Source organism: Narcine bancroftii, chromosome 8 (genome assembly GCF_036971445.1).
Source record: "Narcine bancroftii isolate sNarBan1 chromosome 8, sNarBan1.hap1, whole genome shotgun sequence".
Classification (NCBI taxonomy): Eukaryota; Metazoa; Chordata; class Chondrichthyes; order Torpediniformes; family Narcinidae; genus Narcine; species Narcine bancroftii.
In genome coordinates this window covers 134,476,317-134,764,674 of record NC_091476.1, presented here as the reverse complement: position 1 = coordinate 134,764,674, position 288,358 = coordinate 134,476,317, and the positions used below count along the sequence as shown (strand labels likewise).

Genomic DNA, 288,358 nt, shown 5'->3' with positions numbered 1-288,358 from the left:
AAAACTCATAGTCACACTTTCTCAGATCCATTAAAGGTTCTTCATCCTAAAAAAAAATTAACGGCTTCTCTTTCCACAGATGCTTCCTGACCTGTTGTGTATTTCACCAATTTTGTTTTCATTTCAAGGTTGTTTATAAACAGCGCAATGCTGTTACAGCAATTGGGATCATGGCTCGAATTTGGGGCTGTCTGTAAGGAGTTTGAATGCTCTCCCCCTATCTGTGGGGGTCTCCTCAGGGTGCTCTGTTTTTACCCCACCTTCCAAAACATGAGAGTTGTAGGTCAATTGGGTGTAAGTGGGCAGCATGGACTCATGAGCCAAAAGGGCTTGTACTGCATGTCTAAATTTAACATTTAAAAATGAATAAAAATCTGGATTATAAATTTCAAAAAATGGAGATTACAGACAATTGATAGGTTTCCTAGCATCTTTGTAAACTAGTGGGAAATTGTCAGCATCTGTATCCAGTATTTATGCTCAAACAGTATAAACGGAGCTCCTCAACTCTGCTGAGAGCCCCATTAACTGCAAGTACACTTTATTCAAAAAAACAGAAAAGAATTGTTCCAAGTTTATCAAATACTTGTAGGAAAGATTAGAATTTATCACCCACCTTCAATTAAAAAAACACATAACATTAATTGGAATGATCCTAGTTAAATGGGACAACAAATTTTTTTCCAAAAGGTTTGTTTCCATTAAAAAATGGGGGATTATGATCACCAGATATAAAAGCAGAAGTAGGCCCATCGAGTCTGCTCCACCATTCTAATCATGAGCTGATTCATCGACCACTCACCCCCATTCCCTGGTTTTCTCACCGCAACCTTTGATGCCCTGACTAATCATATATCTGTCAATCTCTGCCTTAAACACACCTAATGACAGCTTCCACAGCTGCCTGTGGCAACAAGATCCACAGACTCATGACCCTCTGACTAAAGACATTTTCCCTCATCTGTTTTAAATTGATGCCCTTTTATCCTGAAATTATGCCCTTTTGTCTTATAATCTTAGACAATGGGAAATATCCTTGCGAACAGGGGAATATATAATGGGGAATAAGGAAATGGGAGACCAAATAAATTCTTACTTTAGTTCTGTTTTTACAAGAGAGGTTACAAATAACCTCCCAAGGATGTTGGGAAACGTAGAGACTAATGCAAGGGAGGAACTGAAAGAAATCAGCATCTCTAAGGACATGGTCTTGGGGAAATTGATGGGATTGAAGGCAGATAAATCCCAAGGGCCTGATAATCTACATCCTAGGGTACTTAAGGAAGTGGCCATTCAGATAGCAGATGCTTTAAGAATTATTTTCCAGAACTCGATAGACTCAGGATCAGTACCCATGGATTGGAGGGTAGCTAATGTTACCCCACTATTTAAAAAGGGGGTAGAGAAAAAGCGGGGAATTATAGGCCGGTGAGCCTTACATCAGTAGTGGGCAAAATGATGGAATCCATTATTAAGGATGTAATAGTGGAGCATGTGACTAGCAGAGAAGGGATCGGACATGGATTTACGAAAGGTAAATCGTGCTTGACAAATCTATTGCAATTCTTTGAGATGGTGACAGGTAAAATAGATGGGGGAGAGCCAGTGGGTGTGGTGTACCTGGACTTCCAAAAGGCCTTCGATAAGGTCCCGCATAAACGACTGGCTTCCAAAATCAAGGCTCATGGGATTGGAGGCAAAGTATTGATGTGGATCGAGAACTGGCTGGCAGGTAGAAGACAGAGAGTTGGGATAAATGGCTCGTTTTCTGAGTGGCAGGCGGTGACCAGTGGGGTGCCACAGGGATCTGTACTGGGACCCCAGCTGTTCACAATTTACATTAATGATCTGGATGAGGGGATTTGATGCAATATCTCCAAATTTGCAGATGACACTAAGCTAGGAGGGGTTGTGTGCACCTAAGAGGGGGTCAGGAAGCTCCAGTGTGATTTGGATAAATTGAGGGACTGGGCAGATACATGGCAAATGCACTACAATGTGGATAAATGTGAGGTTATCCACTTTGGTAATACAAACCGGAGGGCAGATTACTATTTGAATGGCAATAGATTAAGAGATGGGGATGTGCAGAGAGACCTAGGGGTACTTGTACACCAGTCTCTGAAGGCGAGCATGCAGGTACAGCAGGCAGTTAAAAAGGCAAATGGTATGTTGGCCTTCATATCAAGAGGGTTTGAGTATAGGAACAAGGATACCTTACTGCAGCTGTACAGGGTCTTGGTGAGACCACACCTGGAGTATTGTGTGCAGTTTTGGTCACCTTATCTAAGGAAGGATGTTCTTGCAATGGAAGGAGTGCAGAGGCGATTCACCAGGCTGATACCTGGAATGGCAGGAATAACTTATGAGGAAAGATTGCGCAAATTGGGATTGTACTCGCTGGAGTTTAGAAGATTGAGAGGGGATCTCATAGAGACATATAAAATTCTGGCAGGACTGGACAGAGTGGATGCAGATGGGATGTTTCCAATGATGGGAAAATCCAGAACCCGGGGCCATGGTTTGAGGATAATAGGCAAACCATTTAGGACCGAGATGAGGAGGAATTTCTTTACCCAGAGGGTGGTGAATCTGTGGAATTCATTGCCACAGAGGGCAGTAGAGGCAGGTTCATTAAAATATATTTAAGAGGGAATTAGATCTATTTCTTCAATATAAGGGTATTAAAGGTTACGGAGAGAAGGCGGGGATGGGGTACTGAACTTTAAGATCAGCCATGATCTTGTTGAATGGCGGAGCAGGCTCGAAGGGTCGAATGACCTACTCCTGCTCCTATCTTCTATATTTCTATGTTTCTATATCTAGTCATGCTAGTATCCTTCCTGTAATTCCATGGGCTCTCATCTTGTTTATCAGCTTTATGTATGGCCTTATGAAAGTACAAATACACAACATCCACAGCATTTCCTCTGTCCATCCTACTTGTGGTCTCCTCAAAAAACTTGCAATAGGTTTGTCAAGCCTGATTTTCCTTTAAGGAATCTATGCTGATTTGGGATTATCTTTCCATGCTCCTCCAGGTATTCTATAACCTCATCCTTGACAATTGACTCTAACAGCTTTCCAATCTCTGACATCAGGCTAATAGGTCTACAACAGTGGTTCTCAACCTTTTTTGCCCTAGGCCCCATTATGATTTTTCAAAAAAATGTACACCCCATCATGAGTGGAAAAAGTTATGTATTCAAAAGAAGTTTTCATTAAATCATTAACTGTAAGTGTATTTCAATCCAATTAATGTCTGGAATGCATATTTCATATTCAACTACTACAATATGTCAACCATCTCAAACACACAATTGTCGTCACTTCAGTGGGAACCTTGCCCCTGTTGGCTCCAGATTTTTATGATTTAAGGGACTAATTTTGTTAGTTTTAACCTTAAATCTTCATGTTTTGTAATTTCTACATTCCTCTTAGATTGTAGCTAATCACTGACAGCCACTGAAGCCACATTCTACTAAATAAGACAATGGAAAATGTATCAATAGTTCCTTTGCTAAAGTAATGGAGTTTGGGTATTTCTTTTCAATCTCGTTACACAACTACATGGTTCCTTTCACTTTGAACAGAGTTTTCACATATTCATCATGTTGCAACTCAGTTAACTCCTCTTGATATTGCACTGGATAAGTCCACCAGCAATGGCCGAGTTAATCAAGAGGGAAAATCCATTGCCTTTAAATCACAAAATTTATCGTTGAAGTCAGTAACCAACATTTTCAAATGGTTGACAATGATGTTTGTAGCAGCATTAGTTACCTCACACTTATTCAACCAGTAGAATGAACTGAAATTTTTTGCAGAAATATTCTTTTGGTATAATTCCAGAAGTGCCATGAATCCAAATATCTTTGTTTTTGCATCAACGAGCATTATATTTGCGACTTGGAGTTGCTTGTTCAATGTACTTAGTTTCTCAAAAATGTCCATCAAGTAACTCAGGTAAGCTTTGTCATCTGTTGTTAGCAAGAGCTTCATTTCAAGTTTGTCCTTCAAAAACTCGCTGAGGAGATCAAACAGTTCCATAAACTTTTTGAAGCAGTTCCCCTTTGACAACCACCTTACTTCAGTGTGAAGCAATAATCTCACATGTTCTGTATTTTTATGTACACAAAACTGTTTAAACAGATGTTCACATTTGATGGCATTGATACTGCATTCTGTGACCGAATATATCTCAGGGAAAATTTCTTGGCAACTAAGTTTTCTTGGTGGATAACACAATGTACAACCAACATATTTGGATTTGCATGCTTCATTAATTTTAAACACCCATTTTTTTAACCCATCATAGCAGGTGCACCATCTGCAGCACAAGATACAATGTTTCCTTTTGGCATTTCATTTTCATCCAAATAATTTTTGAGCTTGCTGTAGATAACAACTGGAGTAGTGATTGTTTCTAATGATTCACAAAATATCTCTTCTTGACATTCTTCCTGATCAATATATCTCACATATGCCAATAACAGAGCCTCACTGTCCCGTACAGTAGATTCATCCAGTTGTTTTGAGAACTTCCATGATTTCAACTTCTCAATAGGCTATTTTTCAACATCTTGACCCATGTCATCTATTCTGTTGCAGGCAGTACTGTTACTCAGTGACATTGCTCTGACATCTTTGTCGTCCTTTTGCAAAACTGTTTAGAGAAACAATGATATTGTAGATTTAATCAGTTCCTCCCTGATCGTGTGATTCTTCCCATGTTTTGCATCAGCAAAGAAATTTCATAACTACCTTCAAGGGTACGGTTCAGAACTGTAGTTTGTGCAGCAAATAATAAAGTGGATTTTGATCTATTTTCAAACTCCTCATTCAGTGATTTAAAATATTCCAATTTTGAATTGACATGGTCAGGATGTTTTACCCTCAAATGAGCTTCAAGACGGCCTGCTTTGATTGATTTATTTGTCAAAATCTGTTGGTTTAATAAGCAAAAAGGTGCATGTTCATTGTGTACAGCAGGTATAAACCCAAACTTAAAGAACTCCACTAAATATTGACAAACCTTTTGCTTGCTTGGATCTGCTCATTTTGAATATACAACAGCGCAAGCTCCCTAAAACAGATTAATCAATATTTTATTATATCTTAGAATTGAAAAATGTAATAAGTTGAATGATCGAATCAAAGGAAGAATACTGACCCTGAAAAACATTTTTTAAAAACACTAGCGCGGTTTCTGAACCTGGGGTAGACTACATCCCCCCACCCCCCCATCAAAACACTTTTTCTTCTTTGGCTTGGCTTCGCGGACGAAGATTTATGGAGGGGGTAAAAAAAGTCCACGTCAGCTGCAGGCTCGTTTGTGGCTGACCAGTCCGATGCGGGACAGGCAGACACGATTGCAGCGGTTGCAAGGGAAAATTGGTTGGTTGGGGTTGGGTGTTGGGTTTTCCTCCTTTGCCTTTTGTCAGTGAGGTGGGCTCTGCGTGCGGTCTAGTGCACAAAGATACATACAAATACAGGTTTCACTCACTACTGAACTAAAAAAGTAAAGGGGTATGGACGGATTCATGATTGTTGAGATAATTTGGAATTCTCGTCATCGCCAATGAGATAATTTGGAATGGATGATAATAAGATCGGTCAGAAAAAATATAATGATAACAGTTAAAATAAGAGAAAGAACAGAAACATCAGAAGAGGAAATAAACGTAATGAAAATAAGAACAAAGTGATTTTATTGGAAGTTACCACAATTCTGTCGTACTGACAGTGTTTCCAAATCACATCTTTCACACCAACATAATGAGTCTATTTCTTCAAACCAACATTTTAGTTATTTCCCAAAATATTCCTACGCCCCACTAAAATATTCTTAAGCCCCATATCCCTCTTGAGTATCTATAATTTCCTTTCTACTGCCTCACTCCCTTGTTAAACAGTGGAGTGACATTTGTGATCCTCCAGTCCACAGGAACCATGCCAGATTCCATTGATTCCTGGAAGATTACCACCAACTATCTCCAAGGGTACATTCCATCCAGTCCAGGAGACTTGTATATGTTCAGACCAATTACCTTCCCAAGTATCTTCTCTCTTGTGATCTGGACTACACTCGCTTCCCTTGTGAGAGATCACTTCAAGCTGAACATAAAGCAAGTTGGAAAAACATAAAATGAACTTTGACTGAATTTAGTATGTTTCATTGCATAATGATGGTGATACATTGCATGAGTTCAACTGACCTAAAAATATTTTGTTGATGATTTTTGTTTGTATTCAACATCTGATGCTTCTCATCATAAAGTCCAACAAGAGTCAGCCAGCATTGATAGATTCCAGTTGCTCTGATACCATTTTTCCATGGTCGCAATATTTTGGTGAGACCTTTCATCATGTTCGTCACCGACTTCACCAAGATCAGCAGGGAAGAAGTCCAAGTGTGAATGCAGAAAATGAATTTTCAATGACACGTTGTACTTTATGGTTTTGTATGCTTGAAGTAGACTTAAAATATGACAGAAAGGGGGGGGGGGGTGGGGGAAAAAAAAATGAAAATTTTAAGGTGATTTTCATGATCAGCAGCTCAAAACCGATAAAATACACCCAAAAATGTCTCGGAAGCAAAATCTCTGTTGTCCAGTGTTATCAGCAAGGTTTAATCCAAAATGTATTATTATCCACATGAATCAATCAATGGAACAAGTAGAATTGGCAGTAATTCACAAAAGTAGTCTCATGAAAAATTATAATTTATGGTCTGTTGTTAACTAGGGCATCTTGGAACTAAAATGAAAAATAGACCATATTTGACTGAGGTGATGTTATATATTGCTCATATCAATACTGATCACGTTCAGTATCACTGCTTCTCTAAGCTATCAGCAACCATCACTTAGACAAATGCCCATCTGTAGTTCATTGAGATCATAGTAGGGATTTCAGTAGAATAAGATCCAATTGTCATCCAAACTTCCAGCTGTTGATATTCCTTCCTCCATTAATTTACTGCTGTTACATGAAGTAGGTTAATCCCCGTCGGACTGACTATTGCACACCCATGTTAAGCTGATGTTGCCAACTCAACTTTCTCAGCTAGCAGAAAGAGGAAATATATTTATGGGCCTGGATATTACAAACTTACAGTTACTAACAAGAAAATCAGATTGAAAGTTTGAACTACCATGCGTACATGATTGAGCATGAGAATGAGGTGTGTTTCTCCTCCAGACACTTGGGGACACCAAGGTCCATTTGAAAAGAAAGGGCATGTGGATGTGGGTGGGATTTCCACAACCTGATGCCCTTGATTATTGCCAACTAACCACTTTCACAATGTTATATCCTGGACCAAATGGATCCCAGTTTCATCATCTGTTTTAACATGGTACCATGACCTTTTCAGATCCTCCGACGCACTCAGTGCCCAGACTGAAGTTTCATGGCCATCATCCCCCTTCACACCAAATTACAAATGTACATGATCGTTGAACTGCCCAGGTTGTGAAATCTGAAGTGCCCCTCACCTGCTCCTCCTTCAAGGTCAACTCTGTGGTGATAGGTTTCCTCTATTGTTATAGTTATCATTGTCATTTATATATATGGAGCTGCCCCGCCCACGGATGACTCATACCTTATGACTCCTCCCCAATGGTCCTAGGCCATAAAGGTCATACCACCTTTCCCTTGCTGCCATTCCTACCCTGGGATCCAGGCCAGCAAGGTTCTTCAATATATTAAAGCCTATCATTTCCTCAGCTGGTCTCTGTGGTTATGGGCAGTGCCCTACAATCTCAAACTACATCTTTCACTGACCTTTAACCTTCTGCCCCAATGACTTCCATTGTGGCTTGCTGTCATATTTAATGCCAGTGCATCTTTGAAGCGATGCCACAAACCCATGGGCACTTAGTCTGATCAGGGTACGATGATTTGTAGAAGATGCTTGGTGAAAGAAGAATCTTGACATCCAGCTACCTTCACTCATGCCTACCTGATCCTGGTCTTGTCAGTGTGGATCACAGCTTCTTGTTCAACTGCATTCAGCTCACAACTTGCCACTCCTACAGTGGCACCTTCTACTCGGTATACACCATGACTGTGTGACTAGGCACAATTCAAATGCCGTCTACAAATTTGCCAATGGCACCACGGTAATTGTCAGATGATTGGTAATTGGCAGGTAATTGGTAAATGGCAATGATGAACCATACAAGAGGGAGTGGATCACCTGGTAGAGTTGTGCCACAACAACAACCTCACACTCAGCATTAGCAAAACTAAGGAACTGATTGTGAATTTTAGGAGAGGGAAATCAGGAGAACACAAATCAGTTCTCATCGAGGGGTCAGGAATGGAAAGGGTTAAGAACTTCAAATTCCTGGGTGTCAACATCTCCTAGGGCTTCTAGGCCAATGCAATCTTGAAGAAGCTTTTCCAGGGGCCATACTTTGTGATGAGTTTGAGGAGATTTGGTAGGTCATGAAAGTCTCTTGCAAATGGAGACCATTTTGACTGGTTGCATCACTGTTTGGAATGAAGGCACTAATCCACAGGATAAAGGAGAAAAAAAAAACTACTCCATTGGAGACATCTACAAGAGATGGTGTCTTAAGAAAGTGGCCTCTATCTTCAAAGACCTTCACCAGCCAGGCCATGCCCACTTCATATTTTTACCATCTGGAAGGAGGTACAGGAGCCTGAAGATAAACACCCAATTTAGTGAAATGTTCATGACAATAAATTCTGACTTTGAATCGGATTCCATTGACCTCATCATTACAGTTGCTGTCTCTGGCCTGCTCTTCCTGGCTCGATAAGCTAAATTGGGGCCCTCTACCTTCCCCTAGTTTTGGCATCAATCTAAATCCCTTTCCAATTATTGTTTTTCTCTGTTCACCAGCTCTCAGTATTGAACATAATTCATAAACCAATGCAGTCGACCCATCATCCTGCTCCATGCAATAAAGAAACAAAACAGCAAGGCAGTAACTAAATGAGAAAAGTATTCCAATGAAAATACAAGGAAATGCTGATAAATTAACAACACACTGCACACCATCAACACGAGCTATAGACTCATTGTTTTATAAAAATCCGGAGGCAACCCCAACTGTGGCCATTGATATTTCTGGTTATAGGTTTATTAAGATTAATATTGAAATTTTTCTTCCCAAAGTGCAATTAGAAGGTGTTCAGGAGATCCTACATCATCTTGAACCTGGAGATAGCATGTTGAGTGCAGATCAGCACACAATGAAGGTAATCCTGTTCAGCTTTTAAATTTAATCTGATTGATTGATTGATTGATTGGAAATTGTATTTGTCATTTTATCTTTTTTTCCCCATTATGTTGAAGTTAATTTTACTTACAAGGCACTAGAAACTATTCTTTAATCAGTACAATTAAAGATCATCAATAAAAAAATGATTGCGTGTTCTTGACCAGTATTAATAAATTGATAGGTAAATGCTAATCACTTCTATCGCCCCATGCTATTCATGGGTCTAGGTTTTAATTCAAAGCTCCGAAGATTTTAAAAGCTTGATGTACAAATTTTTATTTGTCTTAGCTTCAGATTTTTAATTCATTGCAGAAACCATATATGGCTCAAGCAAAGAGAAACATCATGAATCATTCCTAAATAAATGTATCTCTCCAACAATGGAACGCTGTGTTGAAGGGGAGTGATGGTTTGGAATTACTGAATTGTGAAACAATTATAATCTTAGCTGGACTTAGCCAGAGACTCTTTGCATTCATAGAGTCATAGATTCATATAGCAAAGTACTGGCCCTTCTATCAAACTCAACCCTAATGAACAAGTTCTGGGTTAGTCTTAATCCCTCCATTGGTCAACTCCTTAATAAAGTTTGTTCACCTATGCCATGCGGTCCATTGAATCCATGCTGGCTCCCAGGGGAACAATTCCACCAGTTTCGTTCTCTTGCTCCTGTTTCCGGGTAGCCCTGCAATGTACTCCCTCTCACACTCCTCTCCATTCCTCATTTAACACTTTACACTACTCACCTGCATGAAGAGGTAAATGATCTTGAACTGGTGCAGCAAGAGTAAACTAATATGATTTCAGGAAAACCATGCAAACTCCATACAAGTAGCATCTGAAGTCAGGATTGAACCTGGGTCCCTTAAAATACGAGGCAGTAACACTAACTGTGGTAATTGTGATAATTACTGATCCACATAGTCATATCTTATGCAGTTGGCTTTAATCAAGATAACCATTAATATTTTTTTTAAATGATGGGATTATTACATCAATTCTTCAATATCTGAATAAATAGTATAATGATTTATCACTTAGGACAGTCAAAAGATTTCATGCTACTGAAAATTTCATCATGCCATAAAAATGTGAATTGTCCTCAGGAGCTTGGAAGGGTGTTGAAATATATGGCCCTAGGTTTCATGGCACTGGGGAGGTGGATTATGCTTACTTGCTCTCCACGTCCCACAGTTGTTCAGGTCACTTACATGAAGCCATATGTAGCCCCAGTGTGCATCCAAGTGGAAGATTCTAACACCTTTGACATCATATTTGAAATTAGTTATCAATTAAAAAGATGTAAATATTTTCTAACCACTTATTTGTTCAGTCAGGAGAGGGGAACAATTTCTGTTGGCTTCAGATTACTTCTGCGCCAGATGCCATTCCCATCGTTAAGTGATAAGCAGAAATTCTGCCTGGGGCGCAGGAAAAAAAATCTCAGGATTGTATGTGATGTCATGCATGTACTCTGACAACAAATTTGAACTTTGAACTTTGTTCCTTATATCCATCACATCCCCACATTCACCTCTTGGGCCATAAGTCATGATCTCAACACACTGGTTATGACATGATTAGACAAATGAACACATCAATTTGCAGGGCAACCATTTGTGGAGTGTGTATGAAGTCAATCTGATTGCACAAGCACAAACCAATGAAACAGCAATCGGTCATCTTCGGTACAAAACATAGAGACACACAACCATACCTAACACACATACGGACAAAAACATACATATGCAGGACAAGTATTCATATATACAAATGCGTAAATAAATATTTTTTTCATAAATATGAGAGTGTCAGATGGTTAGTGTGAGCAGCTTCTTTGGTTGTTCAACATACCCACTGTCCGTGGGAAGCTATTTCTCGACCTGGTGGTCCCGTTGGCCCTGATATTACTATATCTCTTCCCCAATGGGAGCAGCTGAAAGATGCTGTGTGCAGGGTGGAAGAGGTCCTCAATGATTTTGCGCGCCATCTTCAGACAAATATCCCAGTAGCTCACGTCGACAGTGGGGAGGGAGACTCCAGTGATCCTCTCTGCCATTCTTATGATCCTGTGGAGCTCCAATCCATTTCTCTGCAGCAACCCTACCACACTGTGGTAGGGACACTCTTGACAGCTCCTGTAGAAGTTGACATGCCTGCTTCAGTCTTCTCAGGAAGTGAAGTCGCTGTTGCGCCTTCTTGACAAGTGAGGCGATGTTGTGTGTCCATGATAGGTCATTGGTTAAGTGAACTCCATGGAACTTGGTGCTCTCTATGCTCTCCACTAAAAGTTATTGATGTATAGTGGAGGGTGGAGGGAGGATAAGCATGAGGATGAACCAATCTCTAGGCCAAGATTTCATCAAGAAAAATTGGAGGAGTCATCTTCAAAGCTTCTGAGATTATTACAATTTCAATATCTTCATGTATTTAAACCCCTCCTTTCCTAGTTCTTTGAGGATATAGGATTTTAATCATGGTTATATTGCAACAGATACTCTAGGTTCATGTTGTGTTTTCGTCACCCTTCCCTTCACCCCCTCTCTCAACCAGCACTGCTGCCATCTGTGGTCTATTTTCTCTCTGATCTTCCCACACCCTCTATTTTCTTCATCCCTCTGCGGCAGAAGGCATGCTCGTTTCTGAAGTTTCCTGGTGCTCAAGGATCAACGGGAGGGGTCATCCACTTGAAATATTAACTCTGTCGCCAGGCCCTTGGTTCTGACCAGTGCTTATTGAGAAGAGTTTGCACAATCTCTCTGTGGCTGTGCTGGTTTCTTCCCACATCCTAAAGACATGCTTGTAGGTTAATTATCTACTGTAAATTGTCTTCAGTGTGTAGACAAGTACGAGTGTTTATGGGGAATTGATGGAGAATCGAATAAAATGACTGTAAATGGTTAGCATGGACTTGATGGGCTGAAATTCCTGTTTCTATATGATACAGGATGCTTGTCTAATACTGAGGGGGCTGAGCTATTGATTCACATACAAGAAGTCAGTATAATTTACCACTAGATGGCAATTAGGAATCTTCATTGAAAAGCTTGAAAAATATTACTTGTCAGAAGAAATCAGATCTCAGCAGATGGGAGACTAAATGCCCTTTGGAAGAGGATAGAATCTTTACCTTTACAAACAAAACAAAATCTGTTACTTTGGTCACTGGTTTGAGAAGATGTAATATCTTTTCCTGGATTTGGAAGCTGTGATCATATTTGAATGAAAAAATTTGAAATGGTTTAAACAAATACATCAACTCCTTATTAGAAATATTTTAAATCACTAAATAATTTCCTTATTAGAAATTGTTTTAATTCAGTAACTCCTTTTATTATATTTTACTGCAAATTTTTCAATTTTATCAAATAAACCTGTGTATTTATTATAGTAAATTCAAGTAAATCTCTCAAAGACAGCTTAATATGCTTTTGGAGAAAATAAGAACAAAACAATTCATGTTTAAGATAGCTTAATGAGCCCAGAAAAACAAGTCTGTAGACTGTTGAAGCATGCAAATGGGATATAGTAATTATACAATAACAATGCTGGACTCCCTTAAAAGGCAAAATGAAAAGGCTGGAGGTGTTTGAAAGGAGAGGGAGGAAAGGGATCGCTTGCAATGTTGTAATGTGCCAGGATCCAGCATGTGTTTGCACTTGAAGAAAGACGCATTTCTGAGAACAGTTGCTCTTTATCATTATGGGACATAATGACTTGGTTTGAGGTAAATCTTTCAGCAAATTGAGAAAAGCAGCCAAGTAGAAAACACTACAAATGAATGCTAGTCAAGAAATGTTAACCATTGTGAATGCTGCCGGTAAATGTTGATGGAAGCTTTAATCTGCTGTGAGGAAATGATTTAGCTTCATTAAAGCAGCAAATTTTGATAAGCAGGCATCTGTGGAAATCAAAACATTTCAAATCCAGGTCATTTTGTCAGAGGTTTTGAGGTTTATAAAATCTGGATAGAGTATATGATCACAGGCTTTTTTTTTCCCCAGGCAGAAAAGTCTAATACTACAGGTCAAAGTTTTAAGGTGACAGAGAGTAGATCTGGTAGAGGCAGGGACAATATGACATTTAAAATATCGAAGAAGGTTTAGAGGAGATGTCAGGGGTACGTTTTTTACGCAGAGAGTTGTGGGTGCCTGGAAAGCATTTCCAGCGGTAAAGGTGGAGGCTGCTACAATAGGGACATTTAAGAGACTTTAGACAGGCACATGGATGACAGAAAAATAAAGGGTTATGAAGTAGGGAGGGTTTAGTTTTTTTTTAGATGTTTAAACATCGGCACAACATCATGTGCTGTAATGTTCTATGATCTTAAGAAGACCTGGAAGGAAAGATTTTTACAGAAAAGGTGGTGGGTATGTGGAGTAAGCTACCAGCAGAAGTGGAAGTGCTGGGTACAATCACAATGTTTGAACATGCTTGGACAGGTAAATTGTCAGGAAAGGTTTAAAGGGATACAGGTCAAACAGAAGCAAATAGGATGAGCTTAGATAGGCATGTTGGCCAGCATAGATGAATTGGGGCTTTTTCTGTGTGTTTCAACTCAGACCCTATCAGTTCTGAGTTCTGATAAAGGATTCCAGAACTGAAACTTTCTCTCTCTCTCTCTCTCTCTCTCTCTCTCTCTCTCTCTCTCTCTTTCTCTCCCTCCCTTTTTCTGCCTTTCCATCTCCCTCCATTCTTTTTCTCTCCATTTCTCTCTCGCTCTCTCTCCCCTCTCTCTCTCTTCTCTACTGCCAGAACTCTCTGTTTTATTTCAGACTTCCAATATCTGCATCTGATTTCTGAATGTTCAATTACTTTGTTATGCTCTGTAGATTGGATTGGTGAATCCTAGAGGTTGCAGAGAGATTGTAGTCACCTGCGGTCACCATGGCAGAATCTGCTGGATATAAAGGCAGGTAGGTGAGTGAAGAGATGAGTATGGACAGACCTCAGCATCTGCCTCTCCTCAACATCAGACACTGAAGGTCCCATGCCTCTTCCAAATCCTTTAGGGCCAAGTATTTGATTGAATAAGCAGGCGAATTGGTGATAAAATGGGACTAGCTGGATTCAATGGGGCAAAAGGACAAATCCTGTCAAATTACTACAGACGTGTGGTGGAAAGTGTGCTCACCGGCTGCATCAAGGTCTGGTATGGGGACACCAATACCCTCAAGCGAGAGGCCATGCAAAACCTAATGGAAACAGCCCAGGATATCACCCCTTCCCACCACTGAGAACATCTATAGGGAATGCTGCCATCAAGGATCCACACCACCCAGCACATGCTCTGTTCTCACTGCTGACATCAGGAAGGAGGTCTAGGTACCACAACACTTGCACTATCAGGTTCAGAAACAGCTGCTACCCCTCCACCATCAGACTCCTCAACAACAAACTCAATCTGGGACTCATTTAAGGACTCTTACTTGTGCACTTCATTGTTTCGGGGTTTTTTTTCTCTTCTCTGTATTGCACAGTCAGTTGTTTACATTTGTTTAGTTGTTTAGATGTGCCCATTGTGTATAGTTTTTTTTTGCATTACCAATAAATGGTAATTCGGCTTGGCCCGCAGGAAAAAGAATCTCAGAGTTGTATATGATGTCATGTATGTACTCTGGCAATAAATCTGACAATTCACTGATGTTTTGATTCTGAGGGAGAAAAAACACCACAAGAAGGAAACCTTGCTAAAAACACAGACCATGAGTCAGTGATGCAGACTGTAATACCCAGAGATCACAACATCCGTGCTACATGCGAGGAAACTTCATTGTGAAAACACAAATGCTGGAGGCACTCAGCAGGCCTCGCAGCGTCCATAGGAGGTAAATATTTATAACAAATATTTCAGGCCTGAGCTCTTTTTCAAAGTATAGCTTCATCGGGCACAGGCCTGAAACATCGGGAATCTATCTCTACCTCCTATGGACCCTGTGAGACCGGCTGACTTCCTCCAGCATTTCTATGTTTTACCTACAATCACAGTATCTGCAGACTTACATGTTTCACTCACTTAGCATTGTGCTGGTTTGAATGACAGCATTTGTGTTAATTGGGAGTGAAAGACAGTCAAGGACAATCACTCCTCAGAGACTGAGGAAGGTTGTCCCATCTTCAACCACCCTCAAGCCATGAGCTTTAGGTAAATGGGTAATTATTAAATTGGCTGCTATTCCAGAGCAACAACTTGGCCAAAGTCAAAGCCTGTAAAACAGGCTCAATTACGCTAATTGGCATGGTAGATCTTGGAACATGTTTTTAAGGGATTATATGCACAGCCTACGGCTGCACTGAGAAATAACAGGATTCGCTCTTATCTTACTCATCTGCTTTATTTTGCAGCTGCTAATCCAACTTTCTAGGTCAAGTTAACCCTGACTGAACAGAGCATCACTGAAGCAACGGACACATTAAATAATCTCTGCCATGCCTTAGTGACAACGACCTCAGGAGTCTACCTGGCAATAGGAAATCATCAGTGTGACTGGGAGTCATGGCAACAGTTGATGATCAATCTAAGGCTAACTCAAAGAAGGTCTGCCTGGATAATGCTGATTCCAAAACAGCTTTACCATGGGGTGGCTTGGTTAGTGAGGCAGTTAGGGCAATGCTAATACAGTGCCAACAACCCAGGTTCAGATCCTGCGCGGTCAGTATAGACTTTGTACGTTCTCCCCATGACTGTGTAGGTTTACTCAGAGTACTCAGATTTCCTCCCACCTTCCAAAAACGTACCGGAGTTGTAAATGAATTGGGTGGCAGATGCTCATGGGCCAGAAGGGCTTGTTACTGTGCTGTAGGTCTCTATTTTAAAAATGAATTAATATCACATCCTGCACATTCAGAATGCCAATGCATCCTTGTCAATTATTCTCTGGCTTGGCTTCGCGGACGAAGATTTATGGAGGGGTATGTCCACATCTGCTGCAGGTTCGTTGGTGACTGACAAGTCCGATGCGGGACCAGCAGGCAATTATTAATGAGAACCAAATAACATTACGAGAGAGCATGCATTTAAAGTGGGGGGCAGGGGGTGGGGTGGTGAGAAAGTTTAAAGGAGTGTTGGGGTCAGGTTTTGTTTTTATAGACTGGTGGGTGCCTGGAATGGGTTAATAGGAGTAGTGATGGAAAAAGATACAATAATAGTATTTAAGAGGGTTCTAGATAGAGCTCTCCACTGGCCACCGAGACAGAGGTGCACCAAAGAAGAGGTACAAGGACTGCCTAAAGAAATCTCTTGGTGCCTGCCACATTGACCACTGCCAGTGGGCTGATATCACCTCAAACCGTGCATCTTGGCGCCTCACAGTTTGGTGGGCAGCAACCTCCTTTGAAGAAGACCGCAGAGCCCACCTCACTGACAGAAGACAAAGGAGGAAAAACCCAACACCCAACCCCAACCCACCAATTTTCCCTTGCAACCGCTGCAACCGTGCCTGCCTGTCCCGCATCGGACTTGTCAGCCACAAACGAGCCTGCAGCTGACGTGGATATTACCCCTCTATAAATCTTCGTCCGCGAAGCCAAGCCAAAGAAAAGAAGAGATAGACATGTGGATATGCAGGGAGGAAAGGCAGGTGTATCATATGCAAGCAGCAACATTTGGTTTAATTTGAGTGTTGTGTTCAGGATAGACACTTGGGCTAAAGGGACTGCGCCCGTGCTGTGTTATATTCTATTACATATATCTAGAAAATAGAACATAAAACATTACTGCACAATACAGGCCTTTCGGCCCATGACTTTATGCAGGTAGGTATATACCTACCAAAAAACTTCCCTACTTCATAATCCTCTATTTTTCTTTCATCAACATGCCTGTCTAAGAGTCTCCACCACCACCCTTGGCAATACATTCCAGGCATCGACCATTCTCTGCATTTAAAAAAAACACATTTCTGGTTTCTGGTAAGCTGATCTCCTCTTCCCCTTTCCCCTTTCCAGTTCTCCTCCTTTCTTTCCCCTCACCACCCAATATCCCTCCTCCCCTTGATCACTGTTGTGTCCTCCCTTCCTTCTCCACCTATCACTGCCTGTCTTTGCAACCACCACTCATCCCCCCCCCCCCAACACTCTTTTGTTCGGACAGCTTCCGACATTTTTCCATACCTGGATTAAGGGCTCAAGCTCAAAATGTCAATTATGTATTTTTACCATTGCTATATAAAGAATATTGCTTGAACTGCTGAGTTTCTCCAGCTTTGTGTTCTTACTTTAAACGCAGTGTCTGCAGGTTTTTGTGTTTTACTTCCAAAATAGGATGATTGTTGTGTTCAAGAATAGGTTGGATGGGTTCAAAGAGAATCAAGGCTCAACATGTGTTAACAACAAAAAGTGGGCTTTGTTTATGCACAGTGGAATTCACAAAAGGTACAGACTGATAGATAATGTACACAGCACACTGACAAGATAAATTGAGAAGCAAGGGTTTAATTTCTTCAGCACCCAGTACCCACAGTCACAGTATACAAGAAAAGAGTGTTTAACTTCTTCAGCACCCACCACCCACAGGCACGGTATAACCTGAAACAAGGGATTAAACTCTTCAGTACCCACCACCCACAGGCATGGTATAACCTGAAACAAGGGATTAAACTCTTCAGTACCCACCACCCACAGGCACGGTATAACCTGAAACAAGGGATTAAACTCTTCAGTACCCACCACCCACAGGCACGGTATAACCTGAAACAAGGGATTAAACTCTTCAGTACCCACCACCCACAGGCACGGTATAACCTGAAACAAGGGATTAAACTCTTCAGTACCCACCACCCACAGGCACGGTATAACCTGAAACAAGGGATTAAACTCTTCAGTACCCACCACACACAGGCACGGTATAACCTGAAACAAGGGATTAAACTCTTCAGTACCCACCACCCACAGGCACGGTATAACCTGAAACAAGGGATTAAACTCTTCAGTACCCACCACCCACAGGCACGGTATAACCTGAAACAAGGGATTAAACTCTTCAGCACCCACCACCCACAGGCACGGTATAACCCGAAACAAGGGATTAAACTCTTCAGCACCCACCACCCACAGGCACGGTATAACCCGAAACAAGGGATTAAACTCTTCAGCACCCACCACCCACAGGCACGGTATAACCCGAAACAAGGGATTAAACTCTTCAGTACCCACCACCCACAGGCACGGTATAACCCGAAACAAGGGATTAAACTCTTCAGTACCCACCACCCACAGGCACGGTATAACCCGAAACAAGGGATTAAACTCTTCAGTACCCACCACCCACAGGCACGGTATAACCTGAAACAAGGGATTAAACTCTTCAGTACCCACCACCCACAGGCACGATATAACCTGAAACAAGGGATTAAACTCTTCAGTACCCACCACCCACAGGCACGGTATAACCTGAAACAAGGGATTAAACTCTTCAGTACCCACCACCCACAGGCACGGTATAACCTAAAACAAGGGATTAAACTCTTCAGTACCCACCACCCACAGGCACGGTATAACCTAAAACAAGGGATTAAACTCTTCAGTACCCACCACCCACAGGCACGGTATAACCTGAAACAAGGGATTAAACTCTTCAGTACCCACCACCCACAGGCACGGTATAACCTGAAACAAGGGATTAAACTCTTCAGTACCCACCACCCACAGGCACGGTATAACCTGAAACAAGGGATTAAACTCTTCAGTACCCACCACCCACAGGCACGGTATAACCTGAAACAAGGGATTAAACTCTTCAGTACCCACCACCCACAGGCACGGTATAACCTGAAACAAAGGATTAAACTCTTCAGTACCCACCACCCACAGGCACGGTATAACCTGAAACAAGGAATTAAACTCTTCAGTACCCACCACCCACAGGCACGGTATAACCTGAAACAAGGGATTAAACTCTTCAGTACCCACCACCCACAGGCACGGTATAACCTGAAACAAGGGATTAAACTCTTCAGTACCCACCACCCACAGGCACGGTATAACCTGAAACAAGGGATTAAACTCTTCAGTACCCACTACCGACAGGCACGGTATAACCTGAAACAAGGGATTAAACTCTTCAGTACCCACCACCCACAGGCACGGTATAACCTGAAACAAGGGATTAAACTCTTCAGTACCCACCACCCACAGGCACGGTATAACCTGAAACAAGGGATTAAACTCTTCAGTACCCACCACCCACAGGCACGGTATAACCTGAAACAAGGGATTAAACTCTTCAGTACCCACCACCCACAGGCACGGTATAACCTGAAACAAGGGATTAAACTCTTCAGTACCCACCACCCACAGGCACGGTATAACCTGAAACAAGGGATTAAACTCTTCAGTACCCACCACCCACAGGCACGGTATAACCTGAAACAAGGGATTAAACTCTTCAGTACCCACCACCCACAGGCACGGTATAACCTGAAACAAGGGATTAAACTCTTCAGTACCCACCACCCACAGGCATGGTATACCATGGAACTCATGAGTACATACACATGAACAGATCTCCAGTGTCACCTGCTGCTTAGGATCTAGGACAGGCTCAATTGAGTCAGCCCTCCAGAGCTGCCTGTGAATTGCAGCCTGGAGTTCAGCAATGGCCACAACTAATAAACACATACACAGCAATAATACACAAATTACATATTGGGTGCGAATAAATCACTGGTAAATACACTTAATGCCCAATTGGGAATGTGAGGATTAAACACACAGAACCATTAACTCTCTCTATCTCTAGCAGGCACAGTGCACTAACAAAGAGTAAGTTAATTACAACTAACAAGTACATCAAATGAACCTGGTCTCCAGCATTTCCCTTGGGATCTGGGATGGGCCCATTGCATTCAGCCCTCCAAAGCTGCCTGTCACCTAGAGTTCAGTGATGTTCTCCATGTAGCAGTAGCAAGCAAAGAGAGAGAGAAAAAGGAAAACCGATCATGCATCAGCTTCACCTGTGTGCAGATCTATCCCTTGACTGGCAGATAAGGTTTCCAACTAGGCTTCAGCCAGAGAGGTCACATGATTGTCCGCAATCCATATTCCCACTAGATTCCAGACAGAGAGGTTACATTATCCTCACCATCCACATTGCCGCCAGGTACTAGACGGAGAAGTCACATGACCCTCTACAATCCACACTACAATGATAAAGCAAGATGAAAGATGAAACTAATTGCTATGTGAAGGAGGGGTCCATGAGAGAAATCAAAGGAGAAAAACTGTAGAAGTTGGCAATGCGATATATATATATTCAATGCAAGAAGGCTGTTGACTATGTATATGTAAATGGGACCAGGATGGATAGGTCCTTGATGGTTTACCAAGGTATGAAGGGCGAGGAGCTTGTTTCTCTGCCAAATGGCTCTCTGTGAGACCATGGGTCTTACTGGAGTCACCCTCCTGTTCATTGACCGGGATCATTGACTGAAGAGGGTTTGCAAAATCTTTCTTTTTAAAATATTTTTATTGAGTTCAGTATAATAATCTCATATACATGTTGCATTAACATAACAGAAAATATCAAAATGTAATATATAACTGATAAAAATGCTTTAGTTTCCCTTTTTGTTATTAATTGTTAATTAATATTATTAAGATTAAAAATGAAAATCACTTTATAACCAATCTACTCATAGCCAGAGCAGCCCAGCAGCCTAAAACTGCCAACCATGAAAATATTCTATGAATGGACCCAGTATCTTTTTAAACAGAAACTTTTTATCTTTGATATTATATCTATTTTTTTTTCCAACCTTAAATATGCCATTACATCATGTAGCCACTGTCCCTGAGTCAGTGGAAGTTCATCTTTTCACTTCTTTAAAACACCTCGTCTGGTTATCAGCGTGCTTAAAGCTAAAACTTTCTCTTGAGATACAGTCAGAGATACAGTCGGATCGCGAATAAAACCAATTGAAGGGCGTGGATCTATTTTAGTCTTAAAAATCATCAATAAAGATCAAAAAATGTGTCCCCAAAATTTTTCTAATTTGGGACACTCCCAAAGCATGTGGATTAGTGAGGCCTCTAAAATTTTACACCTTTCACACAATGGATGAACATGTGCATAAAAACAGAGTATTCTGTGTACCACTTTAAATTGTAATAGACAATGTCTAGAACAAAATGACAAATTATTAATCAAACTATGAGCAGAATGCAAATCCTCAGCTGAAAAAGTTTGATTAAGATCCCATTCCCAATCATTTTAATCTTAACCATCAAGGTTAGTCTTAAATCTAATAAATTATTATAAATACATGATATTAACTCACTGTGAACAAACTGCAAATCAAAAAATATATCAAGAATATTTGAGTCTGCGATTCAAGGAAAATCTTGTAGTTTGGACTGGACAAAATTTCTAACTTGCAAAAATCTAAAAAGCTTAAATTTAACTGACAATTGTCCAAAAGAAGCAAAATTCTTAAGGATGAATACATCTTTGTAACTTTTAATACCTGATCTATACCATTCCTTCGAACTTGCATCTATAACAGAATTTGGAAAAAAGTGATTATCTACGCCATGGAAAAACTATTACAACCAAAATATTTCCTAAATTGATTCTATATTCTCAGCCTATTCCTCATTATCTGATTGTGAATCAGTTTAGAAAAAGCTGATGGTAAAGTGGAACCTAAAATTCCCAACAATGATCTTTTCTGAGAAAAATTCAATTCCATTTCTATCCAAGTAGGGTGACTAATTAGTTGATCAAATTTTAAAAGTAAACTATTTATATTAATTGCCCAATAATAAAGTTGAAAGTTTGGCAGTGAAATTCCTCCATTCCTTACCATTTTCTGAAGATGGGTTTTCTTTATTCGTGGCTGTTTCCCTTGCCAAATATAAGAAGAAATAATCAAATCTAATGAGTCGAAAAATGACTTGGGAATAAAAATTGGTAAAAGCTTGAAAAAGATATAGAAATGTAGGTAAAATATTTATTTTAATTGAATTACTGCGTCCAATCATTGCAATCAAAAGGGGAGACCATCCAGATACAGACACTTTAATCCGATTAAATAATGCTACAAAATTTTCATTCATACGCTTTTTATGACTTTTTCTTATTATAATTCCTAAATATTGGAATTGGTCCTTAACTATCTTGAATGGAAAATTAGAATACCTCGAAATAGGTCCCTTTAAAGGTAAGAGTTCACTTTTATATAAATTTATTTTATAACCTGATAATTGTCCAAATTGATCAAACATATTTAATATATTAGGTATGGAAATCTCTGGATTTGAAATAAACAGCAACAAAAAAATCTACATATAGAGATATTTTATGTTCAATTCCATGTCTGGTTATTCCCTTAAATTCTCTACACCACACATGTCAAACTCTGGCCCGCGATATAATTATATTTGGCCCGCAAGATCATATTAAATATATATTAGAGTTGGCCGCCGCGCCAGAATAGCGCATGCACACTGAAGGTGAAAATGAAGACGCCGGAGGTGTGGAGGGATCTCAGAGTCCCGAATCCCGGGGATCGGAGCGCCGCACTCAGCCCGCCCGGCTCCCGGACACACAGACGCGGCTGGAGTTGGGGACCATCCTCGCTGGGTCTGCACTTCAGCGGTGACGCCGGACCGAATGTCTCGTTGGCGATGCCTTCCCCCTCGCTCCATGCGGGGCGGACCCTGCCTCCCGCTCCTTTTGTTGGAGACGAGCCCGGCGCTGTGAGACCGCAGTTTAATCCCTCTCCAACCATGGGAGGGGGGGTGGGAGCCACGCGCTCTTCTCAGCCAATTCCTCCACCGCCCCGGACGCCGGCGTTTCAACGGGGGGTTCGGGTGCCTTCATCAGGCGACCGACCTGTTGGTCCAAGACAAGAGGAGAGCGTACAAACTCCACACAGACAGCACCTGAACTCGGGTGAACGTGGAGCTGCGACCCCCACATTCCACATCAGGACTGTGTGTAAGATTGGGAGCAGTGAGACGGAAACTTATTTTGTTCCTGTGATTTAAGCCTTTCTTGGGGTGGGGGGGGTCCTTCTCTGACCACTTGCCTAACAATTAACCTAATCAGATGTGGAGCTACCACAATTCAACAGTTCTCAACCTTTTTCTTTCCACTCGCGTCCCTGTGCCATTGGTGCTCTGTGATTAGTAAGGGATTGCTTAAGGTGGTCTGTGGGTGGGAAGAAAAAGTTTGAAGACCACTGCTTTAATCATCCCTCATTGACTCGTCATGTGCACGGTTTCAGAACGCTAAAGGAAATGGGCCAATGACAATTTTTCTCAAGCAAAATATTTCAGTAACAATTGGGTCTCGAGCAGTGATTCTCACCCTTTCCTTCCCACTCACATCCCACCTTAAGCAATCCCTTACTAATTACAGAGTTCCGATGGCATAGGGCACACATGTCAAACTCTGGCCCGCGGGCCAAATTTGACCCGCGATATAATTATATCTGGCCCGCAAGATCATTTCAAAAATGTATTAGAGGTGGCCCGCTGGCCGCTGCGCCAGAATAGCGCATGCACAGTAATACAACAAATCCCAGAATGCATTGATGTCAGCCTGCTAATCGCCCCCACCTCCTCTGTTTACGTTGCAGGGTCTCACCGTGGACTCTGGTTTTGGGGCCTGGCTGGTGTCAGGGGAAGCCAAGGCCGCTTCCCAGCGCCCGGAACCGAAGGCCTCGGGCCTGACCTCGCCAGGACCATTGCCCACTCCCCCTCCCTGCCGCAGGCCGATCTACGACTTACGGTGACGGGGCCGCTGATCCGCTGAGATGCCGCCCTGCAGCGAAAGCCGATGCCCCCGCACTGTCGTTGTCCAACCCGATCGCCCGCAAACCTCGCCCTCCCGCACACAGGCCTGAGTAAGTATTATGAACTTTAATCTCAGGATAAAACGATCTTCCAATAATTTCATGACACAGTGATAAATATATTCCTGGTTAAAAATGGTCCTGCACCTGGATACAAGCTCATTAGGCATAAAACTTGAAAAGTGTGTAAATCAAAGGATATCTGTACCAATGGAAAAAGGGCATGGCAAATAACCCTGCTAGAGTTTATGCCCACAATCAGTCACCCATTTGATTGTTTCAGGAATCATGTTATTCTCCCACATTCTCAATAGCCCTCAGATTTTACTATTCGACAGCACACTAGCAACATTTGACAAATCCTCTATAGAGAAATATTATTTATTGAATGTTTAATTTCTCATTTGTTAATGCTTCTGGAAAGACTTTATCCAAAACTATTATTAAACATTTATTTTAATAAGAAAAAGTTTAACATTACATATGTTGAAAGAAGAGAAAACATGCAGATGTTGTTGAAAATTTTCAATAAATATTTAGTTCGGCCCTCGACTTAGTCCAAGTTTTTAATTTTGGCCCTCCGTGAATTTGAGTTTGACACCCCTGCTCTACACCATCATAGAGCAGCACTTGTGGTTCTAACACTGCGTCAAAAAGTAAGAGACAATGAGAATTCTTGATGTGTTCCCCTAAATAGCCTAAACATTTCTGATTGTTTTAAATTAGCACAAATTGAAGCCATAGGTTGTAAATATAATAATTTGATCCATTTAATAAAATCTGGACCAAAATTACATTTCTCTAAAGTAATGAATAAATAGTGCCATTCTACCTGATTGAACACTTTTTCAGCATCTATTGGAAGTTAGATATATTGTATTCAATACCCTATGGCGAACCATGCCATTCCATTATCAAACTAGCGTTCTTAGTTGCAGACCCTCGCAGGATCAGGAGTTCCCAATGGCCGGGGGCACAAAGAACTCTGGGAGGCACGTGACTTCAGAAGTCAGGTGATTGTGATAATGCGCCAACTGTAATTATTTAAACTCTTGAGAAGATTCCATTAAACAGTTTTATTGGTTCAGCTCACAGACAACTTCTGTTGTACCTTATTCATTGCACTACTCGGTACAACATGATATTAAAACCTGTATGATCTGAATTAATAATTGTTGGTAAAATGTTTTCTAACCTATGCACTAACACTTCAGATAAAATCTTCATATCAACATTAAGTAATGAAATAGGTCCATAGGAGGCACATTCTGTTACTTCTTTCCATTTTTTCAAAATAAGTGAGATGCTCACCTCGTTAAAAGATGATGGAAGCATTCCTTCTTTAATTGAATCTTCAAATAACAAATTTATATATGGTACAAGTGTTTTAGAAAAGTGTTTATAAAATTCTACACGGAAACCATCTAGTCCAAGAGATTTACCTGAATGTAAGGAAGAAATAGCAACAGAAATTTCTACCTGAGAAATAGGTGCCTCCATTAGTAAACACTTATCTTGTGATAGTGTAGGTAGATTTATTTAATCTAAAAATTCTGACAACAAAATGAAATTATTCTTAAACTCAGAGCTATAAAGATTAGAATAAAATTGTCTAAAAGTCTTATTAACTTTAGGCTCATCTGTTCCCATTGTACCATCCCTCAACCAAATCTTATTAATTTGCTTTCGCACACCACAAATAGAAACGGCTCTTGCTTCTCAGCAACTGCAGTTCTATAGGATATGTAGAAAGAAGATCAAACTTAGTCTTTTATATAGATCTGGATTTTTATTTTGAGCAAATAATGTATCAATTTATTTAATCTGATTTATCAGTTCCAGTCTTTCTTTCTGAGCCTATTTTTAAATATTAGCTGCATCAGAAATAATTTGTCCCCTCAAATAAGCTTTCATAGTATCCCAAACAATCAAATTAGATATTGATGGAGAGGAGCTGGTATTAAAAAAAATGTATTTGTTGTACCAAAAAAAATTAAAATTCTTTATCTGCAAGTAGAAAAACATTAAATCACCATTATTTTTTAAAGGCAGGGATATCAAAAAAGTTCGAGGTTAGTACAACAGGAGCATGATCCAAAATAACCATTGCTTGATAATCACAAGCTTTAGTCCATGCAGTCAGTTGATTATCCAATAAAAAATAATCAATTCCAGAATAAGAACTGTGTACATTCGAAAAAAAATGAATATTCTCTCTTATTAGGATTTAAAAATCACCATACATCTGAAACACCAAAATTTGATTGAGAAAGAACAGTAGATCTAGCAGTAGAACGATTTAATCCACCATCTAAACTACAGTTAAAATCACCTCCTAAAATCAATGTATACTGATTTAAATCAGGTAAAGCTGAAAAGAAATTCTCAAAAAATGCAGCTTCTTCTGTGTTTGGAGCATAAACATTGGTCAATACAAACATTTTATTATATTATTTACCTATGAAAATAAGAAATTGACCCTGTTTATCTAAAATACTGTTATTAAATTCAAATGTGGTGTTTTGATTAATTAGAATGGAAATCCCTCTAATCTTGGCCTCTGAACAAGAATGAAAGTCTTGTCCTTTCCATCTATCCTATCTTTATTCGAACCTTTTATGTGCGTCTCCTGAAAAAGGACTATATCTTCCTTTAAATTCTTAATATGACCAAAATCTTTAAGGATCGCTATCACCCCACACATAGCATGTTCCATTTGCTCCCATCTCAGAGAGTATCTGACCCTGAACCACCAGGCTGAGAGCAACTTCTTCCCACGGGCAATGAGATTGCTGAATGACTGATGTACTGCTCCTAGAGTCACTCTAAGAATCTACTATTATGTAACAATATCTATTTATTGATATATACTGACATAAATCCCTTGTAAATATGTGTACAATGTCTATACTGTATATGCGTTTTTATGGTTATTTTTTCACCGAGGATCGAAGAACACCACTTCGTCCAGTTGTACTTTACAATTGTACAACAATAATAAAGCTTGAAATTGAACTATGACCCTATGGCTTCATGACTATAACACCCTGACTCTATGACCCTAAAGCCCTATATTGGTGACTCTGATTCCACGCCCTATGGCTCGATGACAAGACTCTATGGCCCGATTACTTTATGACTCCATGAACATATGGCCCTGTAACCATGACTCTATAGCTCTCTGTCTATGAACACAATGACTCAGCTCCAATGCCAGAGACATGGATTCAATTCCAGCGCTGTCCATAAGGAGTGTGTATGTTCTCCTTGTGTCTGTGTCAGATTCCTCCTTTTGCTCCGGTTTCCTCCCACTCTTGAAAAACATAAGGGCTTTGTGAGTTGATTGGTGTATTTGGGCGGCTCGGCCTGGTAGGGCCTTTTATGTACAGATTTGAAAATATGACTGTGACACCGTGACTTTGACTATAACTCAATGCCTCTATCGTTCTATGCTCTTGGACTCTAAGAAACATTCATTTTCAAAACACTGGAGAGTTGGCATTAACTCAATGGATCAAAAGGTAGGAGACAAATTATAAGGACAAATTAATATGAGAATGACCATATGCACAGTTTTCTATAAGAGGAAGCACATTGGATGATTATTTGGATGACTTTCAATTAAATTTCATTGTGGGTCACTGTGATTGTGTGTTTCCATAGAAGGAATAAGGAGATTGTTTGGGAAACTAGGTAGAAAGATTCAAGGGTGGGGAATTAAACTGGTCTGTAAATGCATCAACACCCTTTTCATATTCATATCAACAGGCAAAGAAAGCAATTTCTAAGATAGAATTTAAAAAATCAACTGGCTCATTGGAAGTGCTGCATTGTACAGCATTCATAGTGTTTTGCAATGAAGATGTTGGTAAGATGATAGAGATGACACGAGAACCGTAAGGATATTACTAACTAGAAAGATTAATCAGGTGCAGGTTTCCTTCTCCAGGCAAAGCAGAGGGAGTGACAGAATAGAGGTCTTAGGAGGGGAGATAGAGACAGAATATCCACTTCGACAGAAACCAAAACTGAGAGGCCACAATCAAAGTTCAATCATTTATAAATCAAATTGGGAATTTTAAAGACCTTTCTATACCAAGGTCAGAATTAGAATTAGAATTAATTGTCATTATATTTGTTGTTTTGCAGCAGTGTTACAGAGAAAATATTGCCCTAAATTACATTTCAAAGATGAATAAATAATGCAATAAAATAGGAGAACGTGAGGTAGTATCTGAGGCTAATTATCCATTCAGAAATCTGACGGCAAAGGTGAAGACGTTGACCTTGTGCAGCTCGATGCTCGTCTTCAGGCTCCTGTACCTTTTTCTGGATGGTAGCAGTGTGAAGAGGGCATGGCCTGGGGGTGAGGCTCCTTGAGGATAGAGGCTGATTTCTTAAGCCACCTCCTCTTGTTGATTTCCTCGATGGAATGAAGACTGGGGCTTGAGATGTCATTGGCCAAGTTAACAACTCTCTGGAGATTTTTTTCTGACCGGTATGTTGGTACCTCCATACCAGGCAGTGATGCAACTAGTCAGAATGCTCACCTGTAGGAATTCTGAGAGTCTTTAGTGACATACCAATCTCCTCAAGTCTCCTCAAAGTATAACTGCTGGTGAGCCTTCTTCATGATTGCATCAACATGAAGGCTCCAGGATAGATCCTCGGGGATGTTGACACCCAGGAATTTGAAGATTGGATAGAATTTGGAATTCATTTCTACAGAGAGAGATGAAAGAAATTGCAGAAACATCTGTGAGAAAGCTGTAAAAAACTTGAGAAAAAGGAATAGAAGAGTTACCCAGTAGGGTGAATGGAATAATGTTCCAATGGATCACCAATACCACCGCAACTGTGTTGGGTGGAAATACTGCTTTTGGAAAAATGAATTTTATGCAAAAAAATCTTATCATTTCCAGGCTACACTGAAACCTTGCAATAATTGGAAAGTTTGTCAATTGAAATCAGACACAAAATTCTCTTAAAATGCTTATTCGCTAGTTTATTTTATGATATTGTAGCACCCTGCGCATGGAGATGTGGACTGGTCCACAAAATGGCCGATGAACCCGCTAACTACACGGACCTGGGGGGGCTGACACCGGCCGACATCCCAAGTGACCTCCCGCATGGCAGGAAGACAGTGGACTGTGGTGGGAACACTAGCCAATCCCAGGCTGATGCTCCGATGAAGCGGTACCCTGACGTCAGTGCCTGGGGCCCATATAAACGCGATGGCCAAGTGCAATAAACCAGTCTCGACTTCAAGGCTTCGGGGTGCATGTCATTCTTCTCCATGCTCGCTTAGCGCGAATGCTACAATACATCATGAAATGCACCACAATCTCAGAGGAAATGGTTAATCTATATGTTGTTATTGCTTGGAAGCAATGGAATAGTTGTGGAAAAGATAATTAGAATGATCAGGAAAAATGCAGAAATGGCTGGATTATCAAATATAGATCCTTTACTAAAAGTCATTCTGAAATAAAATTATGGATGAAGATTTGATTTATATAGGATGGCACAGTTAGCATTGGGTTTAGTACAACACAATTACAGCTCGAGTGACCCAGTTCAAATCTGGTGCTATCTGTAAGAAGTGTGTCTGTTTCCCCCCCATGACCTCATGGGTTTCTTTCAGATGCTCTGGTTTCCTCCCACCCTCCAAAGATGTATGGGGCTAGAGGGGGTCACATAAATGTACTTGGGTGGTGTGGTCTGAAGGGCCTGTTACGGAGCTGAATCTTCAAATTAAAAATTAAAATTAAATGAGATATTTGTCAGGTTGGGAAATGACCTACTGGAGGCAATGACAAAGCAAAATGTATGTCAGTGTTTAACTGAAAAGATGAACATTTGTTAGTCTTCTCTAATTGCCATTGAGGTAGTGGTAAGCTGCCTAATTAAAATGCTGCTATCTTTCTGCAGAAGGTACTCCTACAACATGTTTGAGTGGTGCAGTTTATTAAGATCAGGTGGTAAGATTGATGTACCAGATACTGTCTTTAGTGCAGTTTCCCACAACTATCTTGATTTTCTCACACCCAGTCCCCTGCAAGGATTCTATTCACTTCTCCCAATTTCTCTGTCTCTGCTGCATCTGTTCCCAAGATTATATCTTCCAGTCCAGATCATCTGAAATGCCCGCCTTCTTGAACAAATGTGGCTTCTCTCTCATCTCTTCCATTCCCTATTCATCTGCCCTGGCCCCCTCTGACCTCTGACATAACAAGCACAGGAGTCCCCTTATCCTTTTCTACCATCCCACCAGCCTCTGTATCCAACGCATTATCCTCCATAATTTCCGTCACCTACAGCATTATCCCACCTCTAAACATATCTCCCCCTCTCCCTCTCTTTCTGCCTTCCATAGAGTCCATTCCTACTCATCCTTCCCCACCAATTCCCCATCTCCCCCCTCCCCCAGCACCTTCCTCTGTGGCCACAGGAGATGCCACACTTGCACCCACACCTCCTCCCTCACCACAATCTGGGGCTCCAAACAGGCCTTCAAAATGAAGCAAAACTTCACTTGTGTATCCGCAGGACTGATTTACTGTATATGGACATCTTTGAGACCTTCTCTACATCGGAGAGACGGCTCAGATTGCGAGATAGCTTCACTGAGCACCTTCACTCCATCCGCACCAGTAACTGAGACCTCCCAGTAGCCAACTATTTCAGTTCTGTGTCACATTCTTACACTCACATGTCTGTCCATGGCCTTATGTACTATCTCACCAAGACCACCAGCAAATTTGAGGAACAACATCTGATTTTTAATCTGGGCACTCTCCAGCCAGATGGCATTAACATCGATTTTTTCAATTTCTGCTAACCTGCTCTCCTCTTTCCCCCCTTCCCCACCCCTCATCCCTTCCCCCTTCCAGCTCTCCTCCCCTTGCCTTCTCTATTCACCCATCCATCCCTCCTCTCCTTAATCACTGCTGTCTCCTCTCTCCCTTCTCCATTTATTACCTCCTTCTTTTGCGACCACGCATCTTCCCCCTACTCTTTTGTTTGGACGCCTGCCAACATTTTTCCGTACCTTGATGAAGGGCTCAAGCCTGAAACATTGGTTATGTATTTTTACCTTTGCTATATAAAGGACACTGTTTAACTGGCTGAGTTTCTCCAGCATTATGTTTTTACTGATCATGTACCTTCAACTTTGCTCTGTTTGATCTGTTTAGTTTTAACCATCATTTAACCATCAGACGTAGGTCACGTCTCCAGAATGGAGGACCATTGCCTTCCCAAGATCGTGTTATATGGCGAGCTCTCCACTGGCCACCGTGACAGAGGTGCACTAAAGAAGAGGTACAAGGACTGCCTAAAGAAATCTCTTGGTGCCTGCCCCATTGACCACTGATCTCACCTCAAGCCATGCATCTTGGCGCCTCACAGTTCGGCGGGCAACAACCTCCTTTGAAGAAGACCGCAGAGCCCACCTCACTGACAAAAGACAAAGGAGGAAAAACTCAACACCCAATCCCAACCAACCAATTTTCCCTTGCAATCGCTGCAACTGTGTCTGCCTGTCCCGCATCGGACTTGTCAGCCACAAACGAGCCTGCAGCTGACGTGGACATTTGCCCCTCCATAAATCTTCCTCTGCGAAGCCAAGCCAAAGAGAAGAGTTGGATAGCTTGTAATTTGGAGGGAAACCAGCAGGTGGTGGTGTTCTACTGCATCTGTTGCTTTTACTGGCTTTGGTCACATATATCATGGATGGAGACAGAAGGCAAAGCTAACACAAATGTTCACTCAACACGAGCCAAAGGAACGGAAAGAAGCCATTTGCCCCATTGCCTCAGTCCCGCCATTTCAACTCCATTCATTTTCAACCTTTGTCTCCTGCCTTCTCCCCATAACCCTTGATTCCCTTCCTAATGATTAATATACCTACTTCTGCATTAAATATCCAATGACCTGGTCAGAATTAACACATACTTAAACAAAGATCTGGATCTGCGGCAATCACTCCGAAAGAGTTGCAATATTGCTGGCTCTCCATTCAGTTCTGGATCACCTCGAAAACAGTAATTCGTACACACAGCTGCTCTTCATCGACTACAGCTCAGCCTTCAATACCATTATTCCCTTAGTGGTGGTCAAGAAGCTGAAAATTCTATGCTTCTGTATCCCTCCTCCACCCCCCCCCCCCACCTGCCCCGCAACTCCATCTTTCACTTTCTCATTGGAAGACCACAGTCAGTACAAATTGGAAACAGTGTCTCCTCCTCACTGATTATCAACACAGGCGCATCCCAATAATGGTATTGAAGACTGAACTGTAGTCGATGAAGAGCAGCTGTGTGTATGAATTACTGTTTACGAGGTGATCCAGAACTGGGTGGAGAGCACGCAATATTGCATCTCTTTTGGAGTGATTGCAGCAGGTTATAATGTAAATGTTTGCACTAATACTGCCACAAAACACTGAATTTCATGACTTGTTCATGAAAATAAATTCTGATTCTTATATTTGGTTAGCATATTAATGTCAGTTTGGTTCTTTCTGATAGCAGAAGTCAAGCTGGGCCTGATGTGGTTAGAGTGAAACACAAAAGTCTGCAGATGCTGTGACTAGTAAAAACACACACATAAATGCTGGAGGAACTCAGCCAGTCTCATAGGGTTCATTGGAAATAAAGATATATTACTGATGTATAAGTGAAAAACAGGAAGAAGTCAGAATAAATACTGAAGACTGGCAGGGGGAGAAGTCCACACTAATAAAAGGTGTTAATTAGAGGAGAGGTGAGAATTGAATTTTGCTCTGTGAAAGGAGAAAGCAGGGAAAAGAGAAGAGAGAGGGAGAGAGAGAGAGAGAGAGAGAGACAGAGAGAGAGAGAGAGAGAGAGAGAGAGAGAGAGAAAGAGAGAGAGAGAGAGAGAGAGAGAGAGAGAGCTGGAGGAAGTGACAGGGGGAAAAAGAAAGGAAGGGGGTGGGGTTTAATGGAAACTGGAGAAGCCAATGTCAATGTAATTTGGTTGGAGGGTGCCCAGACACAAGATGAGGTGTTGTTCTTCCAATTTGTGGGTGCTCTCAATCTGTCAGTACATGAGACCATGGGCAGGCATGTGATCAAAGGAATGGGGAGAATTGAAATGGGTGGCTACTTGATTAGACAGAGATGGCTTGGGAATCTCAGGTGTAATGAGACCTACCTGGAAGGAAGATATAGGCACTAGAATCACCAGATATGCATAATTTGTTGCAAGATCAGAGGGCACAAAGATGATTTTGATATTTTGATATTTTCAACTTAACAGGCACCTACATTTTGCTTATATTTCAATGAAGGGCTCAAACCTCAATCAATGATTGTTTCTTTATCTTTTTTATATACTGCAAAGAACACTGTCTGACCTGCTGAGTTTCTCCAGCAATGTGTTATTTCACTCACAATGTCTGCAGACTTTTAAAACCTCTTGATAGTTCTGTGATTCTTTGAAAAATTTGCCTTTTCTAAATTTGTTTATTGAACAGGCAATCTGTGCTCCAGTGAACATGGGGGATTAGATAAGTTTGAGTAAAACTGCTAACAGAGAGGTAAAGTTAAGATGAAAGTTGACCTCATCCTTAGACAGAACTTCTGCAGTGTCCTTCATCCAATCAATTCCTGCCACTGCCAAAGCTCTAACAAAAACACACTAACTAAGTTGAACTCAAAGTATCTTAGATGACAAAAAGAAACATTTATTTAAGAGAGAGAACTCTGTGAACATACTCAAAGATAATGTAATCCTTTGTTTCCAACCTGATGCATGAATCGTCAGCCAATAACATCAACTAGAAAATAGAGTAGTTCAGACCTGACAATGTTTAAACAAACCACAGAGATCTGCTGGTTTCTATAGTAGGAAGACTGAAGCTTTATGTGAGTGCCTAAAGGGATATCATTATCAGATTAAGAACAAACTGGGAAACAGTCCAGAAGAACATGTTCAATACTTGAACAGAGATGGAACTGTTAAGATCAATACCATTGTTACAAGAACAGACCATGTTGTTTTGAACGTTGACTACTAATTGTGCTGGATTCTACACAGCCTTGTTCTGGGACCTCCATGTCAATGCAATCATGAAGAAGGCTCGCCAGTGGCTATACATTGTGAGGATTTTGAGGAGATTTGGTATGTCACCAAAGACTCTTGCAAATTTCTACAGGTATATCATTGAGAGCATTCCAACTGGTTGCATCACTGATAGTATGGAGATGCCAATACACAGGACAGGAAAAGACTATCATGGGCATCAGTCTTCACCCCATCGAGGACATGTTTAAGAGGCAGTGTCTTCAAGGATCCTCACTATCCAGGCCATGCCATCTTCACAGAAAAGAGGTACAGGAGCCTGAAGACAAATATCCAGCGGTACAAAAACAGCTTCTTCCCCTCTGCCATCAGATTTCTGAATGGACTTTGAACCGCAGACTCTACCTCACTTTTTCTTATTTTTGCACTAATTCATTTATATTATTTTAAATATAATTTTATACCTTTATTGAGAGATGAGGAAAATGTTGGTGCCTGTTAAGTTCTCACTGAAGTAGACAAAAAAAAATCAAAATATATTTCTACCCGTAATGCTGCCACATAAGTGTATTTTGTGATATAATCATGACAATTAATTCAGATTCTGTGGACAAGCATGCAGAGAGGTCTATGTGTATAAAAGGATCCTCAGCTCCTGATTAATTCTTCTGCCAAGTATCTTAAATCTCTGCCCTATGGTGTTTGACCCTTCTACTAAGAGAAAAATTTCATTCCTATTTATTGTATCTTAGACCCTTCATAATTCTGTGCACCTCAATTAAACCTCACCTCAGGTTCTTCTATTTGAAATAAATCAGTGCCAGAACATCCATCTATCTATATCTATAACTATCATATACATATATATCTATCTATCTATATATTCCTCCTAGCTGTCATTTATCAGTGCTGGCAACAGTCTTCGTCAATCTTCTCCACATTCTTTCCAATGCAATCATAACTTTTAGGTAAAGTGGTGAACAGACTGTATGCAGCTGTGGCCTAACTGGAGTTATTTGGAGTTATAACACAATCTTCTGGTTCTTATATTCCTGGTTGATTAAGGAAAACGTGCCTTTTTTAACTACCTTATCATCCTGTTCTACTCTGTGGGCATCAGCTCTGGAGTGCTCCTGTTTCTCTACCATTCGAACCCCTGACGTTTATTGTATGCTCCCTGCGTCTAATGGACCTCTCCAAATGCATTGTCTTACATTCTGGATTCAATTCTATTTGGCATTTTCTACCAAATTAACCAGACTGTCTACATCTACCTGCAGTCTGAATGTTCCTCCTCACTGCCAAGCTCGCAGAATATATTTGTATCATCTACAAACTTGTTTATCATGCCCATCTTTACATTTATATCATTATATTTCTATATACCTATCAACCTATATATATAAATATATATTATATATATTTTGATATATAGAGGCTGTTTTGCTTAACGTCCGATCGGGCAACATGTGACTGCATATATGTCTGTCATCCGTGGACCAATAGGATTATAATGGAGTTCAGTCAGAAATCCTGATTGGAGAATGGGATGTAACAGACATAACCAGAATTGAAGAAGAAGCAGGAGAAAAGGAAACTACAAAAGGAGAAGAACAGGTGCAAAAGAGGTTCACTGTTAAACCATAACAGCTTGCTGAGGAGTGCTGAAGAGATGAACCCGAACACTGAACACTTTTCACTGATATGCAGTGTTTGCTACATATAAAGACATTTATGAAGAAAAGAAAAAAAGCAAACTAAGCAAACAACACTGGAGATCTTCCTGAACAAGCCAACACCTTCCCTAGAAGATCCTCAGCCAGGTCCTTCAGGCATTACTGAGTGGCAGTTCATCAATGGAGATTATGTGGCCTGAAACACTTCCAGTGCAACTGATTCTGAACAGTGATGTAGATGACCCTGATCCTGATCTTCTATTAAATTGTATGTGATATAGGATAAGAATGAGTTGACATAAAAATTTTTAAAAATGAGAAAAAAATTAAACTGTTTAATTTATCACAAGTTCAGTATCCCATATAGGTTTGCTAAGTATATACAGTAATATGGTATTCACACAATGTCCACATCGCATTACGCCCAGTTTCACAGTTTCATGGACATTAAGCTGTATCTATCTATATCTATAACTATCATATACATATCTATCTATCTATCTATATATTAGCCTCCATGCCAATATAATCTTGAAGAAGGCCCGCCATCAGCTATACCTTGTGAGGTGTTTGAGGAGATTAGGTGTGTCACCAAAGACTCTTGAAAACTTCTACAGGTATACAGAGTAGAGCATTTTGGCTGGATGGATCACTGTCTGGTACAGAGGTGCCAACACTCAGGACAAGAAAAAACTCCGGAGGCTTTTTAACAGCCTGTGACATCACAGGCACCAGACTTCACTCTATCGAGGACGTCTACAAGAGGCAGTGTTTTAAGAAAGCAGCCTCTATCCTCAAGCACCCCCACCTCCCAGGCCATGCCCTCTTCACTCTGTGAAGGTGAGCACTCAGCAACACAAGGACAGCTTCTTCCCCATTGCCACCAGATTCCTGATTGATCAATAAACCAAAGACACTGCCTTCCTTAGAGATTTTGTGCACTATTTTTTATTTATTTTTGTAAGGTGGTTTATATAAATATTTGTGCTGTGATGCTACTGTAGAACAATGAATTCCACGACTTGTTCATGACATATATTTTGTTTCTGATTCTGATATGCATTACAAAAAGTTAGTGAGTGACCTGATAACAAGTTTCCAGCACAAAAACTTACTTTAAACCTTTGCTTCCTTTGGATCTATTTTCAAGATTATCTTTTATTATTGTGTAATAAAAGAGAAAATGTAATTTTACCTCCTTGGAGTCCTAGAGTTGTTACTTTTTTTGACCAATCGAGCACATGGGGAACCTCATCTATGGACTTGTTAAATCCACAAGGCTGCATCGAACACACTGCCTTCATCAACCCTCCTGGTCACATTCCATCAAATTATTTGGACATGAATTAGCCTCATAAAGAAATCCATGCTGATTGTCTTTAATTAATTTAGATCTTTTCAAATGAAGATCCCTCAAAATTAATTCCATATATTTCCTATTACTAAAGTTAAAATAACTGCCTTATAATTAGAGTAAAACCCCTGGTATCCAGCACCTACGGGGATTGATAGATGCCGGATAAGTGAATTTTCCAATTGCGTGTTGAGAGATTGGCGAACTGACGTTGAGGCATGCCAATTTTAAACTTTTATATTTTTTACCTATTTATTCACCACAATTCTTTTACCAGTTGCTTAGGCTGCCAGTTACTTGAATTCTAGAAAACAGAGGTTTTACTGTATTCAATTTATACATGCCTCCATTTTCAAATGTTTTAAAGTTTCAGGTTTATTGTCACATGTTCCCAAATGCAGTGACAGAGCTTCTTTTGTGAACAGACTAGTTGACAGCTCCTAACTCGTCCAAGTCAGACACAGTACAGAGGTGCAGAGTTTCACAGGAAGACAAGTTGCTACACAGCAAAAGTAACATAATTTTACTGTTTTGTGTTTCCTTCAAGAGTCTATTAACAGTGGGAAAGAAAATGTCCTTTAAACTGGTGATCCTTATGGAAGGAGAGTAAAGAGAGTATGGCCAGGGTGGAATGAGCCATTTAATAACTTGGCTGCTTTTCCAATGTGGCTGAAGATATAGATGGAGTCAAGAGGGGAGAGGTGTGTGCAATGGACTGAACCATTTTCACACTCGCTGCAGTTTCTTATGGTCTTGGGCAGAGTAGTTCCTGTCCCATGCTTTGATGCACCCTGACGGGATGCTTTCGAAGTTCAAAGGCACTCTGTTGGTCTTCCCGAGTCAGGATACGGCATTTGCTGCCCACCAAACATCATGCCCATCAAAGGAAAAATAAATGAGGAGAAAATGCAGAGTATACAGAGTTTTTTTTTTTAAATCACTCCTAATCCCAGCCATCAGTTTCAAGTGGCATTGGATGATGGACAGTAATTACACCCATGTGATCAAAATTGAGGAAAATCTCTATTAATTGCTAGCACATAACAACTGGCAATGATGTCTTCAGGAAGAGTGAATATGAGGAAGGATTGAGTACTTGAGTACCCAGCCGAGTGTTACATACGGTGTTGACTAACTTACCAATGTATTCATGGGCATGGTCCCACCTGTTTCAAACAGATGACAATTGTACTGGTGCCCAAGAAGAGTGTGGTAACCTGTCGAAATGACTATTGACCAGTGGCCCTCACATCAACAGCGATGAAGTGTTTTGAAAGGCTGGTGTAGAAGCACATCAGCTCCTCTCTGAGCGGCGACATGGATCCATTCAAATTTGCCTATCTTATGCCATCTCACTGGCTCTACACAAAGACCTAGGACACCTGGACAGCAAAGATACATACATCAGGATGCTCTGTCGACTACAATTCAGCATTTAACACCATCATCCCCTCAAAATTGATCAGCTAACTCCATGACTTGGGACTTAACACCCTGCTGTGTAATTGGTTCTTTAATTTCCTCACCTACAGACTACAATCCATGAGGATTATTAAGAACATCTCCTCCACAATTTCCATCAGTACCAGAGCACTACAGGGCTACATTCTTAGCCCCCTGCTCCACTCACTTTACACATCTGACTGTATGGCTTGGCACGACAAAAACACCATCTACAAATTTGTTGAGGGTTGTATAAAAAGTGGGGATAAATCAGCATACAGGATGGAAATTGTAAACTTGGCTGAATGTGCACCAACAACAACTCTGCACTCAATGTCACCAAAACCAATGAGCTAATTGTTGACTTCAGGAAGGGAAAACCAGATGCATGAGATCCAGTGACCTTTTGGGGATCGGAGGTCAAGAGGGTGAGCAAATTTAAGTTCTTGTGAGTTACTATCTCGAAGGATCTTTCCTGGGTCCAACACACCAGTGGCATTGTGAAGAAAGCATATCAGTGCCTCTACTTCCTCAGGAGTTTGTATAGGTTTGGTATGACATTGGAAACACTGGCAAATTTCTACAGATGTGTGGTGGAAAGTGTGCTGACCAGCTGCATCATGGTCTGGTATGGGGACACCAATACCCCCCAAGCGTAAAGCATGACACATCCAAAGGACATCACAGGAAGACCCCTTCCCACTATTGAGAACATTTATGGGCAGCAATTGTTAAGGATTCACACCATCCAGCACATGCTCTGTTCTCGCTGCTACCATCAGGAATGAGGTTTATTGCCACAAGACATATCACCAGCTTCAGGAACAGCTGCTACCCTTCCACTATCAGACTCCTCAACAACAAACTCAATGAAAGACTCATGTAAGGACTCTTACTTTTGCATTTTATTGTTTGTTTTTTTTTCTCCTCTCTGTATTGCAGTCAGTTGTTTACATTTCTTTATGTTTACATGTGTACATTGTGTGCAGTTTTTTTTGCACTACCAATAAGTGGTAATTCTGTCTTGCCCACATGAAAAAAGATTTCAGGGTTGTATGTGATGTCATGTACTCTGACAATAAATCTGAATTTTGAAATCTGAAATCTTAAATCAATCAATTGATGCCAGGACAAATGATAAATTTAAATTTTAGGATGGAGAAATTTTTGTTCAACAGAGGCATTTGGCAAAGGCAACAAAACTCACTGAAAGTCCAATTGGCTAAATTCTATTCTAAGCTTTCTTCTAAATGTATAACTGAAGAAGGTTCACTGTCATATGTTCTGGTTATGTCTTTCTCTTTCCAACTTTTGGGAAGGAATATTCCCTACTTTGTCTTTAGTTCTTAATAATTCTTTGACTCCAAATCCTTTTCTTGCTCTCTTTGGAATAAGTGGGCTTGCCCTCGCCTCCCTTATCGCTAGAAGGGCCATATTAATGAGATGGAAAGATGCTATCCCTCCCACTCACACTCGAAGGTTGTCTGATATGATGGCATGTTTGATGTTGGAAAAAAATTAGATGTTCCACTACTGAAATGAATCTTAATAACGTTAATGGGGTTCCTTTCTTAATTATTTTCAAAATTTGTACAATTAATTAGTTTCTGGTTTTTGAACCCATTGTATACTCTTTATTATTATTATTGGTAGTGGACTGTTTGTGTTAAGTCAATAGTCTCCGAAAGGAGATTGGTATTTAGATAATTAGTATAGTGGGGTTTTATTACTTCTTTTTGATGTAACGTAGGTTTCAATATCATTTTTATTATTATATAAGATTTGTTAATATTTTATTTTATTGTCATGCACCTATGTAACATTTATTTGATGAAATTAATAAAAATATTGAAAAAGAAAGCAAAGACATTTGGGAATATGGACTAAATGCATGGATGTAAGCTAATTTGCAGAACCTCACAACCTCTTGGGGGAGGGGAGAGACAGAAGGGGCTGATTGGTCTCTTCCTATGTCTGCAACTTATGCAGCCACATTAGAAGCGATGTAAAGTCACTTTAGGATATCCAGACTCTCCTCTTTCTTTATTTGTTGCAAGAAACCCATTTTATCGTTGATTCTGCCTCTTGTCCGAAAAAGTTGGCAATTTCCATTTTTTTTAAGAGCACTGAGGGACTGCTTCTGGCTGCTGGACTGGGAGAAGGAAAAAGGAAACCTCTTTTTCCATTTATTTAAATGGGGAGGGTTTGGTGAATTCCACACGCAAGTGTTAGATTATGAAATCAATACAATCTAAACAGTGCAGATATCACACAACCCTCCCCTCCCATCTATTATCTCCATATAATTAAAATAGATATAACTTCTCAATTGTTACATCAAACCTCAACAAATCACATCAATTACAGAAATCACACTCAGCCAATGTATGCATTGACTGGCATAAGCAAGCAGCTGGCTCTCGCTTTGTTGCCATCATGCTTCTGGTGGTCACCTTCATCTACTTGGAACCTCTTCATCCATCCTGGATAACTACTTTATTTATCCTGAGAAAATCTTTATTCCCTTGTATTTTGATTGCAATCAGAAGCTTCAGTTAATATGTTACAACAATAAGTCAAGCATGAAAATAGTTGACAAATGTTCCTAATTCTAGACTGCAAAGGGTTGTTGTCTCATCTTATCTGCTCTTGGAAGAATGAAATTCCACTGATCCCTGCTAAATGAGCTCAGCACGTCAATTTGCAGCTCCTTGTCTTCAGAGAATGGTTCTAAAAACCCATTAGAGAAGCAGATCATTTACAAAATCTGGTATGCCTCTTGGAAAAGCTGGATCATCTGGAATTCATTATATAAATACTTCACAGTGACTGTCAGTACTTTCTAGACTGCAGGAGGGAAAACAATCTATGGAATGCAACTGGTAAAATAGGACAAATACCCAAAGTGAATGCCACAGAGCCAAGTTGAGAGACATTGAGCGTAGATTCCTATCATCTCCAAGTCTGTGACATTTTGGTGCACTGTTGGCTGATATAGTGCAGACATTGCAACTGGAAAAGATTCAGAGCTGGTGTTATGATCTCATCTGAAGGTAAAGGACACAAAACTGTGTACACAAACTGATAAGGATAATAAGTAATTTTGTGTCATTTTCTTTGTTTTTGGGAATCCAAAGGAAAGTGTGCTCAATTTACACTGGATAAGATTAAATCTAACCCTCATCAATGACAAGAAGGAACATAATGATGATAAAATATTAAATAAAGAATATTTAATATTAAGTAAAGTATGGGCCTTTCAATCAATGATGTTGTGCTGACCTACATAAGCCTAAATTGATACATCAGTGGGACATCAACAAAACACAACTGAGGAGGGCATTGGGTGGACTTGGTTAAATAAGCAAAAAGGTCCATCTTCATTAAAAGTTGAGAACACAACAATTGGCATTCTGTCCTCTTCAGCCTAACATATCTTATGACAATGCCAAGAATATAATTCAAGGCCAGGTATCAGTCATTAACGTATGAAGACCTCTTGGAAAGCAGACTTCTTAAAATTCTAAGAGCTTTCTTTTAGCAGGTGGTTGTAAAATGTTTACCCTTGAAATTTATTTCTTGAAACTGCTTCATTTCCCATCCAAATATATATACCCAGATACTTTAATAGCTGCTGGAACTCAGAATATGGTGTAAGAGGATCATATTTATTATCAAAGATCCTGAGTTTTGATATGTTCTCCATTAACCCTACTGCCCATATCCTAACTCACTCCAAATATCATTTACTCATTACTCCTTTGCATGCCAACTGACATTAGCTCCATTTTAAGTACTACCTTGCTTTTATAACCTTCACTCTTGTTTTCAAATCCCTTTATAACTTGTTCCCAATTTGTCTCTGCCCAGCCCTCTCAAGCCCTAAAATACTCCAAAATCATTCCCAAATGTAATCACTTTGCCATTGGTGGTTTGACCTTCCAAAATGTTCTCTCTATTCTACCATTTTTTGAAGTTTTGGACTGTTAAAATTCATTTAATACCTATCTGAGGCAAGATTTCAGTCACCTGCTCAAATATCTCTTCTTTGACTCAGGAAATTTTGTTCTATGAAGCACTTTGGAATATTTTGCTATATTTAGCAAATACATTTCTACATATATAGTCTGGCATCCTCCTGTGGTCAGGCATGCATCGAAATTTAGCACAGAGCTACACTAATTAACCATTTCCAACTAGGATCTAACTATGATCTGAAATTAACTAAGATCTATAATAATCTGGCATTAACTAACCTATCAATCCAAACTTTACAAGTACATCTAACAGCATTTCCAATTTAAGGACATTTTAGATGACATGCAGTTCTTGGAACACATAAGTGACCAAGGGGGTGCTTATACTTAAAAGTAAATGTTTTCTTGCTCAGAGAAAGATAATTGAGGACAATGTCAGTGTTTGAAATTTCTGCAGGATCCAGCACTAGTCAAAACCAAGAAGGCCAAACTTAAATTGTATCTCATGAAATACTTGTGTATGGCTCATCTTCCTGCTTTTGAGAAATTTCATGTGCACTCTCACTCTCCCCCTCTCTATTTGGACAGGTAACCTGTGGAAGGTTATCTCCTGAGTGAAGTGGAGATACTGGATGAAAATGGAAACATCAAGGGGCATCCAGCAGCTGTGGCAGGGCCTAAATGTCATAGCCTGTTATAAAACCAAATCCGGTAAAGTAGCTCTCGGCAAAGCTTCTCACCCAGAGGAACTCAATGCCTTCCACACCGATTTGATGACAGTAACAGTGAAAATCCACCCCTCTGCATCCCCACGTCCCCTGATGATCCCATCCTGTCCGTATCTGAGGATGACATGTGCGCTGTCTTCAGGAGAGTGAATCCAAGGAAAGCATCCAGCCGGATAGAGTAGCTGGCCAAGTATTAAAGATCTATGCTGATCAACTTACCAATGTATTCATAGATATCTTCAATATCTCACTCCAGCAGGGTGTTGTTCCCACCTGTTTCAAACAGACGTCAATTATCTTGGTGCCTAAGAAGAGAGCAGTAACCTGCTTAACAACTATTGATCAGTAGCATTTACATCAACTGTGATGAAGTGTTTTGAAAGGCTGGTGTTGAACCATATCAGCTCCTGTCTGAGCAGTGACATGGATCCATTCCAGTTCACCTAAGGCAGAAACAGGTCTATGGCAGATGCCACCTCACTGGCTCTACTCAAAGCCCTGGAACACCTGGACATCAAAGATGCTTACATCATGATGCTTTTTATTGACTACAGTTTGGCATTTAACACCATCATCCCCTCAAAACTGATCAGCAAACTATAAGACCTAGGAGTTAACACTCTTTGGTGTAACTGGATCATGGATTTCCTCATCTACAGACCACAATCAGTGAGATTGTTAAGAACTTCTCCATAATCTCCAGCAGTACTGGAGCACCACAGGGCTGTGTTCTTAGCCCCCTTGCTCTACTGACTTTACACCTCCGACTGTGTAGCTCGATATGACAATAACACCATCTACATATTTGCTGACGATACCATGGTAGTGGGTTGTATAAAGGAAGGGGATGAGGCAGCATACAGGATGGAGATTGAAAACTTGGTTGAATGGTGCACCAACAACAACCTTGCACACAATGTCACCAAAACTAAGGATCTGATTGTTGACTTCAGGAAAGGAAAGCCAAAGGTATACAATCCAGTGATTATTTGGGGAGCAGAGGTGGAGAGGGTGAGCAAATTTAGGTTCTTGGGAGTCACTATCTCAGAGGATCTTTCCTGGACACAACTCACCAATGACATCATGAAAAAAGTACGTCAGCACCTCTAGTTCTTCAGGAGTTTGAGGAGGTTTGTATGACACCAGAAACCCTGGCAAATTTCTTCAGAAGTGTGGTGGAAATTATGCTGACTGGCTACATCATGATCTGGTATGGGAACACCAATACCCTGAACGTAAATCCCTACAAAAGGTAGTGGACATAGCCCAGGATATCACAGGCAAAAACCCTCCCCACTATTGAGTGCATTTACAGGGAACACTGCCATCGGAGGGCAGCAGCAATCATCAAAGACCCTCACCACCCAGCACACACTCTGTTCTTGCTGCTACCATCAGGAAAGAGGTTTAGGTGCCACAAGACGCATACCACCAGGTTCAGGAACAGCTGCTACCCCTCCACTATCAGACTCCTCAATGAGAGACTCATTTAAGGACTCTTACTTGTGTACTTTATTGATTGATTTTTTTTGTTCTCTCTTTATTGCCCAGTCAGTTTGTTTACATTCATTATCTGTTTACAGTTCTTTTATTTGTTTACACTGTGTATAGCTTATTTTTGCACTACCAATTAATGGTAATTCTCCTGCACACACAGGAAAAAGGAATCTCAGGGTTGTATGTGATGTCATGTATGTACTCTGACAATAAATCTGATGAATCTGAAATCTTGAATGCTTGAGTCGCCATGCATAGATAAACACCAGTGCAACCTTCATTTTGGCAAAATGATAAAGAATTTGGTGTAATGAAGGCAACAAATCACTTCAACAAGATGTAAACAGCTTCAGGATGTCCCTCCAGATATAATTTTATGTGAAAATCCAAAAACTGTGATCGAAGATCCACTGTTCACCCACAGGAATCAAGGGAAATCCATGCAACATACACTAAAAGTATTTATTTGTCATCTGAGATTTGTATATAGCACAATTACTTCTTAACAAGTCTCTAGCCTTAATATTTTTACGTGTGGATTGTAATTCCTTGACATATGAATTCTTCAATTAAATTGTCCATCCCCCTAGTTTGATAACATCACAGTTTAAAAGCAAATTATGTCATTGAAAAAGAACAAATATCCCATTGAGACTATTTCACTTTATAGACAACATTCTAGAATGTGTGGTCCATGTCACTAGTTTGATGTTAAATGTATCATCCAGATCGAAGTTACCAGTTGCAATGGTTCATCTAGAGATTCAAATCCTAAATACAACGGTGAATGAGAGTTTTTGCCTTGGAAGAAAAAAAGATTTTCGGACACCTTATCATAGGCCAGCACAGTGTATTGATAAGAAAGTGGCTCAAGCCATCTCTACAAATGTTTTCAATGTGACCACATTGGTAAGAAACTTAGTTAGTTTAACTCCTGCTTTAGATAATTCTGCATTCAATGTCAGTCTGTAATTTGACAAATATTTTGATGTTAAAATGATTATTTTAGAAAGATAAATCAGTTAAGTGATTTTAAAAAAATTTTTGATTTCAATTTAAATTAGAAAGTACAGTTAAAAAAAACCGTGGCATCCAGGAGTGAGTTTTCCGGTTGCTTGAGACTGTGTGTTGTGTGAATGAAGAACTAACGGCGAGGTGCACCAATTTTAAACTTCCATATATTTTACCCATTTATTTTCTGTGATATTTTTGGATGGTTGCCTGAATTCTGGATAACAGGGATTTTATTGTATTCTCATTTTCTTCACTTCTTCAGAAGTTTCACAAATTGCTACCTATCCACATGTATTGTTTTGGAAAGTGTTTGCATCGGGAAGCTGCCATATTTTCAGAAGATATACACAATAATAATGAAACCTGGTTTTGTTTACCAGTAATTGGAATTTTAGGGGTGGTTAGTATAAAGAATGTAAAGTGGAACAAATTGAAAGCGTAATTGCAAAAATAAGAAACTGCAACAATTCTGGCAAGTAAAAAACTGTTAGCAATGCCCAATTTACCTTTTTTTATTCACTTAATTTCATTACTTAATGGATTCAAATGAATGACACTGTTAGAAAAGAGAGAGTTGAAGATGCATTTGAAAAGGTTTGTGTACTGATGCACCATCAATTACTCAAAGACTGAGGTTGAGAAACCAATAGGCTTTTATTCACTAAAGAACAAAGGCACATTCATACTGTTCGATTGTCCTGCACTGAGGCAGGGGCTATGGAACAATCACCTTTATACAGGAGCCTGTAGGAGGGGCCATAGGTACAGCAGGCCAATGGGTGTGCCTGACCAGAGAAATGCATGCAACAGTGGTTGACCACATTCACCCTCACTTTTAAAAAGAGTCCAGTGGGGTAAAGTGGTGCTTATAAAGTCATAAATTAAATCTCTCAGGTGGTCTGATCATTACTTGGGTTAGTCATAGTACCAGTTGTGACTGTGGTGCAGGGATGAGGTCCTGGATGGTCTCGGGCGCCTGCTTGTGCTCATTGGTGTTATGCTAGTGGGTAAGTGATGACAATTCTGGTGTATCCTCAGTTGGGGAAGAGGCAGGGTACGATGGTTCGGGTGCATCATGTGTGGTCAGGGGTGGGGGGTGTGTGGGTCTCCAGTGGAGGTCTCCAGAGCCCCTGGAGAAGTCAGATCCCTAATGGAGACAGTGTTCTCGTGTCCATCAGGATACACCACGTAGGCATATTGGAGGTTGGCATGGAGGAGATGGATCCTTTCGCCCAGAGGGTCGGACAATTGGTTCATCACATGCTTCTGGAGTAGGACTGGCCCTGGGGATGTCACAGGCAGTATGGTGCCTGTCACAGATTTTCTTTGAAAGGAAAACATACATTCATGCAGTGTGCATTTGTGGCAGTATGTAGAAGGGACCTGATGGAGTGGAGTGTCTCTGGGAGGATCTCTTGCCAACCTGTAGATCGCGAGGCCAGGTGGACAGCCTTCCAGACCATGGCATTCTCCCTTTCCACTTGTCCAGTTCTTGGTCATGGATCTGATCTCTTCGATGGAGTACAACTGGTTGTGAGCTTTGATGAAATGGAAGAACCTGGTAACTATGCGGTGGCAGAGATCTTCATGGAGAGTTAGTAAGTGGTCAATCTGCACACTGGCATAGTTTCCATGGGACAGGGCATCCGGTGGTTCATTAAGTTTCCCTGTCCAGTACAAGATAACATAATTGTAGGTGAACAGTTTAATTTTCCACTTTGGTATCTTGCTGGTTTTAATTTTGCCCCAAACATGAGCATACCCATAAATATGAATGTAACTGCACATTGGTCAGTAGCAGGGTAAATCATTTACCAGCCAAGTAATGGCACCAGTGCCACAATGCCTTGACAATGCCTCTTTCTCGACCAAGGAGCATCAAATTTTGGGGGCCTTGAAGGGTATGGGAAAAGAAAGCAAATGATCTGCTTCCCCGGTTAAGGGTGAAGCCTGATGCATTGCTTTCCACCCGGAATGGGATCAATTCATGCACAGCAGGCATTGTGGCCTTGGCAATGTCTGACCTGATGCAGTTGAAGGCTGCACAAGCCTCCACCATCAGAGAGAAGGAAGTGGATTTGATGAGGGGGTGGGCCTTGTCTGCATAATTAAGGACCTATTGGGCATAATCAGAGAAGAATCCAAGACACCTTCAAGGCCTTAAGGCTGTGGGGGAGTGGAAGTTCAAGGAGCAGCGGCATGCATTCAGAGTCTTGGCCAATGACTCTGTCCTCAAAAATACAGCTGAGGATGGTAAAGCTGGTTGTATGAAATATGCACTTGGCCTTATTATATGTGAGGTTGAGGAGCTTGGCAGTTTGGCGGAATTTCTGGAGGTTGGCGTCATGGTCCTGCAGGTCATGGCCACAGATGGTGACATTGTCAAGATACAGGAAAGTGCCCCTCAGCTCATATTGGTTTACCATGCGGTCCATCTACCGTTGGAAGAACGTTCATAACGCCGAAGAAGACCCACAAGAAATGGTAGAGAAAGCCATCCACCTCGAACCCAGTGTATTGGTGGTCCTCCAGGCAGATGGGGAGCTAGTGATATGCTGACTTCAGGTTGATGGTAGAAAAGACCTGATAATGCGCAATTTGGTTCACCATGTCAACTATGTGGGGGAGGGGATACACATCTAATTGTGTGTACCTGTTGATAGTCTGATTGTAGTCAATGGCCATCTTGTTCTTCTCCCCATTCCTTACTACTACTATCTGTGCTCTCCAAGGGCTAGTGCTGGCTTCAATGATCCCCTCCTTTAGTAAACACTGTACCTCTGCCTGAATGAAGGCCCTGTCCCCAGCACTGTACTATCTACTTTTAGTGGTGATGGGTTTACAGTCAGGGGTGAGGTTGGCGAACATTGGTGGAGGGGTGATTTTAAGTGTGGAGAACCCATAGGCTGTGAGTGGAGGGTGACTGGGTTGATGGCCATGTATGATGGGGAGAGCTGGGGGTAGGTGGAGGGCAGCAGTCGGTGAGGAGTGGATGGGGCCTGTCGAGCTCCATCATCACGTTTTTAAGGTGATATTGAAAATCTCGTCCCAATTGCAGGGTTACAGCATTGCCAAAAGTTTAAATTCTTTATAGTCTGTACCCCTCATGGTAGCCCCGGACATCTGCCGTATGCGATCTGGAGGCCGAGGAGACATTCTGGTTCACCGGCATCAGTGCGAGGGAGAAGTAACGCACTTTGTTGGGGTGTATGAAGCTCTCTGTGTTCCCACTTTTGAATAGGCCATTTATCTTGATGTCCATCATTGACCTGGTGAGCTAATGCAGGCTAACCTGGTTGAGTATGATGAAGACCAGTGTCAGGTCTCTGCTTGTCACTGTTTTGAAGGATGGCGGTGTCCAAGATGGGGGCCCTTAGGACATGCATGCAGTGCTGTTGGATCTCAGAGATGGCACCCAAGATGGCGGCCCCCACAGTTCACTCATGGCACTACTGGCTCCAGGTGACGGCAGCGTCCAGGATGGCAGCCCCCACGATATGCACATGGCACTGCTAGGAAGGCGTTTAGACTTGCACACTTTGGCATTGTGTCCCTTCTTCCTTCATCTGGAGCAGGTTTAATCCTTCGCTGGGCAGCGTTTCCTCTGGTGCTTGCCCAGGCCGCAGAAGTAGGATTTCTGATGCTCCCAGAGTACCACAGTTAGTTTTGGGTCACAGACTAAACTGGACAAAAGCAGTGGGAGGCGTTCGCAGAGCACTGCTGCCATAGTTGACTTGTTAGTGGAGCGAAGGGGTGGCAGCGCATCCCAGGATGGCGACACTTGGATTAACAACAAGGCCTCTATATTCTGGAGGGCCTCCTCCTGCATACCTGCCAGCTCAACTTCTCTCCACAGACTGAGCTCTCCTTGTTCCAGGTCCTCAGTGTACTCAACAGCAATCATGGCCTTACATTCACAGGCCCTTCCGAGGGTGCAATTCACCAGTCGCTGTTTGCAGGTCACTAGCATAGACAAAGTTCATCTTCCATAGTTACTGGCCTTTAAAAATGTCCCTGGCCTCCTGGGATGATGTGGCATTCCTGATCACGGAGTACACCAGGGTGCCAACTTGGGAGTGCAGTTCCCACAATTTATCGGTCTCTGACCTCTCGATGGCTGAAGATGCCTGCAGGAATGCTTCAGAACAGTGTAGCCAGAGTTCAAAGTTGGTAGATGCCTCAGGTGATTGAGGGTTAATCTCCAGCTTTTATGGCTTCAGGATCTGCTCCATTGCAAAAATTTTAGAGGCTAAAATTGATGCACCATCAATTACTCAAAAGCTTTTATTCACTAAAGAACAAAGGCACATCCATAATTGTCGACTGTCCTGCACTGAGAAGGGGGCTGTGGAACAGTCACCTTTATACAGGAGCCTGTGGGAGGGCCCACAGGTCACCTGGCCAATGGGTGTGCCTGACCAGACAAATACATTCAACAGTGCTTTACCACATGTACAAATTATTTTCCTGTGCTTGTCTTACTTTCTTATGTGATATATTTACCAAAGCATTATTTGCTAATGGAATAATCACATTTAGAAATGTACATAAACATGTGAAGCATGCATGTATAAAAGCCAAATAATATGTCCACTGTGAGATATTAAAATATGAATATCAGTCAATTTCTGGGTCAAGATGAATAAAGTAATGATGGAAGGATCAGAAGATGTTTTGTCCTTGAGAGTAATGAAGATTTGGAAATCGCTATTTGGAAGGAAGGTTCAAACACTCATCATATTGATATGCCTTTAAAAAGCTATGACTTGCAGGACTACAGGCTCGGTGCTGGGGAAGAGGGATTAGGTTGGGAGGAAGCTCTTTCTTGATTTGCTCAATCAAGATGAGCTTGTGGGATTGTAAATTTGGTATGATCTTATGATATGGAATGCCATATCATAGTCACCACAGTGTAGGGCAGATGTGATTGGGCTGGAGAGAGTGCATGGGAGATTCACTAGGGATGGTGCCTGGATTCACTAGTGCATGGGAGATTCACTAGGGATGGTGCCTGGATTGGAGTACATCAGTTAGAAGGAGAGATTGATGAGACTGGGATTGTTTGGTTTGATTTCCCTGAAGCAAGGGAGGCTGGATCTGACCTTATAGAGGTGGAATTAGATAGGCTGGACAGGAAGAATTGTTTGCACTTGCTACAGGTTTCTCGTACAAGAGGGCTTGAGGTAAGAGTTGAGAGGGTTTAGAGGGAATCTGAGGGTGATTTTTTTAAAAAACAAAGAGTTGTTGGAATCTGAAATGTGTTGTCTGAGTAAATAAAGGAGACAGAGACATTGGAACTATTGGAGGTTTCCCAAGCTATGTCTTCTCTTCAGTCTGGGAAGACCCTGGGTCCGGATGGCTTTATGATGGAATTTTAAAAATCATCTAACTCTTGTCTGTCTTCTTGAGATAACTGTGGTAAATTAATATTTTCAAAAAAGAGCCTATTGCATCTTCTTTTATCTCTTTACATTCAGTCAAATAAAGTTTTTTGTAAAAATTACAAAATTCATCGTTAATTTCTTTTTGACTAAAAGTAATACCCGATTTATTTCTAATAGCTGGTATAATCCTAGATAACTGTTCTTTTTTTAATTGCCAAGCTAATACTTTATGAGCTTTCTCACCCCATTCATAAAATTTATTTTTTGAACGATTCAACAGACATTCAAATCGATATGACTGTAACTTATTATACTTCAACTTTAAATTAGTTCATTGGATCTTTTGGAATTCAGTAGCTTTCTTTTGAAATTCTTTTTCACAGATTGTTATTTTCTTCTCCAAATCCTCAGTTTCTCTAATTCTCTCTTTCTTCAGTTTGGATGCATAACTGATAATTTGACCTCGTTAAAAAGCTTTCATTGCGTCCCACAAAACAAACTGATCAGAAACAGAGTGAACATTATTAGCAATGAAATCCTCAATTTGTTTTCTCAAATAAACAATAAATTCTGGCTTTTGTAGTAACATAGTATTAAATCTCCATCTTCAAGTATGTTGTGTAACTTGAGAACTTTGATATTCCAGTAATAACAATGAATGGTCCAAGACTAACCTTGCCTTATAATCCACAGATATAACCTTATCCTGTAAATGTGCTGAAATTAAAAAATAATCAAGTCTTGAAAAAGAATTATGTCGAGAAGAATAAAAAGAAAAGTCTTTCTGTGTAGGATTAAATCTATGCCAAATATCAACTAAATTCAAATCTTTCATCATATTAGCCATATGTATCGCCATCTTAGATTTTTTAATTACCTTTGGATACTTATCCAATAACGGTTCTAATACCATATTTAAATCCCCCCCCAATCATCACATTGGAATTAGCTTGTCCCAATAATAAAGATATTTCTGTAATAAAAGCAGTGTCTTCAACATTTGGAGCATAAACATCAATCAAAGTCCGGGCTTCATTAGAGATCATACAATTCAACTTAAGTAGTCTTCCTCCATTTTTCTCCTCGTCTTGCAATTGAAACGGTAAATTCTTATGTACCAAAACCGCAACTCCTTTTGCCTTTGAATTAAATGAAGAATAGAAGACTTGTCCAACCCAGTCCCGCTTAAGTTTCAAATGCTCTTTATCTGTCAAATGAGTTTCCTGTAAAAAGGCCACATCTACTTTAGATTTTACGGATAGTGAAATTTAAATGGCTATAAAAGATATGCCAAATGGAAAAGCGCCTGGTGGAGATGGTTTTTCTATTGAATTTTACAAGACTTTTTATGTTGATATATCTTCCTTATTTAAGAATGTAATACAACAACTATGATACTTTTCAATTACCTGAGTCCTGTTCTAATGCTATAATTACAGTTATACCAAAAAAAGATAAATATCCCTTACAGGTAGCTTCTTACTGTCCTATATCTTTGTTAAATGTAGACTATAAAATAGTGGCTAAAGTTATGGCTAATAGATTGCCTCAGTATTTATCAAAGATAATACATCATGATCAAACAGGTTTTATAAAAGATAGGTATGCTTCGGATAATATTCTACGATTAATTACTTTGATAAATAGATCTAAATCTCAGAAGAATTATCCAATGGTGGTTTCATTGGATGCAGAAAAGGCATTCGATAGAGTAGAATGGAAGTTTTTATTTAAAGTACTTGAAAAGTTTTCGTTTGGTCTCTCATTTATTGGTATGATTAGGGCTCTGTATAATGGTCCGAAAGCTAGAGTTGTTACTAATGGTTTGCTTTCAGAATCCTTTAATTTAACAAGATCTACTAGACAAGGATGTCCATTATCACCCGCCTTGTTTGCTTTAGTTATTGAACCTCTAGCACAATTAATATGTCAGAATGATAGTATCAAAGGTATGAGAGTCTTGAATGAAGATTATAAAATAAATTTATTTGCGGATGACATTTTGCTGTATTTGGTGGATCCTGATGTTTCTCTGCCAGCACTTCAAGATTCCTTAGAGATTTATGGTCATTTATCTGGTTATAAGGTTAATTAGACTAAAAGTGAAATTTTATCAATTAGTAAAGATGATTATTCAATGTTTAGAAATATTACGAATTTGAAGTGGACGAAACAAATTAAATATTTGGGAATTAATGTTAATACTGACTACCAAAATTTATATTCACTTAATTATCTTCCTTTAATGAAGAAGATTAAGGCAGATTTAGTTAAATGGAAAGATTTACCTTTGGGTTTATTAGGAAGAATTAATACTATAAAAATGAATATTTTTCCTCGTATACAATATTTATTTCAATCAATTCCTTGTTGTTTACAAAAAAGATTTTTTAAGGATTTATATAAAGTAATTAGGGATTTTTTGTGGAAAGGAAACTTTCCTAGGGTGGCATTGAAAAAATTGATGTGGGATTTTCAACTTGGAGGGTTACGGCTACCTAACTCAATTTTATTATGAAGCAGCTCAATTTAGATTTCTTAGCGCATTAATGGCCACACAAGATACACCTAGTTGGGCACAGGTAGAATTGGCAGTTATTTCTGAAAAATTTTCGAATGAATTTTTATTTCGATGGAATAAAAATTTGTTATGAACTTATGATGTACCAATATTGAAACATTTAATGAATTTATGGACAAGTAAATAACATAAAATGGGATTGAAAAATAAGTGGTCGGGAAGATTACCATTATATAATAATCAACTTGTTCCTTTCACGGTATCTAATACTATTTTCAAACAATGGGAGGAGAAAGGAATACATAATTTATCTGACTGTTTTTTAGAAGGTCATTTTTGTTCTTTTGTAGAATTGCAAAAGAGATTTGATATAAGTGGTTATTCTATATTTGTGTATTATCAGTTAAGATCTTTTGTAAAACAGGTATGCGGTCGTCAAATGAATTTACTGTCTGAAACTGATTTTGAGAAATATGTGCTCTCATTTCCAAAAAAGGGTTATATATCAGGTTTGTATCGTATTTTGTTGGAAAGTGAAAGTAAAATAGATTGGGATAAAGATAAAATGAAATGGGAAAAAGATTTAAGTTTAACAATAATTGAAGAAGATTGGTCTGAAATCTGCCGTAACAGTGTTCGAAAATTGATTAATGCTAGATTGGCGATGATTAATTATAGTTTTATACATCAATTATATTTAACACCCAAAAAAATTTAAAAAATTGGTTTTAGTAAGTCAGATCTTTGTTTTCGTTGTGATCAGGTTTCTGGTACATTTTTACATGCTGTTTGGTTGTGTGATCGGTTACAACAATTTTGGAAAGGTATTCAATCTGTATTTAATAATCTATATAATCTTCATATTGTATTAGACCCTGATACATTTTTATTAGGGAATATGCAACCGTTGATTGATTTAGAATTAGATAATTACCAGATCTCTTTTATTTACTTAGCGCTGGCAGTGGCCAAGAAATGTATAGCGATTACTTGGAAGAATAGAAATGTATTGTCTTTAGATAGGTGGTATTCAGAGATGAAGTTTTGTTTGGTTATGGAAAGAATATCTTTTTCTATATAAGATAAGATGTCTTTTTATGAGTTAAAGTCGACCCCATTTATTGATTATATACAATTTAAATAAGTTTGAATTAATCATTTTTTTTTCTTTTAAAAAAACTTTTTTTTAATTATATATTTTTTCTATATATATATTTTCTGTTTTTTCTTTTTTTTAGTTTTTTTTATTAGTTGGTTTTTTTTCATTTAAGTTCTTTTTGTTTTTGTTTTTTCATATATATTCTTATATAATAAAAGTTTTTTGGATTAATAATTAAAACTTAATTAATATTTTTTGGGGTTTTTTATATATATCAATCTTTTTTTTAAGATATATATATATATTTTTTTATTATACTAATAGTATTAATTCTTCACTCTTTATCGTGGGGGTGGGGAGGGGAGGTTTAGGGGTTAAAAATAGTTTTTTTTTAGTCTTAGTTTTTAGTTGTTAGGGGGAGATGCCGAGATTGGTATTGTATTAACTATGTTACTTTGTACTTGTATTACTTTATTTTGTATTTTTTTCTGTACGTGAATTACTTACTTTCTTCATATGTTAAAATTAATAAATAAAGTTTCGAAAAAAAAAGAATTTTAAAAATCATTTACTATTTTACTTACTCCTCGACTATATAAAATATTTAAAAATTCACTTTTCTCTGGAACCCTACCAGCAACTTTTTATGAGGAGTCAATTTCATTGATTCCTAAAAAAGATAAAGATCTGACTGAATGTACTTCCCATAGGCCAATTTCTTTGTTGAATGCAGATTTTAAGATTCTTCTAGGATTCCAGCTGGCAGATTGGAAAATATTCTTCCCTCTGTTATATCTAAAGATCAGAAAGTCCCTATTCACATTTTAAAATCTGTAGATTAATGAATATTATTTATTCCCCTATGGACATTATTCCAGAATGTATTTCTCCAGATGCTGAAAAGGCTTTTGATTGAGTGGAGTGGAACTATTTGTTTGAAACATTAAGGAGATTTAATTTTGGTATGGGCTTTATGTCATAGATTAAATTGATCTAGAGTACCCCCTCAGCTATGGTAGCTACTAACAAATTCTCATTTAGGTTGTTTAGGTGAAATAACCAGGGATATCCCCTTAGCCCCTTCGTATTTGATCTAGCTTTACAACCTTCAGCAATAGCCCTTAAAGACTCCCATGAGGTTCAAGAGATTGTCAGAGATGGAATAACTCATAAAGTTTCTTTGTATGCAGATGACCTACTGGCTTATATTTCAGATCCTGAAGGGTCTATCCAGTTATGTTATATGTGTTTTCTCAATTCAGCTCTTTCTCTAGATATAAATTAAACCTTCATAAAAGTGAACTTTTTCTGATTAATATACAGATCCCTGACTACACTCAAATTCCATTAAAGATTGTTAGAGATAATTTCACATACAAACATTGAAAAATGATTGCTAATATTCACTATCTAACATTTTGGATTTTTTTTTATTCTGATAAATCGGATCATCCATTATGGATAGATTTAAAATGGGATCTATAGAGCAGCAATCAGTTGCCTCATTATTGGATGCCTCTCTTCCATTTAGCTTTTCCAAGATCAATAGGAATATATCTAATCCAATACTTGTACTCAAACATACTTTGTGAATCTGGTTCCAATTTATGAATTTTTTTAATGCAAAAAAACTTTGTCTTATCTAGTGCTATAATTACTGGTACTTTTTTTGACCATCAATAATTGATCAATCTTTCTCTATATGGAAAATCACAAGTATTGTTTCTTTTGAAAATTTATTTAAGGAAGGTTGTTTAATGTCTTTTCAACAGCTGGGAAGTAAATATGACTTACCAAATACTCACTTTTTTAGATATTTACAGAATAGAAATTTCTTAAAATCGATATTACTGGACTTTCCATTTGTATATCCACCAGATCTAGTGATAATATTTTTTAATTGAATCCTTCTCCAAAAGGATTAATTGGAATATATATGATAGATTATTGAAATTATGTCGAGACCCTTATCTGAGGATCTATGGGACAAGATTTTTAAATTGATGAATATATCTTCAATATGTGCCTGACATTCATTAATCCAATTCACAGTGGTGCATCATGTTCTCATGTCCAAAGATAAAATGGCTCGTATTTTTTTCTAATATTAACCCTATTTGTGACAGATGCAAATCTGAAATTGCTACATTGACATATATTTTGCTCTTGTTCATCCTTAGAAAACTATTGGAAAGAAATGTTTAATATCTTCTTAGTTATACTCCAGGTTGAGTTATGATCCAATCCAATAACTGCTCTTTTTGGGGTTATTGACCCAGACATAGGGAGTTTTTCTATAGCTGTTCAATGGGTTGTGGCCTTCTCTACATTGTTGGCTAGAAGATCCATCTTATTCAAATGAAAAGACTTCAGACCTCCAACAGTGCTTCAATGATTTTCTCATATTACTTCTTGTCTAAGCTTAGAAAAAATAGTTAACATGTATTTGATTCATCAGTGAAATTTGAAGATACATGGTGACCTTTTATGTCTTGTTTTCATACGATGTAAATCTTTCTAATGTGATTAGATGTATTTTCTCTTCCAGATGATCTATCGACTTACTTTTGTTTTTTGATTTATGGTATAAATTAAACTAAAATATATGTAACCCTCAGGATAAGATGAGCAGCTGCTTTTTGTTAGTTTTTTCTTCTTTTTTAATTAGAGTAGGTGAGGTGCTTTTTAAATATATAATATATATAATATAATATAATAATATATGATACTTTTGATTTTTTTTCACCCATTGCAGTGGAGGGGGGGGGAAACCAAGTTTATACTGTTTGATCTTGTATTATATTTCTTATATTAAAAAAATTTAAAAAGATTAAGAGAGAACTGAAAGAACGTCCTACAGTCCTGGCATCAAAAGATTCATCCTGATGTTATTTTTACAAGTAAAAATCATGGAGGCACTAAACTCAAAACCAGTATGTTGTAGGTAGACATAACTTGAGCAATGTTCTCTCATGTTAAAAACAACTTATCCTTGTCATTTCCAATGAGATGGTTACAATGAATAAATACAAGGATTGGGTATTGATGGACATGGACTCAGAACTTTGTGAAGATGGGCTCTCCTTCCTCATTACTGATCTCTAAGGGATTTCCAGGAGGATTTCCCCATTTTGAGCTTGCAGTGCTCACAACTTCAGAACTCTGATGTTTTTTTTAAAAAAAAGGGTTTTGCAAGAAAAAAGTCCACTTGCAGCAAAGCACATTAATGTAAAGAGGATGTTACATATCAACATTTTTGAAAATAAACTACACTTGAAATAAAGGGCGGCGTTAACATAGCACTTAGTGCGAAGCTATTACAGTGCCAGTGACCTGGGTACGAATCTGGCACTGTCTGTAAGTAGTCTGTACATTCTTCTTGTATCTGTACATTGTCTGTGTGGGTTTTCTCCTATTGCTCCAGTTTCCTCTCCACCCTTCAAAATGCACAGAGGTTGTAGATTAATTGGGGTATTTGGGCAGGATGGGCTCATGGGTCAGAAGGGCTTGTTACCGTGCTGTGTGTCCAAAAAAAATCCCAGTGATATGTTTTCATTAATGGAGAATTACAGTGACTTTAGTTAGATAACTGTCCAATACAGGAAAAGTTAGTTCCAGGAAGAGAGTCCCAATTTTGAGAAGATCACTGGCAGGTTAGCACATTTACATTGAGCCGACCATGAAGGGTAAATCTCACAATAATCTGTCTCAAGACAAAGCACGGGAGTATGTCATGGAATTTTTTAAAATATTTGCTAATCTCCAGATAGGAAAACTAACCTTTTATGATTTTATTTTTAACTAGGCATTTTGAAAATGTAAAGCATTGAGTGTGAGATGAGAGATGAGGCTGGGAGTGATGTACTTATACAATGTCTTGGCATTTCCAGACAAATCTGTTACATAGTAATGTGTTTACAAGTGATCTAAAATGTTCAGATAATTTGGAGAAGCATTTATTTGATTCAAAATGTCTTACATAACCTTATATGGAGTGAAGTTAACGGAATCAGATCTGATTTGAATACTGTTAAGATTTCTTCCCACAGAGTTTATTAAATCCAGCACTATGGTACAGACCCCTGATCTTTTGAGTGATAAGGCACATTTCCTGGATCACAATTATTTTCTCTTTACCAGCTATGGCCTGGGCATGACCTCGTTAACAAAGGGCATCCAAAGTTTGACATGGAGCTGAACGCTGAGTGAGAATGGAACTTGGGAGACGTGATTGGAAATTATTACTCAATTTACTTTTGAGAATATGACAGTATTTATTGTAATAGACTGCAAATGGGTTGCTTAAATGCTTCAAAATGCCTTGAGGATGTAAATAATGTAATGCCAATCCCTGTGATGTGGATAATGAGAAAGTAGTTTTTCTATTTTGTTTCAGTTGTCTTGCATTCATAGTTTCTTTTATCGTTTTCATTACAACTGACATTTCCAATCATTTAACATAAGCATTTCTTCAGCCTCTCAAGATATTGGATGTACAAAACTCTAAATAGTTGAAGAGACAATGACCTTGGTCAACAAAATGTCTGATTTGTGGAATTGCAGATTTAGAATGAGCCGTTTCATTATTTTATTATGGAAGGTGTATGTCACTCAGAATGTGAGCATGTAAAGTTTATTCTTCAGAGCTCTTTATGTGATAAGCTGCATTTTTGACCACTGCAGTCCATGAACACTTCATCTATAATAAATGTTGCACTCTCCACCATCTTCACATATTTTAATTTAACTTTTAAAATTTAAACATACAGCACAGTAAAAGGCCCTTTTGGCCCATGAGTCTGTGCCGCCCAATTACTCCCTATCAATCTATGTTTTGAATGGTGGGAGGAAACCGAAGCCCCTGGGAAAACCCACATACCCACAAGGAAAATGTACAAACTCCTTACAGATAGGGCGGGATTTGAACCTAAGTCCCGATTGCTGTAACAGTGTTGCTCTAATTGCTACGACCACCTCGCCACCCAAGGAGATTCTGGATTCCCAAGTCATTTACTTCAAGGAAATGTAATCCTTTTATATTTTTAAATTATCTTTACTTTTTTTCTTGCAGAATTTAAAACCAAAGAAGAGAACGGCTTTAGCATGGTTGAACACAATAAAACGGTCTAACATTTTGTAAAATAGAAGCAGAAAAGGTTGGGTGCTCAGCCGGTCAGGTAGCATCTGTGAAGGGAGCTAATGTTTTAGGATAATGACCTTTCACATTGAGTGAAACTGAAATTGGAATACTCTGGCATCTAAGAGTAAGGAAAACTGTGGTTGTAGGACCCCAAATGTTCACCTGGGAAGTAGATAGTGACTGGGGGGGGGGGGGGGGGTTGAGTAGAGAGGAATCCAATGCCAAGTTATCTTCTGTTTCTTAACCAACAGGTTTATTGGCCTTAACATATAGATTCCCAACAACTTAGGGAGTTTAAAATATACCCTGTGTTCCAGAAATGTTGCTCACAATGTCCGAAGAAATAAAATGTATTTATAAAATAAAATATTTTATAAAAGTGGAAAGTGGATCCTTCAAAAGTTTTCTCAGCACTAACTGAATGGCAAATAAAACAAATAAATTCAGGAGCTTGATAATCTTGCACATTAAGTCCATCAACAATTTACACTTTGGATGATCTATCAGTTTGCCAGTCAGGAGCTGAGAAGAAAATACTTTTTTTAAGAGGCATTTTACAATCAAATTTACATTGTATAACACATACAGCAGGTTTAAAGATAATCACATCCATGAACACTTAATGCCTCTATTTGAAATGAATTTATTTCCAATTTTTTAAAAACTTATTAACCTATTTTGTTTTAGCAGATTAATGACTAGGCAAGCACATTAAGCATTCAGCAGGCATAATTTCCGAGCATGTCCATATCATAGATTAAACCAGAGGATGTTGGAAACACACGTTGGATTCTGCAGCATCTATGCAAAAAGAAAGCCTTTGAGGTTGAAGACCTTTTTTTCAGAACTGAGACATTAACTCTGCCTTCGACTTGCTTTCAGCATATTATAGAACATGGAACAGTACACAATGTTGTAACAACCTATTTCAATCTATCCAGCATCAGTCTAATTTTTCCCAAGCACACAGCCCATAACCTTTTTTCTTACATCCATGAGAAGTAAAGAGATTTTTCAGAAGGAATTGTATTGATGGACAGTTGTTTGGTGTACTAAAAGTCAGGGGTACTGCTGTCTAATAAGTTCCTCTGCAAAATCTTCTTACTCCTCTCTTACACCCAGCTCTGGCACCAAGATCAAATCAGACCAATGATTATTAATTTTCTTTGTGGAAGGTCCAAGAATGACCATCCTCCACTACATATAAATAACTCTGTAGCAGAGAGAGTGGAAACCCCCAAGTTCCTTGAAGTTCACTTAACTAGTGACCTATCGTGAACACACTTGCCAGGAAGGCAAAACAACAACTGCATGTTCTGAGAAGACTGAACCAGGCAAGGCTACTGGCCACCAGCATGTAAACCCTCCAGGAGTTCAATCGAGAACACCCTGGCTAGTTGCATCACAGTGTGGTACAGTGCTGCAGAGAAATGGTTTGGAGGTCATCTACAGGACCATATGAATTACACATAGGATCACTGGAGTTTCCCTCCCTGCACTCCCATCAACTTGATCTACCGGGATCGTTCTCCAAAGAGGACAAGCAAAATCATTGAGGAACCCTTCCACCCCACACAGAGCATCTTTCAGCTGCCCCTATCAGGGAAGAAATACAGGAGTATCAGCACCAACACCACCAGGAGGAGAATCAGCTTCCATCTACAGACAGTGAGAATGCTGAATGACCAAATGAACTGCTCATGCTAACCATCCAAGACTCTCATAATTACAAAACAATATTTATTTGTACATGTGAATACTCGTCCTGCATATGTATTATCTGGCTATACAGTATGCGTGTTATGTCTGGTTGTATATTTTATATCGAGGACCAGAGAACGCTGTTTTGTCAGAACGAACTTGTGTAATCAGATGACAATAAATTTGACTTGACTTGACTGCTCCGTAAGGAATACAGAAGAAACAAAACCAGGGTTGCAGAGGTCAAGGGAAAGATAGGAGTCAGATTTGGGTGTGGTGATTTCAGAAAGGAGCTGGTCAGATTGGTGTAAGGACAGCATGACATCAATTATAAATGCAAGATATGGACTGGTTCAATATAATTTTTTACACCAATTATATTCTACCCCACAAAAGTTACACAGATCTAAAGCTGAAATTTCAGAGATGTGTTTCAGATGTGGGACTGAGACAGGAACTTTTCTCCATGCCACATGGTCGTGCATGAAGATGAGGCCATTTTGGCAAGACATCACCGAAAAATTAACCAGGATAGCAGGAGTGGCCTTCATGAGCGACCCAGAGCTGAATCTATTAGGTAATTTCATGGAAATAAGTGACAAATTGACCAAATATCAAATCTCATTTACAAAAATAGCACTGGCGGTAGTGAAAAAATGTAACACAATCATTTGGAAGTCCAACTCCCTTCTACTTATGACATGGTTGACTGCAGAAATGAACAGCTGTATACATATAACAAAGAATAAATATGACACTTTTGTAAGGGCCTGGCAGCCAAACCTGGATCACATAGGGGCCCAGATTCAGTAATAAAAAGGAACAAAAGAAGGCTATAAAAGTAACTATAATATATACAAAAATATTGTTTTCCCAACTGTACTCTATATACTTAAAATATATGTAAGCTCTGACAGTGAACGGATCTGTATGTATGGAAGTGGGGGTGGGGGAGGGGGAGGGAGGGACTGTTTTATTATTGTTTGTTGTGCTTGTGAGAAAAAATATAATATTTATGTATATTTAAAATGTTACTATGCATAATTTTTGAAAAACAAAAATAAGATATTCATTAAAAAAAGGAATGCAGAAGGAAATGAAATTTGAAGGAGAATTTATTGTCATATGCATAAGTATAATATCCAGATGCAATGGAAGTCTTGCCTCCTGCAGCATCCCAGGTACATTAAGCACATAACTAACAATTCAAATATAATGAATACATTGGATGCCATAAAGAGGGGGAAAGGGACAATGAATATAAAAGGAAGAGAAATATAAATAAATAAATGCTCACAGCCAGTCAGAGGTGCAATAGGTGTTTGCAAGCAATGCAGACAGTTTGATTTAATACAGTTGAAGGCCCTTCGGCCTATAAAATGTGTGGCACCCAATCACGCTCAATAAAGCAATCAACATCATACATTTTGGAGGGTGGGAGGAAAGTGCTTCAGTTTTGTAAAAATTCCTCATGTGTAATATCAGATTTGAACCCAGGTCGCTGGCACTGTAATAATTTATGTCTGCAAATCCCATATAATTGTTATGAAATGTGTATTATTTCATTTCAACCATCTAAATCCTTATGGAACTTTCAAGAGTGATAAAAGTTTCACTTGCATTGAAGTACAAACTAAACAAGGCTTCGTTTTGTCAGAAATTGAGATGGTCTTTCACAGAGCTTTGTTATAAACCCATCTCTGTGATGCATTTACACTGAAGAAGAAACTTGATGGTGGACTTAAATCGCCTAAATTTCTTTAACAATTTGTTATTCCTGGTCGCCAACATTCTCAGCACTCTGCATTTCTCGAGGTTGCAGAAGGTTTAAAACTTAAACCACAGGACTCATTTCTGGGTAACGTCAATGAACAACACAAAGACAGTTCTCCGATCAATCATTGTGTGCTTTAAAAACAAAACAGGGACTATTTCCCTGACATTTTGTTGTGAATGAGGAAAAATGACTTCTATTTAATTACCGATTTGTAACCATTTAGTTTTGAGTCTGTTGATATTTTTAAAATTATTTTCCTGTTTCTAAGCTGTTTCAGCATTCAATTTTTTATGTTTACATCTGTTTCATATTTATCTCGTTCACAAAGTGCCAGACAGCAAAAGCATTTCATTAATCATGCAAAGGTGTGTAGGCCCATGCAGCTTCTATGTAAGAATGTGAAACGTTCCATGTCAAGTTTAATCCGTGATATAAACACCTGAGTTTGTTTTAGCGACTCAAACATATCAAACAGTCTCATCCAGGCAACATGGGGAGATAGAAAGTAACTCAGCCAGGGGCTTTTCTTTTCTTTACCTGTTTGACTGCCAGTGAGTTGCCTAAAGAGAGACATTGTTGACATGTGAGGAGCTACTGAGAAGGTGGCCCTGAATGAAGACGAGTGCTTCTAGGAGATTGAACAATGGAGAGAACTGCTAATTTATTCCATTTAAATTGGATGGTTAAACTAGATTGAGAATTTCAAAATAATTTCTACCCTCATTATTGACATTAGTCACTTAAAAACTAAATGGTTCCTTACACAAATAGTGAGGGTAATCTCACATTTCAAGGGCTTTCTGTGGAAATGAACATGGATCACTTTGTGTCTCAAGCTACTGCATTTAAATGAGATAAAAATGTCCATTTTACTTAACTCTTGTTTTCACCCAATTAATGTCAGGATATAAATGCAACATAATTTGAAAATAAAATAAAACCTGCATGTGCTGGAAATCTAAAATAATAAGAATGTTCTGGAAATACTCAGCCGATCAGGCAGCATCTTTGGGAGGAGAAGCAGGATGAACAGGTGTTTGTTGCTTTTATACAAGATTGCTTTATGGGAAAAATTGATTTGCAACATTTTTTGATCCTGTCACTCTTTGTCATCCCAGCATTTATTGGTGCACCTGCTGGGTTAGCATCAACCCTCTCTGCCATATGAAGCACAAAAACAAACTGCTTTGTACCTTCCATCTACTGTGTTCAGCCCTCAGATCTTTCTCAAACAACTCCCTCTAAGGTAGCAAGAAAGTCATACTTCTAGCATCCAAACTTTACCAATGAAGAAAATACAACTTCCCCCATGGAACATGGCCTCAGAGTGCACCCTCCCACCTCATCCTTCATATTTTCCCCCACCCCTATATCCTTGGGAGCAACTGCACTATTGTCAGTGGGGGATTAGCTATCACCCAGGCCCCTAGGCTGATCTTTAGTAAGGCTTCCCCCTGTACTTTCCCCCCTGCCCAACCCTTCATTGAATGGAATAGTGATGTTAAATTACCTTAAATATATTATGGGTCTCCAACATGGTCAATATTGACCCCTGGGAGTCGATGGAACTATCCAAGGGGTTGAAAAATACCAGGGGGTCGAAAGGGGAGTCGATAAATGCTGGGGAGGGTTATGAATTGAACTTTTGGGGTCGAAAGGATTGTAGATCCCGAGGGCCCTGCTCCTGCTGGGCCCCCCTCCCTTCCAGAGCCCTAAGCTTAAGCCTACTCAGCCTAATAGTTAATCTTCCACTGCACACGAATGAAAAGCGATGACATCTGACTTCAAAACTCAAAAAGCTAAGGATTTTCAGCATTGGAACCAGGTTTATTGTCATGAACATGTGTCATTTTGTGGCAGGAGGATTGTGCATTACAGGTGCACATAAATTGCTATAAATTACATTTCCATAAATAAATAAATTAGTGGAAGAGAAAGAAGTAAGTTAGAGTCTGTGGTTCATTATCTATTCAGAAGTTTGATGTTGGAGTGGAAGAAGCTGTTTTTATGAGTGCTGGATTTTCATCTACAGGCTCCTGGATCTTCTTCCTGAGGTAGCAATGACAAGAGGATATCACCTGGGTGGTGAGGATCTTTGATGATGGAGGCTGCTGTCTTGAAACACTGCCTCTTATTGATGCCCTTAATGGAGAGAAGACTAATGCCCAAGATGGCACTGGGTGAGTTCACAACCCTCTGTAGTGAAATACGATGCAGTGAATGTGGTAAAACACAGAAATGCTGGAGGAACTCTACACGCCTCGCAGCATCCATTGGAGGTAAAGCTATACTGATGAGAAAGCATACCAGAGTAATGTAATGAATGAGAATACTCTCCATGGTGCACCTGTAGAAATCTACAAGAGTCTTTGGTTCCATCCCAAATCTCCTCAAACTCCTCACCAAATATAATCACTGATGAGCCTTCTTCATGATCCATCAACATGGTGGCCTCAGGATAGATCTTCAGAGATGTTGACAGCCAGGAACTTGAAGTTCTTAACCATTTTAACTACTGACCTGCCCCCAATGAGGACTGATTTGTGTTCTCTTGGTTTCCCCCTCCTGAAGTCCACAATCAATTCCTTAGTTTAGCTAACGTTGAGTGCAAGGTTGTGACATCACTCAACGAGCTGATCTATCTCCCTCCTGTAGGCTCCTTCATTGTGCGTGTTTCTACTGGGACACCTCGTATCACCCCGCATCACCGCAAATTTTTGTCCCCTGCATCACCTCGTATTTTACGACTACCCGAACTGTTTCTACTGAGCGATAAATACGCGGTGATGCGAGGTGATGTGAGGTGACCAGGAAGTCGCGTATTTTAAGGTCACATATCAGGTCATTTTGTTTTCCCATCCAAAATGCCCTTCATCATCATTTCCTGCCATTTTGTGATCAAGAATCGTTGAAGATCAAATGTCCAGTTGATACTGTCCAACATATTCCAACAAAGAAACAAAAAAGTTATTATAATGACAGACAAGCTTGATATTTGTCCAGGGAAATTACTCCAATTTAACGATACACAAAGGAACAGCGGAGGCGATATGAAAGCTGTATAACTAGCTAGTAGGTAGCTTGTGCAGTATATATATGCAATAAGATAATGCGCTGTGCTGGTGTGTGCATGCGATGATCAATTGAAAAGTGCAGGCGAAAAATCGAGACTTCCGGTACACCTCGAATTCGTTACTCGCTGTATTTCTACTGAAAAATCGTCCCTCGCATCACTGCGCGTCGACCACCTCAAAAGCTGGACGACGGAGCACCTTGCATCACCGCGCATCGGCCACTACCTGATGTGTTTCTACTGAGGAAAAATTTGAGGTGTTACCTCGCATCACCACGCATCACCTCGCATTGCCCCGAATTTTCATCGCTCAGTAGAAACACGGCCATTGTTGTCTGTGATTCTGCCAATTACTGTGGTGTCATTGGCAAATTTGTAGATGGCATTTAAATTGTGCCTAGCCACACAGTCATGGGTATAGAGTGAGTTGAGCTGGACATCTGAAAAGGTGGAAACATTTACAGTTCAGATAGCATCAATTTGGCTGTTAATAGTTCAGGAGCCAAACTATTAACTCAGGCATTTCATGTCCTTCTTGTGATGTTCCCTTGGAAATATTGACCTGATCTCCTGGGGAACAGCCCATTGCAGAGATATGAGGTGAATATGGTCTCCAAGGAAAGTTCCGACAGTAAAATGGTTCATCCATGAAAGGAGTTAAAAGTTTTCTTTCATTTTGCTTCTTGTGATTTTTCCCCAAATAGGATTGGGAAATTAAGCATCAATGTTAGGAAAGAAAGCCATCACATTGATGGCAGAATTCCTCACTCCAATACATCCATGTATTCTTTCCTGCTTTTGAGTTACAGCATGCATCTAAAAGCAACATTGGAAAACATTCAAATTGGAATAGATGCAATGAGATTTTTCTACCAAAGTGGAAATTTGGAACAAGGTTCCATAGGCATACTGTCTCAGGAATCATGGAAAGCTGTTAGGGCTGTTGCTGTCTGGAAATGTTGATGATCAAGGATAGAGGGGAAAAAAAAGAGGAGACATAGTCATGCACAAAGTAGAGATCTAAAACTAGGAAAAATACAGGAATGCTGGAGGAACTCAACGGGTCTTGCAACACCTATAGGAGCTAAAGATATAGTACCTATGTTTTGGGGATGATCTCTTCTTTAAGCCCTTCTAAAACTAGGAAGCAAATTGGAATCCCAGCTTCAAAATTAAGAAGACAAGCTGAAGGAGGTTACACCATCTCAAGAACATAAGAGAAAAGAAGCAGGAGTAGGCCAATAGGTCCTTCAAGGGTACACTACCTCGCACTATGATCAGAGTGGGACTATACTGGCCTCAACTCTTCCGATATCAGTTTCCCATTGCTTTCAATTCCTCAATCTGTCAAATATTTACCCACCTCCACCTTAATACATCCAATTGTCAGAGGCAGAGAATTCCAGAGCTTCACCATGCTCTGAGAGAATTTTTTTTTTTTTGCACTGATTATTTAATATTGAATGTGAAAATAAAACACTTGTTATTTCTGAGTGGTTAGTCTTTATTGTTCTAAAGTCCACATCCTTCCTGTAATGGGGTGACTAGAATTGCACATAATATTCCATTGAATATTCTATTCAATTCCAAGTTTTTATTGTTTAAATTGATATTCCCCAGATGCTGAGCTGACATTAAAACTTGAAATTGAATAGAAGTGCAGCAAGAAAACCTCAAGTCATGGAATCAAAGATTTACAGCTCAGAAACAGGTCTGTTGACCCACCTCTTCCATGCCAATTAGGTTGTCCATCTGAGTTGGATCCATTTGACCCATAAAACCTTGCCTATCCTTGAAGCCCTCTAAATATCTTTGAAATATTTTAATTGTCCCTGTTCCCATCACTTCCTCTGCCACCTCGTTCCATATACACACTACCCTCTGGCAGAAAAATTGCCCCTCAGATCTCCACAAAATAATGCTTGCTAGTTTTTGAGTCTATGTTCGCTGTGAAAGGGATGGTCACTATTCACTTTTTCTATGCCCCTTATGATTATATATCCTACTGCCTGTAGGATGCAATCTTGCAACTCAGTGACAAAAAAGTTTCTTGATAAGAATGTAACGGAAAAGAGATGGAGAAAGTTGCACAACTCCTCCAAAATTACCATGACTGATCAGAATTTGACCTCAGCTCCCCCATACAAAAATATGCCTCAACCTTGAATAAATTCACCCCCCACTGCTTTCTGGAATTAGAGCATTCAAAGATTTACAACCATAAAATGATCCCCATCTTAAATTAATGACCTCCTTACCTGAAAAGATGGTCCCTACATCTAGATTTCCCCAAGAGAGAAAATTCTATGAAACGCCAAAGGAGAGGGTGGTAGAGGACTTGGTGTCTATAATGTCTGTAAGAGTAAAACACAAAAGTCTGCCTGCCACTATGATTGAAGTAAAAACCCATGCTGGTGAAACTTAGCAGAGTAAACAGCGATCTTTATGCAGCAAAGATAGATACATAACTAACGTTTCGGGATTCAGCCCTTCATCAAGGTACAAGCAAAATTTAATGTCTATTTTTTTCAATAATGTCTGTGTCTAGGCATGAGGTCATCAAGGAGCAGACAAGAAATAGGAGGATAGTAAATGGTGGGGAAACTCCAGATGCAACAGATGAGGTCAAGAAGGAAATAAATCATTATTGGAGATTGTCTAGCCACAACTGAGTGGACAAGAGTGGAATCAGGTTTTATTCACGGATTAATTTAATTTCTGGACATGACTCGTACATAATGCACCAATCATAGTTTGACTTTTCTAATGCACTTCAATGTACAATAAAACAACCAATTTACAACATATCAAAATATATTTCTGTTGAAATGCTTCTTGAATATCACCTTCATGCACCAGTTGGCTCAAAATTTGATCAGTACCAGCTGTGTAGTCATATCAAAAGTTCCAATGGAATCACTGTGACTCCATTATTCTGCACAGACATACTTTCATTATTTTCCCCCTTATGTTTCTAGTTTTATAATACTTTATTTGTATCAGATGGAAAATAACTAGGTCAACAAGTCTGTTGTTTTTCTCTCAAATCTCATGATGCCAGATGTTAAATTTATTCCAACACTCAAGGCAGTCTTCCCAGGGCCAAGATGACAACTCATTTTTTTTCTAGGTTGATAAATATAATTTATTTTATCACAGAAAAAGAAAGTGCTGATTGAGCAATGTACATGAAACCAAGTTGGGGGAGGGAGGCGGGGTTCGTTTATAATTGAATACCATTCATTCATGATTACCCAACAAAATGTAAATCATACATTGTCACACAAAGACAGCTAAATGAGAGGTAGAGAAACAAATATAGTAAAGCCTCTTATTTTGCAAATAGTTTTCCATTTAAAAATTAGCTATTTTCTAGTATAAACATTTCACTATGTGTTAGATGCCTTGGAGACAGAATGTTAATATTTCAGGGATATCTTATTGCATTAGACAACTAACACAATTTCACATATGTGCCTAGGCCTTTGTATTTATAAGAGATTAAAACTAGAAAAGCAATCAAAATGATATGGTGGAATGGGTTTCTTAAATTCAATTATGAGCACTTTAACTAATTTGTTACCAACATATATTAGAAGTGCAGCTGGGTAGAGGTGTCGTCAAGCACTGTCTATGTCGAGTTTGCATGTCCTATCTGTGACTGAATGGGTTTCCCATGGGTGCTCCTGTTTCTTCCCACATTCCAAAGATGCGTGTTGATCTCTTCATTGGCCTTTATAAATTTTCCTGAGTTTAGGTTATGAAGACAGCTCAGGCTATCACACAAATCCGCCTCTCCCCTGTAATGTCATGGTCACTCCAGCAACAATCACTGATGGATTTAAATTTATCTTTTTTCACTAATTATTAATGATCTTAGTAACTTTAATACAATCTAAAAGGTGTCTGGATATTATTCTGCGATCACTATCTATGGATAAGTCTAAACGACAAAATTATATTTGATGATGCTGTCTTAGAGGAGTTGCTTTTTTAAAAATTTAGAAATACATCACAGTAACAAACTCTTCCAGCCCACAGCCCCTGCTACCCAAATACACCCATGTGGCCAATTAATCTATTAAACCTGTACATCTTTGAAACAGGGGAGAAAACCAGAACACCCAAGGAAATCCACACAGGCACGGGGATAATGTACAAACTCCTTACAGTTAGTGGTGGATAGGAACCCGGTTACTGGTACTGCAATAGTGTTGTGCTAACCTATACACCAACTATACTGCCCTTGGGCACAGGAGTTCCAATGTGATAAACAGCTCAACAATTACAGTCATTAGCTGCTTTTAGGCTTCCTGACGAAGATTACCCGCCTGCAGGTGCGGCTAGCGGAGTTCAGCTGGCACGTTTAGGTGGCCACGAAATGGATGGCTTTCTGGCACCTAAACGTGCCAGCTGACTGCTAGCTGCCTAGCAGCGAAATCCAGCTACTCGGGACAGTAGCCTAGGTCCCGCCCACGCTGCCCTCATGTCATAGCAGCACGTTGGCCTGATGCACAGAATCGGGAGCTTGGAGGACAGAAGGGAAATGCTTATGGGGATGTTGTCTGCCTGTGTGTGCATCCAGGACGAGATATGCAAAATCTTTGGTGAGGTCATGAAATTTGTTGAGAGTCTTATCAGCTCCATACGATCTGAACAGCGCATAAGTGAAATCAGAGAACAATTCCTGCAAAGGTTGTTGGTCAGCAGGCAGCAGATGGAGGTGGAAAGGCTTGCGGAGCGTAGGCGCTGCAGACGGATGCGCATGCGAATGCTTCATCTCACTCAGCTGGCCATGATCACAAATCGGTCTCTGTGGAGGTTGAACAGATCCCAGGGGGCTGCATTCTGGAGTAATGTCATCACCAAATTTGATGACGACGAGCAGAGGAGGCACTTCCGTATGACGCGGGGCACCTTCAACTTCATGCTGGAACTCATTGAACCTCACCTGCAGCCTCATAGACCAGATGGCCTGCATCCATTGGTCCTGGAAATTCAACTGGCTGTGGCCCTGTGGTGGTATGCAACCCCTTGTGAGTATCGATCCATCAGTGCCATCTTCGGGATAGGCGTCAGCACCGTGTGTATGGTGGTTCGGGAGGTGACAGGAGCCTTGAAGGGTGTCCTTGGTAAGCGTTTCATCTCCCTGCCAAGTGGTGCAAGCCGCCAGGAGACAATTGACGGCTTTGCGGAAAGGGGCTACCCAATGTGTGCTGTGCTGGCGCCATCGATGGGTCGCATATTCCCATTATCACTCCGAGCGTGGATCCCATAGCCTACTACAATCACAAAGGGTGGCATGCCGTGGTTATCCAGGCGGTTGTTGACCATAATTTCTGGTGAGTTGCAGCCTCATTTTTTTTTTGCATATTCCTTGTCCATGTTCACTGGTGCAGGCAACTTTATTCGTTATGTTGCAGCTTCTCGGATGTGTTTGTGGGTTGGCCTGGCCGCACGTATGATGCACGCTTGTATGCCAATTCCCCTCTGTACAGAAAGGTGGAGGAGCAGGGTGGATACCTTTTTAAATGTGATGTGATAACCCTTGCACGCTACTCGCAGTGATGTAGTTCACTCCTCGTGGCTAAATGAGCAGGTCAGTGAACTAATGGCAACTCTGCATTTTTCTCCTCACACATGTCCAGAAATGTTGATGGAGTGGAGGTCCCAGCTCATCTTGTGGGCGATGCGGCATAACCCCTTAAAACCTGGCTGATGAAGGGCTTCACACAGCATCGAGTACTGGATGCAGACCAGCAAAAAATTAACAAGGTGCTGAATTCTGTTCAGATAGTGGTGGAGCATGCCTTTGGTCATCTAAAAGGGTGCTGCCGATGCCTGTCCAAGCATCTTGATGTTGCAACTGCCTTTGTCCCAGATGTAGTGTTTGCCTGCTGTGTGCTGCACAATATATGTGAACTCAACAAGGAGAACTTTTTGCCCGAGTGGCAGGTGGGTCCAGCAGATATCTCAGCACCCAGCACTGTAACGATCCCCAACCCACTGGAGCACAGGTGAAATGTTCGGCAATTATGTCCATCCTGTAGGGGGGGTGGATCTCATGGGTAGCCCACACCCACTAACCCAACTCCCACCGCCGCCTTCCCTCCGCCCCCCCTCCCCAAACCCTGGCCCAAAGGCTGTGACACGACCATGGTCAGTAGCATGGTCCAAAATGTCATAATTTGATCTGAGCAATAACAAAGTAGATGAAACATGTAATTTCTTTAAACTTTAGTAACAACAAATTTGTATATAACACTTGAAAATTCTCTTATATAACTGAGGTAGATAATGGGCCGCAAACATTAAACACTTAAACATTAAACTTAGTGCAAAAGAATTGCTTTTGTAGCATGGAACGGGGAAAAAAACAGTGCAAATCCACCCCATGCAGCAGGTAAACAAATTAAGGAGAAAAAAAGTTTTAAACCGCAATTTCACTACCCGGCACCCAGTAATTGACATTACACTTTAGAGTATTGCACAATTTACCATTAAAAGTGGCTGATGACTGGGGCAACATTAACAATGCAGCCAGAGACAAAACTCATTCCATATATGAGAGGAATGAATGGGAGGTGGGGAAGAGGAGGAGGAGGGCGGTGGGCAGACACTGCTGCACTCCAACATCTCCAATCTCCTCAGGTGGCCAAGACTGTTACTTGATTGTGTGGAACAATATTGGGATCCAGCATGAGGGAGGAGGTACATGGTCTGCGGCCCATAGGGGTGTGGGTACTGGGGTGGACAGGTGGCCATTTGTGCAAAAAAATGCTGGAAGATGGAGGACTGCCTATCCAATGCTGCACTGAGGTGCTCAATCGCGGATGACAGGCATGTCGCTGCCTGCAGTTGCCTGTCACCCTCTGAAAGCTGAACAGCATTTTCATGGCTCCTCAATTCATCTATCAGCTCTCTCTGCTGCTCCAGAGCCAACTCTGCTCGCTGGCGGCCCTCTCCTCTTCCTCCTGGTCCATTGCTGCGAACATACACTGTAGCTCCTTCACAATGACTTGGATCTTGGTTGGCTGACTCTTCTTGCGTATTGCATCGGGTGCTGAGGGTCAAATCATGAAAAGTGCATCAGTATTTAAATAATGTGGTTCTCAATAAACAAATCCCCTTTCATGCTAATATACCTGTGTCCACCAGGACGAGTGCCGCCTCGCTACTTGCAGGGTCAGCAAGTGGTGAGATGGTGTCCTGGTGCCATCCCGGGCTGTGGCAGCTGCATCTTCCATGGAGTCCTGCACCTCCTGGGTCGGCATCACTGGTGACTCTTCAATGCTGCTTGAAGCCTGAGATGCCTCTGCGAAGAGATCCTGCGAGGATGGGATTTCAATTGCACTGGCAATGCTAATTGGTTCAGCTGAGCAGCTGGACCCCCAGATGGTTTGGCATTGCTGGATGTATTTCCAATCCATTCTTCCACTGCCACTCCTGCTATTGTGGTTCAGGACGGCATGAAATCTTTTCCTCAGATTTTTCAATTTGGTCACTACCTGTGTCTTTGTGTGTGCATGGCCACTGGCTGAGAGTGCAGTGGCCACTCTCTCATATGTGGGACTATCCCTCACAGTCCCCATCAGCTCCTTCTCCTATGCCTCCTGTGTTAAATTATCCAGAAGAAGCCTGACCTCTGCATCAGACCAGTTTGAGGCCATGGCTGGCTATTGTGCTGGAACAAAACTGAACTCCACTGATCACCACGGGTATGCTAAATGACTGTTGTATTTTCAAAAAATCGCGCCCAGAGTCGATGGCTGACGATGTCACCACGACGTCATCAGCCCGTCCCCGGCAACAATCAGCTGCAACAATCGATACTGCAAGCAGGATATTAGACCTCTTGGAGAAGGGTTAGGTAAGTAGACTTCCTGGCCGGCTTTTCTGGTTTCAGATGGCCACCCGACAGCCGCACAGGAGTATAATGTGCAGCTTTACAGTCGGGTACGTAGCCATCTGAAAGCGGCTATTGGTGAGGTGCCACGTGCATCTCTTTTTTCAGTCTTGTACACAGAGACTCCAATACTACTGTTTAGTTTAGGCCATGAAACTTTTCATTTAAACTTTTTATTGTTAATCAGGCAAAAATTATAGAGGAATTTTAAACATTTTTGGATCCAATAGTTTGTTTTAGTGTTGTTCCTCCAAAACTTGATGTTCCCCATCAGTGTAAAACTGTGTCATGCTGACATTCAACAGCATGACTGATTCATGACTTGGACTCTCTCTACTCATTGCTACCTTCAGGAAGAAAAGACCTCTGGGCTCAATATATTTCTAAACAGCCAGCAGAGTCTCAAATTTCACTTTACAACCATGACCAGGACACAACCAGGACATCCTAAGATCTGTTGGAAATATTGAAAAAGCACTTTTTTATGAACTCCCACTGTGAATATTAATTTATCCATTTACACTTATTATCTTTTTTGTCTTACGAGCCATTGTATTAATGTATACATTTTCGGTGTGTTTTATGGGACTGCAATAAAAATTTCATTCTATACATTGTACTTTTGCATATGATAATAAACTCTCATCAGAGCCCAGTCCATAAAGAGATTGAGGTGCTATGTGAGATTGTTCAACCTTTACAAACGAATCGTGCTGCAGATTGAACTTTTCCACTTTGTCCTCTTGACAAGGCAAAGTGAGAGACACTTTGTGGGAGAAAGTTCAGGATCAGAATTTATCGTCATGAACAAAATTCACTAAGTTCGTTGTTTTGTGGCACCATCATATAAACGACCGTACAAAAATAAATAGAAATAGAGAAATCAAGCTACCGCCGGCAGTGGTGGGAGCCCAAAACTGATATTCCAGTATGGGTAATTTGGGCTGATACCAACACCTCTGAAATAGCTACAGCAACTTTTAGATTCTAATGCAAATAGAGATGCTTTACATCTGAGCAAATTGAGTGTTTCTTTTTTAAAAAGTCAAGACAGCCACAGTGAATGTGCATCTTAATTCCTGCCATTAGAGATCGTCTCTAGCTGGGGAAGTGCACTAAACATTATAGACGTTGATACTATTCAGTTGCTTATATCTCATTGGCATTTAGAAATTGCTTTGCGCATAATACTGTCCACCCTTGTCTGTTTCACTTAGTTGCCTTCACTGATGATATAATCCATCAATTCTATAGGCAAACAAACCATAAATTTATAAACCTTTGCAACAGACCTATATTTCACAAGAATACTCTTTGTTGTCTCCCATGATTTAAAATTAAGCCATTCACCTTGACCAACCCTTCTCGATGTTCACAAACCAAACCGATAAATTGCCAGAATTACATCATACAACCAGCAGCATTGTTTTATAGGAAGAGCATTTCTGTAATAATTGCGCAATGCAAAGCAGCAATGGATCACATGTTTTAATGGTGCATGTCATTTCGGTAATTCTAAAATTATAAAACACCAGCAAAATCATTCAATTGTTTGAAGTGACCGAACAAATACACATCATGATTAAGGAATTTGCTTTATACTTTCTGTCACCTTCAATGAGATTCCATGACAAGGCACAGCTTCTCTACCCTTCATCTTTCAGCATTCTAAATGGACGGTTCCCTTCATGGCTTCATGATCTGCTCTTCCATCTCTGCCAAATCAATTCCCTTTTGACAGCTTTCTCATGCAACCTCAGGAGATGCAACACGTAAATTAGCCACTTTCCTTCCCATTATTCAGGGATCCAAACATGGTTCACCCAGGTTAAGCAGATATCAAATGGCACTTCTTTAATCTCACATTCAGTTCTCACGTGGATCACCTCTCCATTTGATTAAGGAAATGTGGTTTGAATCGTTGTAGTCTGCAGGTCACCCTGGAGTTTCCAGTTGCCTGTTACAGTAAGTCTCTATCCTTCTCTGACCTATCAGAATCTGACATCCACCTTAGTTGTAATAACACCCAACATAATGTTGAGGAACAGCATTTCATCTTCCATTTGGGAAGCTTTCTGGACAATATTGAATTCAAGAGCTTCAGGTCATTCACTTTCTATGTCACAACTGCTCATTTCTGCTGTAAATCATCCCTGAGAGAGAATGGAGTGAGAGAGGGAGGAAGAAACTATTGTCAATCTTTCTCTCTTCACCGGCAGAGACTAATCTGTTGGGAACTTTCTACAGGTCTGCCTTTCATAACTATTACATGTCCCATTGTTTGTGCCTTCTCTTAGTACTCTCCTCATGAACCTATCGACCAGGTGATTGCAGCCACACCTGGTCAACCATAGCTTCACCTGAGCAAATACATTTCCTTTATCCTGTCCATCTCTCCCCCAGCTTCTCAACTTAAAATCACTTTTTCCACCTTTCTAGTTCTGACAAAAGGCTTCAACCCTAAAACAATGACACGGTTGTTCTATGTATAGATGCTGCCTGACCAACTAGTTGTTTTTTAATTGTAATGTTTATTGCCATAATGCATAGATACAATGTACAGATATACCAACATTCTTACCTGCTGCAGCCAAACAGGTATGCAAGATACACCAACTACCATAGTTTACATTAAATGACTCCATTTTGAAGAGATATTAAAGGTTAGAAAAATATTCAGTTGGTGCAAAAAAAGTGACATTTCAATTGAGAAGACAGGTGGTTTTGGTGGTCCTGGTTTATGTAGTAAGAGGAGGTTCAAGAGATTGATAGTTTATGGATTAAAAAAATATTAGAGGTGTTGGACCTCAAGGTTTTGTACCTTCTTTGAAGAGGTTGTGACCAAGATGATGGAGAGGGAGAGAGAGACTGAGCTCTTTATGGTGGCTGCCTTCTTGAGGTAGTGTGTCACACAGATGTCTTCAATGGATGGGAGGTCAGAGCTCAACCATCTGCATCTCCAGCATTTGTAGCTATTTATTTGAAAGAATTAATTTGGATCATTGTGCTGAACTATTCAAGGTCAATATTTCTGAGGGGCAGAGAGTCTTAGTTTGAATCTTTACATTGTAGTTGGTGCATACTCTCATTTAATTGTGTGACAGGTTTGGCTCCCCATCAGCTGTGGAATCCAACATAAGAAGCCCAGACTTTATGGGAGGTAGTAATGGGGTACCTAATGGTTGGGTACAGACTGCACTGACAAAGACATATTGTTCTGGCAGACCCCACAAAGTCCTGGGGAGATACTTCAATAGCAGTACTTCAGTTGGTGTGGATTAAAATGGTGTTATGGTATAAGGTACAAAGATCAACAGATGAAATATTTCAATGGAAAGCCTACCTCCCACGAGCCAGTTGATAGTCCAATACTTGTCCCATCGCCAGTAAAACCACAAATGGCCATCTTCAAGATGATATGTGCTCATGTCAGTGATTTTTAAATTGCTTCTTTCCCCTGAACCATTCACACCTTGTGATTTACATGTTGCATGTACAGTCAGTGCAAGTTCTGTAGGCCACACATCCCTGACAATAGACATCGATGAAATTAAACAATACCAAGTTATTTAAATTAAACTTCTGATTTGGACAAATTAATTGTACAATAAAGAAAAATGCTCTACTAAAACAAAGAGGGATTATTGGATAATTTAAAAGTGTATGCGGGAGTTGTATCTGCATACTTTATCCAAGCCAAAACTAAACAAATAACATATCCCTCTGTTTTGCTGGAACACTTCACTCATTCTCTGCCAGAAACACATTTTAGTAAGCTGTGCTTAATAATCTATTTTTTTATGTCTACATAAACATATTTCAAAATCACAAGTCCATAATACATGTTGATTGTCTGGATCTCAAGACCAAGTTTTGTGCCAGTACAAAAGTTGTTGTAAGACTTATCCTCTGATGCCTTTAACATCCCCTTCAGGACATCTCAAAGCACTTTAGAGCTTTAATATATGAACGCAATAGACACCTCATAAACTGCAATATGATAATGAACAGATCAATTTAGTGATTTTATATTGACACAGAGGATATTTTTAAGCTCTTCAAAACGGTGCTTTTATATCTCTGGTTGAGCAGGGGGCCTTCATTTGAAGGCCAAGTGTTGGCACCTCTGATAGGATGGTACTGTGAGAATGCTACAACGATGTGGCAGTGTACTATTTGGAACTCGCGACTCTCTGGAATGGTACTTGAACCTATAACCTTGAGCCCGCAAAGTTCTACCACTTAAGTCACAGCTGATTTATATTTACATTAGCCATCATGCTTTTTGTACTGAGAAGAAAAAGCTCCACTGCAGAGTAACGACGTCTTATTTCAGTTATTAGTTTCAATCACTTCACTCTTCTTGCCCCAATATCATTCTTACTCAAAATTAAAATTGTCCACATATTTGTGGGAACTAAGTTGCAATGCTTGAAGGGTATTATTGGGCACAGTTATTTACTGTGAAGGGCATTATTCAAAGGCAATCACTGGCCTGGAGCTTCATATTCTGAAGTGATTTTAAGCAATTTATATCCATGGAATAATCATGCACTTGGGACAAAGTCATAGGTAAGCAAAATAAGGATACAAAAACATGCAAACTCCAGCACTGAAAGCATCCTATCAGGATGCATCACTGCATAATATGGGAACAGGTCCGTCCAATGAGAAACTTCAGGGATTGCGAACGCGGCACAGACCATCACACACATACCCCTTTACTCAATCTATAACCCTTGCTGCCATGGATAAACGTTAAAAGACCCATGCAACCCCAGCTACATCCTCTTCACCCTAACTCATCAGGAATGATTCTAAAACAAGAAATCATACACCACCAGACCAGATTCAACTGGTTTCTTTCCTGCTTTTAAACTCCTGAGTGAATCCCAAAATAGTAAACTCCGTATCAACTGATTTTATTTTGTACTGTGTGTTGCCCACCATTTATTGTGTACATTTTGTCTTACTTGTGCTATGCACAGATTGTCCATTGATCAGTCTCTATCATTGCGTATCTAAATTTAAAATTCATTTCTAAACTTCACAATGAATCCCAAGTTTGATGTTATTGTTCCATTTTTTAAAAAATACAATTAACATGCAAATTAAAGCTATTTAAGCTTATTCGAATGGTGCAAATCTGGTGACTTTAAGAATTTCTGGAGATTGAGGTTTCAAATGAACAATCAAAAATATTAAGTGGTAAATTAAACAGTAGATTAAAATGTTTTAAAGCCCATGCCATTATTCTGAGATTATGAAGTTCACAATTTAACTATTCCAAAATACTCTTTCAAAAACTGCTCTCAGAAGTATTGATGTACTTAATAACCTTAAGTGTAAAAGTCTCTTTTGCAGTGTAGTTTGTCAGTCATTGAACAGCTAAAGAGTTGATGTTGATAAGGGTACGTCAGGATTGCATAAATATTAATAAGGAATCTAGAATGGTATTTAATAAATCCCAGTGTAATAACACTGAAATAAAAGTCAAAAATACATCATGGAAACATTCCTTCAGCATTTGCAGCTTATTTATTTGGAGGAACAAATTTAAAAAGTAAACTAAATAGTTACAAAATTAATGCAATGGAAAACATAGTACATTGATAAATGAATAGACTATATTCTGATTGCCTAAGATCAAGCACCATTCTAAAAAAAGGTGTACTGGGCACAAAATGGAGCAATTTTAAGGCGTCACACTTCTTAACATGGTTAGATCTGAAAAGTTCAACTACAATGATGCTTGTTCCTCTGTAGCTATATTTTCAATTCCAAGAAAATCAAAGCAACAAACCTAATTATTTTGGAAAGAGGACATCTTACTTCTGCAAAAACATACACATCACAATATGCAGAATATAATGGTAAAGAGCTTTATTTATAATTTCCACACAGATTATCAACTGCAATATTATTTTATCAAACTTTATACAATGCTACTTGCCTCTTGTGACTAATCATGAGCATGAAAATAGAATATGTGAATTTTCCCCTATTTATATACATAAACGCGCGCACACACACACTGAGACAGACAGACAGACAGACAGACAGACAGACAGACAGACAGACAGACTCCATAACAGGATAGATAAAGTAAACCATCAAAATGCAAAATACCTTGCTTTCTGCCTCTGGTTTACAATATCCTCCTGTTAATGGAGCCATGCTGGTGAGAAACAAGGTGACAAACCAAAAATAAAATCCAATTTACTGGCAATCATACTATCAAAAATTCCATCCAAAATCTTTTGCAAGATTTCCAAGTCATCAGGCTATACAGTATTTACAAGCAGGTGACCACAACAGGCACACTGAAGGCTCAGCTTTATTAATGTCCTTGAAATAGATTACGGCAGTGATAGGAATATGAATTTAAGATCACCAAGATGTAGAATGTCAAAGTGCTGGACTTTTGAACAATGCAAAGTGATATAAACACAATTAAAATATGCACATTTTTGAATACAGGACAAAGGAACTACATCAGCATTTAGTACTACTGAGAAACACAATGGTTAACGTCAACCATGGCCACATAAACAAACAGGACAATTACTGTAGCATCATTGAATGTGCCAACAATTCTCTTAATTTTGAATAGTGGTTAACATTTACAGTTGATTTAACCATTCATCAACACTGGTAATGGAAAACAATTACAGTATAAACCATTAATAAAGGTCACAAGAAATAGCAACTTATTTTTACAATTATTCACTGTTGCTAGTATTTTCCTGCTGAGAAATCTGGTTCACTTGAGTCTACTTGAAGGTCTTTTGGATGTTTGTAAGTATATTATTTCTTTTTAACTATAGTTATATTGTAGCTCGGAAAAGGCTTACCAATTACACAGTTTCTGTAAAATACAGAAGCTGACGAATTGGCATGATGAACAAAACTCTCCTACTGCGGAACTGCAGTAATACTTTATTAGAATTCTAAGAAGAATATTGAAAGTCAGGACTAAACAAAGTATCAATTGGTGTGTTGAAAATTAAATAATACTAAGTTGTTCTGCTACAATGCTGGCTGAACAAGATTTAAAATGGAAATTCACTGCTGTATGTCCCACCTCTTTTTCGATGAGTACATTTTGTTTCAGATTTCCAAACAAGACAGACTCAAAACCTGATTGACCTCCTTCTTCGCCAAGTCACTTGTATCAGTCCCACTTATTGAACAAATCAAGTTTTTATTCACATTGCAACCAGACCTAAATGAATTCAGAGAACTATCTCAAATTAGAGAAAAATCTTTTCATTTTTACTATCTTAAGCAACAAATATTGATGAACAATGAAGTATAAAATCCATTAACATGACTGAGTAACACACAAAATTTCCAGGTAATTCTTTTCATTTTACCCAAGAATTGGGTAACTATTCACCATTAACATCACGTGTTGAAACTATGAATAGATCAGATTGAACTTGGGCTGATGACCTTCTATGCAAAATTAACACAATAGAGACTGTTCAGTCTTCACTTCCAACATACTTTCTGCTTCTATTACTCTACAAGATATTCTGGCTGGCAATCCAGCAGGTGTTTTTCAGTACTGCCGGTCGAGACAATGTATAATGAAATGCATTTCTTTGAATAACCCCAAACCATCAATGTTATCTGTGCTTTATTCCGAGGAGTGCTACTTTCTAAATATTCTGAATACCAAGACTAAAGAAGTTACTAAAAATAAAAAAATTAAAACATACATGCCTTAATCAATCACAACATGCCTTCAGATTGTCAAAATATTACGTGATTACATGACCCTATGCACGTTAACAAAAGGATCAACAATTTTAAGTAATACCTTTAAAAAGGTGAACACTTCACAAAACAGCAAACTTTGAAGATTGTTTAAAAAAAACAACTGTAGAAATCTAAGTCTGAACATTTAAGCTTAAAACGAGTTATCCGTTAGCACAAAAAACTTGTTTTAGAAAAGTTTGCAATAAACTACTGATTGAACAACGGCCAAGGCAAACAAGCTCCCTGAAAATACTCTTCACTAACGTGCCACCAACCGTGGTGTCAATGTCAACGCACATCCACAAGTTACAAGAGACTAAAAAGTAGCTAAACATATCTGAAGGAGATATGCATTCACTTTTAATTCAGCTTAATAGTAAAATATGTACTGGAAAAACGCCTGGATATTTCCAGTTTTAAATTACGTCGATGTAAGAAGGTCACCCTTTGGTGGCAGCAGCCCAGAGCCAAATATTTAATGGCTCCAAAACCAACTCCTGACTGACCCTCAAGGTTCACTGCATCATTTCTAGTCCAGTTAGCCGAGAAACTAATTGTACATTAATTTAATACTCAACAGACATACATTATTTCACTTTCCTATGCTGAATGTAGTTCTGTTTTCCTGAACTTGGAAAACAGTGACTGAAACTTTAAATCTTTCAGCCAGGATTGAAAGAGTCAAATAGCTTTCAGAAAGTCAGATGCCTGACTGTAAATAACTCGTGGCTTTTGACTCTTCCCTTCCCCTGTCTCCATTACTAGGTGACCCAAAATTATCTGACATAATCCAAGAAAATATGGCAATAATTTGGAGTGCATGAAAAGATATCCAGACCAGTATTTCTATTTACAATGCCAATTTTGAATTCTCATTAATAAAAAGATTATTGTACAAAGTTACTTTTTTTGCTGAAAACAAAATCCCATATTCTGGTGAAAATTTTGAAATTTCCTACCCTGGGAACATAATTTAGTTGTAAAAGGATATTCAATTAATCAGTCAAAAGATTATTTCTGTCAAAGACATTTCATATTTTTTTCAGTGACTTGATGGGATTGTTATCCATCAATGCAGCATTTTAAATTTTGATTCCAAAATGTACTCCCAGGTGCCAACATGACAAGGCATCTAATATTGGCTGCTTTATTAAAGTATAAAGTAAAACATTGCTAGAGGATATAATTCTCCAGATATTGTTCAAAAGTTGTACCACAGCTTTTTCCAAAGTCCTTGACTGCTGTGTGAAGAGAAATGTGTGATTTAATGTGCTTGTAATTAACTGAAGGCCCACAGACTTGTCCAAAACTTTGGACACACAAAAAAATGTAACATTGATCAATTTTAAATAAACGTTCAGAGTCTGGAAGAAAAGCTCCAAGAATCATTTGACTCAGGTCCAGGCACTTTCTCCAAAAGAACAGTTTATCGATGAGGGCTAGTTTAGCTATAAAGAATATGAGGTCCTTCCTCTGGAGAACCCTTCTTGTGCAGATCTTCTCTTACACCAAGGATTCCATTTATTTCTGAACCATTTGGCTTCTGCTCTTCTATTATTTCATCATCCTTGTTCATGAGTCCAGCCAAGTGCCCAAGGGGAAAAGCACTGTCACAGTTTTGTGTGGAGGATACCTGTGAAATGACTGGCATTTGCACTGCAGAGTTGTTGTCAAAACCATTGTCGCTAATGTCATAATGAGCAAGGGCTTCCTCTTGCTCCTGCTTCAGGTAGTCTGGGACTATGAAGTCACTGGAAAATAAGTAATTATAACATTGTAGCTTTTGTTCCAGGTTTCTTTAAACATCCAATACACAAACTATTGCTAAACAAAACAAATAAATCACACTTCATTCTCAATAGTGCTAGTGGAATAATATTTAATAGACAACACCAAAATAGATGCTTCCCAACAAGGGTTCCTAACTGGGGCTTGACCCTTCCCAGACTGGAGTTCCCACCCACTCCATCGTCAGTTTCAATCTCAGCTCTAACTGCTACTGGATACTAATGACCCTTCTCCTTCATCATCACACTTTCCTTACTCGCACCTCTCCTTACTCTTCATTCCCCTCTCTTTCCACTTGAACCTCCCTTCCCCCTCTAACCCATTATTCCCTTTCCCAACTCTTCCCTGAATCCCTCAACACCTCCCCTCTCAGCCTCACCGCCCTGCTGACTCTAATCCCCACTGGGACTGAACACCCTGTCCTCAGTAGAAGCCTTACCTCCATCCTCCTTCGCCCAGGCCTCAAGAAGTTCACGCACGCCACGATGCCGAATCTTTCTTCTGTTGTCCCTGAGCCTACTTATTCGACAGAGATTCAAACCCCACGAAAACCCCTTTTCTTGCCTTAAGCCTTCTTCCTCCTCTTGGACACTTCATTCTGGCCTTCACCCTGTTCTGGATCGTTAATTTCTAACTGCTGTCAAGACATTAACTGCTTCGACCAGCTCTTCCACTCATCTATTTCAATCTTACACCTCAGATCGAACTGCCCTCCATTCTCTCCACACCAAACCCAACCTCACTATTATACCTGCAGTCAAGGGTGGTGCTGTTACAGTGTGTCGCACTGACCTTGACTTTGAGGAGGCCAGACGACAGCTCTGAGACACCTCCTCTTGAACAAGTTCATAATTTTGGGTCATCTCCCTTCCACAGCCTCTAGCCACATTGTTTCCCAACCCCATAATGCCCTATTCTATCGACTACCCAAGTTCCACAAACCCAACTGCCCTAGTAGTCCCTCTGTCTTCACATAGTCTTGCCCTGCTGAACTGGCTATAATCTCACACCGACCCTATTTTTTTGAGCCCCTTCCGACCTACATCCGGGACATCTCACATGCTCTCTATTACTTTTAGTCCCCTGGGCTGGACCACCTCATTTCATTATAGATGTCCAGCCCTTACTCACCTCCATAAAGAACATTCCAAGGCTCCCTGCTCTTTTCTGAGCAATAGACCTAACCAGTGCCCCTCCACCGCCACCCTCCTCCACCTGGCAGAACTTATATTCACCCTCATCCCACTTACACCAAATCAAAGGTTTGGGTACTCACATGGGTCCCAGTAATGCCTGTCTTTTCAATGGATATGTAGAGCAACCCAAGCTACAAGACTACACATGCAAGGTTCCTCAACTTTCTCTGCTATAATGATGACTACAACAATGTCTGCAGACTTTTGTGTTTTATTCCTGACCACATTGGTGTTGCTTCCTGCACCACTGATAAGCTCATTAACTTAATCAAGCTTCCACCCCGACTTCAAATTTACCTGGTTTAAATCCACTAACACCCTTCCTTTTCTTAATCTTCTATAAAACCACCAACTCCCACAATTATCTTGACTAGCCCATCTCCTGCAAGGATTCTATTCCTCTCAATTCCTCTTCTCCCAGAATGAGGCTTTCCATTCCAAGACATCTGAGATGCCCCTCTTGTAAATGTGGCTTCTCCAGCACTTGGATTACATCTCCTCCCTCACCACTATTTGGGGCCCCAAAAGTCCTTCCAAGTGAAGCAACCCTTCACTTGTGAATCTATAGGGGTTATTACTGCATCCATCCTCCTCTACATCAGGGAGACTTGTTGCAGATTGGTGATCAATTTGTTGAACACCTTCACTCTGTTCCAAACGTAAGGAGGTCCCAGTAGACAACCATTTCAATTCCACATCCCATTACCATATGGCCTCAAGTACTGCCAGCACTATTTTCCTCTCGGCAATCTCCAACTAGACAGCATCAATGCAGACATCTTCAATTTCTATTAACCCCTTTCTTCCATCTAGGCTGATAAATATATGTACAATTATAAACTTTATAGGTATGGAAAAAAAAAAGTTTTTTCTCGAGGGGAGTCTATAACTAAAGGGCAAATATTTAAAAGGGATCTGATGGCCAAGATTTTCACACAGAAAATGGTGATTAAGTTGAATGACTTGTTCAATTGGTGGAGGCACATACAAATAGGATATTTAAAAGACATTTTAACAGGTTGGAAAGTTTTAGAGGGGTATGGGCCAAATTCAGGCAAATTGTATCCAGCTCAGGACGAAGTGCACCAAACAGCCTGTCTCCCTGCTGAATGAACTTACTTGAGTATTGTATCAAGTACTTGCCATAGATACCAGAAAAAGCTATAATCCAGATACATCAAGCTTGCTTTTAACATCAAAAAGATCTTTAAAGTGAATTCGGAGCTAAACACAATTTAGTAAACCATATGGAAAAAGCCAATCTAATAAACGACTTACAATTATATTGGGTGGCTGGAATAAAATAATCACTAGTTTAAATTGTTTAAATGCAAATTTATAAAATCAGAAGCTCTCACGTATAAAATTATTTTCATTAAACTCGCTCTCATATAGGAAAATACCTTTGAAAGCTTGAAATCCCTAAGTACGCATAAAGGAATTGCAAAAGTGGATGAAAAAAAACTGGTTCACCAACAATCTTCAGATTGGCATCATGCAATGCAAGAGCGACATGGAATATAATGTGCTGCAAAAAATAGATCATCCCAAGTTTATGCCACATCAAATCTTCTTCAAATTCTATCAGTTTAGCTTTTCACCTTTCTTTGTTTTCTCTTGAATAAATCGCAGCTGTTCATTTGAAAACATTTCTCCAAAGTCTAATGAATCTTTAAGATTTGAGACTTTATTAAATTCATGATATGTAGCTTTGGATGCACTCATAAATAGAAATATCTCTGCCTAGCCCACTAAACACTTTCAGAATCTCAAACCTCTAATAGTTCAGGACTTTTACCCATTTTATCAAGTGCAAATTATTTTTGGAATAACAAAGTTAAAACAATGCACGTGGTTTTTTCTTTAAAAAACAAACATTTAATTGTCATGCCTTACCTGCTCTGGAAATAAGAAGCTAATTCAGATGCTTCATGGTTCAGGCTCCTCAGGTGCACAATTAGGTTTCCAGAATTAGTAAACATGGCGCCGCATGTTTTGCACTCATAGATCCTTGGCTTTCGGATAATGTGCCGTGAAACACGCATGTGGTGCTTGTATTCCCCGAAGGAAGTAAAAGTTGCACTGCAAATTTGGCATCGGAAACATCGCTTCCCTTCATGTTTCAGACGATGCATCTTTAAGGAGTATGCTCTTGTGAACTTTTTCCCACATCTGTCACATTGAAAGGGTTTTATACCTAAAAAAAAATTAATATTTTAAAGCAGCAATATCCAATTCATTTGTAAAAGATGAAGTGACATTTCATTCTCACAGGTACTAATAAACTACATAATTTGCTCAATTCAAAGAATAAAAAAATCCATAACTAAATAATAGTTAATGTACAGATCACACAAATCGTGAACTTTCTTAACTCTGGTATAAACAATCCAAATGTTGAACAAGAATGTATTAATTACGATACCATAATTGTCTGCTACAGGTAGCAAGATCTTTGCCCCAAATTTGTTCTAAAACTTTCAAGGCAAAGAGTTTGCTTGGCTCCAAATAATTTAAGAACAAACCTGCAAATAAATGATGATTCCTTTAAATAAGGTAAATGCAAAACTTCCCCATTATTATGACAAACATATTCTAAAATCAGAACAAGAATGACTGCAAAATATGGTGTGAAGCAAGAAAGCTTTAGAAAGCATAAGCTGTGATTGTAGTCAATACAGGTGCTCCCTTACTTTCGATGGTCCAACTTACGATTTTTTGAAATTACGATGGTTCAAATCTGTACTTTCATTTTCGAATTCCGATCTGTTCCTGCATTTGCGATATGCGATACGCTACTCTCTTGTGCTGCTGGGCAGTGGCAGCATCACGTGAGAGTATAATACAGCAAACTCTCTCGTGATGCTGACCCAACCATACTCTCAGTCTCTAAGGCGATCACACAAACGAGTACACTGTAAACAACCCATCAAAAATGATAGGTGTGGTATTTTTTTTCAACTTACTGTGGCGCCACACATCCTCATGGCGAACCTGCCCCGCTTGTATCGCCACGTGGCGGGGCAGCCATGGGGAAATGGCATCATCAGAGGTTTCTCTCTGACTCCAGCATCCCTTCCAGCGCGCGCCCTGGGCAGTGATTATGACGTCACAATGCACCAGGTGACTGAGCTCATGCTGCCCTTATAGGGGCGTGCTGAATTTGAATAAAAAGTCATTAATGACCCTCATCGTGGTGGCTGTGTTTCTTCCACTGCTCACACCGCCACAGTGGTGACCCTGACGAGGTTAACGCTGTCTCCATCAAGCTTCCTCCACTTTTGAACCCACCGACCAAGAACATGGCTCGGGCAGGCGGAAGCTCAATTTCAAATCCGCAACATCTCCCCAGATGCCACGATGTTCTATCATGTCGTGAGTGCTCTGGTCCAAGATATGGCAGCGAGGGTGAACGACATCATCCACCACCCCCTGACTACGGGCAAGTACACCACCCTCAAAGACCTGCTGCTTTGAACTTTCAGGCTAACTCCCCAGCAACAGGCTTCCAGGCTCCTTCACCTAGATGGGCTTGGGGACCGTAGTCCGTCGGCGCTGATGGACGAAATGCTGGCCCAGGTGTAAGACCACAAACCTTGTTTTCTCTTCCGCCAGATATTCCTGGAACAGATGCTGGAGGACATCCAGCTGCTCCTCACAGATGAAGACTTCTCGAACCTAAGGAGAGCAGCAGCCCGAGCGGATGCCCTCTGGCGCACAAAAAGGGAGAACGAGGCAATCCTCAACCAGGTGGCACGACCAGGAGCCAGCTGACTGCAAGCCACTCCCAAGACCAAGCCAGAGGAGGGCCAGGCAACCTGGAGTTTCTACCACCTGCACTGGGGAGCACAAGCCCATAAGTGCCGACAGCCCTGTGGGTTTCAGAGAAATGATTAGGCCAGCTGCCGTTGATGGCTGCGACAGCTGGCCACACAGACAGCCTCCTTCATGTGACGAACAGATCCACTGGCCGTCGATTCCTGGTGGACACAGGGGCTGAGCTCCTTCCCCCCACAGCATTAGAGACTTGCACCTGATCTCGAGGTCCAACCCTGTGGGCAGCCAACGGCTCCACTATCAGGACCTACGGCACCTGGAGGGCACAGATCCAGATCGGGAAGGAGAAATTCCACTGGAGGTTCGTCTTAGCCTCTGTGGGCACCGCGCTGTTAGGCGCCGACTTCCTCAGAGCTCACGGCCTACTGGTTGACATGAAGGGCAAAAGGCTGGTCAATGCCCAAACGTTCCACTCCACCCGGCTGGACACAGCAGAAGCCTGCAGGCCCGAAAATGCCACTGTAGCCGTCGCCAGGGACGAGTTCGACGAAATCCTCCATGAATTCCCCACCATCTTAGAGCCACAGTTCAACACCGCCCTGCCCTAGCATGGGCTCTTCCACCACATTGCCACACAGAGCCCGTTGCTGCATGCTAGACCTAGAGGCTGCTGCCTGAGAAGCTCCAGCAGGCAAAGGAGGAGTTCTCCAGGCTCCAGGAACTGGGAATCGTCCGGCGCTCAGACAGCACCTGGGCATCGCTGCTCCATAAGGTCCCGAAATTGTCCAGGGACTGGAGACCATCGGTTGAACGATGCGACCACCCCCAACAGGTACCTGATGCCCCACATATGGGATTTTTCCGCCAACCTCCACAGAGCACAGGTCTTCTCCAAAGTGGACCTCGTGCGGGGATACCATCAGATCCTGGTGCGAGGGTGGGGGAAAAAAAAAGATTTAAAAAAAAGACTAAAAAAAAGATCCTGGTGCATCCAGGTGACATGGGTAAGACGGCCATTATCATCCCTTTTAGCCTCTTCGAGTTCCTGCGCATGCCCTTCAGTATAAAGAACGTGGCCCAAATGTTCCAGTGCCTCATGGGTTTGGAAAGACCTGGACGATATTCTCAATGCCAGTCGCAACGGCGACGAGCTCAAAGCCCACCTCCGTACACTCTATGCCCGGCTGGTGGACTTCGGCCTCACAGTCAACGCGGCCAAATGCCAGTTCAGCAAGGAGTCCCACCGGTGCCAGAGAAGGTAGCGGCTGTTCAACGATTCCCCAAACCCTCCATCCTGAAAGGCTTCCAAGAATTTGTGGGGATGGTGAACTTTTACAATCATTTCATCCCCAAAGCCACACGCACCATGCACCCATTGTTCGCGCTCATGGCCACCAAAGACTTTATTGTGCTCAGAAGAGGCAGACAGGGCTTTCATTGCAACAAAGGAGGCTCTAGCCAGTGCCATGCTACTGGTGCACCCACGGCCGGAGGCGCACACGGCGCACTCTGTGGACACCTCAGCTACGGCGGGTGGGGGGGCGGGGGTTCTGGAACAGTGACTCGATGGACAATGGCGCCCGCTGACCTTTTTCAGCAAGCAACTGCGCCCGCCAGAGTTCAAATACAGTGCCTTCGACGAGGAGCTCCTGGCGCTGGATTTGGCCATCTGCTATTTCCACTACTTCCTCGAGGACAGGCCATTCACAGCCTTCACGGATCACGAGCCCCTCACTCAAGCACTGGCGATGGCTAATGATGCGTGGTCCGTCAGACAGCAGCGCCACCTCTTGTAGGTGTCTGAGTTCACGTCCGACATCCGACACAGGGCCAGTAAGGACAATTTAGTGGCGGATGCGCTCTCCCATCCAGCCATCAACACTCTTGCGCCCGGCCTGGTTTTCGAGCAACTGGCTCAGGCACAGAGAAACGATGCGAAGACACAGGACTTGCAGACCACCATCTCGGGCCTCAAACTCAAGGATGTCCGGATGCCCAGCAGCCCAGACACATTGCTCTGTGACGTCTCAACAGGCAAGCCACGCCCGGTCATCCCGCCACACTGGAGGGCGAAAGTCTTCAGTCTGATCCACCACCTTGCTCACCCAGCGGTAAAGAAAACCGTGCGGATGGTTGCGGAGCGGTTTGTGTGGCATGGGCTGAAGAAGGTGGTATCGGAACTGGCCAGGCACTGTACCAGGTGCCAGACTTCCAAGGTCCAGCGACACACGCGAGGCCCCATCCAGAACTTCGACCCAGCAGTTCGCAGATTCCAACTCATCCACGTTGATTTTGTTGGGCCCCTGTCGATGTCCAAGGAGGCTTGTTACCTCCTCACGGTGGTGGATCGGGAAGAGACGTGTCCCAGGACTCTGGTCAGCCAATAGATCGCTCGTTTCGGAGTCATGGCGCACATCATTAGTGACAGAGGGGTGCATTCATGTCTGCCCTGTGCACTCAGATGGTGAAGCTTCTGGGGGTCAAGCTCCACCACACCACAGCATACCACTCGCAGTCCAACGGGTTGGTGGAGAGATTTCTCAGGCACCTGAAGGCATCGCATATGGCCAGGCTCTCTGGACTAGACTGGGCGGACAAACAACCCGGGATTAGGATGGCACCCAAGGAGGACCTGCAGGCTTCAGCAGCGGAGATGGTCTATGGCGCACCGCTTTCCCTGCTGGGTGAGTTTTTCGGTCCAGAACCTGACACCACGGCCACCAACAAAAATCTGCTGGCGGACCTATGCAGACAACTGGCCTCCCTAGCTCCCCCACCACCGGCACACCACGGCACCCGGCTGTTTCATCTCCCCAAAGAGCTCAACTTGGCTCAGTTCGTTTTTGTGCAGAGGGGACCACAAGTGCACAGCTACAGCAACCATACGAGGGGCCATACAAAGACTTGCACCAGTCTAGCAGAACTTTCACCTTGGACGTTGGGGGAAGAGAGGAACTTTTTTAAGGTGGACCGCCTGAAGGCAGCCCATCTGGACATCACAGCCGGTGCAGACAGCCGCGCCCAAGCACCGGGGCCAGCCACCAAAGCGACAGGACGCGTAGCCGGTTCTGGGTGGGGGGGGGTTGAGTGGCGGCGCACATCCTCATGGCGAACCGACCCCACTTGTATCACCACATGGCGGGGCAGCCATGGGGAAATGGCGTCATCAGAGGTTTCTCTCTGACTCCAGTATCCCTTCCAGCGCGCACCCTGGGCAGTGATTATGATGTCACAATGCACCAGGTGACTGAGCTCATGCTGCCCTTATAGGGACGTGCTGAATTGGAATAAAAACAGTCGTTAAAGACCCTCAACGTGCTGGCTGTGTTTCTTCCACTGCTCACACCGCCACGTTACGATCTTTTTTGACTTATGATGGGCTTGCTGGAACACAACCCCATCATATTTTAAGGAGCACCTGTACATAAAAGTGTTGGAGAAACTCAGCAGGTCCCACAGCATCTGTAGGAGGCAAAGATGTATAACCAACATTTTGGGCCTGAGTTCTCCATGGACACTGCCTGATCTGCTTAGATCCTCCAGCAACTGCTTGTTTACTCACAGATGAAAACTAATGAGCAGGCAGAGTGTATATAGAATATTATTTAACCTGTATGTGATATCTTAAGCATTGAAAGGATGGGCAGCAGGGAGGAAGGATCAAGCTCCAAACTAAATGCAACTTTGTCTATTTTTTTCCAGCATGGAAATAGCAAGTAGTGCCATGGCTGTACCTGCAGATCCAGCTTTGCAATGGCATCTAATGACAGCCATTACAGGTCCCATTGCAACAGGAGCTGAAATCAATCACCATTTCGAGTGCTGGATCAGAAACTCTTGATCACTGCCATTATATTCTGGATTTTTCATGCCAGAAGCTTTGACGGTATCATGGATATCTTGGGATTGGGCCTCCAGCTCTAGTTATTTATTAGTTAGAATTTATTGACCATCCCTAACTGTTCAAACTGTGGAGCTAAATGGCAATTTCGGAGGCATTCAAATGCCAAGCAGAAGTCAGAATCAAGAATTGTTAGAGCAGTGAGGTACCAGTGTCACAGTGCCTCTGTTTCCAATACTATTACCTGCAATGAACTCAAACCTACCAATAAACAATGATATCTCTCTAAATAACCCAAGTACGTGGCTTGGGATTTTTGCTGAGCAAGCCCTTTTACCTGTGCTCGGTCCATATTAATTACAGGAAAGACATGATTTCATGTGCGTGCATACAATCTGATGCATAGGGGTAGTATGCAGTGGGCTAGAATATTGAGTCATTTACTTATCATTTTACTCCAATCTTCAGTCCCCCAGCTCACTAACAGAACATACACCATACAAATGAATTTCTAGGTCAACACAATGAACAATTACAGCTATTATTATTTAGGAGTAATTATTCTTAGAATCTATATAAGTTTTTAGTAAAACCAAACTTATACTTCTCTTTACATTGTAAACTTTTCTACCCTCAAACATGAACCAAATTCCAAAAGAGTGAAATTTAACAGTGCAGATGCCATGTTTCTTAACTCAGTTTACTAAATAATTGAGATATGGGTTTATTTTTTAATGGCTAGAAAACATTGTGTGCAACAAGATCATCAATGCACTTATTATTTCTGTATAAAATTCAATAATCAAAGTTAAATCCCTTTAACCTTTTCCTTCTCCAATCACCTCCTGGAAAAGGAGTAACATCACAATCAACTATTCAATGTTATGTACATCTGGAAACAAACAATAACAAAATTCAATTACTATCTCCAATATTATTGGGCATGTTCCCAGTTAATAACCTTTATTTCTCAATTTACAGCTGTTTTGGCATCAAAATTGGAAACAGTCAACAAAATTTAATTTAATCCCTGATTATGAATAAAAAGTAGTGAATCTTCCACACACATTGGCACAACAAAATCTGTTAGTTTGTTATCTCAGAAATACAGTTAAATTAAATTTAACCAAATTTTTGAAAACATTTGCTGCAAAACTTCTGCAGTTGCCTTTAGTTACTAATAGATCAAAATATAAGACTTTGTTCAACTGCAGAAGCAGCCCACATATTTAGCAAGATGTAAGAATGGGAAAAACAATCATGTTATTTTTGATTTGCGAATACTGTCATGGAATGGTTCCAAGGATAGTCACTCCATCATTTTCTTATGCACGATACTAAAGTCGAACAGTAAAAATTCTACACGTTTTCTCTAAATATTAGTCAAAACGTTTATTGAAAAAGTAGCAAGAATGAAATACAACTTTCTCCAAAATGAGGCATGATTAAAAATGGTCAAAATAAATCTTAGAAAATCAATTCTTACTTCAAAATTTGATAGTAGAAGAGAAACTATCATAAAGTCAATCAATTCTTTGTCGTAGGAACCAAAATGATTAATACCAATTTTTTTTGATATTTTTCTTATAACATTCTTAAGTTTTAAGTTTCTGACTATAAAAGAGTCAGATCCTTCTAATGTTAATCAAGTCAACATTTTGTCATTAACATTTATCAATTCTTTTTTTGTCAAGCGCTACATGACAGCCAGTACTCTGCTCTGTCTTCTGTTGATATGCCCATTAAGAGTTGCTGAAATAGTTCTCTCCCTGGTACCAGATATTAAATTGGGAACTTGTTAACTGAACCCTACCTTTAATTATTAGGATGTCGATGTCCATCATATTCCAAGACAATATGGTTTTATTATCTAATTCTGTGAGTTTGGCAAGCTGATGCATTGAACGTCATATAGTGGTGTTAGATGTACTCGATGAAACAATGTTCTGCCTGAAGATAACACTTGGCAAGAAATATTAAATATTTAATATCACCTCTGAGTGGTCACCTCTCAAATCTTAGACAATGTGACATGGTACATCCAATAAACTCAAAGTGCAACCCACCCATTTGTTCTGGTATAACTATATTCCCAAACAATAAAATATTTTGCAATCTACAGGCTATATATAATTTTATAGATTCAGCTTTTATTTGCAAGTTATAAAATGTCATCAACAAAATTTCATTAAATCTCTAAATTACAATTAAGATGCTTTCCACCATCTTCTTTTGTAACAAAATCAACTGAATAAACCTCAGAAGTAATAAACTACATAATGGAAAGCATGACAGTTAACAATTCAATACAACTATATATTAATGATGAAAACTGTTTTGTAAATGAGGGATGCTATATACTATTCCACTAACTTATTTCACCATGGCTTACATGCCAGAACAGATCTCCTTAACAGGGCTACCTTTGCATCATGCTTTGAATACTAGAACTTTGGAAGTCTTCCTGTAAAATTTTGCCACTCAGGTTTACCTACCACTAGCTTAAAAGTTTCCTCAAGCCATTTTGCCTCCAGTGGAATCAGTCCTAATTTCTTTGCATGTTTTTGTGTGTAAAGCTAAAAAAATGAAAATTCTTACAATTAAACAATACAAATATACAAGTCACATGATCAGATTCATTTTATAAAGCAGATAATGTTTATACACCAACACTTACCTGAGTGAATAAGCATGTGCTGTTTGAGGTTCTGGATGCGCGTGAACCTAGCACCACATGTCGGGCACTGGAAAGGCTTATTTGGACCATTAGGACTGGGTCTTTCTGTGCCACTTGTGGAAGGGTTTATGTAGAGCTGATAGGAATACTGCCCACTTTCTAATCTAGAAAAAGCAGAGAATGTCAATGTAAAAATGTAACCATTAAAGAAAAAAAGGAGTAAACCTTTGTCTTACTGAAATACTTAATAGTTAAGAGTTCACATCTTCCCATAGTAGTGACAACGGATTTAAAGCCTCTGTAATATGTAAAGCAAGTCTATTGAAAATCTAAGTGTTTCTTTCTCTGAAAATGCCTAGTTATTTGCTGTATATTCTGCATATTTCAAATTTCTCTAGTATTTTGCATTTGTGTTTATGTGAAATGAGTGTAACAAGGAATACTAAATTAGTTATAGAATGCAGATTATTATTATTCAATATATCTTGAAACTTAATTATCAAAGTAATCGCCTTATTCTCCAAAAGCAGCACACATTGTTTGAGAAGAGCAACTGGAGCAAGGATGAGTCAAATTCCACTGAACTGAAATCAGCTGTTAATTAGAATTATTCTAGCTTTGCATACTTGGCACAATTTTAAAATGTATTATAGCATAAAGCAGCAATCCTTAAAGGTATTTCTTTACATGGCAAATGCATCAGTGACAAATCCAAAAACTCAAGGTCACTATAGCCAGTACTATCACAAGAGCACAAATGCGATATCCACATACTGTAGCTTGGGGCTCTCAGGGTAATGACTCTGAAGTCATTACCCTGAAACCTTGCACCACTCTTCTCTTGGTGGATACCTCTTAACCTCCTTGGTAATTCTATTATTTTCTCCATAAATTTCAGAATTTCGATATCAATGTACAGGTACTTTGCATTTAAATATTTTTAAAAATGCATCCCTGGCCAGTCTCCCTTCATATAGTTCAGCTCATCCCAAGTTTTGTTGCCTATATTTCACCCTATACCATATCTCACTTCAAGTATAACCCTTTCCTAGTGATCTAAATTGGCATTTCAGGTACTGACAACTCAAAGTTAAAACCTCTGCATTGTACTTAAATTCCCAGATGTTGGTGCACATCCATTAATCTGAGCCCCACTTCCATAAATTCAACTTCAAGTGCACCTTTTTTCCCTCTTTATCTCACTATTAATAAATATACTTTAGTTCTCTAAATTATATGGAGAGATATTTAATCTCCCACCACTTGATCAACAGCATTCTTAAATAAGCATGTTATTTAATTCTTACTTTAATTATTTGATCTCTCAAAATAGAAAGTGATAGACAAGTTCATGCCAATCAAGAGATGAACATCCTTCAGCAATTATCTTCCTGTTTACTTAAGAAATTACTTGCTGATTAAGTCACTTTGTTATAGTAAGTAGCAAGGTGGCACTGTTAGCGTCTGGCAACATGGTTGGCATAGCACTTCCCACAACACCATTACAGACAAGTTATCCAGGTTTGAATCTGTCTGTAAGGAATTTGTTTGTTCTCCCAGTTTATGTGTGGGTTTTCCCCAGGTGCTCTGGTTTCCTCTCACCCTTCAAAACATATGGGGGGGGTTGAAGACTGATTGGTGCTTGTGCAACGCAGGATCATGGGCTGGAATAGTGCTGTACATCTAATTTAAGTGCACTTTGTAGGTCTGTAGGGTTAGGAGCAAGTTAAACATAACCTTCCTCAAAGTAAATGCATTTGGAAAAGATGAGCAAGATCTGTCCATTGCACTTTTCATATCACTCGAATTATACAATGCACAATAAAATATATTTTGAGCAATGGTAGGCAAGAGAGATATATTTAATAAGAATGATTTTTGTGTTCATGGTTTTGGAGTTTCAACTGCATTACAATAAAACAAGGGCATGACTTATAATTTGGCACTTAAAATTCAAAGGGCAGCAGGTATGAAGCAACCAGTCTTTTGTCTTGTTTTGGTCACTTTATCTAAGGAAGGATGTTCTTGCAATGGAGGGAGTGCAGAGGCAATTCACCAGGCTGATACCTGGAATGGCAGGAATGACTTGAGGAAAGATTGAGCAAATTGGGATTGTACTCGCTGGGGTTTAGAAGATTGAGAGGGGATCTCATAGAGACATATAAAATTCTGGCAGGACTGGACAGAATGGATACAGATGGGATGTTTCCAATAATGGGAAAATCCAGAACCCGGGGCCATGGTTTGAGGATAATAGGCAAACCATTTAGGACCGAGATGAGGAGGAATTTCTTTACCCAGAGGGTGGTGAATCTGTGGAATTCATTGCCACAGAGGGCAGTAGAGACAGGTTCATTAAATATATTTAAGAGGGAATTAGATCTATTTCTTCAGTATAAGGGTATTAAAGGTTACGGAGAGAAGGCGGGGACGGGGTACTGAACTTTAAGATCAGCCATGATCTCGTTGAATGGCGGAGCAGGCTCGAAGGGTCGAATGACCTACTCCTGCTCCTATCTTCTATGTTTCTATGTTTAATTGTTGATGACAGTGAAAAAACATTTCTAAGTGAACACATCATAAAATTGATTGTAAATGAGTTTTTCCTCAACTGCCAAATCTATTTTTTGCCAATTCTGAAACCAACAAACTGCTACTTGAGCTTATCAAATTACTCTGTAGTTATCCTGAACTCATTTACTGCACGTACAAAGACAACCTACCTATCATCATCATCTGGGTGACTGTTGGTATTGGAAGTGCCTTGAAGTGTTGGCAGCCCTTCTGTAACTCCTTCATCTACTGAACCTGTTTAGAGTAAAAAGTAAATGACACTGAATATTTAGTCAGAGACATAAAGCATGGAAAAAGGTCCTTCAGCCCAACTTGCTGAACAAAATGTCCCACCTGTCTGCATTTGGACCATATTCCTCAAAACCTATCCTTTCAATGTATCTATCCATTTTTTTCTTAAACATCTTAATAGTAGCTGCCTCAACCATCTCCTCTGGCAGCACATTCCATACACCACCTTCATATTTCTGTTAAACTTTGTCTCCCTCACCTTCAACCCATGACCTCTGTCACCAAATTCCCCAACTCTAGGCAAAAGGCACTCTGCGTTCCACCCATTCTCTTCCTCCCATGATTTTATACATCTCGATGAGATCACCCCTCATCCTCCTGTGCTCCAAGGGAAAAAGCACTAGCCTGCCCAACCTCTCCCTGTAGCTCAGACCCCCGAGTCCCGGCAACATCCTCATAAAACTTCTATGCACCCTCTCCAGCATGACACCACCTTTCCTGCAAAACAGTGACCAAAACTGAGCACAATACTCCAAGGGGGCATCACCAACGTTTTATACAACTGTAACATGACCTCCCAACTTCCTTACTCAATATTGAAGGTCAATATATCGTCTTTTTCACCAACCTATCTACCTATTATGTCATTTTCAAGAAACTATGTGCCTGTACTCCTACATAGCTCTACTCTACAACACTCCTCCAATCCTTATCATTCACTGTGTAGGTCCTACCCATGTTAGACCACCCAAAATGCAACACCTCACATTTCTCAGTAATAAATGCCATCAACCAATTCTCAGCCTATCTACCCAACCTATCAACATCTTGTTGCATCCTTTGGCAACCATCTACACTATCTACAATTAATCTATCCATTCTGCTATCTCACCTTGGACCCCATGTGACCTAACCTTCTAGAACAGCCTACTGTACAGAACCTTATCAAATACTTTGTTGAAATCCACACATCCACAACTCTTCACTCTTCAACCTTGGACACATTTTCAAAAAGCTTAGATTTGTGAGACATTACCTCTCAATTACAAAACCATGCCTAATCAGCCTTTGTTCATCCAAGTATTCCCTCAGAAACTCAATGACTTACTGTTCCCAGGCTTTTCCCTGCAGCTCTTCTTGAATAGAAATTTAACAGGACAATAACATTCATGTATTTGTGTTCTGCATTGAATGAAAAGATGGTTTAAAAGCCAACATGCTTGATAACTGAAACTGTACCAGCACGATAATAAGCCACTAAAGCAGATTAACAAACTGTGATAAATCATAACATTAAGTCTGACTAATAAAAGAACATTCATGAGTCTTGCATTGGTATTAGTGACAATTTTGGAGTCACAGTGTGTTCTTTGTGCCTTGAAGTCCACCACAATCAGTAGGAAAACATTGCTTTCCAACAGAAAACACAAACTGAAGGGAAAAATTGACTGAGCAGTCGTGTTGCCTGAGCAGACGGTGGAGCGGCCTTTAGTGGGATGGCAGTGAGGCTTCGGCGGGTCAGTGGTGAGATTTTGGTGGGTCAGCCTTCAGCAGGTCAGCGATGAGGCTTCAGCAGGGTGATCTTCGATGGTGAGGCTCAGTGGGGCAGTCTTTGACAGTGAGGTTTTGGCAGGTTGGTGAGGCTGCCTTCGGCAGGTTGGCGGTTAGGCTTCAGCAAGGCAGCGGTAAGCCTTCAAAAGGTCAGTGGTGAGGCTTCAGCAGATTGGCCTTTGGTGGGGCCACCTTCGGCAGGTCAGCAGTGGCTTCAGTGGGTTGGCGGTGAGGCTTTGGTGGGTCGGTAGTGAGGCTTCAACGGGGTAGTGGTGAGATTTTAACGGGGTGACAGGCTTCAACAGAGTGCTGAGGCTTTGACGGGGTGGCAGTGAGGCTTCGGCAGTTAGCCTTCGGCAGGGCCACCTTCAGTGGGTCAGCAGTGAGGCTTTGGGAAGCAGCCTTTGGCAGGTTGGCAGTGAGACATTGGTGGAGCAGTGGTGAGGCTTTGGCGGTGTGGCAGTGAGGCTTCAGTGGGGTGGCCTTAGTCAGGTCAACTGTGAGGCAGCATAGAGCCAGACTCAGTGAGGCAAGATCTGGCAGGAGCAGCGGCGAAGGGAAGTTCAATTTTTGATATTTTAACAATTAGAATAAAAACTACAGCTCAGTGTAGGGAGTGGAACTTTTAAGGCTTTGACTCAAGTGGCTTAGACGAGCAGAGGTTGAGGACAAGGTGAGGTAATTTAATCCTTTAATTTAATTAGGAATAGGTAATGGAGACAGCTAAGGCAGTGGATTGCTCTGACTGCGGGATGTGAGAAATCTGGGACAACACAATTGTCCTGCAAAAGATGCATCCAGCTGCAGCTCCTGACAAACCAAGTTAGGGAATAGAGTTTGATAAAATTTGGATCATTCGAGTGGAGTTTCAGGGAGACGGTCACCCACAAGAGGCAGGTGGCTCCTGTCAGGAAAGGGAAGGTTACAGAAAGCAGAGCACCCCTGTGGCCAATCCCATCAACAATTTTTTAAAAATGTCACAGTAACAGGCCATTTCCACCCACAAGTTTGTGCCGCCCAATTTACACCCCATTAATCTACACCCCCGGTATGTTTCAAATGGAGGAAATCAGAGCCCTTGGGGAAAACCCACACAGACACGGGGCGAATGTACAAAACTCCTTACAGACCGCGCAGGATTTGAAACCTTGTCCAGTCCCAATCACTGGCACTCTAAAGCCATTGAGCTCACTGATACGCAAACTGTGCTGCCAATCATGCCTCCCAATAAGTATACCATTTTGGATACCGTTAGTGGGGATGACCTACCAGGGATAAGATGTAGTGGTCATGTCTCTAGCACCAAGACTAGACCCTCAGTTCAAAATGGAAGGAGGGAAAAGAGGAGAGCAGTTGTGATTGGGGATTCCATAGTAGGGGGACAGATAAGAGATTCTGTGGGAGAGATCAACAATCCTGGATGGTCTGTTGCCTCACTGATGCCTGGGTCCAAGATATCTCGGATTAAGTTCTTGGAGGGAGGGTGAGCAGCCAGATGTCATGGTCAATGTAGGGACCAATGACTTGGTGGGAAGAATAAGGAGGTCCTGAAAAGAGAGTTTAGGGAGTTAGGTGCAAAATTGAAGGACAGGACTACCAGGGTTGGGATCTCAGGGTTGCTACCTGTGCCACGTGCTAGTGAGGCTAGAAATAGGAAGTTAATGCAGCTAAATACGTGGCTAAAGAGATGGTGCAGGTGGGAGGGCTTCATGTTTCTGGACAATTGGGCTCTGTTCCGGGGAAGGTGGGACCTGTTCTGACAGGTCAGTTTGCACCTGAACTGGAGGGGGCCTAACATCCTTGCGGGTAGGTTTGCTAGTGCTGCTTCAGAGGGTTTAAACTAGATTGGCAAGGGAATGGGAACCAGAGTGTTAGAGTAGATAGTGGTGGAGGATAAAGATCATGCGAGAACTGCATGTATAGACAGAAATGAAAGGTTTGTACATGATAGAAATGAATTCAGGTGCATTTATTTCAATGCAAGGAGCACTGTCGGAAAGGCAGACAAGTTTAGGGCGTGAATTGGCATGTGGGATTACAACATTATTGCTATTAGTGAGGCGAGGTTACAGGAGGTACAGGACTCAATGTTCAATGTTCCAGTGTCCCGTTGTTTCAGACTTGATAGAGGAGAAGGAATGAAAGGGGGAGTGGCATTGCAACTCAAGGAAAATATCACAGCTGTATTTAGACAGGACAGCCCAGAGGGTTCGTCTGCAGAGGCTATGTGGGTGGAGCTGAGGAATGGGAAAGGTGTGTGCACACTGAGAGGGTTGTATTATAGACCGTCCAATAATCAGACAAAATTGGAGGAGCAAATCTGTAGAGAGAAAGCAGACCGATGTAAGAAACAGAAAGTTGTGATAGTAAGAGATTTTAACTTTCCACATATTGACTGGGACTCTCATACTGTAAAAGGGCTGGATGGCTTGGAGCTTGTCAAATGTGTTCAGGAAACTTTTCTAAATCAATATATAAAGGTACCAATGAGAGAATCTTGATCTACTATTCGGGAACCAGACAGGTCAGGTGATAGAAGTATGTGTTGGGGAACACTTTGGGTCTAGTGACCATAATGTCATTAGTTTCAAGTTAATTATGGATAAGGATAAGGTCCTTGAACTGAGATTCTAAATTGGAGAAAGGCTAATTTTATGGAAATGAGAAAAGATCTATGAAGAGTGGATTGGGACAAGTTGTTTTCTGGCAAGGATGTGTTCAGTGAGTGGAAGGCTACAAAGGCAAAATTTTGAGAGTGCAGACTTTGCATGTTCCTGTCAGGATTAAAGATAATATTAACAGGCATAGATAACCTTAAATTTCAAGGAATATTAGCAATCTGGTTAAGAGGAAAAGAGAGGTGTATAGTAGGTATAGGCAACAAGGAGCAAATGAGGTACTAGAATATAGAAAATGTAAGAAAATTCTTGAGGAAATCAGGAAAGCAAAACGAAGTCATGAGGTTGCTTTGGCAGATAATGTGAAGGTAAACCCGAAGGGCTTCTACAAATATGTTAAGAGTAAAGGAATTGTAATGAACAAAATTGGTCCCCTAGGAGCCTAATGAGATGGGGGAGATCTTAAACAGACTTTTGCATCAGTATTTACTCAGAAAATTGGCATAGTATACAAGGAAGGGAAACAAGCGATAGTGTCATGAAGGAGGTGCTTGCTGCCTTACAATGTATAAAGATAGATAAATCCCCTGGCCTGACATGATATTCCCTCAGACTTTGAGGGAGACTAGTGAAAAAATTGCTGGGGCCCTGGCAAAAATATTTAAAATGTCCTTAGCCAGGGGTGAGGTGCCTGAAGATTGGAGGGTAGCTTATGTTGTTTCGTTGTTTAAAAAAGGCTCCAAAAGTAAACCAGGAAATTACAGGCCAGATGTACAAGTATTTGGACAGCCAAGGGCTGATTAAGGATAGCCAGCGTGGCTTTGCATTTAACGAATCATAAGGCACTTTCACACAGAAAAAAAAACACCTAGTTGGCGTATGGATTAACTGCCTCTGGAAGCACAATTGGCTGGTCACATAAAGCAGAAATCCAGTCACGGTGTCCGGAGCAAAACAGGTGGGGCATGAAGCACAGCACCATCGGCGCATAATGTGATGTATAACATACACACCAGGCAGTGAAATTACAAATAGTGGACGAACAGCTCTATCTAATGTTTGACCTGTAAATTTTTTCCAGTCTTCACCCTTTTGATGCATGCAAACATTTCTGTTCAATCAGAAATGCACTGGAGAATTTAAAGAGAAGCAGGGAGCAGTTTGAGGCAGACAGGCGCACTGACATTGGACGCCGTAGACGGAAATTCTTGTTTATTATGAGTTAATTTGCGATGGTCTCCAATAGAAGAATGTGGAGGAGAGAGAGTAAAATGTCCTCAACAATTTTGATGAAGAGGAGTGGCAGACTCATTTCCGTATGTCTTGGGACACCTTCGACTTTGTATTGAGACTCATTGCAAAGGCAGCAAATTGGCAACAGCCTCTCGAACCTCAGTTGAGAGTCGCTGTTTCTTTGTGGTAGTATGCAACCCCAAGTGAATATCAATCCATCAGTTGTATTTTTGAACTGGGTGTTTCCACTGTGTGTTGGTATGCCAGGTTACCGGAGCACTGAGCCAAATGTCAAGTCCAATTGCCAAGTGGCGCACATCTTCAGGAGGTAATGGACAGATTTGCAGAACAGGGGTATCCAATGTGCACTGGTGCCATCGATGGCACATATATTCCCATCATAGCAGCCCCCCCACGCCGAAGATGCTCAAGCCTACTACAATCGAAAGGGTGGTAGTCAATTCTTCTTCAAGCTGTTGTTGACCACACTTCTGGCAAGGATCTCAACCAGAGTGACAATCTTTCATCATTATCAATTTACGTGTAGCAAATGTCAATAAATGTGTTCACGTCTTTTCAGCTTCACATATGTGTGTGGGAGTTGGCCTGGCTACAAGCATGATGCTCAAGTTTTAGCCAACTCACCCATCTACAGAAAGGCTGAAGATAACATGGGTACCTCTTCCCACATGAAGTAACTTTCTATACCCCATTATACAGTGATGTATATGTGGATCAGGCAATCTCTCGGTTTTTTTTAAATGTCACATGTAACCAAGCAGGATGCAATGACAATGGGATATATATTTGTTAAAGAATGGCTGACTTATACTTTAAATTAGATTTTTGAACAAATGCAAGGATTAGATTCTATCATTTTATAAATGTTTGAGATGTCAGAGGGTGTTTAAAGTAGTTATTCATCTACATTTATCTGCCCACAGAATTCAGAATTTGTCAACGGTGTGGAAATCCCTGTGCATCTAATCGGAGACCCAGCTTACCCTCTCAGGAAGTGGCTGATGAAGGGGTTCACTAACCACCGCTCACATGATCAACATCAATGGACCTTTAACCAACGTTTGAGCTCAGCAAGGATGTTGGTAGAAAATGCCTTTGGACATCTCAAAGGTCACTGGAGGTGCCTGGCCAAGAGACTTGATATTAGTACCAGTCATGTATCAGATGCTTTGCCTGTTGTGTTCTGCACAATATATATGAAATTAAAAAGGAGCACTTCATGCCTGAGTGGACTACCAAGCTACCTTATTTCCCCAAGCCTGACCAAGTTACCTATCAGGGGGCACATGCACATGGACGCCAAGCTATCTGTTATGTCAATTCTATAAATTGGTGAGCTGATAAAGGCAAAAATTAACCATTTTTATTAAAGGTCTAAGGAACTTGTCCAAGAAATGTAGTGCAAAGGTAAAATGTAAACAACAAGAGTGCAAATCAAATGTCAGTAAACTTTTTTTCAAAAGTGCAAAATATGAACACAATCAATGTTGAGAGTTGATCACTTCAGCAGATGGAGGAAGGAGGACAATGAAGGGGGAAATCAAACGACTCATATGCCGCATCCATCTGGTTGAGGCTATGACTGTCATTGATAGACAGAAAATAAAATTGCCTCATGGTGCAGGAGCATGGTACTGGCCTGAGAAAGTTTGATGGTATGGAGAGGGAGAAGGATGAGGAGTTGCAGGGAAAGGCATGAGCGCAATCAGGCCTTGCATCAACCCAATTTTTCATGACACGTTGCATGGCTTGCAGAATGGTGCCAAACAAATTCAGGTGGTCCCATGCTGCCAACTCAGCCTTCATTTCGCATTCTTTCCTTGTGCTCCCTCTGCTTCTCCAGGTGTTTGCGATTGCAGTCAGCATCATCCCACTCCATTGACTGCAGTACCTCTTCCATTTCTTTGGAAAACACTTGTCAATTTTTGCCTTTTCGACTGCGGCTGGCATCCTAGAAAGTAAAACAGCACAAGTGACATTAGCTACATAAGTCCTTATGGGCAGACATGCACTCATCAAACCAAATTAGATTGATCATAATCACGAACAAGAAATGATATTTTTTACCTGGAGAATCTCTGATCGGTGTCAGTTTCCAATCCAGTGGCCTCACCAGCTTCTGCAGTGATGCTGGAGGATGGAGACGCAGCAAGGAAGGCATTGGAGACCGTTGGCTCATTCATTGTGGTCAGGAGAGAGACCGGATTAGCAGAGTGGTTGGTCCCCCAGATAGACTGGCACAGGTCAAAATAGCACCAGTCCAGACAGCATCTGCAACTTCTACCATTGTGGTCCATTACCTGAAGGAATTTCTTGCAGGAGCTCTTCAGTTTTGCTCCTGGTGAACCCACACACGAGCTGTGTAAACAGCTTTTCAAGTATTGGACCATCTTTCACTGTACCAGTCATCTGGCATTTTATTTCCTCCCTGATTCCATTGACCCTCCAATTTGCAGACATTACTATTTTGGTTTGTGTGTAGGTCGATCACTGACCCGTGGCTTTTGTTTTTTGAAAATCCCGCACAAAATGGTGCACATGTACGACATATTCAATCACCATTTATGCCGTGCAAGCTGGTTTCCACGTTTACAACACTTTGTCACTGAGACTACCTCACTTGGAGAATTAAAGGAGGATAAAAAATGATACCCTAAGCCAACTTGATAGTGCTCAGAAGGTAAGTGGAGCATTGAAAAGGCATACGATAGCCGGCTTGTATCGGCATTATGTCGGTGCCTTTATAGAGTTTTTCAAGGAGGTTACCAAGATGAAGGAAAGGCAGTGGATGTTGTCTACATGGACTTTAAGGGCTTTGACTGGGTTCCGCGTGGGAGGTTAGTTCAGAAGTTTAGACATCCATGGAGAGGTTATAAACTGGATTTGAAATTGGCTGAATGGGAGAAAACAGATTGGTAGTGGTTGATTCCTTCTCAGACTGGAGGCCTGTAATTAGTTGTGTACCTCAGGGAATTGGTTCTGGGACCATTGTTGTCTATATCAATGATGTGGATGACAACATGAGAAATTGGATCAGCAAGTTTGCTGATGACACTACAATTGGAGGCTTTGTGGACAGCAATGAAGGCTTTCAAAGCTTGCAGAGGGATCTGGACCAACTGGAAAAATGGGTCAGAAAATGGCAGATAGAATTTAATGCAGACAAGTGTGAGGTATTGCATTTTGGAATGACAAACCAAAGTAGGACATACATAGTAAATGGAGGGGCACTGAGAAGTGCTGAGAAACAAAGGGATCTGAGAACACAGATACATCATTCCCTGAAAGTGGTGTCACAGGTAAACATGGTTGTAAAGAAAGCTTTTGGTATCTTGGCTTTCATAAATCAAAATATTGATTACAGGAGTTAGGATATTATAGTGAGGTTGTACAAGACAATGGTGAGGGCACATTTGAAGTATTGTGTGCAGTTCCGGTGGCCAAACTACAGGAAAGATATCAATAAGATTGAAAGAGTGCAGAGAAGATTTACTAAGATGTTGCTGAGTCTTCAGGAATTGAGTTACAGGGAAAGAGTAAAGAGGTTAGGAGCATAGAAGAATGAGGGAGATTTGATAGAGGTTTACAAAATTGAGGGGTACAGACAGAATAAATGCAAGTAAGCTCTTTCCACAGATTAGGAGAGATAAATATGAGAGGACATGGCTTTAGAGTGAAAGAGGAAAGGTTTAGGGGGAACTTCACTCAGAGTGGTGGGAGTGGAGTGTTTGCTCACTGAAATCAACCCTTCTGGTTGTGCGATCCTTCAGTTAGCAGTGTAGCCGCCGCTACACTTTAAAATAAATAGATGTATGCATAAGGAGTTAAACAAGAAAATCTACAGACGCTGGAGAAACTCAGCAAGTCTCGCTGTGAAAAAAAAAGTGGTGGGAGTGTGGAACAAGCAGACATCTGACATGGTAAATGAGAGCTCACTCTTAAGTTTTAAGAATAAATTGAATAGATACATGGATGGGAGAGGTATGGAGGGTTATGGAATGGGTGCAGGTCAGTGGGACTAACAGAATTAGAAGGGCCAAATGGCCTGTTTTCTATGCTGTAGTTTTCTATGGTTCTAGGAGATCTAAGAATTAATAGTCTTAAACACAAATCTTTATTGGACTGAGGTCTGAAGCTTACCAAATGTTTTATTCCTAAAAGTCAGGTGGTAGGTGGAATAAGCACAGGAGATCAAACAATTAGCTGATAACCATGTACGGATTCACCAACTACCATTCAAACATCAAAGACCCAGCTCATCAAGGACAGAGGCATTTCAAAGATCTCAGCAATTAATAACCTATCCTTGTTACTAGTGTCCACCACATACAGCATACCATGAGTTGTAACCTTAGTTAAACCAAAATTTTATCAATTTTTTAAAAAAGCATTTGGAAAAAATTCTTCTAAAATATTTAAAACGTGTCAGTAAAGTGCTCTAAAATTGCTAGAAATGGAAAAACTCAACAGGTCATGCAGCATTTATGGAAAGCAATCGGCAGTTGACGTGTCAGGCCCGGGCCCTTCCCAAAGTAGGATGCTCCATGACCCATTGAGTTTTTCCAGCATTTTTTTGTGTATTGTTCCATCTCTTTATTATCTGCAGACTTCTTGTTTCACCTGAGTGAAGTCTCTTGCTCAAATAAACATTCTCATCTGGGAAGAGGACAGGATGCTTGAGAATCACAAAGGAAAAAAGCTGCAATTCCCAAAAGATTTACCCCTGTGCTCAGTGGTTAGTGCAACGCCAGTGATCCAGGGTTGAATCCAGCATTGTCTTTAAGAAGTTTATACATTCTCCCCATGACCTGAGTGGGATTTCCTTGGATGCTCTAGTTTCCTACCACCCTCCAAAATGTTATGGGGTTGTAGATGAATTGGGCAGCTTGGTTCTCAATGGTGGAATCATTTTCTACCACGTTGCAAATAAAATTTAAATCTTTGCTGCACCAAAATTGAAGAAAAACATAAAAGGGGAGTGCCAAACTCTGATCAAGCCAACTTCACAACAGCCTTTGATTCTAGTCAGAAGATAGGGTTTATGGAGTTTCTCATATTCAGCTGTCATCAGGAACTTGCTATCATCTGCAACACAATGACATTCATACTCTGATTCTAATCAATGGAGCCAGAGCAGACTGGGGTAAAGCATGACTGTGCCATCTTTCCACCTTGCTGCAATACTGCATCTCTAATATATTTCCTGCCATTATAGGATTTAATTTACAGAAGCCATTCTCTACAGGGGCCAGACTGAAATAAAATATTTTATGATTGTAAAGTATATGTAATCAATGTTTTTTTATGTCATCTGGAGAAAAGTACAGAACTAACTAAGTAAATGACTGTTTCACAGGACAGGGGCCCATAAACTTTAAGCAGAATCCCAAGGAGGGGGCCATAATCAAAAAAAAGGTTAAAAATGGCTGATCTACAAGATAAAGTGATATTATTAACTTCTGATGCCTCCATTCTAAAACCAAGATCACTCTAGTCGACAGTATGCAAATGAAATATACACAAGCATAGGTTCAATGGATGAGATCCAAGTCATCACAATTTTTTTTTAACTGAGCGCAAGAATCTAGGTCCCTTAGCAAATATCAAGACGACAAGAGAACTTTCATAACTTGATTCTGCTGGACAACACTGACTCCCCTTACTCCACCCCAAAAACAAAATCCACAATCAGATTCCTAAAAACAGATTAGGTTCTATATCGCAAGACCATTTAACTGATGAACTTCACTGAATAAATCATCACCTCTAGCAAACTGAGGGAAAGATCTCATCTAACATAAAATTTAGGGGCTACCAAGCAGCAATGGTCTTCACTTATTGAATGCTGCAGATAAAACAATTCCTATCACAAAGCATTAACGACGTACTACCAATGTTGTCTCAGCAAAATCTTCAAATTCATCAGTCAGAACAAGTGACTTCTAAGAAGGCAAAGAAAATACTTGAAGAATGTTCTGAAAAGTTCCTAATAAAAAAATGGAACAATCACACTGACTATTGGGAATGCTTGGCACACACATGAACAAAATAGAGGGGTGTCTGGGAAAGCACTGAACTTCCCAGTCTCTCAGATTAGAGCACGGAGAGACCATGCACAAACAAAAGGAGTGTAGAACATTCCAAACAACACACCCATTTTCCCTGTCAAATATGATCTGCCAACCTCACTCTTCAGCCACCTGAGGAATGGTGAGAGCAAGGCATCCACAACTCCAAGGAACTACCCAAGATGAATAACATTTACTCTCTAGGAAACACTTTAGGGGAGGATTGAAAAAGACAAACATTGGAAAATAATACATTTTCAGATACAAAGATGGTAATGAAATACAAAATTTTTAAAAATGAACAATTGTTAACTAAATTATTGCAATTAAAAACATGATTTAAAGAAATAATGTTTGAAAACTTCTGTTCAACTTGCAGTGGAGGCTGTTACACTTAACCAAACTAATGCAGGTGTAGTGTGGTTAAATGTAATTCGTAGTTTTTTTTTTCACAAACATAAAATTCATGTGCAGTTATGAATGAAAGAGTGCAACCTGTTCAACAAAGCGAATGCTATCCATGAAATGCTTACATGTGTAGTACAGACACTATACAACAATAACAAGCTTCACTTTTAATTATAACATTTTAGCAGCTACATTTCCCAATGCCATATGAATAACAACAACAATAATAAATAATAGTTTAATTCTTAATTAAGTGCTCTGATTTAAATTAACGGTCAAGAATTTTAGGTGAGAAGTTGAATTAGGGCTGCTTTGCTGCTCCTACTCTGGAAGTCATGCTCAAAACACAGGCAGGATAACCAGACAGTAACTGTGGATTGATAACCACCTGCGGCATGACCTAGTTTCTCCATTGAACTCACAGCATTGTGACGGAAACAATAGTCGATTTGTTACCCCAGCTGACTGGATGAAGGACTGCATTAGTTCAGCAGGAATTATTGCAAATAAACTGCTTATTCCCTGAGATGCAAGAATATCATTCAAAATGCAAATTATTAATGGTCCTTCCTTACCAAAGCTAAATATTGTTAATTATTAAACTTTCATTGCTTTCTACAAGCAAATAACATTCCAATCATATGAACCAAGACTAAACTATCACATGTGGAATGTTATGGATATTTTGCTTTGTCTTACTAAACCTAATACACGTGGATTAAAAACCTGTTTAAAGTTCAGTCATACATACCAATAGAGGAAGATTGGGGACTAATCAATAAATCCTCCTGAGCCTGCTCACTCCCTGGTACAGTTTGATGGTCACTAAGGGAACTCTGTGAAGCACTGACAGGCTGTGATACAACTTCGTGACCTTCATCATCACTCAACCTTTCAACTTTGATCCTTACATCATCTTCGACCATTGGGGATGATGTTGCTTTTGTACTCTCACAAGCAGAGTACTCAGGCACTCTCCCTGTCACCTCAGTGGTTATGGGCTGTTCCACAACTCTAACACTCTCTGTTGATTTTGCTTTCTCGTTGAGAGTCCGACGATCAGCACCCACAGGCTGTGTCCACTGAAATGACAGTGATGAGTCAACAGAGTGCTGGGTCCTATTGTCTGAGAAGGTCATTGATGGGTTCGCAACTTGAGAACAGTTGGGCTGCACAGCAGATTCTGTGGGACTCTCTGGGGACATCATTATGAAGTTCTTTCGTTTTCTGCGAGATTCCCTGGGCTTGCTTTTCTCAACTGAGCTGCATTCTGAAGATACTGGAGATAGGCTGTCATCATGGGACTGAATGATACAAGCACTATTATTTTCTTGAGAAAGAGGAGGAGGAACAGATCCTGGTGAATTATTACTTGTATTCCACAGGATACTTGATTTCATGAACTCTGAACAGGTGTTTGCTACGTGAAACATCTGCATGTAGCTTGCAGCAGCCAAGACATCAATAATGTTCTCTGTATTTATGGAAAGTGTGGCTGTATATGCATACTCCAACAATGGAGAAAATCCACTGACAGTAACATGATTCAAATCCAAAATGCACTCATCTGTATCCGACTGATTTACAAGTTTTGCCCTGAAGAATTCACTGCAAGCAGCAAGAACCACTTTGTGGGCCCTGAAGACCTTCTCCTGGACTCGAATTGTCACATCACAGAAGTGTCCTTCGTTGCGCAGTTTATTTAACTTTCCCAGAAGCTCTTGACCATGGACTGGAGAATTGTGTGTAAAAGTTTTTAAACCCATTATTTTTCCTCACGGAGTTCAAAAGATAGAGTACCTGATGGAAAAACATTTGCATTTTATTTTGAGTTTTGAAGATCAATACACTCTCAGGCACATTGACTAGCCTGCAAGCCTTCAATATAAACCTATATTTAAAAAGTTAGCATTGGGCATGTAATTTTGCACTTTACCAAACAGCAATTCATTGTACTCTATTTTTTATTTTTAAAATTATTTAGTGTTGTAATCCCAACAATCATAATTTAATCTCATTAAAACTGAACACAGAAAAAATGGTCTATGCAGCACCAAAAGAACACAATTGAAATGTTTTGTTTTAAGTCATTTTAGCTCAGACTTTGTGCGTTGAACTATTTATTCTCCCTTCACCTTTTGGTAGAGTTTCTTTTGCTTTGATATTTCCCTTAACCAACCATTTTAAGAATCCAACATATAGTACCTTCATCATCAGCTGCCTGTGCCATTTAATAACCACACTCTTAATGTCTGATTAATTTCTGAATATTGTAATCGTGTTGTAATATTGTAATCCAAAACCTAGATTTTAAAATTATGCTACGAGGCCTTTTTAAATTGTAAAATCAAGATGCAAGTCAGCCGTTACTTCAAGAATTTTATGTCATGTTGGACAAAGTTGTGATTATTTACAGTAATCACAAGTAGAAAAGATTGACAGAAGAGTGACCAGAAATTACACAGCTTATTGAGAAATGTTTTTCAAAAACAAAAACCTTCATGCTGTGTTAATTCTAGTACATTTTCTGATGAACATTACTTTTAGAATCTATGTTCAGATGTTTAGTGAAGGTGACTTCTTCACATTTACCCTCAGTTTTCGGAAGCATATTCACTTCTGCAGTTCCATAATAATGTCTGCAATATTATCATTGTATTGGGTAGCTTGATTCATTAATTTTTTTACAATGATGTGCAATTTTAGTTGGCACCATTTTTATACAGTATCAAAGTTTTAACTTCATGATGATGGGAGATCAACCAAAGCAGAAGCAGGTCATGAATGATGTGATATGCCTTCAGCTTTGAACTCAGATATAAAGTCAACAACTTGAGTTTTCACTTCATTGTTTTGTGTATAAAACTACTGTTCTTGCTTGAAGTTTGAACGGTACTTGCCTGAAATTTGTTTAGTACACCAAGAAGAAAAACTAAATCCTGATTATTGAAAGACCATTCAGACCTCCTAATCTACGTTGACTCTCTCAAACAGCCCCTCTGATCCTTTCCCTTCAACGTTGCAAATATTTCACCTTCACATTCCACAGAATCTGAAAAGTCACAGCACAGATGGTTGTAATTCAGCCCTCTGAGTCCACACTAACGTTTCGAACAATTCCATTCTCAAACAATTTATTTATAACTCTACAAATTAACTTCCCTCTGGAGCCTTATCCAACTCACTTTTGAAATAATGATTATGATTGGCAATCTCTTTGAAGGCAATGTGCTCCGATCTTAACCACACGTTGTGCAACCTTATCCACTTTAGTAACTACCAACTCGGTCCAAACAATGATGTGCAATTTTAGTTGGCACCATTTTTATACAGTATCAAAGTTTTAACTTCATAATGATGGGAGATCAACCAAAGCAGAAGCAGGTCATGAATGATGTGATATGCCTTCAGCTTTGAACTCAGATATAAAGTCAACAACTTGAGTTTTCACTTCATTGTTTTGTGTATAAAACTACTGTTCTTGCTTGAAGTTTGAACTGTACTTGCCTGAAATTTGTTTAGTACACCAAGAAGAAAGTAAGACTAATGGAATTTACCGACACTGCACAGCCTTGACTCAATTGGAGGCGAACACGACCAATGTTTTAAATGAAGCCTGAAATGCAGAGCAACAGGGGATACCAGTGTTTTTGTAGCCAATGGGGTGAGACTGTAGACTAGTCCCAGTTGCCTACCAGGAAGGAGAGCACGGCAAGATCCAACAAGGAGCGGGTCATCTGCTTCAGGGACCTGGGACCACACCTCCCCGGTGCACACACACGGGGGCTGGGCTTCTGAGGCCGCATGGTGGGGCCCGGCGCTGCACTGCCCGTTTCCCAGGCTGGGCACGGGCCCGCCGTGCGCCTTGCCCACAGCCCAGGCCCAGTGACGGCGCCGCCGCACTGGCGAACGCGGCCTTTGTGGACGCGAGGCCCGGTGCGAGGCGGCGGAACCCCTCTCGGTCGCAGGCCCCAAGCTCAGGCCACGGTGCGAGCACGGAGATCGGGCCCAGGCAGGGATGGCAGGTCCAGCGTACGGGTGAGAGCCTACTCCGACAAGGCCACAGCTTACCCTGTATCACGTTAAGTCCCCGCCCGGTTCCCGGCACTGCCGCCGCTCGGTCCGCACCCGCTGCTCGCGCTGGCGTTTGTTTTGTTCCCGGCCTGCCCTGCGCGCCTGCGGCTGTCGCTCAAACCTAGGGGCGGGTCTGGCAGGTGCTCGGGTGGTGATTGACAGCCGTGCCACACAGCCCTGGAACTGCATTTACCTGGCGCCGAGACCGCCTTGCTGGATACCTTGGCTGATAGAGCCGTTGGTCACTGCTGCAACGCCACAAACGTCGAAGCCATCACTGTCCCACAAAGTGCAATAGGGAAATGACCAGGGAATTGTACGACTGAAAATTAAAACCATGGAAAAAGCTCAACAGGACAGGCACCAGTGACAAGAGTGCACCTTTCAGGTCGACCTTCCATCAGAATTGTACTCCTGAAGAGGGTCTTTTTAGTTTAGCTCATATCAAAATCTCACGGAATGACGACAGGAAAGAGATTGCCTTTGGTTGGCTGCTGGATCTACTCAACTGCATCAAATGCGAGGGACTGAGGACACCTCCGCCACATGCTCATAGAAACATAGAAAATAGGTGGAGGAGTAGGCCATTTGGCCCTTCAAGCCTACACCGCCATTCATTTTTGATCATGGCTGATCATCCACTCGGTACCCTGTTCCAGCTCTCTCTCCATACCCCCTGATCCCCCTAGTCACAAGTACTAAATCTAACTCTCTCCTAAATATAGCTGGGGAACTGGCTTCAATCACTTCCTGTGGCAGAGAATTCCATAAATTCACCATCCTCTGAGTGAGTGAAGAGGCTTTGTTCTGGCATCACGAGAGGAAGGCCCATCACATCAAACGTCAATCGGTGGACAGAGGAAATAATTCAAGGAGCATTCTCAAAGCCTCTGAAAAAGGCAAACCATCTCCACCAACCTCTCTACGTCCCATTACCACTCTAGATGGTGAATTAACATTGAGAATCTTGAGTCCCTTTGCAGGAAGCATGATGAAGCCCACTACGACTAGCAGAAAGGAACAAATCACAAGCCAAACGACCCACCTGCAAGTTTATATTAGGCCCAAAGGATATTGTCAAAATATGGTAATTGGACAAAAGAAAATGAATAGGTCTCATTTATCACAGAACCATAACATTATAAAGGTAAAGGTTCCATTATTTCATGTAATACTACATTTAGAATGTAGACAGAGTAGCCACTGTGTCCAACACCCCTCACAGAAACCTGGTCTTCTCCCCTCCTAGTACTGACCAGACCTGAGCCTGCTTAGCTTCCGAGATCAGGCAATCTCAGGCGTATTTGGGCTGTTAGGCTTCTGCCCATTGTTTAGATATCTTTACCTCCTATGGAGGCTTGAGACCTGCTGAGTTCCTCCAGCATTTCAGTGTTTTCATTATAATCCCAGTATCTGCAGACCTTCATGTTTCCATCTTTCTCTCTGCACTGCTGTTGCTTAGTCTGCTGAATATTAACAATTTCCAGCTTTTAGATTATCACTTCCCTTCCAGGGATGGCTGCCTTGAGACAGCACTGCTCATCTATCTGATGGGATTCCTTCTGTCTCCTTTACCCTCCTCACCCTCATCGGGATCTGTATCACACGCTTAGCTGGACTTTTCACAACTTCCTGCTCTTTTGTCATGGTAACACTATACTCTGCATTTTTGACTTACTTTGACACCATAACCTGTTCAAGTTCATTTATCATCCAATTATACGTTCAACCCGATGAAACAGCATTCTTCGGTCCTCACGGCAAAACACTGTAAACACACATACAGGCAAATGATACATATGCACAGTATGTATATTCAAATATTAAAATAAATAAATATTATTGTTAACGTAATAGTAAAGTCACAGAGGGATTGTATGAGCCAGTTCATCAATCGTTCAGCAATATCAGTGCTCTTTGGAAGAAGCTGTTTCTCAACCTGATGGTTCTTCCTCTGTATCTCTTTCCCGATGGGAGTCTGCATTTCTGTATTATTAATATTGCAATACCTGCTCCACATATGTATGTGTTGATGACTGGATCAAGCAAAGCCTTTTACTGTACCTTGGTGCAAGAGAAAATAAACAAAGTTTATTTTGCAAGAGAAATTAATGTTGACCAAAACTTGGCTTCCCAGCCACAACCCTTCGCAAATTCATCAGCTTTGAATTATTTCATGTTGTTACGGACTAAGATTCCATCCTTCATGTTTCATATCAACCTGTCCATATTTTACCAAACTCCACCACCATTCCTGGCAATGTATTTCAAGCATCCACTATTCCCTGTGTAAAATAATGTTCCCCTGACGTTTCCCCTAAACTTTCCTCCTCTCAGCTTTTACGATGTCCTCTGGGAAAAAGGACATCTTAGCTATGGCTTAGCTATGGCTCTCATAATGTTGTAGACCTTTATTCAATCACCTCTCATTCTGTTAACCTTGCCTCATAAGTCGTATTGTTTAATCCAGGTATCATTTGGTTGATCTCCTCTGGACGCTCTCCATAGCTTCCACATCGTTTCTGTAATGAAGTGGGCAGACTGAACACAATATTCCAAATATGTTCCAACCAGAGTTCTATAGAGCAGAAACATTACCTCATGATTCTTGAACTCAATCCCCTGACTATTGAAGGCTACCATTTATAAGCCTTTTTAACTACCCTATTAACCTCCGTGGCAATCTTATGAGAGTGAGCTATGGATTTGGACCTAAAGATCCCTCTGTTCTTTCACACTAAGAATCCTGCCATTAACCATGTACTCTGCCTTCACGTTTGACCTTCCAAAATGGATCACTTCACACTTATCCAGATTGAACTCCATTGCCGCCCTAGAGATCTGCAGCCAATTCCACATCTTACGAAGATGCAGCTTTCAAGAAAATATTTGATTATGCTCCTTAAGCAAATTTATTTCATAAATGAACATAGAGCACCACAATACATACAGGCCCTTCAACCAACAATGTTGTGCGGATCCTTGTTTGTGGTCTATATCAATGATCTGGATGATGATATAAATCAGATCAGCAAATTTACTGATGACCCTAAGATAGGAGACGTAGTGGACAGTGAAGAAAGCTTTCATAGCTTGCAGAAGGATCTGGACCAGCTGGGAGAATGGAGTTTTATGCAGACAAATGTAAGGTGATGTATTTTGGAAGGGAAAACCAAGGTAGGACATACACAGTAAATGGTAGGGCACTGAGATGTGCGGAGGAGCAAAGAGATCTGGGATCCCTGAAGGTGGCATCGCAGGTGGACAGGATTGTAAAGAAAGCTTTTGACATCTTAGCCTTTATAAATCAAAGTACTGAGTATAGGAGTTGGGGATGTTATGTTGAAGTTGTCTAAAACTTTGGTGAGGACAAATTTGAAATATTGTGTGCAGTCTTGTCACTTAACTACAGGAAGGATATTAATAAGATTTAAAGAGTGCAGAGAAGATTTACTCGGATATTGCCAGGGCTTCAGGAGTTGAATTACAGGGAAAGATTAAACGGGTTAGGACTTTATTCCTTGGAGCATAGAAGAATGAGGGGAGATTTGATAGAGGTTTATAAAATTATGAGAGATATAGACAGAGTAGAGGCAAGTAGGCATTTCCACTTACATTGGGGGAGATAAATACAAGAGCTCATTAGTTTTAAGCTGAAGGGGGAAAGGTTTAGCGGGAACATTAGGGGAAAGTTCTTCTCTCAGAGAGTGGTGGGAGTGTGAAATGTGCTGCCATCTGATATGGTAAATGTGGGCTTGATCTTGAGTTTTAAAAATAGATTGGATAGATACATGAATGAGAGAGGTCTGGAGAGTTATGGAATGGGAGTAGGTCAGTGGGACTAGCAAAATAGTGGTTGGTGCAGAAGGCCCAAATGGCCTGTTTTCTGTGCTGTAGCATTCCGTTTCTTTATATGGTTCTATAAGGTTCCGAACAAGAAAAAAATTTAAACCCTCCCCACCTCTATTTTTCTTTCATCCATGTGTCTATCTAAGAGTCTTTTAAATACACCTATTGTTCCAACCTCCACCACCACCCCTGGCAAAGCAGTCCAGCACCCACAGGCCTGATGTCTACCTAAACATTCCTTGCGTCACTTGTACAGATGTCCTCTGCTCTTTGCTACTTCTGGCCTGGGAAAAAGGCACTGGTTGTCTACCTTATCTATACCTCTCATAATATTGTAGAGCTATATTAAGTCACTTCTCATCCTTCTTCATCCAAATAAAAGGCCTAGCTCTGCTAATCTTGCCTTGTAAGGCATATTTTTCCAATCCAGGTAATATCCTGGTAAATCTCCTCTGCACCCTTGCCATAGCTTCCACACATATCCTATAATGAGGTGACCAGAAATGAACACAATATTCTAAATGTGGTTTCACCAGAGATTTATAGAGCTGCAACATGGCATGGCTTGTTCTTCCACACTGTTAAGTATACTACCATTAATCATGTACTCTGCCTTCAGGTTTGACCTTCCAAAATGCATCACCCCACCTCACAGGCTGAATTCCATCTGCTACTTTTCCACCCATTTCTGCATCCTGTCTATATCCTTTTGAAACCTCTGACAACTTTAAACAATATCCACAACTCCTCCAACCTTCATATCATCCTCAAACTTACTGGCCTATCCTTCCACTTCTTCATCTTGATTATTCATAACAGTCACAAAGAGAAGGGGTTTCAGAATAGATCCCTGCGGAACTCCACTCATGACTGACTTCCAGGCAGAATGCTTTCTGTCCACTACTATTCTCTGCTTTCTACAGGCAAAACAATTCTGAATCCACACAGCAAGATTCCATGAAACCCGTGCCTCATGACTTCTGAACGAATCTCATCACATCTACTTCCGTACTTTCATCAATTTCTTTTGTTACCTCTTCAGAAAACTCAATTAGGCTCGTGAGGCAGGACCTTCTCCTCACAAAGCCATACTGACTATCCCTGAGAGGACTGAACTTCTCCAAATGCTCATAGATCCTGTCCTTCAGAATCCTCTCTAATAATTTGCACACTATTCACGTAAGACTCACTGATCTATAATTCCCAGGATTCTCCCTATTGCCTTTTTTAAACAAGGGGTCAACACTTGCCTTTGTCCAATCCCCTGACACCTCCCCTGTGGCCAAGGAGGATTCAAATATCATTGCCAACATCCCGACTATCTCTTTGCTTCCTTGCTAGGTTGCTATGGGAAGGGAGGAAAGAGTTAGCTGAGACATTGGCATCGATATTTTCTCTGGTAAATACTGAAGCAATGTATTCACATAGGACCTGCCCAAGCTCCTCCGACTCCAGGCACATATTGCCTCATTTATCTTTAAGCAGCCCTACCTTCACTCTCATCATCCTTCTATTCTTCCCACAAGAATCTGACACATTGGGATTCTCCTTAGTCCTTTCTTAAGTTCCTTCCTGACGACCACATAATTTGGGGTAAACCACTGTAATGTATAATTATCTGGACAAGCATGCCTATTGGCCAGTTGTACCTGTGGGCCCTCCCCACAGGCTTCTGTGTAAATGTGGCTGTTCCACAGCTCCCTGCAACTCAGTGCATGACAGTGGAACAGTAAGGATATCCTATGTTCTCAAGTGAATTAAAGCCTATTGGTTTCTCCACAATAGTCTCCTGAGTAATTGATGGTGCATCAATTTAATTCACTTGAAGTTTTCTAGAATGGAGCAGATCCTCAAACCAAAAAAACTGGAAATTGACCCTCAATCGCCTGAGGTATCTACCAGCTTCGAACTCTGGCAGCGCAGTTTGGAGGCATTCCTGCAGGCCTCCTCTCTCATCATGGGTTCAAAGACTGACAAACTGTAGGTACTGCACTCCCTGGTCGGCACCCTGATGTACTCCATGATCGAGGATACCACAACATACCAGGAACCATGGACACCCTCAAAGGGCAATGCTTGCATAAGATCAACATTGTTTATGCTAGACACCTTTTAGTGACCAGAAAGCAACAACTTGGTGAGTCAAACGCTGAATACCTCTGGGCTCTGTGACCACTCAGCAGGGCCTATGAATGCAAAGCTGTGTCTGTGTGGAGATACAGTGCTTACTTAAGGAAGGGGTTATTGAAGTCGTCAATAGCCCTAGGAGAGCGCAGGTACTGGTAGTGCAGAAAGGGGAAAAGAATAGAATGGTCATCGATATACTCAATTAGATGCAAACTCCCGCCAATCACCGACATGGTCAACCAAATTGCCCAATATAAGTTCTTCTCGATCATCGATCTAAAGTCGGCATATCATCAGCTACCCATCTGCCCGAGGAGTCACGTGATGGAGTAGTGGCTGGTCGGGGAACTCCAGCCCTCTCCGGAAAAGTTTTAAAAAAACAGAGAAAAAACAAAGGCACAAACACAAAAACTAAAATAAAGTGAAAATAAAGGTGTGGAGAAAATGGCAGCAAAGAAAGAAAAGCCAAAAGCAACAGGAAGAAGAGAAGAAGAAAAGACGTCGGAAGAAGAAGGTGAAGGCCTTACCTGTCCTAGGAGGCCCGCTGTGGAGAGAGAAGCCCGCTCCCTCAGGTCAGTTGAAGTCCCGAGCTCAGGACTACAAAAATGGCTCGCGGAGCCAAACAAAAGTGTGCAATGCGCAAGACAAAAAGAACACTGATGGGAGGGGGGACCAACTGAGGAGTCGATCTCCACAGCTGAAATTGACAACCACAACAAAGCAGCAAGAGGAGAACATAGAAAATAACGAGAACAAGAAAGAAGAGAGCAAAAAGAAATCAAAGAAACAAAAGATGACCAACCCAGAGGAAGAAGACCAGCAGCAAGACACTTCTAATAAAAATAAGAAGACCAAAAATACTCAACAAGATAAAACAAACAACCCAACAAGAAAACCAGAAGAGACAGAGGTAAAGGACACAGATCCTGGAGTGGACTCAGAAGAAGAAGAGGAAGAACACAGAGAAATGGAAGAAGAAGGGAAGGGCAAGTACATGGATATATTTTTTTTAAAGAATATATGGAATCAATAAAAGAATGGCAATCACAAGAATTCAGTGAAATAAAAAGAAGAGTAAAAAGTACGGAAGAAAAAATGAATAGATTAGAGATGATCATGTCAGATATAGGAAAAAGAGTGGACAAGGTGGAAGAACGAGAAACAGTCATAGAAATGGAAGTAGATGACTTAAAAAAGAAATTAGAAGACTCTAATAAAAAAGTTAAAGAGACACAAGAGCTGTTAACTCAGAAGATAGATATAATGGAAAATTATAATAGAAGAAACAATATAAAGATAGTGGGCCTTAAGGAAGATGAAGAAGGCAACAATATGAGAGAATTTATAAAAGAATGGATCCCCAGGGTCCTAGGAAGACCAGAATTACAGGAAGAAATGGAAATAGAAAGGGCACATAGAACATTAGCCCCTAAACCACAACTGCAACAAAAACCAAGATCCATTCTAGTAAAATTCCTAAGATATACAACAAGAGAAAATATATTGGAGAAAGCAATGAGGAAAATAAGAAAAGATAAAAAACCACTGGAATACAAAGGTCAAAAAAATTTTTTCTATCCAGATAAAAGTTTTGAACTCCTGAAGAAGAGGAAGGAGTTTAATACAGCAAAAACGATCCTATGGAAAAAAGGATATAAATTTATGCTAAAGTACCCAGCGGTACTTAAAATAGTTATTCCAGGGCAGCAAAACAGACTATTCTTGGATCTGGAGGAAGCACGAAAATTTGCAGAATAACTACAAAACAGACAGAGAGATGAAGACATGTAACGAGAACAAAAATGACCACAAACTATATGTATGTGTGTATATGTATATATGTGTGTATATGTGTGTATGTATATTTTTAAAAAATAGAGTATAGATAAGAACTAAGAAGGGAAAGTAAGGGAAGAAAGGAAGTAAGGTGGGAATTAAGAGAGTGACCTTTGTTATATATGAAGATTAAAATCTTTTCTGGGGGGGCTGGGTGGGGAAGAATTATGGTCACTGCGAAATCAGTTGACGCTTGCGAGTGATTTCGCAAATCCAAATGGAGAGGGGAGATGTGGTTGCCCGACAAGGGACAAAGGGCAACTCAGGAAGGGGAGGGGATAGTGGGGGTTAAAGGAATTTTAGATAGGAGAATAATGGAAATATTTTATGTTTTAGAAATGTTGTCTTAAAATGTGTTCAATAAAAGAAAGTAGAAATGGATAAGAAGGAAAGGTGATGATGAGAAAATGGAAAGGAAAGATAAACAAAGTATGAAATGGCTATGTTGAACTATATGACTTTAAATATTAATGGAACGCATAACCAAATCAAAAGGAAGAAACTGTTAAATTTACTGAAAAAAGAAAAAAATGATATAGCATTCATACAAGAGACACACTTAACTGAAGTGGAACACAAGAAATTAAAGAGAGATTGGATAGGACATGTAACAGCAGCATCATATAATTCAAAAGCTAGAGGAGTAGCTATATTAATCAGTAAAAAATGTACCAATCAAAATAGAAGAGGAAATAATAGATCCTGCAGGGAGATATGTAATGATAAAATGTCAGATATATTCGGAGTTTTGGAATTTACTCAATATATATTCACCTAATGAAGAAGATCAAAAATTTATGCAAGATATCTTTTTGAAGATAGCAGACACACAAGGAAACATACTAATAGGAAGGGATTTCAATCTTAATTTGGATTCAAACATGGATAAAACTGGAAAAAAAAATTAATAGAAAGAACAAAGTAACCAAATTTATAATTAAATCGATGCAAGAAATGCAACTTTTGGATATATGGAGGAAACCACACCCAAAGGAAAAGGAATATTCATATTATTTGGGCAGATATAAAACATACTCAAGAATAGACCTATTCCTGTTATCAGTTCACATGCAAGAGAGAGTTAGGAAAACAGAATATAAAGCTAGACTATTATCGGACCACTCACCCCTGTTATTGACAATAGAGTTAGAGGACATCCCACCAAGAATGTATAGATACAGATTAAACTCCATGCTACTTAAAAGGCAGGATTTTAGAGAATTAATTGAACGACAAATTAAAATGTACTTTGAAATAAATACGGAATCAGTGAAAGATAAGTTTATACTATGGGATGCAATGAAAGCGTTCATCAGAGGGCAAATAATAAGTTATGTAACTATGATGAAGAAGGACTACAACCAGGAAACAGAACAGTTGGAAAGGGAAATAGCAAATATAGAAAAAGAATTAGCAATGAAAGAAGACACAACTAAAAGAAGAGAATTGGCAGATAAAAAAATAAAATATGAAACACTACAAACATATAAGGTGGAGAAGAACATAATGAAGACAAAACAGAAATATTATGAACTAGGAGCTACCCATCTGCCCAAAGGACTGCCAGTATACGGCTTTAAAGATGGATGACCACTCTTCCACTTCCTGTGGGTCCCATTTGGCGTCACAGATGGTGTCTCAGTCTTCCAGCAGGAGATGGACCATATAGTGGATCAGTATGAGATGCGGGCCACTTTCCCATATCTCGACAATGTCACCATCTGTAGCTACAACCTGCATGTTGCCAAGCTCCTTAATCTTACAACAAGGCCAAGTGTGTGTTCTGCACAACTTGCCTGGCCATCCTTGGCTGTGTCATGGAGAATGGCGTCGTTGGCCCAACCACTCTTGCATGCAATCACTCTTGCAGCTTCCCCTTCCACACAACCTCAAGACCCTGAAGAGGTGCATTGTGTTTTTCTTATGTCATGGGTCCACAATTATGCAGACAAGGCTTTCTCCCTTATCAAAGCTATGTCCTTCCCCCTGGCAGAGGAGGCTCATGCAGCCTTCAACTGCATCAAGTCTGACATCGTCAAGGCCACGAATCCACCCCTTTTCAGGTGGAAAATGACGTGTCAGACTTCGCCCTGGCAGCCACCCTTAATCGGGCTGGCAGGCCCTGTCGCATTTTTTTCACGCACCCTGCCAGGCCCCGAGGTTCCACACTCCTCAGTTGAAAAAGAGGCCCAAGCCATTGCTGAGGCAATTAATTATTAATTGATGAAAGGGCTGATGGATTCAATGTTCAACAATCAACAGCAGGGAAACATCAAAAATAATAAAATACTGTGGAGAATAGAATTATCTACCCATAACTATGGCATCATATACTGGCCAGGGAAACAACGAGCCACCAGACGCCCTGTCCTGAGGGACGTGCCAGCACCCAGATCGACTGACTGTAAAACCTCCATAATGATCTCTGTCTCCCCAGCGTCACCAGGTTCTTTCACCTCGTCCAAACATGCAACCTGCCATACTCCATTGATGCGATCAAGACCATGACAAAGAACTGCCAGGTCTGTGTTGAGAGCAAGCCGCACTTCTACCGCCCAGACAGGGCACAACTTATTAAAGCCACTCGCCACTTCAAGCAATTCAGTGTTGACTTTAAAGGACCCCTGCCCTCCACCGACCGTAACATTTACATATAACATATACATTCTCCAGCTTTTCATTTGCCATCCCCTGCTCGGATATGACCACTGCCCCAATCATTAAGGCCCTGTGCAGCCTTTTCACTCTATTTGACTTCCCCAGTTATATCCACAGCAACCAGGGGCCTTCCTTTATGAGTGACGAGCTGCGCTAGTTAGTACCTGTTGGCCAGAGGAATTGGCACGAACAGGAGCACCAGTTACAATCCCCAGGGTAACGGGGAAGTGGAGAGGGGGAATGCTGCAGTCTGGAAGACAGTCCTCCTGGCCTTGTGGTCAAAGGGCCTCCCAGTCTCCCAATGGCAGAATGTTCTCCTGGAGGCCTTCGACTCTATCAGGTCCCTGCTGTGCACCGCCACTAACGCTACACCACATGAATGTATGTTTTCCTTCCCCAGGAAATCTGCGACAGGGACCATGCTACTGGTATGGTTGGCATCCTCAGGGCCCATCTTGCTTCGAAGACATGTGAGGAACCGTAAGTCTGACCCATTGATCAAAAGGGTCCTCCTCCTCCAAGCCAACCCCCAATATGCTTATGTGGCATATCTGGATGGACACAAGGACACTGTTTCCATTAAAGATTTGGCTCCCTCACGGGCCCTGGAAACCGCTGCTAATCACCTCACACCCTCCTCACTGTTGAACACACACAATGCACCTGCGTCTGGTATCCTGCCTCCACACTGAGGAAGGGTACACCAGGAACAGCGCCCACCCACTAGCACAATACTGATGGATACGAACAGGTGCCCGAGACCATCCAGGACTCCACTGCAGTACGGCAGCCGCAACCGATTCTCCTACAGTCTCAGCGAATGATCAGACCACATGATAGGCTGAAGTTATGACTTTTAAATTGTAAATATGTAACTTTGTAAGTTCCACTTCACCCCACAGGACTCTTTTTTACAGTCAAGGGGTGAATGTGGTAAACCACTGTAATGTATAATTATCTGGTCAAGTATGTCTATTGGCCAGTTGTACTTGTGGCCCCTTCCCATAGGCTCCTATATAAAGACAGCTGTTCCACAGTCCCCTGCACCTCAGTGCAGGACAGCCAAACAGTAAGGATATGCTATGTTCTTAAGTGAATTAAAACCTATTGGTTTCTCCACAATAGTCTCCTGAGTGATGGATGGTGCATCATAATTCTCATGAGTCCTTCCTGTTTTTTGCTTCCTAGGTCTAATGTATGATTCCTTCTTTGTTTTGTCAACCATGGTTCCATTTTCCTACTATATTTTCCTTGTCTCAGGAGTGAGAATTATTATGAGCTCCCGTTTTAGTAAAATGGGATTATCACTGTAAGAGATAGTATCTACAGGAGGAAGTGAATGGTCACAATTAACATTTCACATAAGCACAACACTAGTCACAGCCCAGTGATAATTTGATACATTGGAAGAATTGAAGGAAGGTTTGTCACAGTCTGTTTCAGAATTCGATACATTTGCAAAGACACTGTGATTTTGCAAAGGGAGAGCCATTCTCACTGCTGAAGAGAAAGCAGCTTTTTGAAGCAGCTCTTGTCGCCATCCATTGTGGCCAGCAAAGCATGCTCTGTGAATGACTGGGCCTTTTCGGTGGAATAACCTATGCCAGAAGGGTCTTTTTGGGAAGCAAAATGCTTCATTTTGATTGTCTCTAACAGTGGAGGTCACTTGGAGAGACTGCTTCATTTTAAGTGTGACTAGTGGTGAAGTTACTTGGAGACACCAGTGCCAGGGTCTTGGATGCTTCGTGGAGGCCACCCAGTTCGAGTCTTGCCTACAAAGGGACCAGGAGTGTTGTAACCACAGCTCATGTGGATGGACATTTCTTCAAAGGCAATACAATTTGTGAGTCTGTAGCAGGCACAACTCCAGTTTTCACATCATTAATTCTGGGCATCAAATTTCAAAGGCCTGTGCTTAAGCACTGAATTTAAAAGACTGAACTTTAAAATAACTTGCCAGATTTTGGCCTGGATTGTAATGGTTTGGTATATCACACACACACACACACACACACATACACTAGACACCTGCACATAGCTGTGTTAAAGACAATTTAAGGGTAAAGACACTAGCTTAAGAGTAAGAAATAAAATTAGTGTTTATTAAAATTAAACTCTGTCTGGTTCATTGTCTATTGCTCTTTGTTACACATGATTCATAATAGAATTCAGTGTAAATGCTTGGAAAGGAAATTAAGTTGACAGGTAAATAGAACTACCATGGTTACATCAATTGTAATTAGTGAGTGGGTGCTCTTGAAATCACAATCTTACATTTCTGAGAGATTTGCTAACTCATTGCTGGTCATCATGTGATACTGAACCTCAAGATCCGTAAGTTCAAAGGAGCCAACTCAGACATAATGGGGTTCTGTTTTTAATGGCTTCCATGAAATTTAACCAAAATGGCATGCTTTGCAAGCCAGTAATATGGAACTGTTTCCTAAAGCTTATAGCATTTTGGATATTTTAGCTGAAAAAAATTGTTAGTTAAATGTTTGGAATGTTAACAACACAATTTTATTAAAGATATTTATACACACAGAAAAGATCAAAAATTAAATTGATCATTTCTTTAATTTCATTTGGAAGGTAATATCTATAATTGTATCCATGGAATAGACCCTCCTAACATTAATATGGAATAGAGAATGAAAGCAGATATGATGTTAATTTTCAAAAAAAAATCAACCAGCCTATTTAATTTAACTACACGAATAGCATAACATTTCTGGTAATGGAATCAATTGCTCATATTGTAGGAATTTTAAGAAAAAAAATCAATTGCATATCTCTTCTATAACACAACAAAACATTGCACATTATTAGTCTTACTGCACATGTTCCAGAACCACAAGTCATGCAAGTTTTTCCGAGTAATTGAATTATTCACTTCATTAATTTGGTATTATAATCTTTTATCACATTTTGGCCATCCCAATTGAACAGTAAAGTGTGTACTTCCCTAACTGAGAAGATTGGTTTGATTCCTGCTTTGGAAGTGTAACTATTGGAGATCTATAACCAGCTGTTGAGAACAGTGTAGATTCTAAGTGACTTACCCTCAAATACCTTTGCTTTTGTCTAACAGTTGTTTCCTCACTGCATACAGATCAATGTGAAGATATCGGACACTGTGTTACATCTGAACATATTTAATCAGTTATACTCCTTGAATGTCCAACATTAACATGCTTGTGTTTATTGATCATTTATTCCATTTAAACTCAGTTGTGTTTAGTTGCACGCTGATTGTAAGACAATGTCTGAAAGGAATGATGTTTACCACAGGGAGTAGCTGGGAAGTTAAATAATTTAATCCCCGCTGTGATAAGCAAGAGTTACCACTTTCAGGAAGAGCAAGAAGTTTGAAATGATGCAGCGTGACTGGGCTGCTGGGAGCAGTGGGCTAAGGGGAAAAGAATTTGGCTACTACCTGGAATAAACATGAAGTTGGTTTTGTATTAGGGGTGCAGAACCCCTTTGGGATTTGAGCTTCAGTTGAGAATGGTCAGTGTGCTATGGTTGTTCCTGCTAATTGAATCAAAAAGAGCTAACTCAATTTAAGAATCCACAGCACCTCTTCGTAGCAAAATCCCATCAGACAAATAACCCACTCTTTTTTTATGTGTTATGGTCCCTCATATGTCTATCCAATTCCCTTTCAAAGGCACTGATTAATTTTATTTCCACCACTCTTATGGACAGCGAATCCCTGAATAAAATTACTCCCTGAGCAAAATAAGTTGGATTAACCCCTGAGCCACTGCCCCCTCCTGGTTTTTACTAAATGTTTAACAAGATTTCCATTTACCAAGTGCCCGATTTTGTTATCTCCTGTTCAAGTGCCACTCAAGATATTTAAACCTACACATTGAAACAAGTGAGCACTACTGAGAGAGTGCTGCACTGCTGGACACGGCGTCTTTGAGATGAAACAACTTTCTCAAGCAGAATCAGATGGAGAAAGGATGGACTAAGAGCAGTACCACTGGTTAACATTGGATTGTAATGCATGTACTTAGAAATGGTGGAGAGGTTTCTACTCATAAAGGGTAACACGTGTCACCAATTCATTCCAGCAAGTGTAGTGCTTTTAACATGATACCTAATAATTTAGTAATAGCAGTTCAGCTTGAACCAGTGCTAGAATTTGTATTATCAGATCAAAAGAGCCAATTTGTAATAGCTTTTACTGCATTCACTTTAATGACTTAATGTAGTAATTCATTCTGATCAAAGGCACATAATATACTTCACATACAAATGAAAATATTTCTGCAGTGTTCTGTCCTTCATTGTGGTTCAGGCAATGAGCCAAGCATATTTGTATTAAAAATTCACCCAGCTAAGTGTAATTACCTCCAGTTTGAATCACAATTTTGCATTAAAGTGTTGAATGAGGATGAGATGAATTAAGTGCTCTATTTGGTACATGACCTTGGCTAGTTCACATTTGTGGGCAGCAATACAGCTGTTTCAATGTCACTACAATGCAGATTTTATATTTTATCTGTACAGACATTCTCAACAGCCCTCCCGGGGCCCACAGCATATTTTAGTCAAAGCTTTGTTTTCCTTTCCCTTCACGTTACATAACTATTTTTTTTAATGGAGTCAGTAGGAGAGAAGTTGGGAAGAAACCAAAACCTGACTGCTTCACAGGGAAGGGGGCCCATAAACTTTGATCAGAGTCTTGACTGCTTCACAGGGAAGGGGGCCCATAAACTTTGATCAGAGTCTTAGAGGGACCATAGCCGAAAGAATGTTGAGAATGGATCTTCTTAATCTCTTCTGGAAGCAGATGCTCGTTCCCTTTCTTTTTCAATCTTTTTATTGTTTTATAGAAAATAATAATATCAAATACATAGATCCATATGATACATAAAGTTCAGGTAAAAGTAAATTAAAATTAGATAGTAAATAATGGTAAAGAAGAAACATAAGGCCCATGTTGTCAATAAAAAAGGAAAAGAAAACATAACTAATGTAATTTCTAACCCCAACCTATTATCTGGGAGATTACAATCAAAACCAGGCATCAACTATTAATTTCAATACTAATAGTTCAAAAAAAGAAAAAGAAACAAAATGAACAAAGAGCAAAAATGATTGATCTATAAAGTTTGAAAATAATTGAAAAAGAACCCCAAAGAGATTTTTTTTTAAAAACTCATTCTAGTAGTTGAGCACCTAATTTTGGGATGCTCATTCTCAAACTTGTTTTCCAGTTATTCAGATTTCTCCTGAAAATGGCTACTGTCTAGAAAATCCAGTCAAGGGTGATGATAGGCTATTTATTGTGGGCTTCATTATCATCAAGCTGGGTCCTGTTGGTCTGAACATTCATACAATGCACTTTTTAGCTGCAATTAGAGACCAAGACATTTTGACAGGGAAACATCCCATGATGTACCAAATTTGGATAACTCTTTTAATTCAGGGCAATGACAATTTGAACACATTTCTTAAATATGCGAGCCACCTGCAAGTACAAAGTAGTTTTACATTTATCGTAATGCACTAGGTGAAGCAGAAAATTAAAACTTATAAGTCCCTTATAAACACCATTTTGACTTGGATGTTTAAGTTAAATCTGGTGTGGTGACCAATGTTTTTTTTCCATTACACATTTTCACCAGTACTAACCAAGTTACCAGGACATATATTGGAAATCCCTCCTGAGGCGTTTGATGTCATTTTCCCAAAAGAACCCTAACCCTAATCCAAAAGAAAAGAACAGACTAGCTCTCAATTAACTAATAAAGGCTTTAAAAGACACAAGTTGTATGTGCATACAAGAACTGAATTTTTTATACCCTAATTTCAGAGGGCTGATGCCATTAATTCAGTGGTTTTCAAACTTTTTCTTTCCACTCACATAGCACCTCAAGTCATCCCTATGCCATAGGTGCTCTGTGATGACTTGAGGTGCTATGTGAGTGGAAAGAAAAAGTTTGAAAAACAATGTTTTAATTTTACCAAAATTGGCTTCATATCTCCAAAGGAAAAGAGCCAATGACAACTTATCAAGAAAAACATTTCAGTAACATTTGGGTCTAGAGCAGTGATTTTCAACCTTTTTATCCCACTCACATACCACTTTAAGTTCTTCTCTTTGGCTTGGCTTCGCGGATGAAGATTTATGGAGGGGGTAAAAAGTCCACGTCAGCTGCAGGCTCGTTTGTGGCTGACAAGTCCGATGCGGGACAGGCAGACACGATTGCAGCGGTTGCAGGGGAAAATTGGTTGGTTGGGGTTGGGTGTTGGGTTTTTCCTCCTTTGCCTTTTGTCAGTGAGGTGGGCTCTGCGGTCTTCTTCAAAGGAGGTTGCTGCCCGCCAAACTGTGAGGCGCAAAGATGCACGGTTTGAGGCGTTATCAGCCCACTGGCGGTGGTCAATGTGGCAGGCACCAAGAGATTTCTTTAGGCAGTCCTTGTACCTTTTCTTTGGTGCACCTCTGTCACGGTGGCCAGTGGAGAGCTCGCCATATAACACGATCTTGGGAAGGCGATGGTCCTCCATTCTGGAGACGTGACCCATCCAGCGCAGCTGGATCTTCAGCAGCATGGACTCGATGCTGTCGACCTCTGCCATCTCGAGTACTTCGACGTTAGGGATGTAAGCACTCCAATGGATGTTGAGGATGGAGCGGAGACAACGCTGGTGGAAGCGTTCTAGGAGCCGTAGGTGGTGCCGGTAGAGGACCCATGATTCGGAGCCGAACAGGAGTGTGGGTATGACAACGGCTCTGTATACGCTTATCTTTGTGAGGTTTTTCAGTTGGTTGTTTTTCCAGACTCTTTTGTGTAGTCTTCCAAAGGCGCTATTTGCCTTGGCGAGTCTGTTGTCTATCTCATTGTCGATCCTTGCATCTGATGAAATGGTGCAGCCAAGATAGGTAAACTGGTTGACTGTTTTGAGTTTTGTGTACTTTAAGTAATCCTTTACTAATCACAGAGCACCTATGTCATAGGGATGACTTGGTGGTAAACGAGTAGAAAGAAAAAGTTTGAAAACCACTGCATTAATTGATCGAAGTCCCAATCAAATGAAACCAGTGCCCTCATCTACATGCCGAGTTTAAACACCAACTCCACTGGGACATTTCTGGACTCTGGCAAAAAAAATGGAAAGATACCACACAAGAGTACAGGTTAACTGGAACTGTATCAAATTTATTTCTATATCATAATAGATGACACAACCATTAAAATATCATAAACTCCAGAGCCAGCACAATTTAAAGATTGAATGTGTTAATGTATTCTGTATATTTGAGGCACCTTGATTAAAAAAAAATTTATGTGACCTTAATGCAAAAAATGTACAAAACTAATCAAATTTTGTCATTTCCCCAGGGCTAAATTTTACTCAAACTAAAACTGAAAATAAAAATTTATTTTGCGCCATGTCTTTTGTAAGGTAAGCAATTCCCTTGCATTGTTTAGAGATCACATTTTAAAAAACATACAGCACCGTAACCTACAACTTCTGGTACATTTCAAATGGTGGGAGGAGACCCACGCAGACATGGGGAAAGTGTACAAACTCTTTTACAGACTGTGTGGGATTCAAACCCCAGTCCTCCATTGCTAGCACTGCAACAGTGATTCTTGCATTCAACAATTAAATAAGACTCTTGCGACTTTGCACGCACCATTTTTTTTTAAATACAAAAAACTTCCAGGTTTCAAAAGATGTGAAAGGAGCACTGAAAATTTATCTAAGAGAAAATTTATCAGGAACTGTGCAAGGATTGGGCTGAATCGGACTGCTGGTTATTCTTAGAAGCCAGAATGGATTGTGCATATCTGGTAAAAGTTTTGGCTTGAGATGAATGTCTTAATGCCAAGCTTCACCTAATGCTTGCTGAAATTTAATGAATAGCACATTATTCTGTAAGGTGATGGAAATGAATTTACCCTCTGCATTAAGTATTCAACAATGATAAAAATAAAATTGAGAATGAGTATTAATACTTGAAACATGGTTTCAAAGAAAAACTATTGCACCAATTATTTTTAATGTACAGTAGAAATCCTAAAATCTGGGCTGCTTGGGGTTTGGTCAGTCTGGATTCTCAGGCAGTACTTTAAAATTTCAAATTCAAGAGGAATAAAGAGATGAACAGGAACATTTTGATAGTTTATTCATTAGCAAATACAGCATGCTTCATTTATCAAAATGAGCAATTTTAAAGAGAATTAAAATTAACAAACGTGGTCACTTGTTAATGCTGTGCATCTGTAGTGATTAACACACACACATATGGAAAAGCTGCTAAATTTTAAAAGAGCTTTTGAAAAGTCTGGAATTCTCTGGTGGTCCAGACTTCTACTGTACTTGTTTTGTCCAGAAAAAAAATAAAAATAGGGCAAGTAATGCATTAATACAGTTAGTGACTGTGCAACAGTAGCTAGTTGATGAAAGGCAAAAGTAGCTGATTTTTCACTTGCTTGGAACAGCACAGCTGCAACTCTGAACGCCCCAAGGAAATCTGGAGAAATATGCAGAGAAATTTTCAATGGAATGAGGGTCTTATCCTATCAATTTCATTGAATTCCTACTTAATATTTTAGTTTTGAGTCCAGCAGGTAATTGAACTTCCATAACATGGTTGCTTTGCTCATTTTTCCCCTACAGCCAAACTTCATCCCGTCAGGAAACTTCTATTTGGATGAACTACTGCAGCAGAAATTCAAGACTAATGTTAACATGATTAAAACCTCAGATTATGAATGTTCTGTTTGAAATGTGGACCGTAAGTGACCAAGAAATTTGAAATGGAATTGAAGGGATAATGCAGAAGGCAGAGAGGAAAAAAAGCAATCCAAGAGAAAAAATTAAGAATGACAGGAGTAAAAGTTAAAAATCCATTTATTGTGCAAGATTAAACAGGCCAGTAGACAAAGCAAATTCTGCAATACTAAAGTGGCAAAGTCCATAACAAAGATTTGATAACTTTTTTTAATAAAATCAAGCAGATTTTAAAATGCTCCCAGTTTGTCTAAAATTTTATTTGTCACACAGGAGCCAATTGTACAAAGTAAGCATCTATATAAAGAAGAAAACAAGTCTTTTGGGTTGTAACAGCAGCATCAAAAAGTCATGACTTGAAAATATAAATTGTACAAAAATAAATAGCTTTGAAAGGAAGCTTAAAAATACCTACACTCCTTCATTGAAGGTATGATACTTCAGGTACACTATATACAATATTGGAATGCTACATCTGAATTAGTTTTAAAATCTATAAAATATACACATTTGTGTGGGATGTATATTAAACTATTACAGACAGCACCTTAATTATTAAATTACATTTACAAAGAATACAGGATTGTCGCCCTTGCAATGGTCGACTTGTCGAGAATTAAGATTGGAACAGCAGCACAAGTAACAATTACAGTATGTTAGCCTGACTTCTGAAAGGCAATGTTCTTAGCATCAACTGAGGTAGATAGCTTTGTGGAAAAACAACAGAGAAGATAAACAGTGGCATTTACTGTTTTAATACATCAAATGAGTCTACATCCTTGACCTATTTGGTCAGTTAGTGCATTTTATCCATTTATCTATGGCGACACAACCTGAAACTAAACAAGCTCAAATCCAGTTAGTCAACGGGCTGTCAAATCTATCATTTTGCACAGAAGTCGCCAAATTTAGCATTTCTGTTGGAAGCACTCCTCAGTCACAGGCTTGGGCTGTTTAGAAGGGTCACATTTGTCCTCCTCTGCAGTGTGCCCAGTGTATTCCACGCACAACGCTCTGCGCTTTCTTTCTCCTTTGCCACAAGTTCTTGAGCAGGAGGACCAGGAGCCCAGCTGCCAAAGTGGACAAGGCATATCAGCACAGGGTCTGATGTCTTCTGGCTTCAATGCCTTGTTGCAATCCAAGGACACATTGCCATCATTGTCTTTGCACTCAACATTTCTCCTCTGCCAACCATATCCGCAGCTACGAGAACATTCTGACCATTCTCCAATAGTGTACTGAGAAACAATGGCTTGCTTGAAGGCATTGGGGAATTTCTTGGGGGATTTGGCCTTTTGCTTGCTGAACAAGACATCTTTCGGGATGAAGAAACTGTACTTCACCCTGGGAGGCAGTGTATCCATCGAGATGGACAACAACTGGATTGTCAGTGGATCCTGCAGCTTCTTGTAACTCTGAATTCTTTCCAGAGTAGTGGAGGAGCCACTGTACTTGAGAACAGCCCCTCTAATTGGAATATATTGCTCCACTGTGATCACGGAATAGTCGCCATTCAGAATATATGTATCATCCGGCTGCTTCACTGCCAGGTAATTCCCATCGTGTTTAACTCCTTTATGACTTCGCTGCTTGACATCAATATTGGTGGCTCCAGCGGGGATAGTAACAACGTCATTGTAGCCATACCTAGGAAGAAAGTCACACCATTAAAACCAAAACCTAAAAATGAACATAATGCAACAACACCGTCAAGAAATTCAGAAGAACATGAATGAAGAATGCTCTTCGCACTGTGAAAAATCACTTGCCGTCACTAGTTTGATTGATGCAATTGTAAACAAAGGTGCGCTACTGAACAAAATCTGCCTTTTGTTCAGTAATGTTGTGCCTGAATAGCTGAAGTCCAACTCGCTTGCCAACCCTAATTCCATCCAGAAGTAGACTAACAAGAACCAGATGGAGCCTGAAAAGTCTCTACTAATCTTTGAATTATTCAGCCCATTCTGCTTTTATTCATGCTAGACCTTCAGCAATACTGTTCTCTAACCTAGTCCATCTCCCCATTCCAAATATTTCCTAATTATTAAGCAATTTTCTGTTTTCAAATTAGTGTTATACCCAGTATCTCAGTGAATAATCAAAGAAAATATTTTTGTTCTCATAACTATCAAGGCAGAAAATTAAACTTCGAACTTGCCCTTCTAATATTCACGTCTGCAACCAACCAATGGTAAAAATCGACCACTTTTCTACCAGCTAGCTGCTGGCCTAAGCAATTTGATCTTTTGTTCATCCATTTGCACTCAATTTGAAAGAGAAACACGAAGACTGCATATACTGGATACTTCAGGAAACAAGGAGCTGCTGGAGAAATTATGGACAGCATGGTTAGTGTAGTGGTTAGCGCAATGCTGTTACAACACCACCCATCTGGATTCAAATCTGGCACAATCTGCAAGGAGTCTGTAACTTCTCCCTATGTCTGCATGGGTTTTCCCCGGGTGCTCCGGTGTCGTCCCACCCTCCAAAACGTACGGGGTTGTATGTTAATAGGGTGACATAGGTTTCAATGGCCAGAATCAGCTTCTACTCTGTGGTTAAAAAAAATTCAGTGGCTCAGACGGCATCCATAGGTAGGAAAGTTTTGGGGTGGGAACTTTTATCGAGACTATAAACGAGCTCTAGCCACAAAGTCACCAGGATATACTAACTGCTAATGTAGCTGGCAATCAAATGTCAAAGGCAAAAAGGCAGGAGACCACTCCTGGCCCCTAATCCTTGTTTAGCCATTCCATAAAATTATGGCTTTGAACTCTGTCATTTTCTTGTTCCATTTCCAAATCCATCAATTCCACCATCTCAGTTTTGAATATACTCAGAATCCCCATGACTAAAGTATTCCTAAATACACAAGCTCTGGGTGAAGAGATTTCTCCTTATCTGAATCCTGAATGGTGACAACTTATTGAAGCTGTGACCTAGCTGGAAAACTTCAATTCCACATCTACTCTTAAGTCCACCAAGAATTCTGTACATTCAAAGTTTGATGATTGTTCTTCTAAATGAATACAGACCGAGCCTACATAATTCTGTCTCACTTAACAGAATCTCTCATCCTGGGAATGAATCTGGTGAATATATGCTGCACTCCCTCTATTTCAACTTTGTGAGCATTTATTTTAATCTCTGGCATTCTATCATATTTCAAACAGCACTTTTAAAGAAATCAGTTAGTTAGTGTGCATTTACAGAAATCAAACTTGGTGGCACATCTGCTAGCAAGTGTTGACAATTAAATATGGATTTATTAGTATTTGACTTACAATGTCATTCTTGTGCAACTTTGCAAAACCATTTTGTCTATTCTCTTCCCTGTTTCAGACAAAGGTTTGTAAAAATTTGAATCTTTCTTCCCATGTGTAGACATTTGTTCCTGTTATATTCTACTGATAGTTCTTAATTGCATCTTTTCCAAAATGAATTCTCTTCCAGCAGTGGGGCCCCTCGAACACCAGATGTGGTCTAACAATTCTTTTCTCCAAGTTCACCACAAAAACACAAATTATGAACCTTTGAATCATGTTGTAATGTTAAAGAATTTTTCATCTCTCTTAATTATGATTCTGAAAGTCATTTGGTTCACCAGATTTGTGTCAGCCCCTGAAAACAATAGAAAACCCACAAGTCTTCTCTCCTTCTCCATTTTTCATGTAGCTGTTACATTTTCCCATCAACTCCCCTTTGATTGTTTGCCACTGAGCCATGCCAATGTGCAACTTACCTGAGCTAATCCACTTGTGGACACATCTTTGGAATGTGGGACACAGGGAGAACATGCAAACTCTGCACAGACAGCATCCAAAGTCAGAATTGAGCCAGGGCCCTCTCAGGGAGTTGCACTAACTGCCGCATCAGCTTGCCAGTTTCATAATCCATGTTGGCACTTATGGGTCTTTGTTCCACCACTCCTCTCCAGTTATCATGCATGCCCTTCACTGTTCCTCTTCCATTATACACATCCCCAGATTTCTTTTAATTGAACTGGAACTTCCCTACATTGATCTGATAATTTTCCTGCCCTATTTTAATGTGAGAAACACATTTCAGTTTCTTTGTTCTTGCCATCTAATCTAGTTCATGTGAAATTTTGAAAATCAAACCAGAAAAGTGCTGACATGGATCCCTTAAAGATACAATTACCTACATGTGCAAACTTTACACTAGACTTCTGATGAGAACAATTTGGCTCCACTAACTTTAGCTCCTTTAATCAAGTGGTTGGACAGCTAGATTTGGCTTTACTTCCTCTCCAAAGGATTGAGCTTTCAAGTGACCAATTTTACCTTTGGAATAAATCTGCTTGTCACAAAGTATTAACACTCATCATCATCTAGCCTGTCTCACTCTCCCCCCACCCCACCCCCCCCGCCCCGCCCCCCCACCACCTCTCCTCTATACTGGCTTTCTTCCTTCTCCACTCAGTCCTGACGCAGGGTCCAGATGCAAAGCATCGACAATTCCTTTCCTTCCACAGAAGCTGATACATTTGCTGAGATTCTCCAGCAGTTTTTCAAGATATAGTTCCTTAGTACTAAGCAGGCTTCATTTAATATAAGGTGCACAGAACTACTCGTAGAATGAACTTACTTGGACTTGTTCAGAGAGCCAGATATTTTGCTGCATGTTGAGCTATTCCCACCACAAACAGCACACTTGTCAAACTTCGCACTGGATCCAATGACATGATCACAGCCAGCTTTGACACACTGACCATGGACACAGATGGAGGTGGTTTCTGGGCCACATGGAGTACCATCAATCACCTGAAACACCAGAAATTGACCAAAAGTACATTTCATTTCATGGTCAAAAGTACCAAGGATTGACCTCAAAGGATGAAGAGGTTAGATGGGGGTTGATGGCAGAATAACTTTAATCTAAGAATATGCTCTTGCCAAAATGTCCACAGGATATTAGTGATCAAATCCACTTCGTGTTGTGTACTGACTCTTGGTGTCCTTTGTCAGCTTGGAGAAGTAGATCATTTCAATTGGAAAAGGAGAGCATCATCATATTCAAGTCAGACTAAAGTAATTTTCTTTGGTGATGTTTAAAATTATGGGAAATTTATAATTTTTCTTTAAAGGTTGTACACATGGAATCCAGAGAATTTTGTAGTTATGAACTTTGACAATTGTATCATCTCAGCAAGTGCTTTCAATGAGTTAACTAAAATTGGTGAAAAGAAGATGGAGCAATTTATTTATAAATGTAATTCTAAATTATTATTTATTTATAATTCACCTATTTTGAGACATTTAATTGAATTATGGAGTATGAAAAATGAGGAAATAGGTACACGGAAAAATTTCAGGTGAGACACCTTTGTATCAGAATAAACTTTTTCCTTTTACTCTTAATAATCAATTTTGAAAATATGGGATCAGAAAGGAATTAAGACTGTACAAGATTATTATGAAGAAAAAGAAAAATATGAAGTATCACAAAGTACCCTTTTATTGTTATTATCAAGTTAGGGCTTTATTATTGGATATTTTTGGATAGGATTTAAAGTTACCAAGGCAGTCAAAATTTGAAATTCTACTTAAGGTGGGAAGAAAAAAATTATATCAGTGGGTGCTTTCAAATAGTTAAATTTTTAAAACAAAAAATTCTACAGAACTATAAAAATTACCTTTGTGTCAATTTATTACACCACTCAAGTTCCCTCCAACTTCTTCCCCCATCTGACACCCTTTTTACCCACCATTCAACTGCCTTAGTCTCTGCCACCCCAGCTCGCCATCACCTTTCACCCTTCACTGATTCACCAATTTCCCCACTGACCATTACCCAACCCCTCCCACGATATCCTTGTTACACTGGCTCAGTCTTGGTGAAAGGTTCTAGCCTGAAACAGCTCATTCTTTTTTCTCCCAACTGATCCTGCCTGACCCACTAAGTTCCCCAAACTGATGCTTACTCCAACACCTGCATTCTGGTGCATCTCTAGAAACAGTAACTAGCTTGTCCTTTTAATTAAACAGTCATGGCACAAATTATCTCATTCTAATGATTTAAAAGACTAATCCTACTGTTTGCCTAGTGAAGAAATTAGGATTGGGGGCCAAGGCAAAACATCAGATGGGAGTAATTTCCTGTTCATCATCCATTTCACTTCCACCAATGGACCTAATAATGCTCAGATTCTTCAACAGGTTCCTCTTCACAATGATTCTATTTTCAAGACCAGGAGGGTGCTATTTTACTTTTCTGTTTTGCCAGCTCTCAGACTGTTCCCCAGACTCTCAAAACACTCTTTGCAAAGGCTATTTTTGATTAAGGTTTTCACCACAACTTAAGCAGAACAGAGGTTACAACACTGCACAGAAGTGCCAGCAGTCCTGTGTGGAGCTTCCAGCACTTATCTCCTGACATCTGGGACTCCCATGCAACCAGGAAAGACCTGAATGTTCACGACATTGATCCCAGGGATCCATTGCCTGCATTCCAATGCTCAGCTCCTGGCACCTCCAGGACTCTGCTGGCAATATGCCAACTTTTGCAGATGTCACAGCACTTCATTCTGGAAGATCAGCCCACTGTACACACCAGGTTCTCAAATGTTTAAGAACATTTATCAATGTCAAAAACATTGATTCACTTTGACAGCCAAACTTTAAGGTATGATTTAATGTTTCATTGGAGCTCATAAACAGAAGTCTTGCTGAGCTTGGAGCAGTTTCCTTGTGGTAGCTTGCTTTGGAGTTTAGTTTGGAAATCCACTCAATTTTTTTCTCTCCATGAGCACCACTAGCCATTACATTTTTTGGCTTTTGTGCTCCTTTCTATTTGCTCCAATTCCATCATTAACCAATCTAAAGCACATCTCCAAGGCAACCATGATCTTACCCCTGTCCTTGCCATCTCTCTCCCCACCCTCTCTGCAACTTAAAACCTGTTGCCTGTTCCCAGTTATGATGAAGGTTCATTGTGCCAAAAATTAACTACATCTCTTTCCACAGATGATGCCTCACCTTTTGAGTTTCATGCACATTGTTTTTTTTTTTTTGTTGTTGGATTTTGATCACTTGAGTGGGTTCAACCAACAGGTGACTGACAAGCTTGTGCAAAAAACATTTTGTGGAAATTCTGGCACAATAATTTATGGTCTCCCTCTTATGTAACCATGTTTTGTAGTTATATTTGTATAATTATTTAAAGTTTTCTAATGGGACACAAGAGTCTTTGAAACAAGATTATTTTCATGATATGAAATTAGTGTCTCCAAAAGTTTCTGAATGCAAATACCATAATACAGTTAAAAGCCTTAAACTAAATACATTAATTCCACATGGAGCCAAATGTATGATTCATAGATAGAACTTATCCAAAGGACTAAACAAAGCAGAGGCAATGACAGCTTGGTCATTATTCTTGCCAATCTGGGGAATATTTTAAATTAAACAGAGAAAAGGTATTAAGGATATGCCTTTCAATTTATGAAAGGCTGATAAAGATACTGTTCACACTGTAAACCAGCAAATAAAGAAAACAATATTGAGAAATATCACTGTTTTAAGCTTAAAGAAAAGATGCTATATGTAGAAATGTTCAGTAGAATGTCTGCAATGATGGACATTTTGTGGATTATACTTTTTATCTCCCCCCCTTACAATTAATTCAGTAAATATGGGATAAACAAGTTCCCTTCAATACTGCAGCATACCTCTGGACACAGCATTACAGCTGTACTTTGGTGTTATAGACAAGTCTGACTTTCTATTCATTAACCTATGGTTTAATAACTCCATCCTTTGGTTGAGATCTCCTGACACATTGCATGTGTGGATCTTAAAGCACCAACATCTGCTGTTCCATAATTGTCACTGACCTTGGCTTGGTCTCAATAGAGTCCATTCTGCTGCTGAACTCATCAGTGACCTTTATGTGCACATTGATGTAATTCCATTGCACAATATTGTTACTTAAAGGTTGATTATAAAGTCAATTATTAACAAAAATTATTATAACCCATTGAAATTTTGACAGGAATCAATCACCACATTGTAGTCCAGTAAATTATACCATATACTCTCCACAGCTGATATTCAAACACACACCACACACACACACCACACACACACACCACACACACACACCACACACACACACCACACACACACACCACACACACACACCACACACACACACCACACACACACACCACACACACACACCACACACACACACCACACACACACACACCACACCCACACACCACACCCACACACCACACCCACACACCACACCCACACACCACACCCACACACCACACCCACACACCCCCACACACCCACACCCCCACACACCCCCACACACCCACACCCCCACACACCCCCACACACCCCCACACACCCCCACACACCCCCACACACACCCACACACACCCACACACACCCACACACACCCACACACACCCACACACACCCACACACACCCACACACACACACACACACACAATCCATTGAATGTACTTTCCCCACTATGATTGGGTTCATTAACTCCTCAGACTGAAAGCTTTCAACTTACTCTGGAGATTTTAGACAGCGGCCATTGTTTTAAATTAATGATCTGAAGTTTCCTCAAGTCAGATACTGAAATGAGCTATGGCAAACTATACCACTTCAGGTATGCCAGAGTCACCAAGCAGACAGTTATTGAATATTTTTGTTAAAAAAATTAACATCCAAATCCTAGTGTAGGATAAATTTGCCCCATCATTCTATCATGCAATTTTAATCTTTCTATTCAATTGCATGCAATCACTATAATTCAAGAAGAATTAACAATTATATAAAATCACATACTTCCTCTTTCCCATTGCCAATAGACCAACTCGAAATGCCCTTCAACCTGACCAGTAGCATTCAGTGACTCCATGTGCCTGAAAACCTTGCTGCTGCCTGAATTGTCAGTTGCAAAGGTTGCCCACTGGCTTAAAGGTGCAGAGATTGGAAGGAAGGACACAGCTCATCTCCATTTAATGGAGAGCAGCTCAAATGAAAGGTGCAGTGGAAAGTTGGCAAGTTCTTCTGCCAAGGTACCACCTGCTGACACAAGTGGCAGGTGAACTCTCCTACGAATGCTAATTGATTGCTCCAACTATCTGAGCAACTGTTGCTCGGGTAACACTTCATTACTCATCACTGCATCATTCAAGCCCTCAATTGCATGAGATCATGGCAGATTCAAATGCATAATGAAGATTTGGCTTTCTGAGCACTTTTAGGTATATTTCATACATTATAGATGGCTGATCACAAAAATCACCATAAAATTTTCCTATCACATACTTTTTTATTTAAAGACTAACCTATTTTTGTGATTTCCTCTCATATTTTATGTCTACTTCAAGCATACAAAACCATCAAGTCATTGAAAACTCATTCTCTGCATTCGCACTTGGACTTCTCTACTAATCTTGGTGCAGTGACGAACATGGTAATAGGTTTCACCAGGACATTGTGACCATGGAAAAGCAGAATCAGGGCAACTGGAATTCATTAATGTTAGCTCACTATTGTTGGACACTGATGTGAGAGGCATCAGATGTGGAGTATAAATGAAAATCAGTGGCAAAAAATGTCAGTTGAAATAATGCAATGTGTCAGCATTATTATGCAATTAAACATGCCAAATTCAATATAAATTAACTTAATATTTCTTCAACTTTCTATGCGATATAGCAAATCTGAAATCATCTATGTTCAGCTGAAGTTGTCTATCATAATTCACAATTTATTTTTTACAAGGACTAATCCTTTTGAAAAAAATTTTTTCCAGTATTCTCTGCCCTAGTCTTACTGTTTAGTACCTCTCAGCACCTTTTTTAAATCATGATCAGAGATGCATTAGACAACCTACAATAGATGGAAACAGACATGCAAACACCAACTCCTTTTTAAGTAAAAGAGTAAAACAATCAGTCTTTTCTGAAAATTAAGTGCAGTAAAGTAAAATGTGTTTAAAAAAATGACCAAGAAAGTAACATTCTACAAATATTAGAAAGATGGGGGGGGGGGGGGGGGAAGCATATGGCAAGTTGGGTAATATCTGAACAGATTCAGCCTGAACAGCTGAGTGCTTCTATTATTTTTTTTTTAATTTGGAGTCTGTTCTAAAGTGGTACTTACTTTGGGTTCTAATACTTTAAATTCACTTCTCCCTCTGACACGGCAGAACAGTTTGCAGCGGTCTATTGGTGATACTCCTGAATATTTTGGTATCCATTTAGCTGAATTGCCAATCAGGTCTTTGTAATTCCAGCTGTTGTACTTTTCACATTGCTCCTCTCTGAAGCTCTTCCCTAAAGTAAAATAAAGTTTAGAAGTGAATTTTTTGATGGCTACTACAGAAAAGCTCTTGTTTTATTTTAAAAATATAGAAATTACTGTAAAATAACTTCGGTCCAAATTGTTACATTCATCACTGCATTCAGAGCATTTCAAAATTCCACTAGTATTTCTGTACGAAACAAGTACCTTCAATAACATACAGAAGACCAAAAGGTGAATTTGCAACTTCACTTGATGACATCACCTCTGTTGATCCCATTTCAGGACCATAAATGCAGATGCTGGCACATTGGTCTTCATAAATCAAAGTGTTTCTTTCAGTAGGTGTAATGTTCTATGGTTCTATCCCTCTGAGGCTTTGATCAGATGGCTTGCACTTACTAAGTCTAACCTGTGACCATGTCCCTTTCTAATAACATGCAAGCACGATAGATAGAAAGATTTCAACTCTCACATTTGATTACTTACTTCTGGGGTTCAATTGCAGCTCAGTTTTATTTGTCACAATGGCTCTAGATAACATGAGGACTACCTTGGTATCAATTAGAAAATTGTACATCACATAAAACTTCAATATGTGTAGAATAATAATAAATATTGTGCTTATGGTAGAGGACACCTATTTGTACTTCCAGGCTGCGGATTTCATCTCTGCAGCTTATAGAACCATATAGCACGGAACCAAGCCCTTCAACCCTTCTAGTCTGTGCTGAACTACTTTTCACCCTAGTCCGACTGATCTGCGCCCAGTTCGTAGCCCTCCATTCCTGTCCCACCCATGTACCCATCCAAATTTTTAAATGTTAAAACTGAGCCTACATTCACCATTTCAGTTGATAGTTTGTTCTACACTCCCACTACTCTCTGTGAATCCACCCCCCCTTTCACCCTTAAACCATGTCCTATAGTTTGTATCTCACCTACCCTCTGTGGAAATAGCCTACCTATATTTACTCTGTCTATACCCCTCATAATTTTAAATACCCCTATCAAATCTCCACCTCATTCTGCTATGCTCCAGGATAAAAAGTCTTAGCCTGTTTAACTTTTCCCTGTAACTCAGTTCCTGAAGCTTGGGCAACATCCTAGTAAATCTTTTCTGCACTCTTTCAATCTTATTGATATTTTTACTTTAGTTAGGTGACCAAAACTGCACATCGTACTCTAAATTTAGCCTTAACAATGTCTTATCCAACTTTACTCTAACATTCCAACTTCTATACTCAATATAGCTTATAGCCGATCAACCACTCTCTGACTCTGACAAGCTATACTGACAGTCTCACAAATAATCGTCCATGACTAAACAGATTCACTGACCATTCTTATTGGGACAGTCTTGTGAATTGCAGGATTGGTACCGTGTTCGCTGTCCTTCACAATACTTCCCACCATTTTGAGGCACTGGATTATTGCATTCTCTGAATGAAAATTGCACACCTCCACCACAAGTTCTAGAACATTCTCCCCAGGAATTCCAAGAGCCCCAGCTTCCCTGGACTGCCGTCTGAAAAAGATGCAACAATTCTTAGTTGGGCTACGCAAAGACTCCAAGTAAAATTATGCTATTAAAGGAATCAATTATAACCAGACCTGAATTTGAATAAAGCCTTAAAGCCCTCATTAAGGCAATTCCAATTTTCTGTTTGAAGCCATGATTAACACTACACATCATTCCATCAAGCAATCATGAGATAGCATACCTCCAGGATGGTGATACTTGCATTGAACACATCCATCTTAGCAGACACACAAATGACAGCAAGATCACGGAGACCTCAACTGTAAAATTAAGAACATGGAGATGCAGCCAGAATTCGGTGAACTGTTGGTTTTGAGTAAGTGCAAGTAGTGCATATTGTCCAGGTTGATTTAGACTAAATCTCAGCATGTAAAGAACGGGCATCAAACATTCTTAGGCCAAATTAGAATGCTCAATGCAGCTTTTATAGATCAGTGTAAGGTAGCCCCAACTGCAAGATTTAACCTCCAGTGACCAGAGAAACAGTAGTTGCATGAATTTTCCTTCAGCACTGCAGAATCTTTGAAGGATCATGACAAGATAAATTGTGGGCTGATTTGTTCTGTGAACCTGGTAAAAACCAGTAGCTTTTCAAGGAAAATGATGATGCTTCCCTTTAAAGTCCCACACACATTACACTTCCCAACTTGCAGATATACTGGCCCTGACCAGAAAGTAATAAGGCCATTCCAGCTCTCCCTCCTTGGAGGCTCCTATATGTTTGTCTAGGGCCTGGACCATCACTCGCTAGAGTCAAATAGGAGCCAGGACTTGAAAACGGCCAATTCCAGCTGGGTGGCATGGTTAGCATGGCGGTTAGTGCAACACTATCACAGCACCAGCGACCCGGGTTCAAATCTGGCACAGTCTGTATGGAGTTTGTACGCTCTCCCAGTGTCTGCGTGGGTTTCCTTTGGGTGCTTTGGTTTCCTCCCATCCTCCAAAATGTACGGAATTTGTAGGTTAATTGGGTGTAAATGAATGGCACAGGCACGTGGGCCAAAAGAGCCTGTTACCATGTTGCCTGTCTCAATTAAAAAATTTAACCACTTTCCTACTTCAAAACTGGAAAATTCTACATCATTTATATCATTTTATTTCTACTCATTAGGAATAAAATGCATGTAATTTTGTGTAACTGTAGATCCAGTCAAAGGAAAGTAATGACCACATTATATCATTATTAATTTCAGATAAACAAGCTATTGTCAGTTATAAAGATTTCAAACCTTATGCATTAAAAACAATATTTGCAGGACACAAGCACTGGTAGAAATGCCAGCAATTATTGCCCACCTCAAATTGCTCCTGAGAAGTGCAGATATGAAACATCTATGAGCTGCTCTATTCCCGGTGAAGAGGAACCCCCCCCCCACCCCCCACCCCCCCCCGTACTGTTCAGAATCCCAGAATTTAAACCCAGCAATCAAACACTGGTCATGTTTTTCCAAATCATGATGGTGTGCGTAGTTAAGCAGAACCCACGGGTGGTGGTATTATTAGGTTCTTCATCCTTCAACATCACAGTCACAGATTTGAAATTCAGGGTATTTCTCCCCTTCCCCCTCTAATATAGAAAAGGATCTTCAAAAGTTTAGAAACAACCAAAGAACCACCATGCGAGTTACCTTACCTTTCTATTTTTAATCTCGTCAATGGCCAGACACATACCATCGATACAGATCCTGCTCTGCCCACACGGAGTCCCGTCTCCCCACAGCAGGCTTCCATTTTTTGTGTGACACTCGAGTTTTTCCTCTATCCTGCACCAGAGCTGGGAACACACATCCGACTCCGATGTGTTTGGACAGTGTTGGTATTTCTCTCCAAAAATCTGGCGGCACTGTGCGTCCAAATCATATTCCTGCCCCGGCAGTTTAGTGGGCAATGAAACTGATTTAACAGGAGAATCCAGCAAACAGTCTCCTGTCAATAAAACCACCAGCACTAATATCAGGGCAAGTTTGCTTTTAACTCCTTATACCTTCAATTAAAAAGTAATTCCAACTTCACAACATGTTTGCATCAAACATTTTGGGATACATAGCATTATGCCCATATTTAGCTTCTATACCAAAGTCAACAGCAAACATTGAAATGGTTTATCCCAGTCAGCTGCTGTCTATATTTGAATGTTGAATAGGAGAGATTGGATAATCTTACATCACCCAAATTATCATAGCAAAGTGGAATAGACTGGGGACATGGAAGTCTATTAAAAATCTTAAATCAACAGCCACAGTGCTACTTCAACCCTTAAGCAGGGTTGGCCGCCATTCAGTCCAGGATTGCCATACTATTACCAGTCTAATCTCAATTCCAAATCAATTAGAGCAAACCACTCACAAAACAGTACAGAAACTGCTTGCCGTTGTCTGGCCGCCAATTATACGTGGGAGCCTCCACTGGCCCATAAAAACCCTAGCCTTTCCTCTCCCATTGCTGTAGGCTAATTTTACTCAATAAGAATCAAATAAAGTTATAAAAGCATCTAGTACAAGAGAAAACCATTCCAGATGTTAAGTGTGCCAAATATAGTGTTCATATTTGGCATACATAATAAACATTAAAAATGTCAAAAATTCAAGTCAGTAAGTATTTGAGAGGAAAGCTTTTATTTGGACTAATCTAACAGAATTTATCATTCAAACTTGGTTTCTAGTTTCTTGACTGATTCATATCATGATACCAGTGGAAATTAACTGACAATGAATCAGACCAGATTTATTCTTGGCTGATAAGAATTTAAATGCACAGCTTTGTCCATATTGCTCAGTCTTGGTCAGTTACAAGCTATTGGACTGGATCATGGTCAACTTGTCCATACTGCTCAGTCTTGGTCAGTTACAAGCTATTGGACTGGATCATGGTTAACTTGTCCATAGTGCTCAGTCTTGGTCAGTTACAAGCTATTGGAGTGAATCATGGTTAACTTGTCCATACTGCTCAGTCTTGGTCAATTACAAGCTATTGGACTGGATCATGGTTAACTTGTCCATACTGCTCAGTCTTGGTCAGTTACAAGCTATTGGACTGGATCATGGTTAACTTGTCCATATTGCTCAGTCTTGGTCAGTTACAAGCTATTGGACTGGATCATGGTTAACTTGCTGCTTATGCTCATCTCTTCTTGAGAACATGGCCATAGACGTTTTGTGGTCCCATGGGGTGATGTGAGTTCCAGACATCCAGAGGGACAACAGGACCACAAGCAGCAAGATCCAAAGGTCCACCCCTCAGAATATCTTTTGACCGTCTTTGCTGCCCACAGACATTTTGAAATAGTTTGAACTCGGCTAAATTGTAACTAAGTTAGGTGAATAAAAAATGTGATTGAATAAAAGAAAGCAAAATTACTTTTTCAACCCAAGCTGGTCAACACCACTGAAATAGATAGATTTTGCTGCATCTACCAACCATTAAGCAGAGAGGCTAGATGTAAAGTGTGTCCATTCCCCCCCTGTCCAGCACAACCTTGGACTTGGTACAGAGACCTGACGTAGAATAGGCCATCTAACGTGTCAACATCTACCGTCCAACGCATAGAATGCTAGAATGCAGTGAACTACAGATCCAATGTTCCTCTCAGAGCTGCCAGAGAGCCATCTGCATGATCCAGTTGCTGTTACATTAAATGTTCCAATTTAAGTTTTGTTGATTTGCAGTATCTTGTCCAGCCTTGTGGCGCAATCCTGAATTTCAGATTTGATACAATAGCCAGTGAACATCAGTGTACTCTGCAATGTCATTGAAACTGGTGTGTCAAGCAGTAAAATAGCAATACACTGAGAGATCTTAATGGATTTTAAAACAGATTCCATTAGGTACATTTCCAAATAGAGAAACTAGTTACACATGCTTGAAAGCCAAAAAAAAACACTTAATCATTTGACACTTAATCCACTTACCGTGTCCACTGTCAAAGAACTCCGTAATGTGAAATGCACTGCAAGGAGACCATGGCAGAGTACTGTTCAGCCGAATGAACAACGGAGCCATGACATGGTTTTCCTCCGTCTGATCAAACAGATCACAAGCTTTCGAATCATCATGTGGCATACTCAATTCATGACCTGTCAAGAATAGAAAATATTACTATCCAACTTCAGTCAAAAACCACAAGTATACTACTGGAGTCATAGAGGACTACTAAAGATACTAAAAACTTTCAGCCATTCTAAAATAATTGTTCACTTTGGGGAACTTTGGCTATTGTGTCTACAAATATTTCAAATGAACATTTAATAAATATTGCACTTTTTTGGAACAGGCAAGGAAAAAGTTTAAGAATTTGAATTGAACCATTATCAGGAAACCATGCGACAAACTGCTGATGAACTTGCCCTCGGAAGGATAAATAGAAATGTTGATCAATGACTTAAGATAAAAAAGATTTTGTCATTGATCCAACAGTAGGATTCCACTCTATTGAGTCATTTCCCATTCATCCTCATTGTATAGAATTTCAGATCCAGAAATAATACTGAAATGTATCAGTCAAACATATATGTAAACATGCTACCCAGCTATTTCTGATTAATGACTCACTGTGTTAAACAGCTGCAATCAAGAACATCTGCACACTCTCCAGCTCTTACAAAAGCTAGCATTAAGTATTAAGAGTATTTTAACTTCGAATGATCTGGTGAACCAAGGGTACAAATATCATAAAGAACTTTGTAATTCAATTGGAGGTTCACAGAAAAAAAATTATTGTAAGCAAAAGCATCACTCAGTTGGAAAAGGATCAAATGTATCTGAGTCCATGCACCTTCTCAATTTAGTACTTCCAAAACAATATAATGACTTCAGGAAAAAAGGTAGTTATATATAAAAAAAAACAGAATTAGATGGCATCATGATTCTGTGGGACAACGCCTGGAATGAACAAGTGTGAAATTAAAACAAATCCCCATGCTAACATTTGGAGAGTCTATCTCCTTGATCAAGAAAAAAGTGCCTAATGTGCAGCACCCATATTAAGATTAAGAATGAATCATAAAAATCTACGCTATTGAATTAATTGCCCATCTAACTTTGCACAAATTGCAGTTGTATGGCAGAGCAGAACTGAAATACAATTGCAAAGGCACTTAAACTGCGTACAATCTAGTCCCACAACTTCAACTTGCATCATGTCCCACATAAATTAGACATTGATTTCCCACAAAGCTAAAATTGCCTCACATTGGTGACAAATGGACTAAATGGAGTGCATTAGTGTGGCGAATCATCTGATTGTAATAACTAGATAACTAACATAATGTTCATGGTGTTCTAGATGTCTCCAGCACCTATGAATGTGGAAGGAAGCCAAATCCTTACTAGAGAACAAAACTGGCACTGAGCCAAATTTGCTCTTTGCAAAGCAACAACCCCTCTCACTCCACCCCTCCCCCCAAAATAAAACTATAACATTCAGTGAAGTGCAACTTTATCTTTTTTGAGAAAAGGGATACTTGATTACTTTTTAAAGCTTGCATTGAAATATTCTCTTTCCACCACAGAGAACAAAACAAAGCTGGAATATTCCAAAGGGATATGGATAATTGTGTTCTGCAAGTCTCTGACCCCTGAATAGCTAACAGATGACTGATCATGGCACAAACTGTAGGTGAGAATATCGAGTCTCATTGGTGGCCATCATGTTAGTGCTACAGTTGCTATCTAATACTTATGAAAGCAGCTAGGTAAAGTCAAAACAGTCCCATCTCTTACGTACAATTACTTATGAAGATTCAAGCATCCACCTGTCAGAGGCTCACAGTTTAGGTATATTGCTTTTATTATTCTGTCTTTCCTTCTCTAATCACCACTAATCTTTACTCAAAATTTGACTGAAATCATTCAGCAAGTCCTCTGGGAGCACAGGAGGAGAAACCAGAGGCTAGATGTCTCTAAAGGGACTCTGCTTCTCTTATTGGTGGGGGTGCCAGGCCAGGCTAGTGGCACCTCCTTTATCGAAGGCAGATATCTGTTCTACGTCGATGTAATCACAAAGAAGGCTCGACAGCAGCTATACTTTGTGAGGTGTCTGAGGAGGTTCAGTATGTCACTGCAAACTCTCATAAACTTCTACAGGTGTACTGTAGAGAGCATTCTGGCTGGTTGAATCACTGCCTGGTATGGAAGTGCCAACTCTCAAGACAAGAATAAACTCCAGAGGGTTGTTAACTCACCCTGCAACATCCCAGGTCCCAGACTTAACTCCATCGAAGACATCTACATGAGGCAGTGTCTTAAAAAAGCAGACTCAATCCTCAAAGGCCCCCACCACCCAGACTATGCCCTCTTCACTCTGCACCCTTCAGAGAAAAGGTACAAGAGCCTAGATGGCCACTCAGGAGCACAAGGACAGTTTCTTCCGTGCTGCCTTACTTTTCATGCTCTATTATTATTCCTTTTTTATAGTAATGTCGCTAGATGGTTCTAATATGAAGGTTTGCTCTTTGATGCCACCACAAAACATCAAATTTAATGACTTGTTCATGACAATAAATCCTGAATCTGATCAGGATTTAAACTAATGTGCTCTTGGTCTACATTTTTTACCTCTTCATGTGTATCTTGTTGCCTCAAATCTACTCATCATACCTGCTTCCGCACCTCCCCTCACCCACCTCTCTGTGTATACCGGTATATAAAAATTTCCTCTTAACCAGTGCTGTCTGGTATTTAACATTTCTGCATAAATCGAACCCATTGGTAAATAATGACAAAAGAAAAAATACAAGTAAGCACACACACTCGGCTGTATACATGCATGTGCATGTTCCCTCATATCTGGGGCTTGAAGAGGTCCATTTATCGGAGTCTCCATCTCTCGTTTCATCCTGAAATTTGTTCCTGATCTCCCAGTCTCCCAAATAAGTCTCCCGTTATCATAAAATCAATCCCGTCAATCTGCTGTGCTTGCTCAGGTGAGTGTTATATACAAGACTGATGTCATCTGGAAGAAGTTTTACTTGCATGTACACAGTGTAAAGCAGTAGATACCTTCTCTTGCATCACTTGCAATCTGTGCTTTCCTTTCAGAGATCAGATGAATCAATCTGTTTAAATCTTTTTCCCCCACCAACTTCTGAGTGAACATCCTCCAACCCTCTGCCATCAGACTCCAATCCCTCCCAATGTGCTCCATGGTCCTTTGGATTCCCTTCTCAGCACCCCTCCCCTCAAACTTCTCCATCTCCCTCTAACCCCTTTCCTGTTCCCTGATCATTTCCACACATAATTGTCCTTCCAACCTGCTCTAAACTCCAAAACAGTCCTCCACCATCTTTCCCTCTCTGCCATGGTGGACGTTTGCAGAGTGAAAGCACTCTTCACCATGCATAAACATATCAACATGGTCCAGGACTGCTATGCTTGTAGAAACTATTAGAATGTTGGAGCTGGAAGGGCCATTTCCCCAGGCAGCTAAAGAATGTGAGCCCAAGTTGTTGAACATTTAACAAATAACAAACAGCTGTGACTTAGGCAGCAGACTTAGATGTGACCGAACATGCTACTAATGGCAGGTGCCACTGTACCCAGTTCATGTGCAGTAGTGTAGGCTGCCTGAAGTCCATTATCTTCAATCACAGCACAACTCCGACTTGTATCACACATGGTGCCAGTGTCTGCAACCCCCAGCGTGTCACAGCTCTTATGGCCACAAATGTCCTGCAAGGAAGGAATGAGAAATGTTTCAAACACAACTCCTTCTAAAAATATAAATAAAAAATGATGATATCCTCATGTCATAAATATCTATTTATTTATTTTACATCTGGCTCTTTAATAAAATTTTTTTATCTTTGTGAAATAAAAAGAACAACAGGCTGATGAACTAATATTATCAAGCTTAATTCCAAATGGAGCATGGACGAAATGGTTTCCAGCAAAATATGAACAAATGTTTAATTTAAAAAGTTGCTACACCAGCTTAACAATTAAGTAATTCATTGATTCATTGAATGATAACTTAATTCAATCCTTTTGGAATATGTCAACGCTTGCTGCCACACTGAGTTACGTCCTCTTTCAAATCTGCAAATTTATTGGCTGGCTGCCAGACAAGTTCTTAGAAAATATGGTCGAGCCCAAAATCAAATGTATCACTGTAAAAGGAGCAACATTGAAGTAAAACTCTCAGTGTACGTATCAGTCTGACATCCCTGAACTTTCAGGAAGGAGGATAAAAATTAACTGCTTCAATTTTCGAAAAAAAAAACTTGATGCAAATTTCCCAAAATTAAAACAAAGAATTTCTAACTTCTAATGAAAGAACCAGAAACTTATCCTTTATTCTAGAATGGCCAAAAATTTAGACTGTTGGCTCTGATTGCCATTGAACTGTTTAGTTGAGTCACTTAAAACCTTTCACTAATGATTGGAAAATAGTAGAAGTTTCTTTGCTGCTTCAGATGTTATAATGGGATTTGATATGAAGATTTGCTGTAATGGAATCAATTTAATTCATCCCAACACTTTTTAATATACTGTATGCTTTCTAGTGGCATAATTAAATTCCCATTAAAATGTCTACTTGGTACATATTTATCCATCAATGTGCTACCTAATGGATTCTATAGAATGTCAAGTGTAGAAAGATCACATTTTCTGACTGTTCCCAAGTACAAGGTACCCAGATTAGTATTGTTATATAAAGTGTCTGTTTTTCTGCAACACAAAACAAATATTGATGCTGCAACTTCAATGCTTAAAAAGGTGAGAGGATAGAGGGGATATATTAATACAAATTTACAGATTGCAGTTTATAGCTTCTGCCATTACCATCTATTGATCTGGCACCGAATCCTTTAATTCTAAATATCAGGTGTGGAGTTTCTGCTTCAATATGTTTACCCTTGCAGTGAACTGAAAGAACACTTGCATCTTTTACTGAATTTTTTTTTTTTAAATGGGTCTTCTAACAAGCCTTGAAATAGTTCACATCTTAGCTAAGCAGGGAGTCAAGATAATTTTATCCAGTCATTGCTTTCCACTTTAATATAGCTAACCTGGCACTGCAGTGTTTAACATCTTGTTGCCTGTAAAATTGTATATAATTTTTAAAAACACATCAAAAGATTACTGCGACATGGACTTCTAAGTCATCAAGTATAACTCAGATATGGAAAATGGTTTGCGGTGCAGTCTCAATCCTACCCTGTTGCATCTAATCTTGACAGACTGAATGAAGCAGGAAGGATAAAGGACCAAAGGGAATGATTGTGCTGTACCATAGAAATATAGAACACTACAGCACAGAAAACAGGCCATTCAGCCCTTTTCATCTGTGCCAAAACATCATTCCACTAGTCCCACTGGCCTGCACCCATTCCATTACATTCCAGATCTCCTTTCTTTGCAATGAATACATTACAGTATGGGGAAAGTGTACAGTCTAAAGTTCTTCTGCTACTAGGGATTGAGGGGCTGAAACCAGCAGGGAAGCCTCTAAAAACTGAAATGGGTGTCACCCCAAGGGACACATTCGTGGCAATGGTACTGGATAGTATAATGATTGATTAACACGAGAGTGAAAATGTAGACAGAACAACAACATGATATTAATAATGTAATAAGATTTTGAACACATTTTTAATGTGAATGTTTATGTTTGATCACAGCAGCCAGATCTAACTGCAAAAGGCACAGTAGTCAATGACCTGGCTAAACCCCAGCTGGCAGATTCAAGATACCTTATTTCAAGCCTATCTCTCTGTCTGGGCATGCTGGGTTACAGCCCTGGATTGGCAGCACTTTCTTTGCAACTTGCAGTGGCTCAAGGTGAGTCCTCCGAGCTCTACTATACAGTATGGGTGGGAAAAACATGGCCAAAAATGGCCCCAAACACAGAGACACGACTGCAGACAGCAACAGTGAGAGGCACAAACTCCAGACAAGCACAATAATGAGAGCAGATCCTGGAATATTGACCAAATGCTGCATAGCTAGAGGAACTCAACGGGTCAGACAGCACCAAAGGGCAGCACGTGTCTGGTTGGGAATTTTGACAGACTATTTTTACACAAGGGTGCTGTCTGACCTGCTGAGTTCCTCCAGCAGCTCAGTGTTTGCTCAAGAGCTCCAGAATCTTGGGCTGCTGGAGCAAATTAGGGGGTGAGGCACCATTAATGGAGAGTAACAGCCAGACAACACTTCAATAAAGGGTCCAAACTGAAACACTTGGTGCTTTCAAACTGCCTTGTAAAATGGGGTTAACCAGGCAATTTGCCCGGTTAGTGCCCCACTCACAAGGCTGCTTGAAAGGGTCCGACCCAGTCCAAAGTCAACCTGGTCGCTGCCCTACCTCGGAGTGGTAGTCAGGAAACCCAGTTAAACTTACCCAGGACATGACTGGTGGCCTGAACAGCAAAATGGCCAACCTGGTTACTCCTGTGATGTCAGTGGTTAAGCGCTGGGATCATGAGGAAACCCCGGCTGAAGTGTCTGCAGTGATGGGGGGGGGGGGGGGGGGGAGAGAGAGAGAGGGGTGGCTCCCAGGGCTCAGGGTGGAGAAGTGGGGGGGTGGGAGTTGAGAGTCGGGGGGGGGGGGGGTGAGAGTAGAGCGGCCAGCTGCTGCGGGGGCAGAGGGGCGCACAATTGACGGTTGGAGGGGAGAGAGCAACTGACAGCCCGTGGAGGGGGGGGGGAGGTACATCACTTACTGCATCATTGCGGGGTGGGATACCCCTTAAATGGCAGGTTGGCATTTACTGGGGCTATCCCCCCTCAGCTTAAAAGTTGCCCCACAAATCGCACCCTGGTCCCAGGTGGGCTACCAGGTGCTGCAGTTTAATAGCACCTACTGTCTTCCATGAACGCTGCCTGGACCGCAGTATGTTCCCGCGGGTAACAGGTGCCGTTATTCCAGCGGCGGTCTCATTTCCAAGTGATCCTCCTGACCCAGTGGTCTGCCATCATCCCGTCCTACCCGCGGGGAGGGAAGGAGGGCGACGGGGAAGCAGTTCCATGCCGCACTCTCCCAGCCCCAACCTCCGGAACGCGGCTCCGGATTCCCATTCCCGCAACGTCGCCCCTCTCTCACTTGGGCAAGGAGACGTCCCGTTCCCCTGCTCTGAGCAGCACTCGACCCTCCCGCTCCCTCCCAAACCCACAAACAACTCGTGGGAATGACGTTCACATCTGATGCACACAGTAACCATGATCGCTCACGACTGAGGCGCAGGGAGCCGTGTCAACCCTCGACATGGGATTAGCAGAGTCCCCGGGAGAAGGGTGGGAACGGGAGACAAGAGTGGAGAACCTGCAATCCTGATGAGATGGGAAGACGGAGAGAGGGAGGTGGCGAGGTCCTGGGAAGGGGCCGGGGAGGCTGCGGAACAGCGGGAGCGAGGGTCGCGGGGCGGCAGCGGGAGCGAGGGTCGCGGGGCGGCAGCGGGAGCGAGGGTCGCGGGGCGGCAGCGGGAGCGAGGGTCGCGGGGCGGCAGCGGGAGCGAGGGTCGCGGGGCGGCAGCGGGAGCGAGGGTCGCGGGGCGGCAGCGGGAGCGAGGGTCGCGGGGCGGCAGCGGGAGCGAGGGTCGCGGGGCGGCAGCGGGAGCGAGGGTCGCGGGGCGGCAGCGGGAGCGAGGGTCGCGGGGCGGCAGCGGGAGCGAGGGTCGCGGGGCGGCAGCGGGAGCGAGGGTCGCGGGGCGGCAGCGGGAGCGAGGGTCGCGGGGCGGCAGCGGGAGCGAGGGTCGCGGGGCGGCAGCGGGAGCGAGGGTCGCGGGGCGGCAGCGGGAGCGAGGGTCGCGGGGCGGCAGCGGGAGCGAGGGTCGCGGGGCGGCAGCGGGAGCGAGGGTCGCGGGGCGGCAGCGGGAGCGAGGGTCGCGGGGCGGCAGCGGGAGCGAGGGTCGCGGGGCGGCAGCGGGAGCGAGGGTCGCGGGGCGGCAGCGGGAGCGAGGGTCGCGGGGCGGCAGCGGGAGCGAGGGTCGCGGGGCGGCAGCGGGAGCGAGGGTCGCGGGGCGGCAGCGGGAGCGAGGGTCGCGGGGCGGCAGCGGGAGCGAGGGTCGCGGGGCGGCAGCGGGAGCGAGGGTCGCGGGGCGGCAGCGGGAGCGAGGGTCGCGGGGCGGCAGCGGGAGCGAGGGTCGCGGGGCGGCAGCGGGAGCGAGGGTCGCGGGGCGGCAGCCGGAGCGAGGGTCGCGGGGCGGCAGCCGGAGCGAGGGTCGCGGGGCGGCAGCCGGAGCGAGGGTCGCGGGGCGGCAGCCGGAGCGAGGGTCGCGGGGCGGCAGCCGGAGCGAGGGTCGCGGGGCGGCAGCCGGAGCGAGGGTCGCGGGGCGGCAGCCGGAGCGAGGGTCGCGGGGCGGCAGCCGGAGCGAGGGTCGCGGGGCGGCAGCCGGAGCGAGGGTCGCGGGGCGGCAGCCGGAGCGAGGGTCGCGGGGCGGCAGCCGGAGCGAGGGTCGCGGGGCGGCAGCCGGAGCGAGGGTCGCGGGGCGGCAGCCGGAGCGAGGGTCGCGGGGCGGCAGCCGGAGCGAGGGTCGCGGGGCGGCAGCCGGAGCGAGGGTCGCGGGGCGGCAGCCGGAGCGAGGGTCGCGGGGCGGCAGCCGGAGCGAGGGTCGCGGGGCGGCAGCCGGAGCGAGGGTCGCGGGGCGGCAGCCGGAGCGAGGGTCGCGGGGCGGCAGCCGGAGCGAGGGTCGCGGGGCGGCAGCCGGAGCGAGGGTCGCGGGGCGGCAGCCGGAGCGAGGGTCGCGGGGCGGCAGCCGGAGCGAGGGTCGCGGGGCGGCAGCCGGAGCGACGGCGGCGCAGGGTCGCGGGGCGGCAGCCGGAGCGACGGCGGCGCAGGGTCGCGGGGCGGCAGCCGGAGCGACGGCGGCGCAGGGTCGCGGGGCGGCAGCCGGAGCGACGGCGGCGCAGGGTCGCGGGGCGGCAGCCGGAGCGACGGCGGCGCAGGGTCGCGGGGCGGCAGCCGGAGCGACGGCGGCGCAGGGTCGCGGGGCGGCAGCCGGAGCGACGGCGGCGCAGGGTCGCGGGGCGGCAGCCGGAGCGACGGCGGCGCAGGGTCGCGGGGCGGCAGCCGGAGCGACGGCGGCGCAGGGTCGCGGGGCGGCAGCCGGAGCGACGGCGGCGCAGGGTCCCGGGGCGGCAGCCGGAGCGACGGCGGCGCAGGGTCCCGGGGCGGCAGCCGGAGCGACGGCGGCGCAGGGTCCCGGGGCGGCAGCCGGAGCGACGGCGGCGCAGGGTCCCGGGGCGGCAGCCGGAGCGACGGCGGCGCAGGGTCCCGGGGCGGCAGCCGGAGCGACGGCGGCGCAGGGTCCCGGGGCGGCAGCCGGAGCGACGGCGGCGCAGGGTCCCGGGGCGGCAGCCGGAGCGACGGCGGCGCAGGGTCCCGGGGTGGCAGCGGGACACCGGGTCTTATAGGGAGAAGGGTCGCGGAGAAGCGCCACTGACTGCAGAACCAAGAGTCCGGGGGAAGCGGCAGCCGCCACGCGCGCACAGCAGCAGTAGCGTGCTGTGGGCCAGGCGCGGAGCGCCGGGCAGAGCTGCCACGCCGCCGGACCACTCACCTGGCGGGTGAAAAGCAGAGCCGTGTCGAAGTGGTCGGGATGCCGGTCGCTAGGCGGGTTGAAGCGCCGCTGCCAGCTGCAAAAGCTGCGCAGAGTGAGACCGGCGTTGGTGGCAATGGCCGGGCCGCGCTCCTGCGCATCGAGCACCAGCATCCTGACCACCACCACGTTGACCAGGTTGCGGAGGCTGGCGTCCCGGTACAGAGCGGCCACCATGGCCATCAGCGTGAGCAGGTAGTGTTGCAGCCCGTCGCCGTGCCTCCTCGCCATGGACGCGTCGGCCACCAGCAGCGTTTCGATGTACCGCGCCTCGGACACGAACCGCGGGCTGCGGCCGGCGCGCCGGGCCGGGGTCGGGCCATGTGTCCGCGCCCCGGAGGTCGGGCAGTCTCGCCGCTGCAACAGGTGCGGCCGCGACACCGAGCGCCCGGGGCCGCGAGGCTCGATCACGTACTCGTGGCCGGCGGCGGAGAAGGCGCCGCTTATGCCGCGGCACAGGCTGACGGCCACCCGGCTTTCGGGCCGCTCCCGCACGCTTCCCGAGTAGAAGCAACGGCGGAGGGCCGTGCGGGCCGGGGCCAGGGCCTCTCCGCCGCCCAGCCGTTGTACGGTGAAGCCGGGGGCCACGAAACTGGCGTCGGGGAACAGGTCGAGGGTGAAGGTGGTGCCGAAGGCGCGCAGGCGATAGACGCGGCGCTCGGGCGGGTCAGGGCGGACGTGGAGCCGCGCCGGGGTCACCTCGACCACGCAGAGTGGCGGGGAGGCGAGGACGAGCGGCCGCGCCACGAGCACCGCTAGAGCGGCGAGAAGCAACGCGATCGCGGCGGGCATGACGACCGCGGCGCTCTGCACACAGTGACTCGGCCGTGCCGGCGCCGCCTTTTATAGGCTGGCAGCCGCCTCCATGGCCGCGAGCCGCATGCTCTCGCCCCCGAGCCGCGGCCCGCGATCGCCACCATCCCTGGAGTCGGACCGTGCCGTCAGCTCTCCGCCAATCAGCGGCCGGTCCGCCCCGCCCCGCCCTTAACCCCTGCGGCGCCGGCCCGGCGGCTTGCCGCTCTTGCCCTAGTCAGGTGGGCGAGGCCGTTCGGCCCATTGCCTGCGGCGGCCGCCACCGTTGGCCAGGAAGGAGACGTCCGCGCACAGGCCAGTGGGCCGGGGCAGGCGGCGGAGCATCCCGGCTTCGGCGTGTCTGTCCGGGCGCCGCTGCTCCATCCCGTCCACCTCCCAGCGACCACTGTCCCCAACGGCGGCGCTGCCCCACCCTCTCACCCCAACTCGTCCCGTCCCACTGGCCGCTGCCCCTTCCCTCCGGTCGTCTCCCCATCCGCATCCCTTGCTGATGCTGCTCCGGCGGAGCGTGGCTGTGAGCGCGGACCCCGCTCGGGACGCCTGGCGGTGGTGGTCCGGACTGAGTGCGGCGGGTTCAGCCCGCCCTGTACCGGGGTGGGGGTAGGGGGGGTGGGAAAGGGGCAGCTCTCCCCTCTCTCGCAAACCGGCCACCAGGTCCACCCTGACCCTTCACTTGAAGCAATGAGGTTGTTTTTTGTGAATCCAGCCCTGTCCACGCTGTGCCCCTGCTTTTGTTGCCTTGTTGATGTTCACGGTGCTCAGATCCCCACGGCAGGACCACAGAACCGTTCGCTTGGGAGAATGAAACAGAAAACCCGCGGAGAAACAGGAAACACTGCAAAGAGAAAGGGTCCCGAGCCGAAAGGCTGACTGACCATTTCTGCCCTTGCTCGCCGCCGAACCCAGAGTTCCCGCTGCAGCTGAACCCCAACGTGCTGCAAGAGCCCAGCGGAGCAGACGGCATCGTTGGGAGAAAACGCCTTCTCATCCAGCAGCAGCTCCAATGTTGCACAAGGTTGTGACCTAATCGTCCAATGAGGTTGGAACCGTAATTAAATAAAATTTGCATTTATATATTCAATAACTCGTTACACGCAAATCGACATTAATTTGCGGAGCAGATTAAACATGTTGACGTTTAATTGTTTCGAAGTGCGAGAAGGGTTCTTCCACGAGATTAACTGCTTGTCTCTAAAGTTCATGCAGGCGTACAAAGATCTACAAAGGCTCACGAGCAGCTATACTTCGTGAGACGTCACCAAAAACTCACATAAACTTCTATGGGTGTACTGTGGAGAGCATTCTGGCTGGTTGCATCACTGCCTGGTATAGAGGCACCACTCTCAGGACTAGAATAAACTCCAACGGGTTGTTAACAGTGTTACAACGATAAGGACATTAAGCAAATGCAGAATGATATGAGGTTCATTCCGGAGCTTGACAGGAAGAATATGTCTTTGGTAAAAATAGAGATACTGGAGGAACACAGCTGGTCTCGCGGCGTCCATGGGAGGTGAGGCTCTATATTTCTTCCGTCGACACTGCAAGACCTGCTGAGTTTCTCCAGCATTTTTGAGCTTTGACTCCAATCCCTTGGCGCATGGGTCTTTCAGCACATCGGCGACCTTGCCCAGGCAGCGTGTGATGGAGATGCAAGTCCAGGGAGGGCGGGGACGTTTTAATTATATTGTGAGCTGCATTCACTCGACAGTCTTGAGCTGGGCAGCTCTCGTACCACGACGAGGTGCATCCAGCCAGTCTGCTTTTGATGGTGCATCTGTACAAATTGTTGAGGGGCAGGGGGTACATCCCGAACTTCCTGAGTCAGAAACTAGAGCCATTAGTGCTTTCTTGGTGGCTGGGTCAGCGTGTTTATGTCAGGCCAGGTCACTGAAACATTTATTCCCAAGAACTTGAAGCTGTCTACTCTTTCGACTTCAGCACCATTAATGTGGACAGGGATCTGGACTCTGCCCCTTCTCTGGAAGACAATTATTATCTCCTTCACCTTAATAATGTTGAAGAGAATTATTTGTTAAATTATGTGATTAAATCACACGCTTCATTTCAATACAGATTTGCTACTTTCATGTAAAATAACAAAGGTAAACAATATATTTTACACAGCAGTGCATCACGCGGTATGGTTTTCCCGTTGAAATATCTTGATTCTATGAGTTAATTTAACAAAAAGAGGTTCTAAAATCACCCGGTTAAACAGGAGAGTTTGCAGACGCTTTGATTGGAGTTCAATGCTCAGAAGGGTTGACGAAGATCAGCAGATCAAGTGTCTATAGGAAGCCAAGGGATGTACCAGCGTTTGGGGCCTGAGCCCTTCGTCAAGCCCTTTGCTTTCTGTAGGTGCTGCGTGAGCTGCTCAGTTTCTCCATCACTTTTGTGTCATGCTCTAAAATAATGCAAGTGGGTGAAGTTCCAGAACTATCTCTTACCGCCAGATGGCAGTGTTGGCCTAATTTCGCAAAGAGAAACACACAAGAGGTCGTCCAAATCCTAATTGTTCACTTGATCATAGTTGATTTGTAACTTAACCCGGTTTACCCATCTTTTCTTCTATGCTAATACTTATAACAAATAATTTTCTGCAATTTCATAAGTGAACATTTACATAGATCTTGTACAAACACAAAAAGGCAGGAGCAACTCCATAAGAGGTGAAGATATATTACTGACATTTCTTTCCAGGGTTCAGGAGGCCAGAAACTTTTCTGATTTATCCTTTCCTCCTATGGACACTGCGAGTTCTGCTAAGTTCCGGTAGTATTTTTTAGTAAATACACAATGCTGGAAAAACTCAGCAGGTCAAGCAGTGTACCTGATATAGCAAAGATAAAGGATCCTTGACTTTCTCATTGGAAGACCATCATCAGTATGAATTGGAACCAACGTCTCCTCCTCACTGGTTATCAACACAGGCGCACCCCAAGAATAGTTGCTTAGCCAACTATTCTGCTCGTTATACACCCATGACTGTGTGGCCTGGCACAATTCCAATGCCATCTACAAGTTTGCTGATGTCGCCACAGTTGTTGGCAGAATCACAGAAGGCAATGAGGAAGCGAACAGGAGGGAGATAGATCAGCTCGTTGAACCTTGCACTCAACGTCAGCAAAACCAGTAGGAAGTCAGGGGAACACAATGCAGTCCTCATTGAGGGCTCAGTAGTGGAGAGGGTCAAGAACTTCAAATTCCTGCATATCAACATCTCCAAGGATCTGTCCTGGAGCCTTCATGTTGATGCAGTCACAAAGAAGACTCACGAGCAGCTATACTTTGTGAGACGTCACCAAAAACTCACGTAAACTTCTATGGGTGTACTGTGGAGAGCATTCTGGCTGGTTGCATCACTGCCTGGTATGGAGGCACCACCCTCAGGACTAGAATAAACTCCAGAGGGTTGTTAACTTGGCCTGCAACATCAAAGACATAAGACTTCACTTGATAGAGGACATTTATATGAGGCAGTGTGTTTAAAAAAAAAGCAGCCTCTATCTTCAAAGACTCCCACCACACTTTTCACATTGGGCAAAAGGTACAGGAGCCTAAGGACGAGCACTCAGCAGCACAAGGACAGCTTTTTCCCCACGGCCATCAGATTCCTGAATAATCAATGAATCAAAGACACTGCCTTATTTTTATATATTAATGTTGTAAAAAATTTATAATGTGAATGTTTGCACGATGATGTTCCACAAAACACCAAATTTCATGACTTGTTCATTACAATAAATTCTGATTCTGATAACCAACGTTTTGGGCTTGAACCCTTCATCAAGGTATCACCTTGATTTGTTTCACCTGCTGAATTTCTTTAACCGCACTGTCTGCAGACTTTTGTGGTTTACTCCTGTGGTATTTTTGTGTTTTTACTACAATCACAGTGTTTGCAGAGTTTTGTGTTTCACATTTGAATAGATATTAACTGAATATGTTCCCATGGGCTGCTAGCTTCTGAAAATCTCACTATCTTTTGCAAAACGTTATTTCTTATTATCCTGCAAGGTCTCCAGGTTCCAATTTTAATTGTACTTTTGTTTTTGCACTTGTTGAGATGGTTCAGCTGAATCTCCTGCATTTTAGAAGACTTTATTTGATTTATTTTCAACTCTTAATCAAAAAAAATCCATTCATTCATTTAGGATCCACTAAACATTTCACTAGTAAGTTCTTGTGCAGAAATCTGGACCTCAAACTGCTGAGAAACTCAAACAATGTTTGCTGATAGTAAATGAACAAAAGGCTTGGATTCATCCAGATTTAACATATCCTTCAATATAACAATGGCCAGCCTTCCAAAGCATGTAACAGATGTATTTATAAAATGTTTTTGGCATGACAAAAATACTATAAATACCTGGAGCGAAAAGTGATTGAGTCTTGACCCAAAATGTCCATTCTCCATTTCCCTCCACAGATGCTGCCTGGTCTTCAGTAGTTTGATTTTCCTTCCCTATTCCTACATCTACATTCTCTCATGCCTCCAGCCTCTGGTCTAAATATATCCTTCTTTTACCCCTTTTTCAAATTCCTGTTGTCAAGGTTCACTTAATTTGGACATACATCAAGGTAACAGGCCTTTCTGGCCCACATGTCTGGGCTGCCCAAATACACCCAATTGACCTACAACTGCAGTACGATTTTGAAGGGTGGGAGGAAACTGGAGCACTGAAAGAAATTCATGCAGACACATGGAGATTGTACAAACTCCTTACAGACAGCGCCGGATTCAAACCCCTTTTGCTGGCACTGCAATAGTGTTGCGTTAAGTGCTGTGCCGCCCTTCCAGCCACATTTTGCAGTGAGAGACCCTAGACATGTCGTGCTGCTCTCCTCTGGAGAGCAGACCTGTGGTCTTACACTGTTTCTGACAGTACTGCTGCCTCAGCTGCTAGGTTCTGACTAGATCCCACTGCTCTCTACTGTTCACGGTGTGATCAGCAGAAACTATGATCATTTTTGTTCCTTCTACCATTAAACTGACCAATAGTCCGAAATCCATGAAGATGAATTGATCTATTACTGTAAAAAAACACAAGAATGTTAATTGGTGACCTACTACCAATTCAAATTCCAAAAGCTTTATTTAAAGCAGCAGTTGGCGACAGCTGAGCAAATTCAACTGGAGGATCTCAGCAGATCAAGCAGAATCAGTGGAAGAAAGTGAGTGGGTAACGTTTCAGTTCTGAGTATTGACTATTCCTTTCTTCCCACAGTTGTTGCTCGAACTGTTGAGTTCCTCCAGTAGATTGAGCTTAACAATTTCCCATAACATGGGTGGTAGGATTTCAGATACTATCAATGACGGGTGTTTAGGTTCTTGTTAAATAAACGAGAGCCTTCTACTTCCAAAGTGAAGGCATGGCTACAAAGCCACTGAGTTTCTATGCCTTGCTGTCCCACAGTGAGAGGCTTGTGATAGAGGTCAGGTTGGGAGAAGCTCCTCTAAGTGAGGTTTGTAGGGAATTCATGTTGACCATTTAACCAGAGTGCTTTGCTCCTGGAATAGTGAGTTCAGATGGATGACAAAAACTCTGTCACACAACCAGACAAGTCAGTGGTGCTGTGATCAATCCCAAAGATTGCTATTTTTACTTGGTTAGTGGAAAAAAAAGTGTTGCTTTGTTCTTGGGGACAGGATTTAAGACTGGACTTTCTTCCCTCAGAGTATTGTTCTGACCGGTTCAATGCCATGCGGAACATTTAATGAGAAAGGTAAACACTGCTGTCTGGAACTATGACCCTTGACACAGCAGCAGGTTTGTTTGTAGCAGAGACAGTGGAGGGCATGTCAATCTCACCATGGCTTTGTAAAAGCCGATATTACACTATGGCTTCATGTTGAGTGTACTCAGTGTCTCAGGGTTTCTTTACAGCCAGCAGATAATCTGTTCATTTATAATAGATGCACTCGCTATATGCACGAAGTTAGTGAAGGTTCTTAAGCAGAAGTCATCATAGCTTTAACGCATGATCACGTGTTTTAATAAAAACGCACCTTCCACATACGTCCCTTGAAACATCTAGGTATTTAAAGTCTTTGAAAAGTATAAATGAATTTTAAATTGTCACATGAAGTTCCACCTAAACACAATCTAACACAGTTTTATTATATTCATTGCTTCTAACAATATTATTTGTTGTTTTAAATATCCTATTGGGTGATGACAGTGACTGTGTTGTGAAACAGCCACTCCACTGCAGATTATCAATGTGCGCTGTGCAGGCGGGAAGTGTCAAGGTGTCAATGACATTGAGACAACAAGTACAAGTACTAGGTCAAACCAAATAAGCTAAAAATATCAATTCTTTCCACAGAGTTGAATATATTTCTGGCTAACAGTTATACTGAAGGATATCTAAACAAATAGCTTAGCAAGTCTCTTAAAGCATGTAATGAGTTCATATTTTAAAGGTAGTGATTATTCCAAAGGTAAATTTGGCAGCAACTCTGCACAATCAATCATGAGATAAGATGGGCTAATTTTGTTCCTTCACATACTTCTGTTCAGACTGGGAGGAATGGAAGTTTGACCAAACCAAACTGCTCTGAGATGATGGCACTTGCATCCATGTTTTATAGGGGTTGGTGGGGGGGGGGGTGGGAGAGAAAATTCTCAGATTGTGGCACAGTGACAATGGAAGAATGGCCATACATTCCTGGACCAGAAATTAGAAGAGGAATTTGATGCTGTTCTTGAGGTGCAGAGTGACAGGGAGGGAGGTAGTCTACAGATATTGAGGAATATGGGGAAGATTGGGTAAAAGTGCAGTTCAGTCATCTTAGTAAAAACACTTAGAATTAGAAGGGGGTTAATTTGGGTTAGTTAAGTTAATAGAGATGTTAAAGTTTGATTCTGTTTTAATGTTTAAAGATAATTAAAAACAACTTTTGTTTAAGTCACCATTTGCCATGGTGAATATCTATTGCTGCTAGGTTTTGGGGTCCTTTGGACTCTTAACAGTACTTTACACAGCAAAGATAAAGATGCATAACCAACATTTCCTAGATCAACCCAAAAAGGCCTTACTTTAGAGCATAGCCAAGTTGAATGTAAAAAAAAAAGTTCCTACCCCCTCATCACATCTAAAACATCGGTCTGATAGGTCTGAATTTAATTTGTTTAATTTCTGTGGCATGAGATATAATTGATGCAAAAAAATATACTATACTAATCTATATTTTACATTGATCATATTAGTCATACTATCCCAGCAGACTTCAGACTGGGTTTGCTCATCAATTCTTACATTTAAGTCTGATACCCATCTCTGCCTGGACTTTATGAACCCCCTGTTTGGGGTGGGGGGGGGGGAGGAGTTTCCCATTTGAAGTCAGAGATACGTTGCTGAAGTGAATTTCTTTGTTCTTCCCTTTTGAATCAGTGTCTCCACATCACTACAATTTGGTAGAAACATTGTTGGGCCCATTTTATCCCTTAAATATGCTCATATTTGAATATAACATAAGACTGTGTTGTTAGGAATTCTGTATTTATTTTTTAATTGTTCAAATGACATCAATTGTCCCTGCTCATAACAACCTTCAATGTATCTCATTCCTTTACGAGACAAGATTTCAAAACTTTGGTTAGCCATTGTTCAAGGTATAGCCTGCTGTGAGTCAAAGGAGTTTTGGGAGATAAGCCTCTCCTTGTTCCAGTATCACTATTTATTTTATACTAGTTTTAATTAAATGTTTTAACAAAGGGGTTTCTCTCTCACCAGTTATTAATTTCACATCCCTCTATATACAAAATCCTCTAAAATCCTCTCTCCTATTTTATCCAATTCTATTTTCACCCATGTAGGTTTATTTCCTTCTTCAAAAAGGCAGGTAAGAAATCTCATCTGAGCTACTTGATAATATTCTTTTTAAATTAGAGAGTTATAAACCTCCCAGCTCATATTTCCAGGTTAGCTTTTTGAAGGAGACCCTCAACATCTTACCTTTGCAAATAAATTTTCTGACATATTTATTTAACTCATGAAAAAATCTCTAAGATACTTGTATGGGCAGCGATAGAAAGAGACATTGTACTCTTGGAAATATATTCATTTTAATACAATTAACTCTTCCCACTCATGTTATAGGTGAAGCTGTCCATTTGCTTAAATCTTCTCCAATTTTTTAAGTAATGGTAAATAATTCAATTTGTATAATTTTTTAAAACTTATTATCTGTACATATTCCTAAATATGTTTGTCGTCCATTTAAATGAGGTATTTCTTTGACACTGAATGTATTCTCCTCCTGTAAGAAGCATAATTTCATTCTTATCTCAATTTATTTTATAACCTGAAACTTTTCCATATTCTTCCAATTTTGAGTCCAATTTCAGAATCAGAATCAGAATTTGTTGTCATGAAATTCAGTGTTTTGCGGCAGCATCTTAGTCCAAACATACATACATATTATAACTATCTTGCAACATTACTATATAAAAAAATAAAATAATAATAATAAAAGTGTACAAAAAGTAAGGTAGTATCTTTGGTTCATTGATTATTCAGGAATCTGATGTCAGCGGGGAAGAAGCTGTCGTTTTGCCACTGAGTGCTCATTTTTCAGCTCCTATACCTTTTGCCCAATGGTAGCAGAGTGAAGAGGGACTGGCCTGGGTGGTGCGGGCCTTTAAAGATAGAGACTGTTTTTTTAAGATACATGTAAATGTCCTCAGTGGAGTGAAGTTTGGTGCCTGTGATGTCACAGACTGAGTTAACAACCCTCTGGAGTTTATTCTTTTCCTGAGAGTTGGCACCTCCATTCCAGGCAGTGATGCAATCAGCCAGAATACATTCTACAGTACACCTGTAGAGCTTTATGAGAGTTTTCAGTGACATACTGAACCACCTCAGTATAGCCACTGGCAAGCCTTCTTTGTCATTGCATCAACGTGAGGCTCCAGGACAGATCCTCAGAGATGTTGACATCCAGGATGAGGACTGGGTCATGTTCCCCTGACATCCTCCTGAAGACCACAATCATCTCCTTGGTTTTGCTGATGTTGAGTGCAAGGTTGTGGTCATTCCATCATTCCCTCCTCTATGGTGTTGAGTGATGAGTGATATGGTGTTGAGTGATGTTGAGTGCAAGGTTGTGGTTATTACACCATTTCCTTCTCTATGGTGTTGAGTGATGAGTGACATGGTGTTGAGTGATGGTGAGTGCAAGGTTGTGGTCGTTACACCATTCCCTCCTCTATGGTGTTGTGTGATGAGTGATATGGTGTTGAATGATGTTGAGTGCAAGGTTGTGGTCGTTACACCATTCCCTCCTCTATGGTGTTGAATGATGTTGAGCGATGAGTGATATGGTGTTGAGTGATGTTGACCTCAAGGTTGTGGTCATTACACCATTCCCTCCTCTGTGCTTCCTCACCTGCAAACTTTTAGATGGCATTGGAATTGTGCCTGTGTTGAGAATCAGTGAGGAGGAGATCTTGTTTCCAATTCCTACTGACTGTGGTCTTCTGATGAGAAAGTCAAGGATCCAGAGTGGGGTACAGAGGCCTAGAGTTTGTAGCTTTTTGACTAGCACTAAGGGAATAATGGTATTGAAGGTTGATGAGTAGTTTATGAAGAGCAGACCTATGTATGAATTGTTGTTTTTGAGGTGATCCAGAGCTGAGTGGAGAGCCACCAATATTACACTTGCTGTGGGCAATTGTGACAATAGTAAAATTGCAAGGGTCCAGATCTTTACTTAGGTACGTATTAATTCTGGCCATGACCCTCCTCTTGAAGCATTTTATCACAAAGGATGTCGTGATACTGGGTGGTAGTTGTTGAGGCAGCCCATGCTATTCTTCTTGGGAAGCAGGATGATTGATGCTCTTTTCAAGCAGGTGGGAACCTCTGACTGAAGCAATGAGAGGTTGAAAATGCTCGTGAACACTCCGGCTAGTTGGTTGGCACAGATTTTCAGTACCATGCCAGTTATGCCATCAGGGCCTGATGCCTTGTGAGGGTTCACCCTTTTGAATGACATTCTAATGTGGCCCTCAGAGACAGATATCACAGGGTTCTCGGTCTTTTCAGGGATATTATTAGGGATTGTTTGGTTCTTCTTCTCAAAGTTGGCATCGAAGGTGTTCAGCTTATCGGATAGTGAAGCATCACTGCCATCTATAGTGTTTGCCTTCGCTTTGTAGGCTGTAATAGCCTGCAATCTCTGCCATAGCTGGCCTGTATCTGTCTCTAGCTTCCTCCAGAATTGCTACTTTGCTTTGGGGATGGCCATCCGCAGGTCGTACTGAGACTTCTTGTAAAGATCTTGACCCTCGGCCTTAAACATCCATGTTCTCAGCCTCAGCAGGTTGCAGATTCTCCGATTCAACCAGGACTTCTGGTTGGGGAACACTCAGCATTTGCACATAAGCACACACTCATCCACACTTGATGAAGTCGGTGACACCTGTTTCACATTCATTCATGTTTTTGAATATGCTCCAGTCCACCGATTCAAAGAAGTCCTACAGATATTCCGCCACCTCCTTCACCGTCTTCACCACTGGTGCTGTGGTCCTCAGACTCTGCTTGCACTCCAGGATCAGACTTGCCGGTCGTGGTATGGCTTGGTATGCATTTTCATGGTGGTGTAACAGTGGTCACGTGTGTTGGTTCTCCTGGTCTCACATGTAATGTGTTGGTGATAGTTTGTCAGAGACTTCTTCAGTTTGGCCTGATTGAAGTCTCCCACAATGATCAGGAAGGTAACTGTGGATGTGCTTTCTCATGGTTGTTTATCACAGTTCTCAGTCCCTCAAGTGTCAGCCTGATGTGAGCCTGAGGTGGATGTACACTGTGACCAGGATGATGGTGGTGAACTCCCTCAGCAGGTAGAATGGGCAACACTTGATTGCCAGATGTTCCAGGTCAGGGGAGCAGAATTGAAACATAACCATCACGTCTGTGCACCACGATGAATTGATGACACAAATGCTGCCTTCCTTTGTTTTTCCAGAGACCAATGTTTGATCAGCTCCATGGAGGGTGCAGCCCTTGGGCTGCAGCTAGTGTCTGGAATGTCCAAGTTTAGACATTTTTCTGCAAAGCACATCACACATCACCCTGCTAACTCTCTGATGTTGAAGCCTGGCTTGGAGTTCATCACGTTTGTTCTCCAAGGACTGTACATTGGCCAGGAGGATGGTAGGGAGTGGAAAGTACATGGGCCAGGGTCTCAGCTTGACCTTTAGCCCCCACCTCCCCTGCGTCCACGTGGTCAGGTCTTCTGTAACAAAATTGCTGGTTCTGTCAATATATATCAATACATCATCGGCAAATAAATTAATTTTCTATTCCTCCTGGTTAACCCTAAATCCGCTAATGTCCGGATCTCGATAAATTGCTTCTGAAAGAGGTTGAATAACTAAAATAAATAAGGCTGGAAATAGCAGACATCCGTGTCAATTGGATCTCGACAACTGGAGTAAATTTGTCCATTAGTCCACACTTTATCTTTCAGTTTATCATATAGTGTCTTAATCCAATTTATAAAAAAAAATTGACCGAATCCACGTCTTTCCAGTTGATATTTCCCCCACTTGAACTAACAGTTGACGTTAGTCGGTGTGGCCATTAGGTGGGGGTGCCGAGCCTTGCACAGATCCAACCGAAGCGGGCTTGTCCGGACCTTGAGCCAAACTGAGAAGGCGGAGATAAACCCTCCAAACCCCATGAGATGATGAGTTCGTTAGACTTCTGCAGGAAATGGATGGATTGAAGATTGCGTTAATTTTGTGGGAACATGAACTCCGGATTCCAACTGCACTCTCCCGTGCCTTGGTTGCTCAAAGTGAGATAGCGTCAGGTCAGAAAGACCGATCTCTTTTACCTGCGCTGGAATTCAGGCTAGAATTCAGTGGTACAACAGGGCTTGCGTGAAAGGGCGCACCAAGAGTTTTAAAGACTGCTTCTTCCCCGCGGCCACTGTGAACCCCGCAATTGCCCTGTCGTGCTTCCCTTGCTTGACACTTGGAAATTGACATTTCCTTTTATTGCAATCCCGTGCTCTGCAAATTGTGCTCTTTATAATGTGGTTACATTACACTCACTCTCTCTCTCACACACACCTCCCCGCTGCGCCCAGCTTCGCTTCACCCGGGCACCCCAGCTCGCTTGCACTGGCTGGGTTCAGACCCGTGCCGGCGCTGTTGTCCAGCGCACAAGCGAGGGCCCGAGGATCACTCCTCCCCCCAATGCACGAAGCAATCGTCTCCTATCCGCCGTCGGGTTAATGGAATAGCCTGGGGTTGCTTTAATGAACGGTTCAAATTGCTGCAGTGTCCCCAGATTTCACCGGCGGACTGACCCAGGGGGTTGCGGACAGTTGCATCAGTCGCACAGATGGAAGGAGATTAATTGCAACATGCCCGACCCCTGGGACCATTCTTCTCACTTTTCATGGAGATCCCTGCTCTGACATTCTGCCAGGCTTTGGGCGCTCTGTCTCCGATGGCCAAACGCAGCGGATGCGATGCCGAGATTCCCTCCCGTTCGTCACGGATCTAACGATTTTGCACCCAACCCGAACTGTTGCCTGTGCATTACTGGCGAGGAAAAGCGACCCCGAAGGTTCCCTAAACACGCTGAGGTCCATTTGCCCCGCAACGCAGTCATTGCGCGTTCAGGCACCCCTGGAGATATCCGCCGGTCAGCTAGATTAGACTTTATTTCCACTCCCAAAGCCCCTCAGTAACATTAAAACCACGACAACGGTACGGGGCGCTTTGCGCGCTATTACGCGGAGCACCCGCCCGCTGTTTGAACGGGCAGAGAGCCGCAGGGCTGCCCCTCTCACCAGAGTCGTAAACCCGGAGAGGTCAGCCGGTTGGTGAAGGGGCACGGTTCAGCGGGAAGGGGCATCGGGGGAACGTGTCAGGTGTTGAAGGAAGAACCAGGCAAGCTCCATCCTTCGTTCCCATCGCCAGCGGATGGAACTAATGATGTTCAGGGTGGAGGGTGGGGTGGGGGTGGGGAGTTCAGCTGCCGCTAAGTGGCTGAAACTCTACATTATATTTAAAAAAAATGACCAATAAGCGTTTTCCAGGAGGTCCCTTTTCTGATTTGCTGCTGTTTACACATGACGGCATATATATATAAACTCCGGAGTTCCTCCACACTCCCGACACACAGGTAGTGGAGGTGATGAAGCTGCTCTCACGCCACTGTGGATTTTACCTTGCAGAGACTATAAACTGCGGAGAGCCTGCTGGATTTGCGTCCTTACACCAAAAAGGGGGTCCCCTCACTTTTATATAAAGGATCAATTTCGGACATTTTAAACAAAAGATTTCACTCTTTAAGGGAACAAAAAAAAAGAGAAAAATTGAGAATCTGGCGATGTGGTCGGAGAGTCGCTGGCTGATTGTGATGGGGGTTCTTTTGGAATTCTGTCGCTGCGCTCTCTCCATGGAGAGAGAGTTTGTCAACCCCGTGCGCCTGGACCTGACGGCCATTCACCAGAGCTCCTTCGCCAGAACCAACGGGCAGAGTGTAGGGATTAAAATCGAGGCGTTTGATCAGGGGTTTCTCCTGAATTTGGTGCCCGACTCCAGTTTCCTGGCGCCGGGGCTCACCGTTCAGTCCTTGGACGCATCTCCCACACCAGCCTGGAGCACCAGTGTGAACCATTGCTTCTATTCCGGCTTCGTAAACGCAGACCCAGAATCGTACGCAGCGCTCAGTCTGTGCAATGGGATGCAGGGGGCTTTTGCTTCCAATGGATCGGAGTATCTCATCCAACCGGTTAAAAACGGGAGCGGGACCCCAACCGGTGCAGTTGGCAGCGCCACTCATATACTCCACCGCAGGAGTGCGCCCATGCATCTGGCTAATGGCACATCCCGGTGCGGCGTGAGTGGGACCCACGCAAATATAGCAGTGCTGGAGAAATTTAAAGGTGACCTGAATATTTCTTTTCTCTCTGCTGGAAATATTTGCAATGGTAGATTCATTTTAATATTTGCAAATGTTTCACAATCTGTTTCACTTGCACGGCCACAGAGGATGCTCCCTGTCGCCCGTGGGTACCACAGATTCACCGGGGTTTCTGCTGCTCGGGGGGTGGGGGGTTGTTTTCCACCATCAGATCTCTTCCTGCATCGACGCTGGATTAAACGGTCACCCCATTGCTCTCACAATATTTGAGTCCTTCCAACCTGCAGTTCTGGCTTTGAGTGAAACCCTCACCCCCACGCCGGCAATGCTCGGTGCCTGTAGCAGGGGGGAGATCATTGTGACTGCTTTCGATGCACCGACACCCGGGCAGAGCGCCGCTCCCAAGGCCAGAGATCGCCCAGCCGACCCCCGCGATCTGCTGGCCAGGGAGCGCCTGCACGTCCATGCTGCAGGCAGGTCCCGGGGTTACCGTTCCCGTCTGGTGTCGGCTCTCCTCCTCCTCCAATGTGCAACTCTGCCTCCAGTGTGCAGCCTGGCAGCGGTGGCGTCCCGACACGCTGACTGGGTCAGTCCGAGCGATCGTGGTATCGATCCCAGTGATCGAGGTATCAATTCCAGGCGATTGAGATATTGATCCCAGTGAGGAGTATCGATCCTGGCGATCGGGATATCGATCCCGGAGAATCCCAGAACAACCAGATCTTTGTTCCTTACCAGTGACTGCGGGTCTCGCACCCTCCAGCAGATTTGACACTCGGCTCCTGTACGGCGATACTTTGGATCCATTAACCGTTTGGACTGCAGGGCGGATTCCGGTTTACCTGCAGTAGTAACCCTTTGCTCTTGGTCCTTTGCCCCTTTCTTCATTGCATCCGTAAGAGAGGCCATTTTCCTTGGTGCTACGCCAGGACCATTCTCATGTTCTCCAAGGTTGAGCGGAGCCCCTCGTGTCCTCACCCCGATCCCAAACCCTGAACCGTGACAGCCGGTCTCTCCTTCGCGACCTAACTCCGCACTTTGCACCCTCCCCACCACTCCCACCACCCTGTTCCTATTCTCCGGAGCCCTGATCTGATCACCCACCCATCTCAGGGCATCGGGCTGCTGTTTGTGTCTACACCCTGTCCAACTTCAAAACTTTCATTTTCTTCTTTAAATTTCCCCTTTTGGCTGATTCCACTCATCTGTTTTTTTTTTCAAATCGAATAGCGGTCAGGGGAGACAGGAGCGACTCCAGATGTTGAAATCCCTTGTCTGTTTAGCATAACTGTAGACCACTGAAACTCCATTGCCTATGGCCCAGAGCATATAAAGTGGCCTTGTCTTCAGATTGCAATTCCTCTTCAAATCCTTTCCAACTCTTGATTTCTCTCTCTCTTAAGTTACAATTTTGACCAAATCCTTGACCATCCGCATGAACATTGGCTTTAGTCGTTTTTTTTTGTCAGTGTTCCAATCCCCAAATTCTTGTGATATTTTGTCATGTTGCAGGTCAGGTTTAGGATCAAGGAGGGGTTGCAAATTGGGTTGACTTTGCTTTGCAGTTGAGACATTTGCTTTTACCTGGAAGTTGTTTGGATTGTTTGCTTGTATGTGTATTATGTCTGGTTGTGTGTCTCCACATTTTGCACTGAGGACCAGAGCATGTTGTTCTGTTGGATTGTACATGTGCAATCAGACCACAATAAACTTGACTTGATTTGAAGGGTGAGTGGATTGGTACAATTGGCTCATAACTCAAACTCGGGAGAGTAAATGAGTAATTTCAGTGATGCATATTCCTGTTGTGGCCTGGATCTCTTGGAAATGAGGGGGAGGATACTACTGTTACCATCCATCATGAATCACAGCCTTGAGAACTTCTTCAGACCAGTCTAATTTTGGTTGGGAGGGGGTAATTGGGTGTAGGGGCTACATTACGAAAGAATAAGGCAAATAGAATAATTTACACCAAAAAACTGCTGGACATTGCTGATCAAAGAAGGGAGAGATGAAGTTCCCTCTCCAGGATAAAAACCCAGGATCAAACTAAGGTTCTGAGAGCTGGAACATTGTTAAACTTTCCACAGATGTTGCCTGACCTGCTGAGAGTTTCCAACATTTTCTGGTTTTATTTTATGACAGGATGAAACATTTATTGATTTTTAATTGATAATAGAATTTACTATAGAGTGGTAATGTTGATTAATGGCAACATGATTGGATTCACCCTTTCAAGCAATATCAACTAAGCTTATGACCAAGCCAACGTTGCTGGCTTCTGTCAGCAGTTGTCCCAATATAAATTTGGTAGATTTGCTGATGTTGTTACGGAGAAAATCTATTTGAAGAAATCCTCCAATTTAGCAATCCGCCAACCTCACCATAGCTACATCCTGATGCGTGCAACCACTGCAGCTGGTCATACTCGTACCCTACATATTAGACACTGCCAGTGACATGCTGGGCCAAACTTATCATCAGCCAGAAAATCTCCAAATATTCTGCAAAAATCATGCTGTATTATTTAATACATGGTTAATTAGTTTTAAAATTATATCACCTGTTCTACTCATTTGCCATATTCAATTCTTTGAAGAAGAATGAGGTGACTTAATAAATGTCTACCAGATTAAGAGAGGCATAGACAGAGTGGACAGCCAGCACCTTTTTCCTGGGGTGAGAGTAGCAAACAGCAGAGGACATCTGTAATGTTCCATATTCTATACAAAGTAAGGGGAGGAAAATTTTGGGGAGATGTCAGTTTTTTACACAAAGAGAAGTGAGTGCCTGGAATGTATTGTGGTAAGTTTGCTGATAACACAAAGATAGGAGGTATTGTGGGGAAGATTTTCAAAGCTTGCAGAGGGATCTGGACCATCTGGGAGAATAGGCTAAAAAATGGCAGATAGAGTTTAATGCAGACAAGTGTGAGGTAAATGTATTTTGGAAGCGCAAACCAAGGTAGGACATACACAGTAAATGGTAGGGCACTGAGGTGTGCAGAGGAGCAAAGAGATCTGGGAATTCAGATACATAATTCCCTGAAGGTGGCATCATAGGTGGTCAGGGTTGTAAAGAAAACTTTTGGCATGTTAGCCATTATAAATCAAAATGTTGAGTATAGGAGTTGGGATGTTACGTTGAAGTTGTTTAAGACATTGGTGAGGCCAACTTTGGAATATTGCAGGAAGGATATCAATAAGATTGAATGAGTTCAGAGATGATTTACTAGGATATTTCCAGGTCTTCTGGAATTGAGTTATTGAGAATGATTAAATAGGTTAGGACTTTATTCCTTGTAGCGAAGAAGAATGAGGGGAGATTTCATAGAGGTTTAAAGAGTGGATGCACATAAGCTTTTCTGCCTTAGATTGGGTGAGATAAATATGAGAGGTCATAGCTTTAAGCTGAAAGTGGAAAGGTTTAGGGGGAGTATTAGGGGAAAACTTCATTCAGAGAGTGGTGGGAGTGTGGAATGAGCTGCCATCTGATGTGGTGAATGCAGGCTCGATCTTCGATTTTAAGAATAAGTTGGATAAATACATGGATGGGAGAGGTCTGGAGGGTTATGGAATGAGAGCAGGTTAATGAGACTAGTGGAATGATGGTCAAGACAGACTAGAAAGGCCAAATGACCTGTTTTCTGTGATGTAACATTCTATGGTTCTATGGCCAGGGGTGGTGGTGGATGCTGATGCAATAGGAACATATAAAAGACTCCTAGACAGGCACATGGATACAAGAAAAATATCATGTTATGAGTTAGGGAAGGGTTTTTTTGAGTAGGTTTATATTGGTCAACACAACATCATGGGCTGAAGTGCCTGTTAGTTCTCTGCTGTAATGTTCCGTATTCTATACCTGTTGCAAGACCCGAATTCCATCCAGTTTCATAAGATTTCCATTGTAGGATATGGAAAAGCTAGAATGACCGTTAAATTACAACATAAATCCGTTTTTTACCTATCATTGAGTCATTATTATTGTCATAAATTTTATTCTGGTGCATTTTACATGTATGTAGTTAACAATTATATTTCATATATTTGTAATAAAATTAATGTTTGTACATGTTAATTATATTTCGTACCTAGTAAAACCAATGTGCCTTTACTGAAGGTTACCTCAGAGAAAATACCTTCACAGTTTTATAAAACCTGCTGCTAATGTTTTAATTTTCTCTCCTAAAGCATCCCATAATATGGATCCTTCACCTAAAATGGAACTTGTGGGGAAAAAGAACAGTAGATCCAAGAGATTTGCATCCATTCCCCGCTTTGTGGAGACGTTAGTGGTGGCTGATGAATCAATGGTCAAGTTCCACGGTGATGATCTTAAACACTACGTTCTAATGTTAATGGCAGTGGCAGCCAGGTTGTACAAACATCCCAGCATACTCAACCCTATCAGCGTTGTGGTGGTGAAGTTTATGGTTATCAGTCATGAAGATAAGGGCCCAAAAATCTCCAGCAATGCAGCATTAACTCTGAGAAACTTTTGTGCGTGGCAGAAAAAATTTAACAAAGCTAATGATAAGAATCCAGAGTATTACGACACTGCTGTACTCTTCACAAAACAGGTATGTAGCTTATGGCATCTCTTATCCACTGCAAGAACAGAAAAATCAAATCTCCGATGTTATTTTCCATGCAAGCACAGTCCTTCCATCCTGTTTCACTGAGAATTGATTTATCTGTAAAAGGCAAAAGTTTGATTTGGTTGCCATGTAACAAATACATCAAACATTGCCTGTATCATTAACATCTATTAAATAGTTCCTTCACAAAAGAAGAAAATAAATAAAACATTCACTTTATGCCACAGTTTAAATTTTATTTATGTTTTTATCATACCTACCTGTTATGGTCAAGGCCAGGATTCAATGGTAATCTCTAATTGCTCCTGAACGGCTCAGCTATCTCAGAGCAACACACAATCCAGATTCCAGCATCTATAGTCTCTTGTGAGTCTTCAGGTATCTCAGAGGACATTTAAGGATTAGTCAGAGAGCGGTAGGTCTGGGATCACACAGAGGTCAGATTAAATAGGCATTTCTTCCCCTGAAGGCACTTAACCAGCCAGTTGAGTTTTATGGTAGTAATGTTGCATGGTCACCTTTTCTGAATCTAGCTTTTTATGCCAAATGGATTTAATTACATATTTAAATTCTCCAACTGTGAGTGTTGAGTTAAAACATGTCTCTTCACTGGGGAAAGATGCTTTTCCACCAGAGTTTTATAAGAAATGTAAGGACCTGTTGATTCTTCCTTTCATGGAGGTGTTAAATCAAGTGGTGGAATCACATTCTCTCCCGGATACTTTCTCAACTGCAAATATCACTGTAACACCAAGGAAGGATAGAGATCCGTTAAAACCATTGTCATATAAGGCAATCTCTTTATTAAATGCAGATTACAAAATTGTTGCCAAAATTTTAACAAATAGATTAGCTAAATACTTACTGAAATTAATCCATATGGACCAGACAAGTTTTGTAAAAAAAAATGACAGTCAGCAGATAATGTCGCAAGATTGATTAGTTTAACTAATTTAGCTCAGAAAATGGAATTTAAACCTGGCAGTAAGTAGCTTTGGATGCAGAAAAGGTGTTTGATAGACATGAATGGGACTTTTTGTTTAAAGTCTTAGTTACATTTGATCTTGGATGTTTTTTTTTAATTGGGTTAAGGCATTTATACAAAAATTTCAGAGTGAATGTTGTAACAAATGGAGAAGTCTCTGCACCTTTTCAATTGACTAGGTCAAGTAGAAAAGGCTGCACTTATTCGCCAGCTTTATTTATTTTAGCAATAGAACCCTTAGCTGAATTAATACAGTCAGATCCTGATATTAAGGGTATTAATGTTAATTGAGAAGAATATAAAATAAATTTATTTGCATACAATTTCTTGATTTATTTGACTGATGCGTTGGATTCCTTGCATCTTGGTTACATTTAAGGTTTGAGGAATATCATGAAATATCAAGTTATAAAATTAACTGGGATAAAAATGAAATTATGACTTTTGTGACAAGAAATTATACACACTCTAAAAAAGTTACTCAGTTTAAAAGGCCAGATACAGGAATTAATTACTTAGGTATTCAAGTGGACAAATATTTAAATAATTTATACAAGTTAAATTATTTGTCATTACTTAAGAAAATTAGAGAGGATTTGAATAGATGGAGTATGCTACCAATAATTTTAATTGGTAGAGTAAATTGTATTGAGCTGAATATTTTTCCGAGAATACAAATATCTTTTTCGATCAGTTCCAATTTTAATTCCTCAACATTTTTTAAGGATTTAAATATGAATATAAGGAAAGTTTTATGGAAAGGTAAAATGGCAAGAGTTTCTTTGGAAAAAAAATTAACTTGCAAGTCTGACTTGGGAAGCTTGCAACTCTCTAATTTTAAAAAGTATTATAGGACTGCTCAGTTGAGATTTATTAATGTATTATTTAACTTAGAGAGAAAAAAAACACTTGGGTAGATATTGAACTCAATAAAATAGGAGAAATAAATTCACAAGATTTTATTTATAAATGGAATTCTAAATTGTTGACTGGGGTTAGAAATACCTACATTCTGAAACATTTGATTCAGATCTGGAGTAAGATTGATAAAGAAATAGGTTCAAGAGGTTTATTGTCAAGGAAGATGCCTTTAGTACAGAATAGACTTATTCCATTTTCTGTAGATAACTAATCTTTAAGGATTTGGCCACGTTAGGGTATTAAAAATATTGAAGATTGTTTTGAAAGAGGTCAATTTTTGACCTTTGAACAAATGAATAATAAATTTAATATATCAAATAATACCTTTTTCTGTAACTATCAAGTAAAAGCCTTTTTGAATGAAAAACTGGAAACGAATTTAACATTACCAAATTGTAACGAGGCTGAATTGTTGATTTGTTTTAGTAATATACATAAATTTATCTCTGCAGTGTATGTTTTGTTACAAAAAGTATCTTCTAAAGAAGGGATGGTTAAGTCAAGAGAGAGATGGGAATGTAATGGATAAATATTGGGAGGAATTTGGTAAGATTAGTAGGTTACATACATACACACATTTTAGACAATAGACAATAGACAATAGGAGCTGGAGTAGGCCATTTGGCCCGTCGGGCCAGCACCGCCATTTTAGATCATGGCTGATCATTACCATCAGTACCCCTTTCCAGCCTTATCCCCATAACCCTTAACTCCGTTACCCACAAGAGTCTTATCTAACTCTCTTTTGAACATAGTCAGCGAATCCGCCTCTACCACCCTCTGTGGCAGAGCATTCCACAGATTCACACTTCTCTGGGTAAAAAAATGCTTTCTCATCTCCGTCCTAAAGTGCCTACCCTGTATTCTTAAACTATGCCCTCTAGTCCTCGTCTCCCCCATCATTGGGAACAAGTAATCAGACTTCACCTTGTCTATCCCCCTGATGATTTTGTATACCTCAATCATGTCCCCCCTCATCCTTCTAAACTCCAATGGATACAAGTCCAGTTTTTCTAGCCTTGCTGCATATGACAACCCTGCCATCCCTGGAACTAACCTTGTAAATCTGCGCTGCACACCCTCTATAGCTAGTATGTCCCTCCTCAAGTTTGGAGACCAGAACTGGACGCAATACTCCAGGTGGGGTCTCACCAGGGCCCTGTATAACTGCAGAAGGGCACCTCTGTTCCTATACTCCAATCCCCTCTTTATGAAAGTCAACATTCCATTTGCCTTCTTCACAGCTTTCTGAACCTGCATGCTACCTTCAGTGACCAGTGAACAAGTACACCCAGATCCATTTGCACTTCCCCACTCCCTAGCTTGTCTCCATTTAAATAATACTCAGCTTTCCTATTACTTCCCCCAAAATGAATAACCTCACATTTGTTCACATTGAAATTCATCTTCCATTTAGCCGCCCACTCCTCCAGCCTGTCCAAGTCCCTCTGCATTTTCCTTACATCCTCCTCACACCCCACACCGCCACCCAGTTTAGTGTCATCTGCAAATTTGCTCATGTTATTTATAATCCCCTCAACCAAATCATTAACATAAATTACAAACAACTGAGGACCCAACACCGATCCCTGAGGCACTCCACTCGTCACATCCTGCCATTCTGAAAAAGATCCATTTACTCCAACCCTTTGTTTCCTATCTCTTAACCAATTTCCTATCTATGTCAGCACCTTACCTCCAATACCATGCTCCCTGATCTTGCCCACTAGACTCCCGTGCGGCACCTTATCAAAGGCCTTCTGGAAGTCCAAATACACCACATCCACTGGCTCTCCCAAGTCCACCCTCTTTGCCACATCCTCAAAAAATTCCAGAAGGTTAGTCAAGCATGACTTACCCTTAAGGAATCCATGCTGACTAGCCCTTATACTATTATTACTGACTAAGTGTTCTGCTATTTCTCCTTTTATGATGGACTCCAATATCTTCCCCACCACTGATGTCAGACTAACCGGTCTATAATTTCCCGTTTTCTCCCTCCCTCCTTTCTTAAAAAGCGGCACCACATCAGCCACTCTCTAATCCTCAGGGACCTCCCCGGAATCTATGGAACTTTGGAAAATGTCGACCAGTGCCTCCACAATTTCCATAGCCACCTCTTTAAGCACCCTAGGATGCAGCCCATCAGGCCCTGGGGATTAAAACAGATCTTATTTAAAATACTGAAGAATTCATATTCAAGAACATTGCAAAAACTATGGAGAATTTTATGCACATTTCATAAGTAGGTGCTAATTGAAATGGCATCATTAAATGAATAGACCATTGTCTTGGAGGAGACAAACTGGCTGTTTAAAAGTACCTACAGAGTGCTCACAGAAAGGTCACTCCTGGGTTTTGTTTATCTAAGATAACGAAGAGAGAGAGAGAGAGCTATTGTTGCTGGATTTTGTGGTCCTTTGGCCTTGTAACAGGAAGTTGATTTGAATAGGCAAATAGATGGGCGAAATTGCATGGAATTGTGTAGGGATAGTGTGATAAATACAACTAATGTAAGATACAGGTTACTTGCAAAAGTTACATAGATTGAATGGTACATTACCAGATTTGTGTTTTAGATGTGGACAAGAGGTTGGTACATTTTTTGCATTCTACTTGGCAGTGTCCTAAGGTAAAACACTTTTGGCTTGATGTGAGTAATCTATTACAATGAATAACAGGGATCAAATTCCCAGAGAATCCAATGCTATTTCTGTAGGTAATATTAAAGGCACTATACCTAAATTAAAATTAGATATGTATCAAATAAAGTTTGCAAAAATTGCCAATATCTAGGAAATGTATTGCTATACTTGGAAATCAGATAGACTTGGAAATGGTGAAATGGAATGTGGAAATTTGTAGTTGTATACTGCTTGAAAAAGTTACATATAGTTTAAGGAATAGATACTATATATTTTGGAAAATATGGTGCCCCCATTTGCAGAATGTTAGAATGAATGTTTAATTATTTCTCTGGTAACCTCAATCCTTGGTGACCTCCTTTATTGGATGATAAATATGACCTCTGGAAAAGGACTCTCTCGACAATCTCCAATCTTTTTTTCTTATATCTTGTATCTTTTTAACTCTTCCCTTTTTTCTTGGGGTTTTAGGGGTAGGTGAGGGGAGGGAGTGGAATACACACACACACACACACACACACACACACACACACACACACACACACACACACACACACACACACACACACACACATATACCACATGCATAATGAATTAGAGTATTTTAAAGACGTATTGTCAATTTTATTTGGTTGTTAAAATTTATAAATAAAATAGTCAAAAAGTCTCCTGATCACCCTCCCCCACCCCACCTCTGTTTCATCATTCCCCACTTGTTCCTTCCCCCACCCTTCCCATCCTCTGCTCATTATACTGGCTATCTCCCCTCTGCACTCTTAGTCTTGTTGAAGGGTTTTGACCTGAAACATTGACCATTCTTTTCCTCTTCCTGATGGTGCTCAACCTGCTGTATTCAGCGGATTGTGTTGCACATGGTTGGCATAGCAGTTAGTGCAATATCGTTACAACACCAGCAATCAGGTCCGAGATTGGAATCCCATGTTGCTGGAAAGGAGTTTGTACATTCTCCCCTTGTCTGCGTGGGTTTCCTCCTGTGCTCCAGTTTCCTCCCATTGTTCAAAATTTACCGGAGGTGTAGGTTAATTGGGTGTAATTGGGCGGCGCAGGCTTGTGGGCTGAAATAGTCTGTTATCATGCACAATGTCTAAATTTAATTAAATTTAACCATAATGCTCCAGACCCCAGCATCTGCAGTCTCCCGTGACTCCAGATCAATGGTCCATTTGGATTCCCTATCCATTGCTTTCAAGCAAATTTCATTAAAAAAGATATTGCTCTTTTCATCTTGCATTTTATCCAGTAAAAAATATCTCTGTTTCAGGATTTAATTGAAGATTAATATTTGCATAATAGGCATTTGATCAGAAGGGAATGGCTATTTGAATTAGAATTCTGTCAGGTCTGAAGAGGTTTATTGTTCCACCTAGCTCAGTAGCTTTATTTCTCTCTGTTGTTACAGTGGGTATGCATCAGATGCAACCATCCTGAGAATGAGCAGGATTAAACTGGTCTTGAATTGGCATCTCTGATTCTTATGCAGGTTCATGCCTTCTTGTTTGTTTATATCAACATTAAATGTGCCTGAACAGCTCTCTTTCTGGGTCATTGGAGAATTGACCCTGATATTTCTGTCTACTCCTCTTCATTTTGAAATCTTTTGCCATTTACTCCATTAATCATTAACCCTTGATGTCTCCTTGGGATCACAGAACAAGTTTTTGATGATTTGGTTATTCATGAGATGTTTGCTTTGGGTACTTTCTCAATTAAATATATACCAGGTCATGCCCAAATATTAATGTAAAACCAGAATTTAACCTGTTTCCATCTGGTAATGTTTCAACATGGTACCAAGGATTTGTGTGATGTGATGCAGTCAAATGTAGGGAAAGAAGTTTGATCATGTCTTATATAGACTTGCATCAAATCGATAATAATCATTACAAGACTGCTCTCCTCCTCCTCCATTTGCAACTCTTCCTTCCCACCCCAACCCCATTGACCTCTGACCCTATGCTTAATTAGCCAACACAATTATTACCGTTAGACTTTTCATTGCTGAAAACCATCAGAAGAAGGCCTCAGTTCAGTTCCTCAGTGCAGATGTAATCAGAGAGTGAAAAAGAATGGGAGCCTGCTTTATTTCAACTTCATCTACTGAGGTCAACGGTGCACACAAACTGTGGAAGGCTTGTCAGGCATAAAACAAACAAAATGATTCTGAGAATGAAGGGACAATGTCCTGAGGAAAGATTGAAGAAACCAGGTGCATGTTTTCTGAGCAGTGAAGGCATGAGAAGATTTAGTCAAAATGTTTTAGACTCTGTATACTGGATGGCTATTTGAGGAAGTTTCTTTTGGTAGATTGCAGCTTTGATGCAGAGGTTAATAAAAGGTGAACTGAATGCCAACTCAGACCAAGTTGTGAGTGGTCCGGTGAGCTGAATGCCAGCAACCACTCTTATTCTTTGGTGCAGCCTTGATAACTTTGTTTTCAACTTCACCACTATGGCCATCTGCAATTGCTTCAGCTCTTGAACCCTGGTCTCACACAGCTGAGTCCTTTTTGTTGTCTATGGCTCACCAAGAGCATTGCAGTCAGGACCCTGTTGCTGGTTTCAGGAAAGTGACATGGGAGCCCTATTCTCCTCTGGTTGATTCTCAGCACCAAGAGAAGTGCATTGAAAAGGTCCACTCACTTATGAATAACCATTCACCTATTACCATAGTTTACTGGTATAACTGGGTTATTTAACAATGTATTTGATACTCTGAGATTTAGGTTTTGATGAAAAGTTGGATTTGTAAGTTCACTGTCTGTGCATTAACCCTTTGGGCCCTGTGTCCCTGTTTTCAGAGACTATTGACAAGTGTATTATGCTCCATGTCCTGGTTTTCAGGGACTACCACTGAGTGCATATACTCCGTGTCCCCGTTTTCCAGGACTGTTTTTATTTCCAACCACCAGATCATTCATATTGGAGATTGTATTGTAGTTTATGCATGGACCCAGTCCAGAGTATATATTATGAAAGGCTAAAAATGGCTTGGGTCCAAAGGGTTAAGAAGTGAGCACATTTTGGTGAAATTCATTTTCCATTGTTTAATTAGCTAGAGGCCTGATCTGCTGTAGAGGGCTGGGCACACACCAATGGAAACTCCATTCAGAAAGTGCACAATTTCTTTCTGCGCATTGTGTAGAACCTGGAATTTAAACCATGATGTTATCAAACAAATGTTTAATATATTCATGTCAAATTCCTCTCTCACTAAGTAGACGTGTTAGTTAGTTTATGTATAAAATTATTGCTTTGGTTAAAGTACTAGACAGAGGAATGCGATAAATGCTTTAACCAGAATATATAAGTATGGAAATAGTGAAGGGTGGAAATTCTAAAATTTCATTTCGACTAGCAGCATATTTGATATTTTCCATTTAGTTTAAATTTGAGTTTTAGTTACTGCTATTTAAAATTATCCAACTAATTTGATAACTTAGACCACTGCTTAAATAGTTCCTGAAAAGTGGAATTGGATTCTGGCAGACAGCCTCCCTTTAAAATTGGTTCCATGTCCAGAGTACACTTGTTTTTAAATTTGTAGCTAGGATACAAATGTATTATGTAAATTAAGAAAATCGTAGGAGATTATCTGAGACACACCTTAAAGGCCTAGAGGGACACCATGAAGAATTATTCACTTATGGGTATTGCTGGTTATGGCAAAAGTATTTGAGGTACCTTCTTAAATGCCAATGAGCAGATCTGCATTGCTAGAAACTGAAGCTCATGTCGTCATGCAAATAGAATTGAGGCAGTGTTGTTGTTCGAACTAAATATGAATTAGAAGCAGAATTGCCCACTCAGCCTCTTGAGCTTGCTCCACCACTGAACAAGAATATGGCTGATCTGATTGTAACCTCCACTCACCATTCCTACCTATTCATGATAATCTTTCTGTTGATTGCACAGAACATGGAACAGTACAGTATGGGAACAGGCCCTTTAAGCCACATGTCTGCATTGAGCATGATGCTCAATTAAACAAAAACCTTGCCTCTTGCACTTGACATATATCCCCCTGTTCTCTTCATCTTCATGTATCTATCAAGAAGCCTCTGAAACATCGCTATAGCATCTGCTTCCAAATATACTTGTGTGCCGTGTCTATCTCAAACCTAAAAGTGATCAAAAATTATGGTTCCATCATTCTTGAAGAAGAAAGTTCCAAATATTTGTGACACTTCGAGAGACTTCATTTCTTCACATTGGCGAACCACTTATTTTTAAACAATGACCCATAGTTATAGATTTTCTCACCAGGGAAACCATCTTCTCCAGGTCCAACCTGTTTTAAGACCTCCTCAGTTTCAATCATCTATTCTCATTCTTGTAATCTCTATCAGATGTAAACCTAATCTGCCCATTAGTCTAGTGAGCCTACTTTGAATGGTTTCCAAGGCATTAACATCCTTCCTTAAATAAGGACATTAATGCAGTGCAAAGTAATCCTGACATGGTCTTACTGGGGTCAGATATGATTGAAGCTCAAGCTCCCTATATTTGTATTCAATTCCCAAGCAATAAATGAGAGCTTTTTCTTAGCTTCCCTAATTAATAGCTGCAGCAGACTTCTGTGAGTCAAGTACCAAGAGACCCAGATTCCTCTGCATCTCAGAGCTCAACAATCTCTCTTCATTTAGTAATGCATCAATATGGTTTGTTTTTGAAAACTGAGATCATTTCCAGATCCTAGAGCTTCAACTATTGGGCAGACCATTTACATTTATTTCACTGTAAGTGAAGCATCACCAGGGCCCACGTGTAAATATGTGCTGTGCTGATTGCTTGTGCAACCACTCCTTCTACACATTCTGTGGATTGATAAGCTTTCAGCCTGTGATATAGATAAATGGATTTCACTTTGAATATTCTGAGCTCTAAATACTAGGCCCAGATGCCATGTAAAACATCAGATATGTTGCTGCATTTTAGATGCTACCTAATCAAGCTCTTCTGGTGTACTGAAGGACAGGAGATGTGGGTGTATTTCAGAAGCTCACACACAGTTCACGATTCTCATTTCACTTTGGATTTGAACCTTTGGTCTACAGTGATGTTTAAGGCCTGAACAGATCTTTGTGTGCTCAGCATTCACTGTTAATGTAATTTGTAAAAGCAGGTTATGTCAACAAGTGCTCTGCTCTTTGACCTGAGGGCTTGGGAACCAGCTGTTGTTTGTGGCTGGGACAATCATGTCACAGATTCAAAGGCAGGTGGCAGTATTTTAATTGGTACAGCCACTTTACGTTCCAGCCCTTGAACTGTGAGGCACTCCGAGCATCAGGATCAACACAGCATGGCAAATCAGGTGACTCAACCCGTCTGACCTGAAAGCATCAACAAGTCAGCACCTAAACAGAGTGAGGAACATCAAAACATAGTGGCTAACCTGTGGACAAAGTGGAAAAATACACAGAAAATCAATGTTCACTTTTATTAATTGTAGTAATTTGTAAAAGTCAACAGTCATTTTTTTTTCTGGGGAAAAGTAGACTAAATTGCATAAATTCTTCTTGTAGTTTTACATACTATGGAGTGTTTAGTCTCAGTTTATCTTCTTGCCCTGAAGCTCACTGCCCCAGTGCAGGTGATGTCATTGGTCTGGTGGCTGTGGTCTTTTGCAGTAGGTTAGATCTGGGTGGGCTGACATTATCCCCAGGGAGCAGCTGAGAGACAGGAAAGTGATCCTCCAAAATGGGAGCAAACTGAACAATTAAACCCACTGTGGTAATATTTCATAATCTGCAACTTCCACAACATTACAATTTCTTCTCTTTTCTTTGGCTTGGCTTCGCAGACGAAGATTTATGGAGGGGTAAATGACCACGTCAGCTGCAGGCTCGTTTGTGGCTGACAAGTCCGATGCGGGACAGGCAGACATGGTTGCAGCGGTTGCAGGGGAAAATTGGTGGATTGGGGTTGGGTGTTGGGTTTTTCCTCCTTTGTCTTTTGTCAGTGAGGTGGGCTCTACGGTCTTCTTCAAAGGAGGTTGGTGCCTGCCGAACTGTGAGGCACCAAGATGCATGGTTTGAGGCGAGATCAGCCCACTGGCGGAGGTCAATGGGGCAGGCACCAAGAGATTTCTTTAGGCAATCCTTGTACCTCTTCTTTGGTGCACCTCTGTCACAGTGGCCAGTGAAGAGCTCGCCATATAACATGATCTTGGGAAGGCGATAGTCCTCCATTCTGGAGACGTGACCTACCCAGCGCAGTTGGATCTTCAGCAGCGTGGATTCGATGCTGTCGGCCTCTGCCATCTCGAGTACTTCGATGTTAGGGATGAAGTCGCTTCAATGAATGTTGAGGATGGAGCGGAGACAACGCTGGTGGAAGCATTCTAGGAGCCGTAGGTGATGCCGGTAGAGGCTCCATGATTCGGAGCCTAACAGGAGTGTGGATATGACAACGGCTCTGTATACGCTAATCTTTGTGAGGTTTTTCAGTTGGCTGTTTTTCCAGACTCTTTTGTGTAGTCTTCCAAAGGCGCTATTTGCCCTGGCGAGTCTGTTGTCTATCTCGTTGTCGATCCTTGCATCCGATGAAATGGTGCAGCCGAGATAGGTAAACTGGTTGACCGTTTTGAGTTCTGTGTGCCCGATGGAGATGTGGGGTGGGGGGGGGCTGGTAGTCACGGTGGAGAGCTGGCTGATGGAGGACCTCAGTTTTCTTCAGGCTGACTTCCAGGCCAAACATTTTTGCAGTTTCCGCAAAACAGGACGTCAAGCGCTGAAGAGCTGGGTCTGAATGGGCAACTAAGGCTGCATCGTCTGCAAAGAGTAGTTCACGGACAAGTTGCTCTTGTGTCTTGGTGTGAGCTTACAGGCGCCTCAGATTTAGATTTAGATGGGGCATCATTCACTAACTGGTGTTGTTGACGTGACATTGAAACACTAGCATTGCCAAGATTCCTTAAGTGCTGTTATTATCACCTGCATTTGTGACTTCTGTACAGTTTTTCATCTTCCACAATGGCAACCCTTTCAGATCCCAGGCTATTGTGGTATTTATTACAAAAAGGAGTAGACAATAGTTGACCTGGACAGTTAAATTCAACCAAGAGTGTTTTTTGATCCTGGGAAAATGGAAAGACCTGGAGAGAAGTTCTGAGTGATCACACACTTTCGGACTCTGCTAATGGGAAAACTTCAAAGTGAATTTGGATATCCTTGATCTGAGTTTTATTGCATGGGTCAGAGTACATCACCTCACTTCAGTGATGCTGTGCAGATGAAACTTTTATCTGATGTGCAGACCAACAGAGAACCACACTGGTAATTGAACAAAACAACCAGGATCCAGGGATTTTGAACAATTAACAGAGTTAGAAAGACAATATTAGTTGCAATGTGTCCATAGATAAAAGGCAAGTTTGACAATTAAAATTATTCCTTCACTCAAGTAAAAATCCTGGCTCATACACAGGAAAGAAAAATTAAGCCACTCGTTATTCTATTTATCTGATTATTTCAATGATGCAATGCACCAGCATTTGGTGGATTGGGGTTATCATGTTAGGTGATTTGACACAATTGTAGTAGATTTTTAAACTGAGCATGCATATTAATTGCCCATCTCTGAATCGTCTTAACTTGAATGCTTTTTACACCATTGCTAATGGTGGATAAAGGGCAATTATTTGGCTAGTTTAGTGGCATTCATTCTTCTTGACTCAGTTATAAAAATACATGCTGTAACCTTGATGTGCAAGCACATACAGGCTCATTTATTACTTCATTTTTGATTATTCATACCTTCAGGAGAGGAGTGCAACATGAAAGCCTGCAGACACTGTGATTGTAGTAAAAACACAGACTTTGCAGGCCTTCAATTCTCTCCTGTCCTCTTATCATATCCAATTAACACTTGAGTCTGTTTTAGTCTGTATTTCTCTCAATCCCATTCTTCCCTTTACCCCAGCTTTTTACACAGGTGCTTGCCTGCTTTTTAATCATACCTTGAGGAAGGGCTCAGGCCCGAAACGTTGATGATATATCTTTACCTCCTATGGATGCTGTGAGACCAGCTGAGTTGCTCCAGCATTTCTGTGTTTTTATGATCCTCACCTTCAAGCACAGTGAAATCAAAATCACATATTTGAGCACCAGAGGTTCTATGGGGGAATCTGACCCAAAAGCTCAGCAAAACCTGCCAGGATTTTATATTAATGGCTCCAATTAGAAAATCACAATACTTCATGAGATTCAATACTTAAATGATTCTGGAATCTCTATGAAACAGATTACTATGTGATTTTGTGATGGAAATATGTCTTGAATTATTCAAACAGATTGGCTCAAAATAATTAATGCAAGACTATTCTGTTATAAATTATAAACTTTAAAAAATAAATTATAAGAATTTTAATCTGTATAGGTATTCTTTTATGCTAATACCTCTTTGAGTCTTGTTAATTTAACTTACATTTGAGTGCAGGGAATGCTATAACATTATTTGAAACAGTTTGCTCTCCAGAAGTTTCTCAAATAAAAATTGTGAAATCATTACTGTTCAAATCAAAGCTTCAGAAGTAATTGTCCTTGAATGGATTCAATAAAATGCTTTTTGTTTTTTAGTAACTTGATTTCCAACATAATTTCGAAACCTGCTTCAAATGCTGCAAAAGGTTCTTATTATTGTAGTCAGTATCTCAAAAACAGTTGCAGACTTCCAAAAATCAAGGCTTATAAAATGTTAGTTTACAGAATCTTGTCAGCGGTCCACGAGCAGAGTTACCAAACCAGGGTACAGTGTTCTTAAAAACAAAGGCTGAACCCCATTAATCTTGGTTAATGCTTGGAATGAGACATTTAGGACATAGCCCCATGCTCAAAACTGAGTTTTCATAATGAGCAAAGCAAAAAGTACAGTGTGTTAGCACACCACTGTAATTCATCCAAGAGTGCTCTCTGTGTTCAGTCAAAGATGATGTTTCAACACCTTATATGGCAATAACATTGTGTTAGTATTTGGTATAGCTTTGGCAGCAAGATGAAAATGTCTTTGGGCCTGTGTTTATTTCTGTCTCAGCTTCTTTCTTTTCCATTTACTGTATTTTTTCCCTCTCTGATTTTGGAATGATCAAGACAAAATACATGGATTTATCTTGCATTTTTTGAGGTTAGACCATCCCAGCTTTCAAAGCTCCAGACAATGAATTAACTTAAGGGATTGATGGCAGTTATCTAAAGTAGTGAATCAATTTCTAGTTGTCAGTGCTGGTTCCCATGGCAAAATATTAAGTGTTCAGTGAGGTGGGAAGCAGCATGGCCACATTTCATTCTGCAACTAGCTGCTGGGGTTTACTGCACCCATTTGATCTGGAAGGTTGGCTGATACACAACTCCACATGTGGACTGGACTGCAGAATTCTGCCTTCCTCACAAACGCTCACAACAACCAAGTTTACTGAACTTACTTATTCAGTCATGAAAACACGAGCCCAACTGAAGGTCATGTGACAACACAGCTGGGAAACTCATCACTGACTGTGGTGCGGAAACATGCAGATCAAGGGAATTTGCAGCCCTAGTTGAGTTAGGTTTGCAATGGGTGACCTCAATAATCTTCCCTGTGAGAAGGACAGTGAATACTTTGAATACTGCAATGTGAGTTGTGTTAGGAGTGCACTGGCAGCAAAGCAGGTAACTCCGACAGTTAGTCAACAATTGCAAGCCAAGTAAACATGAGGCAATGGGATCCGTATAACCTTAATGAATGAGAACACAGACTCAGGGGCTTGCTCCAGTTTTGAATGCTTTGTATGCTGTGGATTAGCACGAGAATGACTGAAGAGGTACCAGGCATTGGAACCAGGATGTGAGAATGTGCAAGGGTGCTGGAGGCTTCCTGATTGTCTTGCAGGTTTGGATCTGGACAGTGGCCTGTTTAGGCAAATTAGTGCCAATAGCACCCACCCCCCATGTTAAAAAAAAACACACACACATAAAGTTAACAGTTCAGTGATTTTGATGCACAATTGGACCGGTGCTAATCGCTACACCAACTATGGTGCCCAATGTATTCTTGTAAACTTCACACGTTACATTAGTATTTATTAGAAGTGAACCCATGGATTAACACCCACCTGGACCCCTAGGCTGAGCTTTAGTAAGGAAAGCCCCTCCCCACTTATCACTCCTCCTTCCTCTTGCTTACCCCTGCACCCCCCCCCCCGCCCCTCCCCCTCAATAACAGAACCCTCTGGATAAGTGTTTTCATTATACTAAGGAAATAGGAACTTTTTTACATTTGGTATGGTCCTTTGAAAAAGTGGAAAGATTTTGGAACGATTTGAGTATTACTAGGACAAATTATGAAAATAAAGATACAAAAAGATCCAAGAATATTTTTACTTGGGAATGAAAAAGATATAAAACTGAAATTGGATAAATATCAAGAAAAAAATTACATATAGCAGTAGCGACTGCAAAGAAATGTATAGCAGTAACGTGGAAAACTGAGAATGTGGTACTATTAGGCAGATGGCATATTGAAATGCAAAATTGTATACCTTAGAAATAAAATTCCATGTAGTTTAAGAAATCGAGTTGAAAACTTTTATAGAATTTGGAAATTATATATGGATTTTATGAACAAAATTCTATCCACCTTCTCCAACTTACCCACCCCTCTCAATTAGAAGCTACAAAAATAATCAAGAAATATATATGTAAAAGTACATGTTCTTTTCTTTTTCTTCCTTTTCTTTTCTTCTTTCTTTGGGGGGTTGGGAAGAAATTTTTTTTTAAAATTTGTATCATTTTTTATGACATGATAATTACTATATTATTGAATTATTCTATATTTGTATTGATACAAATGATAAATAATTTTTTTTTTAAAAGAACCCTTAATTACAAACCACGCCTCACCATGCAGAGATTTATTATTCCCAGTTGCCAAGACGTGGGATGCTCCAGGCTCCAGCCCATATTGAAGTGACCCAAGCCTTGTGTTTATTACCTACCATTCTTGGCTTCAAGCTGCAGCATTTTTCAGGAGGACCTATGGCTTCTGTGCTCTTGATAACTTTGGGTCAGTCAACTTGGAATGTCCTGGTTGGCACCTCACTGGGACACTCCAACATATCATTGGGCCACTTTGGCCTTCAGGGCCGCTTGGGCACCTCGCAGCAGTGGCGGTTCAATGCAGGATCAATGGGAAAAATGGCCATCTTCCTTACCCATAATCCCCCTCTCAGCTGGAACCACTCTGTGTTTCTTTGGCGCTGGCACTAGCAGAGCGGTTCCAGTTGTGTGGAGGATTATGGGTAAGGAAGACGGCCATTTTGCCCATTAATTCTGCATTTAGGTGCTGTGATTGCCCCGAAACTGCTGCAGCACCTAAGTGGCCTGATGAGATACTGGCCCAGAGTGGCCTGATGAGGTGCCTGAATGGCACTCCAGGGCACTGAAGTGGGATAGAGAATCTGTGATGGGCTATGGATTTCAATATTGGACAGTGGTGCTCCCCACCACCCCCCCCACCCCCCCGCCCCAAGCAAGTAGCACCAGGGGCATGTGCCCTGGCTGCCATACTGATGGTTTGGACTGAAGGCAGCAGAGGCTGTGGGAGCACTGGAGGTGAATCCATGAACATTCAATGACTGGGAGGACTCTCTTTTACTTCTCTTTATCTGACTGTAAGGGGCAGTGAACAATTTGTGTTGATGGCGAATTTTGTGTAATAGAACATATTTTGTTTCATTACATGACAATAAAAGAATCTTGAATCTTGCATCGAAAGAAAGATACAGTGAAAGTAAATCCATTCTTAGTGTCTGAGTGAAGCTGGCATTGATAGCTAAATTCAAAGTCCTTTTTGGTTAATACAATTTAAATCAAATTTTTGTTTTGTAGTTTCTCATGCCACTTTTCTTTGACAATTTAATCTGCTCATCTAAATTTGAGCCACTTTGGTGAATACCACCTTCATAAATTTTAGCTGTTTAAGTTACTGATGACAGGGGGCTAGTTCTATCTGGGGAGGAGACATACACAGAGAAAGCACATCACATCTCAGAGAGCTGATAGTTCCATGAGTACTTGGGATTTGCTTGGCCACTTCTGTACTCTGCATCTTATTCAATGATAAAATCCTTCTCTATAAGGTATTTGACTCACAACAGGTCAAAACAAAACCTGGAATGGAGTCAAATTTTTTCAGATGGATTACTATTGAGATGTGCTTATGTTGGAATTCAGATTTGGCTGAATCAATGAGTTATGTAAGTGGAGATTGAATTGAATTCTATGTTTTGAACTGCAGAAACTTCAACAATTTCCTTCAAAGCATGATAAACTACCATGCAAAAATATTAGAAAATCGTGTCAAAGAATATTACAGCAAATATTTGGATGCCCACCTTTGTTCTGCCCTTGGCTGAATTCCCATTCGTCTTCTGCACAGATGAATTTTAGATAGAAACTCCCACATCTTTTCCGAACTTGGGCATGGGCACTGAGATCAGCCGTACAGGAGCTTGTAATAGGAGTTGTCTAACATAGCTGTAGAACTATCTGGGATACCTGGCCATGGTTTTTACCACATGGATCATTTTACTTTTGCTTCTGTGGGGTTTCAATCTACTAAAACATGTTCAAAATATTTGAGAAATCAATCATGCCGGCAAACCATGAAATGTTCGGAATGTTCAATAACCCTTTGTTACTTAAACCCACACTTCATTAAATTGAATTAATAAGATAGCAAGATATATTAAAAGAGGTTCACATCTTGTTAAATGTTAAAAATCAACTTATATCCTATGAACTTGAGAACTTTTAGCATTTGCTAATTGATCAGATGGATCAGGATGCCCAGTTCACCAAGAGCAGTTCTTTAATTTGAACATCTATCACTGATCCAAGTGTTACTGATAAAGATCTAGTATCTGGCTGTTCCATTGATCCATGACATCAGGCTGGTTCAGCTATTTACGAGCTGCATTTCTGGCTCACATTCTTTGAAAACAGGATAGTGAGATGGTCAAAACCTGCAGGGCTTTACATGGACAGAATTTCATCTAAAGTCTTATAAAAGGAGAATGATACTATGTTCTTGTCCTTTAGCTAAGCTACTCTTTATTCTTTCTACTCTGTGATGACATTATGTTTTCTGACCAATGACTTCAGTACTGGCTTGTCTAATTCGTCATCTGCAGAGCTTATGTGATCACAGGTTATATACAGGTCTATTTCCTGCCATTGGCTACCTTTTCTGGGTTTGACTTTCACTCACAATATAAGATTTTATCCAATCAATGATATCTGAATTTTTTTTCTTTGGCTTGGCTTCGCGGACGAAGATTTATGGAGGGGTATGTCCACGTCTGCTGCAGGCTCGTTGGTGACTGACAAGTCTGATGCGGGACAGGCAGACACGGTTGCAGCAGTTGCAAGGGAAAATTGGTTGGTTGGGGTTGGGTGTTGGCTTTTTCCTCCTTTGTCTTTTGTCAGTGAGGTGGGCTCTGCGGTCTTCTTCAAAGGAGGTTGCTGCCCGCCGAACTGTGAGGTGCCAAGATGCATGGTTGGAGGCGATATCAGCCCACTGGCGGTGGTCAATGTGGCAGGCACCAAGAGATTTCTTTAAGCAGTCCTTGTACCTCTTCTTTGGTGCACCTCTGTCTCAGTGGCCAGTGGAGAGCTTGCCATATAACACGATCTTGGGAAGGCGATGGTCCTCCATTCTGGAGACGTGACTCACCCAGCGCAGTTGCGTCTTCAGCAGCGTGGATTCGATGCTTGTGGACTCTGCCAGCTCGAGTACTTCGATGTTGGTGACGAAGTCGCTCCAATGAATGTTGAGGATGGAGCGGAGACAGCGCTGATGGAAGCGTTCTAGGAGCCGTAGGTGATGCCGGTAGAGGACCCATGATTCGGAGCCGAACAGGAGCGTGGGTATGACAACGGCTCTGTACAATTTTATTTTATTTTTTTTTACACAAAAAATATCTGAATAAAGCATTGCCTTTTACCAGAACTCTGATGACTCCTCCAGCACTGCATAGGCTTCCAGATGACCTATCCCAGCAGGCATTGATTTAAGTTATTTGAAACCTCCCTCTTCTATGCCTGATAAAGTGATGATCAAAAGGTTTTAACCCCCTTTGGGTTCTGACGATTTGACCTTAAAAGCTTCAGGATAGTCTCTGGCACTATTAAGGAAGGCAAGTTTGCACAATGATGACCTAAACTATGTCACAGAGTTTCTTTTCATTTTGTTCTTTAAAACAATCTTTATTGGCAGTCTGTAAAATTGCCGAAATCTGCGTCAGGGTAGTTCAACTTCTGAAAGATGAAAGGTAAATATTTCCATGGAAGCTTTAACAGAAGAGCTCTTAGGTAATACCATGGGGACACCATGGCCTCAGGGTATTGTGCTGGAAACAGCAGTGTGCAAAACCAATTCAAGATCTAATTTTCAAACTGAACCAAGGTCAGGCAAGTGCAGGAAATGTTAGTTTTGTAGCAGTGCAGGATGGAAGCTTGTGCAGAGGGTATGAAATTGGGATCTATTGATCCACCCTCCTGAGGCTATACTGAACACCTCTCAGTATTAACTGCCCAGCTCTCATCTCCCTCTGCACAGCACTGAGATGAGGAGATCTGTTATCACTGTTTTAAAACAGATGTTACTAATCAGCAATGTGCAAACTATCAGATCTGTGTGTCAGTGATCCATCTTCTGTGCTACCTTAATCCCAGTTGATGATTCAGCTGTGAATGTGAAATTTTACGTCCATAGTTTCCAGCTGTTTTAAATTAAAACAATGAAAGGAATCACTTACAGTGGTATACATGGTACAAAAGATTCACTAGGTATGGAATTGGTTAAACCAATAATTCTTGCTAAACCTTTGGCCCCATCTGCCATTACGAACTTCAACTCGCCAGGACTACACTTATAAACCATTCATCAGAACTGTTTAAAGATGTAAATAAGTTCATGGTTTCTGAGTTACAGTGAAATTGTATTTTAACGGGATCGACAGAATACACTTTACAAGATGTACCAGTGTCATGGGACAAGCATTCCGAGTATCTCATGGTGATAATCTAGAACATTTGCAACAATCATTTGGAGTTATTTTATTCTTCTCAGAAGTGTTTGCAATGCAAGTAGCAGTTAGTAGGTTTTACTGGTGTTTCATTGAGAAAGCTTCGCATCAGAATGCAGTGGAGACTGGGGAAATCGTGCTGGAGGTTTTACTGTTATTGTGGAGTGTTGATATTAGGGCTGAGTATGCTTTATGGAGGATGAAATATGTTCTGCACTCCCAGCAGGGGTGGACAGGAAGGTGAGAGCAGGGTGGGTTGGGAAACAAAGGCTCCCCAACTAAATATATGTAGAATGTAAAGTTAGATCCATGCTTTTAGAATCTCCTTCCCTCGTTTGTGTTCTCTTTCAAAGCCAACAAATTGAGATTCCTATGCACACCGTGACTCACAGAATTTGACAGGAGAAGTGACATGAGTCTTTCACATTTATGACGTTTTGATGATTATAATCAGATCTGGGAAGCCTTTCAGCATAAAACTGGAGTGCAAAAAAATTTATGCTGGCACATGACGGTGATATAATTTCAACTTTCAGTTTGGAGTGGAAAATTAATCAGAGACATATACAAGGAATTAAAACAAACACTGGGCACTCTCAATTCTTTGGCATGAAGTCGCAGCATAAATGAGGCATGATCTATGCAGTGCCACACCGCGCACAGTGTCTGCTTCATAACCAGTCCTTAAATTCTTGCAAGAAAGCTTTCTGGCTCTCACTCATCTGCATTCAGCTGGCAAATATACTTTACTGATTTTTTAAAGTAAATTACTTGGAAATAAAGTTTTGATTAAAAAAACTTACCATATGTCAGATGACCTCCCAGTTATGACATTTGCAATAAAATGAAAACACATGTAACCTCCTGGCAAGGATAGACTCCATACTGAATGATTTAACCAGGCATTAGCTTGACAGATGTGAATTTAGTATTTGGACAATATGCACCTTGAGTTAAAAATGTTTTGTGATTTTGAAGCAACAGTAAGATTTCATTTTTTTAAATTGAAGCATGCAAACTCAATGCACCATCCATGTTTCTGAAACCTTTAGGATATTTTTAATGATTTATTTTACCTTGTATTTCTGACCACTGGGTGAAGACTTTACGCTTTATATATTCCCAGGACTTGTGTGGTGCTCAGACCTGTGACACTCTGGGGATGGCCGACGTCGGGACTATGTGTGATCCAAAGCGAAGTTGCTCTGTGATAGAAGATGATGGTCTCCCTTCAGCATTCACCACTGCTCATGAACTAGGTAAATATTATATTGGACTCTTCATTTGTTCTCCCAGTTTCATATAATCCTCTGTATAGTATAAAGCAATCTCCTAGATTAGACTGATATTCTACTCAAGTAAAACATAATCATGCCTGTTTTATATATTTAGTCTTCTTTGGCTTGGCTTCGCGGACGAAGATTTATGGAGGGGGTAAAAGTCCACGTCAGCTGCAGGCTCGTTTGTGGCTGACAAGTCCGATGCGGGACAGGCAGACACGGTTGCAGCGGCTGCAGGGGAAAATTGGTTGGTTGGGGTTGGGTGTTGGGTTTTTTCCTCCTTTGCCTTTTGTCAGTGAGGTGTATACAACATTTAAAGCACTTTTGTGAAGTGAAGTTCAAAGTACAAATTTATTGTCAGAGTACATACACAGCATCACATACAATCCTGAGATTCTTTTCCCTATGGGCCAGGGAGAATTTCTACTTATCAGTAACTAAACTGCACTCAAGAAGAAAGATATGAACACAAAAGAGGGAAATGTAAACAAAGAAAGAAATGTAACCAAATTGATTATGCAATACAAAAAAAATTCAGTAATAAATTATGTGCAAAGTAATAGTCCATAGGACCATAAGATATAGGAGCAGAAGTAGGCCATTCGCCCCATCGAGTCCGCAACACTATTCCATCACAAGCTGATCCATTCTCCCTCTTAGCCCCACTCCTCTGCCCTGTCACTCATCACCTTTGATATCCTGACTATTCAGATTCCTATCAATCTTTGCCTTAAATCTACCTAATGACACAGCCGCCCATGGCAGCAAATTCCAAAGGTTCACCACTCTCTGGCTAAAGAAATTCCCCCACATCTCTGTTTTAAATGGGTGCCCTTAAATCCTGAGGTTGTGCCCTCTTGTCCTTGACTCCTCCATCATGAGAAACAACTTTGCCACATCTATTCTGTCCAGGCCTTTTGACATTCAAAATGTGTCCTTCATTCTTTTGAACTTCAAGGAATACAGTCCTTCAATGCGTCTGTGATTGAGTTTGTTGTTTATGAAGATGAGAAACATTATATTTATGTAATTATTTTTAACTAACAAAATAATTCCAGGGTGGTGAAATGTCTGCAGATATGACAGTAGAGATCTGGAACTTCATTTTTTTCGCAGTTATTGTTGTTGAATACCAACAATAAATTGTCTTTGTGAGTTGCTAGTGGCTATTTCATTATATGCATCTGGTGAATGCACTCAGTCACTGCAAGATGGTGATTGAGTGGAAACAGTTACAAGTGATCTCCCAATATTCACCCAGAGTGGCCATGCTGAATGATCTTCCCTCAATAAAAGCCGCCTTCTTCATAAGCCTTTCACGCAGCTATTTTGATGTTTGATTTTAGAGAAGAGAAAACCAACATTATACTCTTTTACCACTGAAAATCAATCATTTCATGTAACCAATATCATAGCTACGAAATTAAATTATATGCCCAGCAATAAAGAATTACATGAATGATGATACCAACTAGATTTGAGGTGTAGTGCAACACTTGGTTTTGATAGAACACTAATTATTAGCTTTAAAAAAAATAATTATTTCCATCATTACAGGAAAAAAAAACAATGAATTAAACATTAATCAAATATCCATATGCAATGATACCAAAAAACTTTTATATTTTTTCTCCCCAATCCCCCTCCCACCCAAAAGTAAGAAAAAGAAAGAAAAGAAGGAAACACCTACCATTTAATATACAATAATACTAGCATATACAATCATTAATTATTATTAAAATTACTGATTAAAAGGACTGGATAAAGTAGAAGAGGTGGATGGAAAATTATTCATTAAATCTATATATGGTTTCCAAATACTCTAAAAATGTTCAACTCGATTTCTTAAACTCTATGTAATTTTTTCCAAAGGTATACAATTTTGCATCTCACTATACCATCTACTTATAATCTTTCCATGATATCGCTATACATTTCTTTGCAGTTGCTATTGCAATGCAAAAAAAAAAATTCTTGCTATTTATCCAATTTCAATTTTAAAAATTTGAGACACTTAATGCTTTTGGATCATCCAAAAGCAAAAGCAATTAAAATTGAACAAATCTCACCACCCTTTTTGCTCAAAAGGTCTTCTAGACAAGGTTGTCCATTATCACCCTTTTTATTTGCATTAGCAATTGAGCCAATGGCAGAAGTAATTAGAAATGACAAATGAAATTAAAGGATTTAAAGTAGGTAATAAGGAACATAAAATTAGTTTATTTGCTAATGAGGTTTATAGTATATTTAAACAAGACCAGAAATATCTTTAAATAAGTTGAATGAGAGATTAAAAGAATATGGGTTAGTATTGGGTTATAAAGTTAATGTTGATAAAAGTGAAGTGATGCCCATTCTGGATAATGACAAGATGTAAATGGAAAAATGAAACAATTAAATATTAAGGAATAAAAATTAATAGAAATATCATTAATTTGTTTAAGTTAAATTGTTTGCCATTGTTAAAACAATTGGAAGAGGATTTGAAAAGATGGAAAGATTTACCAATAACATTAGTAGGATTGGATTAAGATTAATATTTTTTTCCAAGGATGCAATATTTGTTTCAATCATTGCCCATTCATGTACCAGAATTCTTTTTGCGAAGTTTTAATAAAATAGTACGTGAGTTTCTTTGGAAAGGTAAAATGTCGAGAATTGGTTTAGAAAAATAAATGTGGAAATTTAATCAGAGTGGACTAAGGCTCCAGAATTATTTTAAAAGCAGCCCAATTAACATTTTTGTCCTCCTGTTACCAAAGGGGTGAAAATCCAGCTTAGATTCAAATAGAAATGAATAAAATTGGTGAAACTATTCCAGAGCAAATTTTGTATAAATGGAATAGTGAGTTGTTTAAAGGAACTAAAGGTTTATCAATGTTAAAATATATATTAAAAATATGGAATAGAATTCATACTGAGAGAGAAATTAAAAATGATCAATTACCAAAAATGTTTTTAAAACAAAATCAACTTCCTTTTACTTTAAAAAATTATTTTTTGTTTCCTCCCATATCCCAAAGGCAGGAAGTTCATAGGTGTTTTGCTGCTGTAAGATCCCCCTAGAGTGTAGGTGAGTGGTAGGATCTGGGAGAGTTGAAAAAATAAAACCTAGGAATAATGAAAGATTAGAGAAAATGGGTGGATTGTGGTCGGCATAGGCTGAATGGCCTTCTTTGCTTTATTCCCATTGACTTTCTGACTCTATAAGCAAAGACAGGTCAACAGGATTTATATGATAGTAAAAACACACAGAAATACTGGAGGAACTCAGCAGGTCATGCAGCATCCATGAGAGGTAAATCTATAATACCACCCTGAATTAAAAGGCTGGGGAGAAGAGAAGAATGAGCAGGGGCCAACAAAACAAAGAAAAGGAGTTACTCCTTCCCCTCCCATTTTACCCCTTTCTTTCTTCAGTGAGGAAGGGCTCAGGCCTGAAACATTGGTAATATATCTTTACCTCCTACGGATCCTGCATGGTTGTCTGAAAATCTTCTCTCATTGGATTTTAGGCCATGTATTTAATATGCCCCATGACAATGTCAAGGCATGTCAGAATGTACTATATATGCTGCATGGTTGTCTGAAAATCTCTCATTGGATTTTAGGCCATGTATTTAATATGCCCCATGACAATGTCAAGGCATGTGAAAATGTGTTCGGGAAGCTGAAGGACAATCACATGATGTCTCCCACGCTGATACATATTGACCGTTCCAGACCATGGTCAGTGTGCAGCGCGGCAATTATTACTGACTTCCTGGACAGCGGCCATGGTAAGTCATGCTGCCTTGCTACAGGGCAAAGGCTAAGGTTGGGGATGGGGCTTCCAATGTTTTTCCATCAATGCCATCTTTGTTCTGATACTGATGGGATTAAAAAGAGTGCTTTAGTTAATTTGCTCCATTGTACTCTGTGAGTTGCATTGCTTGACTAAAACAATAGATCCATTGCAGAAGAGAAAGATCAGAAAACAATAGATTAATTAGAAAACATTACCCTTCACTTTCAGATTTCTGTACAGACAATGAACCTAAACATACTACCTCACTGTCTTTCTCTATTTGCACTAATTATATATTTGAAATACTGTATTTACGGAACTGTAATTTATAGCAATTTTGCACCTGTAATGCACAATACTGTTGGTGTAATAAACCTGTTTCTGATTCATTGTATGAGATTAGGCACTGAATATGAAATGGATTAGCAGCTTTCAAAATTGGCAGTTCAGGGAATGTTTATTGGATTGATTTCTGGAATGAAGGGATTGTTTTAGAGCAGCTGAGGTCTCTACATTTCGGTGTTTAGAAGAATTCAGAAGTAATCTTATTGATAATGAAAGGCTTGACAAGGTAGATGCTGAGAAAATATTAATGATAACGAGTTTATTGTCATATTCATTGTACAATGTACATATGCACCAAAATTCATACTTGCTGTAGCAAAACAAGTGTAAGATACACCAAGTACACAAGTATACATTAGATTACCCCAGTATAAAGGATAGAGAGATTTTCACTGTTTTAGTTAGTGCAACAATAAAAGTGGTATTTCAGTTTCCCACCTCAATAGATTAATCTACAAACAGGAAACATAAACTTGGAATAAAGGATTTTCTTGTTAAGAAGCAAAATTGGAGGAGTTTCTTCTCTCAGGTGATTGTTTATTGCCAGAGGACTGTGGAGGCAGAGCCAAAGATTGTATTCAGGGCTGGCTCAGTCTGATTCTGGGACAACAGAGGAATCGAGGGTTCTCAGGTGTAACAAGGATGTCAGGGTTCACCCAGTGACCACCCTTTTCAATTCCCTATTTCAATGCCTACATGTCTGTTCATGCACTACCAGACTGAGACCATCCACAAACTGGAGGACAAAACACCTCATATTCCATCTGGGCCCCCTCCAACCTTATACCATTAACATTCACTTCATTGGTTTGCATTAGACTCCCCCCATCTCTCCCCTTCTCCTATCTTTATAACATTGTCTCTCTCTTCCCTTTCCTTCAGCCTTTCAGCCCTGCATTCATAGAGCTATCCCCTTCCGCTATCAATTCTCACCTTCCCTCTCCTGTCCTATTCATGTCCAATTATCACCTTTTGTTTGTGGTCTGTGCAACTCCCCTGCATTTTCTTTCCTTCTCCCCAGCCTTTTAGTTCAGGTGCCTGCACGCTTTTTACTCATACCTTGAAGAAGGGCTCAGGCCCGAAATGTTGGTTATATATCCTTACCTCCTATGGATGCTGCACAACCTGCGGAGATCCTCCAGCATTTTCTGTGTTTTCATTATAATCAGAGTCTGCTCACTTCTGTATTTCACTCACTCTCACATTGCATCGATGAACACTGTTTCCTCAGGTTGTACTTGTGCAATTGGATGATAACAAACAAACTTGAATCAGCGATGATGTTAGTGAATAACTAACTCTTGTTTCTGTATCTTATGTTCTAACAGTCTTAATATGCAGACTCTCTCGATAAAAAGTTTCAGCCTGAAATATTGGTCATTCTTTTTCTCCCACTGATGCTACTTGATCTGCTGAGTTTCCCTGGCAGATTGTGTTTAGTCTTAACATGAAAGCGTAGTATAGTCTAGCATTTGGAACTGATCATTATCATTTCAAAAAATAAACATTTTGTTCAGTTCACTCACTTGATTAGTACTGCTTTTTAATTTTAAATAATTTACTACCTCAGAGATTATCAGTCACTTCGTTATTAATTAAGAATGGAACCAAGAACAACAAAACTCCAAAAATATCACGGAGCTCTAGAACAAAATTCTTGTCACCAGCTCGGTAAATAGAGAATTTCCAGATTCCAAAGCTGTTTTGTTCAAATTGACCTATTTAACTTTAACAAAATGAAGAGAATTGCATTTTCCCATTCCATTCTGATACTTTCCATTTCAGTGTGTAGAAATAATGTACGGCATACTTGATGAGACATTTTAATGAAGAATTTTGGAGCCCAACACACTTAATCACTAATTATTCCCAGTCCTCTGCTTAAGCATCATCAGCTGTTTTAAATCTCCACAGTGGATGCTAAAACTGTGACAGTCAGGATCACGATTAGTTGTAAATCTCTCACAGAATGGCACCAAGTCAAGTGTTTTCCAAGGGTGTAACTAACAGAGAATTTATAGCCAATTAATTCAATTAAGATAGTGTTGGAGGGAAATGTGTGGTTACATGATTATTGACTCCTAGAAACGAACTAACCTAGAACTTTTAAATTCAAAATTCTTCTTTGGCTTGGCTTCGCGGACGAAGATTTATGGAGGGGTAAAGTCCACGTCAGCTGCAGGCTCGTTTGTGGCTGACAAGTCCGATGCAGGACAGGCAGACACGGTTGCAGCGGTTGCAAGGGAAAATTGGTTGGTTGGGGTTGGGTGTTGGGTTTTTCCTCCTTTGTCTTTTGATGGTGAGGTGGGCTCTGTGGTCTTCTTCAAAGGAGGTTGGTGCCCACCGAACTGTGAGGTGCCAAGATGCATGGTTTGAGGCGATATCAGCCCACTGGCGGTGGTCAATGTGGCAGGCACCAAGAGCTTTCTTTAGGCAGTCCTTGTACCTCTTCTTTGGTGCACCTCTGTCTCGGTGGCCAGTGGAGAGCTCGCCATATAACACGATCTTGGGAAGGCGATGGTCCTCCATTCTGGAGACGTGACCTACCCAGCGCAGTTGGATCTTCAATCCTGTCGGCCTCTGCCATCTCAAGTACTTCGATGTTGGAGATGAAGTCGCTCCAATGAATGTTGAGGATGGAGCGGAGACAACGCTGGTGGAAGCGTTCTAGGAGCCGTAGGTGATTCCGGTAAAGGACCCATGATTCGGAGCCGAACAGGAGTGTAGGTATGACAACGGCTCTGTATACGCTAATCTTTGTGAGGTTTTTCAGTTGGTTGTTTTTCCAGACTCTTTTGTGTAGTCTTCCAAAGGTGCTATTTGTCTTGGCGAGTCTGTTGTCTATCTCGTTGTCGATCCTTGCATCTGATGAAATGGTGCAGCCGAGATAGGTAAACTGGTTGACCGTTTTGAGTTTTGTGTGGCCGATGGAGATGTGGGGGGGCTGGTAGTCATGGTGGGGAGCTGGCTGATGGAGGTCCTCAGTTTTCTTCAGGCTGACTTCCAGACCAAACATTTTGGCAGTTTCCGCAAAACAGGATGTCAAGCGCTGAAGAGCTGGCTCTGAATTCAAAATTAAGCATCGTAAAAACACAAAGCTGTACTTTACATTGCAAAGATGAAGATGTATAACAACATTTCTGGCTTGAGCCTTTCATCAAGGTCTGAACAAAATGCAAGGAGGTGTCCAAACAAAATGGTGTGCGTGGGGGGGATGTAGAAGGTACAGGGGGAAGAGCACAGACCCATAGGCAAGAGATAATAAGTGGATATGGGTGGGAGGACACACTAATAAATGGGGGTGGGGGGGGAAATAGCTCTGTGAATGGAGAGAGAAGGGGAAGAGAGCTGGAGGAAAGAAAACAGGGATCGGGAAGAGAGGGAGATTGGGAAGTGGGCTAGTAGAAGTTGATGTTAATACCATCCAGTTGGAGAGTGCCCAGATGGAATGTTAGGTGTTGCTGCTCCAATTTACAGGTGATCTTGGTTTGACAGTGCATGAGGCCATGGAAAGACATGCCAGTGTGGAAGTGGAGTGCTGAATTAGTCACTGGGTAATCCGTGACATTGATGCAGACTGGGCGAAGGTGTTCAGTGAAGAGAACTCCAAGTCTGCGTCCAGTCTCTCTGATGTAGAGAAGGCCACAACAGGAGCACCAAATGCAATAGATGACTCCAGCAGATTCTTAAGTGAAGTGTTGCTTCATTTGGAAGGACTGTTTGGAGCCCCAAATGAGGGAGGAGTCACTTGGGCGCAAGTGAGGCACTTCCTGCAGCCAAGGGGGTGATTAGTGGGAAGGGATAAGTGGATGAGGGAGTCATGGAGGGAACAGGCTCTATGAAATGCAGAAGGAGAGGGGAATTAAACATCATGTTAGCTTTTACTCTGAACATATTTTACATGAGTGGAGGAATTTCTTTTACTAGAGAATGGTGAACATCTGGAATTTGCTGCCACAAGCAGATGTGGAGGCCAGGTCATTTGATGGATTTAAGGCTGAGATTGATAGGTATTTGAATAGTCAGGGAATCAAAGGATATGGGGAGAAGGCAGAGGAATGGGAGGATGGATCAGCTCGTGTGGGAATGGCAGAGCAGACTGATGGGCTGAATGGCCTACTTCTGTTCCTATATCTTATTATCTTATGGACTTATATTTAATGCACTCCTGAAAATGGAAGATGACTTGGTGTATTTAGATGACAACTGAGGAGTATTAAGAACAATGTTAGGCTTACAGTTACTTCAGTAAGTTTGCAATGTTTATCTTTTAAATGCATTAGTGAAAATATGAACCATGGCTCATGAATTACTCATGCAAGATGCAATATACATTTTCCAAAATATCCAGAGAAAGCAAATGTTCAGAACTCAGTTTCACGAGATAGCATTTTGTCCAAGGATTTAAAAAAATTGAATGGTTTTACTCTTAGTTAATGCAGATTGACAATTTCACTAGGTTATAAAACATGATGAGATTTATTAATCATTTAAAAAAGAGTCACATGTTACATGTTTACAATATTAATAGTATCAGAAAACTAGATACCTGATGTGAGAATTGTAATGGAAATGTGAAAGTGGGTTGGCAGGAGGCGGTTGACAGTGTATGAACAGATATATTCTTAAAGTTCAGAATAAGGAAATTAAATGAGTGATAACCAACTAGACACAGTCTTAAGGTGGAATAATGGACATTAGCTTCACTCTGTTAAGGACATCTACAAGAGGTGTTGTCTCAAGAAAGCAGCCTCTATCACCAAGGATCCCCTCCACGCAGGCCATGCCCTCTTTACTCTGTAACCATCAGGGAGGAGGTACAGGAGCCTGAAGACCAACACTCAATAGTACAAACAACTTCTTCCCCTCTGCCATCAGATTGCTGAAGGGACAATGAACCATAGACACTACCTCACTTTCTCTACCTTTGCACTAATTTATTTATTTTAAAAATGTAATTTATAGCAATGGTGTGGCAAAACAATAAATTTTGTGAAGTAAATCACAAAAATTTGGAGACACTATGGATGAAGTAAACACCCAAAATGCTGGAGAAACTCAACTGGTCAAACAATGTCCTTTGTGTACCAAAGGTAAAAATACATAACCAACATTTTGGGCTTTAGCCCTTCATCAAGGTACGGAAAAATGTCGGCAGGTGTCTGAACAAAAGGGTTTGTGGGGGGGGGGGGGGAAAGGCAGGAGGTGATAGGTGGAGGAGAGGGGAAAACGGCGATCAGGTTAGCAGAAACCAGAAAAGCCAATATTAATGCCACCTGACTAGATAGTGCCCAATGGAAAGTAAGGTGTTTTTCCTCCAATCTGCGGTCATCAGGTTGAGATGGTATACAAGGCCATGGACAGACATGTGAGTCTGGGAGTGTGACTAAGAATTGAAGTGGTTGGCTACTGGGAGGTCTCTGTTACTGTAGCGGAGGGAGCAGAGGTGCTCACCGAAGTGATTTCCCAATTTGGGTCCTGTCTCTCCGATGTAGAGAAGACCTCAAAGGGAGCACTGGATGCAGCAAATCAGTCCTGTGGTTATACAAATAGTGTTGCTTCATTTGAAAGGCCTGTTTGGGGCCCCAGACCATGGTGAGGGAAGAGCTGTGGGCGCAAGTATTGCACTTCCTGTGGGCACAGGGGAAGAAGGTGCTGGGAGGGGTGATAGGTGGGGGGTGGTGAGTGCATGAGGGAATCATGGAGGGAGCAGTCCCTCTGGGAGGTCAAGATGGGAGGAGAAGGGAAATTGTGTTTCGTAGTGGGATTCTCAAGATTCAAGATCCAATTTATTGTCATTGTAATAAAACAGTGTCGTATTACTTGAAATTGCTTTTGCTTGCTGTAAAGCAGAGAGATTCGCCAGATATTGCCTGAAATGCCTCTTACAGTCAGAGAAAGAGAAGCAAAAGAGAATCCCCAGAGTCACCAAGTGTCCATAGATTTTCTTCCAGTGCTTCTGCAGCCACACAGAGTGCAGTCCAAACCATTTGCCACTTGAGCTTGAGATCCAAACATCCGACATGGTCAGGAAACCTTCAGAATCTTTGGCACTCACTTGCATCCTGGTTCCGATACCTGGTACCCCTTCAGCCAGTTTCGAGCCAGTCTCCAGCAGTCCGCAGCCTAGTGTGAGTCTCCCAACAGCAGCCTACAGCAGCCCCCAGCCTCCATGGGCTCCTTGCCTTGAGTTGCCAGCAGACTGCCACATGCACGGGTCTTTCATCCCCAGAGCCCCCTTGATGGTCTGCCACTGTGGTCACTGTCCCGTGGGTCATCTCCTCTGCTTCTACTTCTCAGACTGTGGATTGCCTCCCTGTTTTCTGGTGCCTCTCACCAGTCCTCCATTCCCCTGGAGTCTGCAACCCCTTGTGGCTGCTGCCGATCATAGGCACCACCATCTTGGGCACAAATGTAGTAAATGTAGTAAATCCCGGACATGTTCACGGCAATAACTGATTCTGATTCTTATTCTAGTATGGATGGGCAAAGGTTGTCATGGACATATTGAGGTAGATGACCTGTTGCTGTAGAACTCTATGCCTCTTAACCTATTGACATACATCAGGATAAGGTTGATGGCATGAGCAGCAATTCGATAACCAGCAGTATTGCTCCAACTGAAAATGCAGTAGGATTTCCAAAAATCGGTTCAAGAGTTCCTTTGTGAAGCAGCTTCAGTGATTGCTGAGTGCCCAAATCATTCTCATTTGACACAGTGATAATCCTGTTACTAACTTCTAAAATGTTTTTGCTGAGGTGCTAATTTTTGGACTGAGTGCTGCAAGTAGATTTCCAGGATTTGATTCAGCTTGCTTGACTTGAGTTTCTGCCTAATTTTACAGTCTAATTGAGTTGGATACTTTTACAGTCCAATGAATTGAAATCCCAAAACATGCAATTGACTTTTTTGCCAGGAATAATGTAATGGGGTGCTTTTGCTCAAGAAACAGGATGTTTAAAAAAATGGACTGAGTAGACATAGAAAGGATGATTTCCATGGTGAAAGAATCTAGAACAATACATCACACTTCAGGATTGAAGGACATTGGCTTAGAACAGAAATGCATGTGGATTTCTTCAGCCAGAGTGTGGTAAATCTGTGGAATTGTTGCCACAGGCGGTTGTAGAGGCCAGATCATTGAATGTATAAATTAGCCAGTGCATTAAAGGCTATGGGGAAAAAGTCCGGGCAGTGGGGCTGAGTGGGAAAATGGATCAGCTCATGATTTGAGTGGGCTGATTAACCGATTTCTGCTCCAATGTCTTATGGTCTTAAACAAAACTCTTATAGATATTAAGCATTCATAAACATAGATTTTTGTTAATTGTCTATGTCGAATGGCAGAAGTTATCTTGATTTTAGCAGTGCACTTGGATGACCAAGAAGTAAAAGTTTAGTCTCATAAACTAATCATGTCTTTATTGAGAATTGTTAGCTCAATCTTTGGTGATCAAACAATAGGTTCATTCTGTCAGCTCTCTTAAATGTACACTATGAAATTTGATTGCATTTTGTAGATTTACTTCAATTACCACACATTAGGTTCAATTCTTCAGAAAAGATGTCAAAGATTGGAATGGGCTCATGGAAATGTTCTTCTTTGAGCAGAGGAAGGATAAGAAAGCATTTAGCAGCTGTATTCAAAATTATGGGGAGGAGGAAAAACTTTCCACAGGTGACTAGAGGTCATGAATTAAAAGTAAGAGATGGAGAGGGAGAGCTGGATGGGAGAGGGAGACAGGGACACAGAGAGAGAGAGAGAGAGAGAGAGAGAGAGATAGAGTATAGAAAGCGAGTTAATCATCCTCTGGAATGCTCAGTATGAATGGGAGATGGAAGTGTAGCCAATAGTAATTTTCAGAAAGGAATTAGATAAAGAAGAAATTTGAGAAAGAACAGTTGGCTGGAATGAATGAGTTCTTTCAAATAATCAGAACTATGGTATGCATGTCTCCTTGCATTAAACTTATTCTCCTTCCCCTGTATATATAATTACGTGGAATAATAATTAATCTGAAATTTTTGGAAGCTAGGTGAAAACATAAAAACTCCATAGATTCTTGCATTGTAATGGTAAGTAGCAGTAATAACAAAATGGAATCAACATGTTTCAAAATTTTTGAATAAATATGACTAAATATGTAATTTTTCATTGCATTTGTTACAATGTACACATCTATCTATCATCCATCTATCTGTCCATCCAAACAAGATTCATTTAGCTAATTCATGGAATGAAGTTTGTCATGTCAAAAATATATCTACGTTTGCTTGGAGTTTGTGTGCCACAAATTTCCTGAGGTAAAATAAAACAAATTCTGATTCAACTGTACCAATCTTTATCAAATGAGTTTCAATTGCTAATTTCTTCTATTCACAGGTGACTGCCTATTGGATGAACCAATGAAACCAATCACATTACCAGATAGCCTACCAGGTGAAAGTTATAACTTGAACAGACAGTGTGAACTGGCATTTGGGATTAATTCAAAACCATGCCCGTACATGCAGTCTTGCCTAAAGCTGTGGTGTACAGGGAGAGCTAAAGGGCAGCTGGTGTGCCAGACCCGACACTTCCCATGGGCAGATGGAACAAACTGTGGTGATGGAAAGTTCTGTATGAAGGGTATTTGTGTGGCAAAGCATGATGTGACAAAGAACAAGGTAATGTTTGTCATTAAATTTGTGCTCAATTTTGTCATTCGTTTAATTCTTTGTATTTGCAACCAGATATTCAGTTACACACCCATTTATTTTGCTTTCTATTATGTTAAGAATTACAATATCAAATTAGAGATGTGGGCCCTGTAATGATGAAAGAATGGAGCTCTTAGCATTTCCTATTTACAATTAGTTGAGCATATTGTGTGTGTTTCCTGTCATCTGTACACAGTAATTTTTTAATGTAAGAAGGATATTGTATCAGTCTCAGTTGGGATAATTAAGGATTTGTGTACAAGCTGTCTCTAGCTTCATTTACTTACAATGTTTCTCTTCGTTCCCAAGAATACATCATAATTCCAGTTGGCTGGAACCATGATCATTAACCTTGCTTCAGTGAACCCAAATAATTTGTTTCAGTTTCAATAGATAGCTGGCCTTGTTACAGATTCTCTTGGCTGAAAATGGACTACCTTTAAATGTATTGAAATGACTTGTCTAAATTACAGTAGTTATTTCTTTCTCTGAATTGAGTCATGCCAGAAATTCTGAATAAAGGAGAATTTGAATTTGAAGGCAAGATTTTATTTTGTTGCACAGATTGGTGAGAGGCTAAAGTGTCCTGCTGGGAAGGAGGGAAAGCAGTTATGATAGCAACATGTAAGAGGCATTTAGGTGGACATGCAAAGAGACAAGAGATGGAGGGATGAGCATGGTGCAGACAAATGGGTTAGTTTGAATTGGTGTCATCGTTGGCACAGACTAGACAACATGGACTGAAGGGCCTGATCCTGTATTGGAGTGTATTTATGCCCATGCATGGTCCTTTTGCTGAATCACTAATATCAAAGGGAATTAATCTGCAAGAAGTTCTCAAATCCTATAAATAGATTTTAATTTTTAATCAATGTGAGAATCTATCAAGGCACCCAAAAGTTAAACATAGAATTTATGCTCCAAAGTTCCACGTTTCCCACAGATGAGTCCTTCTCCTTGTCTATCACCTCCTCCATTATAATGTCACAAAGCAATGTTAAAAAAAATATGAATATAGGATTGTTGCTTCTTAGTTAAATGATGTGTGTGATGTAATGGGTTTTTATAATGCTAAGATAGAGAAAATAAAACAACTACAGTATATTCGTAATCAATTTTCCAAAATGTTTACAAATGATGTTGGTTATTTTTTATACATCAAATACAATTTATTTAATATTGTAGGACAATTATAAAATATAAATGATCTTGCAGTTTTCTCCATCCAAGAGGACGTTACGGTTAGCATAGCAGATAATGCAATTCAGTTACAGCGCCAGTGATTTGGATCAGGGTTCGAATTCTGTGCTTTCTGTAAGGAGTTTATACATTCTCCCCATGTCTACATGGGCTTTCCCCAGGGGCTCCGGTTACCTCCTACCCTTCAAATCATACCAGGGTGTAGATTAATATGGTATAAAATAGATGGCATGGACTCATGGGCTCAATCGGCTTGGAACAGTGTTGTATGACTAAATTAAATTTTTTGAAAAACCATACCAGGGATGTAGGTCATTCGGGTGCAATTGGATGACATAGGTTTATGGGGTGAAAGGTCCTGTTACCATGCTGAATATCTAAATTTAAAAAAACATAAATGATGTAGCTTGTGCAATCTCTTTGTATTAACAACACAATTTTAACTTGCATAAATTACAAAGATTCACAATAATTGTCTGGCTAACCTAGTTTACAAAGATTAATAGAAGAGAAGGGAATCAGGGGTCTTGCATGCACAAGTTTAGTCAATAGAACCATCTGCCAGACAAGGAAGAGAGCAAGGGGTTTGATTTTTTGATAAGTGTTACACTCTGCTCACCGTGATATTATTAGAGGTTTAGTTCCATCACATTTTAGAAAGGATAATGAAAAGATTAAGGAAGCTCTTCCCTATGGTAAACATGAAAACCTGCTGTCCAGATCACTCCTGATCCTGGCTCAGTGTCTGAATCGAGCAGGAACACATCACGAACAACTATAATTGTTCACAGAAGGCATGTTTTCAAATTGCTCTTTGACATGGGAACACCTCTTTTGACATGCTAAGTTGCTTGGATACAGTAACTCTTATCATTGAGTTCACAAGTGAATAAGAATGGTTAGAATTTAATTTTGGTGATATTCAATCTTTATTCACCTAGAATGTAAAATATATGAAAATCTTGCAGTAATTGATGACAGCATCTCAAAGCCTTTGGCATTCACAGTGATTTGGCCATAGCAAACCCAATCAATTCTGCTTTAAAGTGGGTAAAACAAATGTTCACTTGCAGCTGGATTTCGTTTAAAGTTAATAATGGTGTCTTTATTATTTTGTAATATTATCACGAATGATATCATTTTGTGGTGCAATGATGAAGGATTGAACTCCGTGTTAATGACCACTATTTATTACAGGTTGACGGGAGATGGGGAAAGTGGGGTCATTATGGATCATGTTCCCGGACATGTGGGGGTGGCGTGCAGCTTGCGAAAAGGGAGTGTAATAAGCCGACCCCAACCAATGGTGGGAGATATTGTGAGGGGATCCGTGTCAAGTACCGTTCATGTAATTTGGACCCGTGCCCTGACAATGGTGAGACATTTATTGAAGCCATATTGTATTATTTATCCAACTTTAGTAATGTATGTACATTGTGCTGTCAGTTTATTGGGACCATTCCACTGTGCACATTTTGTAAGGTAATAGTGAAGTGGGAGCAAAATAGAACCATTAGGACTGATGGGTTACCTTGAGGATTCCTCAAGAGATCTAAACCATTTTCATTACCTTGTTTTCTTGGCTCAAAGTCATTATCCCATTCCTTTCTGAATTCTGATTACCTTTCAAAGGATACATTGCTTCAGCAACATCCTTTCATCACTGAAAAGCATGCCCTTTTCTCACTCTTTGATGGATTTTCCAGATATCAATTTCACTTCTTTTAAAGTTAATTTTGAAACTATTTCAATTTTGCATTGTAAAGTTGTCTATTATTAACTTTGACTGGCACTCTCATATAGAAAGGCCTCAAGATTGGGGAAAATGTACATAATTCAGAAGCCAGAAAGGAGGAGTATTTTTGGAACCAATCTGAATCTGGCTCGATTTAACCTGCGTTAATATAAAAAAAAAAAAAAAAATTGAAAGGGGTAGTGCTCACATGCGAAGATATTGATCATTTGGTTCTGAAAGAAGATGCAAAGAATATTCATTTCAAAAAGCTTCGGAAGGTTCCAAAATCACAATCCATTTTAAATAAGGGGTAACAGATGTTGCACATCCATTCAAAACTGTCACATGCTTAGGAGATTTGTTTGACAAAGCTGCATAAGTTTTACAAATGCTGTTCAGCATTTCCTTTAACTGTACCAATCTTTGCTTCAATGATTATTAAGACAGATGCTTGTCACAATGACACTGGGAAGCATAAGATTGGAGCTGAGTGGATTCACTCAGTTAAATTTTAAATGAAAAATGATGCCTATTTCACCTACTTACAATGGAAATTTCCTTGTCATGAAACAATATTTAACTACATTGCTGAAGGCAATGGACCAAATAATTTGTAAATCAAAAGTTGATTTTAAAAAAAAATAAATATTCACTAGTTGGATTTACATTTTCTCCTTTGAAAAGGTGAAACACTCTGGAAAGTAAAAACGTAACAAATAAATGAAAATAAAATTGTTCTATGTTCTGTATTGTGGTCAGAGGTTATAGAATGTAACAGTTTTAGAAATATACATTCATTAGGGTGCCACAGTTAGTTAGTGATTATTGCAATGCTGTTAAAGCGCTAGTGATCCAGTGCTGTGCTCGTCTTTGATTAATACAATTTAAAATTGTATGTAGAATACATATGTCCAAAGTTAGATGATCTCGTTTTTGCCTAATGTTGATCCACTTTGTGACAAAGGTAAAATTTTGAGGCTTCTCTAATTCATATGTTGTGGAGTGTCCAGAACTACAAGAATATTGGGAACAATTCTTTTAAACGCTATCACAGATTCTTAGGATTAAATTAGAACCCTGGTGTCTTTTTTATTGCTTGGTTCTTCTCTAGAAGAGAAGATTTCCTGGGATTCAACTCAAAAAAGAATAGTAGCTTTTACTTCATTGATGGTCAGATGAGCAATTTTGATAAAATGGAAAGACAGTCTAGCACCAACTCATAGGCAATGGTTACAGGATGTTTTGTCTTGCTTCAGTTTGGAGAAAATTGGATCTACTGTTAAAGAGATCAAGGTTGAATTTGACAAGCTATGAGGCCCACTTATGGACTATTATCATAATTTGATTACTTAGACAGGGATGCTCTGGGTGGGGGGGGGGTTCTGTCCGAGGGCCTATACTCGATTCTTTACAATTTATTTGCTGTGACCATGTTTAGTGGGAGAGGTTAGATTAATATGGGGGTGTGTTTTTTTTTCTTTTTTTTTCTTATTTTTGTTTTTACAACTAGAAGAGGTTGAACTATTTGGATAAACACAATGTATATCTCAATATTAAAATAAGAGGTGAAATTCTCTTAAAGATTTTTCACATATTTTGAGAATTACATAAGACCATGTATAATTTGTATAGGACTAATTCTGTATTACATTCAATAAAACCTATATAATTAATTAATATCTAAATAATATATTCATGTAATATTTCTCTCTATCAAATTAATAAAAATATTTTAAAAAGAAAGAAATGTACATTCATTAGGGTGCCAAGGTTAGCTAGCGGTTATTGCCATGCTATTACAGCACCAGTGATCCAGTGCTGTCTGTAGAGTTTGTACTTTCTCCCCGTATCTGCATGTGTTTCTTCCAGGTGCTCCAGTTTCTTTTAACCTTTCAGAAGTATGGGGTTGTAGGTAAATGGGCAGCATGAGCTTGTGAGCCAGAAGGGCCTGTTACCATCTAATTTTTTTTTAATTACTGAAAACTAGATTGAATTTGTAAGTCCTAGATGAAAGATTAAAAATTACAGACAGTGTAAATCTAATTATAAAATTGCCAAAGTTACAAGAAAGAAAAACAAATAATGTTGGAATCTGAAACAAAAATAGAAATGCTGGAAGATCTCAGTCTATGGAAAAAGAAACCGGACAACACTGAAGGTTGAAGACCCTTCTTCCTGGCCTCTCCGTACAGATGCTCCTTGACTTGCTGAGCATTTCTCCTTTGGCTGCCTTGTGATGTGATTGGGTGTAACTCCTGAAGGACTAAATTAAAAGTGCCAGGATCATTTTTGTGGAGTCTTGGAATGTAGGCATATCTGATATGTTGAAGGTTCTTTTGTTGAACAATGTGACAATGGCCATTGCTTGCAATAACTTGCAAGGGTGGCATGGTCAGCATAGAGAGCAGCTTAGTTAGCGTAGTGGTTAGCACAATGCTGTCACAGTGCCAGCGACCCAGGTTTGAATCTGGCATTGTCTGTAAGGAGTTTGTATGTTCTCCCAGTTTCTGTGCAGGTTTCCTCCAGGTGCTCTGGTTTCCTCCCACCCTTCAAAACGTATGGTGTGGGGGGGTGGTGGTGTTGTTGGAGGTTATTTGGGTGGTACATGCTCGTGGGCTGATACCGTGCTAAATTTTTTTTAAAAAGCCAGAAAACTGAAGGTCACTTTGGGGATCTTTTTCATTCGGATGGTGAACAGGAGAGGGGGGCACAGTTGGAGTAGCATAGCTGTTAGCTCAATGACTTTACAATGCCAGCATTTGGGACTTGGGTTCGAATCCCGGGCTGTCTGTAATGAGTTTGTACATTCTCCTCCTGTCTGCATGGGTTTTCCCTGGGGCATCAGATTTCCTCCCACTGTTTGAAACGTACTGGGGGTGTAAATTGGGAGGCATGGACTCATGGGCTGAAATTACCTGTTACCATGCTGTATGTCTTCTTTCTAAATAAAAAAAAATTGATCATGACAAATGAATCACTGAGATGTGTAATAAATATTAGATGTTGGATCATTTGTGAATTATATTTTTCTTATTTGGCAGATGTAAATGTAGAGGCAGTAAATTGAACTTTTTTTAAGGGGAATAAAAACTGTAAACTGTAGTGCAGAGTTTCAGGAAGAATAAGTCCATAACATTCTTATTAGGACTGTGACAAAATCTGATTTTTTAATGCATAATATCATTATGTGTGGCATATATTCTCTAACAACGCAAATAATTTGAATAAATTGTGACACTTGGTGAACTAAACATAGAATTTCAGTTAGAATTTCTCTGTAATAACAGGCCTAAATATTTCCAGACAGTTACACAGCTATTAAGTTGGGCTGTTGCACAGACGCTCCCAACTATGACAAACCAGCAGCTGAACATTCCTGTACTTTGCTCATGTGGCTCATTTTTGTTTTTGGAATTAGCTGGTTGAGCCATTGTATCCTCACTGAAGGAAAGGAAAAGAACACAGTTGTAGGTTGCAACATAATGATAGAGGGTGGGCCCACTGTCTGTGGCATTAGTATGGATGCTGAAGTATTTGAGGGAGTACCCTGTGCATACAACGGACGTAATGTCTACTTTGCATTCATCGTCATGCTACTCACAATCTCTTCTCGGGCAGAAGGTTCTGAAGTCCAGCACCTCTAGGTTTAAGAATAGCTCTTTTTTTTCCTCTAACTGATATCAGGCGCTTGAACTTCCCCATATGACCCAAAGTCAAAGGTCAAAATTTAGATTTATTGTCAGAGTAGATACATGACATCACATGCAACCCCGAGATTCTTTCCTGTGGGCTGGACAGAATTTCTATGTATCGGTAGTGTGGAGAGAAAAAAAAACTGTACCCAAGAAAAGACGTGCATGTCTGCAAAAGGGAGAAATATAAACAAGAAGGAAGTGCAAGCAAATTGAGCAGTTAACCTGAATGATAAACTACTCTAGGACCATCAAAAGATCTGCCTGCACCCTTGAAATATCATTATTTTTCCTGCACAAATTGGAACTAAGAATATTTATCTCTCCTTTTGTATTTATTATCTCTTTTTTTTTCCTGTTGGCACACTGTGGTAAACAGTTGGTGTAGCTTGTGTATCTGTGTGCCTGCAGCGACTAAGAATTTCTGTGCATCTGTACATAGTGCTTGTTGACATGACAATAAACAAATTTCATCTCACCATCTCATCCTTTCATTCATTTCAACCTATCACAATCTTGTTCACTTGCAAAGTCCCTGATTTACTGATCAAAGGGGAAAGAATAATTTGGCCATATGGCAGATGTGATGATGAGCTGTGGTTGAATCCTTCTGATTGATGCCTTTGCTTGGTCTCATTTTAAAACGCAGGTAAAAGTTTCAGAGAGGAGCAGTGTGAATCCTTCAATGGTTACAATATTAACACAAACAGGCTTGCTTCATCTGTGGTGTGGGTTCCTAAATATTCAGGAGTATCACTGAGGGACAAATGCAAGCTCGTATGTAGAGCGAATGGCACTGGATACTTCTATGTTCTTGCACCCAAGGTAAGCATAATAGACCCTTTAATGCCAGGATATCTAATTCTGCATAATGGGGAAAATTGTTTCCAGAACTGTAGATATGTTGGCAAATATTCTGAATCTAGCTCTCAAAAAAACTTTCACAAGTTCACTTTATAAGGCTTTGCTATTTCATTGTGTTATCCCAAAAGTACTATAGTGATTTAATATCAATGCTGCAGAATCCTACCCATTTATTATACAATTGATATGATTAACTCGAAATGAGATATAATTCCAGGTGATAATGCCCATAATTCCACGGAAGGACATCATCTGCCTTGGTTCATGTTCAAAACATTTTTGTTATCTTCATTCTCCAAGAACCAATTAAATTGGAGTAAGAGTGGACCATTCAATAAGTTTGGGTTTTCTTCTCCTTAAATGAACTTTTTCCTCCTAATTCTTATATCCCTTATTTTCCATGGAATCCAAAGTTAAATTTAGTTCAGTCCTAAATATATTCAAACTCTCTCAGATAAAGAACTCCAAAGATTTACAATTCTGGCTCTTTTTATCCCTTGTACCGATTCCTAATTCTCGACTCCATTCTCTCAATACTTTGACTTTCCATGAATTCTTTCTTTTACCAAAGAAGTGATAATGAGTCCGTGACCTGAAACATTATCCATTTCTCTTTTCAAAGATGATATGCGAGCTGTTGAGTGTTTCTCTTCTGTTTTTTTTTATTTCAGATTTACAACATCTGCAATTTTTTTGATCAATTTCCTATGGAAATGCACACTTCTTATTTAAACGCATCCCATGGTTTTTTTTTTTTGCGTGTCTCTGCTGGGACTCTGTTCAATCATTCTACTTCCACTTTAAAGGAATGCTGAGCTGGACTCAGTTGCATATAGAGATTGTGAATTCTGATATCCCTCCATAAGTGAAACACAAGTCTGCAGATGCTGTGGTTGAATTAAAAACAATGCTGGAGAAATTCAGGTTATAGAGCAGGATATAAAGCAGCTTCATAAAGCAGAATATCCAAGCTCTGCAGAATAGATTCACAAAACTGTTAGCAGAATCAAGAATATGAAATGGGCTCATAATTTCCAATGTTTTCCCAAACTTGCAGGTGGTGGATGGAACTCCATGTATGCCAGACACTTCAGCTGTATGTGTCCAAGGCAAATGCATTAAAGCTGGCTGTGATGGGAAATTGGGATCCAAAAAGAAGTTTGACAAATGTGGTGTATGTGGAGGTGACCACAAAAGCTGCAAGAAAGTTTCTGGTTTATTCACAAAGCCCATGTATGTGTCTCCCATTTTCTATCATTTGAATTCATTGTTTAAAAGATGATGTTGTTCCACTTTAATGCCATTAAAAACAATTGTAATTAGAAATTCATATTTTTACCAAGTACCAGTAAAGGAGATTGGTACAGATAGCAACATAATGGTTAGCTTGGACATGCTGGGTAAAAGGGCTTGTTTCTGTGGTGTATCCACTCTATAACTTCAATGTCATTTGAAAGAAAATTGGTAATTTTCATACACAAGATGAATATAGTCAACGCCAGTACATTTTACATTTGACAAGATGCCTATTAACCTTTCAAATAATATCCAGTAAATAAAACTTATTTGAAGATAAACTAGAACAAACAACAAAGGTAGGAAGAATGTTGGTGTAGCTCTGTGGAGACATAAAGGTTTGAGCAATCACTCAATTATGTTCTAACTAGCCGAGAGAGTGGAAGTTGACAGAGAACCAATGTGAAGTCAGGTGACTCTGAGAGAACACTGGCTAGGTTCTAAGTGCAAACCAAAGGAGAGCAGGTAGGAAAGGGACAAACCACCTTGGTGAGTTCATGCATTCTGGTAAATGACGTGGAATAGGAGGTGAGGGTCTGTGAACAAAGAGCTTATTTGGTCTCATCACACAATTTGCAAATTAAAGGACCTGGAAACAAAATTAAGTTATAGAGCCTTGGAAAAGATGAAGCATTTTGGGAATGTTGTTCTGAATGTGATCCAGAAAGCCCAGGCTTAGCTACTGAGGTTGTGACATCAACAGTGAAATACCCAAGTGAGAGATTACTTGTATTCCTACCATGGTGCTCAAATGAAGGTTTCTAAAATGATAGTTAGTGTGGAGAGGGGTGGCCAAAAGAAGTTATAATCTTAAAATTGGAGCAATTCACTTCAGGAATTTGTATCAAGAAACAGCCACTACTTCAGTAGAGGAGTTGTGAAAATGGGAAACCCATTTCCCCACCAAAATTTGAATTTGGAGGTCTATTGAACACTTCAGAACTGATGGATAGATTTATGTTGTGCTCTGCTGCAATTGAGGCAAGGTTGGTAAATTTAATTAAGGTCCTAATAATCAAAGGAGCAGGTTTAAGGAGAAAGGAGACAGGTGCCTTGTATTTGTGTTGCTGCCTTTTAGATGTTTTTGCAATTTTCTCCTATTTTTGAAGAGTTCATCACACCATTAACTATCTCTTTCAAAATGCATGTGGACAAGCTTCCATTATTATTGGTTTCTGGATGGAACATTAAGGGTCCAGAATGATATTCTCTCTCTCTGCTTATGAGGCTCCACAAAGGCAGAACTGGGAGGGACAGCTCAGCCTGAGATGAGCTGTAAAGAACATCTCTCCAAGATAGAGAGCCCAGAGGTGCCCAATTTCATTCTTCTCTTCTCAGTTTAACAGGAAGGCATTTGGGAAATTCTTGAATCCAAAAAAAAGGTAAAATTAACAAGCAGAAAAGGTTTTAGTTTGATCTTTGAGGGATGGATGGATTTTGTGAAATATTGAATAGTGAAGGGATTTGATCTGGTCAGTAGAGTTCGTGGGTTAGCCTTGGGTCTTCATAAATGGGATAAAGAAAATATGAAGAAGGCTTGTGTAATGTTTCAATAACCAGCAAATTAATTAAAACTGTTTACTTTCAACAGACATGGGTACAATTATATTGTGACAATACCAGTTGGAGCCGCCAGCATTGATGTCAAGCAAAGAGGATACAGAGGGATGACTAATGATGACAACTATTTGGCTGTCAGGAATGAGCATGGGAAATACATTCTCAATGGTCACTACATTGTTTCTGCAGTCGAACGAGACATAGTCATTAAGGGAAGCCTGCTGAGATATAGTGGAACAGCGACTTCTGTTGAAAGCCTTCAAGCTTTTAAACCCATCCAGGAGCCCTTGGTTATTGAAGTCCTATCAGTTGGAAAAATGACTCCTCCTCGTGTTCGCTATTCCTTCTATCTACCAAAGGATAACAGAGAAGAAAAATTTTCCCATAGCCCCAATAAAAAGGACACAAAAGGAATTTTACTGAACAATGAAAGTCTGAGCAAATTAAATAAAATAAACACACGGAAACCAGATTATAAGAAGCCCATTTATAAATGGGTAGTGAGAACATGGTCTCGGTGTTCTGTTTCTTGTGGAAATGGACTGCAACACAGATCTGTTGAGTGTGAAGACAATCATGGAAAGATAGCATTTGACTGTGATACCACCCAGAAACCACAAGTGATCCGGCAATGTGGGGATCCTTGCCCATTGTGGGAGGTTGGTGAATGGTCGCCATGCTCAAAGAGTTGTGGCAGAGGTTTCAAGAGACGTTTAATCAAATGTAAAGCTGATACAGGGCATGCTTTACCTAGAGAACACTGCAGTATAAGGAAGAAGCCACAAGAGCTGGATTTTTGCACTGTGAGATTCTGTTGAGAATCATTGGTGGATATAATTTCAGATAAGCGTAGTCTTTAGAAGTGGCAGGTTGATTCACAGCAACCAGAAGTTGCACCTGAACCCAAATGGAATATTGAAACTAACAACTGTTCCACATTGGGGAAATATGGAGATCTGTGATGTATAATTGGGAATGAAATTACCTAAAATTTACATGTGGAAGTCTACCTCTGACATTTATAAGTTGGTGTTAAACTATTTTGGTGACTTCATTGACCATGTACTAAAGTAAAAAGTGATGACTGCCTATTGAGCACTTACATAATGCAGTTTGTCACTGGGTTAGAAGCAGTCAGAGTTTGTTTTTATGGTTTAATGATGTTTTACTCACCATTGAGCATCAAACAATACAGGGACCAGTGTAGGTACCGCTGCAATATAATGCAGGGATGCCCCAAGGTGATATATTAATGGGCCAATGGAAATGTGCGACCATTCTTAACTTCAGAGATGTGGAAGTCAGTTTATTTGTAAACGGGCAATTGTATGTGAAAGCAATAGAATATTTTATCCAGTAATATTATTGTGTGACATGTCAAGTAATGTTTAGTCATGTTTAACTGGTGTCATTGTTACAAAGTGTTACATAAGAACTTAATTCTATTTATGAAAGGAAGTAGAGTTTAGGCTTGTGCTAAGTCCAATTAAATAAGACAGACTTTGTGTCTGTAATGAACAATATACCCTTGGTAACTGGGCCTATTTGCAAAATGAGCGCTTCCACCAATCTCTTAGTAAACTACGTTTTATATGTAATAATTTATTCTGATAGGGGCAATATTACATGGTGCATAAATCATTTTCTGTATGCTGGCAACATTATTTATTGTGCGTATTGGGTTCCAAAACCATCAATGTAAAACTAAACTGACAATTTAAGTACTTTCTTTGTCGGGTGAGATTGTAACTGTGGAGTTTTATCCTTTGTTCGTGTTTGCACATTTCATAAGCTTGCCTGCAAACATCTGTGATAATTTTGGAAATATTTCACTTTCTTTCAAAGGAAGAAAACATTTGTAGATTTGTTTCATCCATGAAAATGTTTGAATTATTAATTTAGTGACAATATTTCAAAGCCATTTGCATTGATGGTTTGTGACGTTTTCCCTTTGTAATGCAGCAGTATTTTTAAAGAAAGCATCATTTATGCCAGACTCTGTAACCCTTTCACTTGTGTTCTGGTTGGGAGGGACTGCAGTTACTGTTCTTCCATCTAAAAGATGGTTCATATGTTATTGGGGTTTACTTTACTCTTTTGCATTTTTAGATTGCAAAAGGCATAAATAGCGTTTATTGGCTGTTACGTATACCATGTATACATCTGTTTAATTGTGCACAATAAAACTGTAAATATCTATCAACTGCTGGCCTTTTTATTGACTGACAGATTAAAAAATATCATCCATCTGTTGTAATCATTGTCCTGCATTTGCTTCTTGTTGCAAAATGTGGGGATATGAGCACAACTTACTATGGCTGATCTGACATGCATTTGACGTTGAGGATGAAAGGGCAATTCACCTCTGTCATACTTTATAGAGATCTTCACACATCAATGTCATGTAGGTTCAGTGCACAATGTCCCTCATGACATGGAATATTAGCAAAGTAAACCTTCAAAAATCAAAACAGTGTTGCGAATGGTAAAGACCTTTTCCCAAACAGAATGATTGCACAAGTTGGATATGGATTCATTATTATTATTATTTATTATTGGTAGTCTTTTGAATCAAATAAGACATTATTATGCAGTTTATCTGTGGACACAAAAGTGACTGCAGAGTCTAGCACAATGGGGGCCTGGAAGTCAGTTGTTGTAATAACTGGCTTCTGCTTTGTGATGCCGTTCATGCGTTTCCATCAGTTTTTGTCAGCGTCTGTCTTCGAAACTGATGTAGGCTTCACAGCACAGGGCTCACCAGCTGCAGCTTCTAGATCTCTTGGCTGGATGTCACAGTAGCAAAGGTTTCATTCACAGTGTCTTTATAGTGCATGCATAGATAACCACAAGTACTCCTTCCAGTCTCCAGTTTACCATAGAACAGCTGGTGAGGTATACGATGGTTGTTCATTCTGATGATGTGTCCCACCCGCCACATCTGGGGCCTGATGATCAGGGTCTCAATGCTGGTATGATTTGTATGACCCAAGACCTCCAAGTTGGAGACGTTCTTGCCAATGGATGCCAAGGATGGAATGAAGGGCGCACATGTGAAATTTCTCAAGTTTGATGTGATGTTGATGTGAGGATTCATACAGTGATAATAAATGACTAAACTCCATTCTTTAGGCTTGTAGCTACTACCTCAAATCTCCTTTTAAGAAATTCATGCACATTTTTTCTAAACACCTATTCATATTTTTGTTGTAATCTGTATGACCTCTAGCTTAGTTCATTATTTGTTCAGGCAAACAGTGAAGAGGTAGGATTAATTACAGAATCCTAATCCTCACAATCTTCCCTCTGCCTGCTTTCCCACCCCCAATCAGCCCCTAACCATTTTCAATCTCCCCTCCTTTGGATTGCATTCCCTCCCATGCCAAATTTCCCATTACATTCTCCACTTCCCCCTTTTGCCCCACACCCCCCATTTGTTTCCAGCTAGTCCCTTTCTACCACTATTCTCCCCTTCTTATTAGGTTCTTGTACTGGCAGCCCTTGCCTTATAAACACCCACTCCACCCTGTATGTCTCCACCCTGACCCCTTTGTTTTTCGTGCCTCTCTCTGTTTGCCAATGTACTACCTCTGTCTGTCATGTTTCACTTCCATCTAGTTTACCATTCCCTCATAGGGCCCCTGCCCCACCTCTCCCACTCCATCATCTTAACATTGGCTTCATCTACATTCCTTCAGTCTTGATAAAGGGCTTTGACCTGAGACATCAATGATCATCCTTTTTCTCCCACTGATGCCTCTTGGTCTGTTGAGTTCATCCAGCAGAGTGTGTTTGAGGTGAATCTTTTTTGATCCCATAAGATTTTATCCTGGCCATTCCCAACCTAGTACACAATGTGATCGGCTTTAGTTACAGAATGCAAGGGAATGTCCACAAAGAGGGGGCAAAGCTTGTCAAGTGTAAGGTTGCCACTATTCAAGAACATATATCACTGTGTAGCAGCTGAACAAGATCTTCTGACTTTCAGACCACAGGAGATTTCTTGGATACTGAGCTCCTTCAAGTCAATGTGTGCTTGGTTAGCTCTAAACAGCAGATATTGTTTGGAATCTGCTACATTCCAAGCATGTACTTAACCATCCACCAGCACAAAGATGTCAACCATATGGGAGTGTTTCCTTTTAGAGAGGTTCAACCTCTTGTGTTATTCCATTTTAGTCAGGTTGATGATATTGGGTGGAAGAGAAAGGGTTTTCCTTTCCTTGAAATTTGAGACAGTAATTGCCCCATCTTAAGATCCTTTGTCTGAAGTTCATACTTCCATGAAACAATGATTAAGGAAGCATAAACTTGCCATACCCCATCCAAATGATACCTGAATGCATATTTCTGGCTTCTGCAACACTTTGGAGATTCAGAGTCTCAAGAAAGGATCCCAACCCAAAATACTCAATGTCCATTTCTCTCCATGGGTGCTGCCAGACCTGCAGAGTCCCTCCAGCTTCTCATTGCTTTCTCTGGAGTCTGTAACTTGGCTAGAAATGTCTACAGCCCAGAGGATCCAGAGAATATATCTAAAGGAACTGTTGTTTTCCAAATAAGTGGTTACCTGCTTTAGTAAATTCTCTTCACCAAGATGTTTGTTGCAAATTTCAAGACCAAAATGGAAAATAAAATGTTGCACCCTCATGCAGCAAGAAGTTGCTCACTCTGTCAGCATTTTTCAAAGAGCTTTAGTTTCTTATCATCTTTTACTAATTACTTCAAATGATGTGGGCTCTCGTTCAGTTGCTATTGGTAGGTCTGGGTTAACGAGAGATCGTGCAAGATTCACTGAAGGGTTTCTCTGGGGTTTAATAACAGCCACAGACCACATAGTGGCACTCACTCGGGAGACTTCAAGTTCAGGGTCTAGAGCAAATAGGGAAGCTTGTAGGAAGATGGCCTTGCTATCTGGATGAAACTTCAAGGAGGAAAAATCAATATTTATGGTATTATATGATAATTATCTTATTTAGTGATACAGCATTGGAACAGGGCCATTAGCCTGCACCGCGCAAATACATCCAATTAACTTACCAACCCAGTATGTGTTTGGAATGTGGGAGAAAACTGGAGCACCCAGGGTAAAAAGCAATGCAGACAGGGGGAGAATGTGGAAACTCCTTACAGGCAGTGCCGGATTCAAACCCAGGTCATTGGCACTACAATAGCATTGTGCTAACCATTTAAAAAGATTAAATTAAAATTATTATAATTCTAAAATAAATATTGTTTCAGATCATGGCATTGCAAACTTACTTTAGCTCTTGTTTTCAACTCTTTGGTCTAAATAAGTCATGGAAAATGACAAACCTAGTGGAGGCACATGGGAGGAAGACAGCAATTGCGGTGAAGATGTGGCTCATCAGTCATTATTCATTGACTGCTTTCAGGACTCATCTGTGGTGTCATAGGAATTTTGGAACAGATGTCTCCCATTCATCTTCTCAAGACTACTGTTCGACTACTCAATGAGATCTACCACTGATATCCCCATGGGCCCAGGCAGATGGTCACTGATCTTATTCTCCCATTCATATTTCTATTGTATGGTGATATCTAAGCACATATTCTCGCAAGTCCACTCCATCGAGGACATCTACAAGAGCTGGTGTCTTAAAACAGAAGCCTTTATCCTCAAAGACTCCCACCACCCAGGCCATGCATTCTTCACAATGCTACCGTCACGAAGGAGATAAAGGAGCTTGAAGTTGATCATCCAGCAGCAAAAGGACAGCTTCTTCCCCTTGGCCATCAGATTTCAGAATGGATAATGAACCACGACATGACCTTACTTTCTCTTATTTTTGCACGAATTTATTTATTTTTAATGTAAATTTTACAGCAATATTTTTACTGTGACGCTGCTGCAAAACAACAAATTTAGTAAAATGTTCGTGACAATAAATTTCTGATTTTGATTCTATTAAATTTCTGGTCTTTGGAGTATCTGGCATTCTCTTCAAGAGCACATAAATCTGAATGGACATCCTAACTTTGAATTTTTAATTCAACAGGTAACTGCCCATTTACATCACCTTCATGTCTATACACTGACACTCTCAGCCATGCCCAGGACAGCACAGTAAATCAGCCGTTGAACCTCAACCCTCCACCTCCACCTCCAGATATCCAGGTTCAATCCTGGACTCCAAAACTGTCTCTGTAGAATGTTCTCACTGAGACCACACATTTTTTTCTTTGAGTACTCTGGTTTCTTCTTGCATCCCAAAGATGTGTGAGATGGCAGGTTAATTGGCTGCTGTGAATTTCATCAAGTGTTCAGATGAATGGTGGAATCTGTGGGAATATGATGAGAAAACAGGGAGATTAAAATATAGGATTAATATCAGATTGGCACGGACTCCGTGTGATGAAGGGACTGCTTCCATGTTGATTCTCACCAGAAGCATGCGGAGGAGCTGGAGACCTCATGAACCATAGAACCAAAGAACACTACTGCACAGAAAACAGGCCATTCAGCCCATCTTGTCTGTGCTGACCATTGTTCAGCTAGTTCCAATAACCTGCTCCCATTCCATAACTGTCCAGACCACTCTCATCCATGTATCAATCCAATTTATTCTTAAAACTCAAGATCGAGTCCACACCCACCACATCAGATGGCAGCTCATTCCACACTCCCACTGAGTGAAGAAGTTCCCCCTAAACCTTTCCCCTTTCACCCTAAAGCCATGTCCTCTCGTATTTATCTCTCCTAATCTAAGTGGAAATAGCCTATTCGCATTTACTCTGTCTATACTCCAAATAATTTTGTAAACCTCTATCAAATATCCCCTTATGCTTCTTTGTTCCAAGGAATGAAGTCCTAGCCTGCTTAATCTTTCCCTGCAACTCAATCAATTCCTGAAGACTCGCAACATCTTAGTAAATCTTCTCTGCACTCTTTCAACCTTATTGATATCCATCCTGTAGTTAGGCAACCAGAACTGCACAGAATAATGCAAATTTGGCCTCACCAATATTTCAAATAACTTCAACATAACATCCCAACTCCTGTAAGATGCCAAAAGCTTTCTTTACAACCCCACCTTCAGGGAACAATGTACCTGTGTCCCCAGGTCTCTTTGCTCCTCAATGCCCTACCATTTACAGGGTTCATGCTTCCTTGATTTGCTCTTCCATATGCAATACTTCACACTTGTCTGCATTAAACTTCATCCTCCATTTACTGGTCCATTCTCCCAGTTGGTCCAGATCCATCTGCAAGCTTTGAAAATCTTCCCCACTGTCCACTACGCCTCCTATCTTTGTGTCATCAGCAAATTTGTTGATCCACTTTACAACGTTATCATCCAGATCATTGATATTGACAATAAACAATGGTCCTTACACAGATCCTTGATGCACACCACTCGTCACAAGCCTCCAGTCTGAGAAGCAACCATCCACGACCACTCTCTGTTTTTATCCACTCAGCCAATTTTGAATCCAGTTTACAACCACTCTATGGATACCTAGTGTCTTAACCTTCTGAACTAACCTCCCATGTGAGACCTTGTTGAAGGTGTTACTAAAGTTCATGTAGACAACACCCACAGCCTTCTTGGTAACTTCTGAAAAAATGCTGCAAGATTCGTTAAATATGACCTACCACACACAAAGCCATGCTGATTGTCCTTAATCAGCCCATGGTTGTCCAAATACCTATATATCATATCTCTCAGAACTCCTTCTAATAATTTACCTACTACTGGTTTCAGGATCACTGGCCTATAGTTACCTTGTTTACTTTTGGAGCCTTTCATAAACAGCGGGACAACATGAGCTACTCTCCAATCCTCTGGAATCTCTCCTCCTTGGCTAAAGACATTTCGAATCTATCGCAACTGAGCCCGCAAACATTTGAGAGGTTCAGGAGTGGTCTTGTGTTCTGATGGTCACAAGGAAGCAGTTGCTAATTGGTTGTGGGGACAGATTCCAATGGATTGGCTAGACCATCCGTCAAGGAGATGTGGGACTTTGCTGATTTAATTCTAGAATCCCACAATGACCTCTGAGATAGTGCAGTAGTTTTGTCTTGACACTCTTCTCTGGTTTCTATCTTTGGCCTCAATGTCTCCCCTTTTGACAATCACAGTTAGCAGTTAGCGGTTACAGCTCCAATGACCCAGGTTCACATCCGGCACCATCTGTAAGAAGTTTTCATGCTCTTCCAATGCCTGCTTGGGTTTCCTCCCACCTCTAAAAATTGTAGGTTAATTGGAATATTTTGGCAGCGCGGGCTTGTGGGCCAGAAAGACCTGTTACCATGCTGTATGTATAACATCTTTAAAATTATGAAAAATAGACACCAAGGTGGAGTTGGGAACTGGAAAGCATTTTCAGATTCAGACCTTGGGCTGAGCAGTGCTGGCCAGCTGCACTTGAACTGAATGTCAGTTTTAGTCAGCTGTAGGAGAGGGGTTAAATAATGAGCTGATAACAGGTCAGGGAGCATCAATGCAAAGGCAAATAGTTAATGTTTCAAGTCCTTGACACTTGTCAGAACTAGGAAATGGGAGAAAAAGTCTGATTTCAGAAGCAGAGGAGGTAGGGAATGGATGTGGAAGATGGGCGATGTGGTGGAAATGGATGTCTGTCTCTAGTCAGTTAATGAGTTGGGCCAAATGGCCTGTTTTCCTGCTGTACAATTCAATAATTCCCACAAAGGGAATAACTCCAATGGAGTCCAATAATATTTGTATTATGTGCTGCTATTAGAAATCTGCTGAGCAGACCCACATGTGCCCATAGGCAGAGAGCAACTCAGTTAAAAGATGACAGCAGAAAAGGCAGAATCTGATACTGAGCAAAGGAAAGGGCGAGTAGCACAAAGGATGAGAATTTATACTCAGCCCAAAGTCTGTCACATGTCCAGTTGGAAGACAAGCTTTTGTTCCTTAAGCTTGCATTGGGCCTTGTAAAAGTGTAAGAGTGATTTACATTTTGAGGCGTTGGATGGGCTTGCCTTAGTTGGGTGGAGCTCTTTCTAGTAAAGAGACAAGGTTCTGGTCGAGCTCCAACTTACAGCTGACAGCTGGAGGCTCCCTTGTTTTCACTAACAAATCTTAGGACTTTTCATGAGTGACTCCAGCTTTTACTTTAAGGTCTGGCATCTGGGCAGCTCAATGCCTTTCAGAAATGGGTGGAGGGCTCTTAAATTACAAATGTGTCAGACTTTGGTTTATATATAAGCAGCTGCCCAGGGGGATGGGGAGGGTGGGATGTTCACTCCTTTACAGGTCAGAGTAAAGTTGGCTTGCATTGCAGTTCCGGCCCTCCCACACCCAATCTACTCGACTTTTTTGACTTTCACTCTGGGTTTGTTGGCTTGTAGCTTCTAGCTGTTTCCCTGTATAAATCTATGAGATATGAACCAGATTTACATGCAAGGAAATTATTTATGTACCCTAGAAAAGTTATGATCAGGAAAAAATTAAAATCGCAAATAAACTTGTAATGCTGCCTTTGGCATAGTAAAAGGTTTACATTTAAAACTAACTCAGGTCCTGGGCTTGAATAGCTTTTCAAGTTGAAGACTGCATTTCTGAGCTGACCATATTTCTTCAGAAACAAGGCAACCTATTAATTTCCCATGGACCTGGATGCTTTTTAAATGTGGATGATACGTTTGCAGCAACATTTGCTGTTTTCTCATGTGGAATTTTATTTCAGGCAACGAGATGTATAAGTTTAGACCTGTATCTTTTCCACACCATTGAGGAAATAGTGTAGTCTTTGAATATTGTCCTTCATCGCTGGTCACAAAGTACCAGGTCAACCTATTTCTCACTGGGAACACCGCTGACTCAACATTTAAAATGTGGAATAATTTTTTCTGTGTTTCACTTAATTTGTTTACCGCTCACCCAAAGCCAGATGTATGTAAAAATAACGATCTCCAAAACATACCTTCAAATAGTCTTTTCAGTGGACATTCTGCTTTTTCTGATGGTATTGCTGAGAAAGAGCTCAAGCCTGAACTAGCAGTGGTCTAAGACACTAGTTCCAGTTTCCCATTGTCCAGAGTGAGGCCTTGAAAGTGCAACTTCTCTGCTCATCTACGATTTAACTTAGGTAAAGAAGGAAATTTAACCTGAAAGTCTGCAGATAATGGGGTCGGGTGCAAGACACAAGTTCAGCAGGACAAGGAGCATCTGATGGAAGTAAAGGGTCACCAGAGTTTCAGGCCTGAGTCAGGAATAAGAGAAAACAGGCAGATGCCTGAATAAAAAGATGAGGGTTTTGGAAGAAATGTGTTGTAGTTCAAAAGTACAATCATTTTCAATTGTAGGTTGCATTGAAGATAAATATTTAACTTAGTAAAGGGTCACATCATTTGTTCCTATGGAATTTTTAAAGAATGGTAGGGTATAGAAACAGGCCCTTTCTCCCACCTTTTCTATGCAGCCCATTTTATCTATCAACACTAATCAAATGTACACACATTAGTGATAAGGCCTTCTATACTTTGGTTGTTCAAATACTCGTTCAGATGCTTTTTAAATGTTGTGAAGGTTTCTGCCTCCACCACATCTTCTAGCAGAGTGTTCCAGACCTTAATCATTCTTCGTGTGGGAAACATTCTTCTCCAAATCCCCTCTAAACCCTTTTCCCCTTGCCTGACAATCTATACCCTCTTGTCGTAGACAGCTCCACAGTTGGACAAATGATTACTGCTATCTACCCCTTTATCAAGTCACCCTCAACCTTCTTCATGTCACCCAAAAACTCTTTAACTACACACCTGAAAGCAACAAGCTCAAATTTACATATTGGGATTTGCAACATTTGGGAGACAATGAGTAAAATAATTTATTTCAGCCCCTATCTTTAAAAAGAAACCTGTTTCCCTTTAAAAAGGAAAGACTTCAGTGAGCATGGGAAGAAAAAAAAATGTATTGTTTAAAATTTATGTGATGAGATAATCACTTCTTGATGCAATTGTTTAAAGAGTACTAACTGATGACATTCAATAGAACCCATTTACCATGTCTCTTTCTCATTTGCTGAGGACATGAGAATGTATCTCAGCATCAGGTGAACTTGAGGATAGGGAGGTTTTCGAAAATAACTTTTTGCATGTTGCTAACATTTGAATTTCGGTTCATAACTCTGCCACAGAGGTTCTTCTTTCCAAAAAATCTGTACAGCTTAGTAGCGTTGCTTAACTGGAAAGCTGCATGCAAGTCTGCAAACACTCTAACTTTAGTAAAAACACACAGAAATGCTGGAGGAACTCAACTGGTCTCACAATGTCCATAGGAGGTAAAGATATATTATCAACGTTTCAGGCCTGAGCCCTTTTTCAAGGTATAAGCAAAAAGCAGAAAGGAATCTGAATAAAGAATAACTGGGGAGGAGTCCAAACAGACCAACAAAAGGTGTTAATTGGATATGATAAAAGGAAGGGTGAGAATTGATTTTGGCTCTGTGAAAGGAGATAAAGGGGAGAGAGAGAACTAGAGGAAAGGAGACAGGGGTAGAAGATAGTGGGGTTTAACACAAACCAGAAAAGTCGATGTTAATGCCAACTGATTATCAGAATAGCTATCTCAGAATCTTAGAATTGTTGTCTCAGTCCACAATAATGCTGACTGAAATTGTAGTATTTACAGCATGTATCTGATCCAAGTTTCATTCCAGTAAAACTTGAGAAATTATCCGTTCTCATTTAATAAGGAAATTACTTCTGTGACAAGATGATGTCGGAACATTTGTTGTATGAGTAAGCACTGGGAGTGATGCCCAGTGAGGTTACTCAGGGAAGGTCCCAACACTAGGCATCCCTACCGAAGGTCCCAGAGAGAAAGTACCCTGCTAATTGCTCCTTTCCTGCAAGTGCAGCCTCACTCAGGTTAACTCTAACCATCAACAATGGTAATCCTTGGATCATTTAATGAACTTTTTGTGCTTTTATCAGAGAAAAACTGTAATCATCTGCCTTAAGGAAGGGCTCAGGCCTGAAACATTGGTAATATATCTTTATTTTCTTAGGTGCTGCAAGACCTGCTGAGTTCTTCTAGCATCTCTGTATTTTTACTGCAATCATAGCATCTGCAGATGTTCGTGTTTCACATCCCTGAGCGTCTTCCTTTGGATCTTGTGGAATCTTAGAATTATGGAATAATTTTGGCACATTCCATTCAAGTTTGCTTCACTCAGAGCACTCAGCACTTCTCTATTGTTCATGTGTGATAGTGGCAGAGATCTAATTGGGTTGCCATGGCATGGAACCCAACATGTTGACATCAAGAATAGAGTTTCAGTTGAGAAGGTCTTTGATGTGTTCCATCCAGGAAGTGTCGACTACCCCTCACTGATGTATTTAACCCTCTGCTCGGCTCTCACTAGGGTAGAGTTTAGAATCTGGGCAGTTGGCAGCTATTACAATGCTGAAGACCTTTTATACACCATGACCGTCTGTGAGTTTCTGAGCCTCCTGCACAAACTCCTCCCTGTCCTGTTCTTTAAGTTGTATGCCCAGGATCCTGAAACAGACATTTTATTCTAATTTCTATCCTGGAAGCACATTACCAGGTGGAGAGAGAAAAAGATTTATGTATGTCCACAAAGATTGTTGGAAGAAACGTGATATCCCCACTGATTCCTGGGAATTGCTCGTCCAGGATACTCAGTGAAGAAGACACATTTCTGATGGTACTAACCTTGAATTATACATCAGAACATAACAGAAAGAGTGCAACATCTCACAAACTGGAGTGAAACACGTAAGTCTGCAGATGCTGTGATTGTAGTAAAAACACAGAAAAGCTGGAGGAACTCAGCTGGTCTCGCAGCATCCATAAGAGGTAAAGATATGCGACCAACGTTTTGGGCCTGAACCTTCATCAACATAACTGTAGTGTGATGAGGTTACGCATGATACAATATAATTGGTTACACAGGCTATATATCACGCCCCAAAAGTTAAATAAATGGGACCCAATGTCACATTTGTGGCCCGAAATGTGAAGTTAATAAAACATTAAACACAAGTTTTATCAGGTAAACTTCTCAGTGGCTTTTATTCTCCCGTTTCCTTTGTTCTCCTGCTTCTGTTCTTATCTCTCTCTCATACCACGTGACTTCCGGTACATCTCATACATATTCATTATCATGACATCCCTCCTTTAATCAGAAATAAACTTTACCTTCACTTATCAATATCCCTCGGAAACATACAAACATCATAATTAATGGTAATACTATAACTCAACTACATAAAATTTACTTCCTACAGCACTCATACATGCACTTTATGATATAAGATTAAAATACTGTCCCAAAGTTCTTATTAAAATTATGGCACAAAGTCTTCGTATCGTTTGGGCACTTTCCGGTTTCATTTCGGCCTGCCTGCGATATTGTCGTCGCTTCTCGGTTGTTCACTTTCAGCGTCGGAAATACTGCTCGCCACGGCTTCTGGTGTTTCTGGCGCTCTAGTCACTTCTTCAGGAGTGCTGGTAACTGCCTCTGGAACATCATCAGGTCTCTCAGTTTCAGCATCTCGTATTGGCCTTTCAACCTCTTCGCTCGATGTATCTCTGGACTGGTACCTTTTTACACCTGATACATTTCTCTTATACAGGACTCCAGTCAGAGACTTGACTGTCACCATACTGCCACTTCTGGATGCAACAGTATAGGGTTGATGGTAATAAGGTGTGTCTAGCTTACCACCAGTTTCATGCCTCACTAGAACATTATCTCCTGGCATGATGTCTGAGTACTTGGCTCCACGTTTCGAATCTGTGTACAGCTTTGCTGCACCTTTCTTTTCAGCATCGTGGTCCCTCATCTCCTGGTCGTCTTGGATTTCCTTTATTTCTGGCATTTTTGTGCGGATTTTTCTCCCAAAAAATGCTTCTGCAGGACTTTTTCCAGTGGTTGCATGAGGCGTTGCTCGATAGACAGCCACATAAGATAGCAATGCTTCTCGCCAATTTTGTCCTTCTGCATGTGCAATCCTCAATCGTTTTTCAATGGACTGATTTTGTCTCTCTACTTCCCCGTTGGCTTGCGGCCATTTCGGAGTTACTTTATGATGGTGGATACCTGTGGTCCTCATGTATTCCGTAAATGTCTCTGAAATGAATTGTGGACCATTGTCAGAGTATAATGTAACAGGTAATCCATATCTTGTGAATATCTCTGCTAATGCTTGTATTGTTTTTTCAGTGGTTGTGGACTTCAACACCACGTACTCATAGTATCTGCTGTAGTAATCTATCACTACCATAATTGATTCACCATCGGTAAAGGTCCAAGAAAATCAACAGCTACGTCGATCCATGGTCCTGTCGGAAGTAGCGTACTCCGGATCGGTTCTGGCGGATTACTCCTACTTGTGATTTGACATCCGTGACAAGTTTTAACAAATTTCTCTGCGTCTTTATCACAACTTGGCCACCATACCTTGGTCCTGAGGTTTTGCTTGGTACCAACAATACCTAGGTGTCCTTCATGCGCTAAGGATACGATCTTCGGTCTCAATCTTTGCGGTATCACCAATCTGCAACCTCTTAATACACACTGTCCGATGCAACAAAGTTCGTCTCTAATGGGAATGTAAGCCTTGTGAGTACACTTGTCCCATTGTCCACTCTGTATGCATTCTCTTACTTCCATGAGTTCTGGATTACGTTCGGATTCTCTCTCGACTTCCTTCGTAGTCACAGCTTTCGGTGTCGCCTGAATAGCTACGAAGCATACAAAGCTCTCTGTTTCTGTTCCCAATTCTGACTTGGATTGTGGACCTCCATCCTTCACCAATCTGGACAGCGGATCAGCAATGTTTGCTTTCCCTGCAATGTGGATTACTTTATATTTGTAGGGTTGTAGTCTGAGTACCCATCTCTCTATTCTGGCACATGGTTTGGATCTAGGTGCATAGATCACCTCTAATGGCTTATGATCTGTGATGAGTTCAAATTTAATGCCGTATAAATATGCATGGAACCTCTCACAGGCCCATACAAGTCCGAGTGCTTCTTTCTCTGTCTGAGAGTATCTTCTTTCCACATCTGATAACGATCTGCTGGCATAGGCAATGATTCTTGGTCCTCCATCATGCATCTGGACCAACACGGCTCCTAAACCAACCGGGCTGGCATCCGCTATGACTTTGGTTGATGCCGCCGGATCGTAATATCCAAGAGTTTTTGCATCTGTCAGGCTTTGCTTCAGCGCTGTGAATGCTTTCTTCTGCTCAGATCCAAAATGAAAAGGTACACCTTTCCTGGTTAGTTTCCTTAGTGGTTCTGCCACTGTAGCGAAATTAGGAATGAACTTTGCACAAAAATTGACCAATCCCAGGAAACTCCTCACCTCTGTTGCATTCTGAGGTGCACGTGCCTCTGCAATAGCTTTCACCTTGGCCTCTGCAGGGTTTAGTCCTTCCCGTGTAAGTCTGTGTCCCATGAAGTCCATTTCTGACACACCGAACTGGCACTTGTTTCCATTCACGGTAAGGCCTGCCTCCTGTAGTCTAGATACTACACGCCTCAACCGTTTGTCATGCTCTTCCTTCGTTGGTGCATGAACTATGATGTCGTCAGAAATGTTGGCAACTCCAGGAATGCCTTGAATCACTCGATGGATTTCATACTGGTAGATCTCCGAAGCTGCATTAATTCCAAATGATAGTCTCTTGTAACGATACAATCCACAGTGAGTCACAAATGTAGTTACATCTCGGGAACCTGGATTCAGCTCTAATTGATGATAGCCCCATTTCAGATCAATTTTTGAGAATACTTTGCTGGTAGTTAGTTCTTGAAGTATTTCCTCCACTGTTGGTATAGGGTGTCGTTCTCTAATTATAGCTTCATTGGCCATTCTCATGTCAACACATAGTCTTATGTCACCCTTTGGTTTGGGCACAATCACTACGGGACTGACCCATTGTGTCGAATGTTCCACAGGTTCAATAATATCTTGTTCGATCAATTCTTTAATTTTGGCTTCAACTTTCCCACGAAGTCCAAATGGAGTTCGGCGCATTGGTTGTGCCTTGGGTTTGACCGTTTCATCTACCACTAGCTTCAATTGTCGACCTTTCAGCTTTCCTACTCCTTGGAAGACTGCGGGGAATTCTTGCTTCATATCCTCGTATGACTGAATTGAATTGACACAAGCTCCAATATGAAGTATTGCCAGGTCTTGCGCTGTGCTTCTACTCAGCAATGGTTCTCCCCTCTCTTCTATGACCATAAACTCTGCTTCGGTGTACTTATCTCCAGCTTCAACAGTTGCAGTAAAACATCCAATGGTCTGCAATGGCTTTGTTGCTGTGTATGGATATAGTTTCTTGGAACACTTCTTTGAGGTACAGATGATCTTTTTCCTTTTCAACTTCTCCCATAAATGTCGATCAATCACATTACTGTCACTGCCTGAGTCTACAATGACCTGAACTGTCACTCCACCAATGATCACTGGGACCTTCTCATGATGTACTTCATTCAACGTAAATTGGTAACAACTCTGTTCCTCCTGGGTATCATCATCGTCACCGTCTATCTGGCGAATGGTATCTTTCTTTCCAGGATACTTTCCTTTCCCCCAGGCTTTGCCTTTGGAAGTTGTACTCTTCCTCTTCGGGTCTGCATTGGACTTGCTTTTGCACTTCTTTGCAAAGTGGTCCTTGCCTCCACACTTTCCGCAAACTTTGCCTTTGGCCGGGCAATATGGGTTCTTTTCCAAAGTGACCTCGGTTTCCACATCTATAACACTCCACGTCCTGTGGCGACGTATATCTTGGCTGATTATGGCGATGTGAGAGCCTCTTAATTTGCTGGCTTGAGTTGTCTTTCAGGGTCATGGTATGAAATTGCCCTTCAACAGCCTCTAATGCAGCAGCAAAGGTTAAAGCATCGGTGAGTTCCAACTCACTCCCTCTTTCCAGTAGACGTCTTCTGAGTTTATCTGATCTACAGTGCTGTACAACTTGATCCAATAATTGGTTGTCCAAATCAGCTGGCATGTAATTGCATCCAACAGCTAGCTGGCGTAGTCTCATCACGTACTGAGCAATTGTCTGGCCATCTTCTTGTCTCGTTCTCCGAAACAAATGGCGTTGAAATGTAGCATTCAGTGTCACTACATAGTGTGCATTTAATGCATCTACCGCTTTCCGGTACTCATCCTTTCTTCCAGTATTCAAAAGTGTTTTAAATGTTTCCCTAACTGATGGTCCTGCAGTGAAAAGAAGTAACGCCCTCCTCTGCACTTTTTGTTCAACTGTACCGGTATCTAGAAATAGGCCACGACTGTCGGCGTAGGATTCAAATTCTTCCAGCCATGCCTTCCACTTTACACTTACAGTGCTTGCATCACCCGTTGGGTCAAAATGAGCAATTCCACTATGTGTTAGAAAGTCACTGTCTGCCCCAGCCATGAGGAAATATTCCAGCCCCAAAAGTACTGTGACAAGAGAAAATTCTTATCACATTGAAGTTGTCTGTAATCCTCTGTAATCTTGTTTAGTCTTTAATTTTCTTCAAGCTTCTTTCATCCTCGTCGCCAATGTCACATTTGTGGCCCGAAATGTGAAGTTAATAAAACATTAAACACAAGTTTTATCAGGTAAACTTCTCAGTGGCTTTTATTCTCCCGTTTCCTTTGTTCTCCTGCTTGTGTTCTTATCTCTCTCTCATACCACGTGACTTCCGGTACACCTCATACATATTCATTATCATGACATCCAACAGTATCAGATGGATGTTTTCGTTGCAAGAAGGAAACGGGAACAACAGTACATGCAAGTTGGGCATGTGAGAAAGTGGAAAAGTTTTGGGAAGATCTAAATCAGGCATTAAATAAAATCACAAAAAGCAACATACCAAAAAATCCAGAGATCTTTCTTCTAAGTAATATAAGAAGTAAAGAATTAGGCCTCAAACTGGATGAAGCACAAAAAAGATTTATTATGATAGCCTTAGCTATAGCAAAAAAATGTAATATGTCAACCTGGAAATCAGAAGAGAGCCTGAGAGTACAGCAATGGTACATAGAAATGAATAAATGTATTCCATTGGAAAAAAATAACATATAATTTAAAAAATAAAGTCACATTATTCGAACAAATTTGGGAACCGTACATGGAACACAACAGAGAGGGCCTACCGTGGACCTCCACCCCCTAAAATGATAGAATGAGAAGAAGACGAAATGAACTGACCCAGTGTGTAAAAGTAGATGACACAACTTTCTTGTTTATTTTCATTGTGTGATGACATTGCTTAATAGGTTTATTGTATTGTATATGTTGAACGTTTAATGGGTTGGGAGGAGGGTGAGAAGGAGGGAGGGAAGGGAGGAGGGGGAAAGGGGAGAAAATGACACTGTGTATATTCAAAAGGGAAATGTTTGTGTGTATTTTGGTTAATATGGTTCATAGTGTGAAAAATAAAAAAAAATTTAAAAAGTTAACTGTAGTGTGGATTGTGGAGGGTCATGTGATGGCTCCATCTGGAACCTGGTTGGATTGTGGAGGGTCAGATGACCTCTCCAGTGAGCCCAAGATAGGAAGTGACCTCACCTGTCAATCAAAGGTTAGATCTGCTCACAGGTGAGGCTGATGGGTGATTAGGCCTCGCAGACGTGGAGGGGCCACGCATTGAAAAAGCAGCATGTGGAGTTTTTCTCTATCTCTCTGTTCTTGCTGTTGCATGGAGGCAATCACTGAACTCCAGGCTGCAGGCTATAGCAGCTCTGGAGGGCTGACTTTAATGGGCCTGTCCCAGATCCAAAGCCATGGCAATGCTGGTGACCAAGTTAATTTGATATACTCATTAGTTGTAATTAATTTAATGTTTATTAGTGCGCTATGATTGCTAGAGATAGAGTGAGGTGGTGAGCAATGTGTGTTTAACCCTTACATTCCCAATCGGGAATTGAGAATGTTCAACAGTGACTTATTTTCCCTCAATGTATAGTTATTTGTGTATTATTTTGGGTTAGTCTCTGTGAGTATGTGCCCTTTTGTGAATTCACCAGTGTATAAATAAAGACCACTGTTTGTTGATAACATGTGTCTAGTCTTGATTCTCCTTAAACCCGTCAACCTGTCTGAACACAATTTTGCATAATGGTGTAGATTTATTGATTGCTCTCTTCCTCACTCTGCTTGCAAAGTACCTTTTCATCGTCTCTCTGGTAGGTATTATCAGGTCAAAGGTCACATAGATATAGTGAATACACATTCTTTTTCCCAGAAGAGATAATTGTAGAACCAGAGGGTGTAGAAAGGCTCAGAGTCAAAACATCAGTTATATATGTTGACCTCCTATGGATGCTGTGCGACCTGCTGAGTTCCTCCATCATTTCTGTGTTGTTACTCGTATCACAAACTACCAATCTCCTCATCCTGTCAGCAACCTTCTGTCCCATCTGTGGAAGAATTTGGAGTTCCCACGTTAGCTTTATTAACCACCTCAGAAACCACAACGCTTGATTCGAAGAGACTGTCCCAAAAGATGAAGAGAGCTTCTCCGCAGCGCCCTTTAAACAGTAGCAGCAATGCAGAAAACTTCCTGAAGCAAGCATTCAAACGATCAGTGGGAAATCTACACGTGAGAAAAGAGAGGGTGGACAGCCAACACCTTTTTCCCTGGACGACAAAGGCCAATGCCAGAGGATATCTGTTAAAGGTGAGTGGAGCAAAGTTTAGGGGATATGTCAGAGCCAAAGATTTTTTACACAGAGAGCAATGGGTGCCTGAAATGTATTGTCAGGGGGTGATGGAGGAGGCTACAACCTTTAAAAGACAGGCACATTGATGCAAGAAAAATTGATGGTTATGGTATGTGGTCAGGAAGGATTAGGTGGTTGAGTAGGTTGATGTCAACACAACATCATGGGTTGAAGGGCCTGAACTGTGCTAGTATGTTCTATGACTGTGAAGACTTTGTTTAGTTGGATCTCGTAGTTCTGGGCTCTGCACACCAGCGACATGTCCTATAGTTTACCTCCTCCGTCAAAATAGGGATTTTTACTGTTATGTTAGAACACTAAATTATGTTTCCCTTGTAAGAACACCATTGAGAACAAACCCCGAATGTAAATAGAGTTCTGCGCAGGAAAATATACAAGGAAAACTCTCTAAAAGTAAAGGAAAATAAATAATAAGAATCTGATCAAGGATGTGGGAACTTCACAGGATATCCTCTTATATTGGAAAACACATTAACTGAATCTTCTGAAGTAACCTGGAGAAATATCATTGAAAGTGGACTCTGGCTGCAAATAAACATTTTTTATTTGAAATGTTTCATCATATTAATAGTGGACCCATGTTACAATTCATCTATTCAGAGACTGTTCCAGCATTTTCCAAATGTATCATGCATGTCGCTCAAAAGAGGGAACAAGAAATAAGACAAATATCTATGCATTTTATGAAAGATCATCAACCATTTGTTTTGTTAATTGAACACCAATCTCCAAGAGCACATTTCCCTGTCTGGTATTGTTCCATGTGTTCTCTGAGTCTTGTTTAAGATTCAAGATTACTTTATTGTCATGTAATAATACAAAACATGTCTTCTGCCTGTCGTAAGGCAGTCAAAGTGTCGCCATTAGTGTTGCCCAGTGCCTCATACATATGAGAGAAAGAGAAACAAAAGACAATCCCTTCAGAGTCACTGGGTGTCCATGGATTTGCCTCCAGTGCTCTCACAGCTTCTGCAGCTGCACAGATTCCTGTTTGATCCATTGACCAGCCAAGCTCCAGATCCAAACCTTTGCCATGATTAGGAAGCTTTTGGCATCTGAGGCCCTTTGGGAGCCCTCATGCCCTCGGCATCCTCTAGAATCCTGGCTCTGATATCAGGTTCCCTGAGCCAGTCTCCAGCAGCCCACAGCCCATGTGGGCCCCCAACTGCAAGCCACCCGCAGCCTGTACTGTTCCTTCAGCTGCTGAGCCCCCACCCCGCTGGTCCACTGCTGGACTCCATGGATCACCATCACACAGCTGCCTCTTTGTACGGATGATGTTCTTTGATCAACTTGTTTGTCATCTTATTCTGATTAGATTTGATTCAGCCCTAAAAGTTATATCAAAGGGAAATGAAAGAAAACGTCAAGGACAAAAATTGGAAGTAAATTGCTATATGCACATGGGATTTTGGAGGAACTTTAATGACTTGCAAATGATTTCTCAGGACTGAACCAAAATGCCAGATATAAAATTGATTTTGTATAAGACCAGACAATTTTTTGTGTGTGCTTATTGAGTATTTTGTGACAAATGAACTTGAATATGAAAATTACATCAACTCTTTATATCATTTGACTCTGGCAGTTTCAAATTTCAAGGGTGTAAACTTGAATCTTATGCTACTGCATGAGCATAGAACAGTACAGTGCAGGAGCAGGCTCTTCAGCCCATCATGTCTGTGCTAGCCATGATTCTAAATCCCATTTACCTGCACATAATCCATACCCCTCCATTCCCTGCATGCCCTGAGGCTGGCTCAATGGTTCTTAAATTCCACCACCTCCCCTGGTAGTATGTTGAAGACACCTACCACTCCTGTGTAAAACCTTTCTACTCAATTCCCTGACATGCCTTCTTTACCACTCGAAAATGTTGCCATTTTCAGGGATCTGTGGACTTGCAGACCATCAGTGCTCTGAAGGGTCCTTCCATTTAGTATACTCTTTCATTTTTCAATTGGCCTCCCAAAATGCATCATCTCACACTTGTCCAGGTTAAATTCCATCTGCCTTTACCACCACATTTCTATGTGATTTCCATCCTGGTATGACCTTTGTTAATCTACCTTACTACCTATCTACAAAAAGCTCATTCAAGTTGATGAGACATGACCTGTCCCTCACAAAGCCGTCATGACTGTCCCAAATAAGTTCAGGCTTTTTTAAATGCAAGTAAATCTGGTCCCTAAAGATCTTCTCCGATACCTTCCCGACCACTGATGTAAGGCTCACAGGCTGCAACTTCTTGCTTTGTTCCTGATGCTCTTCTTAAACACACTACACTTGCTACTCTCCAGTCATCTGGGACTTCACCTTTGGCTAAAGAGGATTTGAAGATCTCTGTCAAGGCCCAAGTAATCCTCTTTTAGTATCTATCCTGGGATAGGTCCTATCAGGCCCTGGGGACAGATGCACACATGTTTTCCAAGACATCCAGTTCTTGCTCCTTTTCTAATATTTGCTCAAGCTCATTTGAGTTCAGGGTTATTGTCACAGATACTGAGGTAGAGTGAGAAAGTTTGTTTGGGAGCAGTTCAGTTAGCCAACCCACACACACAGTAATACAGCAGTTAAAAACACAGTACATAGTGCAGGGTTACAGAGTAAGTTTATGCAGACAAAAAGAAATATTAACTTACTAGCATGTGGTTTGTTCAGGAATCTGATAACAGCAGGAAAGAAAATGTCTTGGTAAATTTAATGAAAAATTCTAGTGCTGTAAGATATTAAAATAAAGAGCTATATTTAAAATAGCGTTATAAATCATGTTATTGTATTGGAAGCAATCCCATAGCATTGCTGTCAGCCCTTGGTAGAGAGTTCAATGTGGCTTGAGATGAAATTTTCAAAACTGTTTTAAAATTACAGATAATTGATGATCTCAGTGAAACAAGGCAGATGATAGAGAGAGAAAGAGAGAGAGACAGACAGACAGAGACTTTTTGTTTACCTTCAGAATGGCGGGTAGCAGTTCCATGCAACTTTCAACAAAAGAAGCAAGCCAATGACAGAATCGAGCCATAGTCTGTCCAAGTTATTCAAAAGCAAAGGAATAAATGTTTCATGCAACAAATTCTGGATAACACTGAGGAACAAATGTAAGGCTGCTGCGCTGCCAGAATTCACGTTGTTAGTACAGTAATGGCAACAGAGGGGATTATTCTGTTTTGGCCATTGATTGCTTGCTTCACATGAAAGCTCTAGCTCCTTGAGTCTCAGTGCCAATAGTTGAAAGGCTGATTCAGCTGACTTAACTTGTACCATATTTATCCAGGGATAAAACTTCAGCCACTTTAACCAGAAATACAACTGGATTGAGTAGCTTGCAGCACCTGCATTCTACTTAAGCCCATCTTAAAAATAGCAGCACTGCCAGAGCCGCTGTAATGGCAGAGCAGGCACTGGTGTGGACCTGGGAGAGCAGAGAGTGGAGAAACAGTGCTGCTTCACAGGGTCTTACAATGGCAAACCACTGTTGTTCCATGATTGGATGCTGTTGGCTGGACACGCCTCCCGAGACTGATCCTACCTAATGCCCCTTGCCTGTTCCCCTTTCTCTTTGCTTTGATCAGTTGATGAGATTGTAGGTAGTTCCTATCTTTCACAATATCATCCTTTTGTGATTATTGATGGGACATCATTTCCTACCTGACTGTAATGCCAACAACTCTGTACAGGCTTTAATGTTTTGCAAAGTAACCAATGGTGGGGATTTTTAACGTCCTGTAACCACGGGTCTGTGCCCAAGTTGCCGGTGTCTGTGCTGGACAGTGGACCACAAGGAATTGCAGATTTTGGGGGAGAAGCAGAAATGGGAGAGCACCACCAGTTGGGAAGGAGAAGGCTTGGAGATGACCCTGCAGGAAGATGTCCATGGACCAGCAAGGGGCTCAGTGGCTGAAGGACCTACACAGGGTGTGGGCTGTTGGCGACTTGTGGTTGAAGGACCCACACCACTCAGCGGGCTGGGTCATTGGAACTAGTTATCAGAACCTGGATTCAAGAGGATGCTGAGGGCAAGAAGAGTTCCTGAAGGGCCTCAGGCACTGAAAGCACCCTGATTGCATCAGAGGTTTGGATCTGGAGCTCGGGTTCCCAATGTGCAGTGGGAGAGGCTGTGGGAGTGCTGGGGGTGAATCCACGGACATTCAGTCTCTCTTTTACTTCTCTTTTTCTTATTTGTTAGGAGTGCTGAGCAATGCTAATGGTGGTTCTTTGTTTGCCTTGCAGCAGACAAAAGGAAATTTTGTGCATCTTATATTTTTTATATTATTACATGACAATAAAAAGGAATCTTGATCCCTAAAAGCAAGAAGATGAAATAAATCTGGTCAGTAGTATCTATAGAGGCAATTCTCTACCTTTCAATGAGACTGACAGTGTGCACAACAGTTTTATGTGCCCATGTGACGCAGGATTAATAGCGATTATTACATTTGTATGGACTATACATTTCCTGAATCTTGGCTTGGTGAATTTATACACACGTTCCCAAAGCATGCAGTTTCTCATTGCCTCCTGTAACCAACACTGTTTAATAGTTGGGGCAAGAACTTGGAACTAAAGCATAGTGTGGGCCGTGGAGAAGGATTTATGTCTGATAGCAAGAAGCAGCCTTCTCCTGTCTTATCTAAAGAAATCAACAATCATTTACAGGTATGTTTAGTTTGTTTACTGTGGTTTGCTGCAAGGGATTTTCTGGACATTATTGATCAGTTTTAGACCTTTCAGCATGACCACGAGCAGGAGCACTCCAAAGGAAAGACTCTTGCATTACACCCCAGTTTGACTGTTGTCCGTTGTTTCCCATCACAACTCAGTGGTGATAAAGGAATTGCTCTTGCCTGCAGAAAGAGATGGAGAAAGGGTAACAAGAGGAGGAAAAGGAAAAGAAGAACATAGTGAAACCTGAAAGTCGGCAGATGCTGTCATCGTCGTGAAAACACAGAGATGCTGGAGGAACTCAGCCAGTCCTGTAGCATCCATAGCAAGTAAAGATATATTACCAACATTCAGGCCAGCATCTCCGTGAAAAGAAAAATATGACAGGCACCGAAAGTACGTTGCCTTTGCAGCCATTTTCTCAAGTAGATAGCGTGCTTTTACTTCTCAAGAGCAGCAGAGGAAATTCTCTCACGACTGGGACCTGGGCCAGTGGGTCTTTTACACCTCAGGATTGCAGTGAAGCACTGCAGATACGTGCGCCGGCCACTGTAAAGGTACATCAGATCAAGCCAAAGTCTATATTTAAAAGAAAAGTGAGCTGGAGGCAAAAATACAATAGGTAAAGTGAATCACCAACTCTGAAGAGACTGTCATAGAACAAAGAGATGAAAGGAGATAGCCTTACTATCAGGATCTTTCAGATAAATCTGATCTTCCTTTGTATGTGACAATCAATATCCACCCATTCATCACAATGAAGCAACCCATACAGTTTCCTCAGCCCAGCCTCAGCCTTTTGCTTCAATCCTTAGGTTCTCCAACATTTGCCACTTTGTCTTTGACTTCTGGACTTCTTTCTTGTCCCTGCCCCTCACTTTCTGTTTTTGTTCATCATGCTCATCCTTTGCTTTAATTCCCAGATGATTTAGGGATTTCTTACCTTGACCTGGTTCCTTATCCAAACCTTTCAGCTGTCTCCTGCAGCTGTCTGTGTGGTCCCCTTGTTGACTCTTCTTCACTTCTGCTTTCAGTGACAAGCACTGATTTATATTTCTTGGCCGTTGGCTATTTGACGCTGCTGCTGCAGGTACAGCTCGCTTACCGTTAGCAGCCTGTTTTCCTTGTTGCAGCGTCAGTTGTTTAGTACCTCAACAAGACTTTGCAGAACTTTGCAAACTCAGTATGTCATATTTCCTGCTTGAGTTCTCCTCAGCTTCTCCATAATGTTTTTAGTGAGACCTCAGTTTCTCTGAGGTTCTTAAAACATCTTTCTTTGTTGACCCTACAACTGCCTCCCTTTTCTTCCCCACCAAAGCTCCAAAATACAATAAAAACACTGGGCTCAGAGGGACATCTCCAACATCTCTTTTTTCCCCACAGACTCCATTGAGAATGACAATTAATCCATCAATGACTTCAAACTGCAGACTGACAGAATTCCAAAGTAAATCCATCACTGGCACAGACCTCCCATCCATTGCAGACATCTATGTGAAACACTGTCTCAAGGAAGCAGCCAACATCATAAAGGATCCCATCACTCTAGTCACAACCCCTTCTCTCTGCTCAGGCGGAAGGTGCAGAGACTTGAAGTCCAACACCTCTTGTTTCAAGAACAGTTTTTATCCAGCAGCTATCAGGCTCTTGAACCTTCTCACCGTACCTTAACTCTGTGACAAACTAATCCAAGATAATCAAAAGGTCTGTCTGCACAATTGAAGCACTGTAATTTTTTAATACTATCTACAGTTGTGAAGGTTTCTTTATGTATTCTTTTATATTTATTGTTTCTTCTTCTGTCTTGGTTTATTATGGTAATTTAATGTACACTGTTGCAGTGGCTGTATCTCACGTACCTGTGTGGCTGCAGCAAGTAGGAATTTTGCCTTTGTACATTGTACTTATGTATATGACAATAAACTCTCATATCTCATGAAACCCTTTAAGAATATTATACACATCTGTGAGGCCATCCTTCTTCCTTTAAAATGAAAGGAATATAGACCATTCCATCCAATTTCAGATAACAGCAAAACTTCTTCATTCCAAGAAACAACATCTGTTTATTTTTGATGCATCTTTCCATGACAAATATATCCTCTTTAAATAAGAAACACAGACTTATTGCTAAAAAAACACCCTCAGTATCCTAACAAGAGCTGACTACATCCAGACAGCTCAAATGAATGACAAATGAAAGGTCTCCATCTATAGTGCTCATCTCTGTAATTTACTGCATTATAATTAACATTTAGACCAATTTGTGAATGGGAAAATGAGCCACATGTCTCACTGCTTAGTTTGTCCTCAGTGAAGATCTGGTCAAGTTTTGGTTGGATATCTACTTTGCCATCAATCTGTCAAAACATAACTAGGTAAAATAGATGCAGAAAGGCTGTTTCCCATTGTGGAGAGTCTAGGACAAGAAGGCACAACTTCAGTACTGAAGAGTGTTCACTTAGAACAGAGATGCAAAGGATTTTCTTTAATTAGAGGATGGTAAATGTAAATCTGTGGAATTTGTTGCCACAAGCAGTTGTGGAAGCCACATAATTGGATCTATTTAAGGCAGGGATTTTCAGGTTCTTGATTGGCCAGGACATCAAAGGTTATTGGGAAAAGGCCTAGCATAGGGGCTGTGGGAAAAAGGATCAGTTCATGATTAAATGGTGGGGTGAACTCAATGGGTGATTAGCCTATTTCCTTTCCTATATCTTATGGTTCTATGGAAATGAATCACAAAGAACACTTATACCTTTGGAAGTGCATCTCAGTAGCATGGCAAGGAATACTGTCTTCCTTAGAAAAAGGAGGTTATTTGACAGATTATTGCAGTGTAATGCTGAGGACAATGTTAGCAAATTCTGAAAGTTAGAGCAGGTTCTGTTCTCTTTCAGAATGGTCTTCTTGTGAAATATTCCAATTAACATTTATGATGTTATATTTCTCTCTGAACTCACAATAATACAGTATAGAGTCAAAATAGTTTGACAATTATTGAATTGAACACCTCCAGATATAGGAAATAGCATTTGGACAGACTCCAACTGCATGTGCAGGTAGCGAGTTCAGACTTGACTAAAGCAAACGGGTTAGTTTGTTTGTTCTGAGCGAAGTGTCACAGGAGGTATCGTGTTTCATTCTCAGCTATTGTCTTCATGATATTTTAGAGTATCTTCTTGCCTCATGTTGAGCTGTTTAGTTACAGCTGAAGTTTATATCTAAGAACCTTTGATGTCCTGGCCAATCAAGAACCTGAAAATCCCTGCCTTAAATAGACCCAATTATGTGGCTTCCACAACTGCTTGTGGCAACAAATTCCACAGATTTACATTTACCATCCTCTATTCATGATGGTTCAGGTTGCTCTTGTCAGAAAATCCACTTATAGTTGGATAAATATTGACCTGGCATGTAGCCTTCTGATTGGAGGATGACAGTGAGGAAGAAACTGTTGGTGGACGATTTCACACTTCTGAGCCTTCTCCCAAAAGGATGGAGAAGAGAGTGTGTCCGGTGGATGATGGGCAGCATGTTGGATCCCTTTTCTACATGGCAGGTAGATAGAATCCATCAATGCATCTAGCAGGTCTGCTTTTCATGTTGCACCTGTGAAGTTGTTCCAGGACAACAGACCATGCCAAACTTCTTTTGTCTTCCAAGAAGGTAAATGCGTTGGTGCCCTTTCTTGATTGTCTCGTGAACATGGTTAATTCAGGTCAGATCATGGAAATGTTTAATCTAAGAATTTGAAGGTATCTACTCTTTCAAATTCAGTACTGTTGATCTGGGCAGGGGAATAATCTCTACCCTCTCTCCAGAGGTCAATGAACATGTCCTTCATCTTACTGACATTGAGGCTGTTATCTTGGCACCATGCCGCAAATCATTTACTCTTCTTCCTGTATTCTGTGGCACAATGCTATTACAGTGCCAGTGACCTGGGTTCAAATCCAGTACTGTCTGTAAGAGTTTGTACGTTCTCCCTGTGTCTATGTGGGTTTCTTCCAACCCGTCAAAAATGTACAGAGGTTGAAGGTTAATTGGGCCGCATGGGTTTGTGGGCCAGAAGAGACTGTTACTGTGCTGTATGCCTAAATTTAAATTAAATTGAAAAATAAATTCCATTGGATTATTCAAGATATATTCTTTGGCTTGGCTTCGCGGACGAAGATTTAAGGAGGGGGTAAATGTCCACGTCAGCTGCAGGCTCATTTGTGGCTGACAAGTCCGATGCGGGACAGGCAGACACGGTTGCAGCGGTTGCAGGGGAAAATTGGGGTTGGGTGTTGGGTTTTTCCTCCTTTGCCTTTTGTCAGTGATTGCACAGAAAGGCCATTTCACCCAAAGAGCCTACACCAGTATTTATGTTTCACTTGAGCTTCCTCCTGACTTTGCTGATCTAAATCTGTTGGTGTAACTCTCTACTCCCTTCTCCTTTCACATGTCTGTCAGTCTGCTTTTAAATGCAACTACAGTATTCATCTCAACTCTTCCCCGTGGGAGCAGCATCTCCCTTCTCAACAATCTTTGGTAAAGATTTGATGTTTGGTGACTGCCTCGTAAATATGCCTTCTGTTTTTACACTTCATCATTACTGGAAACGTGCTCTCTATCAAAACCTTGCATCATTTGAAATGCCTCTATTAGAGCGCCCCTCAACCTTACTTCATTAAGAGAGAGTGAATGTCTGCTCATTTTTTTGTTTCCTTCTTACCAGTACGTTTCCCCGTATCCGAAACTCTTGGGACCGGATGTTTTTCGGTTATTGTTTCTTTTTGGAGATTGGAACAATGGCTTTGAGCAGCTCAGGAGCATCAGCAGAATCTAGTACCAGCAGTTAAACAACAGCAGGTTTTTAGAGCATGAAATAATATTTCATACGTACCAAAAAGCAACTTGATCTCTGCTTACAAAGTAAGATAAATGCAGCACCAAACACTAGTAATTCTCCTCAATGGCTTTTCAATTGTTTTCTCTCGAGCCATCTGGCTTATTAGCAATGGTTTTTTGTCTTAGAAGCCTCTCTTTGATTTTATAAATCTTGTTCTGTTATGAATACACGCGGCTCTAGTCCTTCAATAAGTCCATCACACATTTTCACCATGTCGTCTATAGGCACTTTCTCTGCAGTATTAACTAAGTCATTTTCTTCGCGCTCTCCTTTTTTTAAAACATTTTTATTTTTCACACTATGAACCATACTGACCAAAATGCTCACAAACATTTCTCTCTTGAATATACATTTTCTCCCCTTTTCCCCCTCCCTTCCCTCCCTCCTTCCCCCACCTCCCCACCCACTCAACGTTCAACATATATGATACATTAAACCCATTAAACAATGTCATCACACAATGAAAATAAACAAGAAAATTGTGTCATCTACTGTTACACACTGGGTCAGTTCATTTCGTCTTCTTCTCCTTCTGTCATTTTAGGGGGTGGAGGTCTGCGGTAGGTCTTCTCTGTTGTGTTCCCTTGAGGCAGAACTATTTTGGCTATTTCACCATTGGTCAGTTAATGAACAACTGAAGCCTCATTATTGACGTTAATAACTTCTTCAATATCCATTTTTTTCCGCTTATTGATGGACCCTGTTGCATATGTAAGGAAGCCGCGCAATATCAGAAGTTAAACAACAGCAGGCTTTTAGAGCATGAAATAATATTTCATATGTACTAAAAACAACTTGATCTCTGCTGACAAAGTAAGACATCCAGAATCCTTCAAAACCACCATCTTGTGCATTATCACTGAACATAGTTTCAGGCCAGAGTTGGCTAAGTGTTGGCAGCAGCATAAATGGCATCCTTATTTCAGAGACCCACATGGGCAAGTCGGGTGATCATTTTTTTTTCAACTTCTGACGTCATGCCGGCACCACAAAAAAGTTTGGATTTTGGATCTTTTTAGTATTCAGAACTTCAGATATGGGGAAATTTACTATACCATACTTTAAATCTTCTCTGTATCCTGTTCACAATGCAGTGACTGGAACTGTTTGCTATACTCGTAGGGTAGACTAGCAAAGGTTCAATACAGGTTTGAAATGACTAATTAATGCATTTGGTTTCTTTCTTATAAACTTACTCATCGGTGGAATTACCTTTTGTGATTGGTGTATTTTTACAACAGTTATGTTGTGTTGGATTCTGTTGAGGGAGATGACTGGACAGAAGATGGCCACAGGCACCAGGTCAATGGCAATGAGCCTGGCAGAGTGGTGCAAAAGAAAAGGAAAAGGAGAAATGCAGTAGTTATTGGGGACTCCATTGTCAGGGGTACAGACAGGAGGTTCTGTGAGCCAGATAAATATACCCGCATGGTGTGCTGCCTCCCTGGTGCAAGGGTACGAGATATCACAAATCGGATCCAAAATATTCTGAGAGGAGAGGAAGAGCAGCCTGATGTCTTGATACATGTGGGTACAAACGACATTGACAAGAAAAGTTAAGAGGTAATGAAAAGGGATTACAGTGAGCTGGGACGAAAGCTGAAAGACAGGAACGCTAGGGTGGTGATCTCTGGATTACTACCTGTTCCAAATGCAAGTGATGAAAAGAATGTAAGGATAAGGAAAATGAACGTGTGGCTGAGGTGCTGGTGTACAAAGCAAGGATTTGGCTTCTTGGATCATTTGGATCTCTTTTGGGGAAGGCATGATCTTTACAAGAGGGACGGGTTGCACCTAAATCCAAAAGGTGTCAACATTTTGGCAAGTATGTTTGGTACAGCAGTGGTGCAAGGTTTAAACTAATTTGGCAGGCGTATGGGAACCAGAGTGATAGGGAAAAGGGTAGGGAAGATAAAGTAATGGCCAGGAAAAGTAAAATAGGAAAAGTAATGTTGGGAGGAGAAAGTAAAAAATCAGATGGTGCAGAGAGTTTTCGGATCAATGATAGTGTTAAGAAAATTACAAAGAAAAATAGTGGGCAGAAAAATTAAAAAAAAAGGTTACAGAAGTCACTAGATATTAAAAGGACAAAGAGCATAGAGGCACTTTATCTGAATGCCCGCAGTATTAGAAATAAGGTTAGTGAACTTGAGGAGCAAATCGGTACCCATGCCTATGATTTGGTAGCCATCTCGGCAACATGGCTACAAGGTGACCCTAAATGGGAATTAAAATTTCAAGGGTATCAGGTGGTGCAAAGAGATAGACAGGATGGTAAGGGAGGTGGAGTTGCACTCTTAGCCAAAGATGAGCTCCAGGCAGTAGTGAGGAATGATACAAAATCAAAAGAGCATAATGTTGAGTCCATTTGGGTAGAGATAAAGAATAACAAAGGGAAAAAATTATTGGTGGGTGTTATCTATCGCCCACCAAATAACAATAGTTTAGTGGCACAGGAAATAAATAGAGAGATAAGTGAGGCATATAATAATGATGTGGCAGTAGTCATGGGGGACTTTAACTTCCACATAGATTGGGAAAATCAAGTTGGTCGTGGGAGTCTGGAAGAGGACTTCATAGAATGCATCCGCGATAACTTTCTTGAGCAGCATGTTAAGGAACCAACAAGAGGAAATGCTCTCCTGGATCTAGTGTTGTGCAATGAGATAGGTAGAGTAAATGATGTAATAGTCAGAGACCATCTGGGAAATAGCGATCATAGTATGATTGAATTTCTCATTCAGATGGAAGGGGAAATAGTTAGATCTAAAACTAATATATTATGCTTATACAGGGGTGACTACCATAGGATGAGGGAGGAATTGGGCAGAGTGGACTGGGAGCACAGGCTAATTGATGAAACAGTTGAGGAACAGTGGAAGATTTTCAAAGAAATATTTTGTTATGCTCAACAAAAATATATTCCGGTCAGGAAAAAGGGCAGCAAGGGAGGGAAAAAATCAACCGTGGTTAACAAAGGAAATAAAGGAGAATATAAAATTGAAGGCGCAGGTGTACAAAGCTGCAAAGAGCAGTGGGAAACTGGAAGATTGGGAAAACTTTAAGAGAAAACAAGGGGTTACAAAGCGGGTAATAAGAAATGGGAAAAAGGATTATGAAAGTAAATTGGCATAAATTAAAAAAAAGAAAGCAAAAAATTTTATAAATATATAAAATGGAAGAGGGTGGCCAGAGATAACATAGGACCCTTGGAGGATGAGAAAGGAAAACTGGTAGCAAAAAATGAGGAAATGGCCGAGGCATTAAACAAATATTTTGTGTCAGTCTACATGGTGGAAGACACGTCCAGCATTCCCAAGTGCAGAGTTAAGGATGCGAATCTTGGGGAGGGCCTTGATAAAATAGTTGTTACAAAGGAAGTAGTGATGGAGAAACTAATGGGACTAAAGCAAGACAAATCACCTGGTCCTGATGATATGCATCCAAGGGTTCTGAAGGAAATGGCAGAAGTTATAGTTGATGCATTGGTGGTCATATGCCAAAATTCCTTGGATTCTGGGCAGGTTCTGGCAGACTGGAAGACAGCAAATGTCACGCCACTTTTTAAGAAGGGATGTAGGCAGAAGCCTGGAAATTATCGGCCAATTAGCTTGACGTCTGTAGTTGGAAAAATGCTTGAAGCCGTCATTAAAGATGAAATAGTGAAACTTTTGGAACGTAAGGGTTCAATCAGGGAGAAGCAGCATGGTTTTAAAAATGGAAGATCTTGTTTGACAAACTTGTTAGGATTCTTTGAGGATATAATGGGTGCGGTGGATAGAGGGGAACAGGTTGATGTTGTATATTTGGATTTCCAGAAAGCGTTTGATAAGGTGCTGCACAAGAGACTTATCAGTAAGTTACAGGAAAGTGGAGTCCGGGGAAGTATATTGGCCTGGATTGAAAATTGGTTGTCTGACAGGAGGCAGAGAGTCGGGATAAATGGGAGTTTTTCAGGTTGGCAGAGAGTGGTAAGTCAGGTGCTGCAGTGTTAGGCCCACAACTGTTCATCATTTACATTGATGACTTGGAGGAGGGGACAAAATGTGGTGTAGCCAAGTTTGCGGATGACACCAAATTGAGTGGAAGAGCAAATTGTAATGAGGATGTGGAGAGTCTGCAGAGGGATATAGTTAAGCTGGATGAGTGGGCAAAGGTCTGGCAGATGGACTACAATGTTAGTAAGTGTGAGGTTATCCACTTTGGCAAGAAAAATAAAAGAGCTGAATATTATTTAAAGGGTGAAAATCTACAGCATGCTGTTGTGCAGAGGGTCTTGGGAGTGCTTGTGCATGAATCGCAAAAAGTTAGGTTGCAGGTGCAGCAGGTTATTAAGAAGGCAAATGGAATGTTAGCCTTCATCGCTAGAGGAATTGAATTCAGGAGTAGGGAGGTAATGTTGCAACTGTATAAGGTACTGGTGAGACCGCACCTGGAGTACTGTGTCCAGTTCTGGTCTCCATATTTGAGGAAGGATATACTGGCTTTGGAGACGGTCTAGAGCAGGTTTACTAGTTTGATCCCTGGGATGACTTATGATGAAAGATTAAATCGTCTAGGATTGTATTCGCTCGAGTTCAGAAGAATGAGAGGAGATCTTATAGAAACATATAGGATTATGAAGGGTATGGATAGGATCGATGTAGAAAGGCTTTTTGAGCTGGCCGGGGAAACTAAAACAAGAGGACACAGTCTTAAGATTCGGGGGAGTAGATTTAGGACAGAGATGAGGAAAAATAGTTTTTCCCAGAGAGTAGTGAATGCTTGGAATTCTCTAACCAGGGAAGTGGTTGAGGCTGCCTCATTAAACATATTTAAAATTCAGTTAGATAAAGTTTTACATGATAGAGGAATTAGGGGATAAGGGGAGAAGGCAGGTAGGTGGAGTTAGGTCATAAATTAGATCAGCCATGATCGTATTGAATGGCGGAGCAGGCTCAATGGCCCATTTTTGGCTTACTCCTGTCCCTACTTCCTATGTTCCTATGTACACTGAGCCCTCCCATTTCCTCTCCCCCACCTAGATGCAAATTTTCCAGACAGTGACCTTACTCTGGTTAATTTCTTGTCAGGAAATGTACAAATGCAAAACCAAAGGGCATTGGTGTATTAGGTTAGATTGTGGTACATGAAAGGATGTCAGTGAGTAAAAAAAATCATATTAGTTTAATTCAGAATTTCCATAGAATTTAAGGGCTATTTTCACATAAACTGTTGAGTAAAACAATTGGAAATTAATAAACCAAATGTTGAAAATATCAGTGCATTAACATGCTCAACACAGATAGCTGATATTTAAAAATTTGCTGGTTTAAAAGCCCCACTAATTTGAAAATAAAAATGGATCAACACAGTAAGATAATAGGTTAGTGTCCAGAAATAAAGGGTTACAGGGTCATATGAAAATAATAATGTTCCTACCATTTATGTTACCGATGGAGTTCATGTGGTTTGAAGGAGCATCTAACTGGAATAAAACACCAAGATGCAATGAAACTAACTGTCCTGTGAAAGGCTCAGCAATTACTCCAGGGCTGACTTCCGCAAGTATCCAATATATCAGTCACAGGACCAATTTCTCGACCAGTCTGCATCTAAATATTCCAGGATGTTACTACTCCACTAAGTTTTGTGCAGGCACTTAATATTATGTCAAAAGCTGTGGTAACAGAGATTACTCCCACATGCTTTGGAAGCATCATCATTTCATCACTGGTTCTGGTCATGTGTTAAGTGCAAAAAAAAATCTTAATTATAAAATATTTGGAACTAACTTGCTTTCAAGTAACATTGCCAAATGATGTCAAGATCGTAACAAATTATGGTTGAGGAAGATTAAGATACAGAATCTATCAGTGAGCTTTTGAATTCTGAAAATGTCTAATAACTCAGTTTTAAACTTTTGATAAGGTATTGGGAACAACTTTATCTTCCTGACCGCAGGATAGTCTTTTGCTACAGACAGCTCCACACCTGTTAATAATCAGGGGCCCTAAAGATGTGAAATTAACTGCTTTTCTATTGAGGCAGATGTTTATGAATTTCATGGTGTTTGATTACCATGGGAATGAGATGAAGCTGGTGAGATTACAGCTGCAGTGCTCAGAATCTGATCACCTCTGCACATTCCCAAGAATCAAAATAGATCTTGAACTCTGTTCAGAAATTTGACAGGAAATCTCAGCATATCAGTATAACATTAACATCAAATGCATACAAACTTCCACAGATGCATCCTGTATTTAAAGGTGATGGTTTATTTGAAATGGACATCAAAAATCATTTCAACACATCATCTGCCAATAGCAGTCCAATGGTTCAGAACCATCTTTGCTAGATTATTTGTCTGTGTGCATGGAACATGTCTTCGCTTAACCTGTCACAAATAGGATTTTTCAGAGAAGCGAATTGGACAATTCAGCTGCTGAGAAATCTCTTTATTTGAAAATTAAACCAGAAAATATGGAAATATTCAGCTCATTAATCAGCATCTGTGGAAAGCGGAAACAGAGTTAATATATCAAGTGAAAAACTTTTGATCCCAACTTGCAAAGTTAAACTGGTTTCGCTTTCCACAGATGCTCTCTGACATGCCGTTCTAGAATTTTATTTGTTTTATTTCAGATTTCCATCATCTGCAGATATTTTGATTTTCAACCTTCTTAAAAAAAATAATTAAGTTTTTTATATATTTTCAATCGAGATAAGAGAGAATTCTGATGAAGGGCTCAGGTCCAAAACACCTTTAGTTCTTATGGATACTGCGTGATCTGCTGAGTTTCTCTGGCACTCAACCCTAGCATGTGCAGATTTCCTTATTTAACTCCATGTGGCTACTCCAGTTGAAAGGGTGTCTTTTGACTGAGAGAGGGCCTTGATAATGTGTTGAAATGCATTTGCATAGCTGTATGGACTGGCCACTTTGAACCTCCTTGACCTTCCATAGCCTTCCCTAACCCCTCCCTTGGCTCCTCCCCAGATTTCCCAATAAAGACTGGCATGTCCAGACTTACCCCCTCTTGCTCCTGTACCTGGAACCTGGCCAAGTAGTGTATCAGTAATGCTCAGGTTTTTGGTAATTAATCACTCCGTCATGTCGATGTGATTATTGTGTACACCACAGATAAGATGCCAAAACAAGAGATTATTAAAGATATTTAGAGCATATGCTTTTGGGAGTGATGCACTTCCTCTGGATTGAGGATTATCAAGCAAAAAACATTTTCTTTCTTTTCTTTGGCTTGGCTTCGCAGATGAAGATTAATGGAGGGGTAATGTCCATGTCAGCTGCAGGCTCATTTGTGGCTGACAAGTCCGATGCGGGACAGGCAGTCACGGTTGCATTGGTTGCAAGGGAAAATTGGTTGGTTGGGGTTGTGTGTTGGGTTTTTCATTCTTTGTCTTTTGTCAGTGAGGTGGGCTCTGTGGTCTTCTTCAAAGGAGGTTGCTGCCCGCCGAACTGAGAGGCGCCAAGATGCACGGTTTGAGGCGATATCAGCCAACTGGCGGTGGTCAATGTGGCAGGCACCAAGAAATTTCTTTAGGCAGTCCTTGTACCTCTTCTTTGGTGCACCTCTGTCTTGGTGGCCAGTGGAGAGCTCGCCATATAACACGATCTTGGGAAGGCGATGGTCCTCCATTCTGGAGACGTGACCTACCCAGCGCAGTTGGATCTTCAGCAGCGTGGATTCGATGCTGTCGGCCTCTGCCATCTCGAGTACTTCGATGTTGGTGATGAAGTTGGAATAAATGGATAAATTTTCAGACAGATGGCAATATTGGTGGGGTTAACACCAAGGTCCCAGCTTTTCAAAATACCATAATGCTTATCGTCATATATATTGTGCGATGTACATGGGCAGCAAAATTCTTACTTGCTGCAGGCGGGAGCTGGGAGGAGTAGATTGGGAGCGGCTGTTACTGGTAAGTCTACATCTGACGTGTGGGAGTCATTTCAAGGCCAGATGGTCAGAATTCAAGTCCAACACATTCCCATGAGAAAAAAAGAAAAGGGCAGAAAGAATCAGGAACTTTGGATGGCGAGAGATGTTACAAATTCGTCAAAAGAAAAGGGAAGCAGATGTAAGGTTTTGGAATCTGAAATAAGACAGGGTTTCTTGAGGAATATAAAGGAAGCAGTAAAGCAAATAATAAGAGATTAAGGAGAATCCGAAAAGCGTTTCGTACGTACATTAAAACATAAAAGCTAACTTGGGAGAGGAAGGAATTTATGCCTGGAGCCAGAGGAAGTGTGTGAGATATTAAATGAGTATTGTGTTTCAGAATTGATCCAGGAGTAGAATGCAGGGAACAGTGAGATCTAGGAGGAGTATACTAATATTTTGAGCTAAATATTTTGAAGGAGGAGATGTTGGGGCTTTTGGTTTAAAAAAAAGCATCAAGGTGGATAAATTTCCAGGTCTTAATGGGATCTATGTCAGGTTCAGAATCAGAATCAGGTTCATTGTCATGAACATGTGTCACAAATTTGCTGTTTTGTGGCAGCAGTTTTGTACCTATCTCGGCTGCACCATTTCATCAGATGCAAGGATCGACAACATAACATAACATAACATAACAATTACAGCACGGAAACAGGCCATTAGGCCCTTCTAGTCCGCACCGAACCAAACACCCCTTTCTAATCCCACCTCCCTGCACAATGCCCATAACCCTCCATCTTCTTCTCATCCATATACCTGTCCAACCTTTTCTTAAATAATACAATTGACTCCGCCGCCACTATTTCTCCCGGAAGATCATTCCACACAGCTACCACTCTCTGAGTAAAGAAGTTCCCCCTCATGTTACCTCTAAACCTCTGCCCCTTAATTCTTAACTCATGTCCTCTTGTTTTAAACTTTCCTCCTCTTAACGGAAATAGTCTATCCACATCCATTCTGTCTATCCCTTTCATAATCTTAAATACTTCTATCAAATCCCCTCTCAACCTTCTACGCTCCAAAGAATAAAGACCCAATCTGTCCAATCTCTCCCCATACTCCAGATGCTTAAACCCAGGCAACATTCTGGTAAACCTTCTCTGCACTCTCTCCACTCTGTTTATATCCTTCCTATAATTAAGCGTCTGCAAAGAGTACTCTTTGCAGACAATGCCGCTTTAGTTGCCCATTCAGAGCCAGCTCTTCAGCGCTTGACGTCCTGCTTTGCGGAAACTGCCAAAATGTTTGGCCTGGAAGTCAGCCTGAAGAAAACTGAGGTCCTCCATCAGCCAGCTCCCCACCATGATTACCAGCCCCCCCCACATCTCCATCGGGCACACAAAACTCAAAACGGTCAACCAGTTTACCTATCTCGGCTGCACCATTTCATCAGATGCAAGGATCGACAATGAGATAGACAACAGACTCGCCAAGGCAAATAGCGCCTTTGGAAGACTACACAAAAGAGTCTGGAAAAACAACCAACTGAAAAACCTCACAAAGATAAGCGTATACAGAGCCGTTGTCATACCCACACTCCTGTTCGGCTCCGAATCATGGGTCCTCTACCGGCACCACCTACGGCTCCTAGAACGCTTCCACCAGCGTTGTCTCCGCTCCATCCTCAACATTCATTGGAGCGCTTACATCCCTAACGTCGAAGTACTCGAGATGGCAGAGGTCGACAGCATCGAGTCCACGCTGCTGAAGATCCAGCTGCGCTGGATGGGTCATGTCTCCAGAATGGAGGACCATCGCCTTCCCAAGATCGTGTTATATGGCGAGCTCTCCACTGGCCACCGTGACAGAGGTGCACCAAAGAAAAGGTACAAGGACTGCCTAAAGAAATCTCTTGGTGCCTGCCACATTGACCACCGCCAGTGGGCTGATATCGCCTCAAACCGTGCATCTTGGCGCCTCACTGTTTGGCGGGCAGCAACCTCCTTTGAAGAAGACCGCAGAGCCTACCTCACTGACAAAAGGCAAAGGAGGAAAAACCCAACACCCATCCCCAACCAACCAATTTTCCCCTGCAACCGCTGCAATCGTGTCTGCCTGTCCCGCATCGGACTTGTCAGCCACAAACGAGTCTGCAGCTGACGTGGACTTTTTACCCCCTCCATAAATCTTCGTCCGCGAAGCCAAGCCAAAGAAGATAATTAAGCGACCAGAACAGATAGACAACAGACTCCCCAAGGCAAATAGCGCCTTTGGAAGACTACACAAAAGAGTCTGGAAAAACAACCAACTGAAAAACCTCACAAAGATAAGCGTATACAGAGCCGTTGTCATACCCACACTCCTGTTCGGCTCCGAATCATGAGTCCTCTACCGGCATCACCTACGGCTCCTAGAACGCTTCCACCAGCGTTGTCTCCGCTCCATCCTCAACGTTCATCGGAGCGCTTTCATCCCTAACGTCGAAGTACTCGAGATTGCAGAGGTCGACAGCATCGAGTCCACGCTGCTGAAGATCCAGCTGCGCTGGGTGGGTCACGTCTCCAGAATGGAGGACCATCGCCTTCCCAAGATCGTGTTATATGGCGAGCTCTCCACTGGCCACCGTGACAGAGGTGCGCCAAAGAAAAGGTACAAGGACTGCCTAAAGAAATCTCTTGGTGCCTGCCACATTGATCACCGCTAGTGGGCTGACATCGCCTCAAACCGTGCATCTTGGTGCCTCACAGTTTGGCGGGCAGCAACCTCCTTTGAAGAAGACCGCAGAGCCCACCTCACTGACAAAAGACAAAGGAGGAAAAACCCAACACCCAACCCCAACCCACCAATTTTCCCCTGCAACCGCTGCAACCGTGTCTGCCTGTCCCGCATTGGACTTGTCAGCCACAAACGAGCCTGCAGCTGACGTGGACATTTACCCCCTCCATAAATCTTCGTCCGCGAAGCCAAGCCAAAGATTATGCATTACAGGTGCAAAATTGCAACAAATTACCTTTCCGTAAATGCAGTATTTAAAAAAAAAATTAGTACCAAAGAGAGAAAACTGAGATGATGTCTGTGGTTCATTGTCTATTCAGAAATCTGACCTGCTGGAGGGGAAGAACCTGTTTATATAATGATTGGCATTTGTCTTCTGCCTCCTGTACCTCCTTCCTAATGGTAGCAAAGTGAAGAGGGCATGGTCTGGGAGGTGAGAGGTTCTTGATGACAGAGGCTGCTTCCTTGAGACACCGCCTCTTAAAGATGACCTTATTGGAGTGATGATTAATGCCCATGATGGCACTGGCTGAGTTCACAACCCTCTGAAGTCTTTTCCTGTCCTGTGCATTGGCACCTCCATATAAGACAGCGATGCACTCCATGAAACATCTATTAGTGAGAGAGAGAGGCAGGAGAGAAGATTGATGATCTGAACCCAGAATCCTTTGTACATACATGTCCCTAATTGTCCTGCGTTTATGACCTCCCAAAATTGCTTACCTCACACCTACCCAGATTAAGCTCCATGTAGAACAGTTGGGAGATTGAAGGATATGAACCATGTGGTGGCAGATGGATTTAGTTTATATTAGCATCATGGACAGCACAGACATCATATGCTGAAGGACCGGTCCTGGGTCTGCATTGTTCCATGTTTAATGTGCTTTCCTGTGGCAAAGAAATATAAAGAGGCATGTGATGGGAAAGTAGCGAAGTCACATGAGTATGGGCTATAAAGAGAAGTACACTGACTTTCACTGGTGTTGTATCCAGGTTGTACCATCAGCAGTCTTAATAAACACTTAGAAAAGCTTGTAAAGTTAACAGCACATTTATCTACTCACATTCAGCTACTGGATCATGTTTTTCACTGTGTATGCACCACTCTTAAGTGATGTGGCTCTTATAATGTTAGTGTTCATACTCTAGCATAAAATAGTCCCAGGTTTCCTCATTATATATAACTGGCATTCTGCATAGCCCAGTGGAAATCAAACTGTGGGAATGATCAGTGTGAATGTCACAGAGATGTGGCTACTGATTTGCATTGCAGGAAAATCTTTCTTTATAGGACTTCAGAGATTTTCTACTGCAGAAAAAGAAACCATGCAATAAAAAATAGCTTTATTTAATAAAATAAAATATTTATAAAATAGCACCATTTTATTTTTACTGTGGTTTGAATATCAGCTCCAGTTCAGTGTTAAAAGTTGTCGCATTGTTTCTGCATCAATTGTTTTTTATGTTTCAGAACTGAGGAACTGCTTGCCATTCAATATCTCCTTTCACCAGGCACCAGGAATTTTTCAAATAAAATTTTTTAAAATCCACATGCTATAAATCTGAAATAAAAACAGAAAAAGCTTAATTCACAGGACAATAAAAATGAATAATTAGTGTTTCTGTGAAATAAAACAGCTACAGATGCTGGAATCTTGAGCAAACAAAGAATGCTGGAGAATGTAACAGGTCAGGCAGTGTCCAAAGTAGAAATCGGCAGTCAACATTTTGGGTCTGAACCCTCTATCAGAAAAAAATTAAATCAGCTTAATGCCATTTTATTACTATTTTCTGATCTGTTTTATTATATGTATCTGCAAAATGCTGAGATGCGTTCTATTGGTAGCTGAATTAGAACTTAAACTTCCTGTTTTAAGAATATAATAAAATTATAATTATGGGCTAATTATATTGACTACTATTATTGGAACATTTAGAACCAGGTTTCTCAGATGGCCATTTCTTTAAGTTCCAACGTCTTCAGTAATGTCCAACTCCACTGCAAGCCCTTCCTCTGAACATTGGCCACTCAGACTGGTGAAGAGCTGGGCTGCGTTGGGGATCTGGGGAGGTTTCTGCATGTTGACCAGTGATTTGCTTCCTATCCTTGAGTGTTCAGACAAGTAGTCTTAAAGTGGATGGGTTGTCTGTGAATTTGCATTTGATGCTGGGCGCCCAATCTTGGGTTGACCTCATGTTTACACTCGATGTGATGGCTGACCAATTGTTTCGACCTAAAATGTTAACAATTCTTCTTTTCCCATTATTTCTTGCTCAATCTGCCAAGTTCCTCCAGCAAATTGTGTTTTGCTTCAGACTCTAGCATCTGCAGCCTCTTGTGTTTCTATATGTTTGCTGTGTCAGGCCCATAAACTGGATTGAACAAACTTTTTGTACTTAATATTTTCACCAATGTTACTCATTTAGAAAAAAAATAACTGAATACCACTACTGACATTTTAATTTCACTGCAGTCACTGTTTCTGGGAAGGCATGTGAACCAACAAGTGCATTGGAGCTTTGGAACAATTTAGTGTTCCTGAAGGTCAAAGCATCAGTATTCTATCACCTGTTTCAAGTTTCCTTTTATCCTGATGGATTATCCTGAGGTCCTTCTGAGAGGTGAGAACAGACTACTCAGTATAACTCTGTGAGATCAGTGAGTTGTCTTGTGAGATTAGTCCTTTGTGGAATCTTCACACGGCTCTGACCCATGATATTCAATGATCTTGTTGGAAATCATTTGAGCATATTTTATTGAAACCATATTATTTTAGTCAGCACTCACTGTCAGTCTGTGTCTCTCCATAGTCCGTAGTTGTTCTGTCCTTGGCCAACTTCTTCATGAATCCTCGCTATTTCAACTCTCCTGTATCAACACGATGAACAGTTGTGGTCTTCCTGATTTAATATGGAGTGAAAGGCAAACCCAGACCTTCTAGGCTGGAGAAGTCCAGAAACTGCTAAGGAACTACCTGCGACTATATTTTAGCAAGTCTTGTATGAAGTCACTTTTTCAATCTACTAATGCCGCTTCCTGAAATATCTATTGTCATGCTATTTAAGGGGAGACACACAATAAAATAATTTTATTTTAAGAAGTCAACACTTTGGTCATTGTTAACAAAGCCCAAACCATTAATGGCAGCATTGAGTACAGAGTTGTTTATTTTTGACCATGAATTCCACAAAATAAATTATTTGCTTTCTATTTTAAGCAGAAGGTGTTGCTATTGGATTTTCCAATGGTATAATGCATTCTTTGTCTGATGGGTAAATAAGTATGTTCAGTGAGTAAACTAATCTTGATCCAACCCAAACTTAAATCAGCATCAAGCCAATATTTTGGTCAAAACTGAAGATACAGGTAAAATTATGGCCCAAGTACATTTATTTGCAGCAATTTATATGAACTGCACTACCCCCAGACCACAATGATGGAAGCCATGGGCATGCAGCCCATGGTGCCTTAAAATGCCAAGTTTATGTGGGTTTGATTTTTGATCCTATTAATGTAACATAGATCCCATTGTTCGGAAGCCCAAATTCCGCAGAATACATCTCAATCACTATTTTACACTAATGGTGCATCAATCCCGTGTTTTATTCTCCCCTAGATTCTACCACCCACCTGCAGATGAGGATCAATTTACAGTGGCCAAAAAACATCCAAACCTCTGTGTCTTTGTGCTGTGGGAGAATGTCAAGCACCAGAGGGAGAGCATGCAAACTTCATACAGCCATCTGGGCTGTTTCCTCATTATGACTTTTGGAAGAGGTCCTCTGCACAGTTGAGTAAAAATTATCCACTGGTTTTCAGATCTGCCTAATGGGTAATACAATCCAGTTGGTAGAACTACTGCCTCATAAGGCCAGACCTGTTTAATTCAGTGCAGTTTGCGTGGAGTTTGTACGTCTTGCTTGTAACACTGTGGCTTTATCCAGCTGCTCCCATGTCCGAAAAATATGTGGGATGGTTGGTTAACTATGAATTGCTCCAAGTGTACCAAAGGGTCTGCTTTCATTATGTGTCTCTCTATGACATTATAACTTGAAGGCAATGCTTCCTTCAAGCTCTATCCAGTATCAGAATCAAATGAAGTAACATAATTAGATCAGCATGTTTCTTCTCAGACATATTTATGCATCATGTTATCTCTGCCAACAATGTGCACTGTTGTTGTGAGTGAGGAAACAGATTCAATAGGTCTCTAAAAGAAGGACTCTGAACACAGTCTGACAATAAATGACTTTACTTACAGAAGATGTGCATGGGAAGATTGCAACTGGCATAAGGCTACACACACACACACACACACACACACACACACACACACACACACACACACACACACACACACACACACACACACACACACACACACACACACACACACACACACAAAACAATGAACTACAATACACAGGGCTGTTACTTATAATCAAGGAAAAGAAACAGAAAATTACCTACCACCCCTTGACTCAGTGCAGGCACAGCTCTTTGCTATCCAGGACACTAACTAGGATGCTCTCAACCCATTACTAGTGCACACCTCACCAAACAATTTCACCAGTGCTGTTCCACAGTACTTGGCCTGCAGTGAAGCAGGGTGGTCACTTTGAGATGGCAAAGAGGAAGAGGCAAGCACATGTGGCACCCTTTATAGAACTGAAGAGCTGATGAGTCCAGCCCAGGTAATCTTTAGGGAGCTAATGGCTCAGTGCCACAAGGTATAATTGATTACAAAGGCCAATGGCCCAAGGCCAAGTACAAATGCATTTAAAGAGGCCAATGTTCAGGTGTGCACTGATAGGTGGGGCAGAGCCAAACCATGATTGGCGGATGGTGTGTCTTCCAACCAGGTAATGGGCAGTGCTGTCACTTGATAACCACGACCCTCCATGATACAACTATTCCAACATTTTATTCTTATCAATGTTTTTCTTAATGAACAGTTCGAAATTATTTTAGAACATTGAGATTTAGAAAGAAAACTAAGTTAAGATGGGTGAGACTTAACGGCTGGAACGGCAAATGCTAATTTTCATCCAGGTAGATCTGTATTGTGGTGGTGTTGATGGGATCAGGATAGATCAGAATGGAGTGTGCAATATTTTTTATTTCCTACGCCTAGGAAGCTCTCATTGAGATAAATTAATTGCATTGTCGAGGAATGATAATTCTGACAATTAAAATGTTTGGCCATCTTCAATGTTTTTTTCACTTCATCACACTACATTATACGTATTTTTCATTATAAACTGTCCAATCATATACAATAATGCATTGACACTTGTAACCCTTGCACCTCTCCCTATACAAAGTGTCAATCAGCTGTTGTTTAAGTGCAGCAAGTCATGTGGACTAAGCTTAGCTTTAAGTTAAAATAACCACAATCTGTCAAACTCCGCATTGAATTTCAACTTCAAGATGAAATATATCCTTCCATCCATGATGAGACATGAGTTAAGTCTTGAAATTTACATTCAGTTTGAAACTAACCTGCACATCATGAAACAGATGAAATGAGATACAACATTGATTTCACACCCAATTTTTGGTCAAAATAATATCAGCCGTGAGGCAGCACAGACATTCCCTGCTGACCCAAGAGTTTCCTGCTCTGTAGTTTCATGTGGCCGGTTTCAATATTGTTCTATGTTATTTTAATAATCAGAAAATCACAAAAATCAGAAATGGCTCCAGATCACAGCATAGCCACATTAAAACAATTGCAGCTTTATTGTTACAGCTGTATTCTGTAAAACGACACACACCAGATGTGCTTTTAAATCTGTTGCGCTTTATAGAAAAAGGAAACAATTCTGCACTACAGAGAGTTGATCATTCAATGTGTTATTTTGATACAAGGTTATCACCTATCCTTTATTCAATACAGAATCAGATTCATGCAAGTTCTTTAGTTAACTATTGATGAAAGATCATGGATAACAACTTGTCACAGAAGCCTAATTGGTGTTTATTTAGAAAGGGCAAAAGCAGGTTCCCGTGACTCAACTGGAACTGTTAGCTTATCTCCATCGTATATCATATAGGCGGGACACATATGTGAAAAATAAACACGGATAGGTGTTGCACTGAAATAAACAGCAAGAGATTGGCCTGCACACAAGCAAAAAGTGAAGCAGAGCACTTCGGAGATCTTTAGAAGTGCTTCCAAATTAAAACTTGTCAATTCCATTCCACTTCATCTACCTTTCTGATAAAGAAGGGAATCTGTTTGAGTTAACATCTATAATTTGTTTGGTTTGTAAAGAAATGAATTTAAATTCACTTAAATTTCACCGCAGATCTAGGTTAAGAAATAAACTTCGAGCTGAATTTGGCTTTTTATTCAATATACTTAGTGCGGATTTGTTTGAGGTTAAAATTCTTCCACAAGTATGAATACAACATTGTAGTTTCAGAGCAAAATATTTTGACATGATATTTAAAGTTCCCTGAAAACTACAAAACACACATGAAAGCATTGTGTCAGCTTTCATTAAAATTCAAAACCTTGGAAAAGGGCATGTTTCCAAAGGTTCCACCTTAGAAACATTTACAATGCAAGCAAAACAAGGCAGGTACTGGGTGTGGTCCCAGCGAACCTTAATCTTCAGGTTTACTTCATCCAAATCTTCTGATCCAAGTGAGTTGGATTCTCAGAGAGTGTTCCAAGAGACTGTTCAATTAGTCCAGTAACGAAGAAATTCCTTAGGATTAAATTGGGGAGAACAAGTGAGAGGTCTAATTGCACAGTAATCATTTGTTCTTCCAGAGATTTCACAAAGGTTTCACCAAAAATATAACAAGCTTTGTATAATATAACCCTTAAAATCCTCCATTAGATTGTAATGCCCACCGTCTGTTGTGCAACAAGGCTTACTCTGGACTTAGAATGATGAATTGCAATAATTGTAAGGTCTTCAGCCATATTATTAAATTAAACATTTTTTTAAAAATCTGCCGTCCTGAAAGGACAAAATAGCAGTGAATGGACTTTTATCCATTTCATTATTTTCACTTACCTTAAATCCTGTTTATTTCAGATTTCTAATATCTGCATTTGTTAGTTTTCACTTATATTTTGTGAGTGTAGCAATATTCTTCTAATAGTCTAGGCTGGGAAGTTTTAAAGTTGTCGTCTCCTTTATCCACTCTGCCTTTCAATTCTCAACACTATCCTGAATGTCCCTTCTCTACACTGAATGGTCAGAATGAGACACGAAGATTCCTGTAAGTCATTTGGGTCTCCTTTTTTTTTTCAGAGCCTTTGAGAACTTCCTTAAATTGTTTCTCTGCTCATCTGGAAACCCCTTGCTGTGGCAGATCACCAAACAGTGAATCTGCTTTATGAAATTTATGAGATTTATATAACCAATGTTGACGAAAGGCTCAGGCCCAGAACATTGGTTACATATCTTTGCTGCAAGACCTGCTGGGTTCCTCCAGCATTTCTGTGTTTTCACTACAATCACAGCATCTGCAGACTTTCTTGTTTCATTCCTGTTGGCTTTTTTTGAGTCTGGTCTCAAGTAAGTGGACACCAGGGGCTGGACAGCCTGCCCATCAGAACTGAATGAAATAGTTGGACCCTCAGTGCTGGGAGTTAGGTTGAGGAGAGGATGCTGTACTTGTTGCTTCAACAGAAAATAGAATTGGACGATGTTGTCGAATCAAAATTGTTACTACATTCTGTGCACATATTCTATATACATTTAAATAACTGCTTTGTAGAATATTTGATTAATTTGTTACAAGCTAAACTTTACCTGTATAAATAGTATCACTAAACTCTGGATGCTCAACCGTAAATTGTTAACTTTAAGCTCAGTCACTAAATCTATGCTGGTGAAGATCACTGAACATTGCTATTACTGCTTGTCTTGTTTTCCAATGATTGTCTAAAGTAATTATTTATTGTTGGATACAGCTGAAGCTGTTCCTTCATCTTTAAAGTCACATTGGAAATCTCTGAGGATAACAGCATCAGATTTGGAATCATGTGTCAAACTCAAAACTAACCTGAGGAACCTCCTGGATCCTAAGGGAATTCCTTGAAATTTCATGATATCAGGACAATCAATCCCTGTTCCCTGTTCTGATTCTAATCTCACCTGCTATCACCATCTCCCATTGGCTCCCCAACAGAAGCTTCCGATTGGTGGACTCTTCACCCTAGTCAGTTTGCTATACATTTCCTTCCTTGGCAATCGTCATTGAAAAATATAGCAAATGCTAGTTTGATCTTTGCTTTCATTGACCACTGATCAGGTAAAATGACTTCAAAACATCAATAGAAGATGACAGAAAGAAAATGCAATGTTCTTTAAGAAAGTCCAAACATTCTAGTTTGTTTAGTGCAGTAGTTCTCAACCTTTTTTATCCCCCCACTCACATACCATCTTAAGTAATTCCTTACTTACCACAGAGCACCTATGGTATAGGATGCTACAGGTGCTCTGTGGCTTTAAGGGATTACTTAAGGTGATATGTGAGTGGAAAACAAGGTTGAGAACCATTGGTTTAGTGGAAGTACTTCACAATGATATTTTGGATGTAAAACTTCATATTAGTTAATTACTTACAGGGCTTTGATTACAAAAGCCAACTTGCATCAAGGATCATTCCATTTGCAATTGTTCTCAATGTGTCTCTAACCCTCCAAAGCTGTCTCCCCTATTCCTGAAGACATTGAACCATGCACTTTATGGACCATGCTTAAATGCCTTCTCCTTGTCAAGTCTAGTTTGTGAGAGTGGGTAGACTGAATAATTCCATTAGTAACACACCCAATATCAGCACACAAATCTTCTTTTATGGCCTCTCTTGGTCCTGAGACACTAAGGATGACGAGTCACCCACACCATGCTCCCAACTGAGGTCACAGGAAACAGAAAGGGCAACAAACCTTGAACCTACTGAATCTACCGACAACGATTCATTATGGGATGTGGATGTTACATTTATTGCCCATTTTTCATGCCCTTGAGAAGGTGGTGTCAAGTTGTCTTTTTTTTTGTTTGAATCCAGAGATCTTTCTTCTAAGTAATATAAGAAGTAAAGAACTTGGCCTCAATTTGGATGAAGCACAAAAAAGATTTATTATGATAGCCTTAGCTGTAGCAAAAAAATGTATTATTTCAACCTGGAAATCAGAAGATAGCAGCAATAGTACATAGAAATGAATAAATGTATTCCATTGGAAAAAATAACATATAATTTAAGAAATAACATCACAGTATTCAAAGAAATTTGGGAACCGTACATGGAACACAACAGAGAGGTCCTACCGCGGACCTCCACCCCCTAAAATGACAGAATGAGAAGACGACGAAATGAACTGACCCAGTGTGTAAAAGTAGAAGACACAATTTTCTTGTTTATTTTCATTGTGTGATGATATTGTTTAATGGGTTCCTGGGCAAGCATGGCGTCGGCAAGTGCAACGACAATGGGCGCCTCCTGTTGGAGCTCTGCGCAGAACAGCGGCTTGTCATTACAAACACCCTTTTTCAGCAGAGGGACAGCCTTAAGACCACCTGGATGCATCCCCGATCCAAACACTGGCACCTCCTGGACTACATCCTGGTGCGAGAAAGTGACAAACAAGATGTGCTCCACACCAGGGTCATGCCTAGCGCGGAATGCCACACTGACCACCGGCTGGTTCGCTGCAAGCTCAACCTTCACTTCAAGCCAAAGCCCAGGAACAATAAAGCCCCCAGAAAGAGGTTCAATGTTGGAAAACTGCAGTCAGACGAAGCGAGAGGAAACTTCCAGGCAAACCTCAAAGCAAAGCTCGACGTTGCAACCCGCCTCACGGACCCGTCCCCTGAAACCCTCTGGGATCAGTTGAAGACTACCATACTGCAATCCACTGAAGAGGTACTGGGCTTCTCCTCCAGGAAAAACAAGGACTGGTTTGACGAAAACATCCAGGAAATCCAGGAGCTGCTGGCAAAGAAGCGAGCTGCCCACCAGGCTCACCTTACAAAGCCGTCCTGTCCAGAGAAGAAACAAGCCTTCCGTCGCGCATGCAGCCATCTTCAGCGCAAACTCCGGGAGATCCAAAATGAGTGGTGGACTAGCCTCGCCAAACGAACACAGCTCAGCGCGGACATTGGCGACTTCAGGGGTTTCTACGAGGCTCTAAAGGCTGTGTACGGCCCCTCACCCCAAGTCCAAAGCCCGCTGCACAGCTCAGACGGCAAAGTCCTCCTCAGCGACAAGATCTCCATCCTCAACCGATGGTCAGAACACTTCCAATCTCTTTTCAGTGCCAACCGCTCAGTCCAAGATTCCGCCCTGCTCCAGCTCCCTCAACAGCCCCTAAGGCTAGAGCTGGATGAGGTTCCCACCCTGGATGAGACATATAAGGCAATCGAACAACTGAAAAGTGGCAAAGCAGCAGGTATGGATGGAATCCCCCCAGAAGTCTGGAAGGCTGGCGGCAAAACTCTGCATGCCAAACTGCATAAGTTTTTCAAGCTTTGTTGGGACCAAGGTAAACTGCCTCAGGATCTTCGTGATGCCACCATCATCACCCTGTACAAAAACAAAGGCGAGAAATCAGACTGCTCAAACTACAGGGGAATCACGTTGCTCTCCATTGCAGGCAAAATCTTCGCTAGGATTCTACTAAATAGAATAATACCTAGTGTCGCCGAGAATATTCTCCCAGAATCACAGTGCGGCTTTCGCGCAAACAGAGGAACCACTGACATGGTCTTTGCCCTCAGACAGCTCCAAGAAAAGTGCAGAGAACAAAACAAAGGACTCTACATCACCTTTGTTGACCTCACCAAAGCCTTCGACACCGTGAGCAGGAAAGGGCTTTGGCAAATACTAGAGCGCATCGGATGTCCCCCAAAGTTCCTCAACATGATTATCCAACTGCACGAAAACCAACAAGGTCGGGTCAGATACAGCAATGAGCTCTCTGAACCCTTCTCCATTAACAATGGCGTGAAGCAAGGCTGTGTTCTCGCACCAACCCTCTTTTCAATCTTCTTCAGCATGATGCTGAACCAAGCCATGAAAGACCCCAACAATGAAGACGCTGTTTACATCCGGTACCGCACGGATGGCAGTCTCTTCAATCTGAGGCGCCTGCAAGCTCACACCAAGACACAAGAGAAACTTGTCCGTGAACTACTCTTTGCAGATGATGCCGCTTTAGTTGCCCATTCAGAGCCAGCTCTTCAGCGCTTGACGTCCTGCTTTGCGGAAACTGCCAAAATGTTTGGCCTGGAAGTCAGCCTGAAGAAAACTGAGGTCCTGCATCAGCCAGCTCCCCACCATGACTACCAGCCCCCCCACATCTCCATCGGGCACACAAAACTCAAAACGGTCAACCAGTTTACCTATCTCGGCTGCACCATTTCATCAGATGCAAGGATCGACAATGAGATAGACAACAGACTCGCCAAGGCAAATAGCGCCTTTGGAAGACTACACAAAAGAGTCTGGAAAAACAACCAACTGAAAAACCTCACAAAGATAAGCGTATACAGATCCGTTGTCATACCCACACTCCTGTTCGGCTCCGAATCATGGGTCCTCTACCGGCACCACCTACGGCTCCTAGAACGCTTCCACCAGCGTTGTCTCCGCTCCATCCTCAACATCCAATGGAGCGCTTACACCCCTAACGTCGAAGTACTCGAGATGGCAGAGGTCGACAGCATCGAGTCCACGCTGCTGAAGATCCAGCTGCGCTGGATGGGTCACGTCTCCAGAATGGAGGACCATCGCCTTCCCAAGATCGTATTATATGGCGAGCTCTCCACTGGCCACCGTGACAGAGGTGCACCAAAGAAAAGGTACAAGGACTGCCTAAAGAAATCTCTTGGTGCCTGCCACATTGACCACCGCCAGTGGGCTGATAACGCCTCAAACCGTGCATCTTGGCGCCTCACAGTTTGGCGGGCAGCCACCTCCTTTGAAGAAGACCGCAGAGCCCACCTCACTGACAAAAGGCAAAGGAGGAAAAACCCAACACCCAACCCCAACCAACCAATTTTCCCTTGCAACCGCTGCAATCGTGTCTGCCTGTCCCGCATCGGACTTGTCAGCCACAAACGAGCCTGCAGCTGACGTGGACTTTTTACCCCCTCCATAAATCTTCGTCCGTGAAGCCAAGCCAAAGAATTGTATAAGTTGAACTTTTAGTGGGTGGGGAGGGGAGTGGGATGGAGGGAGGGAAGGGAGGGGGGCAAAAGGGGAGAAAATGACATTGTGTATATTCAAGAGGGAAATGTTTGTGTGTATTTTGGTCAATATGGTTCATAGTGTGAAAAATAAAAAAATGTTTAAAAAGTTGTCTATTTTTGCAAAGTTGCAGTCTATGTAGTGAGAGCATAATATCTGAAAATCAAAGTTACATCAGATTATAAGGATTGTTTCTAAACAACAGGTCTCATTTAGGGGAAAAGACCAATTTTTAAAACAAAAAAAATAGACTCTATTCACAATAAATTATTTACAAAAGGAAAACTGTTCAAAGTCTCTTGCCACCCTAAGTTTCATGACCATACAATATGATTTAGAGGAAAAGATCATACTATGCCAAGGAAGTGATTCAATCTCTAATCAAATTTACAGTTTGCTTCACATCATTCTCACTCTGTATTCCTAATTAGATGAAGGAACTGTAAAGTGTACAGTGAACAAGTCGGGCGATTGTAATGTATGTTCTTTAAATAACATTTTTAAATGATTATTTGTCCTTATCACACATGATAGGATTATTCAATGGCTTATGTGCGTAAGCTTCTAAACTTTGGTCTACACTGATTCTGTTCTGATGTAGCCTCACCTCGAAATTAACCCCATCAGCAAGGCTTCTTCCTTTATTAGTCTTTTAAGTCAATGTTAAAGGAAATACTAAAAGACTGGGAATGTTTCAATACTCCACTAAAACAGTTTTGACCTAAATGAAATTTAATGGCTGAAACACTTTAGACAATCAGAAAGAACTACTGCATCCAATTTATTTATGTAACTATAACCTATGAGCAGAAAAATTAACATGGAGCATTTCAAACATTGATGGAGTTTTTAATGACACTGAAGTTTTATTCACTCACCATCAATAAAGCCATGTTTGAAACTTGATAAGCAATTTGAATGGGAGAGAAAGATAAGATTGGAGCCAGGTACTGATCTGATAGTCAGCCAAACCAGAGTAAGACTTACACAGTGAACGGTAGAGCCCTGGAGAGTGTTGTAGAACAGGGAGAAATCGGGGTACAATTGAAAGTGACAGCTCAGGTGGATAAGCTTCTGAAGAAGATATTTGGCACATATGCCCAGTGTGGATGGGGTATTTAGTACAAAAGTTGGGACCTACTGATTTAGCTATGCAATATATTACTTAGAACACTTTAAGAGAGTTGAATGTAGTTCTGGTCACCCAGCTATAGGAATTATATAGTGCAGGGGAGATTCACCACAATATTTTTGGGACCAGAGGGTATAGGCTTGGTCTTTATTCCCTCGAGTGTAGGGAGCTGAGAATTTATAGAAGTTTATAAAACCATAAGGGGCATGGAGGAAGTAAATTCTCAATGTCTTTTTCCCAGGAAAGAAGATTGATTCTAGAACTAGAGGGCATAGGTTTAAGGTGAGAGGGGTGAGATTTAAAGGGATGGTTATTTTCACTAGAGGGTGTATCTGGAATGAGATTCCAGAGGAAACTGTAGAAGTGGGCACAGTTTTGACATTCAAAAACCATTTCAATAGATTGATAGATAGGAAGGGTTTAGACAGATATGGACAAAATGCAGGCAAATGGGAGTAAGTCCAGAATGCCAACTTGGTTGATGTGACCGAGTTGGGTCAAAGGGCCTGTTCCATTCTGCATGACTCTATGAGTCTATGACACAGTAAGCTGCATCTTTGACTAGATGTCAGATGCATGATCCATTTGTAGAAAAACAACTCATAGATAATGCAGACTGACAGATGGTGAAGAAGGACTTGAATTTAGAGAGGGAGATTGTGGTGGTACACCCCTGGCTTACTGCAGGGGGCAACCTCTGTACCTGCAGGAGTGTACCACTGGCCTACTGCAGGGGGCAACCTCTATACCAGCAGGAGTGTAAGGGGACAGGACAACACCTAGCCGGCTGTCAATCAGTCGGCCTGAAAGGATCAAGCCCCACTCGGTCGGGTGTCAATCACCCTCCGGGATATAAGACTGCACCGGCCTCCCGAAGTCTCACTCAGAGTTACTGAAACTACAGCAAGCTTGGCTCTGTGGAAGTCTTTGTGGATTAAAGCCTGTTGAACAGTCTTTACCTTGTGCGTGTCTGATTGTGGCTAATAGTGCCCCACAGGGTTATTGGTCTGAGTTCCTGATTCTTGTCTGATGACTCCTGGTGCAAGATGTAAACTTCTGAACCCCTGGAGAGTGCAGGATTAGTTTTGGCGGTGAAAGTCTGTAGAGTTTTACAATGCTTCACCAACACTTGACGGCTCGGTTTGCTTGTAAAGAATTTCCTCTTTGTTGCTGATGCCCGTCATCCTAGGCTTGGAGAGAGACAGACGATGAAAAAGAAATTCCAATGATCTGTTAATAACTTTTCAAGAGAAATCATTTGAGAAGAGATGATATCTTTGAATATGAATCAAACAATAAGTTAAAAAGGTACTGGATATAATTTTGAAAGCTGTGTCTGTCTATCAGACTATGTAGTCTATACACGGCAGAATTTAAACTGCTCAGACACCTAAAGGTAGCTGGTCAGCTCCTAATAGCTTGAATATGCCTGAGATTGTCTGATCTTGGAAGCTAAGCAGGCTCAGGACTGGTCAGTACTTGGAGGGGAGACTGCCCAGGACATCAAATGCTATAGGTTTCTGGATGCTGGATAAAGTGGCAACTCTCTGTCTGCCTTATGGTAGACAAAGTTAAAGAATTTCATGCATATTACATTCCAAATGTAGTATTACGTGACAATATGGAGCCTTTACCTTTACCAATCAGCAATAAGCTCCATGATAAATAAATTCAGATTCTTAGATGTCAGAGTTCATAATCTTGCCATGACAAACTTAACTATACAAGTGTGTTTAGATGAACCTCCAGACACTCTCATTGGTGAGCTTTTACTTATATTTTCCACAAATGATAAAATAAAAAACATATTTATTCTCTTCTATCCTGCAGAATAGGCGCCAGATGGCACAAGCACAAGTGAGAAATATGGCAGAATTTCCATGATGTGTTTTCAGCTTGAATTGAGGCCATTCATTGTACAGTTTCTTTTCTTTGGCTTGGCTTCGCGGACGAAGATTTATGGAGGGGGTAAAAAATCCACGTCAGCTGCAGGCTCGTTTGTGGCTGACAAGTCCGATGCGGGACAGGCAGACACGGTTGCAGCGGCTGCAGGGGAAAATTGGTTGGTTGGGGTTGGGTGTTGGGTTTTTCCTCCTTTGCCTTTTGTCAGTGAGGTGGGCTCTGCGGTCTTCTTCAAAGGAGGTTGCTGCCCGCCAAACTGTGAGGCGCCAAGATGCACGGTTTGAGGCGACATCAGCCCACTGGCAGTGGTCAATGTGGCAGGCACCAAGAGATTTCTTTAGGGAGTCCTTGTACCTTTTCTTTGGTGCACCTCTGTCACGGTGGCCAGTGGAGAGCTCGCCATATAACACGATCTTGGGAAGGCGATGGTCCTCCATTCTGGAGACGTGACCCACCCAGCGCAGCTGGATCTTCAGCAGCGTGGACTCGATGCTGTCGACCTCTGCAATCTCGAGTACTTCGACGTTAGGGATGAAAGCGCTCCAATGGATGTTGAGGATGGAGCGGAGACAACGCTGGTGGAAGCGTTCTAGGAGCCGTAGGTGATGTCGGTAGAGGACCCATGATTCGGAGCCGAACAGGAGTGTGGGTATGACAACGGCTCTGTATACGCTTATCTTTGTGAGGTTTTTCAGTTGGTTGTTTTTCCAGACTCTTTTGTGTAGTCTTCCAAAGGCGCTATTTGCCTTGGCGAGTCTGTTGTCTATCTCATTGTCGATCCTTGCATCTGATGAAATGGTGCAGCCGAGATAGGTAAACTGGTTGACCGTTTTGAGTTTTGTGTGCCCGATGGAGATGTGGGGGGGCTGGTAGTCATGGTGGGGAGCTGGCTGATGGAGGACCTCAGTTTTCTTCAGGCTGACTTCCAGGCCAAACATTTTGGCAGTTTCCGCAAAGCAGGACGTCAAGCGCTGAAGAGCTGGCTCTGAATGGGCAACTAAAGTGGCATCGTCTGCAAAGAGTAGTTCACGGGACAAGTTTCTCTTGTGTCTTGGTGTGAGCTTGCAGGCGCCTCAGATTGAAGAGACTGCCATCCGTGCGGTACCGGATGTAAACAGCGTCTTCATTGTTGAGGTCTTTCATGGCTTGGTTCAGCATCATGCTGAAGTAGATTGTACAGTACACATATTCTATTCTACCTTTACCATCGATTCAAATGACTTATAAGGATGATGATTGAGACTAACCGAAGATTTCTAGAGGATGGGCTAGAAAATATTTTAATTATTTGGTGCAAGGTTCAAATGAAATTAATCCAAAATTAAATTGTTGATTTGGTGAGTGCACATAGTAATCCTGAGAAACTGTCTCTGGTTGTCTGAGAAATTGTTTTGAGTTTGTGTGGATTTTGTAAAACCTGTTCAGTGGCATCAAATGAGAAGGTAGCTCATGTGATGTCATCATGACAAAGTTTCATTGGTTGCTAGTGGCAAAATAGGATTTAAATTGAAAGTACTCCTGCTGCCTGGTAATTTAGGGCACTGGTCTTCTTGCAGGTAGGTGCTATTTAAATATTTTGATTTGAATTTTCTCCCAGCCTTGTGAGAGTCTTCAGTGCTTCTGATTGCAGGCTCATCCATTTACCTTTCCACCGTAGACCCTTATCAATGGGGTTGGGGTGGGGGGGGCGGTGTACTGACAATGACCACACCAGCAGTGCGAGTATAAGACAGCTTTAGTAACTAATATGGACACTAAGAGGTCTCATCTCCCTGCAAGACCAACCTGGAAGGTGAGACTGTAGCTCTGGACTGCTTGATAGACAAAGTCATTGGAATGCCCCCTTGGTAGCCAAGTGGTGTAATTACATATCACCACAGGTGGGAAGTGTTAAATGCTTTCCTTTTCCTGGAATGGTCTCACTGACCACCTTCCACACCAAACCATTGCTATCTGCCTCCTAGTTTAAGTAGTGCAATAAACCTGGGATAACACTTGAGAACTATTTCAGTCAAAAGTTCCCATCATGAAGGACCTAGAATTTTAAAAAGTGTCTTCTGGGTAATTACAAACAACTTATTTTTATCCCTGAATTCATCAGATGGTTCTATTTAGCAAGCTCATTTAAGACCACAAAACAACACTGAGTGCTTTACAGAGAGTTATTAAGCAAACATTGGTGTAGATTTACATAAGGAAATATTGACAGTTGGTCTTAAACTTCCTCAGAGTGGAAAGTTTCAATTTTAAGGGAAGGGATTGAGAGGTTTAAGGAGGAAATTCCAGACCTTCAGATGTGGCCATTAGTTTTAGATCAATTAAATCTGAGAGATGATCAGAATTAGAGGAATGCCAAAACCTTTGGAGGTTATACAAAATGAGATAGGAGTAAATATGTTGAAGTGTTTGGAAATAAAGGCATTGATCAAGAATCAATGCATGCCAGCAAATTCAAGAATGGAGGTATAAATAAGATTATGGGTAGTAGAGTTTTGAAAGATCTCAAGTTTACAGAGAGTTGACCGCGTGAAGTCAAGTAAGAATGCTTTGGAAGGAACAACGGTCAAACTAAGACTGGGGTGGAGTTAGGAAAGTTTCTGGTGATTAAACTCCTGAGAAAGAATCAGAATTTCTTGTTATGAGCATGTCATGAAGTTTGCTGTTTTGCGGCAGCATTTCCGTGCAAATAATCCTATCAATTACATTTTAAAAATAAATAAATTAGTGCAAAAGAAGAGAAGTTGAGGTAGTGTCTGTGGTTCATTATCCATTCAGAAATCTGATGGCCAAGGGAAAAAAGCCGTTTTTGTGCACTTGGGTGTTCATCTTCAGGCTCCTGTATCTCCTTCCTGATGGTAGTAGTGTGAAGAGGGCTTGGTCTCAGTGGTGAGGGTCCTTGAGGATGGATTGAGGCTGCTTTCTGAAGACACTGCCTTTTGTAGTTGTCCTCAATGGAGTGATGACTGGTGTCCATGGTGATATTGGCTGAATTTTCTTGTTCTGTACATTAGCACCTTCATACCAGTCAGGGATGCAACCAGTCAAAATGCTCTCCATAGTTCACATGCCTTGGTGGCATGCCAAATCTCCTCAAACTGCTACAGGTTCGACCTTCACACAATCGAATCATCTAGATTGGAAGATCAGATGCAGCTATCCTCCCTGGATTAGGCACCAGATTTTATTCTCAATATATTGCTCCCTTCAGCAGTGCAGATTGAATGCCAGTTAAATCAACAAAAATAACTCTTGGAGAGACCAAGATGTGATGTAAACCAATAAATACAATGTGCCAGCCACATTTGAGTAATCCTCTGAATTGTCAGAAGACATTTCTTGGAAAGAACTGGTTTTGAAAACTAAGTCTCCTACCTAATCTAAAGTTTAAAGGCTCAAAGCATGGACAGCTCTAGGAGGTCGTCACTTTCACGATCAGTTGATTTGAAAATCTTACTAATTTGTGGTGAATTTTTTAAAGGAAAATTATAATTTCAGAAAGCATATGTCATAAATGGAATTACTGGTTATGATCTGAAGCATTTTGTTCCAGAGGTCCTACCTTACCCCACCCCCACCATTGATCCTTTCCACTCCTTTATCCTCCAGAGTTTACCTGGCTCATGTACAAACCTGGGCTGTTTGAAAAGAACAGCCTTTTCTTCGATGTCTGATGGAAACAGAGCAGTTTCATTCTCTTTTTTTGGTGCTTTGTGTGAACTCGGTGAAGCATATTGATGCTGCCCATAACATTACTCCCAGGTTCATTATGTCAGGCTAGAGGCCACACTGGATCTGCCTGATTCTGTGAAACATCTGATCAACAGCCTGGGCTTTGGTGGTGCATTTATAACCAGCATACCAATCCATTGGATATAGTGCTTGAGCAGTTTCCATGGTGATAATTTTGGTAAGGGATAGTGATCAAGTTCAAGTTCATTTATCATCAGATTTCACCACAAGAACCTGATGGAAGAGCTTTCTCCAGTCTATGGTCTAGAACACTACAGACATCACAGACATTCAGACAAATTACACACATACATAGTACGTGGGTACATCTATTAAAATAAATATTATAAATAAATAGTAGAGTCACAACGAATTGTTTTAGCAGTTTAGATTACCTCATGCCACCAGGTGCTTCAAGGACTTTGGTAATATTATTCCTTGTAAAAAAATAAAAATTGTAATCATGTAAGAATCACTAAAAGAGACCACAGACTAAATGACCTATCTTTTTACTTCAGCAATTATTTCCAAAGCAACAATAAAAATATTCCTCAGTTCCTGATCCTCCTCTCACTTCTACATTGGGATAATTTTCACCTTCATGATGAACTGAGGAACTGAATCACCTGCCTTCCTTCTCCATGACTTGCTGACCAAGTGGGAATTACCCCATGCCATGCATTGAATTACTGCCACATGGATAAACCTTGTAGTTATCTTTCACACCAAATTCCTTAAGACGATTGAGCTAATCCTTTTATGAGAATGTTTTAGTGAAAGAATATTGGCTGGAGCACTGAGAACTGTGTTTTAAAGTGTTTGGAATGTTTATAATTCACCTCAAATGGGAAACAGCATCTTTATTTAACAGCTAATTCAATAGTTCATCTGATTCCCTCAAAGCTACTGAAATCTCAACCTGATTTACTGGGACTTTAACCCGCAGCTTTCTGATTAGGGTGATATTATTACTAGCTGTCAGTCAGAATGAATTCTGTCAATTGTAATTGTCATTGAAATATGGTTTCAAATGAAGATAAAGAGAACTTCCTGAGATAAAACATTAAGAATTTTACTGCATTAGATATCTCTTTAACTTCCTCTAATTGAAGAAAAATTGGATGATTGAAATTAGGTACAGTAGCTGCGTAGGTTCACAACTTCCTTAATTGTACAGAGAAGATAATTTCCAATTAGCAGAAGTACATACGACTAACAGATCATAATGCATTAGATTCGCAATCTGTAATGAGGAGACAATAACTCTACTTCTTTTATGGAAATTACTATTTAGTTACTATTTGATTTTTATTTAAAAATGTTCAAAACTTGCTGCCAAATTGATCTTGTATTTTGCTTCAGCTTTTGAGAGGAAATAACTTTTGAAAATACATGACTTTTCAGTAGATGATTTGTGAGTGGGTTGAAGATTCCTTATGAAAAAGGAAGATGAGATACTTTTAAACTAAAACACATAAACTGTATTTGAAGCTGTTTATTTCAATCTTGAGTCAAGGTATACACTTTCATTTGCATGGTTTTTGTCAGTAGAAATACTTTAGGAGAAATGTAATGTTGCCACCTCCAACAACCAGTCCTGGTGCTCCAATAACCTATTCAACTTCTCAGAAGTCTAACATGACTAATATCAGGTACATTAAAAACTGATGTCCCAGGGTTTTTCATCTGACATGATGGGTTAAAATTACTCCAAGGTTCCTGTTCCCTGTTTTTTATTAACTGCAGAAATAGGGACTGAGCAATTGAGGTGATTAATAAATCTTTGAAGAATTTTGTTTAATGAATGATACATGGCTGGTTTATTTTGATTTGCCCTCAAAAATCTTCAAGCCTGCTTTTTCTTCTTCAGGAAATTTTCTGTCCTTCCCAATGACAACATGGTGACTGAATATGTTGGCCACATCGGCTTTGGTTTGCTACAATTCACGTATCAAACTGCTTTGTGTAAACCTTCCACTCACTGCCAGGTATTGTCCTCTGTCATTCCCTGAACCTGAAGTTAAACTTATTTCAAATCTTTCGAGCTTTACATGCTGTGTTGGATATAAATGTATCATTGTGTGACAGAGAGCCATCTACAGGCATTCAATGGTTTTTTTGTTTCCTTTGTTACGAACCGCGTGTAACGAGCAACAATAGACAATGAACCAGACAGTGTTTTAAAACACTAAATTTATTTCTAACTCTTAAACTATCCTTAACCTGTGTGTGTGTGTGTGTGTGTGTGTGTGTGTGTGTGTGTGTGTGTGTGTGTGTGTGTGTGTGTGTGTGTGTGTGTGTGTGTGTGTGTGTGTGTGTGTGTGTGTGTGTGTGCGCGAGCGTGTGTGCATGAGAGAGACAGATCTACCTAAACTATTAAAGTCGGGGGCAAAATCTAGAAAGTTATTTTAAAGTTCATTCTTTTAAATTCACTTTTGAATCACAGGCCTTTGAAATTTAATGCCCAGAATTAATTTTGAACTGATGTGGCTGCTACAGATTCACAAGCTCTCCTTGCATTTCCTTTGAAGAAATGTCCATCCAAACGAGCTGTGGTCATAACACTCCTAGTCCTTTTGTAGGCAAGATTTGAACTGGGCGGCCTCCATGAAGCTTCCAAGACCCCAGCACCGGTCTCTCCAAGCGATCTTCACTGTTAGTCACAATCAAAATGAAACACTTTGCTTCCCAAAGCACCCTCCTGGCACAGGTCAATCCACTGAAAAGGCCCAGTCATTCACAGACTATGCTTTGCTCTGAATTCCACAAAAATGGCTGGCCATAAGAGCTACTTTAAAAAGCTATATTCTCTTCAGCAGTCAGAATGGTTCTCCCTTGCAAAATTACAATATCTTTCCCTCAGTTCTTCCAATGTATCGAATTGTCACTGGGCGGTGACTTGTGATGGTGTTTGTGTGAAATGTTAAATGAGAACTGTGACTAATATCAGGTACATGAAAAACTGATGTCCCAGGGTCCTGTCTACACTATCCCTTACAGTAATAATCCCATTTTACTAAAACTGGAGCTTATAATATCATGCATTTAAGAGTAATGGGCTGAGAACTGTTATAAAGAAGACACTTGGATTATTTACTGTATGAATGATTCAATCCAGACAGATGCAAGAGAGACCCAAATTTGTTCTATTTAAATTTGCACATTCTTAAGATACCAAAAATTCAGAAGGAGTAGTGACTGCCACTCACACCAAAATGATTTAATATCATTTAGGTTGAGTAAGTGTTGTGCACATTAGATTATTCCTTGATGAAAGGCTCAGATCTGAAACATTGATTCTATCCCTTTGCTTCCTGTAATTGCTGCATGACCTCTTGTATTTCTCCACCACTTTTGTGTTTTGCATTACATTATAGCACAACCATTTCACCATTCTATTAAATTGTCAGATTATTATGGTGATCAACAAGATGACCAGACTCCAATGAGGTATTTCTGGAATCCAACAGTGGTGGTCAGGGAAACAATTCACATCATGGCAAAGAAGTTAGCACTGGAAAACGTCAAGAAAAAAATCCAGAATTCTTTCATTGGATTAGTTTAATAAATATACAGAATAAGAAAGAAAAAAAAAACAGGAATTTTGTTTTATTTCAAATGATCAAATATATAAATTTATGAAATAAAGATGTTTATCCAAGGTTAACTCTTTTGACCATAGCCTTTATAATTCCTCTGAAAACACCAGACTTCAAAACCTGCCCTGTTTAACCTTATAGGCTGTCACACAAACTGAAGAAGACATTTAACCCAGTTGAGTCAGCAAATGTTTCTGCTCAGTGATAATCTGAAATAAAAAGCAGCAATCTCATTACTGCTGAGCTGGAAGAAGACTTTCCCTCATGTGTTAGTGGAGCATATGGGTCAGTGCATGGCAACAAACTTACTGTTGTATTGTAAAAAGTCTTCAGTGTTTGAATTCTGACTTCTTGGCACTGGGTATAACTGTGTTTCAATAAGCTTTCCCATGCAATTCAAATGGCGAAGATTGCTGAATTCAAATAGGCTTCAAATTCTTTGGAAGATCTTTCTGTGATCTTGGTCTGAACAAAATGCCGAAGGATAATTGCTCTCAAATGGACAATATATTTTTATTGCTTTTGACAAGGATAGAGGGCAATGCAGCAGAGAAGGAGACTTTTCAGCCCATTGAGCTCAAGCTGGTCCTTTGAAAGTGCGATCAAGTGTGTCCCATTTCCCCCTTCCTTTTCTCTGTCACATTAAAACATATCTATGATTTTCTAGTCTTTGGTCCTAGTTATATTTCCCGGGCAACAATAGCAAATACTAAAGGCATCCGTTCAAGGTTAGAGGAGGAAAGTTTTGGGGAGATGTTAGAGGCAAGATTTTTACTGGAATGCATAACTGGGAGTGATGGTGGAGACTGGTACAATAGGGACATTCAAAAGACTGTTAGACACATGGATGTGAGAAAGATAGGCAGTTATGGTGGGAGGTAGAGAAGGATTAGGTTATGGCAGAGTAGATTTAGCTAGGTCGGTACAACATTATGAAGGGCCTGTACTGTGCTATAATGTTTGATGTTCTACGTTTATCTCTTTAAGGTTATTATTGAATCTGCTTCCATTACATTTTCAGGTCGCTTTCCCTCAAATCCATTTTTAAATCTTTCCCCTCTCGCCTTAAAACTATGGCCTCCTTTTAGATTCCTCTATCCTAACTATTCACCTGATCTATGCCCCTTGTGATTTTACAGACCTCTAAAACATCACCCCACAGCCTCTAATCCTCCAAGAAGAAAACTCCCAGCCTATCCAGATTCTATAATTCAAGCCCATCTATCCCAGTTATGTATTGTTGAATTTTCCTGCGTCCTTTCCAGTTTCGTGACATTTTTCTCCCTCCCCTTCTCTCCCACCTATCTTCTCTTAGCCCTGTCCCAGCTTTGTCCCCCTTCATTTACGTCCACTTTTGGTCTCCATAAAGGGTCCTGACTCAGAACTTTTACTGGTCATTTCTGACCATGGATGCAATCTGACATTCTGAGTTCCTCCAGTAGCCCAAAGTTTGCTGAGGATTTAAAAGTTCACCAAATCTAGACACTAAACAAAATTAAGGGTAAATAATAGAGCACATTGGACTTTAAAGTCTATAATGCCTTTCCCATAATTTGCTGAGCATTTCAAATCATCACTGAAATACTTTGAAGTGCTCACTGTTTTATTGAGGAAAGATGCATGTGTTCTGCAATCTCTAATGGGTACAATGACTGAATAATTTGGGGGTTTTTTTTGTAATGTAATTCTAGGTATAAATACTGGTTTGGTATAAACACCCATTAACTCCTTTTCAGGTTATCAGTACAAAACCTTGACATCTGCTGGAGAGAGTAGGTGAGCCTTTGGGGCGACATTGAATGCAATAGTGCTGCATTTTCCCAGGAGTCCTTTGGAAGTTCAGCTTTATCTCTGAAGGTGGACTTAAACCAGCAACCTTCTGATTTCAGATTTCATGTTACTGAATGAATTTGAGTAGAGAGATTTGAAGAAGAAGTTAAAATCTCAGTTTGTATTCCAATAATTCAGTTCCTAAAACTTTTTAATGGGGCAATTTAATTTTATTAGCAGGCCCACAGAAAATATTTGGGGCTGAGCTTCATGCAATTTTAGAACATGGTCTCAAATTAATTTTATTCGAATATTAACATCAATTTTGGAATTCATAACATTTTCTTAGATAATAAATGATGAATTTGAATTCCTGAAGGAAAATCTCTATTTTGACGGCCTTCCACGAACATCTACTGGGAACTTTATTGATTTGTTTTCTCTCTGTTCTGCATACTCAATTTGTTTACCTTTCTTTATTCGTTGACATGTGTACATGGAGAACAATTTTTCTCGCACTACCAATAATTGCCTGGCCTGCAGGAAAAAGAATCTCACGGCTGTATGTGACGTTATGTATGTACTCTGACAATAAATCTGAAATATGAATCTGAACATCAGACAGCACTGATCTGGCCTGAAGCCCTTTGAAATAGCATTATTTTTGAGAATATTCAATTGTAACTTCAGCCCACACAGAGAAACGGTACACTGAAGACAATCAAAATCTGCATTGTATATTCACACTTGTGAGGCTAAACTCTTGCAGTAAATTACAGTCCAACTCTAATTATCTGAAACCGGATTTTCCGAAATCCCCTGTTATCCAAACTTTTTAAAAACAATTCAGAAATCCTCATTCATCCAAACCCTTTTTGGAGCCGAAATGACTGGAGACATCAGTTTCTCGGCGGCGGCGGCGGCGGTAGCGGTCCCTGGGTTCCCAGCACTGGCAGCAGTGGGACCTCAGGCTCCTGGGCAGGAGCAGGACTCTTGGCCTCACAGAACGAGTGGGGTCTCGGTGGGGAAGTGTGGGTGATCGGTGGTGGCCAGCATTTTTTTTGTGAGAATTAAACATTATTTTAATTTTTAAAAAGCCTTACCTTGTTGTTTGTTGTTGTATAAACAATGTTACAAGTGATTTGCTGTTGTTCCTGGGCTGTTTTTAAAAAATGAACAGTTGGCCAAAAAAAGTGTTTATCCACAATAGGGCTTATTGTGTTTGGTCTTTTATGTGAAATTACCATTTCAGATAGTTGGAGTTGTACTGTATATCAAATTGATTGAAACAAGCTTCTGGATCAGATATGTAATAATTATCTTACATAGTTTGGCCCATGCATATTGGTGCCAGTCAGTACTGAGGAATTTTGGCACTTTGTTCTCCTGCCCTATTTCCACAATGTGTTCCAAGAGTTTATTTTAACCATCTATAAAAAGTGCATTCTCTGTTCTGCCAAAAGCAGAAACTGGGGCACGGAGCAATGTGAAAATCCATCCCTGTATTGACATCAATGACATCACCATTTCCCACACTGAACTTTGGGAGGCTCTCTCTAGGTGCTGATATCTTTTAAAAACACACAGAAATACTAGAGGAACTCAACGGTCTCGTGGAGATTATAGGATGTAAAGGTAAAGATTCCATTATTGTAACACGCATGAAATTCTTTAAAATTTGTCTACCCTAAGGCGGTTGGAGATCACCACTTTTTATAATGCTCCTCACAGAGACCTACAGCACCTAAGTGGTCTCCCTACACTCTACTGACTAGTCCAGTGTCTGCTTAGCTTCTGTAAAGATGTATTACCAGCATTTCTGGCTTGAGACCTTCTTTGAG

At 41.1% G+C, this 288,358-nt stretch overlaps 3 protein-coding genes and 1 long non-coding RNA gene across 7 annotated transcripts; 2 read left to right on the top strand and 2 right to left on the bottom strand.

Annotated features, from left to right (window-relative positions):
• Window positions 1-79,910: 79,910 nt before the first annotated feature.
• zbtb44 (zinc finger and BTB domain containing 44) lies at window positions 79,911-114,310 on the bottom strand. 3 transcript variants are annotated; one of them, XM_069894920.1, is made up of 6 exons: window positions 114,210-114,296; window positions 110,890-111,938; window positions 98,158-98,242; window positions 95,435-95,598; window positions 87,036-87,336; window positions 79,911-83,906 (listed from the first exon to the last, which is right to left on the bottom strand). In XM_069894920.1, exons 2-6 carry the CDS (start codon window positions 111,902-111,904, stop codon window positions 83,600-83,602), a joined length of 1,872 nt encoding a protein of 623 aa, XP_069751021.1. In that variant the 5' UTR covers window positions 111,905-111,938; window positions 114,210-114,296; the 3' UTR covers window positions 79,911-83,599. The 3 variants fall into 3 exon arrangements, with proteins under 3 accessions (XP_069751021.1, XP_069751024.1, XP_069751023.1); XM_069894923.1 differs by lacking the exon at window positions 110,890-111,938 and having other exon boundaries at window positions 114,210-114,310; XM_069894922.1 differs by lacking the exons at window positions 110,890-111,938; window positions 114,210-114,296 and adding an exon at window positions 99,348-99,683.
• A 19,255-nt stretch (window positions 114,311-133,565) lies between these two features.
• Window positions 133,566-159,721, bottom strand: LOC138741199 (A disintegrin and metalloproteinase with thrombospondin motifs 8-like). The gene is made up of 8 exons (XM_069894919.1): window positions 158,778-159,721; window positions 152,817-152,949; window positions 149,193-149,357; window positions 146,918-147,210; window positions 145,083-145,269; window positions 143,601-143,773; window positions 138,051-138,226; window positions 133,566-135,089 (listed from the first exon to the last, which is right to left on the bottom strand). Exons 1-8 carry the CDS (start codon window positions 159,606-159,608, stop codon window positions 134,351-134,353), a joined length of 2,697 nt encoding a protein of 898 aa, XP_069751020.1. The 5' UTR covers window positions 159,609-159,721; the 3' UTR covers window positions 133,566-134,350.
• Window positions 159,722-172,768: 13,047 nt separating this feature from the next.
• Window positions 172,769-224,423, top strand: LOC138741198 (A disintegrin and metalloproteinase with thrombospondin motifs 15-like). Its single transcript, XM_069894918.1, has 9 exons — window positions 172,769-173,550; window positions 177,722-178,110; window positions 198,887-199,019; window positions 202,652-202,819; window positions 211,557-211,840; window positions 214,271-214,448; window positions 219,150-219,325; window positions 220,422-220,597; window positions 222,252-224,423. The coding sequence occupies exons 1-9, from the start codon at window positions 172,992-172,994 to the stop codon at window positions 223,036-223,038; spliced, it is 2,850 nt and encodes a 949-aa protein (XP_069751019.1). The 5' UTR covers window positions 172,769-172,991; the 3' UTR covers window positions 223,039-224,423.
• Window positions 224,424-234,538: 10,115 nt separating this feature from the next.
• LOC138741851 (uncharacterized) lies at window positions 234,539-283,152 on the top strand. Of its 2 annotated transcripts, XR_011343816.1 has the most exons (3): window positions 234,539-234,957; window positions 265,786-265,958; window positions 283,019-283,152. It is a non-coding gene; the product is annotated as an uncharacterized lncRNA (long non-coding RNA). The 2 variants fall into 2 exon arrangements; XR_011343817.1 differs by lacking the exon at window positions 283,019-283,152 and having other exon boundaries at window positions 265,786-266,530.
• The last annotated feature ends 5,206 nt before the right edge of the window (window positions 283,153-288,358 follow it).

Excerpts from the sequence above, each read along its gene's own strand:
- zbtb44 (XM_069894920.1), bottom strand. The coding sequence starts at position 111,904 with ATGGGTTTAAAAACTTTTACACACAATTCTCCAGTCCATGGTCAAGAG. Across the intron at positions 98,243-110,889 it reads TCCCCAATCTTCCTCTATTG|GTTCAGTAGATGAAGGAGTT; the intron begins GTATGTATGACT and ends TACTCTAAACAG. Across the intron at positions 95,599-98,157 it reads CACCCAGATGATGATGATAG|ATTAGAAAGTGGGCAGTATT; the intron begins GTAGGTTGTCTT and ends TGCTTTTTCTAG.
- LOC138741199 (XM_069894919.1), bottom strand. The coding sequence starts at position 159,608 with ATGCCCGCCGCGATCGCGTTGCTTCTCGCCGCTCTAGCGGTGCTCGTG. Across the intron at positions 147,211-149,192 it reads GTTCTTTGACAGTGGACACG|GAGACTGTTTGCTGGATTCT; the intron begins GTAAGTGGATTA and ends TTTTATTGACAG. Across the intron at positions 145,270-146,917 it reads ACGAGATTAAAAATAGAAAG|ACGGCAGTCCAGGGAAGCTG; the intron begins GTAAGGTAACTC and ends CATCTTTTTCAG.
- LOC138741198 (XM_069894918.1), top strand. The coding sequence starts at position 172,992 with ATGTGGTCGGAGAGTCGCTGGCTGATTGTGATGGGGGTTCTTTTGGAA. Across the intron at positions 202,820-211,556 it reads CTTCCTGGACAGCGGCCATG|GTGACTGCCTATTGGATGAA; the intron begins GTAAGTCATGCT and ends TTCTATTCACAG. Across the intron at positions 214,449-219,149 it reads GGACCCGTGCCCTGACAATG|GTAAAAGTTTCAGAGAGGAG; the intron begins GTGAGACATTTA and ends TTTAAAACGCAG.